The sequence below is a fragment of the Sphaerodactylus townsendi genome, linkage group LG03 (genome assembly GCF_021028975.2).
Source record: "Sphaerodactylus townsendi isolate TG3544 linkage group LG03, MPM_Stown_v2.3, whole genome shotgun sequence".
Taxonomy (NCBI): domain Eukaryota; kingdom Metazoa; phylum Chordata; class Lepidosauria; order Squamata; family Sphaerodactylidae; genus Sphaerodactylus; species Sphaerodactylus townsendi.
This window is the reverse complement of record NC_059427.1, coordinates 138,928,521-139,216,878: the sequence shown is the minus strand read 5'-3', so window position 1 is coordinate 139,216,878 and position 288,358 is coordinate 138,928,521. Positions and strand designations below refer to the sequence as shown.

General features: G+C 46.1%; 1 protein-coding gene across 2 annotated transcripts; it reads left to right on the top strand.

Annotated features, from left to right (window-relative positions):
• The first annotated feature begins 56,864 nt into the window (after positions 1-56,864).
• ASIC1 (acid sensing ion channel subunit 1) lies at positions 56,865-277,506 on the top strand. Of its 2 annotated transcripts, XM_048489898.1 has the most exons (12): positions 56,865-57,044; positions 57,229-57,626; positions 65,843-66,038; positions 257,723-257,873; positions 259,815-259,942; positions 262,009-262,159; positions 264,933-264,989; positions 268,765-268,918; positions 270,447-270,538; positions 271,491-271,570; positions 272,531-272,635; positions 274,067-277,506. In XM_048489898.1, the coding sequence occupies exons 2-12, from the start codon at positions 57,262-57,264 to the stop codon at positions 274,169-274,171; spliced, it is 1,584 nt and encodes a 527-aa protein (XP_048345855.1). In that variant the 5' UTR covers positions 56,865-57,044; positions 57,229-57,261; the 3' UTR covers positions 274,172-277,506. The 2 variants fall into 2 exon arrangements, with proteins under 2 accessions (XP_048345855.1, XP_048345854.1); XM_048489897.1 differs by lacking the exons at positions 56,865-57,044; positions 57,229-57,626; positions 65,843-66,038 and adding an exon at positions 236,638-237,424.
• The last annotated feature ends 10,852 nt before the right edge of the window (positions 277,507-288,358 follow it).

The following is a 288,358-nucleotide window of genomic DNA, read 5'->3' as shown; positions in this document are numbered from 1 at the left end:
AGTTGGATCATTAAAAGAAAGGAGATGACTGCCGGGAGCCCAACCGGCCTTTGTCTGTCAAATACCAGGCCGGGGGTGGGGGGGTGGGTGGGGGAAGGGGGCGGGAGGGGGGCAGCCTTTTGATTCCATTTGGAGTCTGATTTATAGTGCCGTGCACTCCTCCCTTCCAGAAGCAGTGCTGAGTTGGTTCTTTTTGGAGGAGAGAGAGCAGATCACGGCTTTTTTGTGGCATTTCTGTAATATGTGTTTTGTTTACAGCTGCATTGGTGGAAGCAAATAGGCCCCTGCCAGGGCAATTGATATGCTAGAGTTGCCAGGTCCTTTTGGTAAGGAATTGGGGGTTGGGTTGCTCTATCTAGGTTGGGAAACTCCTGGAGATTTGGGAATAGAACCTGGGGTGGACAGGGATCTCAGTGAGGTATAACACCATAAAGTCCACCCTTGACAGCCTCCCTTTTCTCCATGAGAACTGATCTCTGTAGTCTGGAGATGATCTGTAACTCCTGGGGATCTCCAGGTTCCACCTTAGACTGATGTGATGTTATTTTCCAGGTTCTATACCACAAACGCTCCAACTGTCTATTACCATACATTAATCTTCTATTGAAGACATTAATCTTCTATTAAAGGGGCAGGATCTTTTTTTTTTCTCCAGGCTGTTTCAACCCTGCAAATTATAAAGCTAAAAAGGGGCCACCTCTTAACAGTCCATGCCTAGTAAGGAGCATTAGAATATTTTGTTCTCATGCCAGGTGTGTCATTTCAGGCCAAGCCCATTCACAGCAATCCAACATCAAATCTATAGCACTTTATATACCGTTCTGCAGTCGGCTGCATTTGGATGTATTGAAGCTTTTTTTCTCTCTCTTCCTTCTGTTCTTAGAAATCGGCCTATACAGCTGGGAGGTTAAAAGAAGTTAACAGCTACTCTTAAGACTGTATTAATTTACAAAACCAAATTCAATTACATAAAAGCCATTTCAGTGCTAATGGCCTACAGACAACAGCTACTCAGCAACATGGTTAAATTTCATAAGCTTAAAGAGGTGGGTGGGAAAGTTTACAGACACATTGAATGGGTCTGTGAAGTCATAGACTTCTGTGCTCTGAGTAAAGCTGTGCTTAAGGTGAAAGTAGAGGTAATATAAAATGAGAGTTCACGGAGCACCCTCCAGCTTCGTGTCAGAAATTGAGTGCACTGGGTTTTTATTAGCTGGATTTTTAATGGCTTGTTTTTATTATTTTAGCTTGCTTTATTTGGTGAGCTGCATTGAATAGATCTCTGAAATTGCTAACTGTCTGAAGAAAAAAATGTCTTGTCCCTTTAATAGAGGGTTAATGGGATTTATTTACCTCCATGCCCTGAAAAGCTTCAGCAGCCCATTTCTACACATTAAGCCTCTATTAAAGGGCTGGGGCATTTTCCCCAGGCCTGTGGGCAACATTATTGAAGAGATGGCATATATATATATACCAACGAAGTGGGTGCTGCCACAGGCCAGCCTTGCTCCTTCCCACTTTACGCATATGTACATTTCTATCCCACCCTATACCCCTATACTTCGGCCGGGGGGGGGGGGGGAACCAAAAAAGTACTATTTAAATATTGCTGTAATTATTTGTTTACCTATTTCATGTTAAGTAAAAAGCAACTTCATTTAATGTGCAAACAGCTCAGGAGAGTGGAGTGAAGTTTGTGACCTCCCAGGTGTGCCAGCCAATCAGTGTTTTGTGCAGGTGGCTTCAACTTTAGAGGTTCAGAATGTGGTTTATCAGAGCTTGAACACGAGCCCTTTGTGCATGCACTACTTACCCCAGGCTACTTACACTACTTACTTACTCCTTTGCACTGGGTTTTTCCCATGTTTTTTGGAGGGGTGTAGATCCAGGATTTCTCTGGTGTGAAATATCTCCATCAGGCATTTTCCCCACAATGAGTCAGGCATTTTCCCCACAACCAAAACATCCTGGAGGGAAACCGGGATCATATATACCGGGATGTTTTTTTTTATCAATTTCTCCCTCCACACGGCAGCCCGTCAGTGCGTTCAGACGGGGAGGAAGAACTCCAGGTGATTACGCACAGCCCCTAGTTTACTTTCATTTTCCTTGCCACTGTTGCCGTGCATGCGCAAACTGTCCCATTTTTCCACCATTTTGATTGGCTGCAGCCAGCAAGGTGGGAAAAATAAACCAGCCTGTCTCCTGTGGTGTTTGCATGGGAGCAGGAATGGCACAGTTTTTTAAAAAAGAACCCCAAATTTCATGTTTTTTGAAAGGCGCGGGATAAGGGAAATCTTGCAGGGCAGGCCTGTTAGACCAGGAAGACATGCGGAAATCATGGCCGAACCTGGATGATTCACCTCCCAATATATTGACAGTGGAGAAAACGAGTCAATCCACCATTTTGCTCGCCTCTTGCTTCCTCATTCTCTCGATGCAATCTCCGTATGGGGAGCTGCTTTTTTCGGTGTCGTCTTTGGTCTAGTGTTAATTTGCTAATTAATTTTATGTCAATTTCAGGGTCTATCACTCCAACAGTACTCCCTCAACATGAAAATTTTAAAAACAGCCCTTTTGATCCTTGGAAGTGGTGGCCGGAAGAGCAGGAGAAGCTGTTGTTGTGTGGGTGGAGGAGGAGTGAGAAAACCTGAAGAAAAAAACACACATTGTGATTCCTTTCAGTCTCCCTGAACTTGAATCTAACTCTTTTTTGCATCTAGCAACTTACTAATGAGATGTCCTCCTGTTTCCGTTATGGCTCATTATTTGGTATCTGGATCAATTCATGTATTGTGTTCTTGCACTATCTGGATCAATTCATGTATTGTGTTCTTGCACTAACTAATGGGAATTGTAGTCTTTGTAGTTTATGAACATATACCAACATGATAAATGCTGCCTTGGAGCAGCAGTGGTGTAGTGGTTAAGAGCAGGTGTGCTCTAATCTGGAGGAACTGGGTTTGATTCCCTGTTCTGCCGCCTGAGCTGCAGAGGTTTATCTGGTGAACCAGATCAGCTTGTGCACTCCAACACATGCCAGCTGGGTGACCTTGAGCTACTCACAGTTCTTCTGAGCTCTCTCAGCCCCACCTACCTCACAGGGTGTTTGTTGTGAGGGGGGAAGGGAAAGGAGTTTGTAAGCCCCTTTGAGTCTCTCTGCAGGAGAGAAAGGGGGGATATACATCCAACTCTTCTTCTTCTTCTTCTAGTGCATACAATGCAAAAAGAAGCATGTACATTGTACAACATTTTACTGATGCATCTGAATGTACAGAAGTGGCAAACAGCAAGTGGGTCACTTGAATGACCTGACCATAGTCTGCAGGGGGGTACAGAAGCTTCCCCAAGATCCAAGACAGAAGTTGCATATGTAACTAGGATTGTGCATTTGGAAAAGCCAAATTGCTTTTTTAAAAAAAAAGGCTTATGATAGGTTACAGTCTGAAGAGATAGGGAGATAAAATAATCCTTGCCTAACACTTAGACAATTGGTAACCACTCTTTTTCTCCATATTCTGTCCTACCATTAGCCTTTTATTCAGAGTATAGATAACACATCAAAACAATCATATACTGTGACACATCCATTTCCTTTAAAACCAACCATAGGTTTTCATAATCAAAAGCTGTGTTGTAATTTATGAAACACAAACTGATTTTCTTCTGAAATTCTCTCACACGCTCCAGTAACCAACGTAAATTTGCAGTATAATCTCTCGTGCCTCTTCGTTTTCTGAATCCAGATAGAATATCAGACATTTCTTGTTCCATATACGATAAGAGTTTTGGTTGTACGATGCTGAGCATCACTTTGCTCACTTGAGAAATTAATGTGATGGTAATTTCTGCAATCTTTGATGTCTCCTTTTTTGGGAATTGGAATGTAAATTAAGTGTTTCCAGACTATGGGCCATTGTTTTGCTTTCCATATTAGTTGGCATATTCTTGTCAAGATTTTGATGGACTCCATTTCTGTGGCTTGGAAGGGCTCTATCTGTGCGATAAAGATGGTAAAGATTCAAGGAAATTCCTAGAATGTTGTGGATGATTTGATGTTTCATCTGGGTAGGGCTTCCAGGTCTCCTTTTATAGTGGTAGACCTGCTGACAACCCCCAACCCTTGCCAGTATTTGGTAGGGTGGCGGGGGGGGGGGGGATGTGTGGGAAATTGCCATAACTTTGATAGCATGATGTTGCCCCTCCCCACCACCACCTGAGTCCCTTGCCCTCAAGCCTATTTCTAGGTGATCACCTGGAACTGATGTCTCAGCATCTGTGGTGTCACCCCCACCAACACACACACACAATTTTTCCTCCCAGTGCTCAACTGTTTGGCAACTGGGAGACCCTGGTGGTTGGGACAAGGGGAAGTATTGACCCAGGCAGTCTGGTATTTTCACTGATTGTCCAGGAAAAAAACACTGGAAAAAATTCAGAGTTTTTCCTAAATAGTGAATGAAAGTACATGACTGTTTGTGTCATCTGGCAAGCTGACAAAGCTCAAAGAGCAAAACATATTGTTTAGGCTTCGATTGCTGAGGCAGAAGTAATGCCACATCATTGCCAACAGCTGCCCCCCATGTTTAAGGATGCCCCCCCCCCCCATGTTTAAGGATGCCCCATGTTTAAAGATACCGTTTAGGCTTCGATTGCTGAAGCAGAACTGCCAGGGCAAACAGTGCCGTTTGTGCTGTTTGCCCTGGGAGGAGAGGGAACATCGTTGTGGCTGGTATTTTAATGAAATATATCTGGCATCCTTAAACATGGGGGGCAGCTGTTGGCAATGATGTGGCATTACTTCTTGGGGAACCCACACTCCTCTAGGAATTACCAGAAACCCTATATAACAGCTTTCTGTCTTTTTCCCAGTTCCACTGTCGGGAAACAAGTGGTGGGGCAGTGATTCCATGCCTTCATCAGGGGCTGGCAACCCTATCGAGGTTTAAGACAGTGAAATTGTCTGTCCCTTTGAGGGAAAATGGCCTTTCAGCAAAGCATCCCTCTCCTGGAATGCCTAGGCTGAGTGTGCATGCAGCTTTCTGGAGTGTCAGCTGTGAATCTGATCTCATTTGCAGGATTTCAGCAGCCACCAAGCAATCCTGAAGTTGTACAAATCCTGCTTCTTGTTTACAGGCTGTGAAGCCAGGTGTTTAATATGCTAAAGACCCCAGCAGCTACACAGCCTACTCTGCTTTGCAGACATACACATAATAGGGCCCTCGGGCCTATTGTTTGCTTGTGTTCTCTGATGAGGTTTTCCCCTCCCCTCCATGCCCTGAGCTCCCACACAGACGAGGGAAAGGACTGCCACCTACATGTACCCATCGTGTGTACTGGCAACATAAATTCAGAGGGGAAACAAGACACAATTTTTTGCAACAGGAAGCAATTTGCTATTGGTGCAAGCTACCAGTAGGGTGGGGGGTTGGATAGGTTTTCCTTCACGCCTCCAAAACAGGGCCAGGAAAAAACCCACATGCTTCATATACAGACTGTCAAATTCCTAATAAATTGATTGATTGAATTAAACACAAAAACAATTACACATGAAGAGTTTCCCTCACAATCTGGTGTCTGGCGCACAGTTTGAATGACGGAGGCTCTGTGCTTTCATATTTAGGAGCCACGTTTCTAGCCTAAATGACTATGAAGAAAGAAATATTTGCCAGCAGGCAAACAACATCTTCAATAATAGGGATCAGCAACTAGCAATCACTGTGGAATCTAGACCCGCAAAGAGTTCCATTAAAAAAAAAAACCGCCTCTCTGTTGCCAGTTTAGAAGCAAAAGATATGTGGAGAAAGTTACTTTTGTAACAACAAAACTTTCTTAATCAAGGAGTGAGGGTGTAGGTTAACACAATAACAACCCTAATCTATACCCTCATTCCTTGCATGAGAAAGTTCTATTGTTAGGCTTACCAACCTATATGTGGGGCCTAGCCGAAGAAGAGGAGGAGGACGAGGAGGAGGAGTTTGGATTTATACCCCACCTTTCTCTCCTGTAAGGAGACTCAAGGTGGCTTAAGAGCTCCTTTCCCTTCCTCTCCCCACAACAGACACTTTGTGAGGTAGGTGGGGATGAGAGAGTTCCAAAGAACTGTGACTAGCCCAAGGTCACCCAGCAGGAATGTAGGAGTGCGGAAACACATCTGGTTCACCAGATAAGCCTCTGCCACTCAGGTGGAGGAGTGGGGAATCAAACCTGGTTCTCCGGATTAGAACCCACCTGCTCTTAACCACTGCACCATGCTGGTTCTGCCAATTTAGGGCTGCCAACTAAGTGTTGGGAAATACCTGGAGATTTGGGATGGGGGGACCCTGGCGAGGATGTGGATCGAGAAGGGAGGGACCTCAGCAGAATATAGCACATAGAGTCCAACCTCCAAAGCAGCCAATTTCTCCAGGGAAACTGATCTTGGTCATCTGGAGTTCACCTGTCACAGCGGGAGATCTCCAGGTGCACCTGGATGTAACTACATAGAGTTCTCCTGGGATAACATTTCCAAACAATTTGAGATTAGTTCACCTGGAGGAAATGGCCGCTGTGGAAGATGGGCTCTATGTCATGATATCCCAACTGAACTCCTGCCCTTCCCCCAAACCTGCTGTTCCTGGGCACTGCCCCCAAATCTTCAAGAATTTCTCAAACTGGAGTTGGCACCCCTAGATGCCACCAGAGGTGGGATCCAGCAGGTTCTCACAGGTTCCCAAGAGTAGGTTACTAATTATTTGTGTGTGCCGAGAGGGAGTTACTAATTGGTGATTTTGCCATGTGATTTTTACCTTAGTTATGCCCCTCCTCTCAGCAGTAGCGCGCAGAACTTGAAGCAGTCTAGCAGGAGGTGCACCAGCGTGCGTGGCAGCCTGCGCCTGCATGCATTTGTTTCCCGCCCAAGGACCGGCGCAGCGGCTGCGTCCTTGCCATAGCCCCGCCCAGGAATGCCCGGTCCTTGCCACAGCCACGCCCCCGTCGTGCCCCACCCAGGCCACTGGCGCTACGCCACAGTTTGAATCCCACCACCGTGGGAACCTGTTACTAAAATTTTTGGATCCCACCACTGGATGCCAGTTTGTCGTTGCTGTGGCTCTGAGGTCAACAGCGATGATCTCAGCTTCTGATCTTAATTGAGCTCACAGGCAGCAGCGAGCTCAGGCTCATGAGCCTCTCTAATCTGGCCTGTATTTGAGCTCAACACCCCCAAGACCTTCCCACTTCCCTGCCTCTCCTCCCAGCACCTGGCAGGAAGGATCTGCCAGCAGCCTCCTTCCTCCCCTGTAGCAGAAACATTAAGCAGCTAAAGCAAATTGATGGAATTATCATCATCCCCTCGAATGTGCTCTTCATGCTGCAGTCCTGGAGCCCAACTCTCAATCCCCTCCTCTGTGCCACTTCTTAAGCTTCTTCTATTTACAGTAACAAGTATAAAATATTTACACAAGCTATAAAAGGATTTTGAGCCCCAGTTGGAGCTCTGATATTAAATAATGGTGCATAATAAAGCAATAGCAGATGCATTAACCGTATGGATGGGGACCTATTGCTGGCCCAGTTCTCCAGTTCTGGGATTCATCATCAAAGAGAAAGAAATTTTGATATGTGAAGCATTAGATGAGGTGCTGTGTATTCCCAGCTCTCTATCCTGCACGTGGGATCCAGCTGTGGAATTTGGAGACTTTCCAGGTTGGGGTACAATTTTTGTCCCTCTCATCTACTTACGGTATTTATGTATATCTCAGTTCATAGCCACTGGTTTTTCAGAACTTCTCCCAATTTTGCAGGGCCTGTCAGATAAGAATTGTTTTACCAGGCTTACGGTTGAGGGCAAGTTGCTCTTCTCATTGGCTGAACGATCTTTTCCCATTTCTTAGATCATGGTCACCAACTTAGCACTTAGTACCTTATATTTAATTTGTTTCCCCCTAGTTCTATGTTTGGTAACCATGTATTTTTCTTTTCCCCCTCATCATTGTCTTTTCAAATTCTAGGAAACAGAACGGGTTCAATTGAAGACTGTACTTGACTGTGCCATTTGGACTGGCTATAAAACTATTACGATAGTGGCTTGATCAATAATGGATTTAAAATCTGGTTTATTATTATTCTATATTATGTATATTTTAAACTTGTTGATAGCTGATCTGAGCCCTGTCTTGATGTAGGGAGAAAAAGATATAAAATGAATGAATGAATAAATAAATATATACATAATTAATAAGCACACTTGCCCCTCAACATCAGAGTGAATCTCTATTAATGTTGCAAACTTTGGCTTGGGAAATTCCTAGAGATTTGAGGGTGATTTGAGACTTGGATAGAGCACAGTTTAGAGAGCGAGCTCAGCAGGATGTGACATTACATTCTGTGATATGTCTAGGCTGAAGGTCAGCTCCCAACTCCTCCTCTTCATGTGAGGTAACTTCCTCCCATAAAATTGTGAATTCTAAATTTAAATGTCACACTTCGTATCACTTCCCCCTGCTTTTTTCTCTTCTTTTACATCATTTGTAGGCTTCTTTATGTGTGTGCTCTATATGTCACTCTAACCCTTTCATGCTACATTTTTATGCTGGTGTAACTGTCTGCTATCCAATTATGCTTCACTCAGCCTAAAAACAACAACACCAAATTCCACTTCAAAATCCTCTTTGGGTTTTTCACAGTGTTAGGCAGAGGCGGAGCAAGTGGACAGTGCGCCCAGGGTGCAGCAACACTCTGTACCCCTGCTGTGGTGCAGCTCGCCCTCGCTGTGGTGCTGCCCGGCCACTCCCGCTCCGGAACGCCCCCAGAATGCCATGCCACGCCCCCCACGTCTCCGCTGCGGCTCCACCTGGGACATTGCGTTCCCCCCTTGCCCTGTGGGTGCACACCACACCACTGAAGAACAGAAGTCTTAGATCATCCACTCTCTATAGCTACTCTAGGACTGTTGTTTCTCCTAGATATTATGGTATACTGTAGAGACTATGAGAAACTGATTGTATAATATGATATACCATAGATTCCACTCTCTCCTTCCATTTCCTTCATGAAAAATAGTCTCTGTAGATCAGAGATCTGCTGCAATTCTGGGAGAACTCCAGACCACACTTGGAGTTCAGCAATCCCAGTTATTTGACAGAAGTGTTTACCAAGCCTAGTTGCAATGATAGCACATTTCTGCCTGTTTGAAACAACATCATATTTCTGCATTTGGTTTGAAAGATGCATGAGAAACTTAATGTTAAAAGTTCATCGTGTACTTTGAGTGGATTGCTCTCGGAACAGAAACAAGACCAAAGTTGCAGAAATACAATAGGTTTTTCATAGGGTTTGAAAGAACGGCTGCTGCTTATGTTTGATATGCTTCTGGTGAACAGACTTGGGAAGGATTTTGTTTCAAAAGCTTGTTTAGGTTCGCCATGGGAAACGATCCTTCTCTGAAACCACTTTCAACTATCTTAGAAACTATTGTCTGTAGGACTGCTGTATTGCATGAAGTTCTAATTGCGGAAATGTCAAAGGATGACTCCAGAAATCCATACAGATGTTTTCAACAAAAATACTGAAGCACTTGATACAGATCTCAGAAGCTAAGCTGGGATGGGCCTGGTTAGTGTTTGGATGGAAGACCAGCAAGAAAGTCCAGGGTCATGACAAACTACCTCTGAACATGTGTGTGTATGTGTGTGTTTATGCATATGCTTAATTCTCCCACTGAAATCATTGGAAGAATCACCACAGAACCCCAACCATGTTTACTCATAACCCTCATGGCTGTTACCTGTGGGTAGATGTGCATAAAATATTTAATAGCAATAAAGCATCTATAGTAACTAGGACTGTGCAAAAGTTAAAAATGCAAGCCAAACATATCTCTACATAGACTCTCTGTGTCCAACCCCTCAAGATTTTTTTCCTGCCATGACCCTGCCCCACGTCCCTGCCGCCCAATGCAAGATCTCTTTTTCAGTTTTCACAAGAAGAATCAGTCCTGCCACCATTTACCCTCACAGTAAGCTGGCACCACCTTGGGAAGCCAATTGGTAGGCAGTAAATGTTTTTCACTTTCCATCATTTGAGCCAGTAGGGTTTCTCTGGGAGTGTTCTGCCTGACCATTGAGTGGTACATTCAGTTCTTTTCAAAACCTGCAGGCTGCAATGGTGAACAAGCCGATGGGGTATAGCCACTTCATCAAACTACAGAGGAAAGAAAGAGTGCAGCTATGGAGCTTGGCTACATGATTAGATCTACATTTTTGAAGGGGGCAAAAGTACAAATTGATCCCCCCCCCATATTTATATACATATTTTTCCTCATATAATCTGCTGCTGCTGACCCCTTTGTGCACTGCCCAGGGCAAGCGCCCCCTTGATCCCCCTAGATCTGACCCTGTGTCAGAGGCATAGCAAGGGCGAAAAGTGCCCTGTGCAGTGGTATGTCCTCCACCCCACCCCAAAATGCCATGTCCCTGAACACCCTGCCATGTCCCTGCCACACCCCCACAGGGGCGCACCTCTTGTGCACTGTGCACTGTGCCCACTTGGAGCTACGCCTCTGCCCTGTGTAGCTGCAGAGGCTGCAGGTTTACTTTATTAGAAAATAGTGGACATTCATTGGCCCAGTATTATCTCAGTTTATTTTTTGGACAGAAAGGAAACATATTGGACTGTCTAGTTCAGAACTGAACACCTGGCAACCCCATGTGCAGATTCCCAGTTCCACAGCTGACAGCTTTGTGCATCAGTTTATTTGTATGCTTTCGATTAATCCTCACTTTTGTATGCACAAAATATCAAACTCCATATAATATCAGACTCTTAATGGATATTGCAGAGGTTTTGGGGAGATTTTTAACCAGCTTTACATCTTTTCTAAATAATGCTCAATGTTTATAAAATGGAGATATAAAATATGGGTTCCAGATGTACTGGTATAATTTCATTTTGACTCGCAGAAGAAGCACAAGTAAAACTGTAATGTAAGCACATATTCCTTCTCATTCCGTCTATATGAGCACAGTCTTGGAACAGGGGTCATTATACTACTGCAGCACTACGTTATCATTGGTGTGGGGGAATCCCTGGCAATATTTACAGCAGTGACTACTGCAATAGTTAAGGAGATGGAAAACCACAGCTTAAGGAAGAGCTTTGGGGACTGCTTCCAGAAGGGATATTCTAGACCTCTTCCTTGAATGAAAGAAAAGTCTAGCCCAGGGGTAGGGAACCTGCGGCTCTCCAGATATTCAGGAACTACAATTCCCATCAGCCTCTGTCAGCATGGCCAATTGGCCATGCTGACAGAGGCTGATGGGAATTGTAGTTCCTGAACATCTGGAGAGCCGCAGGTTCCCTACCCCTGATCTAGCCCATTTATTTGTGGAGAGGAAAAGAAAACATGATAGTACTTTTTCAGTTGATCGGAATGGAGATCTGCTTCTGTCTTCCAATGTCCTGCCTTATCCTGTCTTATTAGGATAATTACTAGGGACTGCCAGTTAAATGGAGTGGGGGGAGCATGGTTGGGTTGGGGGGTGGGCAACTGCCAAAGAAGCAAGAGGCCAGACAGGCTGTTTTTCATCCCCTATTGATTTAGAACCAAAACAGACATGATGCTAGATGAGCCATGATTGGATCTTTCCAGCAATTCTGAAAGAACGGTAGCTGCAGCACAATTCACATCAAGAACTCCTACGTGGTTTTGACAATAAAACCTCTCCCCTCTCGTGCTATCATTAGCCTTAGAAAGGTTTTAAAAGGGGAGGGAAAGGCCAGTGTTTTGCCCCTTTCTAGGGGATGGATGAGGTTTCACTTCTGACACCACGTGGGAATGGAATCTTATTCTTTCATACTTTATCCCTGACTTAAAATGGAACTCCTAGGGTTGCCAACCTCCAGGTGGGAACTCAAGTTTTCTGGGATAACAACTGACCTCCAGACAACAGAGATCAGGTTCCCCTGTAGAAAATGGCAGAATTGGAGGGTGGATTCTATGGTTTTATTCCCTGCTGGGGTCCCTCATTCCCCCCCCCCCCAGCGCCATCCCCAAATCTCAAGGAATTTCCCAACCCAGAGTTGGTAACTCTTCAGGAAGCTGCCCTAGGAGTCAGATGATTGGTCTGTCAAGGACAGTACTCCAACTGGCAGAGGCTCTCCAGTTTCAGAGGCCTTTTGCTGGATCCTGTCAACAGGAGGTGCCGGAGATTCAATCTAGGACCTTTTGCATGCAAAACAGATGCTCTGCCACCAAGCCATGGCCCCTTCCCATGGAAACTTTTGATATTGCTGGGCTGTTCCAGTCACTGATGTCCTAATGTCTTTTCTGTTTTGGTCCTGAGTGGCACTCCTTAGCAGAATAAACATTGTGTTAGCCTCTGTGTTAGCCTCATTGTGTTAGTCTCATTGTGTTCATCCCTGTCTTACCACTGAGGTCTACCTCATGGCTCTACTCCAAGACCCACTTTGGATTCCAACCAGAGGTCCAGGAGGCTGCATCCCCATGCTCCAGCCAAATATTAGTATTTTTAATTTCAAGAGTTGGTAGTTATAACTTTCTGCTAGGACAAACTTTCCACCCTTGTGTGCCCTTGAGAACCAGCATGGTGTAGTGGTTAAGAGCAGGTGGATTCTAATGTGGAGAACCGGGTTTGATTCCTCACTCCTCCACCTGAGTGGCAGAGGTGAACCAGATGTGTTTCCGCACACCTACATTCCTGCTGGGTGACCTTGGGTTAGTCAGCCAGTTCTTTTTGAACTCCTCTCTCAGCCCCCAATTCCTTACCTCACAAAGTGTCTGTTGTGGGGAGAGGAAGGGAAAGGAGTTTGTAAGCCACCTTGAGTCTCCCTATAGGAGAGAAAGGTGGGTTATAAATCCAAACTCCTCCTCCTTCTTCTGAATCACTGATACCAGTATAGTCCTGCTTAAATTTATAATGAGAGGTCCTAGAATATAAGCTGGCCCAAAATATCATTCCATGTAACTGGAGAGACCTTAACTCTGATCCCAGGTGTGGTGAGTAGTGATTAGAAGTCAGAGGAATAATATTTTGCACATGCTCATAAGCACTGTCTTTATCATTACTTCATATATTCTCAGGCTGAACCCACACACTCAGCATGGGTCCTGCATCAAACCATGTCCTGCTTGGAACAAATACTAGTGGGAAGTATTCTGCAGGCAGGATGCAAGGCAGGGAAGCTGCTCTCTCTCCCTCCTCAATCAGGGAAACAAGTTTGCTGTAGCTGCAGCACAAGCTACTTGAGGTGGTAAGTAATTAAGTTTACAAACACTTTAATATTGCAGTACTTTGATAAGGGACCCTGAAAGAAGGTGACACTTTCTCTTTATGAGATGACTTAATATTAAAAGCAAATCAACAATACCCACTGCTAATTGTTTGGGGAAGCAGCTTGGATTATTTTCATCAGTTTTACACTTAGAATCATGACTGAAGCATGCTGACGGATTGGCATAGTCAGAGGCGTAGCTTTAAGGGGACAGGGAGAGGCATGATGCACTGCGCCACCTGTGCAGGTGTGACAAGGGTTGGCTCACAGGGCGTGCCCGGGCGTATGCCATCTGGGGCATTCCTGGATGGGACAGGGTTGAGGACTCACCTAGTGCACTGGGTGCTTCCCCTTTGCTACGCCTAATGCCTCTGGTATACTCGGTAACAAAACCAGAAGCGCCGCATACAATGGGAAAGCAGCACTTAAGTTGAGGAGATTTCACCAGTGATTTTTGAGAAAATGGAAAGTCAAATGCTATGCTTTTGGCCAGCTAGCTAGTGTTCTTCAGCCTGGTTTCTAAACACAATAATTTGTCAGCCCAAGCAGAGCCTCAGCACAACACCTGTCACAAGGACAGGCCTGAAAGTGTGGAAATCCCAGGGGCTGGGGGCTGAAAAAGACGTCCACTGGCATTTAAGCTGCTTTTGTATCTCCTCTCCATGGTTAGCAGAATCAAATACATGTATAGGTGCCAGGGCACAGAATTCAGCATTTCTCAAAGCAGAACTCTGGTCACTTGAGGGTCTTGTCCTCCTATGAGCAGATTTTGTGATGCTTGGATGTTCACAAAGAACATTTTAAAAAGCACATTCAAAAGAAATAGGTTTAAGCAAGTGAAGAGAAGGTGCTGATCATGAAGGGACCGTTGCCTCTGGATTTCTTGAGACAAGTGCCTGCTATGCAGGCAAAGGAATAAAGGAGACCAGCTTTCGTGTTGCCAGGGAAGATACATATGGGAGGAGAGGAGAATGGTACAGAGGTGCAGGATGAGAGAGTGAATCCCAGCCAGAGCTATAACCCCTTGCAAAGAGAAAACCAGAAGTCTGTGTACAAGGGTGTTAGCATGGCTGTTCGCTGTGCAAAAACAAAACCCACAGAGCTGTAAACCCTTCGAAGCAGAGGCTTGCAATCTTGAACCAGTTTACACTAGAATAGCTTCTCTGGCTGCAACCCTAAAATGACTGCCCCATAGATAAATCAGGATTGCCCTTCTACAATTATGCCAACATTGTAAGAAGCAGAATGGACTTCTCATGCTTGTTCCAGGGAGGCCTTGAGGAGCTGTTTTAATGTATGAGGGTTTTTCATAACACATTTCACTCCAGGGCCTCTCTGACCTGAGTGATTCTCACCCGTCATGTCTTCAGCCTTGTGGAGCTTCTTGGCTCACTCTCACTTAAAGGTTAAATAAATAGCTAGCCTTAAGCTCTAATCACTGGGACTGTTTAGCATTTAGATGCTAAAAGAAGGGCCTGCCCGCTCAGAGCCTCAGCCAGCCAGGCGAAGAGGCAATGTGAGAGTCCGAGGATGCTCAGCTGGAGGCAGGGGGGAGGCAGCCATCCTAACCTATCAACTGGAGATAGCAACCCCTTAAAATACTTTCCCCTGCAAATATGTTGCCTGTGCAGGTTTCACATTACTCATTTGTTTTCTCTTATCACAAGGTGATCTATTTAAAAATTTTCCCATTGTATTTGTGCATGCACATAATAGAATCTTGTCGCCCTTTGGATTATATATAGAAAGGTCTGGACTGGCAAATGAATGAGGTGGGCTTCAGTGACTCAGAGATCTGGCTTGTTGTAGGCCTGTCATGCACTGGGTCTCTTTGGGTCAAGCATACATTAACTTCGGGTCAGATTCTCAATTGCACACATTTCTCCCTCTTCAGAAGTCACCACGTCATATATCAGAGAAGCCTTGCAGTTTCCAGGATTAGACAAAGTGTGATTCCCCCCCCCCCCCATCTGTGTAGGGAAAGTGGAGCAGAGTGGTATGTGTTTTGCTTCCTTTGGCATTTCTGCTCCTCCCTGTATTCCCCTCCTCATGCAGGAGGAGTTCTGCCAGTATTTCTGTGGGATTGGAAGGGCTTCTTTTTGGTTTTAAAAATTTAAACACTTTTGATCTATCCCAGAAGCAATAGTGTGAAGATACAGCCTTGAAAAAACACATAAACAGATGGCAAACAAACCACCCAAACCCAGAAGCATTTTCCTCAGGGGGCTGTCAAAATGGCAGCTAGAATTGGGGAAAGCAGTAGGGCACCTCCTCACATGTAAATGGGGAAACACAGAGAGAGCCATTAGGAAACACACCACCACATCGAAAACTGTAAGTGTACAAAGAACCGTTGTCATATTGACCGTGGAACATATCACGTACACAGGACTTCTTCAGGTGACCTTGAATCCACACAGATAGTGATGTTCTGATGTGCCTGGAATTTCTGCACTGTGAAAAGAATGGGTTTGGCCTGAGCTTTTGCGCAGCTGACATATCTTGGTTTTAGTGAAAGCAATGTGTGCAGAGCTGAGTTTTTAAACACAGACACACCATATCTATGTCAGGATTGTCAACTTTACAGAAAGACAGGTTTTGTAGATGTAACACCTCAGATATGGCATTCCTCCTAAATGAATATATATTGAGCAGGCAATGAGTGTGAACAAGACTCATTCATTTCCCATTGAATTCCACTAGAAGACATGGAGGGTCCAAGTTAACTCATTGCTTGTTGCCTAGAATCTTCTGCATACCCTCAGTCACTACAGTGTGAGCTAAAAGCTCCCTAGAACTACAGTCTATAGTATTCATAGCCGATGATTGTTCGCATTTAATAGGCACAATTCCTATGTTCTTTTTCTTTTTCACTTGGTGTTGGATCTTTCCTGCCATCCATACCTAAATGAAATGTTCCAGTGCCTCACACTGAAACTAAATCAGGCAACTATAATGCATGCTGAATTCTGAACACTTCAGTGTTTTGGGGTAAGATTTTGTGTAACAGTAAAACAATGTGCTAATTTGAAGTCGCTAAATGAGAAAATGTGTTTGTTGGACTACAGGGAAATAGATAATGTTGAAGTTAATATTCTGAAATTACCGAGGTGGGGTATGTTACTAAATCCCTCTGCAAACAGTTGTTTGTGATTTGTTTATTACATATATAAAAATTATATCCTGCCTTGCTATGCTACCATGAAGGCAACCTACAATAAAGCAGCCATATGAAACTAAAAATGTTTTGCTCAATAGGAACCTCTTGTTCACTAAGGTATTTTATTTCCTTTGCCAAATAGTGAATGGGGATATGGAGATATGTGATGCCCAGAAGGGCACCAGAGCTATCCTAATACTCTGTTCCTGCTGTCAATTTTGCCATCTTTACTGATCTATTGCCACAATAATGTATGCAATTCTATCTTCATCACATGAAGCTGGGAGACTGTGTTTGGCCTCCAGGGCTGATCCATCCCAGTAGTTTCAAAAGCTTGCTCTTGTCATAGCAATTGGTGGCGTGATCTGTGACCGCAGAAAGAATGTAGACTGCAGTGACAGAGCAGGAGGAAAGGGGGGGGGGGATGCACTCCATACATATACGAGTTAGATACGTGTTAGAAAGATACAAAGAAATCAGGCTGGAACTGAGACTGAAAGAGATTTGGGGATTGTAGTGGATATCTAGATGATAATGTTGATTCCATGTACAGTAGATGTGGAAAAGATGCTGAAGAGGACAACCAAAATGATGAAGTGATTGAAGCACTTTGCCTGTGAGGAAAGACTGGAGAGTCTGGGCCTCTTCAGTTTAGAAAAGAGATGGCTAAAGGGGAACAAGATAAAAGTTTATAAAATTATGCATGGGATGCTGAAAAGTGTAAAAAAAAATTTGTTCCTTTCCTTTAGCGGCACTCCAAAACACCCAATGAAGTTGATGAGCATAAAATTCAGGGCAGATAAAAAGTACTTTGTTATTCATTGAGTAATTAAGTTGTAGATTTTGTGATGAGCGCTACCCAAGATGGGTTAAAGGGGGTTAGCCAGTTTATTGGAAGATGGCTCATCAGTGGCTACTAGTAGGGGAATTGGGTCTCTTGAAGCAGTGGGAGAAAAGGGTGTGTGTGTTAAAATGCCATTGCAGTAATGCCACAGTTGTTTAACTGGAAGTGACATCATGTGTTTCTGCAGTACCCTAGCAATCCCCAAAATTCTATGGTAAAACCAGATAGTTTGGAGGACTGCTAGAGCATTGTGGCAATGCAAGATGTCACTTCCAGTTATACAACAAGAAGTGACATTGCACAATGCCTGACTGTGCCTCCCCCCCCCCCCAAAGTTCCTGGGTTGCAACCTTAGCTAGTAGCCATGGTGAATAAAGGCAATGTCCACATTCAGAGGTAATAAACGTCCAAATATCAGTGCTAAGAGACAACATCAGGGGAAGGCTTTGACCTCTATGTCTGTTTGCTGGCTCTTCATGACTACTGTGTGCTTTAGGATGCTGGACCAGATGGACTACTAGTCTGATCCAGCAGGGCTCTACTGTTCTTCTTAAAGAGAAGGAGGATGAGCCTGGCTAAAACTCTTCCCACCCTTCCAGTTGCAGCCAACCAATACAAAGTGGGCTGTGTATGTAGAAAGGTTTTTGCCAGCAGCCTGGAAAGGAGCAGCCATAGCACCCTAGGATTATTCTTGGAGGCATAGGAAAAGCAACAAGAAGCCGATTAAATGGGGCCCCTTTATGCATGCACGGCCTCCTTCAGTTTGAGCAAACATTCCCTTTGAGTTTGATTCTTGGTTACGCACACATTTTCTCCTCTTCAATTCTCGCCCCCTGCTGTCAGATCAGAGAATCCCCACTGTTTCCAAAAAATCTTTAAAGTGTGAGCCCCCCCCCCCCGCTTTGCAAGGTAATTGAAAGAAATCACCAGGCGTTGAGCTTTCCTCCTGTTTTCTTGCTCCTCCTCACGTTCTCCTCCTCACACCACAATACTTCCCCCCACTCTCTGGGCCATCATTTCAGGACAATCAGAAGGGCTTCTTTTTGTTTTTAATTGAACGGTGAAGTTCTATTGCTGGAGCAGTGAACCTAGTGAAATTGATAAGGCTGGTCTACTGAAGTAACGCTAGAGACCAAAGATGGCCAAACAAAAAATGTGGCAAGCAACCTCCCCAAATGGAGGTTGCAAGAAAACAACGAGGAGGTGGGCAGGTGGTTTGGCTAGGGACATTTTGCAGGAGGGTAACTTGTGTAAACAAAAAAATCACAGGGAACCTCCCCCCCCCCCCCCCCCCCCGAAGCAAAGTTAGAAAACAGAATGCTTCTCAGCTGCAGGATAAATGTAAGGAGTTCCAAAGAGCAGAAATAAAAAGGCTTTTGGTTATAAGTCCGTTTATTCAGACATCCTGGAAAGCACACACACACGACATGGCAGGAATGAGCAACCCCGCTCAAACAACAGGTTATAATGCTGGACTAACCCTATCCCCCCCTGCCCCGTTCTCATGAGAACGGAATTCTACTATGCAAAAGTGAGATAAGCATTCTCACAAGGTTGGTGCAGGATATCCCAATGGACGCCCGCCAGTAAAAGAATTCATCAAGGCCAGAGTTAGGCTGTAAGAGGAAAATAAGAACTGACTTGAGATCCTTACACTCCTGCCTCTCCCTAAAAGAAATCTCTTTTTTCCTCCCCGGTTTGTCCCGAAAAGCTTGAGTGAGAAATGCAACTTAATTAAAGAGGGTGCATCGATATTCTCCTTATACACCCATTGGATTATGGCCAGAAGAATAGCCAACCCATTGACACCCGACATGTGTAGACGCTTATAAAGAAGCGAGAGTCCAGGATAGCATCTATTTCATAATGCTTATGTCCATCAATTATAACTGGCGGGGTGTCTCCGGAGGGTCGTGCCAGGCATCCTGGAAGCTGGAACCTCCTTGCTAAAAGCTGGAATGGAAAGACGGGATGAATGTTACTTATGCGAATTAGGCAGGACGGGCCGCAGCAGTAAACATCATTGATCACTTTTTTGTAATCTAGAAAGTGGACCCACAAATTTCTTGCCAAGTTTTGAGTATTTGGTAACGCTCTGGAAGGTTTTTAGTGGACAAATAAACCCAAGCCCCAACATCGGCGGGGAATTCTGAGCTTGGTAAGCTTCTATCTGCCTGAAACTTTTGGAGCTTCTTTGAGCCTGTTTTGTTGCAGACTGAACTGATTTCCAGCCTTCAGCCAGTGACAAACTCCATTGGATTGAATTCCTGGTGGTTGCAATACCTCCGCCCGACAGCTGGGGCAACGGGCGGGAAGGATCGGGCCAGAGACTACTTGAGATAGGGCTTTCATGCATACAAGCATGAATTGCATTATTGTAAAGTATACTCTGGGCGAAGGAAGCAATTCACACCAGTTGTCCCTGATGGTAGCGTTTGTATAACAAGCGTAAATATTGTTCTAGTGTTCTGTTCGGCCCGCTCACTTTGTCTGGCCACTTTGGAAAAGGCGTAGTAGAGCGGCGACCGCTGGTGCGGTTCCCAACAACCCAGGAAAAGCCTTCCAAAATCGAAATGAATTGAGGGTCAACGATCCCGATACCAATCTTCTCAGGAGAGAGGAATGCCAAGGCCCGGTAGATGTGTTGGAATGAACAACCCGGAGACTGGATTTTGGGAGCTGAAAGGTATGGTGGTGCAAAGGAATGGGAAATGCTCCTGTTTGGAAAAGAGATCCACCACCACCCACAAAACAGTGTTCCCGTGACTGTCCGCGGAAGTCAGTGATAAAAATCCATTGGAAATAACCTGCCAGGGTCGGAGGCAAGCGAGGGATAAGGTTTCAGGTAATCCATGTAGGCTTTCCCGGTGATTGGACTTGACCTCCGCATATGGAACAGGGCCCTTTAATGTAAGACTCAACGCCCTTATAAGATAGAGCCACCAAAACTGGCGTATGAAGCTAGGTTGAAGGGTTTTCACTGGAAACCAGTGCTCCAGCCGGACGGGCATCATGGCATAAGCTTGGAGGAGAACCACCTGCTTTCGAGGGGGGGGTAAGGAACGCACTAACACCCCCCCCCCTTCCAGACATTCCATCCTCAAAGCGTAGCTGTGCATCTTTTCCTCTGCTGGCAGCTCAAGCGTAATCCCCGCCTCCTTGAGTTCCTCTGAGAAGGGGGAGGCGATGGCTGGGATGGAAGCGTGAGGGGGGGGGGGAGGTGGCAGTAGACGAGGATTGTGAGTGGGTGACAGCCAAATCCTAGCTGGGAGGGAGAGAGAACGTGCTGGAATATCCTCGTTAGGATGTCGCTCTCCCCTCCCGAGGAAGGCGGGACAATGCATCAGCCAGCTTATTGCTTTTTTACCAGGGAAAAAATGGACCGTGAAAGGAAAAGCGAGAGAAAAAATCAGCCCAAGCGTGAAAGTTTATAGATGTATGCATAAATGGAGTGTATGGCATAAATGGGTCTAGGACAGTGATGGTGAACCTTTTCGAGACCGAGGTGCCCCAAATTGCAACCCTATACCCCACTTATTTATCAAGCAAAGTGCCAACCCTCGCAATTTAACAACCTGAATGCTGAGGTTTTAGCTTTAGAAAAAAAAATGGTTGAAGGCTCTCTCTTAAGCCTCACCCACTGGTGCAGGGGCCAGCCTGCATCCCCAGCCTCCCAGCAAAGTCCAGCTGTGCGACAAACGCTTTCTCTGTGCCTCTCTCCAGCATCTCTGCTTCCTCCTGCGCCCCCCCCCCCCTCAGCAGCCACCCAGAGCACACAGGCACCAGGCCCACCAGACGAGTCCTCCCTGCTCACCGCGGTGCGCACATGTCATGCTCAGTGGCTCTGGCCAGCCTAGATGTGTGTGTGTGTGTGTGTGGGGGGGTGATTTTCCACCTCCCACATGATGAACTCTGAGTTCGCGTGCTCACAGAAAGAGCTCCGAGTGCCACCTCTGGCACCCGTGCCATAGGTTCGCCATCACTGGTCTAGGATTTATTAACAGATTCTAGTCTGGTATGACATCTGATAGATTAAGCAGGGTTCGTGCAACAACATGCAGGTGTTTCTTACAATGTCTGAATACAGTCTATGTTTTGGAATTAAGAAAACAAGTATTTACTACATATTTACAGTGAACCCAGAAAGAAATGATGCTTGGCGCTCTGCCGTTGAGTAATTGACAGTGCAGTTTCCTAGTGCAGCAACAGAGTTGAAGCCCTGCAGCTAATTAACCACACCCACACATTCACCAGAAACTTCAGAATGGCTTATTATTCAAGTCACTAAGAAGCATTTGCGTACTAAATTTGAGATTCCCGATACTGTTATCTAAGTCCAATTATGTACGGTAGCTCCCAGCAATTTTTTTAAAATAAACTCCATGTCCAGACAAGGATGTGTAGTAACAAACTATGCCACATTGATTTTAGATCTGAGTTGGAACCCAAGTACAGAAGCCATTCTGTCCTAGCTCTGGATCTTTTCTCCAAGGCAGGAGGCTTGTAACTATATTAATATCTCCATACAGCTAAAGAAAAGCAGTAGAGGCACCAGAGGAGGTAATGAAGTTTCTTTTGAATCATCTCCTAAGGAATGTGGTCACTTGAAATGAGAATTGTTTATGCCAGAGTGCAAGAGAGGCTGTGGAGATGGAGTTTAGAAAAGAAAAGATTGTGGCCATTTATGCATGCACTATTAAGCACGCAACTGATTGCTTCACAGTGGTTTTTTCCCATGTTTTTATCAGGGATTCTCCCCTTGCAAAGTTTTTCTAACTGATCTGAGCTGTCATTTCCCCCATCCATGGCTTCCTTGTTCTTTCTGTGCAACCTCCATTTGCGAAGGTTGCCTGACCCCTTTATTTGTGTGTGCGCGCGCCATTTTTGGTCTAGTGTTACTATGCCAGTTTCATGTTAATTTCAAGGGTCTATCACTCCAGCAGAGACATTTAGCATTAAAATGAAAAAAATAAAGCTCCTCTGATCATTTTGAAATGATGGCCCAAAGCGTGGAAGAAGTGGCTGCTGTAAGGGCGAGGGGAGGAGTAAGAAAACCTGAGGAACCTGTAAGGGCAAGGGGAGGAGTAAGAAAACCTGAGGAAATTTTAATACACATTTATCTCCTTCACTCCCTGCCAAGGGAGAGAAAAAGTTGCACTATAACAGGTCTTGGAAACTGTGGGGATTCTCCGATCTGAGAGCACAGTGAGTTTTGAAGAGGGGAAAACATGTGTAACTGAGAATCACACCTAAAGGGAATGTACACTTAATATGATGGAGACTACAAGTGCAAAAATACCTATAAATACCTCTAACTACCCACTGGTTTACTTGCAGTTGGATAGTGGGTTGAATCCAAGCAGTTTTTCTGCTAGTGAAAACAGAAGGAGGGATCTCCTTTGATCCATCAAAAAGGCTATGCTGTGGATCATGAGAAATGCATGGATCTCACCATATGGGATGTAGGCTGTAGTAGGTGGGGGAACTGTATAAGACTGAATTTAAAAAAGCTGGCTGTATCCAACCCATTAGGAAGACGCATGCAGCCAAAGCTGCATGCTCACTGTGGTCAGAGAGCAGTTTGTTTCCAGTAGTCATAACTCTTGAAAACAAAGGTGGTATTCTGCATGGACAAATTATATTTTACCCCTCAAGTATGTGTACGTGTGCATTCAAACAGAGCAATACTGTGATCACCAATCAGTCTCAGAAGCTGCATTATGTGGAAATGAGACAGAGAAGTACAAAATTCAAATATGCATATCCAGTACCAGCTTCCATTTACAGTGACTCACAGACATGCATGCTGATTTAGCCAGACCCCCACACTCAACTCTATCACTTTGAATTGGAAGGGTCTTGCTGGTTGCTCTGCTATGTGTCCCAAAATTGCCTTGCAGCTTTCATTCACAATGTTTCCTAGTTACTGAGTGGGCATAAGAGACCCAGCCCTTTCATGCAGGCGTTCAGTTCTGAAATAGAAGCACAATGTATTTACTACTAAAACCTGCAGGCTGATTCCATAAAAAGGGGGAGGGGACACAAACATCTAATACTCCACCTTTTCAGCAGGCTTTTTTAAAAAAAGGTTGCCAGACCAGAATTATAGAGATCCAGGTCTTCTGAGCCTCTCTTATCAAGACCATAAAAGGCATCACTAATGCATACCAAATAGGTTGAAGTTGTCTTGCAAGGAGCTGAACCATTGGCCATATATGTAAGCACCCCAAATCTGTTTGCTTTGCAGTGGGGTTTCCTGAAGTTGTTCATTTACACAGGGATTCTTCTCCTGTGAAGTGACCCTATCTGAGCCGATCCACCCAGCTTCCTCATTGTTTCCCTGAAACCCCTATTTCCTGCTGTCTTAGGTATATCATTATTTTGCCAGACCATGTCAATTTCTTGTCAGTTTCACTGGGTCTGTCACTCCAGTGTGATTTTTTCTTAAAAAAGAAACCCTTCTGATCTTTTTTAAATGGTGGCCAAAAGAGTGGGAGAAACTGCTCTGGTGTTGGCAGGGGGAGGTGGAGAGGAGCAAGAAACCCCAAAGAAAGCTAAATGCATGTCGATCTCCTTTGCTTTCCCTGAGAATGGAGAGGAAATGTCACACATTCAAAAGCTTCTAGAAAGCTGAGGATTCTCTCAGCAGAGAGCAGGGATGGAGTGCCTGGTGAGGTGTTAATATAACCAAGAATCAAACCTGAAGGGAACGTATGCTTAAGGCAGAGGAGACCACAAGTGCATAAATAGCCATTCTTAAAGTGACTTCCTGGGAAAAGAGCTAGCATGGTTGTCCTTTACTGGGACAGAATGTACATGTTATTCTGTAGGCACACGTGTGCACATTGCTTTACCAATCTGAATCCTGGTACATTTTCCCCACACAATCATAGCCATACTGTGAACCACAGCTCACTTGTGTGCAAGGGGAGAATTGTTCAAGTGTGCAATAATCAACAAACAAACAATTATTCCTATGAGCTTGAAGCACCCATCCACAAACTGCGGCCTTTATTAGCATGCTTTATATTCCCTCCTTCCAATCAGCTTTTTCTAGGGTAGATGATTCTGTTGCATCTCTGCAGTGGGCAAGACAGAACCATCCCATCATTGCTGATGCAGGATACAGAAGAGCAAGAAAGTGCAGGACAGACAATTTCTCTGTATGAGGCTGGACTAGAGAGGAGGACTCTGAGCAGACCTCCTTCCACTGAGTTGGCAGGTCCAGCTGAGTGACAGAAACAAAGGGATTGGGCTCCTTTAAATGCAGGCAGTTCTTACTGTTAAAGCACACTTATTTTCACCTATAAAGGTCATTGAGGTGGTGGTGGTGACAGGGGTGTAGCTTCAGAAAATGGCACCTGGGCTAAGCTCTCAAACTATGCTGCCCCCAACATCTTGCAATCTGGCTGTTATTCCCCTAGTGATAACCCACAAGATTGCATTAACTTTTTTGTTGCTGCATCACACTGACTTACTGTCCACCTGTATCCCAAAATCTTGTTCTCACGTACTACTACTCAGTAACGTATATTTTCCATCCAGTGAGAAAGGGGGAGGGGAGAAAGAGAAAGGGGAGAGAAAGAGAGAGAAGAGGGGAAGAGAGAGAGAAGAGGGGTGAGAGAGAAAGGGAGAGAAAGTCATGAAGCTAAGTGGTCTCTCTGTCCACCTCACCTACCTCACAATGTTGTTGGGAGGATAGAATAACTCAGAAGACAACAATGCTGTGTGCACACCCTGAAGTTCTTAGATGGGATGAAAATGAGATGGATGAGTAGCCTGCGAATGTAAATGTTACACCTCTGTTTCCTAGAACGCATTTGCAATTGCCTCACTCCCTTTCTCACTTTCGCATTCACAACCATCAGATGGCTGAAGTTGGGTTTCTGATAGGAGACCTGAAGTCAGACAGCTAGGTTACTTAGGGCCACAGAAGATGACTTAGCATCTTGGGAGCAACATTTTGGGGACTGTTTTGGTTTGCAATGGGAAGGGGGTGACGAGGAAGCCCTATGATGCCATTTACCACCAGATCCAAGCCAGCATATGAAAGATTAGAGCTGCCAGCCCAGGTTGCCTGCTGTGGTGGGCAACCTCTCATTCTTGGGGTTCCTGCTCCCACTGCCACTGCTACTTGGTGGAGCAGTGGGAGCAAAAGGAGAAGGGACTGCTGTCACATGGTGCCATGACATCATTTCCAGTTTCAGAACCATAGAGATTAAGTAGGAAATTCCCTAGCCATTAATGTGCTGACACCAAGGATGGCATTTTGTAGGTCTGAGCAGAACGGTGAAGTGACGCCATAGTGCTGGCTTAACAACTCCAGCCTGCAAGAGTCTGCAGCCTCATGTTCAAAGGCATCAATTCTCCCTTTGCCTAGGGGGCAGGGTAGGAATTGCAGGAGAACCTAGGCTCTCCAGATGTTCAGGGTCCATTCCCCATCAGCCTCTGTCAGCATGGCCAATTGGTCATGCTGGTAGGGGCTGATGGGAATTGTAGTTCCTGAACATCTGGAGAGCCGCAGGTTCCCTACCCCTGGCCTAGGGAGAATGGGCAGGCTGCTTCATCCTTTATCTACCCTGGCTTCCAAGGGCCAAAGCTTTCTGTGGGCATGGCTGTGTGTCCCACTGGGGGCCCTACAAAGGCTGCCTGCATCCCCTAGATTTTAAACTGCAGTTTTATCTTCCTGGCTACTGCCAAGTAGTGGCTTAAGTCTCCCTCTCCTCCTTCTCTCCTCCTCCTCCTCTTCTATCCTCCGTCCTCCCCATCTGGCTTCAGGTGATCACCAGGGTCAGGCGATTTACGGGACACTTCAGAAAGCGTCTCAGGCTGTTAACATGGAAAACAGCCCCGTAAAAACGAGAGCTATTCCCATTTCCCAAGGACTCGCAGAGCCGCCTGGTGCAGCGTCGCCCAAGCACCTCGAGCAACAGCAGCAATAGACCAATGCGAATTAAATTGCCTCCCATACAACAGATGGACTGTGGCTCCAGATAAAGAAGCAATTTGCAGGCAGGGAGCTGCGCAGTCGAAAGGAATGATCAAAGGGGAATTTTTGAAAAAGCGTGTGTGACTTATAGGCTGTGTGGGAAAACTCTACCCTCTCTAGGACAGGCAACGGAAGCTTCTTGGCCACCGTATCATCCTAATTGTGGCCAAGCATAGCAGCCTGGTCTCACTAGGCTGGGTTGGCCTCGCAGAGCTGTGGGGCTGAATTCTAGAAAGGCCATTAAAGGAGGAAAAAAGGACTCTAGTGGGAGGGATGGGAAACAAAGAGAACACAGCCCTTGATGCACAAAAGGAGGCCAAAGAGGCCAGGATTTCAAAGACCAGCTCCTTAATGCAAGGAGCTATTAAGTGGGGTATTTTTCTGGACGTGTTAGAAAAGATCTTGTATGAAGAGAGTCATACAACTCCTACAGAAATGCGAAAACAACCATAAATGTCCAGTCTCTCTTTGTCTCTTGCTGCCACTCTTAGTTTCCCTATGTCCTGGCATCAAGCAGAGGAGAATAGAAGTGTTAGGAAGGGGTGACAGAGGCCCTTGTGGTAGCCATGATTACAAACAGCAGTGCAGAGGAGCAGGCCACCTTGAGGGACAAATGCGACATGCTGCAGGATGCTTAACAAGTCCTTCCGATATACAGCTAGGCTAAGCTTTATTTATTCATTTATTGAATTTTTGCATGCTTGCAAACTTAAGAGGTGCTGAGATTAAAATACATTCAGTGTAGGCGTGTAATCTAGGTGCAAATCATAACCATAACCAGGGGAGAGGAAGGAAAAGAACAAGGGAACAAACAGGACTGAAGGAGGGGGGGGCAGGGAGACCTGCTCTGCTGGAAAATGTACCGTTGTTGTCCTCATTGAAAGGTTTGGTGGAACAGCTCTGTCTTACAGGTCTTGCAGAATTGCAACAAGTTCTGCAGGGTCCTGGTCAATTTGACAGAGTGTTCCACCAGGCAGGGGCCAGAGCTGGAAATGCTCTGGCCCTTGTAGAGGATAACTGGTCACATTTCAGCCCAGGGACCATCAATAAGTTCTTATCAGAGGTGAAGCTCCAAGGGGATGAGGGGGTGTGCAACGCACTGGGTGTGCGCCCCTGTGGAGGTGTGGTGAGGGCGTTCCAGGGGCGGGGCATCGGGGGCGGGGCATTCCGGGGGAAGTCAGGGGCAGAGGATGTACTGGTGCACTGGGAGCTTTTCCACTTTGCTACACCTCTGGTTGTTATTCATGGAAGGTAACACTCTTTTGGGGGTGTATTGGGAGAGGTGGTCCTACAGATATGTCGGCCTCTGACTGCTTAGAGCTTTAAAGGCTAAAACCAAAACCTTGAACTTGGCTTGGCACTCCACTAGTAGCCAGTGCAGCTGATGGAGCACTGGATAAATGTGCTGACACCATGGGGTTCCTGTGAGGAACCATGCTGCTGCATTTTGCACCAGCTGGAGTTTCCAGGTCAGTCTCAAGGGCAGCCCAGTGTGAAGCAGGTTACAGTAGTCTAATCTGGAGGTGACCTTTGCATGGATCACTGTAGCTAGGTCAGGGCATAAAAACAACTAGGGGGCTAGCAACCTGGCCTGGCAAATAAGAGAAAATACCAGTTTGGCCACCTGTGTGACTTGAACCTCTGTTGACAAGGGGGCATCAAGTATCACTCCCAACGTCCTGATGGTCAATGAAGATGTTAATTGCACCCCATCAAGAATTAGTAGATGGTCACTCCCCTCCCAAGTCTCCCTGACCTAGCCACAGGATCTCCATCTTTACTGAATTCACCTTCAGTCAGCTCTGTTGCAGCCATTTCACCATGGCTTCAAACAAGTGGCCAGAATATCTGGTGCAGTATCCAGTTGGTCACCCGTCAACAGATATAACTGGGTGTCATCAGCATACTGATGACACCCCAGTCCATGTTATCAGAACAACTGGACAACGGGATGTATATAAATGTGAATGTGTCACTCGCCTATATAGGGGGTGGGGGATGAAAGGAGCCAGAACTAGAGATATTGTGCCAAATATGTCTCTGAAGATGTTCTATCAGGTTGAAACATGTCAGGTCAATCCCCGTAACAAGTGCTGTGTTGTTGGAAATGTAATCTTTTGATCCAAATTTCTACTGAATCATAATTTTAAACATTTAGCATTGTTCTTAACATTATTCCCTTAAGCCCTGTGCAATAAAGACATATTGTATATTTTAAACTCTAATTGTTCCTTCTGCTTTTCCTGGCTTATTATGCAGATTGGGTTTTGATTTCCCTTTTGTTTTTTTGCATGCATCTTGTTAAACTTACTGTTCAGCTGTGACTGTCAGATGGGAGCTGATCTTTGGGTCTATTTGGTTCAGCACCAAACTCGTGCACCTGCTGAACAGGTTTGCATCAGGGGTTTCCAAAACTTGGCATGCAGGAAAACGCTGCTGAGTCAAGCACAGCAGCAGACATTAACACCCCTTAAGAACTCCTGCCCCAGGACTGCAGAATCACATGCTGTTTAGCTCGAAGAGATTTCATTTTCATACTGGCCAAAGCAACTTTTTAGAAATCTTGCTGCATTGATCTCACTCTGCTTGGGGACTAGAGCTGCCGGCGTGCATGCTTGCACGATACCTACTCACGCTCTCTACGTGTAAATAAATAAACATTATAAAATATCATTTATCTCCAGTCATGCCTTCCTTCAGTGGAATCCGTAAAGCCCCACCACTCTGGGAAGTGGAAAGCATGAAACAATAATGTGCCTGCTTTAAGGCATGGCTGTGTGAGATGAAAGGAGCTTTCGTACTTAAACCCTGCATCCATTTGGGGCCGCTACCGAAACCTCAGATGGAATCCTTTTCCTGCTAAGCCAGTGAATGAACTGAGACCTTCTATATGCACAAGAATGTCCTCTTCCACTCAGCTCTGTCACCTTCCTAATGTGCTATGGAGCATCGCGCAAAACACTCTGCGCAAGAACAAGTATCTGCAAAACTGAGATGGAGCTCAGATAATGCACTTCAAGGACATTCAGGGCTCTTCTGCACGTGCAGAATAATGCACTTTCAATCCACTTTCACAATTGTTTACAAGTGGATTTTGCTATTTCTCACAGTAAAATCCAGCTGCAAAGTGCATTGAAAGTGGATTATCCTGCATGTGCAGAAGGGGCCTCACTGTGTAGATTGCACCACTTCTGCCTTCTGTGTAGTTTCCCATCTGTACCGTATCCAGACAAAGGGGACCTGTTTACAGAATGCATACCAGACGTGGCCCTTATGTGGTACAGGGGAATGCATAAAAAATTCCCCTGCACATATCGTTGATTGTAGGTCAGAATGACAGATCAGAACAGAGCAGTGGTGGTGAACCTATGGCACTTTAGATGTTCATGGACTACAATTCCCATCAGCCCTTGCCAGCATGGCCAATTGGAATAGAGCAGAGGTCTGCAACCTGCGGCTTTCCAGATGTTCATGGACTACAAATCCCATCAGCCCCTGCCAGCATGGCCAATTGGAATAGAGCAGAGGTCTGCAACCTGTGGCTTTCCAGATGTTAGTGGACTACAAATCCCATCAGCCCTTGCCAGCATGCCAATTGGCCATTCTGGCAGGGGCTGATGGGAATTGTAGTCCATGGTATTTATCTGGAAAGCCGCAGGTTGCAGACCCCTGGAATAGAAGGATATGGGGAGAGAGGATATGGGGAGAGTGAAGACACAGGGCTTGAAGCACATTGGCAATACTAATGTAAAATTATTTATATTTGGCCGCAAGGCAGATTATACAGAGTGAGTCAATACAATGAATGAATGGGGCATTTGATAAACAATGCAATAGGATTAGAGTTGTAGTGCCGACCAGAAGACTAAAAATAGAGCCGAAGCAAAGTATTAATATTAACATGACACATTAAATGATGCAAAATTCCATAGCAGAATTCTAGTTTGTGTGGTTCTGAAGCAGTTCCTGAACAATTGCAAAGAGGCCACAGAGTTCCAAGGAATGACAGGATCCTAAAGCAGGGAGAACCTTTCTCTCCTTGCCATCTAAAATATACCAGAGGGCTAGCAGAGCAGAAGGCCATTGCTTTCACATCCTGCACGTGAGCTCCCAAAGGCACCTGGTGGGCCGCTGTGAGTAGCAGAGTGCTGGACTAGATGGACTTTGATCTGATCCAGCAGGCTAGTTCTTATGTTCTTATATACTTACGTTCTTATGTTCAACACCGTGAAACAGAGGATCCTCACTGATTCATGTCGGATTTGAGCAGATGACTGCTCCATTACTTACCACATCATACCAATATCATTACTTTTATGACATCTCACCATTTGTGGTCTTCAGAGGCTTGATAGATCTTTGGTCCACTTCCCTAATACCAGTGTTGTATTAAGCACCCATCCACAGGTATTGGCACATAACTGCAGGGCACATGTGTTCACACTTCTGCATGCTCTGGTGTGGCACTGTCTGTGGTAGGGAGGAAAGACAGCAGAATAAGTTTAGAATAGATACTCAACAATTTCATCCAGTGAGATCTTCAGGCCTTATCGCTGCTTTTAAATGTTTATTTAATTATAGTGTATTTTATGCCGTACACCGCCCAGAGCCCTTCGGGGATAGGGCGGTATAAAAGTCTAATAAAATAAATAAATAAATAAATAATCAACTTATTTTACAGCAAAAGTAAAACCACAGAGGCATGTTCCTGATCAATAGTGCCTGGGCAGAATACTACTGAAAGCTCTGAGAAACCTGCTATGAACTCTCTGTAGGCAAATATGGAGTATACACCTAAGATTTGATGTCTTCCTTGATACTGAGCAAAAGTAACCAATCTGCTAATGCTCTTCATGTCATCCCTGGCTTTCTGCTAGTAAAAGGCTTTCTTTATGTTAGAAAGAAGCATAGAAAGTGGTGAGTCAAAGAGGGTAAGGCACAGAAACCCCATCTAGAAGGCAAAAAACATATTTCTTTTATGGTCCTTGAAGGACACACTCCAAAGATTGACCAGGAGGCATCCCAGACTCTTCTTCTGAACCCTCACTGTAGCAGACACAAAAGAAGCCTCCTGTGGATCCGGTGCTGTGTGTATCCCTCTGCTTTCTCCTCCCAGCTGTCCCATTGCCCTCTCCAGAGACTCTTAGAGGTCTCCTCCACCGTAGCCAAGTCACAGATGGTGTCAAGAGTCTAAAGGAGGACCTGCCATTTCTCTTGCCCTAAGCTTGGGCCACCCAGAGAGCTGTGGCAAGTCCAGATGTCCTTTAATAATGGTGATGGCTCAATAGACTCCAAGTCGCCTGGATGCTCAGATAATCTTCACGTATGCGGACGATTCTTATTACCACGACAGGCTGTCAAGTTCAGCTAGGCCTGAAAGCTCTTCTCCCTCTGTATTTTTCTCTCTCCATCTCTCTCACTCCCTGTCAGCGCCCTTCTGGTTTAACTCTCAGTCTCTCTGTCAGTTCCTTTCTCTGTCTCTATCACACAGTCTCAGAGTGGGTCTTGCCATGAAATTAATGTGAATCAGTCTCTTCAGGAAGCAAATTCAGGTGGGTGCCCCAAGGCCAGTGGTAGTGATTTGGCAAAGTTGGGCATCTGGAGTCAGAAATGGCTTCATGGTTTTTTGCCCTTGTATGATAAGAGCCAGTCCTGTCATTATTCTGCTATCACCACTATTGTTATTAATGGGATGAGCTAGTCTATCTAAGAGACCTGGTTCATCAGTGATAGGTAGCCACTTCTCACTTCCTAGAACAGTAGAAAATTCCAAAGGCAGGTTTTCACAGAAGCGAAGAATATAGGCTCATACTTCCTTTTGTAATAAAATGCTCATTTGTATACAAAGTCAGTGTAAGACACATCCATAGAGACAGTTCTAAGCTAGGAAGCTGCAGGTGACCTTGGGCTAGTCCCAGTTCTTTGGAGCTCTCTCAGCCTCACCTACCTCACAAGGTGTCTGTTGTGGGGAGAGGAAAAGAAAGGAGCTTGTAAGCCACCTTGGTCGAATCCCCACCACCTTCTTACCCAGGTTTCAGAACGCAATCTAACCAGGTTTCTTGGACGACCTCCCCATTGCTTCTGCGTCAGATTCTGTTTCTGGCGCTCGTTCTCCCCGTTAACATGCGTCCCGCCAGAACCTGGTTGCAAGTGGAGTAGACAGCATTGGCACGGTTCTGAGCTGATCCGAGGGGAGGGACAAGGGTTGAAACCCCTTGACTTTTTTCCCGCCGTGGAGCATGACGCAGCATTCGGGGAACCAATCATCGCTCCCTGCGCTAATGCAATGCGCGTGCAGGATGTTTCTGGGTTTACCGTTTGGTCGTGTTTTTGCGCAACCGCAAGGGACCGTCCACCCATCTACCGATCAAATGTTTAAACGATAAAACGTGAAAAATCACTGGTAACACACTGAGCGGCATAAGCATTCCTAAAGATAAACGTGTGACGTTTACACGGTTGTTTTTTGTTCACGCCAAAACTGGGAAATTTTCTGCGGGGGGGGGAGGTCCTGCCCCATCAAGGGATGCCAGCCAATCAAGGGAGACCGGAGAAGCGAGATCCCCTGGTGGTGGGGATTGCTAAGAGTTCTGAAACCTGATGTGTCTGCTGTGGGCTCACTGCAGTGGGGAGGGAGAAACTCCGATGAAGAGGACACGGTTTCACAACAAACAGGTTTGGATCTGCGTGCAGTTTTCAAGTGGGGATTTGACCCTTGAGTCTCCATACAGGAGAGAAAGATGGGCATAAATCCAAACTCCTCCCCCTCCTCCTTCTGTTACTTAAAAGCAGCAGCATGCTTTACAGCTCCTGCTAGCCACTTAACAGCTCAACTCAGGCTTAGTTCTCACTTTGTGTCAATATCACATCCTGGTGAAAACCAGGTCATGGCATCAGGAGGACATAAGAAGGATATTGACAAGCTGGACTGTGTTCAGAGGAGGGCAACCAAAATGGTAAAAGGTCTGGAATCCATGCCCTATGAAGAGAGGCTTAGGGAGCTGGGGATGGTTAGTCTAGCAAAGGTTAAGGGGGAGCCATGTTTAAATATTTGAAGGGATGTCATGTCATGTTGAAGAGGGAGCCAACTTGTCTTCTGCTGCCTCAGAGACTAGAACACGGAGAAATAGATTAAGAGATTCCATCTAAACATTAGGAGGAACTTTCTGATTCAGGGCTGTTCGACAGTGGAATTCACTGCCTCGGAGTGTGATAGAGTCTCCTTCTTCGAAGGTTTTTAAACAGAGGCTGGATGAACATATGTCGGGAGTGCTTTGATTGTGTGTTCCTGCATGGCAGGGGGTTGGACTTGATGGCTCTTGTGATCTCTTCCAACTCCATGATTATATGATTCTAGGACATCACTCTAGAAACTCTGTGGTATTGCTGTAGAGTTTCCAGAGAGTTATCTGGTGCCCTGTCATCATGTCTGAGTTTTTGCCTGGCTGTCATACTGACATGCAACACAACAGCATTTCCCCCAACCTGCATCAGTATCCCAAAGGTGCCCACAAGCCTTGAAAAGCTGGAGGGGCAGGGGAAGACTGAACTGTAGCCTATCAGCCTTGGCACTTGCCATCTTGCCAGTCCCAGAGGCACAAGTGGATGGGAAGGTTCAGTAGTTGGAGAATCTCCCCCTGAAGTGGGCAACTGGCAGGCTTACCCAGCTATCTGAAAGCCTGCCTCTTCCTATATAAGTTCAAGTACCAGTTGTAGCCCTCCTAATGGTTTCCCCGCCATTCTGTCCTGTCCTCTGCCATTCTGTCCCCATTACCACACTTTTGGTCATTATTGCTTCCAGTCAGTGAAATTGGTTTACTGACTAAAAAGTTTGTATACCATGTTTCTCCCCCCCCCCCCCCCACCATCCCCAAGCAGGGCTACCAAATGGCGGGTTTTCCAGAAGCATGGTTGCAAGACGAAGGGTTTTTTTTATATAGTGGAGGGAACAAGAGAGGAGCGTAGTGCCCTTTAAGACAAAGGATTTGTGCTTCAGTTTTAAGCCCTTCTCAGCACAGGGCTTGCAGCTAATTTGTACTTTCAACTTCAGCCCCGGCTTTTTGGTACCTTGGAAGTAGCATCTCTAAACACCAAAGTTGTCCTTTGGCTGCCTTTTCTGCTTCTTGTTCCTTCCAGACATCTTGAAGTAAAAGCGGAACACGGTACTGCTGGTACATTTTACCGCTGGTATATTAGTTAAAAGTACCAAGTAATTCTTTTTTTTTAAAGAACTGAAATCAGGTTTTCTGCTGATTTCTACTAAAAAAACTTTCCCAAAACAGGTGTTTTGCCACTTCTGTAATGAATTATTTTGGACAGGCACTTAAATTAAGCATTGCACTGGCCATTTCAATGACAAATATGTAATGTTTATAATGTTCAGATACTAAATAGCACATATTTTTAACCTGGGGAACAAGCGAAATTCCAGATGTAAAGTAGTCATGGATTGGTCTAATTTTGTTCACATTTTTAATGGATTTTTCTTCTCCAGATAATGCATGTACACATTTGACCTTTTTGTCTAAATTATGTATTTGCCAAAAAAAACGCATTAAAGATTGAAAGGGCAATGGGTCAGAAAGTCACAAAATTAATCACAGCTTAGAAGTAAAAATCATTTCATGTATTCAAAAATGTGAAGGTAGAAAGCACTGAAGAGTGTCAGTGTAATTCTTTAAAGAACTCTTTTCTGTTTGTTAACACAGTCAGTATAAGGTCAGATTAGTCTAAGAATTATCTTGTTGTCACAGGTAATATCGTGGTGAGATTAGGTTTTCCAGTCAGCTAATAATAGAAAATAAAGTTTGGCTACCAACCTCAGTCACAACTTGTGAACCCCAAGTCCAGGCTGTCACTGTGCTGTGCCAACACAGCGATTCAGCTGACCTTTAGGGGCAAATAGTTGCTCCAAGTTTATGGGTGGAAAGCAGCCCCCCCTCCCCCCCCAAAATCAATACCAAATGCTAAAGACAACTGCAAAAGTAGCTGTCCATCAGAAGCAACCAATACAGCAAGTATCACAATACAGCAAGAGTCATGGAGAGGAGGTAAGACTGCGGAAGATACGCCTGCAAAGATTTTGATGAACGCTTTGCCATTGATTGAACTATTGTCCTGCAGCGTGGCTCATTTTCTTGAGAGATCTGCTCTGTGTTCTTGGTTATGGCTTCATGGATTATCTCTGAACAATAGTAGGGCTCTTCAGTGTGGCTCCCGCAGATCCATGGTGGCTGGACACCTGTCAAGTGTTTTGGAAAGTAAGCGAAGCCAGGGGGCATTTGCCAATTAAGGCTTTTGATTGGCTACTGGAGGTGCAGTTGGCTGTGCAGATATTTTAAAAGTTGCTTCGGAGGCAGCTGCCAACACAGTTCAGGGATCTTCATGGAGCAGCAGTGGCATAGGAGGTTAAGAACTCGTGTATCTAATCTGGAGGAACCAGGTTTGATTCCCAGCTCTGCCGCCTGAGCTGTGGAGGCTTATCTGGGGAATTCAGATTAGCCTGTACACTCCCACACAGAGAAGCTGGGTGACCTTGGGCTAGTCACAGCTTCTCAGATATCTCTCAGCCCCACCTACCTCACAGGGTGTTTGTTGTGAGGGGGGAAGGGCAAGGAGATTGTAAGCCCCTTTGAGTCTCCTGCAGGAGAGAAAGGGGGGAGATAAGTCCAAAGTCGTCATCGTCGTCGTCGTCTTCTTCTTCTTCATGGCATGATTGAAAGTGCGCTGTGTTGATACATGCCTGGATACAGGCACATGTTTGGCATTCTACTGGCCCACAATTCTGGGGCCCAGGAGGAACTAGAATGGAGAACACAATGGCAGAAAGAGCAGGGGATGAACTCTCACAAGGCAGAGCTCACGATGCGAGAAAGTTTTATTTAAAATATGTTTATTTTAAAATGTGCCCTGTTAAACGGAACTTCTGCCTGAAACATTAAAGGGGGATTGTCTAAGTTATGCATAACCTCACTCCCTTACATTTGTGGTTGGGTCCAGCTCCTGTGGCAGTGACTTTGTGGCTGTGCCCTCCACCCTGCGTCGGAATTCCAATGGTGAAATGCTGGGGGGCTGAAATGTAGCCTATCAGCCTTGGCATTTCCCATCTGTAAAATGGATCAATTATTCTCCAGCAAAGCGTTGTCAGTCTCCAGGTGGGACCAGGAGACCTCCTAGAATTATAACTGATCTCCAGATCACAGAAATCAGTTTCCCTGAAGAAAATGGCTGCTTCGGAGTTGGAATCTATAGTATTATACCTGCTGAGGTCCCTGCCCTCTCCAGCTCTCACCTTCCCCAGGTTCCACCCCCAAATCTCCAGGAATTTCCCAACCCACAGTTGGCAACCGTACTCTCGAATGTGCCCTGACTGCTAAATTCCCTCACTCTGTGCTTACATATGTGTGTGTTTTATCTGTGTGAGTGAATGTGAACTACAGTTCTCTCACTTGTTTGACTTACATAGGGAGGGGCTTTGGGTCAATGACAGAGTGTCTGCTTGGCATGCAGAAGGTCCCAAGTTTGACTCCCCACATCACCAGTTAAAAGGACCAGGCAAGTAAGTGATGTGAAAGACTGAGTCCCTGGAGAGCTGCTGCCACTCTGAGTAACTGGTTTTGATGTCCAATTCAGCATTGTGTGTACAGGCTCTTTTAGCAGGGGCTAAATGGGGTCAAATGTCCCCAGGCTACAGCCATTTAGTCATGTGAGGGGGGCAGAAAATTGCCCTATGCCCCTCCTCCTTCCCCCAGGTCCCTCCTCCTTACCCCCAGGTCCATACACACAGTGTTTGGTCATGGTGGGGGAGAGTGGCCACCCATGGAGGGGGGGGGGGAGCAGAAAACTCAAATTTTGTACCACGCTAAATTTTCCCTAGATACGCCTTTGTCTTTTAGAACATCATTTTTGCTAGTGGCACAATAGTAAGCAGGATTGTGTTATCTGTGCTGGCCTTTTATGATGCATTGGTTATTGCTTGGTGGGGCTTGTAAGTACATGGAATAGGTGTGCATTTTAGATAAATAGAACCTTTTTTGCCTTTGTAACCCTCAGCTCTTCTCCTGAGCATACAGTCTCCATCCCTTGACCGGTTGACCCTACTTAGTCTATTCCCAGATGGTCCTTACCCTTTGCCAGATTTGTTTCTTACAGGTGTTGGCAATATGGGGAAAACCCAGAAAGGATGTGACACCTCTCTAGGAATCTCTGGACATTCTATGGAAAGAATCTTGATTCTTAGAGAAAATGAATGTCATTTCCTGGTTTCCCTTGGAAGTGATGTGACATTGTCAGCCTGACGCCCATTTTTAAAAATGTTTTCTCCTGCTGCCACTCTGAGCACTGGCAGGAAATGGGAGCAAGGCAGCAGGGAATTGCATCCCCCACCCCACCCCACAGATGGGGGTTGGTAACCCTGCCCTGCCCAGAAGAAGGGCCATTATGGTATAATAAGTATTATAAAATATAGTCAGAATTATCATAATATGGAAGCAATATTTTAAAATTCCAATTGCCTGGATTCCAACAAGAAGCCTTCTTCCATACACCATCCATGCCTTCCTCAAGACTCGCCAGGCCAATAAAATCTCAACCTCCAGTGGAAGCCTTTTTCACAAGACTAAGACCATTGTCAAGAAATCCGGCTAACAACTATATAGAAGCTTTTGTAAACACCCTGAGGGAAGAGATCACTCACACAAAAGGATACTGTTGTAAGAATTGTAGCTGTGCTGTGAGTTCCTACTGGGATGTCCTTCAGCTTTGCTTCAGGCTATGAAAGAAGCAACCGCCTTTCACTCATCATGCAAAGCCATATTGTTTCAACATGCCTTTTCTTAGCTGCTTCTCTGAACAGTCTGATAGTTGGCTCTTGGATTGTGTGTGGCCAGTCCAGTCTGCAGATATGCTGCTTTTGTTTGGTTGATTACAATATATGTTCCATTTCACTTTCCCCCTCTTGGGCAACTGTGACCCTGTTTGTAACATGCCTTGGGCTAATATGGAAAAGCAGGAGATAAATTTGCATTTTGGTTTTCATTAAAAATATATTATTACTAATGTTAATTTTGATATTTTAATGTAATATGCTGCCTTGAGAACTACAGCTAATAGCTGGGATAAAAAAAATACTTTGATTAAATAAAAACAGGGAAAGAAGTATGCAAAACCCCCTCTTCCTAGTCTGCTATGATTTCTATGGAGGATTCCCCCATCCTGGGAGTGATAAGTGAATACCCAAGAAAGAGTGACAGAGGAGTCAGGAAAGTAGTAATGCAGGATCAGCTAAGTGGCAAGGGCAGTGTGATGTATCAAGAGTATCAGACTAGGATCTGGGAAACCCAGTTGGAATCCCTGTTCTGCCATGGAAGCTTGCTGGGTGACTTTGGGCCAGTCCCATACTCTCAGCCTAATCCACCTCACAGGGTTGGTGTGAGAATAAAATGGAGGAGAGGAGAATGATATAAGCTGCTTTGCATCCCCATTGAGGAGAAAAGTGGGATATCAATAGACATTTGCACCAGATAATTCTGTTTGCAAGTTTAGAGGGCACTACTGAGAATGCCTTACCTTGATCGCTCCCTCCCTTGTGTCTTCGAGCTGGCTGAAGAAATGTGACTCATGTTTGTATGCATGATTACACGAAGCTGCCTTATTCTCAGCCTGGCAATGGATCCATCAGCTCAGTATTGTCTAAGACTGGCAGTGGATCTTTCCAGAATCTCAGGAAGAGGTGTCCTTGATGATTTTGATGGGAATTGCTGGGGACTGAACCGGAGTCATTTGGCAAGGCAAGCAGATGCTCTAACACATAGATGTCAAACTCGTGTCCCTCCAGATGTTATGGACTACAGTTCTCATCATCATGATGGGAACTATAGTCCATAACATCTGGAGGGGTGCGAGTTAGACACCTGTGCTCTAACAGTACTGAGGCCCCTCCCGCACAGGCCAATACACCCAGGCTGGGGATGGGAAAAAAGCTGTTTCGGGGGGGGGGGGGCTTTGCACTGATCCCGCACCTAAGGCGAGGCTGCCCCATGCTGAGTCCCCTGAAACGTTCCCCCCCCCCAGAATCACGCTATCCGTGATTCTTTTGTTTTAACCCAGGTTGCAGCTGCTCGTGAGCGAATGGCTGGCCAGGAAGCACTGTAATCGACCATGGTTCCTTTTTCTAATCGCAGCTGTGTGGCCACTCAGGGTCACAGGGACATCTGGTGCCATCGTTACATGTCAGCATGGCTGTGGGGGTCCATGCCTGCCTGCCTGCATAGCTATGCAACAGAGGGAGGTAAATAAAGAAAAAGAAAAAAGATGTGCCTCCGTGCAAAAGTGTGACAGCAACCCGCATTGCCTCTGTGGTCTCCATTCAGTGCCTGCACAGAGGCATGCAAATGAGAAAACAGGAGAGCGGGTTATTTTATCCCGACTGCAACCCTCTCTGCCTCTGCTGTGCGGAAGGGGCCAGTGACAACCCCTCCTCAATAGAACTGTGTCTTCTGCGATAAACAGGCCTAAGGGGGGTCCTAGCACAGCTAGATGAGTTTGGAAATAGGGTGTTGGGAAGCTTGTTCTTTCCACTGCCAGCTTTTGAGAGACCGGCTCCAAACTCTCCCAGCTTCGCTTCTGTCATCTTCTTTCACATAAATAGAAAACGTCTTGCTTCATACACTGGGATTGAGTGCATCTTCCTCCCATTACAGAAATGCTGTTGACATCCCCATTTTGTGTCTTATGCAGAGTGAAAGAGATCTAAAAACATGGGGGTGGGAGGGGGAATGTAGCCAGGCAGTTGCTTTGGAGCAGGAGGAAGGATCTTTGGGCCACACACCCATTCACTCAGCAGCCTTTTAATGCTTAAACCTGGGCATGGCCACAGTCCACATCCCAGGGGATTCAATCAATGCAAGTCTAGCTCTTTTTTCGTCTCTAATCAACAACCTGGCAATGACAGGCTTTGGCAAATGAGGTTGATTAAGTGCATCATTTGTGGGAAATGTTTACACATTGTTCCTGTAAACAAACAATGGAAAACCCTTTGATTCAGCACTTTAGTGAATGAACAGTATGGATGGAGGAGCCTTTAAAAGGAAGGACTGGGCAGGAATTTACTGGGGAAAGTAGCAAAGTTTTGACAGTGGCTGGGACAGCTTGCAGACCAACATTAAGTAACAGATGGGGTTCTGTGAGGGTTGTCCTTTGGCCTTGGGGATGCAAGGCTTATCTGAGGAACTAGATTAGCCTGTACACTCCCACACACGCCAGCTGGGTGACCTTGGGCTAGTCACAGCTTTTCGGAGCTCTCTCAGCCCCACCCACCTCACAGGGTGTTTGTGGTCAGGGGGGAAGGGCAAGAAGATTGTAAGCCCCTTTGAGTCTCCTACAGGAGAGAAAGGGGGGATATAAATCCAAACTACTACTACTACTACTACTACTACTACTACTACTACTACTACTACTACTACTACTACTCTTCTGCTTCTGCTGCTTCTTCTGCTGCTTCTTCTGCTGCTTCTGCTTCTGCTTCGAGACTCCTTAAAACAGGGATGTAATTGCCTAAAATGGTGCCAGGGCAAGCACAATGAACCTGTCCCAGGCACCACTTAGGCAAGTCACATGGAGGTCGTGTTGCCGACGGCCCCCTCACAACTGTGCCCAAGCCCAAAATCATGGAGTTTGGGAGCAGGGACACAGCTGAGCACATGGAGTTTGGAGCAGGGTGAGCCTCTTCGATGCTGGGCTCAGCTTGGCCAGGTCTAGCTTTAAACTAGCTTTAAACTGAAGGCTTCAAGCCTGCAGCTTAAAGCTTGACCCAAGCAACACTGAGCCCAGGATCGAACTGAGCAACCAGCTCTGTAATACTGTTGGTTCTGCCCAGTGTTGGGATTCAAATAATTTAACAACTGGTTCCAGTGGTGGGATTCAAATAATTTAACAACCGTTTCCAGTGGTGGGATTCAAATAATTTAACAACTGGTTGTTTACAAGCACCATTTTAACAACCGGTTCTGCTGAAGTGTTGCGAACCTGCTGAATCCCACCACTGGTTCTGCCCCTCAAGTTTCACATAACTGGAGATAAAGTTGGAGGGTGAAGCCAACAGTATAAAGCTGGTACTGATCAGCCCGTGTGCTCAGTTTGATCCTAGGCTCAGTGTGGCTTGGGTTCAGCTTTAAACTGCAGGACTGGGCAATAAAGCTGAGCAGCAAAGACCTAAGTCCTATACATACTTGCCAAAAGTGCCATTTTTGACCTATTAGCCTCAGGTATTTATGGCCAGGGGAACCAATAGATAGGGAGATGGAGGCAGACAGATAGATGCCATAACTGGGAAGGATAATACAATGATTTCAGCCTTCTGTCCCTTTCTGGAGTCTTCAATGGCTTGGCTTGGCATAAGGGGCAACAGAAGGCAAATCAGTAAACCTCTGGCCCTGGTTCCGGATAGCAACATGGTTAGCAGGGCTGTTAAAATTCAATAAGAAAAGGACTGAAAAATGCTTTATACACAAATAAACAGTGATAAACAGACTTCAGAAGGTGATAAACAGGTGATAAACAGACTTCAGAAGGTATACAAATATTTCCTATGGCACAGGGAAAGTTTTCAGATGTATTTGTTTATTTGCTTCATTTACGCCCTGCCTCTTCCCCCAGTAGGACCCAACACAGCTTGCATTGTTCTTCTTCCCTCCATTTTATTCATGCAACAACCATGTGAGGTAGGTTCGGCTGAGAGTATATGACTGGTCAAATATCACCCAGAAAGCTTCCATGGCAGAATGGGGATTCAAACTGGGGCCTGTAAGACCCTAGTCTAACCAACGCACCGCACTGGCTCTTTGAGCCACTGGTCTGGAACTTAGGAGAGCATTTATGAGTGTGATCTTAAGGGATATCAGTGTCAAAATGTGAGCATCTTTAGGGCTAGAGCAGTGAGTATAAGACAGACTGGGCAAGAGGAGCATGGAACGGGCATCAAAGACAATCACTGTCATCTCCCATTCCTTAGGTAAAACAGTTGCAAAATCTACACAAATCCTGTTTAACAGCCAGAACATGCACTGACTGGGAGATAAGTATTCAGGGTGCAGAAGTGGGGAGTGGGGAGAAGAACCGTAGCTATGCTCTTTACAGTAACAGTGGGGCAACACAGCCTGGCCCATAAGTGACAGAATTCATCAGAAAGGAGAAACGCTGCAGATTTCACTGTCAGATCTTAGATCCCTAGGATAATGGTTCTAAATTGGTGCAGTAGGGGGCGCTCCTCCACATTCATTGTTTGGCAAGTCCCAGCCACAGCTTTGAGTGTGTTGAGATAGCAGCTGCCAGAGAGTTCCAGCTTATCAGACATCACGCTTCGTGCAAAGCAGAGAAAAGAACGTTCACAGCAGGATGGAGGCAGAGGCTGATAACTTGATGGCTAAGGAACATTCAGCATCAAAACAGCAATTTCAGCCTGCAGGTGCTCCCTGCCTATTTCCATGATTCTTCACTACATAGGTTAAGGTAGTCCTATGTGCAAGCATCAGGTCATTACTGACCACGGGGTGACATTGCATCTCAACGTTTACTAGGCAGACTATGTTTGCATAGGTTTGCATTGCCTTCCCCAGTAGTCTACACTTTACCCAGTGGTGGGATTCAGCAGGTGCGCACCAGTTCGGCAGAACCGGTTGTTAAAATGGTGCTTGTAATCAACCAGTTGTTAAATTATTTGAATCCCACCACTGACTTTACCCCCAAACAAGCTGGGTACTCATTTTAGCAAACTTGGAAGGATGGAAGGCGGAGTTAACCTTAAGGTGGCTACCTCAAAAAGACTTCCATCAAGATCGAACTCAGGTCATGAGCAGAGATTTGACTGCAGTACTGCAGCTTATCCCTCTTAGCCACGGCTGGCCCATTTACCTGTACATCCCATTAAATATCAGTGTTGGACATAAAGTGTGAGGCACTTCTCATAGAAACCTTTGGTTTCTTCTGCACGAAGCTCTTGATCCACGCTCTCCCCCCTCCCCTTAAAAATACACAACAGGCATTATGCTGACCTTCCAAGCATTCCTTGGCTCTGTTGAAAATTTTCCCAGGCCTACTTTTGTATGATCTTTTCTGAAGGAGTGTATCAAAAGCGGGTTTAGGGGACTGTGGGCAAGAAGGTGTGGGTTTCCACACTTTTCTCTCCATCCTGTTAAAACACTGCAGCACTACATCTAGTCTGAAATACTTTTTTTAAGGCAAAAGAAGAAAAAACAGGAAAGGAGAAGAAAAGAGTGAGGAACACACCTGTGCAGATGTTCAGTGCCTTTGTATTCACAGAAGCAACGAAAGGGAAATGAGAAATCAACTCTACGAGGAAGCAAAGTTTTCAGCTGCAAAAAACAAAACAAAGCAGAGCAAACAAAAAAACTCCCTTTGGTGAGGCTGAGAATAGAAATAAAAGCAGTTACCCATTCAGAGTGTGGGACGATCCCTTGCTTAGAGTTGGCTCTGGGATGTTTCAGATCCAAACCTTATTGCAACATGCATTAGGTAATCCTTAAATGGTACCTAAGCAGCAACGGGGAGGAAATATATTGGTTGCTAATGATTGCAGATGCTAATGAATGTAACTTGTGCCCCCTATCAGCCCCTCTTTTTCCCTGAAAATGGTTGCAGATGAACACGTATCTTCCTAATACATCTTTCTTTCAGACTCCAGTGGCCTGCACATTTGTCAAAGGATGCTAGATAATGAGTTTCCGTTTCAACCAGACGCCCAGGATTCTTTCAATTTTGTTGCAAAAGCGTCAGTCAATCAAAAGGATTTTGGAGGTGTGGAGCATCTGATCTTTGATCAGATTTTTGACTTGCCCAAAACAGAGAGCTATCTTCTATTCAGTTGATCATCTGTAGTCTAGGATGACAGAAATTGACTACTCCTATCACCTTTCCAGCCCAGAGTGCTCTGATTTATCAATGACTGATCAGCATTTTAGCTCTGACAGCTCCAATCAGCTGTTCCTCACTGAGCTGTTCTTGTCATCTGTCCACTATTGAATTTCATCTGACTGGCTAGCCAAAAATGTGAAAGGTTCCTAAATCAACATTTTGGCCAAGCTGCATCAAAGGGCCATACTCCACTTTTCGTACCTGAGGATGGAAGCCACTGGTTTGTCACATGATGCTTTCTGATCTATTTAGGTTCTCAGCCGTTCATCTCTCTGCGCTGTCTCTGTCTGCTACACATTAGACATTAGCCAGTTTTATGATACTGCAGAAGGACTTGAGCATCTGCAGTAATCTAGATCTCCTCCTGCACTCCGCTAAACATTCTAGGGACCCCAGTTTGGGCAAGTGGATAACTACAGAGACCCTGGTTCAAATTCCTGCATAACCATAAAACTGAATTGACCTTGGCCTAGTCTTTCTCTCAGTTTGGCCATCCTCACAGGATTGTTGTAAGTATATATTAAAGAGGAGGAGGAGTTGGGATTTACACCCCACTTTTCTCAACCATGAGAAGTCTCAAAGCAGCTTACAAACTCCTTCTCTTCCACTCCCCACAAAGACACCATGTGAGGTTGGTGGGCTGAGAGAGTTCTGAGAGAACTGTGACTAGCCCAAGATCACCCAGTAGGCTTCATGAGGAGTGGGGAATCAAGCCTGGTTCTCCAGGTTAGAGCCGGCCATTCATATCCACTATACCACACTGGGCAGACATGAGTATAAAATAAAGAAGACATGGCCATTGAGTACAGTGAGGTATAGTAGTTAGCGTGTAGAGCTAGGACTGAGGAAACTTGGGATCTGCCCCCTTCCCCAGCCATGAAACTAATGGGTGACTAATCCCTTTTTCCAAGCTTAATCTACCTTATATGATTGTTGTGAGGATAAAATAGGGTGAAGAACCATCTATGCCACTTGAATTACTTGGGGCAAGGGTGGGATAAAAATTAGGCAGGTAATGAAGAGAGAAAAAATGCCATGGGAAATGTACAAAAGCTTGTTTAAAACTTACAGATAATCCTTTTGAAGAGCAGTAACTCAAAATATATTGTAGAGTTGTGCTTGTATAAATTATTAACAAAAAGGACATTCCAGGAAACAACTGTTTGAGATAGATAGATAGATAGATAGATAGATAGATAGATAGATAGATAGATAGATAGATAGATAGATAGATAGAGAGAGAGAGAGAGAGAGAGAGAGAGAGAGAGAGAGAGAGAGAGAGAGAGAGAGAGAGAGAGAGAGAGAGAGAGAGAGAGTAAGTACCTGGTTCCCAGAAGATCCACACAGAGCAGCTGCCTCTCCCCCCCCCCCCCGTTTTTTTAATGGCTGCCCTCCACTGCATCTCTCCCCCACGCATTTTCTCTGTGTTGTTTTGAATAAATAAAAATAGAAGGGTCGAAGGTTTTGATTTAGCCAGAAACACTGACTTGTATTCTAGACCAGTCATGAGCTTTTAGATTGGAACACACAATCACATAGTTCCAAGTTCCATCAGAAATCAAAGTGAGAAACACTCTATCTCTATTCTCCAAATCAGGTTGCTTTGCTAGAGATCTGGAAAACCAGAACTTTTATAGTTAAGAATCAAACATATTTCTCACCTTTGGGGATTGCAGTTCTAGAAGTATGAAGGCAGTTTAAGGCTAAAGACCTGTTTATATACAAAGCTCAGATTAGTTTGTGCTAAAAATGGTCACGAATGGATGTAGAACACTAGATTTGTGTTTGATTCATCAGACAGTATAACACAATGATGCCACTCTGACTCAGCAGGTACAGGTGCCTCTTTGATGTTCTGCCCATGAATCTTCTGAGGACTGCTCCTCAATCTGGCACCTGGCCCACATTTCAAGAAAGTGGGCAATGCTATTGTTGTTGGCAGGTGGCTTCCACCTTGAAACCATCATCAGAAGATTGAGTCAGCTGTGAGCCTCCCTGAAGTGCAGGCCTCATGCCAGGAATGAAAGTAAATGTGGCTGTTCAGGCTGATTTTGACTGCAGATCTGGCTCTCCATGTGCCACAGACTGAGCAACACTATTATACAACTGTGAGAACGTTCACAAGTAGCCCTGCTGGTGCGACAGAGACTGGAAGCCAGAGCTGGTCTTTCCATGAAACAAAGAGAATTAGTCAGTGGTAAAGGTGAAGAAGAAGAAGAAGAAGAAGAAGATGAAGAAGGTGAAGAAGAAGAAGGTGAAGAAGAAGAAGGTGAAGAAGAAGGTGAAGAAGGAGAAGGAGAGGAGAGGAGGAGGAGGGGTAGTAGTTTGGATTTATATTCCACCTTTTTCACCTGTAAGGAGACTCAAGGTGGCTTACAAGCTCCTTCCTCTCCCCACAACAGGCACCTTGTGATGTAGATAGGACTGAGAGAGTTCCGAAGAACTGTGACTAGTCCAAGTTCACCCAGCAGGAATGTAGGACTGGGGAAACACATCTGGTTCACCAGATAAGCCTCCACCACTCAGGTGAAGGAGTGGGAAATCAAACCCAGTTCTCCAGATTAGAATCCACCTGCTCTTAACCACTACACCACGCTGGCTCTCTCTGCAGGTTGCAGAGTTTCCCTACCAGCTTTTGTACCACTAAAAGGGTGGAGCCAAAGCACAGAGAATCTTGAGTTCAATGACACAGAGTCCAGAAGGAGAGGTAAGAAAATACCTAAGGCTCATGAGGGCCCATGTCAGTGTGCTATGCTGCAGGTTTTTCCTGTCTGTTCTGTGTTGTTTGTGTCACACTCTCCCTCAAAGTAGAGTGCCAGCAACCTAAAACCTGTCTCAACAAAAGGAAGAACCTCAATGTGGAATCAATCACTTCCTGGACCTTCATTGTAGTGGAAAGCTCCACTGTGGTCCTAGTGCCTGCCCAGTTCAACCCTCACCCCCCCCCCCACATCCTGATTCTCTGGTTGCATTTAAAAAGCTATTTTAAGCACCATTCCTGTCAAAACCTCTCTTCTGTGCACTATTAAGCCTGCTACTTTGATAGAAGAGCATTTTAGTGCATCTAAAGTCTATTAACAAAACACACCTTTTGCAATCACTGCGCCCGCCATTTTGTGTCAGCTTCAGCAAGGTTTTGACAGAAGTGGTGCTTAAAATAGTTTTTTAAATGCAACTGGAGAACAGCACTTCTCTGAACTGCGGAAAGACGCAACTGTCATTTCCACTGCACGACGCACAACCATATTACTTCCTTTTGTTGAGACAGATTATGTTTGCATCCCTGCTCTGTGGTGACTCCTCCCCACCATTTGGTGTGCTGTAAGTCCATCACTGGCTACCACTGAGAACAGAAGTGGGAGGGGCAGCGGCCAAGTCTAGTGGCCCGGTTCAGGCAGCTCCAGGCAACAGACAATGAAAATGAACCCCAAGGCAGGCCATTAAGAGAAGGCCTAGGCATCAGAAGACACACACCTACTTTCTGAAAGGGAAAGGTTTGTTGTACCAGGATGGAGAATGGTGTGTCATAGCCTGGTCTTGTCAGATCTCAAAAGCTCAGCTGGGTCAGTACTTGGAAGAGAGACCTCTAAGGAAGACTCTGTTTAATTACTTGCCTTGAAATAAAATAAACGTGGTAAATAAATAAATAAAATCCTACCAAGGTTCACTATAAATCAACTGCGACTTGATGGCCCTTTACACACACGAGGTTTGTTCCTCTTTGTGCATGGTATTTCATTCAGAAGTTAAAATACGGACAGTGTTTTGCAAGAATGCCTTTTATTGAAATCTTGTGGGGGGCGGGAGGGCAAGAAAGAAAGATTGGGTGTGCCATTATTAAATAGCTGTCAATTTTGCAAGGTGTGTATGTATGGAATTAACGGATGGGGTATACAATAACACCGCCCCTCCCAACAAAGTACTGTCCCATGATCCAAAAAGCCCAGCTGTGTTGGCTACCAGCTTCTCTCTTCCATTCCTCCCTTGCCAGCCACCACTTAAATACCCAGCGGCATAAATTTCACATTCTTTTGTACGGAAGTCCACAGTTTGCATCTCAAATGAAGTGTGCGTGTTAAGCATAGGATATACGGCCAGTTTGCATGTCAGTTGCACACTTGTATGGTTCTGATTATAAAAGGTGGTGTTCTAACCACTAAGTGGGTTTCAGATTCTCTCAGCCTTTATAAGCTCACCGTCAGACACACGAGGAGCCAACCTGGTGACCCAAGTAAGGTTTCTTCCACCTGACAAGGATTCTCCATGTTGGTTTCAGTGCTGCAGCAAATACACCTTGTCAGTGGAGCTTTCGCACGTGGGACATCTCTGCACACTTTCTTCCATCTGTCCCCAAGTTTTCCCTTCCCCATGTGCTCTGCAGTGACATTGCACTGGCTCTTTTTTTGGGGGGGGGAGAAGTGTTGTCATCATAGTTGTCACTGTGTCTCACTGTCCCCTTGTTTTGTTTCCTTCACACATGCGATGTAGCTCTATAATAATTCCATTAAAAACTGAAATAGATCAGTGGCAATAGCTCATTACAATGTTATTGCACTTAGGAATAGACTTAGTGGTGAAGTGGTTAAGAGCAGTGGACTCTAATCTAGAGAACCAGGTTGGACTCCTCCACATGAGCAGGAAACTGGATTTGTTTCCTCGCTCCTCCACTTGGATGGCAGACTCTAATCTGGTGAGCCGGATTTGTTTCCCTACTCCTACATTCCTGCTGGGTGACCTTGAGTAGTCACAGTTCTCTCAGAACTCTCTCAGCCTCACCTACTTCACAAGGTGCCTTGCATGGAGGGGAAGGCGATTGTCAGCCACTTTAAGACTCGTTACAGGAGAGAAAAGTGGAGTATAAAAACCAACTCTTCTTCTGATAGCTATACTGAAAGCTTCCTGCATTGCAGGAGGTTGGACTTGATGGCCCCTGGGGTCTCCTCCAACTGTATGATTCTACGATTCACCCCCACAATTGCATACAGGGCCAGTAACGGTGGTCCTTTTTTGGAGCAATCAAGATGGTGCCAATCAAGGCAGCCTCATTTCCATCCTCTGTGTGGCAGCACCAGCTCAACCGAAGAGTGCTGTACACAGTTCTGTGGATGACCACCTGCCTGCCAAGAAATATCTGAATTGGGCTTCGACTCAACTGGCCCTGGGGAGAGAGAAGACAGAGCTGTGTGAAGGGAGGGTATGAACATTGACTAGCTGCATTTGCTGCATGAGCCAAAGGACAGCTAGTTAACACCATAGCAATTAAGAGAATTCGCAATGAGAAAACCAAGTCCATAGGGAAAGCAGATTTTTTTTTGGAAGGTGTTTAGGCCTGCAGCCAAGTTGCACTCCTCCTTCCACTGAGGCCCACCATGTGCTTCATGCATACATCCGCTGGGGAGCAGTTACCCAGTTCTGTGGCTCCCAGTTCATTTTCTAAGCTCAGTTGGTTTCTGCAGAGAACAGAATGAAATTCATAAAATGAAAAGTTTGAACACTGCCTCCCAAAATAGATTCATTTCAGTCCATGGTCCCTGAGCTCATGCAGCAGCCGTTTCCCTCCACACGCTCCCACCTCTCAGTGACTGCATATTCAGCAGTTGCTTGGATATTGATGTATACAAGTCCGTGATATCAGGAGGAGCTTTGCCAGGCAGAGGAAGCAGAACCTAGAGGTTAGAACAAGGTGGGTTGGGCAGGCTGGGAATCTGGAGATGTCATGGGTAGACAATGCAGCTTGGAACCAAGAACTCTGATCTAGTCTCAAGCTATTTATTTGTTTGTTTGTTAGATTTCTATGCCGCCTCTCCAATTCCAGGCTCGAGGCAGTTCACAACAATGTACAAACAAGTGAAGCACGATGCTATAAATCACATATGTCAAACTTGCAGCCCTCCAGATGTTATGGACTGCAATTCCCATCATCCCCTGCCAGCATCATGCTGGCAGGGGATGATGGGAACTGTAGTTCATAACATCTGGAGGGCCGCTAGTTTGACACTTATGCTAGTATAAACCTTTGAAACAATAGCTTAGTTCAAAATCTATACGACAATTAACTCAGCTCGCAGACTCTATCAGTGGGCTCGTTTAATGCATAGAATTTCAGATGGGCGAAAGACTCTTGGGTTCTAGCCAGTGTGGTGTAGGGGTTAAGCGTGGTGGACTCTAATGCGGAGAACCGGATGTGATTCCCAACTACTCCATATGAAGCCTGCTGAGTGACTATGAGCCACAGTTACCTCTCTGAACTCTATCAACCCCACCCACCTCACAAGGAACGGGGAAGGAGGTTGTAAGCCACTTTGAGACTCCTTACAATTGAGAAAAGCAAGGTATAAATCGAAACCCTTCTCCTAGACCAGTGATGGCGAACCTTTTCGAGACCGAGTACCCAAATTGCAACCCAAAATCCACTTATTTATCGCAAAGCGCCAACACAGCAATTTAACCTGAATGCTGAGGTTTTAGTTTAGAAAAAGGTTGGCTCTGAGGTGTTCATTACTTGGGAGTAAGCTTGGTGGTAGTTGGTGGATTCGCTTTGAAGCAACCGTGCAACTCTTCCAATGGGTCAATCACGACCCTAGGAGGGTTTACTCAGAAGCAAGCCCCATTGCCAGCAACTGAGCTTACTCCCAGGTAAAGTATCGCGCTTTAGTTCTTTGCATGAAAATCAGTGGGGTTTAACAGCACTTGGAAGAACTCTATAATTCCCGAAGCCTAAAGAAAGCCCAAAATATTCTGAGAGACCCGTCTCATCCAGCACACTCTCTTTTTGGACTGTTACCATCCGGCAGACGATACAGGTCTATCAAAACTAGGACAAAGAGGTTTAGAGACAGCTTCTACTCTAGAGCTGTGGCTATGCTAAACTCTGCGGCTTCGTGTTGATGTGTTTGGGGCTGTGTAGGGATGGGTGGAGGAGGGGGAAAGTGAGGATGGGGTATGAGTCTGAAATTGTGTGCATCGAGGAATGCTGCTGTAAATTTTGTTGTACGTGCACAATGACAATAAATGCTTATGCTTAACAGGGTTACCTACACTGCTTCCCCAAAACTAGGTCTTAGGTTTAATGCTAATAATCGAGCCCAACGGCCCAGGCCAGCCTAGATGTGTGGGTGGGGGCAACTCTGTTTGCGTGTGCCCACAGAGTTGGCTCTGAGTGTCACCTCTGGCACCCATGCCATAGGTTCGCCACCACTGTTCTAGACCAAGATTTGAGGGTTGGGGCGGGGCCATGGCTGAATGGCAGAGCATCTGCTTTTCATGCAGAACCCCCTTCCCCTCCAGGTCCAGTCCTGGCATCTCCAGTTAAAAACTATCTGTAAGTAGGTGACGTGAAAGACTTCTGCCCAAGTCCCCGGAGAGCCGTTCCCTATCAGAGCAGATGATGCTGACTGCAGCAGATCAGAAGTCTGCCTTGGTCTATGTCATGCATTCATGCTTATAACATTCTGCCTCTGTAGCTGACATAAACTTACTTCTGTTCTCAGATTGCACAACCAGCCACAGCTGGATCAGGACAAGAGCTGATCTATTAAAAGCTGCCTTACACACAAGCCCCTTTTGCTCAGCGCTGTCTGTGAGTGGCAGCAACCTTTCAGGGTTGCGAGCAAAGAAAGGTCTTCCCAGCACCTTTGCACCTTTATTGCAAGATGCTGAGGTATGACCATGGAACCTCCTACCTACAAAGCAGGCACTCCATCATTTAGCCGTGTCTCTTCCTCTTATGGTTTCATTCGCTATGGCTGTATCTGGCTCTGCCAAAATACCAGAGGAAGTTGGGGGGAGAAGATAGAATCCGTGATTTTAGTGTTTGCAGCATGAAGGCCTCACAGCACAGCAGGAACAGCTGTTTCTTTCCTCGTGTATTTGTTGTCTGGTTAATGGGGGCAGCTGCTTTTACCAAGGGAGGGAGCAATTCCCCGGCTTTGTTTTTGCAAAAATTAGTGTGAAAAGGCCCAGGCATTTCCACTCCTCTTAGCAATACTAATCTGAGAGGAGCGCCTGGGGATACACTGCAGCACGCTTGGCATGCACTCATGCTTCATCAGGTGTGGTTTTTGCAATTAAGCAAGCCATGAAACATGTGCTTGGGTAGAATATCACACAACCAGCCTGTGAACGTAAGAACCAGTTTTCATTTTTTTAAAGAAATTAACTGGAATTATCTGTTGATTTACATATACCCTGTCCTGAATTTCTTTTCTGGCATCAGAACCCATGTACTCATTCTGCCCCCGCCCCACCTTCAAGCTATTGATTCAGCTGGCCCAGGAAAAAAGCTTCTTGTGGTATGTTAACATTAATGACAGCTCTGGTTGAGTTTCAGGAATGTGAAGTTAATCAAATGCTCTCCAGGGTCTAAAGCACTGTTTTCTTTCCGCTGAACTGCTGACCAGACCGTTGCACAGTCTGGTCTGTTTTTGCCAGATCTGCAGACACTTGCTGGTGGCCAGGAAGTTTCCCTTCCTCAAGTATCTGAGTCCTAGCCAGTTAGCAGAGGGAGTCCATTTTCTTCTGCTAGACCAGGACTCACCATAGGCATTTGCAGGAGAGGGTGAGGGAGTGGGGAGAGTACCTCTCCACATCTTAAATTTAGCAGAGTAAAGATTTCAAACAGAAAAGTGATTTGCAATTACAATTAATAGTCCTGGCCCCCCAGGTGTAGCAAGAGGGAGCTTAAGCCCCAGTCGCTCCTTGACAAGGGTCATAGGCAGTGCCCCCAACCCCACCCAGAATCCAGTGTCCCAGCGTGGCCCTTTGTCAGCTGTACAATTATCCAAAAGATGGGAGTCAGATGTTTGGGGAAGGGAGTGCAATTGCCCTGGGTGCCATTTTCTGTAGCTGTGCCTTGGCTTTCCCCTCACTCCTCCTTGAATTTTTTCTGCAGACCTCTGAGGGATTGGCTGGTTTCAGCTTTTACTATTGGATAAGATGGACTGGAGAGGTAAATACAGGCCAATCGCGACAGATCTCAGAAGCTGAGCAAGGAAGCAAGACTGCAGAGGAAGCAATGGCAAACCACCTCTACTTGCCTTGAAAGCCCCTTGTTGAGGTTGCCATAAGTCAGCTGTCCAGAGGCGTAGCTGGGCCAAACTGCGCCCGGTGCGCAGTCTATATTTTCCCACTCCCCATTGTATGAAAAGGAAAGGAATTAAGTATGGGAAGGGGGTGGGAGTGGGATGCTGCAAGGGGGTGCCACCGGGGGGGAGGGGAGGGGGAGGGGCCTAGGGGCGATTTTCCGCCTCCCAGGCATGTGCCCAGTGCACGGCACACACTTGTAGCTCCGCCACTGCAGCTGTGACTTGACAGCACTTCATACATAAGATGAGATGGCGAAGGCTAGCCTGATCTTGTCAGATTTGAGAAGCTGAGCAGGGTTGGCCCTGGTTAGTATTTCGATGGAAGACCACCAAGGAATACCAGAGTCACTATGCAGAGCAAAGCCACGTCAACACCTCTGTTAGTCTCTTGCCTTGAAAACCCTACTGTATTGCTAGAAGTCAGCTAAAACTAGATGGCACTTTACACACACAAAATGCATTGAAGCACTCCTCCATAAAGCAACAAACTGGTGGTTGGTGAGACAATGCAAGCATTTGGAGTCGAGGGGAGCCGGTCTTGTCTTGTGAGCCCCTGCCCTTCATGGCTCAGAGGTGTTTTCTATACACAAACTGGCTGAACCACTGGTTGACCAGCCAATGTTCTGAGATCCAAAGAGATCCAATGGCAGTCAATGCTTCCTCCCATGTAGACACAAATTTGCCTTATCCTAAGACAATAGTTTCAGCTAGAACAGGAAGTCTGTTCTAGTGACCTGAAATGGGGAGCACGTGGACACCACGGAGGAAGACGACTGGACACAGTGTGTAACAGACTTCTCTCTGTGATACACCTCTGAAGCTGGTGTAGGCAAAACATTAGGAACAGATGCAGACGATGCAGATGCAGCTGAAACATTAGGAACAAGATCTACCAGACCACGGCCACACAGCCCGGAAAACCCACAACAACCAAAAAGAGAGAAGAGTTTGCATTTGTTCAAAGGGAGGGGAAATGGTGCCCGGGGCAAAACCTGATCTAGGCATCCTCCCCCCCATTACCTGAGGTGGCAGCAGTCCTGGACAGCCTGTCCTGGGCAGTCCGAGGGGCACCCCATGGTGGCCCTGCCAGGCTGCACATGACATGAACGGTGGCTGCCCGGGTCGTTTGTTCCCAGGCGGCACCATAGAAGCTCAGCCTCTGCATTTATACCTCCTTTCTCTCCTGTAACAAGACTCAAGGCAGCTTACGAATGCTTTTCCATTCCTCACCCCACAAGACACCTTGTGAGCTAGGTGAGGTTGAGAGAGTTCTGAGAGGACTGTGAGTACCCCAAGGTCACCCAGCAGGCTTCATGTGGAGGAGTGGAAGGAAACCTAGTTCACCAGATAACAGTCCACCACTCACGTGGAGGAAGAGTAGACTCCACCACTCTTAACCACTACACAATGCTGGCTCTCATGTGTTTACCAGCCCTCACTTGATCCTCGCCCAGAGTATCATCTCATCCCAAATCAAACCCTGGTTTGCCTCAGCTTTAGTGTTGTGGAAGGTGTCTCAGCAGAGGTGTCACTTTTCTGTCTACAGGAAAACCTTTGGGAAGGCACTGCCTCGTTCCCTCATAACCATGATTGACTCAGAATCTCCTAACACATTGTGATGGGCCCCAGTCTCACCTGGTAGCCACTTTGTGGTGATGACCACTACCTGTTCTGAGAATTCCAGTAAAAACCACAGGTTGGACTATCACCCCACAGATTGGAAACCCTTGGTCTGTTCTGACTCAAGACCATTGTCCCAGGCTTGCAACCCTTTAGCTAATGATGCAAGAGGTTGTGGGGCCTTCTTCCTATCAAGCACCTCTGGTGGTGGCAGAGGCATAGCTCCAAGGGGACAGGGGGCATGACACATTGGGGCGCCCCTGTGGGGGTGTGGCAAGGGCGGTCCAGGGATGTGGGGGGGCGTTCCGGGGCGGAGGACCAGGCACTTTCCCCCCTTGCTATGCCTCTGGGTGGCAGTCCATTTCCTTCTAGAACACAAATCACAATACCTCTAATGACCCTAGGCTGGCATGATCTTGTCATCTCAGAAGCTAAGCAGTATCAGCCCTGATTAGTACTTGGATGGGAGACTTTCCAGGAAGACCAGCGTTGTGATGCAGAGGCCAGCAATGGCAAACCATCTGTGAACGTCAGTGTCACCGTAAGTCAGCTGCTACTTGATGGCAAAACACAACAACAACTTCAGGGATGCCTCACATCGGCACTTTTTTTCTTGGGCACAACCAGTGCAATGGATATCTAGTCTCAACTCCAGATGGGCAGGTATGTTCTCCTGTAGCAGCGAAATAAAACTGGAGTCACCATCAATGGTCAACTGACTTTCTTTTTTGCACCTCATTCTCAGACTTCGTTTTTGTATTTTGTACCAGAAAAATCGAGACGACCTTAAGGAGCTACTGACCCCTTACAAAGGGACAGCTCTTTTCTTTTTGGCCCAGACAGGAGTGGGACAGAGAAACCAAAGGGCCTGTCTCTGCCCATTATATTGTCAAGTGTGCTCATGCTACCTGTCGTGTGTATGCCTACACATGTCAAGTGCTGTGGGGACAAGTCGGTGTTTGTACCCAAGACTGACCCGCTGCTGGCTCGCCCGAATGGCCCGCAGTCCTCATTCACGGATGCACTCTGTTCGAAACCCACCTTGGTCCTGCCCAGAGGTGGGATCCAACCAGTTCTCTAGAGAAGTGGTTACTAATTTTTTCTGAGTGCCGAGAAGGGGTTACTAAAGCAACTTCCCTGCCCAATAGGGACTGGAGGTGCTTGTGTGCGGCGGCGCCACTGTTTGAATCCCACCACCATCGGAACCTGTTATTAAAAATTTTGGATCCCACCACTGGTTCTGCCTGAGGGGCAAATGGGGCCAAATCTTGGAGGGTGAAGCGACCTGCTCCCTGGCCGGGCGCCCCAGGCTTTGCAAGAGCCACGGAAGGAACCCAACAGACACACACACAGACACAGACACAGACACACACACACACACACACACACACACACACACACACGATCTGCTGCCACCAGCCTCCGTTCCTCATGAATGATGGCGGGAAATGGCCAGGAACTCCTCGCTCAGCGCGTGAGGGTAGAGGCGGCAGGCGCGGGACTTTGGCAGCAGTTCAGAGCCGATCAGCCGAGCCTCCGTCTAAAAGGCAGCTGCGGGGCGGGGACGCGCGCGCGTGTGCGGGGGAGGTCGGGCGCGCGCGCAGCCCCCCCCCTCACAGATGTTGGCAGCCTCCGCCGCTCGTGCCACCCTGCGAAGCCCAGGCTGGGTCCCGTCCCCCCGCCCGTCCCCGCCAGCCGCCTCCTCTTCCTGCCGCCCCTGCGCGCCGAGCCCCCCGGCCGAGCCCCGGCACCCCCGCGGGCGAGCCCAGCTGGGCCCTGAGGCCGTGCGGGGCGCGATGCGTTCCTGCGGCGCCTCCGCCCGCGCCTGAGCCAGGCAGGCAGGCGCGGATCCCCCCCCCCCCCCCCCCGCCACTGCCGCCGCCGCCGCCGCGCCCGGGCCTGGCTCGCCACCAGGGGAGGCTGCATGTGCTTGGCGGGCAGGCTCGCTCGTTCAGTCGTGCCGCTGCCCGCTCGCCGGCCACGCTCGCCTGGCTCTGAGTCCCGCCGGCGGCGGCGGCGGCGACTGCCGGATCCCCCTCCCGCGGCATTGCCGCCGCACTCCCGGGCACCTTCGGGGCGCCTACCTCGCCCGCAGCCGGCCAGCTCCCCGCCTGCCGCCCACCTGCCGGACGCTGGCCCTGCTCGCAGGTTTGGATCCGCGTCTGCGGAGGGGGCGGGGGGAGGGAGAAGGGCAGCTGGGAGCCCCAGGACAGGAGGGGGCGCCCCGAGGGGGAGGGCTGCCTCTTGGCCCATGCAGGGGCTCTTGGAGGGGGGGATCTGGGGGGGGGGGTCGTCCGGGGAGTCACGCTTCTCCGGGCTCTTCCCCCCGCAGAGCAGCGCCTCCGTCCCAGTCGCAGCCCTGACCATGATGGACCTGAAGGTGGACGACGAGGAGGTGGAGAACGGGCAGCCGGTTAGCCTGGAGGCGTTCGCCAGCAGCTCCACGCTCCACGGCCTGTCGCACATCTTCTCCTACGAGCGCCTCTCGATCAAGCGCATCTTCTGGACCCTCTGCTTCCTGGGCTCCTTCGCCTTGCTGGTCTTCGTGTGCAACGAGAGGATCCAGTACTACTTCCGCTACCCCCACGTCACCAAGCTGGACGAGGTGGCCACCAACCGCATGACCTTCCCCGCCGTCACCTTCTGCAACCTCAATGAGTTTCGCTTCAGCCGGGTGACCAAGAATGACCTGTACCACGCCGGCGAGCTGCTGGCCCTGCTTAATAACAGGTGGGTCGGGGCAGGGGGCTCAGGAGAAGGAGCTCCTTGGGCCAGGGAGTATGGAGCCACACCTCCCAAGCCCCATTGGGGATTGGCATGCAACAGTTGGCACATTCAGTGGGCAGGGGGACCCCAGGTGTGACAAGTTCTTAACCCACATGTGTGGCTGTTACACTGAGAGATTCGCTACTCTGAGTAACACTGAGAGCCAGGATGCCGTAGTGGTTAGGAGGAGTAGTTCAATTCCTCTCTCCTCCACATGAAGTTTGCTGGGTGACCAGCCTTCCAGGAACAGTTCTCTCAGAGCTCTCTCATCCCCACCTACCTCTCAAGGTGTCTGTTGAAGGGAAGGGAAGGTGATTGTAAGCTGCTTGGAGACTCCTTAAAGGCAGAGAAAAGTGGAGTATAAAAACCAACTTCTTATATTCACTGTGCACTGAAACATGCTACCTCTAGAGTTCTTCTAATACGGTATGCTAATGCACGCAGACATATCGGGCCACATGTATGGCTCTGCAAGCCATGCTTGTACCATGCTTGCATACCTGCATGTCACACTAAAGATACTATGGAAAACAATGCATGTAGTTCCCTACTCATGGTGTGTGTTTTTGCAAATGCTGTACACATGGAAACAGCACCCATGTGCTACCTTACTCCTGTCATGTGTCATATGTGGCACTATTCACCCCTTTTCTCATCATGGTCTGCATGTGACATCCTACATGTCCTCCTTTCCCACACAATAGCTAGAGCTCTTCTTGCCTCTCTGACTATTTGCTTTAGATCAGGCGGCTACCCATTCTTCACTGCCTGCCTACAGAACAGTATAATCTCATCCACTTCATTAGTGCTTAACTGAGCCAGTCCCTATGGGAACAGGATGATATCTACAACTGGTCGGTCAGGGACCATCTTTCCGTGCACTGCTGTGCAGGTGGAAGCAAGAAGTTGCAGACCCAGGAACGATTGAAGCTCAGGACCATGGACAGTAACATGTAGGACTCTGGGAAGAGGTGAAAACAGGAGTCAGGCTTTCTACAGTGCTGGCTGTGCAGCAGCACTGATCCATGGGAATTCTTTGCCTTCCTTGTAACAAGCTTCTGGAGGACAAAACTGCTCTTCGCTTGTTTCAGTAAGTGCTGTTAAGTGCTCGGGTGTATGAACCCTCAGAACCCCCCCCCCCCCCCCCAAATCCACTGCATCTACTGCCCTCTGCTGCAGGCAATTGCAACTCCTCAGGAATGTGCCACGGTCCTATTGTATTCTTAAGGAGGGGGTGTGGAATGGTGGAGTCAGACTTTCCAGGGAAGTTTGCATGGGTTTCTAAGACATATTGCTTGTCTTAGAAACTGGAAAGTAGAAGGCTTATTCTGAATGGCATAAGCCAAATCTGTTATATAATTTATCCCCCCATTCCAGAACTAAAAATAGCCAAAAATTTAGGCCATTAAAGGCTGAAGTTACAAGATGTCCCTTTTAAAACAAAGGGGTCCCTTTGTTTTAAAGGGCAGCTGCAAAATGCCCCCATTCCATACAGTGGGGGTCCATGTTTTGGAACAGAAAGGCATAAGAAGAGTTTTGCTGGAGTGTACAAAAGTTCTGCTTTCCGATACCAGCAGTAGCTTTGCGTAGTTTTAGGGAGAATACCTAATGGGAGGGGAAAATAGAGGGTTATAAATGTTTGCAGATAGGAAGTAGATGGAGAAAATATTTCTCCTGGACTTGTCCACTGACACTGACTGGCAGTAGATTCACAGCAGGCAAAGGAAATGATGTCTTCTCACAGCACATAAATAATTTATGGAATCCACTGTAAGCAGGTGGAGTGGTCCTGACCAAAAGTTTAGATGACTTAAAAGAAGTCATGGCACACTCATGGAGGATAGTCCCAGCAACAACCATTAGCTACAATTGTTCAACAGAACCTCCCAGTACCAAGGCAGTATACCTTTGACCACCAGATGTTGGAGGCATGGGAGGAGGCCCCATTTTTTGTCCTTTGTACCCTGCTTCTGGACTTTCTAAGAGCATCTCTTTGGTTCCAGCCATACTAGGAAACAAGATGGTAGACAAAATGGATTCTGTCTGATTGAGCTTTTCTTGTGCTCTGGTGTTAATTTCTGGCTGTTTACTCTGCCTCAGGCTCCTTGAGGTCTTAGCGGTTTTGTAGCCAATCCTGGTTGCTAGTAGCTGGTAAGGTTCAGCTTTCTTGAATCTTTGCAATTTCTTATTTACAAAGTGCCATTGATGTGCATGGCACTGTACAGAGCATAGAAAGAATGGCTTTTGTTCCAAGAAACTTACCATATAAACAATCACAGGGGAAACAATAAATCAAAGATGAAGTGGAAATAAATGTTGGAGGTATTTCTGTGCCTTGTTCTTAGGTTTTATTTTCGTAAGAGATGGGCCAGGGGTGGGGATGGGGCTAATAGCTTGTTCATGCCAAAGCTCTATAAGTATGTTTTGAGGAGGGGAATATGAAAGAGGAGGAAATCACCCTTCCCTTTGTAACCACTGCTTGTAGGAAGGGTCACAGGAGAAGTGAGCATCTAGAACAGCCTGTCTTCACCAGCGGCTGACACTGATCTAATATTGTTCACCATGAGCAAAAAGTGCTGTCTTTTGATAAATCTTGGTTTCTGTGCATGATATCTTCACAATTTCCTGTTTTTGAGTTTCATGATTCTGAAGGTTTTGCATTAAACCCAGAATGAAGAGTTCCTAAACTCCTCATAATTGCCAGCAGTGCTTGCCTACTCCAGTGGCTCTGGTCATGTTCCTCTGTTGACACAATGGTATTGCCGTACCTCACTGCATACATTCATGCAAGCAGTCCAAATTGTGATAAAATATCTGATTCAGAATGCTACATACACTTAATCACATTTATGCAAAATGTGAGCTTGCACCAGCCTTGCCAAAGGACTTAATTTATTCAGAGAATCAAAATTAAGGTTTCTTGATGGAGAATGTGATGCATATTTATTTCTGAGCACCAATGAACAGCCTTAAGCTTCTCTGAAAATAGTATTATTTATTCACGTTGGCTGTTGTAGTTTAAGTACTGGTTTCTCTGCACCTTAAGGGTTGCTGTAAGTTTGAGCTGAGATAGTAGACCCATAGTCCAGAATCTTGGTTCTGGGAGTCAGGTGATCCCAAAGAGCCAATCCACTACTGCTGACTGACATAAACCTCCCATATATGTGGTATTCCCTTACTCTGGGCAAACATTGCTCAGGGAGACCTCCAGGCGATGCTTGTTCAAGGTACTTGTCAGCTCTTGCATTTGAGCACTTGACAACTTATTTATAACATTTATTGACTATTTTTCTTTTTTTAAAAGAAAAGCCCAAAGCAATGCAAGATGCTCACTATAGACATCTTTCAGTGACAAATGCTAGAATGCTCAACTTCACCTTGCTAGAAGGCACAGTACTAAATCCGAAGATTTCCAAGAATTGTATCGTAATAACAAAGGAAGCTCAGCTGTGTGTCATTATTACCAATTCAGGAGCTCCGAGGGCTGATTCAGATATTACCTTGGCAAATGACACCGGCTGCTGGGAAGAGTAAGAACAGTATCACCCGCCCATCTGCATATTCCTGATTTCCACATGTCATGGGAGTGATGTGGTCTTTTCAATGGGGTGAGGCTGTGTTTGGCATGCCAAAGGTCTCAAGTTCAGTCCCCACCATCTCCAGTTAAAAGGGTCAAGCAGCATTGTGATGTTTAACAACCTGTGGGGTATCTGCCAGAGGGACATGGGTGGTCACATGTCCCTGGGCGCCATGTCGGGGGGGGGGGCGCACAATCACCCCGCCCCCTGCTGCCAGCCTCTCCAGGGAAGTGCCCCAGGCCGTGGCCTTCTGGCCGCATTCTCCCAGACTGTGGCAAGGCCCAGGGAGGTGCTCTGGCCAGGCAATGCCTCACAACCTACCAGTCTCTCCGGGGAAGCGCCCTGGGCCATGACTGTCTGGCCACATTCTCCTGGGTCATGACAAGGCTCGGGAGAGGTACCCCAGCCGTTGCTGGCCCCCACAACTGCAACACAGCTGCTGGCTCCGCCTGGCCCTGCCTGCCCCTCGATAATCCTTCTGTGAAGAGGCCAGCAGCAGTGGGGGGGGGGGGCAGTGACAGCCAGGGCACCTCCCCCGGGATCTTGCCATGGCCTGGGAGAATGCTGGTGGGGTGCGTGTGTGTGTGGGAGCAGGTGTTGCCCCAAGCGCCATTTTTACCCAGTACGCCTATGTTAACAACCTCTACCAGAAACCATGGAGAGTGGCAGTCAACTTTAGCAGACCGTAGTGGAGATGATAAACTAAGGTTCTAACACTGTAAGGCAGCTTCATGGGGTTCTTATGTTGCATAGGTAATGTTAGGATTACTCCAGAGGTTCAGTACATCAGAACAGAATTGGGTCAGTGCCATGTAATATCCATGGCAGGAAGTCTAACAATTGTGTATTATTAGAGGTATTCCACTTCTGGGATTAAATCATTACATTTTACAAGATGAGTTCTACAATGTATATAAATTAATGAAATAGGCATATATTTGTTTTGTGTGAGAGTCAACATGGTATAGTGGTTACAATGTCCGACTACAGATGTGGAAGATGAATGTTTAATTCTCCATAAAGCTCACTGAACTTCAGGCCAATCTCTCTCTCTCTCTCTCTCTCTCTCTGTCTGTCTAATCTACATCACAGGGTCGTTGTGGTGGAAGGCCACTAAGCCATTTAGGGTCCCATTGTATTCAGTGTAAAGTTTAAATAAACAAAATAGGCATCAATGTATTGACCGATAATAAGGCTTTCCACGGCGAGGAATCCCTTGGAGCTGCTTGTATGGTTTCAGGCACAACATGGCCGTGTTCTAGCAGCATTCTCTCCTGACGTTTCGCCTGCATCTGTGGCTGGCAGATCCCCTGAAGATGCCAGCCACAGATGCAGGCGAAACGTCAGGAGAGAATGCTGCTAAAACACGGCCATACAGCCCGGAAACCACACAGCACCCAAAATAGGCATCTTTTTCTTCTGGTCAAGAATTAAACAAGGTCCTGAGTCCCAATCTTTGGAAATACTGGTCAGTGCCCTCTCTTGGCTTTCTGATATTTCATCAAGCACTGTCACATAGTATCAGGTCTATGTTTGTACCTTAAACTTAGAAAGCTTTGTGTAAAAACAGAAATAAAATTATCAGGAGGCCATACATAGTGTATTAAAAAAACCCACATCACTACAGTAGCTTCTCTTGTTTCCAGTGCAGCACATCAAAATAAAACAGAAGAGAAAGGATGTCTATATGGGATCAATGGTCATGGCTTTCAGATACTCTGCATCTGAAGTCACTGTCCAAGCTGCTGTTCAAAGAACCCTATCCACTATGTGGACTAGCAGAGAATCAGTATGGACATTAGTATCTGAACCAGTACAGTCTGTCCCTTTCCCACTTACAACAATTAATAACCATGCAGAGTCTTTAGTGAGACAGTATTGTATAGTGGTTGTAGTGCGTTCCAATGCCCACTATCCATGAAGTTCAGTGAAAGACCATGGCTTGGATCTATCATTTTCTAGTGCATGGAGAGGGGATTTTCACCTGTTCTACTCTGAAGCAAAGCAGAAGCTGCACTTGGGAGGAGGCATTTTGAGCTGTCATGGGAGGGAAGAGCCAGGGAAGTCATCCTTTGCATTCAGAAGTCCCTTCTGTTTGTGGAAATCCTCTGATGAATACAAGCAAGGATGTAGGTAAGGGGGGGGTTCATGGGTTCAACCCCCCCATTACATGTCTGAAGCACCCCCCCTGCCACGCCCCCAAACCCACCCCATAAAAAATCTATAGCTACGTCACTGAATACAAGACAATGGACTGCTTGCTATTTCTTCATGTCAGGCTTTTGAGGATAAAAGGGGTGCTGCTCAAACCTCCATGAAGAAAGGGTGTGGTTAAAAAGGATAATAAATTTTCATTGCTATTAAAAAAAGAGGCACAGTTGCGTATTGAAGCATAAAGCTTTGAAGAAGGTGTGTGCATGTGGTATGCTTAAACAGTTTGAAGTCTGCTGAGTGAATGTAAGGTCACTACATGCATATTCTCACTCCGAACATTCCCAAAGGGCCAAATGATATATCATGGGTGGGGGAGAGATCTGTGTATATTCATTCTGCCCTACACAGGTGAGTGAGGGGAGATTTCACACCTCCCCCTTCCTACTGCATTCTTTTTAAAGCATTTTTCTCTGGCCCACTCTGATTCCTAAAATGATGTGGCCTGGAAGAAAAATGCTTAAAGCAGTGTGACACACAGTGAGTGAAGGAGGGGAATTACACACGGATCATTCCCGTCGTGTCAGTTGTGGCATGTGTAATAAAAGCAAGGGAATGGCAGATTTCCTCTTTTGAAAAAAACGTTTCTAGTCTCACGAGCTGAACAATGGTAAAACCTGTAATGGCTTCAGCATGTGCCGAAGCTGCCAGTTTGAGTTAAAGTGTAACCACAGGCTCTGCAAATTCCTGGCTTCATTCATGCAGCAGTACAGCATGCTTGCTTACCATCTAGGGTGTCTAAATACCAGGTTCTCATTGCACAAATTGCTGCCTCCTGCAGATCCCCACACCAGTTGAGATCTTATTGGACTTGGGATGCCTTTGGGTCACACTCCATAAAGCTTCTGAAAATACCTCACTCAGCTAAATCATAGCTTTGGGGCCCAAGCATATGCGGATGACACACAGCTCGTGTTCACGATGGAGGGCCACCCGTCTTCGGCCCCTGAGGCTCTCCAGCGTTGTTTGGATACTGTTGCTGGTTGGTTGAGTGCAAGTTGGCTGAAATTAAATCCTACAAAGACGGAGGTCCTGTGGCTGGGTCAGGGAGAGTGTCTGGTGTCCTTTGGCCTGACTACGCTGCATGGTGAGGCCATCATCAGTCTTTATTTGTTAGCCATAGGCCTTTTAAATTACATGATAGATTGACAAATTAAAACAGAAACCATATTAAAACGCATGGTGAGGCTTTACAGCTAGCCTCATCTGCCAAAAGCCTGGGGGTGATTCTGGACCCAGTACTATCAATGGAGGCCCAGGTCACCCGAACGACTCAGACTGCTTTTTTCCCCATCTATGACAGGCACAGCAATTGGCCCCGTATATCTCCCCCACCCTGATCTAGCCACTGTGATTCATGCAATGGTCACCTCCAGGCTAGACTACTGTAACGTGCTCTACGTGGGCTTGCCTTTAGCCATGATCTGGAAATTGAAACTCATACAGAACACAGCAACCAGGCTTCTTAGGGGAGCATCGAGCAGGGACCAGATTACCCCGGTCCTATACCATCTGCACTGGCTTCCGATCAAGTTCCGGGTCATGTTTAAAGTGTTGGTCTTGACCTTCAAAGCCATTCACGGCCTCGAACCTGCGTACCTGCTAAACCGCCTCTCCCTATATCACCCCGTTAGACTCCTCCATTCATTGAAGGAGGACCTTCTGGTGATCCCTGGCCCTAAAGCTATTAGGCTGGCCTCTACAAGGGCCAGGGCTTTTACAGCCCTGGCCCCCACCTGGTGAAACAGGCTTCCAAGGGAGATCAGGGCCCTGTGGGACCTGCAGAGTTTTTGCAGGGCATGTAAGATGGACCTGTTCCGCCAGACATTTGGCCAGCCTGGTTAAATCCACCCTGTCATTTCATTTGGACTCCCGTGGGCATAAAGGTGGGGATGGGGGAGGGATGAAACACCATCTGACACTATATGTTTCCTGGTTTTATTATTGATAATAAGTTGTTTTATGTTATGTTTTTATTACTGTTTTTATTACTGTTGTTCACCGCCCTGAGCCCCTAGGGGGAGGGCGGACTAGAAATTTAATTTAACAGCAGCAGCAGCACCACCAGCACCACCACCAGCAGCAGCAAACAACAACAACAACAACAACAACAACAACAACAACAACAACAACAACAACAACAACAACAACAACAACAATAATAACAATAACAATAACAATAATAATAATAATAATAATAATAATAATAATAATAATAATAATAATAATAATAATAATAATAATAATAATAATAATAATAATAATAATAATAATAATAATAATAATAGACACCAGAGATTATGGTGCTGGCTCTGTAGGCTGGGGCCAACTCAGCTTGAGGGTACAAGGAGTCTTTTTCCCCCAAGAGACTAAACTGTGAATTTTCTTCAGGTACGAGATCCCAGATACCCAGATGGCTGATGAGAAGCAGGTTGAGATCTTGCAGGAGAAGGCAAATTTCCGCAACTTCAAGCCGAAACCCTTCAGCATGCTGGAGTTTTCTGACCGGGCTGGGCATGACATCCGGGAAATGCTGCTTTCCTGCTTGTTTCGTGGGGAGCCATGTGCCCCAGAAGACTTCAAAGTGGTGAGTGGATGTTTTGTGCCTTTGCCTCCTAGAACTGGGGGATGCCATATGTGCTTGGCTGGTGTCATACTGCCTCACCCTGTTGGGTGTCCAGGAAAAGGAATCTAAGTTATGCTCAAAGGTTATGGTTGGCTTTGCTGAGGAGAAATGAAGTGGCTGACAGGCTATTATGCTGACTGTTTTGTGTCTATTCTGCAATGAATTATATTGAGGTGCACCTTTGGGAACTCGAGTTGGTGAGAAGGCTACCAAAGCCTCCCTCAGATCTTGTTGACAAAATAAGTTTATCCTGAGATAACAAACCCTTGATCTTGCTTCAACCTTTTTTTTTTACACTTTTAGTGAGATGAACCAGAGGCCAAAGTGAGTCATTGATTAAAGGATCATGTAAAAACAGCAAGCTATCTTTGATGAGTGGAGGTCACGGTTGCCTCAAGAGACACAGTGACTTGTGAAGGACTCAAAACAGAGTCTGCAAGAGAATATAGCATTGGAGGTAGAGTTACAGATCATGTCGCAATCTTGGTTATGGATATAAATCCTGAGGCAATCAACTGTATGGATATGGTGAGGCCTTTCCAGTGGGAGAGGATATTTGTGCAGTGGTGATATTTTGAGAATACCTCTGTTGTGATTTTTCCATGTTTGTGGATATGCATCCAGTGTGTGGGCAGCCTTGGTAGATCCAATAGTGTGTAGTTGAGACGGTCCAGCAGGGAAAACTGATCTTTAGCTAGCTAGCTATGGGCACTGTAAATCCTGTCAAGAGTCTGTAGTACTTGCTTCATTGATGTAGAGCTGGATAGCTGTTGGTGTAGACATGGACTGTGTCCTTCTGAATGCCAGGTACCACTAGTAGCTGGTGGTGATTTATGTGTGAATTTAAGTCAGTGGTTGGTAATTCAGGCTTCAGTCAGAGTTTGGAGACTACAGATTCCCACAAAGTATGCTTCTGAGTTCCTTGTAAGAGCAGCTTTGGATATCATGAAAAGAAACCCAGCCAGCCTGTCCTAGTTGTCTTATCTGGAGAAAAGCTGCACGAACTGTAAAGGAGCGTCTTCTGTCAAGTTTATAGTCATTCTGAAGCATCAAATCTCTTTAAGCCCCCTCTGCTCAAGGTGAATAAAGACAATAAGGATAGACAGCTGCAATAGTGGCTCATACTCTCTGGTAGGGTAAGTGACAAATAAATACCAAGGGGAGAATGAGCTCTATGGCTTCTCAAGGAAGAAGAAATAAGCCTGAGTAAAATAATCGGGCATCCTCAGTGTGACTAGTCAGTACATGGCAAAGCATATCATCTGTGTTGCTTGGTTAGCTTGATTCAGACTGACACACACATCTGGGTTTACTTGAAGGGAGAGGATTAAACTTACCATATTTATTTATTATTAAAAATTGATAACCTGCCTTTCCTTGTGGTTCAAGATGACGGAAAAATGAAGCTTAGGATGATGTTTAAGATAAAGTTTAGGGCAGGAATGGGCAGATGCAGCATTAAAAAACTATATGAAGAGAACTTCAGGACTAGTTCTTCACAGACATGGAGGGCACACAGTAGTTGTCAAAAGAAATCATTAATGAAGTGCTGGACCATATAGAGACATTTTATTAATCTCTCTACTATGGTAATGGATTGAGATGAAGAAACCCACCAACCAAAACCCATCTCTGGTTTGTTTTTGACTCTCCTACCTATTTTTTTTAATTCTTGGACTTGCACACTCTTTCATGTCCTTCCCTTGAGTGTGTAGCTGCAACTGGTGGTATCCTGGTTTTCAAATCTTGGATCTGGCTCCAGTTGATCTAATTCTAGTTGGTCAGAGGTACCTTTACAGATCGGAGTTCATTTCTTTCCCAGCAACCAGGATTACAATCCTGGATTCTGGAAACCAAACTAACTTTGCTTTGTTGAGGCATCTGCATGTGGACAATATAGCAGTATGGCAACTTGGAGTTCAATTGAGGACTTCTGAAGCAGGAAGTCTTCAATCATATCACAAGCACAGCAGCAGTGGGAAGTGGAGTGTGGAAGCACATTCAAGGCAGGATCTGAGGCTCGTTCATGTCACAAACAAATGATGATTTGTTTATGATGCTAATCTAAATATTGAAGTTTCCCTGAGCATATAGGATCAGGTGGGTAGCCAAGCTGGTCTCCAGAAGAAGAACTAGATTCACATCCAGTAGCACCATAAAAACCAGCAACAGAATAAGCTTTTGAGAGTCATAGCTCCCTTTTCAGGTATCTAACAAAAAGAGAGCTTTGAAAACTTATACCCTGGAGTTCTTGTTGATCCTTAAGATGCTATTGGACTCAAATCCTGCACCGCTCGTCTAAATCTATTGATGTTGTGGGTTGAGAAGGGTTAACTCTATTTAGGTCATTGCAAGTCATATTGAGTCTAAACTGGTCCTAAAGTACCTGGTAAAAGGCAGAAAGACCATCCTTTTCTTCTAGCTTCCTGCATGCTTAGAACATCAGGGCATAATTTACAGGTTCCAATAAACTATGGTTTGCGGTTATGCAAAAGGTTGGAGGATTTTCATAGCCAGGCACTATTTCCCATTTTCCCTTCCCTTGCATTTGGGCCCATCTCATTAAATCATAGTTTGTCATTTTATCTAAACCCTCTTCCCTACAAATCAGAATAAAACAAGAGTTTGAAATTCTGATCTAGATAGAACAACCAGAATTTGTAGATTGGAGGAAACAACAGATAGCAAAAATAGGTGACTTTTGAAACATAATGGTGGAAGGGAGAGAACATGCCCCAGGATTTATGTAACAACAGATACGTCTGAACCTTTCCACTTGCCATGGGCCTGCTGATGTCTCCAGGCTGTGCTTAACTTCAGTAGGATTACTAGGGAAGTGTGTCACTATCTGTCCATGGGTCAGTCATTTTCAAACTTTGCCAAAATGAGTCTCCTAATTCAAACTTCTAAAGCATTCTGCATGACTATCAGAACTATCTGGTGCACCCACTCACCAAGGGCGATCGAGAGTCTTAGCAGTCATGAAGCCCTTGGGATGGACTGATTAGAGTCTTTAGGTTATGAGGAAGCAGCAGTAAACAGATGCAGGACAGGAGCAAGATGAAGTCTGCAACGCATCACAAAGGAAGACGTAAAGCACGCAACCAACCCAGAAAATCCGAAGACAGGAAATGTCGAGGTATACATGTTTGTAAGGAATAAATTATCAATCCAATAAATTCTAAACTAAATACGTAAATACCCTTTAATAAATATGTCATAAGTAATAACATAAAATACTAATGTTGTCAAATTTGTCAAGGAGAAGTTTGTGAGCCAGCAACTGTGCTTTCTTAGGAGGGTTCGTAGCTGCAGAGACACAGCCTGAAAAACCAAGGCTCGATCCATTGTGCAAGCAGGAAGAAGAAAGTCAGCAACTGCATTAACCCTCTGCTTGGTGGAGACTCCATTAGACCTTTCAGTTCTCCACCCAATTAGCTGATAGAGTCAACAGCTGCTTTTATAAGAAAACTTTGCATGCAGGAAAGAATGAGGAATGAGGAAAGAATGAACAGTACTCATCTGTGCATGAGAGTCTTCTTTCTGGATGGTTAAGCGATTGCCTGCCTGTGGTCTGCAGGGACCCTCCAGGTGGTCTGCTACATTAGCCCAGGTAAATGGCCAAAGAAGCTCAGCTTGGGACTGGCTGATGGCATCTGTCGCCTCCTTCCAGCCTGCCACAAGCTGGGAATGAGCTGAGCCCAACCATGACAGGCCAGAGGCAAAAAGGGAACATGTGTCACCTTCCCATGCTGCTGTTGTCTAGGAGCAAGGAAAGCCCCAGAGGCACTGCCAGCACCAGAGGCTTGGGCTAGGCTAACAGTGGTTCAAATCTGAGAGGTGCTCATGGGTGCTGGCGGAACATGTGGCCTCCTACCACCCCACTCCTCACTGACAGCAAGCCAAGCCCAGTGGTGTTTCTGGTAGTGATGGGTTTTTACCTGGATCAGGTAGTCAGAAGTGCAGGGAAAATAACAGTGGGGTGGGGGTGAGGAAGATGGTAACTGTAATGGTGGGGGTACATGGGGTGGGCACAAGACAGAACAGATCAAAGAGAGAAGCAGGGGTGGGGAGAGAATACAGCAGAGAAGGAATGAAAGAGCCAGAAGCAGAGGCAGAATCTGATAAATTCAACACATTTCTAGGCTTAAAAAACAAGACTGCAGTAAGTAAATGACTTGGACTGAACATTGTTCTAAGTCCAGTGGTTGGTGTTGAGGTCCCAGCGCACCACTTAAGCTGAGCGGTTCATGATACTAACATGTTTCAGAACACTGCCATGCAGTAAACAAGTCTCAGTTGGATCTGGGTGGAAGGCTAACTTCTCAGGAAAATTAATGACACTCTTGTGCCACTCTGGCTGCAGTACCAGTCTCCCTGCACATGCAAATAAGCCCCGCTGGGTTGTGTACATGCATCTTGGTGAAGTTAATGGCAGGAAGTCTTAGCCCAGGAGGATCTCATTGGGAAGGTTTTCTTTGCTACCTAAAAAGTGACTGGCAGCTATTATGGTGATGAATGTACATGTATGTTTCAGAATGCACAAATGTACAGATTTCGAGACTGACTTTGAAGAATTTGGAAGGGCGGGGTACAGAAAGCAAAGGATCCTGGAGGGATTTGGGGTTTGTTTTTGGCTGTCAAGTCAAAGTTGACTAATAGCGACCCTTCTTCCTGCTTCTGTGTAGAAACTCTGGACTTCTTTTGTGATCTCTCATTCAAGGATTAACCGGGGCTGACCTGCTTGGTTTCCAAGGCTGGGCTAGCCTGCACTACAAAGAACTGAATTTTAGATTTTTCTAAAATGAATCAAACTGTGTTTTGGCAAAGATATAAAGTGGGGAGAAATTCCCTGTGATGGATTGGGATGGTTTTTCATTTTTGCATCTAGGCGACACGTACAAAAAATACAAAAGCCTTCTGAAATTTTGCAGAAACAAAGTTCTTATTTTCTGGTTAACTTTTGATCTGAAAAACTTCACAATTACTTGAAAAGAACTTAGGTTTCAGCGCTAGTTTTCTTCACAGTCAAATCTTAGCAAGCTGGGGGCTATTGGGAACTTATGATCCAGCCAGGAAGATGCCTTTCGACACTAGGAAACCCTTCCAGTTGGTGGGAGAAAGGGGCCTTCACATTCTCTAAGGCACTCTTGCCTTAAGTTTCACATATTCTGTGTGCTTATGCATTCATAATAGGTCCTGCAGACATACATATGTATCATCAAGTCACAACTGACTTATGGCAAAGCCAGCAATGGGTTTTCAAGGCAAGTGAGAAGCAGAGGTGGTTTGTCATTGTCTTCCTCTGCAGAGTTGTCCTGGGTGGTCTCTCATCCAAGTACCAACCCTGCTTAGCTTTCAAGATCTGACTATATCATGCCACCTTCCCTCCTCAGAATAAGTCTTGAGGGTTGTCTTTTAAAACAGTCATGGTTCAAATTGAGTATTGTTCTTGGCAGCTCATCTCACTTCCAGTGTACAGAGAAAGTCCTAATCACTCCCATATGAAGAGCAGGAATGTCCCAAGTACCTCCTTGCCCTGAAATGTGAATTGGGTCTTTCCTTACAATGCTTACCCAGTTCATGTCAAGAATTCACCTCTTATGGTCAACACATTCTCCTTCCCTGAACTCTTTCCTCCTTTCCAAGAGATACGGTTTGCTGACAGACAAGGGCTTCCATCTACCCAGTGCCAGAACAGGGCAAACCCATATGACAGAATCTCAGAATTCTGGCTCTCTCTCCAAATTAAACATCACCACTGCCAAAGATTTCAGTGCCCAACAATTTACCCGTGGCATTTGTCGAAGGGAAGTCAGGATCATCCATCTATAGCGGAGCATATAACACAAATATCTTCAGGCAGTGCCAAGAGAGTTTTATCTCCAGACCCAGAAGCCGGGCGCTAAAGCTTAGCTATCGCTTGGCTGCGTCTAGCACAGAGACAGAGAAAACTCTCTGGCGAGTTTGGTCTCTTCCTTGCATCTAATCTTTTTCCATCTCAGTGAGTCTCTCTCTCTCTCTATCTCCCCTGTCCAGCATTCCACTCCCTCTGTACGCAGAGTGTCCAGTCCTGTCTCTCTGCATCTCTCGGTCCCTAATCTCTCATACCACATCTGTTTACGGACGGTGCCTCCTCCTCTTTCCTTCCGCTGTTTCCCCAGTCTCCAGAGATGTGCTTTCATGATAGGCAGGGATCCTTGCAGGAGGCTGGGGAGGGGGAGATAGCACCGGAATCCCTTCTTCTCATCTCTGCTACACACACACACCCCTCCCAGCTTCACTGTAATGAGATGTCAGCTGCAGAAAATCCAGCCTGAGCCAGCGAGACAAACGACAAAACAGAGAAACATAAACAGACACGCAGACGCTCGGTGTATCAGTGGAATATAATTTCCAGTCAGTCACTTGAAGCTTTCTCATCCTCTCCCCCTGCCTGGACTCTGCGCCGTGTGGCGTTTGCTTCATGCTACGCCGATATACAGATCTGACACACACAATAGCGTCTCTATGATAGGTGTTGCTCCCTTTCGTGTTAGGTTCGGCAGGAAATTATATGGTAACAATTCTGCTTTGCTGGAAAGTTGATTGATCGGTGCCACCAGAGGAGATGATGTCATTTGCTGGAAAGCAAGGGGCTCCGGTTGGGGGGTTCAGCAAGCATCCTTTTTAGCTCGGAGGCCTTTGCAGTCAATGCAGTCAATCTTTCCCCCTTCCATGCCTAGCTGTGATCAATGTTCTAAAGAAAAACAGGAAAAGAGGCAGCCTGAAACACTCCCAACCCTGAGCTTGTGGATCAAAGGGATCCCCTTGCTTGTTTCTGTTCTTTGAACATTACGACAGATACTGTTAGGCCAGTTTTTTGGGGGATATGGCTTTGTTTTTTTCCTGATTCCCCCTTTTCAGTTACCAATTTTTAACTAGAGTTGTTGCTTATTTTAAAGACTTAGCATGGACTTGAGTTGATTAACCCATTCATTTCTGAAATCTGCATACAACTGTAAATGAGGGGGAAAGTCCTTTTTTAAGAAAAAGCTGTTTTCTTTGTTTTCAATATGATGTGCATCAGTGAAAATACAACCAATTAATTGAATGAATGTTGCAGTCAAAATTCTAACTTGGTGCATTTCTTTAAAAAGCGATTCCGAGTGTGAATATATTACAACTGGCATTGCTCGTGAGGGTGCCTTCCACATGCTCTCAGGCACAGCTGCCTCTTTTAAGACAGTGCTTTTAACGTAATGCTTAAACTTGAAAAAAACTGAAAATCCGCTGTTGTAATTTGTCATAGGCAGTTCCTTTTTTATATATCAATGAAAATATAACCGGTTAATTGACTGAATGTTGCATACTTGAAGTTGGTTAATTTGTTTAAAAAGAGATGCTCAAGGCCATACAAGATATCCTTATTTTTTACAGAATTGGGGCCCAGCTCAGGCTCCCTGTAGCTACACAGCAGCTGCAGGGAATGGTTATTTAAAAATGTGGTGGTGGAAAGTGGCATCAAGTCACAGCTGACTTATGATGACCCCTTAGGGTTTTCATGGCAAGAGACATTCAGAGGTGGTTTGCCATTGCTTGCCTCCACATCATGAGTCTGGTATTCCTTGGTGGTCTCCCATCTAAATACCAGCCAGGGATGAACCTGCTTAGCTTCTGAGAACTGACATGATTGGACTTGTTTGGTCATGTGCATTCAGGTCATACCTGTTCATTTGTATTCATATTCATAAAAATCAAAGAAATCACACATAAAAGGGGAATTCTTCAACAGGAGCGCGGCTCTGAAAGGAGAACCCCAAGACAGATTTATATCATGATGTGAAATTAGCATGTAATGTAATTCTTAAAGGTTGGGTTTATAATTGTGTTGTGTGCTATACTTTTGGATAAGGCTTCTGTTTTGGTGTAATCCTTCTCTATTCCATAAATTCCTGTCATGATCACAGCAAAAAGCCCTTTACTTAAAAGTGTTGTACGGTCTGAACCATCTAAAGTTAACATGCATTGAATCCTATCTCTATCATGGCTTGGCGGCATGGCCCGGTGCCTTCCATTCTGTAGTACGAGACTTAGGTTTTCTTCTGCCCATTGGAGGGTGCATATCTGAATTTCAAAAGAAAATTATTTTGTGTTTCATAGATCACAACAAAGCTTTTCACTGTGTGGATCATGAAAAGCTGCGGCTGGTTTTAAAGGAAATGGGTGTGCCACAGCATCTGATTGTTTTGATGCATAACCTGTACACTGGACAAGGGGCCGCTGGTAGGACAGAACATGGAGAAACAGAATGGTTTCCAGCTGGCAAAGATGTCAGACAAGGATGTATTTTATCTTCCTACCTCTTCAATTTATATGCAGAACATATCATAAGAAAAGCTGGATTAGAAGGGAAGTGTGAAAATTGTGGGGCCGGGGGGAGGAACAGTAACATTTTGAGATGTGCCAATGATGCCACTTTACTGGCAGAAAACAGCAAAGATTTGAGATGACTACTGGGGAAATTTAAAGCAGAAACTGCCAAAGCAAGACTACAGCTGAACATCAAGAAGACAAAAGTAATGACTACTGGGGAATTACTCAACTTTAATGTTGACAGTGAGGAAATTGAAATTGTTCAAGACTTTCTATTCCTGGGCTGCATCATCAACAACCAGGGAGACTGCATCAAAGAAATCAGAAGGCGATTAGGAAGCACAGCCACGGAGACGCTTCTTGAGTGTCAGGATGTGTCACTAGCAACCAAGATCAGGTCAATTCATGCCATACTACCTGTTACTATATATGGGTGTAAAAGTTGGACAATAAAGAAAGCTGACAGGAAGAAAACAGATTCCTTTGAAATGTGGTTTTGGGGAAAAGTTTTCTGAATACCATGAATTGCCACAAAGATAAATAAGTGGGCACTAGATCAAATCAAGCCTTAACTGTCCCTAGAAGCTGAAATGACTAAACTTAGGCTATTATGCTTTGGTCACATCATGAGAAGGAAGGCACGAGTCGCTAGAAAAGACAGAAATTCTAGGAAAAGCTGAAGGCAGGAGGAAAACAGGAAGATCCAACATGCGATGGATTGACTCTATTAAGGAAGCCACAGCCATCAGTTTGCAGGACTTGAGCAAGACTGTTAACGATAGGACGTTTTGGAGGACATTAATTCATAGAGTTGCCATGAGTCAAAAGTGACTTAATGGCACTTTACCCACACATATATATTTTTTGCCAAGCATGACCCATGTTGAGTCCAAAGTGTGCAACTAGGAGGCTTTATTATATGTTATTGTAAATATGGACATACACATGTGCCTGAGGATTCTTTTCACTGAAAGATCAGGCAAGAGTTCTGGACAGACGTTCCAGAAAGTAGGACTGATTTTCTATTCTAATCCATCAACTCAACCAATCAATTCGCTACTCCGGTTAGGTGCACGAGTCCTGCTCTCGTTCAGAAGCAGAATGCAGCTCCAACACAGAAAGGTGCTGACTGAACAAAGATTCTAGATCGGTGGTCTTCAATTGATGGGGTGGGACATTCAGGTGGGCCAGGAAACACCCCCCCCCTTTTTGGAACCCTTTAGAAATGTCTGCTGATAATACAGATGCACAGACAGCAAAGGCATTATAGCTTCTACCTCTCTTTGCATGCATGGTGAGGAGCAACAGAACAACAAGGCAAGGTTGCTCCATGGTAGACAGGATTCCTTTTTAGCATAGGTAGATCAGACTCCCCCTGCTCAAAACAGCTCTTACTTGCCTTCTCTCTCTTCTTCCTGCTTGCCCCCTCCCCACATCCATATGAATTGATCTGCTGTGCATTCTTGCTTGCAGTGTAGAACACCCTCTCCTTCAGAAAGCTGGTTCTAAGGTGCAAGTATTGCACAGCTGGAAGTGGGTTTTTGCAGAGGTTGGGTGTCTCTGAACCTGCAGATGCTCGCTTTATACTTCTTGTCCTTGCCTCTCTTGGTCTGTTTCCGATGTTTTTCATCTTGCTTCATATCTTTGCTCTGACTTCCTCTTTTGGGGAAGAGGTTCTATAGTAGATTCTCCACTTAGCATGCAAAAGGTCCGAGGCTCAAAATCCTTCTATCTCCAGTTTAAAAAGTCAGATAGTGATGATGTGAACGACCTGTACCTGAGACTTTTGAGAGCTATTTCTGGTCAGAGTCAACAGTGCTGAACTTGATAGACTAATGCGTAACTTCATGTTATCTTCCTGTTATGTGATTCTGATGTCAGTAGGTCCCAAGCTACCACCTGGGAATTGAAGGAGGATCCTATGTGTGGAACGGCTGCTACAAATTGCTTCCTGAGAGGTCTTGAATAAGTGAGTGTGCACTGTACAGTGTCTTCCTCACTCTTCACATGGTCATATAGTTTAGAGTGTAGGGAAAGCAAAGCTCCCAATAACAGTTTTAGCATAAACTCATTCACTGTTAACGGGACTGAACTGGCAGACTTTTTTCCCCACTGGTACTACCACTGCCTCTGGTTGAGTCAACAACAGTTACAACTCACTTCATCCTGGTCTGGATGGCCCAGGGTGGTCTGATCTCATCAGAGCTTGGAAGCCAACCAGGGTCAATCCTGGTTAGTGTTTGGATGAGACAACACTAAGGAAGTCAGGGTTGCTATGCAGGGGCAGGCAATGGCAAACCACCTCTGTTCATCTCTTGCCCTGAAAACTCTATGGGATTGCCATAAGTTGGCACTTTCTACTACCACAGCTCATTTTAGTGGTGGTTACCCTAATGGAGCTTATCTGGATCCATCACAGTACTTGAAGTAGCTGAGTTCCATCAGCATGCTATCTAGTGTTGGCCATAATAAATATAAAACATTTAAAGGGAAGATGCAATTTCCTAAATATATACAGATCTAAGAAGCATCCTTGCTGGACTGTGGAATGTTCTGTATTCATCAGTGGCCCACCAGATGCCTCTTGGAAGCTTAAAGGCGGGTTATAAAGGCTCCAGCCTTCTCTGTGTTTTCCTCAATATCTGGTGTTTAAAGATATAGTATGGTATAGTGATTAGACTGCTGAGATACCCAGGTTCAAACCACTGCTGTGCAAGCTTGCTGGGTAACCTTGGTCCAGTCGCACACTCTCAACCTAGGTCACCTCACACAGTTTTTGAATAAAATGGAGAAGAGGAGAACCTGTCAGTACCGTTGCCAGGAGGCAACACCAGGTAAAGGTCCTGGCTTCTATTCCCTGTTGTTGGTCCTCTAGAGGAACTGATTAGCCCCTGTGTAGGACTAGATTCTGGTCTGATGCAGCAGGGCTTTTCTTATGTCCTTAACAACTTTGTGAGCTGCATTAGATCCTCACTGAAGAAAAAAGCAGGATCTAACTTTCTAAATAAACAAATAACTATTCTGAGGGATTCTGAGGTCTCTGAACAGGAAGGTTCTATTGACTCTGTGTGCATTCGAGGAATGCCAGTGGAAGCTGGGCCTAGCACGTGAAGTGACCCTTAGCAGAGTGGCATGGTTTGTCAGATGTTATCCCCTTTGCTGGGTGGAATGGAATTATTTTGGGAACATTTTTAAAAGGGCCTGTCTATAGTGATGGGGAGTTGTAACAGGAGGTTATTGCTGAAGTTAGGATTATGTCGCATCCCTGCCTTTCTTCTCAGACTGAACCAAATTCATTGAGTGCTGATGGGGCAACCCCCATTGTTTCCTCTAACTCTAAGAGGGTGGTTTAATTAACTTGCCCTTTTTTCTATTGGGAAGTAACTTGAGATGCATTTCAAATTAATTACACTTGTCAATAACAACATCTAAACCCTGTGTGTGTAAAAGGATCAGTAGGAGCTTTTAGCCTCTTACCTGAAAAGCTGAAACATTATACCACAACTTTAGATACTGTGCAGTTTGTAAGCGCGTTAGAAACATTTTCTAATGCCCCAGCCAGAAACCTCAGCACTGTATTGCTTCAACCCATCTTTGCTTATGGAGATGACCAGCAGCTCTTTAGTAGAATGAATTTGGTCAGAGGGGGCATAGAGGTGAAATGCCCTGCATATTTACTACTAGAGCACCATAGGTAACAGATACATACCCGGTCATGGAAGTAGCTGATGATTAACCAATGGTCCCTGTCACTCTGAGTCACCATAGGTGGCAAGAGCTTACAGGGAGACAGACACAACAGCATTGTGGCCTCAAAACTGAACAGTACAACATGTTGGTCACTGCTAGTGGTCAGCATTGTTGAATGTTTGCTGAGGCCCAAGAAAGGGCAAGAAGCCAAGGTCAGTAACTCCATCCCCACAATTTTGGGGATAAATGGGAAGACTAGGAGCCATAGAAGAGAGATTGCTTCCAAAATGTCTCAGATATCTCCCACACAGTCAGTGATTCTAGTATTGGACTTTTTACTTCCTAGCTAGCACCCTGGAAGATCAACAGCCACACAAATTTGTGTTGCAACTAGGGTTGCCAACAGGGCTGGAGAAAATGTCCTGTTCCTTTAAAGGAGGCCTCTATTAAAGAGACAGGACATATTATTTCCTTTCGGCAGCTGGCAAATTTACCTGCCTCCAGCCTTTTCAGGAATTGTGCGCAATCACAGAGGATTCTGGGAAAGCAGGTGGCCACAAGAGCAAGTTGTGCCATGGAAAGGAGAGAGAGACTATGCCTAGCATCATGCAATGCTGTCTCTCGGAGGATTCAGGAGACTTAGCTTGAAGAAGAGGAGTTTGGATTTATATCCCCCCTTTCTCTGCTGCAAGGAGACTCAAGGGGGCTTACAATCTCCTTTCCCTCCCCCCCCCCCCACAACAAACACCCTGTGAGGTGGGTGGGGCTGAGAGAGCTCTGAAGAACTGCGACCAGCCCAAGGTCACCCACCTGGCATGTATTGCACAAGCTAATCTGGTTTACCAGATAAGCCTCCACAGTTCAAGTGGCAGAGTGAGGAATCAAACCCGGTTCTCCAGATAAGAGCGCACCTGCTCTTAACCACCACACCACGCTGGCTCTTGTTACTCTTTCACTGATTAAGAGTCTCTTGTCCTCCTCCTATCATCCTTGGAGCCAGCTGTGTAACATTTGTGTTTCTTGAGAAGGTCTATATTTTCTTACCACTCATGTTTATTTGGAAGTCCTATGGAGTTCAGGGGGCGGGGGTTATTTCCTAGTAATTGAGTTTAGGATTACAGCTGTGCCCCTGAATCCTATGCATATTTACTCAGAGGTAAGTCTAACTGTGTCCAACAGGCCTTAATCCCTAGGAAATACGCATGGCATTATTGCATTTTGGTGAATCATTCTGTTTTGATTGCTGCGTTTTAATTTTAACAGTCTCAAAGATTTTATGAAGAATCGAGGTCTCAGAAGGTAAACAGTGTCAGAAAGTATTGTCGAAGGCTTACGTGGCCGGAATCAAGTGGCTGTTGTGGGTTTTCCAGGCTGTGTGGTTGGGGTCTGGTAATTTTTTGCTCCTGAGTTTTGCCTGCATCTATGACTGACATCTTCAGAGGCATGATGAGGCGAAAGTGTATTTTTGTGGGACAGGGAGAAAACACTTCTCACTGTGACACGCCTCTGAAGATGCCAGCCTTAGATGCAGGCAAAATGTTAGGAGAAAGAACTAGCAGACCATGGCAGCACAGCCCAGAAAACCCACAACAGCTCTGAAGTGTGCTATAAATGTGGTTAAGAATGTAAGTTCTGTAAGTGTGGTTATTGGAAAATATCCATTACAGCCATGAGTTCTGGAAACTCATTTTTGTTGTGTTTCTCAAAGGGATGCTTCTTTGCTATTGAGGTTAAACACCTGTCCTAATCGGCTAATGTTGGTTGCCAAGATCACACATACATTCTAAAGAATTTTTATTATCAATTGGAGGAACAAAGAAGGAACCCCCCCCATCAATGAAACAAACAGGTCTCCACTCAAATAGTTCTGAATAAGGTAGTTAAAAATGTGTGGGTGGGTGGGAGCTATTCTCAAATGCTTACCAATCTATGGGGGAAAATGATGAGGGGATATAATGTGCTTTGGGTAGAGTGCTTGTGTTCACAGGTGGCACAGAAATTGCTGTAAGGCTGAAATGTGGCTGTAAATCCTCCTGCCTGCACAGCCGTAAATCGATTTAAAGATCTGATACAAGCACATTTAAAGCTGCATTCCAGTCTTTTACACATGCCCCTCAAGAGCCACAGAGAAAGGCTGGTTCCAGGACTGAGTGTGAAATCCCTCTCAGGTTGCAGAATGCCAAATATAATACCTGATTGGCAGAGTCTGTCCCTGAGAGTTCTTTTGCAGCTGGACTGTAAACTTGTGTTGCAGAGAGGGCTGGTGAACCAGCAGAAAGTTCCTGGGCTCCTTGTTCTCGCTGTTTGGCTTAATCCTTACAAGCCAGTTGGGATGATTTAATGGATTTGATTAGGAAAAGCTGCCTCTGTGCTATATTTATGCTTCTCTCTGGATTCCCCTTGCAGACTCATGCAGGCGCCTGGCTTGCGTGCACAATGTGCTGCGGAAAAGCTTTCGCCCGGGTTGCATATCAAACACGTTTCCCTTCCCTGGATTTCCCAGCAGGCTGCTGCTTCCCGCTGAAATACTTGGCTGTGTCTCCTTGTGCATGGGCTTCCTGGGGTTTTTGCTGGGTGGGTGTGTAAATGTGGAATCACATTTCCTTTGCGAAAAAGGCTACCGCTCAACAGGCATGCCTCCCCAGGTGGCTGAATCTCTCCCGGTCCTTCTTTTCATTCATTCGGCTCTGTCTCCACGTCACTGCTTTATCGCTCTTATTCATGCTGAAGCCAGCTCTTAGGAAGACTTCTTTGCCCAGAGTGTTTCTGAGACACACAGTAGCTAGAGACCGAAGGACAGTCTGGCCTCCCCTGCCACACTATCCTCCCTCTCCCCTCTTTGGGGCAGAAGCGGAGTGTTACTTAGAGCTGTTCTGCCATGTCATAATTTATCCACCCTATCATCTTCAAATGAGCCCGGGGGCCTACATTTCCAGAAGCATGACATCTAGTTTAGCCTTGAATATTAACGTCATTCGAAATAATAATAATGACAATAAAGGAGACAAGCAGCTTTTGATTGCTCTCTCCCTTCACAATGCAGGAAAGATTTCTTTTGTTGTAATTGAAGTAGAAGATGGCACAAATGGCCAAAGGCTTTAAAATATTTTTTAAAATCCCCTTAAAGGTTAATTTCTGCTGCCTCCTCCTTGCTTGGATGACTTCCACTAATGCTGCACCAAGTGCCACAAGCATCATGCTGCACGGGTAGTTGTAGCTGCCACAGTATGTGTGTTTGTGAGGGAGGAGGTAGGCTGATTCACACTAGTGGCGTTTGCAGAATCTGTTCCCTTCCTGTAAAGTTGCCAACCTCCTGTTGGGACCTGGAGATCTCCTGGAATAGCAACTGAACCTCCAGATTACAGATATTGATTCCCTGGAGGAAGTGACTTCTCTAGTGGGTAAACTCTGTTGAATCATGCCTTGCTGGCCCCTTCCGCACATGCAGAATAATACACTTTCAATCCACTTTCACAATTGTTTGCAAGTGCATTTTGCTATTTCGCACAGTTAAATCCAGCTGCAAAGTACATTGAAAGTGGGTTGAAAATGCATTATTGTACATGTGCGGAAGGGGCCGCTGTGGTTCTTCCTCTTCCCTCCCCATTCCAAATCACACTCTTCCCAGACTCTATTCCCAAATCTCCAGGAATGTCCCAACCCTGAGTTGGCAGTACTACCCCCAGTGAGATCTGGAAAGTATTTACAAATCTCTATGGCCAACATCAACTTTCCCTTGAGCTGCACTCTGAAGCAACATGAAGATTTTCCTGCTATGCTACAGATCCATGTTTGGAAGTGTTTTGCCAGCTAAATGGGTGCATTTCTTGCTGCTGAAATTCACTGTTAGAGGGCAACGAGCTCGGAAGGCTTTAAAACATAGGTGTCAAACTCGCAGCCCTCCAGATGTTATGGACTACAGTTCCCATCAGCCCCCTGCCAGCATCATGCTGGCAGGGGATGATGGGAACTGTAGTCCATAGCATCTGGAGGGCCGTGAGTTTGACACCTGTGCTTTAAAAGGTGTTAGAATCAGGGAGGAGAGGTCGGTCAGTGGCTGTAGCTGAGGTAATTAAAGTGAACCTTCACGGCCAGAGGTGGTACACTTCCCAATAGCAGAGATAGGAGTCAATGCCAAAGGAAGGTTTTGGCCTCAGTGCCTTGTTCATTGTTATTAGGGTTGCCAATTCTGGGTTGAGAAACTTTCAGAGATATGGGGGTGGAGCCTCCCCTGTGGCTGAACTTCACCCTGTCGTGCTTTTAATTTATTCTGCCAGGGGTGTTTCTATAGAAAACAGCACCCAGAGCACTGAAAACCCTTCTTCTCCCTCCATCCCCTGCAGCCTGGCCTGGCTGGGTCCAGCGTTCAACTGTGTATGCCACTTCCCAAGTCCATATGGACTTCAGAGGCAGCACATACAGCTTAATGCTGGATCTGGCCAGACCAAGCCCACAGTTGAAAGCTGAACCTGGACGCAGTTTAAAGCTAGACCAGACCAGGTTGAGCCCAGCATCGAACTGTGATCCACCTTCAAAGTCCACATGCCTCCAAAGTCCACATGGACTTGGGAGGCAAAGCCCACAATTTAAAGCTGGACCTTTCCAGGGCATAGAAGAGTTTTTGGCGAAGGTGGTTGGGCAGGGGATTGGGGCTGAGGGCTCCCCACTTCATGTGGCACCAGGACACACATCCTGGCTGCCCTACTCTACTACACCCCTGAGTTCTGCTCCATCATTCAGCTGGGGAGGACAAGGTTGGGGAAAAGAGGGACTTGCCATAGAATTCACTCTCTGTTTTCTCAATTTGTAATTCTGGGAGATCTCCAGGCCCCCATCTGGAGGATGACAGACCAGTTATTTATATTGTGCAATTTATACCACTGTTATTTATATTCCCCAGTGGGGACCCAAAGTTACCTTCTTACACTATCATTCTCCTCTCCTCCATTTTATCTCCCCCCAAACCCAGTAAGGTAGGTGGTTCAGGGTCACCCAGTGAGCTTCCATGGCACAGCGGGGATCTGAGACTAGGACTAGACCAGGTAGCTCTGGGTTGGGAAATACTTGGAGAGTTGGGGGGCGGGTGGATCCTGGGGATGTGGGGTTCGGGGAGGGGAGGAACCTCCGTGGGGTATAATGCCCTAGTGTTCACTTTCTACAGCAGTTATTTTCTCTAAGGAAACTGACCTCTGTAACTTGGAGACCAGTTGCAATCCTGGGAGATTTATGGCCACCGCCTGATCTTAACATGAGCTTAAATAAGTGAAGCTTTTCCTGGCAGAAAAATTCTACGTGCTAAAATGTTCCATGTGTTGTATAGCTGTTGAAGGTGGACGAACAAGGCCTATGATCAGTTAGCAGCTCCATATTCAGAGACAGGGAGAAATCCCAATAAATGCGTGTGTCTCTTCCACCAACTTGTCCTGGGGCGGGGGGGGGGGTGCGGAGAGAGGGCAGGGTGTAGAGCAACTAGAGGACTCCTTCCAATCAAAGAACCAGGTAGGAATGAGTTAAACCTCCCTCAGTGCCATGGCTCAAACTCTGCCATACTAATACGGGGGCGGGGGGGGGGGGGAGGAGGGGGCAAATAATAAATCTGGAGTTCCATTCACAGAACTGTTGCCTCCTGCATAGGCTGGCTCAAGTAAGATAGCAGGAGCCTGTCTGCCCAAAATGTAAACACTATTTAAAAATGGGCTGATGAGTGGATTTGTTACTGTAATCTGATGCAACCATTCTTCCTTTCCTGGCATTGCTCCACGGTAAAATATCCTTAATTGACTGAATCAAAAGGTGGCCAGCCTCGCAATAGTGCAAATAAATAAGTCATTAATAAAGTGCAGAGGTGAAAGTGGTGTTGGATGATCTGGCCAAGATCTTTTGAGCTATGCTAGGCTCTTCAACTGTAGGACAAAATTAAGCAAAAAGGAATGGTAAACAATCTTACATTCTATTAGCAAAGCTGGCCTGGTTGTTGGATACTTAAATCTGGTTAACAGATCTTTCTTCAAACCTGGAAAGAAAGGGCCCGAGGTTGCATAAAAATGTGAAATCTAAAGAAAATGCACTGGGGGATTTTAAACCAGTGAAAATGATAAAAGGAGCATCTGTAGCTTTAAGCAACTGATTACCTCAGTGGCTGTTGCTAGGCAACCACAGGTTTCAAGGCTTGGTTCTGGCAGTAAAAGGCAAGGGAAGGGGCTGGAGGCGGAGCCTATTTTGGCCTTTGAGAGAGAAAATGGGGCCAGGCCTGGGGCTGAGGATGCTGGTTCCAAGTTGAGGAATTCTGGGATATTTTGGGGCAGAGTCTAGGGAGGACAGTTTTGGGGAGAGGAGAAGTCTCAGCTGAATATAATGCCGTAGAGTCCACCCTCCAAAGCAGCCATTTTCTTCAGGGGGGTCAGCTCTCTATTGTCTAGAATTCTGTGATAATTCCAGGGATCTCCAGGTCCCACCTGGAGGCTGGTAATGGTAGGTCCGGAAGGAACCTCTGGGTGACTTGTTATCATCCCAGTTCCATGACTCAGCTAGGCCTGGCTGCTTGTTACTGTTCAACAGCAGTCATTCTATGAATGCCAGTGAGGTGTACCATTTAGAGCTTCAGAGTAGGCTTAGGTTTGAATCACCATCTTGTGGTGTAAGCTCACTTGGTGATTATGGGCCAGTCACATACTTTCACTGTAACCTACCTCACAGGATTGTTGTGCACATAAAAAACAAGAGAGAATAAAGTGATCTGGTTTAGTCACCACTGTGCAAAAAGGTGGGATATAAGCGAAGAAAATAAATAAATATAGCCGAAGATGGCAGAAAAAAGACAGGTTGGAGAATGGCTAATGAAAGAATGAGGCAGGAGAACGTGACGGGATGTGGGGTTGCCAGAGGGAGGGAAAGAGGAAATAGCGTGGGGAGGGGATTAATGGTGAAAGTGAGGTGGTCACCCATAAGTTCTTGAGGGTTCCTTACTGTGCAAGTGGGCCACAGTTTTCCTAGCTAGAGGCTGCTGGGTGGAAAAGTTGAAGACTGAGGCACAAATAAATGCTATTGGGTTGGTTATTGGGTGGGAAGGAGATCTCCAGGCCCTAAACAGGAGGAACCTGGAAAGGGGGAAGGGCTATGAGTAGATGTGCATCTAGGGAAAATGTAGCCCGGTGCAAAATCTGAGTTATCCATCTCCGCCCTCCCCCTGTATGGGCGGCCACTCTCCCCCACCACAACCAAACAACATTGTTTTGCACTTGTCTTGAAGTCAGTGTATGGACCGGGAGAGGGCCGGGGAGGATCAGTGTGGACTGTGGAGGGTGATTTTCCAAACCGCCCACCCCCCATGACTAAATGGCCACAGTCTGGGGACATTTGACCCCATATGCCCCCCTGGGCTATGAGGGCTTTCAGGAAAAGGGAAAGAGGAAATAGTGGGAAAGGAGAAATGAGATGTCTCCTCCAAGTTCTTCCCACTTGTTAAAAAAAGAAAAGAAAATCCAATTGGAGTACAAAATAATTTCTAATAATAAGACACATGCACCAAATGTAAAAATATACTAATAACAGAAATATGCAGATATTCAGAACTGAAAGAAACAAATTTAGCCAACCTCTAAAATGTAGTTTAAAAATAATCTTTATTTTGACTGCACATTTTCAGATTGGGGGTCTGTTTTCTGTTTATTTTTCTTATATTACTCTGCAAAGCTTCATTTTTAATGATAGCTCAGCGTAAGCACGGCTACTGCTAATAAAACCTATAATAAATTAGTAATAAAATCTAAGACGAAGTTCAGCTGCACATTAGCTCAGTTGTATAAATCTGTCTTTGGCAAAGCAAATGATTGCATTAATCATGATCTCTGTACACAACATGTTCAAAAGGCCATAATAAAAATATTTTTATGAATGTATCATGCATGCCAAAAAAAAATAGTGCTTGAGCCTGTGCAGAGTTATTTTTTTCAGTCATCACAGCAAAGCCACAACGCAAGCCTGGGCCAACATAGCCAGATTGGGAATGGTGGCACCCAACGGATCTTTTTCCATGCGTACGTTCATCAACCATTGCCAAGCACGGGAGGAAGGGATACATAGCTAAACATTTACCCCTCCTGTGACTCATCTTCCAGCAACCTGTCCCATGACATCACTTTTCCTCTCAGTTCAGGCTCCTCTACTAGAAAAGAGTTCAGGTGAAAGATAAACACCTGTGGGAGAGAATAAGGGAAGAAGAGTTCAGTATCACCTGCATACTCTTTGCGCTCTAATATTAGACCTCTTTCTTTATATTGGTCTGTGGCTGTAATAAAGATTCTGATTCTGACCTCTTGCTCTACAGATTGTTAGAGAATAACAGGATTGTTGTCATCGTCTCTAGTTGGCCCTTTAAGGGCTTTTCTCAGTCCCTAGCAAAGCAAAGGCACTGTTGTTTGGACGTTTCCTTCAAAGAAGCTCTTCTGTTTTGAGGAGGATCTCACATTTCCAGCAGTGTGTTTTCATTAGTCCTTTTCCTAGATAGAAAGGTTCTTGCAGGCTGGAGTGCCATCTGATATGGGGTTGTACGCGTTTGACACAGGCACCTAGCGGATAATGCTGGTGACGCTACTGACACAAACCACTAACCTTGACCTACTGTAAACTTGCCCCTGGGTGAAAAAGCAGTATCAAGATGTTACTTTTCTCACACATACAAACACTCAGAACACATTTCCAGGTGGGGCTAAGCCCTCCTTAACTCATTTGCAGGGGCAGGGGATAGAGCAGTGACATCTTCCAGACCCCAGGTTAAAGAAAATATCAATCATAGCCTTCAATTAGCCCTTTAACTGTATTTCAGCACCTTACCAGACTCCTAGTTACACTAGCAGGGGGACTTTTTTAGCCACATCCTGCCCAGTGTAGGAATACACATCATCCAGTGTGTTGTATAACCAAAGGAGAAGCTGCAATGGAGGCATTTGGGGCAGCTCGTCCCAGGCACCTCCACTGCAGTCACATGTTAGGGGTGGGGCCGGGGGGGGGGTGTCGAGAGCAGGGTGGGGCATGTCGGGGGCAGAAGGGGGAGTGTGGGTAGTTCATGTCCAGGGTGCAGTTTCCCCTCCCTTCGTCACTGTGTGTAAAATAGAGGAAGTCATCAACAACAGCCTCCTCCACTTAGCAGCAGCAGCAGCCCATGCCATGCAGGCTGTATGTTGTATTAGTCCCTTTGAATCACGACTGATAAATCACTCTCACTTTGGCCCCTTCCACACATGCAGACTAATCCACTTTCAATCCACTTTCTCAGTTGTTTGAAAGAGGATTTTGCTATTCCACTCAGTAAAATCCAGCTGCAAAGTGCATTGAAAATGAATTGAAAGTGCATTATTCTGCACTAGTGGAAGGGACCTTTGACTGAAATGGGGATAGGGACAATGCTATGAAGCCATGGTTTCCATAAACACTCAGAGCAAAATCTGACGTGACCAGGAATATTCATTACTAGGATCCCCCCCACCATTTGTTAAAAGCCAGAAAGCAGCCCTGTGAAGTCTCTGATGTTGGCTGGGGCTGTGGCGCCACAACAGTCCAATCCTTTCCCCACTCTTCAGTTTTCTTTAAATGTGAACCCCCTGCCTCCCAACCGCTCTTGGAAGAGCAGGGAAGGAGCTCTCCATTTCCCTCCCCGCTTCTTAAAACTGGAGAAGTGTTTCCCAAGTCCTGAACTTCTGGTGCTGCTAAATTTGTTCTCCCTGACTACGCCTGCTCCCTCCCTGTCTTTCACACATACAGACACTTCATTTACTTTTTTCTCTTTTTCCTCCTGTCCAGATGCTTTGATGAGTCTTTCCCCTGAGCTCATTCTGCTGACTCAGCCCATCAGAATTAACAGGCACGCAACCTCAGCAACTGCAGCGGGCCCCACGGTGGGGAGGGGGGAAGGAGAGGGAGGGAGGGAGAATGCAGGGGAATTCTCCTTGGGCTGCAAGCTTTGTGCAGCGAAGGCGGGGTGGCTTGTGGTAGCTTGCAGTGAACATGTGGTTGTGTAAAATACGACACCAACTACAAAATAAACCCAAAGAGTGGATAACGATTTTTTAAAAACACCATAACTGTAAAACCCACATTTAGGCAATAAATGAGATTTGTTAAAAATTATAATTAGCAGGGGGGAAAAATCTGGGAAAGGCCAACTGCATGGCAGCTTTTGAGCCAGCCGCCCTAGGCTGGGAAAACGGGGGGGGGGGGAGGGGGGCTTCTTCCGGAAGATCAGCATTTAAAAAAGGGGGGGGGGGAGGTTTTCTAAAGGCTCCGTGGATAGAGTTCATCTATTTGTACCTCCCACCCCTCCCTCCCAGACTGTGACAATCAGTATCTCCAGATGGGAAAAGAATACCCAAAGGACACCAAGGATTAGAGCAAAAACTGGATTGAGGCTTTTTTAAAAAAGTGATCTGTTTAAAGAGGCCTCCTGGTGCTCTTTGGCCCAGCTCAGATGCTTACCAGGCAGTGATGCAGTTTCCATGGTGAGTGCATGGGTGCATGTTTCCCATCCCCCATTCCTAACGTGATATATGCTGTAGGTGCTCCTGTTCAGGCCTGTAGGCAGACAGACCAGATTCATGCTCTTTCCCCTCCTCCAGGTTGGTTGGGAAGAAGGTTGTGCAAATCATGCATACACGCCTTTGGGTCTCTGCTGGAGTTCCGACATCACATATTGTGTTAAGTGTGCAGGCAAAGAGCCAGCGTGGTATAGTGGTTAAAAGCAGGTGGATTCTAATTTGGAGAACCGGGTTTGATTCCCTACTTCTCCACCTGAGTGGCAGTGGCAGAGGCCACTCCCACACATTCCTGCTGGGTGACCTTGGGCTAGTCACAGTTCTTTGGAACTCTCTCATCCCCACCTACCTCACAAGGTGTCTGTGGTGTGGAGAGAGGAAGGGAAAGGAGCTCGAAAGCCACCTTGAGTCCCCTTACAGAAGAGAAAGGAGGGATATAAATCCAAACTCTTCTTCTTCAGAGGGAAGAGCAGGTGTCCTTAGGAAGTACTTGAAGTGAGACTCCTCACCACCTACAATGGTATGACTGCTAGGTTAAGCCATCTGCGAGAATTCTGTTTGCAATATGTTATAACATAGTCTCTTTCCACACAGTATTGTCCTTTTAAAAAGTACTAGTGGGCTGTTCCTTTTACCACCAGAATACCCGTGGCAAAGTGGTACTCCATCATGCTGTTTGCGGTTATGAACTAATTAGAATCCCATTGCTCTGTATTGTTAACTGCTTTAAAGTTGCCTGCAGTGTTCTTTTGTATTTTGATTCCTTCACTACACTTCCATTTGATCATTTCAAAAAATGTACACTGGAGTACATAAGTTGCTGTGCTCTCGCCACAGACATGTTGGTGTAGCTGGCACGCTGAAATAATAAATGCTTCACTTCCCTGTTCAGTATTTGACTGTGTTTGCTCTATTACCTCCAGAAAGAAAAAATTAATAGTGCTGGTGTTTTAAAATATTGTTCTCAAGAAGGCTGGAGGGGAGGCGTTGGGCTCTCTAACAGTGCCGAGAGCGTGAAGTAATAAGAACGTTACCAAGATCCATGTCAAAATACATAATATTGTGCAGTCTTTTCAGGCATTTTACTGGGATTTGTATGTTGCAGGTAGGCAACAGTTCCAAGGCAACCCGGACAATCTCAATAGACTTGTGTAGAGGGTGAAGAAGATAAGCATCAGATAATTATAGCATTTCCAAAACTCAAGTGTTTGGAGGTGCTTTGAAGGCTACTGGGATTCATCAGGCTTTGTGGCTAGCAAGTTCTTCAGTTTCACAAAGTGCAACATTTGGCAATGGTTTGTTGCCAAGATGAACAATGCGCCCTTGACTAGTGTTTCAATTTCCTCTCCCTTTCACCCCTCAGCAACTTAGCCGATTTACTGTTCTCACCCTATACACGGAACGTGAAGCTATGGAGCTTGCTGCCAGCTCCATTTTGGCAAGTGGAATCCCAGACGTATCTTTGGCGGCCAAGGCAGTTGGGAAGTCTGTGCGTATCTAGCTAGGGATCCAGAGCCCAGTTGCTATGGCAACAGGCCTCTGGCTTTAACATGACAACAGACCCCTCTGCAGTAGTTCTTACTGTGACCCAAGCAGGTGCAGGAGAGGACTCAGGTGGGAGGTAGAGCTGCCATGTAGATGGCTTTAGAAGTGGATCAGATGAATTCATGGAGGACAAAGGACTATAGTAGGTATTAACCATAAGATCTAAAAAGAACCTCCACAGTGCCAGAGGGCAACCTGTTGCTAGAGAGGAAATAAAGAGGAAACTATTTTATTATTTAGGTATTTATATCTCCTTACAACAGTGTTCTCCCTGCAGTTTGAGAGTCAGCGTGGTCTAGTGGTTCAGAGCAGCGAACTCTTAACTTGGAGAACCGGGTTTGATTTCCCACTCCTCTACTTGAGCTGTGGACTCTTATCTGGTGAACTGAATTTGTTTTCCCACCCATATACATGAAACCTTCAGACCTCTCTCAGCCTCACCAAACTCACAAGGTATCTGTTGTGGGAAGATGAAGGGAAGGATTTTGTAAGCCGCTTTGAGAATCCTTACAGCTGGAAAAAGTGGGGTATAAATCCAAAATCTTCCTCCTGCTTCTCCTCCTCGTCTTCCTCCATTTTATCCAAATGCCCAAAGAGGGAAGAAACTCAGAAAGAATGACTGGCCCAGAACACACAGCAAGGCTACCACTGGGGATTCAAACCCAGCCAGTCTCTGAACTCTGGACCATGGTGGTTGTCAAACAATAGGGCAGGGCTGTTGCATTCATATCCCACTTGTGAGTTTTTCAGAGGCATCTGACTGGAAACAAGAATGCTGGATGTGTTCTGATCCAGCAAGCCACTCTGATCTATCTATCTAGCACATTTTAGCCCACTCCTACTCCAAACAGCTGAGGGCTGCCTGCCTGCATAGTCCTTCTCCATTTGATCTTCACAGCCATCCTGTGAGGTAAGCTAGGCTGAGAGTATGACCCAATGAGAGGAAATCTGAACTTGAATCTCCAGATCCCAGTCTAGCCACTACAGCATGTTAGCTTTCTTACGTTCTTGTGCAGATCCATGGCAGGGCAGCATTGCTTCTGTCCCATTGTGTGGAGGTGGGGAGCTTCTCTAGAATATCTGGCAGGTAGAGGATTAATCCAGAAAACAAAAGCAGAGATGCTCTTTGTATGTAACACCCATAACACAGATTTGCCCAGTTTGTCGTAAAACAGCAGCCTGAGCATTGTACTTCTCATGTAGATAACAACACCATCTGTACGGTCCCCAAGAACCTTGATATGGCAGCATTCACTCCACAGGACTCCACTGTCACCATGGCTGCTGTCTATACTATAGTACCAGGATCCAGGCAGCTGCATCTGGACTCTGGTATTCACACCAATACAGCAGCAACACTATCTTAGTTGGCAAAATTATTTCATGTCTCAGTAGAGAGCCCAGTCACATGGGACAGGCCCAGGGCACACACTTATCGTTCCAGCTTTCTGTTCCTTTGGCAAAGACTGTAGCAATGTCTGCTTTCTTGGCTATTTCGAGGAAGTCTGATCAAGGCACCATTCTTTGGAGTTGTATTAGGTTGACCTGGTGTGCCAGTCTTTGCAGCAATAAGCTGGAGGTAACTTATAAAGGGAAAGGGGACCTTATCAAATACCGGAGAAGAAGATGACGAAGGAAAAGCTCAAAAGATGTTGTGCCTTGTTTCAAATTTCTGCTTGTTTTAAATGTCTGCAGTCTTAATCCTATTTCGTTGCTTATTAGACATCTTGTCCTGTTGATTGCATTGACATTGTGTAATCCGCCTTGAGACTCAGAGAGAAAGGCAGACTGTAAATATTATAAATAAAACAATGAATAAATCAGGGATCCACAAATCCACAAATTAGGGACCCACAAATGCCAGGGCACCTGAAAATGTAATTGTGCCATCAAATATTTTCCATGGCGATTTTATTATGAATTTGTTATTAAAAAGCTGGGGTTAACCACATGCTTATTTATATACTATAATGCTTTTGCGTTAGCAGTAATTAGAAAAGATGATGCCTAGTAATTAGAAAAGTCTGGTGCCTAAATTCTGGGCCGACTCCTCCAGTCAAAGGCAATTTAGTTCAGCCTAAAATAAATAGAAATCTGAAATTATTCAATACAAAAATTGACATGGTCCATTTTGCTGCAGAAGCCAGCGCGAGTCAGGTGTACCATGCTTTTTTCCTTTAGAGAACTATGGGAATGGTAGTTTAAAGAGATGCTGACAATACTCTGTAGGAAAACCATTGCCTCTTCATGGAACTACAGTGCCCAGAGGGTTTTTTTGTTTGAAGGGGGTGGCAGCTAAATTACTATAAGTGTAATGTGGATATGTTCTCATTCTTTTAAAATACCTTTGAGCCTTTCTTTGAATCTTGCCCCCTCTGGTTTGAAGTTAGCCATTCTGGTGTGATGGTTCAAGAGTATTCAACTTGGATAGACTTACCTGGCTGATGTTGGGCTAGTTGTTCTCTCTTAGCCTAACTTACCTCACAGAATTGTGGTGAGCAGGGGGAAATCATATTACTCCTTCCTTGTACTCTACCCTGAATCCCTTCAAGAAACAGTGAGATATTTAAACGTGAGAAATAAATGAAATGTGTTTGCAACCTTCCGCTCAATTGAACCTGAAATGTTGCTGCTTAAAGGCAAGTGAAAAAGGGCAACTTCTCTTCCTCAGATCCACAATTCCAGAACTGGATTAAATGTAGAGCTCAGATGGGTAATGGGGAGCTGAATAGTATTTCAAGGGGACAGGTCTTTAGGGGAAACCATCACTCTTTGTCTCTCCACAGATACAGTTAGCAGCAGAATAATATATTATACAAAATCGGCAAGTATATTCAAATTTGTTTGATTTGCATAATTTATACAGGCTGCAGAATTCAGCTTTTCTTGGCATGAAATGTGCTTCACCGTAGTGCATAATTAATATCTACACTCTGTGTAAATCATATCCCCCCTATCTATTTCCAGCTTTGCTTCTCCAGAAAAAAAAACCTTTTTTTTCTCTTTTTCTCTTTGTCCCACCTTCTATGCAAGAACTATTTGGCATGTAACGTAACACGGAAACTTAATAAATATTTAGTAAATATCAGTCACTATAAAAGGGCTCTGATCCAAAGAACTAAATTAGGTCTTTGCTACCTTCATAGCAACGAACTAAATTCATAGCAAGAACTAAATTAGGTCTTTGCTACCTTCATTTGAGATGGCTGTTTGTGTCCTTCACTATATTCTTCTTTGCTGCATGGAGATCCCTGACACAGCTCTGAGGCAATACCAGGCAATGCATTGCTGAGCTAACTTGGACTAAAAGAGAAGCTGCTTTATATCCTACTTCCAGCCTGGTTCTGGAAGTGGGGCAGACTGATAGCTTCTGGAGTTTTAGCCAGCCAGGGGTGTACCGGCCACAGGGCCAGAGGCGGGGTGTCAAATGACCTGGAACACAATGTCAGGGGCATCAAAATTGCCCCCTCCCCGGGGCCTGGGGAGGGCAGGAGGCAGCCTGCAGGGAGTGGGAGCGGCTCGGATGGGTACTGCCCAGGAGCCAGCCTGCTGCTGCGGTGCCCATCAGAGACGCCCCCGCCCCTGAGCCCTGCCCCCAAGCACAGGGGAGTCCCCGGAGCAAGTGTTGTCCCCAACCGCCATTTGCCCCCGATACACCTCTGCTGCCAGCTTGTGGGCACCCCAGCCTTGCTCCATGCACTCGCAAGACAATTTGGTTCAGCCTAAAATAAATAGAAATCTGAAATTATTCAGTACAAAAATTGGCATGGTCAATTTTGCTGCAGAAGCCAGTGCGAGGGTGATGACTTCAATTCAGGGAGTGAAAGCAATGCCTTCTCCCCTCCCCAGGAGGGCCCTTTCTACAAAGCCTGCTATGAAAGCATGTTGGTATTTGGCAAGTGCAGGTCACCCAATCCAGTAATGAAGGAGTTAATTTTGTGCACCCTAATTAGTCAGTGAGGTCAGAAGTCAGTGACCAGATAATTGACCTCTATCGGTCAAGCAGACCTGGCATGAGACACATGCAGGTCTGCATGTAGACAGTGGGTAGATATTCTTTGTTGCTCTCTGCACATGCTCAGTGTGTGTGTAGTAGCTTATTAGCCATGTAATAGTCAAGCTGTGGGCTAGCTAATGAAGCTAGCCAGTTAGAAAGATATTTTCTTGTTTTGCATCCAAGTTCCCCTACCCTATCTTGCAGTTAGTAAACTTCATTTATAGTAAGCAACTGGCTGTCTCGTTATTGCAAACTCTGCATAAGTAAGGAGTGTGATAGCCATATCACAATAAAAAACAACATCAAAGCAATACACTTGGCACCTGCAGATGCGCTTCTCTGTTTGACCTTCTGCCAAGGAGTCCCCCAACTGCTGAGAGATGCAGGTGTGAAATGCCAAGATCCCCATGGTGACCCCTCCCTCCCCCTGCACCCTATTCTTTGCCCCTAGGTTGTTTTGCACTTCAGGAATGGGCTCCTGGCTCCTGTGTTTTCTCTCCAATTCTCAAGCTCTGTGTTCTTTGCTGACGCTATCTGCTTTGCAAGGGCAGTGCCTAGGGACTCCCCTGGCATTGGCCTTTGTGGGAGGGAGTTGCCACATTTTGGTCCAACTCTGAAAGGGGGGGTAGCAAAAACAAAGGTCTGCATACCTCACTTTCTTTATTTTGCATGGATCAAACCTTCAGCATCAGCTGTTAAGAGTATGCCGCTCAGTGCTGGCTGGATTAATTTAGTGCCAAGACATGAAAACTTCCAGTGAAATTATTCTCTGGATAATGTTAAATATGTCTGGCCTTTTTATTAGTACAACCCGGACTTTTTATTTAAAGCTTTGTCCCAATAATAAGAAATAGGCCACTTAAAATTTGCTTATGTTTAAATGAACAATCATATTTTAGTGCACAATAACTCCCTCTCTCCTGCCATCATCCTCTCTGGAAGGTGCTGGCTATTCTTGTCTCCCGGCCCTTCACAAGCATCGTCTTAGATCATTAGCCCTTTCTAGCCATTAAACCCTCCAAGTTGTCACGGGCTGGACCAAAATTCTCTGTCCCCCTCCTGCAAAGAAAATGAATTGTGAATGGGCAGTAGGAGGTGGCACTGGGGACCATGTGAAACTGATGGCTGTTTTGAGTTCTCTGGACTGTATTGCTACAGCCTGGAAGTTTTTGCTCCTAATGTATCACCCACAGCTGTGGGAGGGATTGAATCTGGGACCTTCTGCACGGAAGACAAAGCCTTACTATATGAATGCATTCATACATTAAGGCACTCATACATTAAGGCTTTGGTGGTCTCCCTTCCAAGCAGTGGCGTAGCGCCAATGGGACAGACGTGTGTGATGACCTGGGTGGAGCAGTGGTGGAGGCGTGGCCAGGCCATGGAGGGGGCGTGACAGAGGCGTTCCGAGGTGCCAAAGCCTTAATGTATGAATGCCTGGCATTTAGATAGTATATGAGCAATTCTTATAAGGAAAGGGCAGGAAGGTGGCATGGTATAGCTTAGTCTCAGCAGGATCAGTACTTGGAAGCAGGGGCAGAGCGAGGGAAAACTGCACCCAGGGCACGTGCCCTGCACCCCTGCCACGGTGCCGCCTGCCCCTGTCGCACCCCGGAATGCCCCTGTCATGCCCCCTCCATAGCCTGGCCACGTCTCCACTACTGCTCCACCCAGGGCATCACATACCTCTGTCCCGTTGGCGCTACGCCACTGCTTGGAAGGGAGACCATCAAAAAACTCTCTGCAAAGGAAAGTAACGACAAACCATCTCTGCTTCTCACTTGCCTTGCTGGGGTCTCTGGAAGTCAGCTGCAACTTGAGGCATTTTAAACACACACTCAAGGTAGGCTGTTATTAACCCATACTGTAAAAGTGTGGAAGGGGTGGTGGTCAGAGGCAGGCAAGATGGTGAATGATTTCCCTACTTAGTGAAGTAGGAGCCCTGGGTGCAGTTAAAGCTCTGCTCACGATCTGAGTTCGATCCTTACAGGAGTCAGTTTCAGGTAACCGCCAGCTCAAGGTTGACTCAGCCTTCCATCCTTTCGAGGTTGATGAAACAAGGATCCAGCTTGCTGAGGGTAAAGTGTAGATGACTAGGGATGGCAGTGGTTAACCTGGGCCCTTTATGTACAAGCCCCTGAAAACTTTTTGCAGATTTAAAAAAAACGCCGTTTGTCTGCATTCACCCTCTTTAAAATGCTTCCTGGCCACCATTTTGTGGTCGTTCCATTTTTTTTAAAAAAACTTCTTCTTAGATTTGTAGCTACAAACCTTCAAAGTCTCAAAACAAAACAAAACCCTGCCCAAAATTCCACACAAGACAGCCTGTGCAAGTTCAGAAAATGGCACTGCCAAGGAGGACTGTGGACTGCCAAAAGGAATGGGAAACATTTTAAAGAGATCACACAGTAAGTGAAAATGTTTTCAAAATGTTTTCAAAAAAGAATGGCTAGGAAACAGCAGGCAAATAAAACATTTTCAGGCAGGAAATAAAATGTTTTGGGCTAAAAACCATGTGGAACTCCATGGAGGAAATGTTTTATTTTCTGTCTGAAAATGTTTTATTAGTGTAGTGCGGAAAGGGCCATAGCCTACCTAGTGAACATCATGATGTGATGACACCCCATGTTTGAGTAATGATCTGGTGCTTGCATAGGAGACTACCTTTACCTTTACTTAGTGGAGTTAATGCAGTGGTGGGATTCAAATAATTTAACAACCGATTGTTTACAAGCACCATTTTAACAACCGGTTCTGCCGAACTGGTGCGAACCTGCTGAATCCCACCACTGAGTTAATGGCAGGATTAAAATTTGAACTGGGAATTTCTTTTTCTTACTCTTAGACTGCGTGCAGTACATCTTTCTCTCTTCCACATTTTTATCCCACTATTTCCTCAAGGAGGTCAGGGGACAGAAATGGATCTCCTTCCCTAATTTGATCTTTACAGCAACCCTGTGAGATAAGCGAGGCTGAAAGTGACCCTAAGTCACCCAGAAAGCTCCCATGGGGATTTGAAGCTAGGTCCAGCACTCTAACCATTGTACCACACTAGCTCTTGTATGTTATATTGCCTCAGCCATCAAATCAAACTTAAATTAAACCTGAATGAGCACAAACCTGGTGCTTTGCTATGCTAGCTTGTGCCTGCCTTGTTCTTTCTTTCCCCTTCTCCTCTCCCTTCCGTTTCTGATCAGCCTGCGATGAAGGGATCCTGGTTTAAACGAATTCTGGTGACCCAGAGCACATGAATACAACCACGAAGATTAGCCAGAGCTATTTTCTTCCCTTTGCGAGCTGGGATTCTAAACCTGGCATAGATCAGAGCCTTGAGCTTTTCCCTTGCCAGATGCTTTGCTCCTGAAACTCCCTCATAGAAGGGCTGCAGTCATTCCTACCATTGTTATCTTATGAATACAAAATCGGAACCCTGCAGGAATAAGACAAAATGCGGGGGGGTGGGGGGGTGGATTTTCAGGGGAAAACATTTGAAGGGGAAGAGTTAAACGTTGCTTTTCTCCTTGCTCGTTTTCTGACACAGAGCGCACCCTTCCTACGGTCAATGGAAAACTATTGTACATGGCTGTTGTTAATGCATAGTTTATCCCTAAAGGATGGTGTCAAATGGCAGAGCATGTGCTTTGCTTATAGAGAATTGGACCCAGCCTAAGCAGTGGTGGGATTCAGCAGGTTCGCACCACTTTGGCAGAACCGGTTGTTAAAATGGTGCTTGTAAACAACCAGTTGTTAAATTATTTGAATCCCACCACCGGAAACGGTTGTTAAATTATTTGAATCCCACCACTGAGCCTAAGTCTCTAATTTCCACTGATTTCCCCTTGTTCTGCAGAACCTCCATGTAACTCCTGAGGGCACTCTGTCCTCCCCCCCCCCCCGCCCAACCCCCCAAAGCAATGTTTTGGGGAGATTAGTAATCTGCATTGGGAAGAAGGGGGCAGGAAAGTTCCATTCTTCCACTGGAAAATTTAGTCTGGATCCAACCCAGTAGCTCACAGCTCCACTCCTTACCATCTCCATAGCAAGTGTTAGAAAGTTCCTTTTCCTGCCTGGCCTTAGATACCTTCTACCACTGAGAGCAGGCCAATTTGAGAGCAAAACTATACATTTTACGTCAGCCACAGGTTTGACTTCTGGCTGCCACCACCATTTTAGGAAGAATGTGGCCATTTTAAAATGCTGTGAGGACTGGTTTGGCCCATGGTGCAGCAGGAATCCACCTGTCTACCTGCATGCCTTTCAGCACTGAAAAGTGTGGGGAGATGATGGAGAAGATTGCCTGGTCCTGCTGCAGCATGAACCAGATCAGGATCACAGGCACTCATGGTATTTTTAATGGCCAAATTCTTCTCTGAAATGGCATCGGCAGTTGACCCGTGGCTGCTGCAACATCGTCTGTCCCTGAGCTAGGTAAGACCTGTGGTTTGGTTCTGTGTAACTCTATGAAAGCTACTCCCATAAACTCTATTACTCTATGAAAGCTACTCCCATACACTCCATTACTCTATGAAAGCTACTCCCATAAACCGAGAACCAAGTCAGTACAGCCAGTCCTAACTAGAAACAGTTTTCCTACCAACAGTTATGCATATGTAGAAACATCATTTCAGGATCACTGCATTCAGCTTGCATGGGGTTGATGAAAAAAAAAAACCTATTTCTCCCTCTCCCAAAATGTATTTGTTTACTTCCTTTATACCCTGCCTTTCATCCAAGATGGGGGCATCTAGTTGGCCAGTGTGTGAAACTAGGTAGACTCTTGATGTATACCCACGCATATATTTTTAGATGGGTGGCTCCACTATGTTGCTTTTACCATCCACACAGGGGCCAGCTAGTTTACTATTAGATTCAGCCTGTTTTATTTTGAAACTCTAGATGTAGGCTGGACAGTTACACACACCAAAAATTGAATATGCGATCAACAATTTGTGCTTGCAGATGTGTGCTGCACACACAGAACTGGCTGTGATTCTCTATGGAGCACATACTCAGTGATAAAGCTAGGTTTGCTGTTGTATGATACATGTGAAGGTAGTCCCCTGTCCAAGCACTGGGTCATTACTGATCCATGGGGTGACTTCACATTGTGACATTTACTAGGTGAACTATACTTATGGGTTGGTTTGCCATGGCCTTCCCCAGTTGTCCCCACTTAACCCCCAGCAAGCTGGGTATTTCATCAACCTGGGAAGGATGGAAGTCTGAGTCAACCTTGAGCCAGCTACCTGAAACCAACTTCCACTGGAATCAAACTGAGCAGAGCTTTGACTGCAGTACTGCATTTTACCACTCTGTGCCACAGGGCTCCCAAATGTCCTAAAATCCACCGGCCTTCAGGTGCATCAAAGAAAAAAGAACACTAGTGGCAGCCTTCCATTTTCTTATCTAGATGGGGGCTGAAACCTGGGACCCACTACAATATTGGTTCTCTTACAGACCTACTCCATAGATAGCCCATTTCCATAGTAGGAGCAAGCTTGCTTCACTATTTCCCCCTACCCCCACAACTCTAGCCTAGGACCCGAGTAGTCCCATTTGTATCCCTCCCTTCCTTTCTAAGGCCCCTTCCAGGCCAGAGATCCTGGCAGCTATCCACAGTGGCATAGCACCAACGGGGTGGGGGCATGGCGGTGGCGTTTTGGGGTGGGGGACGCTGCAGCAGGGGCACAGGGCACGCGCGTGCCACAGGCAGTGTTCCCCCTTGCTCCACCCCTGACTATCCAGCTGTGTTTTTCTGGATGTGGGAAGGGGAGAAGGGTGTCAATGGACCCATGGCTGGGCAGAGGTCAGTGGTGCTTCCATTGGCAGGAGATGCCTGTATTGTTCTTTGCTGCCCATAACTAATGTCCATGGGTTTGCTCCTCTTCCTCCCCACCCCCCCACCCCCAACCGCTGGACAGTGCTTACTCTTCGGAGATCTTTGTGTCTTGGCAGCAAGAGATGAAGTTCTTTGCTGATGGTATCTGACATCTCCGCCGTTTGCAGTAGGAGATTAATGGCTCTCCAAACACAAGTGGAAAGGGAAAGAGCCCCAGGAGAATTAGCAGGAGTGAATGTCAGATTGGTGCTTTCACAGCACTTACCACCACTGCCCCTGCATGCCACTTGGTGGGCGTGAGCGGCGGGTGGAAGAAGGATGCAATATCCTGGCTTGGCACATTGGACTCTGCAGCAGCAGCAGCAACAGGCTGAAACGTCACGACAGAGTCACCTTTTCTAGAAGGCTTCCCTACCTTTAACAGCTGCAAAACTGACACAAATTCAACAGCTAAACTTGATGGCACTTAACACACACACAAACTTTTTTTGCCAAAATGGAGGCAAAAGCTTTGTCTGTCTTTTTTGTTGTTGTTGCCTATTATGCTAGTGTTAAAGGCACCTGTAACCCTGCTGAGTTAAAAAGGAAAAAAATTGACAGCCCATGTTGTGATGGCAACTAGCATAAATGGATTCTGACAAGGATTATTAGCTATTATCTGTTCTAGTATTGCTGGCTTTGTACTGGACCTGCCCTTCTGCCTTGAACACCAGCAGTCTGATGCACAGGAATTTAGCAGACAAAGCTTTTCCTGCCAAATAGATAAAGTGATCGGAAAAAACTCCACCAGCTCAGCACAGAAGCAAGATCAGTACAAAAAGTTTGCAACCACCGACATCTATTTGCCTCAATTATGGATATTCTGAACATTTATCTAGTCCTGTTTTCTGCCTTAAATAGAGATTTCAGTGGGTGTCATATTCCTGCCCCCAAACCCTCTTTCACCCTTTACTGAGCCTACATGCTGCTTTGGGGCTTCATTTTTCTTAAGAGTCATTCCAGCTTGTCAGGGATTACTCAGTGATTCTGCTTAGCTGGTCAGATCTGACTATCTGACAGAGGTCGTGAGTGCAAATGAAGCCAATTGAGAGTGGTGCCAGAGCTTCCTGTATCAGTCATGTGGATGATTCCAGCACAGCTGGTCACTCCATGCCCTGAGCATGCATGGGCAACCATGTTTGCACCTTTCTTGATGTAATTCCTGAAAGGAGGCGCATTTTTGTATACTGCTGAAAATGTCTGTGAAAAGCACATGTGACTCCCTTTTCAACTGAACCCTAGCTGTAAATGTCACCTGAGACAAGACACCTTTGCATATCTCACTACTATGATCTGCTCATAAATCTTTGGTAGAGAGATGTTGATAGGCAGAATACTCTGATAGATGGACTTTACCCAATATGGCAAACCTTATGCATGTACAAGATGCATGTACAAGATTTGGATTGTATCCAGCTAGTTGTTTTTTTTAAAAAACTCAACCTCATCCAGCTCCCTTCATTATTAGATACCCTATTCCATGTGGGTTTTGTGCACGCAACACCAGTGATCTCCAACATAGCCTTGGCAGAAAAGGCAGTTGAAACCAATTCAGAAGGGGCCTACTGCCTTGGCTCTATGTATTACACAAAGTTGAGGTGTAGGCATGTAAGGGCCTGTTACTCCAGTCAATAATTGAGAGGAATATATGTCTTGGAACATTTGCTCATCCAGACAATCCCCTCTCCCATTCATTCCCAAAACAGTCCGCATAAGAAAAGGACAGTGAGGAGGACCATTGTTATGGAACTTCAGCGCGACAGGCTCCCCACTCCACCAGGAAACTGGAGATAAGGAGGAAGGCTTGCCCAATTCACTAAGTTGCAAACAAGCTATAGAAAACCAGCCAGCCCCAGGTGCAGTGATAAATAGGGCTAGATGTGGCCTTGACGGAACGCCAGGCCTGACAAGGCACAGGTGGTCATGGTTGAAATAGGCAGCAGGAGATTTCCTAATGTACAGTTCTACACAAAGATGTGCAATTCCAAGTAGTCAAAGATGGTAAGTAAAAAGTAACTACCTCAATTTGACAAACATGCTGCAATTCACATCATTTTGTTTCTTGTTTCTGTGACTCTAGAACAGGGGTAGGGAACCTGCGGCTATCCAGATGTTCAGGAACTACAATTCCCATCAGCCTCTGTCAGCATGGCCAATTGGCCATGCTGGTAGGGGCTGATGGGAATTGTAGTTCCTGAACATCTGGAGAGCCGCAGGTTCCCTACCCCTGCTCTAGAACCAAGAGTCTTGGCCTCTACCATCCTGGGCTTGGGGTTCTGCAGGCCTTATCTTTATGGCTAAAATTCTGGATATTCAATGGGCAGAAGTGAAAAACTTGTATGGTCAGAGGCACTTTTCTACTTGAAAAGTTCCAGGGGAAGGTTAATGTCCCCAGAGATCTAGTAAATGGGAGGTAGGGGTGGCTGTGGTTATTCACAGGGAGCAGGAAGGTGATGTGTGTGTGGGAGCAAGATGTCCAAAAACAAATGCACACACATACAAAAACACAAACATTTACTGTGGTGGCACATGCAGAGTTTTCAAATGTGTAGCACGTGTTTAGCACACACATCTACTACGGCCCCACCAGCTTCAAAATCCACCCATCACCCCATGAGCTTTTATATTGTCCTTAGGTCAGTGATAGCAAACCTTTTTGAGACCGAGTGCCCAAATTGCAACCCAAAACCCACTTATTTATCGCAAAGTGCCAACACGGCAATTTAACCTGAATACTGAGGTTTTAGTTTATAAAAAATGGTTGGCTCCAAGGCACGCATTGCTCGGGAGTAAGCTTGGTGGTAGTTGGTGGCTTTGCTTTGAAGCAACTGTACAACTCTTCCAATGAGTGAATCACGACCCTAGGAGTGTTTACTCAGAAGCAAGCCCCATTGCCAGCAACCGAGCTTATTCCCAGGTAAAGGATCGCACTTTAGTTCTTCACATGAAAATCAGTGGGGTTTAACAGTGCTTAACAGGGTTACCTACACTGCTTCCCCAAAACTAGGTCTTAGGTTTAATGCTAATAATCGATCCCAGTGGCCCAGGCCAACCTAGATGCATGTGGAGGGGGGCAACTCTGTTTGCGCGTGCCCACAGAGAGGGCTCTGAGTGCCACCTCTGGCACCCATGCCATAGGTTCGCCACCACTGCCTTAGGTGAATCTATTGAATATGGGTCGAGTGGAATGAAGACATCCCTGGAGGAGCCAGACAGATGTCTAGATGAGTGTGTGACAAGGTAATCAGATTATTTTTTTAAAGCCCAGTTCCATGGATGTGGGGAGAAGCACCAAGCCAAGATGTTTGGGAGAAGGGCTTTATGAGGAGAGGCTGCAGCGTTTGGGACTCTCCCTATGAGGAGAGGCTGCAGCGTTTGGGACTCTTTAGTTTGGAGAGGAGACGTCTGAGGGGGGATATGATTGAAGTCTATAAAATTATGCATGGGGTAGAAAATGTTGACAGAGAGAAATTTTTCTCTCATTCTCACAATACTAGAACCAGGGGGCATTCATTGAAAATGCTGGGGGGAAGAATTAGGACTAATAAAAGGAAACACTTCTTCACGCAACGTGTGATTGGTGTTTGGAATATGCTGCCACAGGAGGTGGTGATGGCCACTAACCTGGATAGCTTTAAAAGGGGCTTGGACAGATTTATGGAGGAGAAGTCGATTTATGGCTACCAATCTTGATCCTCTTTGATCTGAGATTGCAAATGCCTTAACAGACCAGGTGATCGGGAGCAACAGCCGCAGAAGGCCATTGCGTTCACATCCTACATGTGAGCTCCCAAAGGCACCTGGTGGGCCACTGCGAGTAGCAGAGAGCTGGACTAGATGGACTTTGGTCTGATCCAGCTGGCTTGTTCTTATGTTCTTATGTTCTTATGTTCTTTATTTGTGAGATAAGCTGCAGAGATCATAGTAGTGTTAAGAATTGCCAATAGGCATGAAGAAAAACATCCTTTAATAGAGACATAAGGTGTAGAAATGGCCAGGCAATTTTGTTTCTCATGGCATGGAGATAAACATAGATTTGCCAACCTCCAGGTGTTGGCTGGAGATGTCCTGAGAGTTCAACTAATCTAAGGTGACCAGATAGTCACCTTCCTCACACCTGGAGACAGGAGGAGGTGATGCGATCTTGTAGCGCACCCCGCACCGCATCAACACCTGCGGGCTTTTTTTGGGGACTCGTGGTTTTGCCGCCCCCTGTGACAGGGCGGCACGCCTAAGCCCAGGAAGCAGGCATCGCGGCTGCAGGACCCGCACAGAGCTTCTGGGGCTTCGCGGTTTGCCGCCCTGTCACAGGGCGGCAAACCGCGAGCTCCCTAAGCCGTGCAATGCTGTCTACACAAGCCGCACTCCCCAGGCGGAGACAGAAGGCGCCCCAGAAGGCACTGCGGCAGCCGCAGCGAAAGGTGCCTTCTGGGCTTCCCTATCTCCCTACCGAGGAAGCGCCAGCGCAAAAGAGCAGTGTGCTCCTGCAGCAGCGTCGATGCTTGTGCGACGCCAGGAGCTACATTCTTAACCGGGACATTCCCCAAAGCCCGGCGGGACGCGGGACGGATGGTCACCCTAAACTAATCTCCAGGTGGCAGAGATCAGTTCAATTGGAGAAAATGGCTGCTTTGGAAGGTGGCAATATCCCTCATTGAAATCTGGTTAGTAACATCCCACAGAGCCTCCAGGGATAGGCGTCCTTTCTCTAAGCCAGCTGATAATCCTAAATGCCGCATCCAAAAGGGAAACATCCAGTCAGGCATCTTTGGGAGTGGGAGGCTCAGAAATGTTCCATGGGCTAAATATAGAATTAGGGGCCCCCATGGCCCATTTGGTTCACCAATAGGAGCATTGTGCTCAAGCAGGTGGGTTGGTTAAAGAGCAACCAACGTGGATGGAGGCTGAAGAGACTGAGATCTAGATGCAGATGCCTCAGGTAGCTTACCTTACAGTTCAGTCACTGCAGGCCCCTTTCTCCATCCCTTCCCTTTCCCCGCTTCTTTTCTCCCCACCACATGCTGACACTTTCATTAGCAGGTCCGATCGATGCCTCTGGCTTTCAGGTTCCTTCATTATTCATCAGTTGGATTCCTGGCTCTTTGGCTGGAGTAACCCAAGACGTTGCTCTGTGGTGGTGCAGCCACCCTGGGAATGGAGGGATACAGCACCAAGATAGAGAGCCAAAAAAGAAAAGTTTTGAGAGCTGAGCCCTTAGCGTTAGCTGTGGGGTTGGAATTAGAGGCAAGAGAAATGCCAGTCAGGAGTTTTAAAAAGCCATTACTTCCCAGGCTAAATCCTTTTTTAAATTCCTATTGTCCATTTGGGGGGTAGGGGGTAGTACAGTGCATCCCCCTCCCCGTTGTGTTGCACAGGGTCTGATTCTCCTCACTCTCCTTCTCAGACTACAAAAAAACCTAGAAGCTGTGGTTTCAAGTTTCCTTCTCCAGCCTCCAAGATAGCAGCCTGAGGGTGCCAGGGGGAGAAGAGATCCCTCTGGCCATGCCAGAAGTTTTGATTTGTGTTCAGATAGGCTGGATGACTGCCCTGGTCAAATTCTTTAGAAGTGTCATCACATATTCAGGTGGCAGACAAGAAGGCCGAGAGGGAATGAATATGAGGAGCTAATGAAGCCCAGAATTCTGATGGAGATAAAAAGCTTCAAAATGTAAGTCTATAGTTCCCATGCTCCTTGGGCAGAGGTCATTATTCTGTTGCAAGAAGACACGTCAAGCAGGAGCTTGGTGAGCAACTAAGGGCCTAGGGTGGCCAATGAGTTAAACATCCTGCCCCTTTAATAGAGGCATAGTGGGATGCTGAATGCCTCTGGGGGGATGAAAAGATTCAACTGCCCATTTCTACACATTAAGACTGTTACCGGCCGCCCCGGTAACTTTTATAGTGATTTCAGAGTGATTTCAGCTTTGGCGGCGATGAGCGAATGCAGAGGCAGGCTGCCTTTAGAGCAGAGGTTCTTTATTGTGATTTCAAGCTCTTTCCAGGCCAGACTGTGCCCTGCACAGAGCAAAGCCCAGTCCTTTTATACAGTTTTTCACCCAATCAGAGGGGAAAGGGAGCAGTCCCCATCCCCGTAGTACAAACAAGGAAGGGGGCAGTCCCCTGCCACATAATACAGAAACAATCTAAAACAAAGAGGAGGAAGACAGTCTTTTGCTTTTGGTGATGGGATTAAAATAATTTTCCTTCTTTCCTGAGGCTAGTTCCTTGGGATTCTGTCAAAGGAAAATTCAAATTGTCCAATGGGTCTTGAGATCCTGTTAGTGCATAGGTGTCAAACTCACAGCCCTCAACCTGTTATGAACTACAGTTCCCATCATCCCCTGCCAGCATATAGTGCAACCTTCCTCTTATAGCTCATCTTGGCTGGTATCACCATTGTTAAATTTGCAGGTGATACAACGGTGGTGGGGCTTATCTCTGGAGGGGATGAGTCTGCCTACCGGGGTGAGGTGGACCGGTTGCTCTTGTGGTGCAGGGACAATAATTTGGTCCTAAATACCAATAAGACAAAGGAGCTGATAATAGACTACAGAAAGAACAAGTCAGTAATTCAGCCCTTGGTTATAAATGGGGATCAAGTAGAGTGGGTGGCTAGTTTTAAGTTCCTGGGTGTTATGATTAGAGAGGATTTGACCTGGGGCATTCATACTGCTGCGGTGGTTAAGAAGGCCCAGCAGAGGTTGTATTATTTGAGACTCTTGAGAAAACAACAATTGCATGAAAAACTGCTGGTGATCTTCTACCGCTGTGCTATAGAGAGTGTCCTGACATACTGCATCTGTACATGGTTTGCCAGTTGCACAGTGGCAGATAGGAAGGCGCTCCATAGGGTGATTACTACTGCCCAGAGAATTATTGGATGCCCTCTCCCCTCTTTAGAAGAACTTTATAACTCCCGCTGCTTAAAAAAAGTTTGGTATATCCTGAAGGACCCTGCAATACTCACCCTGCTTTTCTCTTTTTTGAACCTATTACCATCTGGCAGAAGATACCAGGATCACTTGAAGACCAGGACAACTAAGACTCAAGAGACAGCTTTTATCCTAGAGCTGTGGCTATGATTAACTCCATGGCGATGTGTTGACGTGGTGGTGGCTGTGTAGAGATGGTTGTGTAGGGATGGCTGTAAGTTGGGGGTGTTAATGCGGGATTGCAGCCCCAATGCACCTAGTCTTGGATTGCAGAGATGTTCATCAGGGGATGTTTTGTATTTTTGTATTTTCGCTGTTTTGTATTTTCGTTGTGTGGACACAAGGCACAATGTGTGTGCACAATGACATTAAAGTTATTCTATTCTAGTCCATAACATCTGGAGGGCCGCAAGTTTGACACCTATGTGTTAGTGGAAAGTTCAAATAATCCAATAGGTCTTGAGATTCTGTCAGTGGAAAGTTCAAATAGTCCAATGGGAAGTAGGGTGACGTCTTCCAAACGGCCAGGGCACACCTTAATCCCATCACTTGTAAGTCCAAAAAGTCTTTTGTTTATGTTGATGGATTTACCTGCCAGGCAAGTGACACGAGGGTGTTGTCCAGTTACATATCCTGGCTGACTTCTAAAACTCTGTCTCAAGCAAGGTAATATTACAGGAAAAGCAATATCAATGTAATACCAAGGAATCTACAGTGTATCTAAAGGTATACTTATATCAAAAATAAAGAAGAAAAGTGTTAAATGAATAATATTCTTATTTCTATATCTAAACCAGTGTTTCCCAACATTTTTGACTTCACGGTACCCTTGACCTCACTCTTCATATCTCAGGGTACCCCTGTCACCCCCTCCCAGTTCCCTGACTTGCCACACCCCCACCTTCTCCTCCCAGGGTGAAGGGAATCACGGGGTGGCGGGAAGTGGCTGCTGACCTTGCAGCAGGTCCTGCCCCCTGGGCCAGCTCCATGTCCTTGCTGGCACCGGCAGAAGACACTGCAAAAGTGAGGGAAGCTGGTAGCGTTGCCATGGTACCCCTGGGACATGCTCACGGCACCCCAGGGTATCACGGAACCCTGGTTGGGAATCACTGATCTAAACACTTACATTCTCCCTGGCAGAATTGTGGGTTGGCTTCATGGGAAACTTAAACAAATCCTTTATTGATACAAACGCCTATACATTTATATATGTGAGAAGGGTCAGGATCAACTAAAATATATTTTAATAAATTATGGGGGTTCACCGGTTACAAGACTGTTAAAAGAGCAGCTGCTCTGTCCTGGATAGCCTGATCTTGTCAGTTTTTGGAAGCTAAGCAGGGTCAGCCCTGGTTAGTACTTAGGAGGAAGCCCATTTTTTTGCCATTGTTTGCTTCTGCCCACAAAAGAAGTGAAATGTTGCTACGCAGAAGCAAACAATGGCAAACCCCTTCTGTTCATCTTTTGCCTTGAAAACCCGATGGGGTCATCATAAGTTGGCTGACGCTTACAGCACTCTCAAGCACCACTGCCTGAAGCCCTATAAAAGCTTATGAAACTGGTAAGCCTCAGGAGTTTTCATGGTTTTGTTGTGGGCCATTACAATGAGACTTGGCTCACCCCACCCTTGCCAGGCCCTGAGGTCCGCTTGCTGCCCCTGCCACCAGCTGAAGAGCCCCGCCACCCCCAGCAAGCTCTCCTAGCCTCCCCCCACCCGCAGCAAGCCTCCTTGCCTGTGGATCAGAGGATCCATGAGCACAGCAAGCCCTCCTAGCAATATGGGTGCTGGATGCTCGGGGGGGGGGGGGGGATCAGTTCTTGCCCTGGGCTCCATTTTCTGTGTGTGTGTGCGTGTGTGTGTGTATATGTATATATGTATGTATATATGTATATATGTATGTGTATATGTATATGTGTATATATGTATGTATATGTGTATGTATATATGTATGTATTATATGTATGTATATGTATGTGTATGTGTGTGTGTATGTGTGTGTGTATATATATATAAACTGTAATAGCTGGGAAAATGTAAGATGGCGAGTTTCATGTAGAATATTTATTTTTGCTTTTTGATTGTATGGTTTGTACAGTTGATTAACATTTTTGAAAATTAATTAAGAAAAACAAAATAAAAAAGCAACCTGAAGTTCTTTACTTTTTTATTTTAGGTTGACACCATTCCATCTAGTCAGGCCTTTGTGCAAATATTTCCTGAGATTATCCTCCTTTCTTGCCTAGTAACTACCCCGTGGGACACCTCTCTGTTGTTTTCATTTGAGCCCAGTTCCTTCTGATATCAGTGTCTGAATAACAACACTTGGCTGACACTTCACAAGAATACCCGGACCTAGAATTCTTTCTAAATACAAAAAAAAAACAAAAAACATGAAGCTGTTTTTGGGAATGCAGCAGTGGCAGATCAAAAATAAGAGAGAGATCTATTGGTTGAAAAGAAAAATTCTGTAGTATTACAAAACCTTTATAAAGGTCCATCCAAGATTTACACTGTGTTGTGTGAAATTTTTATTTTCATTGAACACGCAAGATGTTAAAGGAAACAAAAATGTTTGTTTTAAAACAAAGAACAGGATATTACAAGGACACAACGTTATTCCCTGTATGTAGATGATAGAGTTACATACCCCCCCCCCCCTTCTGCTAGTGTGTGTGTACCCTATTTCTTCAAAACAGGCCCTAGCGATACCAGTTGTAAACACTGAAGATGAATGACTGGGGCATATAGACATTGTAAATGGATTTGATTTTTTTTTTACTGGAAATAGGAAGACTATTTTTGTAAAGGGGCAGGAAGGGAAGACCTATCAAAGTGTTTTTATTCTTTCTTGCTCTAATATATTGTTGATGTTTTAAACATCAAAACTGTAATAGTGGGGGAGCAAAGATATCAAGTTACACAGAAGCATGTTGGGCCAACGAAGTAATGAAGGATCTCCCTTTGAAAATGTAAGCAGTGTTTATTCTTGTAAATCTATCTATATAGTACCGGGGGGGGGGGGGGGTTCTGCTAAATGTTTTCTAGTATTATATTATATTGTAGTTAAAATATTGTATTTTCCTCCAAGGAGCTCTGGGCAGCTTATGTGGTTCTCTCTTCCCCATTTTATCTCACCACAGCCCTGGGAGGTAGGTGGTGCCTGGTCCAAGGCCTCCTGGTGCCTATTTCAATACTCTAACTGCCATACCATATTGGATCTCTGATGAAATGCATGTTATTTTTCTCTATGCCAGCTGCAATCTCAGTTACCTATAATAGTTGGAACTGGCAGCTAGAGCTGTCAATCTCCAGGTGGTACTTGAGACCTCCTGGGATTACAGGTGATCTCCAGGCAGAGATCATTCACCTCTTCAAAATGGCCATGTTGGAAGGTGAACCCCATGCCATTATCCCCCATTTAAGTCCCTCCCCTCCCCAAACCTCGCCCTCCAAAATCTCCTTGTGTTTCTCAATCTGGAGCTGGCAACCAAACTGATAGCACTGTCTTTCAGCTTCTGGGCTAGGACAGTCTATCTGTCTGTCTAATCTAGTACCTCTCACTGTCTAATCTAGTACCTCTCACCAGTTCCCGAGAGTGGGTTACTAATTATTTGTGTGTGCTGAGAGAGGGTTACTAATTGGGTCTGCTTTTCTGTTAGAAATTCCATTAGGTCCAAAAATCATAAAGTCCTGTTGTTTCCTATGTGGCTGGTTAGCGAAGGTAGAAAACCGGATAATTCTCCCTGTCGGGCTGTTTTAAAAACATGTTTTAGAAATATGGTAAAGTTCCTGGTTTAAGGAAAGTATCCTTCTTTTGATTTCTAGAAACAAAATTTGACAGGCAGTCAATTAAAGGAGAAGTAGTTGTTTCTGTTGGCAGTAGACGATAGAACTTGCTATAATGAATTTAAATTATGGACAGAAAGATACCAGCTGGAAATTAGGAACTTTTTTTTTACAGTAAGAGTTTTTTACTGTAACAGAGAAATTATTAATGGGAGATGCCCGACCACACAGTTGTGCCCGCCCAGCCCACGGTGGCTCATGGCGACTGTTGGAATCCCACCACCATGGGAACCTGTTACTAAAATTTTTGGATCCCACCACTGCTCATGCAGCTGTAGTCTTGAGCAGAACATACAGTGTATTATCTTCTATATCGCCTTAGGAAACCACAGTGTTCAAGCCACAAGCATATCAAGAATAGCTCTAGCCATTATGGTGTCTGACGTGGGAAATTCAAACAGCTCCTCTCTCATGTTGATTAATCCAACGGGGAATTCTCTTGCACAACCCCCACAGAAATCACCAGGAGCTGAATAGGCACACAAGTCTGCTCTTGCACAGTTCCTGTTCATTTGAGGCAGGCCCATTTGGGAGAACTGCCTGCTGAACCCATGACTCTGACCATCCTCTCTCACAGTTTCCCTAAAGGCACATGAAAGCCACTTAGAAGGAGCCATTTCATTTTCAACTTTGGTAGGTACTTTGTCCAGCGCATGAGTGGACAGATTGTTTATGAGTTGTGCCTGGCACTGATTAGAGACCCTGGTGAACTGGCCCTGTTGTGTCCATTGAACAAATTTGCCTGTAATTGGTGGGATTAGCAGTCCAGACTCTAGGTGACGAAAGGCTGGCTCCATGAATATCTTTCCCTGAGGGCTGATTATAACCATAAACGGTTCTGATGTTTGCCTGATGTCACTTCCTTGTTGTGACTGACCATGAAGCATAGCTTCAGTTACTAAACAAGTGTGAACTGAACTCAAGTTCACCTATTAGCAAATATATAGGTTGGGTCAGCCTGCCGTTCCCACCCTATGTAATAGTCAGACATGAGTTGTGTGTTCTTCTCAGTTCCCATGTTCATGGTGCCCGATTCAAATGAAGAGGCCATGGAGCAATAGTCAACATTGTTGATCCCACCCAGAGGCTGCTTCGTACATACCCTCCTAAGGTCATGGCAGCAACAGAAAGCAAGACTGCCGGGGTCTCAGCTAGGTTATAAAGCTGTGCCTGAGTGGGTGATACTGCTTTTCTCCATGTAGTGAAAAGCTTTACTTGCTTATTTCTGCACAGTAATTTACCATTAAAGGGAAAGGACCAGTTCAAATTGATTTTTTTGAACAATTGACACCCTTTCTGCCACATCACCTCCTATAAATGAGATTTGCTGTAATATCCTACATTTTTAATGGAACAGGAGTACATGGAACAATTGCAAAGTCTATCCACCCCTTCCTTATTTAATAAATGGAAGCTTTCTCAAAGTTTTGTTCCTCAGGAATTTCGTATTCAAGTACATTTCAAAGTGATAAAAGCTCACAGACTGGGCAGAGGTTTAGAATAACCCAGGGCAAACCAGGTAATTTTAAACTAAGAAAAAACATTGTTCAGGGAAAAGAGAGCAGAATACGTTTTTAAAAAATAGATACCAACTTAGTATAGTAGCTTAACAGGAGATAATTTTTTTTCAGTGCAGGCTAGAAGTTTTTAAAGTATCAGAGTACTGTGTCTAGAGCTGCCAGGCAATTATTCCTTTAACAACTGTGTGAGAAGTGAAAATATGTTTATTAATATGCAGATACAGTAATGGGGGACGTTTTACCTGCAGAATTTCTGCTTATTGTACAACTACTCAAGGTACAAGAGCCTTGCCACAAATTGGTCAATAACTACAGATGAATCACTGCTAGCAGAGACACACAGAGACAAGGTTCCTAGTGATTTCTGCTAATTCAAGTCTGTATGCATGTGACAACTTTTTAGTCGCTTTAATTAATTAATTAGTCTTCTATGCCGCCCTATCCCCGGGGGGCGCTGGGCAGTGTACAACATAAAATTCTATCACAGTATAACCAAATAAAAGGAACAAAGCTTAACTACATAGATAAATTACAAATTATATGGCTCCATCAATTTTAAAACATAACTACTAAATCCCTTAAAAACAGCGATTGGTACAATAAAAGTTGTCCAGCAAGACCCATATTTAAAAACCCTCCCCAAGAGAGGGAGAACGGCTTAGTCGTAGTCTGCAGTGCATGTTCATTGTAATGTCCCACAATGAAACTACGAAAACTCCTCAGGTTTGCCAATTTTATAGGCTTTTGTAGGATTTCAAGCCACAGTGGTAGAAAGTTCAATCAAGTCTCAGCTGATTTATGGCAATTTTATAAGGTTCCAGGGCAAGAGAGGAGCAGAGATGTACCGGTAATTGCCTGTCTCTGTACAGCAACCCTAGGCTTCCTTGATAGGCTTCCTTCCAAGTCCAAGCAGGACTAACATTACAGCTTAATGTCTGAGACCTAAGAAGAATGGTCTAGCCTAGGTCATCTAGGTCGGAGTCTTCAGACAGCATCTGGGAAGAAATGAAATCAGGCCCTTGCAATTCAACCAACACTTCTATATTTGACACCTGTTGGGTAGTGTCAATGGCAAAGTGCCTCTGTAGTCTCAAAGTCTGCCCAGGTCATAGTCTCAGACATGGAAGGATGCTTGTTTGGTATCTAGTCAGATTACCTGTTTCATGCATTAATGTACAACTATAGCACCTTCAATAGGTAGCCAACCAGCCTCTACTGAAAGACTTTCAGTGAAGGAGAGTCCATCTTGTTTTGAGGCAGTGGGTCCACTGTTAAACAGTTCCTATCATTAGGATGTTTCTCCTATTGTAGTTTCTGGCCATTAGTCCTCCCTTCGGAGCAAGACAAACTAAAACAGCGAAACAATGTGGATACCCTCAGCTCCACCCATTGTCTCTTGCCCAACTGACCTAGTGTGGACTTCTCCGTTGGCAAGATTGTTGAGTTGTTTCCTAAGCAAAGCTACACCCTTCTAAGCCCGTTAGCTTTAATCGGTTCAGAAGGATAAAACTCGGCTTAGGATGGCAGTTAGGACTCTCCTCCATTCGTGGCATCAGATCAAATCTTAAGGCTGTGTCTCAGTATGTTTGGGCAAGGAGACGGAGTGGACATGGCATAAATGCATTCTTTTGATTGCCACCATTGTTATAGTCCTGTGTCAGTGGGTATGCCAAAATTGAATGGGTGATGCTGACAGGAAGCTAAGCAATGGGAACGGCTTGACCTGGTGACTCTCTGCATTTCATGCTACTGTTAACCATAAGCTTACAGGTAGTAAAACAGGTGGCACTGGCACAGTGCTACATACAGGCATAACAAGGAATGTCATTTGTGGGTTTGTCCACAGACATCAGGGCATGTGTGCAGGTGAACGAAGATGGCTTTGGGCAAATGTGTGCATCTGCATGCATGGAAATTTCTCTGTATACATAAACTGCAGCATCCCTTTGTGTCCACTGTCAGAAGACTATTTTTGCATGCATCTGAGGAGTTGTGTGCACCTGTGCCTGTGTAACGACGTTTATGCCTTCATCAATGTCCTGATGTTCTTTCAGCTCTTCATCCATTTAATTACTGGTCCTCTCATCTGAAGCCAGCAAATTCATTACAGTTTATGGCCGCAGAGGGACTTGCATTTTTGCAGAAATCAAATTATTGCAATTAAAGGGCCCAAGTTAAGATGGGTGGGAGGGGGAAGGAAGGGATCACTGATCTTGTTATTGCTCTGCTTCCCAAGCTCTCAGTCACTGAATTACGTGCTAGATGCACAACACTTTCAGTCTGACCACTTGCCATAGAACACTTCGCCAGAACTCCCTTGGATTTCAACATCAAATGTTCTGCTTTGAAGACCTTATAGTATCCCTGACGGTCTGACCTCTGTTTGCAAATTGCAGACCCGTCCCTGACTCACACTGCTAAGCTGTCAGGAAACAGAACTGCTTGGCCTGCTTCTATCTCTTTAACAGAGGGGTGTGATCAGTAGGAATTACCAAATGAAGTTTTTCCTGGCATGGAGCTAAATATTATTGCCGGGTAATTGCCACAATATAAACTGCTGTTAAAGGGACAGCTACACCAGCTCGTTCATGGGTGAGCAACCATATTTGCTTTAGGGTGATAAACTGGTCTGGAGAAAAATCTCCGGTACCTTTAACAGAGGATTGATGGGATATTGTTTACCAGATGATGTTATTTACCTCCATGCCTCGAACAACTGCCCATTTTCATATGCTAAACCACTATCAAGGGGACACGACATTGTTTCTCAGGGCTGTTGGTAACATTAAGTTGTTTCCTTTCAAAGTCTGGTTGTTCACTTTTTAACACCAACAAATGTTGATTCAGGGCTTGGAAGATGCTGTCACCTCCTTGATTTCTGGCCCTGTTTCTGTGCTTTGAACAGCAGTTTCCCACCCAGACACTGCAGCAGGTGAAGTGTTTCCTAGTGAGCAAAGTTAGGGTTAGAAAAGGCATCATCTGTTAAGTATCTTACATGCCAAGCAGTTCTTAAAGGCACAGCAACACCATTAGGAAACAAAGAAGGTGGATGACCACTCTAAATGCTGCATTAGACAAAACAGGTGGACACCCAGAAGGACTTGTGGAAGGCTTCTCATTTTCCCACTCACAGCTTATTACCTCTTTCCCTTTTCTGAAAGCCCCCATAGCCTCTGCCCTTTTTCTGCTTCTTTCTCTCCTTCCCATCCAATAGCCAACTTACATTTATTTGCCACTCTGTCTTCAGCTCTCACCCCACCCTCAACAGCCTCTACCCAGGAAAACTGTGGCCCAGTTCAATGGAGCCAACCACTGGGCCAGGCTCACTGCATTATAGGACTTGTAGGGGAATGCCTCATTTTTCCTTGCACCCTATTTCCTCCTCCCCATCTCCTGGGAACCTCCATAAGTTCTCCCTTTTCAGTCATTCTCCAACCTATCTTTTGTCTGCCTTCCATCTTTAGCTATATTGTTTATTTACTTCATTTATAACCTACCTTTCTTCCCAATAGAAAAGCACCTTACCTTAGTCTCCTTTTCATTGTGATATTCACAACAACCCTGTGAGTAGGTTACGGTAAAAGTATATGACTGGGTCAAAATCACCTAATTATCCTCCATAGCCAGATGGGGATTTGAACCTGGATTTCACAGACATTACTCTGAGGGTCTAACCACTGAAGGTCACGCCAACTTTTGCAATGTGCCTGTTGTTGAACAGTAGCAATCAGCTAAGCCTAGTTGAGTCTTGCAAATTGGCTGGTATTAAGTCATCCAGTGACTACTGCCAGACCTGGGGTTCCCAACCTCCACATTGGACCTGGAGATCTGCTGGAATAACAACTGATCTCTTGATGGCAGAGACTGTTCCCTGGAGAAAATGGCTGCTTTGGGGGGTAGACTCTATGGCATTATATCTGTCTGAGGTCTCTTCCCTCCCCAAACACCATGCTTCCTAGATTCCACCCCAGAATCTCCAGGAATTCCCCAATCTTTATTTATTTTTATTTATTATTCAGATTTATATACCGCCCTATCCCCTAAGGCATAGGTGTCAAACTTGCGCCCCTCCAGAAGTTATGGATTACAGTTCCCCTCACCCCCTGCCAGCATGATGCTGGCAGGGGATGATGGGAGCTGTAGTCCATAACATCTGGAGGGCCACGAATTTGACACCTGTGCCCAAAGTGCTCTGGGCGGTGTACAACACAAGAATTTCCCCACAAGATATAACCAGAACCAACCCAAAAAACAGGTGGAGCAAATAAAAACAAATGAATAAATTACAAATAAATAGCACAGGCTCCACTAACTATAGTTATAAAAACGTAGATCCATTAAAACAGCAATTAATACAATAGAATGGCATCCAGCAAAAACCCGTAATTTAATACCCTCCCAAGGGGGAGGGGTGGTGGGTCCCATTGATGTTAAGGGACCCCTGAACAGGAGGAGAACCTTGAGCTCATATCCCTACCAGGGGTAGGGAACCTGCGGCTCTCCAGATGTTCAGGAACTACAATTCCCATCAGCCCCTACCAGCATGGCCAATTGGCCATGCTGACAGAGGCTGATGGGAATTGTAGTTCCTGAACATCTGGAGAGCCGCAGGTTAGACTAGGCTAGTCTAACCAAAGGCCCCAGTGAATTCTCCCTCAAAGGCAAACAGCCTTGGAGAAGGCTCTGCCCCCTCCCCCTTGCTTTTACTGATAGGTCATAGAATGCTGTAATTGCCTAGTAACAGGGAGGGAATCTGTTGCTTAAAGCAATAGAAACACCTTTTATCATTTTTTAGTTTTTAAAAAAAATCTCCTTCCCTGATGTATTTTTCTTTAGATTTCACATTTTTTACAAACCTGCTCCCCTTTTCTGGTTTATAAAAACATCTGTCTTGCCTTTCACAATTCCAGTCACCAGATTTAAGTATCCAAGGATTTGGCCGATTTCACTGTTAGAATGTAAGATTATCATAGGTGATAGCTCCTACAGCAGCAAACTGCAGCTTTTGTTCTACGGAAGGGACAATCATAGCACATATGTTGGCTCGTAGTTTGTTTGTTTCTTTAAGAGAGAAGAAGAGATGGGGACTGATTTTGCCGGGAAGACTCTAATACGTAGAACAATAGCTTTTAACAATTAGGTGGGAACAAAAGGCCCTGAGATTCAAGCTCTTGGGTCAGGGCAGGACCAGTCATATATTCCCATAGGCCACAAAATCTAAACTGTGGTGTATTTCATGGAGAGAACAGCTGGACCATAGTCAGAGGGGTGAAGAAATTGTACCTGTCTTACAATGGATTTGTTTGGATTCACCACAGGGCATCCTTCGTAAAAGGGTTCCCTTTCGCTTGACTCTTTAGAGGGGGAGGAGTGAAGAAAGGCTCCCCCCGCCCTTGAAGTTTGAATTGAACATACTAATCATTTTAAAATGGTTAAATGTTCCCCTCAACCTCAAGGAGGGAGGGAGCCATTTCTTCACAAGGGGTCTGCAAATAAAAGAGGTCCAGATGACTCAAGGAAGGAAGCCAAACCTACTGTTCTATATATAAAAGCCAACTGGAAGCTCCCTCATACTTCACGATTTCATTTTTATTCAGCTATTTATACCCTGCTTTTCTTCCCCAAGTGGTTTATGACATTTTGTTCCCCTCATCCATTTCACGTCTACAGCAACAACCCTGTGAGGTAGTTTTGGCTGAATGAGGTACCCAGTGAGCTTTGGACCTGAGTCTCCCATATCCTAGTCTGACACTCTAACCACTACACTGATTCCTATACTGGCAGCAGGTTAAAACTGAATCCATCGAAGATGGAGGTCCTGTGGGTAGGTGGTGATGGGGGGTGGGGTGAGAGGGTCTGTCTGCTGGTTCTGGAGGGAGTCCCCTTGTTGGTGGCCTCCCATGACCGCAGCCTGGGGGTTCACCTGGACTCATCATTATCTATGGAGTCCCAGGTGGCCCACACGGCACAGACAGCATTTTTTCATCTGTGCCAGGCATGGCGACTGGCCCCATACCTTTCCCAGACTGACCTAGCCACCTAGCCACAGACACTTCCAGATGAGACTATTGCAACTCGATCTATGCCGGCCTTCCCTTAAGGTTGATCCGGAGGTTGAAATTGGTCCAGAATACAGCGGCGCAGCTCCTCACAGGTAGTTCTATGCGGGATCACATCTCTCCTGTGCTGCGCTAACTGCACTGGCTCCCGATTGAGTACCAGATCATCTTCAAGGTGTTGGTGATGACCTTTAAGGCATTCCGTGGCTTGGGGCCCTCATACCTCAGGGACTATCTTTCCCCCTATGTCCCCACTTGGCCTCTGCATTCTGCAGAGGCAAATTTGCTGGTGGTCCCTGCCCCCTCCATGATTCGGTCAGCCTCCACTCGGGCCAGGGCCTTCAGTGCCTTGGCCCAAGTGTGGTGGAACACTCTTCCACCAACCATCAGGGCCCTGCAGGACCTTGGCCAGTTCCACGGGACTCTAAAGACTTTCACCGAGCATGTGGAGTAACCATTGATTGCCACCTATATTTTTACATCATTGTAAGTTGCCAACTACCTGGAGAAAAAAACGTCCTGTTCATTTAATAGAGTTTTCATGGGGTGGTATTTACCAGGTGGTGTTATTTACCTCCATGCCATGAGAAATGTCAGCTGCCCGTTTCTTTCTCTTAAAGGGACAGGACATGTGGCAATCCTATCAATAGGCTTGGGGAAAAATGCCCTGCCTCTGCCATTTGATCAGGCTGGGGGCCACATTAGAGAAGGCCTAAGGTTGATCTTACCCTTTTGCAGAGTGGCAACTTCACTGAGCAAAACTATCACATCTGAGCACATCCGCAGAGGCAGTTCAGGACTGGGGTACGAAAGAGGAGATCTTTTACCCCAAACTAGTATAGGAAAAACACTCAGACCCTGATCCAGATAGCTGGAAAAACGCACAGAGCTCTGAATCGTGGGTGTTTTTGCAGTCCTGGTTCAACACTGTAATGGCCACTCCACTTGCTGTCCTGGAATTAAACTAATGGCTGGAGAGTAAACCACTATTAAAGGGAGGGGCACAGAGGTTAATTCCAGAGTTAATAACCCTATTTGCTACATGATTCAGATAAAAGTCTGCTAGTTTGTTTTTAACATAAGTGAGTGCCAATTTGGTTAGAAATGCCCTGTCCTTTTAACAGAGACTTACTGGAATGTTATTTGCCAGGTGATGTTATATAGCTCCAAGCCATGAAAAGCTTCACCCACCCATTTCTACACATTCAAGCTCAGTTAAAGAGGCAGGACCATTTTTCTTCCTCCAGGGAGTTGACAGCCTTATCTTTATTGCATTATATCGTTCTGTAATCCACCCTGAGTCTCAATGAGAAAGTCGGACTACAAATGAAGTAAGTAACTTAATCAGCCAGTCAGGCATCCAAGCACTGACTACGTAACCGAAAGAAAGTACTGTCGGCTCTGTACATAGAATTCCCAGAGTTTGCTTTGGCCATCAGATTTGAAGCTCGCCTATTCACTCTGGGCCAATTTCTCTCTCTCACTGTCCGTGCTCATTTTGCGGCCCTCTGGTTCACAGTTTCTTATTTGTAGTTCCTAATTCCTTATTAAATTTTGTACCAGGGAATACTGTAAATATTTGTGGTTAAAGTCACAAATAAGGAATTGGAACCAACTTGAGCTGGTACCTTGTAGAGTTACGGGAAAAAAATAGTGGGTACAGACAGAGCATTGTGCATACTGTACTGAAGAGTTCTTTGGAGGAAGAGCAGGGTAAATGTCAGACAGACAGGTGACCTGTGTCCCTAAGTTGAGACAAGCATATATGATTGCACATTGCAATGCACGTCCAGCAGCCCAAATGAAGGACTGCAATTTACAAACTCCTTCAAATCAAAGATTCTGTGACTGTCAAATGAGTCACCTGTACATGTGTTTTTGAATTGTCCTAAATATGAAGCAGAAAGGAAAAAGTTTCTAACAAAGGAAAATGGGTAGATTCCACATTTTTCAACGCTTTTACCAAGATAGCCCTGCAAAATTAAGGGGTTAATGTATACGTCTTTCAGAGCTGTGTTGTAGAGTGCTGTCCAAAAATTCTGTTTTGCAGTTTGTTGTAAAAATGTTGGAAATGGATGTATGGCCTATGGGCTGTTAAACTCAAACTATGAACTGTGAACAGGTGACCTGTCACACTTGTGCACTGGCATTGGTGGCAGCAATTCTAGTAATAATCAGCTATTGTTTCAACAGAAGGATGTATACTAAGCTGCCAGGTATACCACCAGTAGGATTTTACTTTGATTGTATGCATAGGGTATATTGACTGATCTCATGGGAGAGGTTTCACTTTTGAATAGTCAGGGTTCCTCTTGTTATGAACTCCAGGTATGAACTTAAGTCTCCCATAAAGGATGTGTTTTTGTTTTGTTTTTTCCAAATGAGACAAGTCTGTAGCTTTTTGATATAAGCATAACAGTTCTGGCATGTTGCTGCGCTGAATAAAACTGACCCTGGATGGCTGCAAATCTAAATCTATGCCAGGCTCATGACTCACCTAATAGGTAGTTTGTGATGCATGCTTTGTACGTTTTTGGGGGTCCATCGAGGACATAAGGGCTATATTGTGTTGAACTGTGTTTCCCCCTCCAAATATATAATGACTGTGATCATATCATGACAGGCAAAGAGACATTACGTGGGATTTGGAATGCACTCAGTGCCAGTGTTGGGATATTCTCAAGTGGGGCAGCTGCTGGGGTCCAGGGCTTGTGGCAATGCCCACTGTCACCCATGCCCTTCCCCAAGCATTAGTTTGTGTGCCCTTCCTGGCCTATTTGCTTTCAAGCACTCCCTACTTGGAAGTTCTCCCGCTTCCAAGGGTTGATGGAGAAGTGCATTCAGGTGGGGCACAGTAGCAGCACTACCAGCTGCATGCATTAGCCAGTGCTGTTGGGGAAAGGGCATGAAGATGGTAATTTTAGGTGTGTCTGTGTGTGTGAGTGTGAATGGGAGTAGGAAGAGGAAACACTTAAAGTAAGAGATGGGAATGGGGAAGAATGCTCAGTCAGGTGGAGGACATATAGAGGAGCAGATGGAAAGGAAAGCATGATGGAGGCTTAGTAGTAGGCAGAAGGGCATTGTCTGTCCAGAGGGAGAGGGAGAGGGAGAGGGAGGGGGGAGAGGGGAGAGAGAGAGAGGGGAGAGAAAGAGAGAGAAAGTGCCGTCAACTCTCAACTGACTTATAGTGACCCCTAGTGGGGTTTTCAATGCAAGGGATTAAGCATAGGTGGTTTGCCATCACCTTCCTTTGCAGTCTTCCTTAGAGGTCTTCCTTCCAAGTACCAACCCAGAGCATTGCTATCTACTCTGAAATTTTGACTGAGACTCTGTTTCAATACAGAAAAAGACAGCCTAATCCAACTCGCGATGCCTGATCTGATGATTTCCAATTGGTGGTCCAACATCATTAGGAAGATCAAATCTCTTGGGCTGATTCCACATGGGCCAAAAACAGCGAAAACAGTATAAACCGTTTTGCACCATTTTAAACCCTTTTACACTGTTTTCACACCGTTTTCAAACTGCTGTTTTTGGCCCATGCGGAATCAGCCTTGGTTTCTCACTGGAAACATTCCACATGCTTAACCCAAATGAGATCTTCAGCTTACTAAAACAAGACTACTAGACCAGGAACAACAGCTGCTTCTAGCATCAGCAAACAGATCATGCTCTACCCTATACCACAATATAGTACCCATACATCGGCAGCTGGCGCACTACATTGACCTATTACTGGAGCCAACACAGAGATGGGCCCTAACCCGCACCAGATGCAACATGTTTCCATCGGCAATAGAGGGAGAGGCGTGACCACTTTGTGATCCTCCAACTTAAGTGAAAGGATTTTTGTCCCTATTGTCTGCAACCAAGTAGAAACCTAGATTAAATCCCATGATTCTTCACCAATTTACTAAGTAGCTCAAACGTATCCCAGATGCCCATTACCACAATCCATATACCATAAAGCACTAACTTGTCCAGCTGACTTGCAAATGAACTTCCTTCTCAACAGCAAGAAACAGAAGACACTGGAAAAGACGGCTGAATTTCTACTGCAAGTGATTGCTGTACAGAACCAAGGAAAATAGGAAGGAACATGACCTGCTTATATTACTCACTGCATTATTTAATTTATTTTTTACTCTGTATGCCTAATAAAGGTTATTGAACTTGAACTACCAACCCAGCTTAGCTTCTGAGATCTGATGAGATCAGGCTACACTATACCCATTCCATGTCCCTAAAATATGATAATCATTCACAATTAAGATATTTATGTGCAGAGAAACACAGTGAAGTGTAGTGGTTCAAGTGTAGGACTACGATCAGGAAGGTGCAGGTTTAAATCCCCACTCAGCTGTGATAGTCACTGGGTGACCCTGAGCCGTTCTCAGTCTAGCCTGCCTCCCAGGGCTCTTCCATAAAATGAAAGGTGGAAGAACCAGGTACACTGTCCACAGCTTCTTAGTGGAAAGGTGAGATTAAAATATAATAGATAAACAGCGTCAAAAAAAAAGATTAGCCCTAAAAACTGATAAGTAGTCTTAGACTGTGTATTTAAATACCTTCAGCTATAATTCTGTAGGTTTTGCTCCTGGCCGGAAGACTTGGGTGGGACGATGGGAAGGTCTTCTGTTTCCATGGAGATTGTAGGTCTAAGTCCTCTTTTTCATACCCAAGATTTCATAAATGTTAATAGGGACATAAGCAGTGGTGGGATCCAAAAATTTTAGTAACAGGTTCCCACGGTGGTGGGATTCAAACTGTGGCGTAGCACCAATGGGGCTGGGTGGGGCACGACAGGGGCGTGGCTGGGCATTCCAGGGTGGGGCATTCCTGGGCGGGGCTGTGGGCAAGGGCGCTTAGCTACTGCACCCGGAATCCTTGTAGGCTGAAACAAATGCACCGCATGAGGCGCAGGCTGCCACGCCACTTGCCGGTGCATTACCCTCCTGCTAGACTGCCTTCCAAGTTCTATAAGTCTTCACTGCTGAGAGGAGAGGCATTAACCCCAAGGCACAAAAATCACGTGGCAAAATCACCAATTAGTAACCCCCTCTCGGCACACACAAATAATTAGTAACCTACTCTCGGGAACCTGTGAGAACCTGCTGGATCCCACCTCTAGACATAAGGAATTCCAGTTCTCAGACCCAAGGATCACTGCCTGAGGATCCCTGTTATATATTACTGATCATTGGACTCCACCTTCTGTTTGTGGTATTAAGTTGCTATAGCTGCCTTCCACCAATTTAAAATCCACTGGGGTGTGTGGAATATGATATGTGATGAACAGTTCATTGTATAGTTTAGTAGCTGCAGTGTGGGAAATGGAAGGCTGATACATGGCATCTCAGTTTTCATTCACATGTATGTATCTATATGTGTGCTAGGGACAATAACCTCTTTCCATTTGGGTTTTTATTTTAATTTTAACTTAAACAATTGGTTTTAATTTCATTATGCCTCACTGTTTATTTCCTGTTTTCAATGAAAGATATATTTTCATCTGTAACATTTTCATTTTTCACTGTTTGTTTGAGATGAGTATAATCAGAGAATAGACCCTTCATATAAGACCCCTCTTTCCAAATTTCACACAGATCATTGAAAGGGTCCCAGTATTATATGCAGTTAAAATTCATGCTTGCAGGGTGGACACTGGTTGGATGTCCCCAGAAGCCATGCACCATTACAGTGCATGTTCCAGGAGGTACTTTTTCTTCCAAGAATGGCTGACAGTGTTACACAAGGGACATGGTATCTTGCATTTGGCTGCCCACGGATGCAGGGAGATGTGCCCATTTTTATATCACAAGGAAGGAAGGCAACAATGTGTGATGGGGAGAGATTTGAATTTGGCTGTGCAGGCAGAGAGTCTAGAATTAAACAGACAGTAAGTATAAGCACCGGAATAATAGTGCGTTCTAGAAAGTCTGTGTGTGCTGCAAAGAATGACAGGAAAAAAACGATTAATGTGTGCTCATTTAATCAGCTTGAGTAACAAGCTAGAAAGGAATTTAAAAACTTTAAACATTAGATAAATAGCAATACTCTTTCACACAGTAAAACAAATCAATCAATCATAATGCATCCCTAAGCAGAGTTACACCCTTGTAAGCCAATTAACTTCAATAGACTTAGAAAGATGTAGCTTAGCTGTGGATGGCACTGTCAGACACCCACGCTGTCAATCCAATCAGTTACTAGAGTACTAGCAAGGCTAACAGTGAAACATCAGCAAAATAGAACCATCACAAGCAAAGAGGACACCTTGCACAGGATCATTATAGAATCAAGAAAGCCCCCTCAATTAGCCAGTAAGATGGTAGTGATAACTGGGCACAATATGTAAACAGTTAGGAATGTTCTTTTCTCTGATAGGTTCAGTATAACTCCACTGCTTGGATCCATAATTTACAGGCTTTCTTGAATGTCTCTCCACTCCCTCTAAGTCTGAACTGTGTCTCAGCTCTCTAAACCAGACAACCAGGCACCAATGCTCTAAAATGTTATTTTCCCTGTTTGTATCAATTTAACATCATAAAGTGGGTTTTATTCATGTCATTTGAAAATGGTTTTAATTTACAAATGCCTCTTCGTGGCATTTACCTATTCACTAAGAGATTAAACTTCTGGGGCCTGGAGTAGAAGCTGAACCTTGAAAAATGATGATGGTAGCAACTTGCAATTATGGACAAAGGTGAAAACCAGGTGGGGAATTTACTGGGGACATTAGATAGGGACAGTTAAGGTGTGTGCCTTTCAAGACACATCACTCATGAGGAAATGACATCCAGCAGACAGGAGTGTTTATGGTCATAATCAGCCCTCATGGAATGGGATTCACTGATCCAGTCTTTCATCGCCCATTGTTCGGGCCATTAATCCCAGGCAAATCAGTCCATTCAACACAACAGGGCTAGGTTCACCAGTGTCTCTAATTGGCAACAGACACAACTCATAAACTACTGAGGTCTCTGCTCACACATCTTTTCCCCATGTGTTGAGGTAAAATGAGATGGCCAATTTTGGGTGGATTTTGTGCGCCTTTAGGAAAGTGATAGGAGGCAGGCAGCGCAGAGCCATGTACTCAGTCAAGCAGGTGGTTCTCTCACATGAGACTCCCTCAAATGAATGGGAGCTAGACTTGATGATTCAGTGAAGCAAAGGTGGAGTCCACTCGGGCCCAAAACAGCGCCCCTGGAATGGTAAAAACACAGTTCCAGGGGCGCTGTTTGCATGTCTGCTGCCTCTACATCGAGGCAGCATCATGCTCCCCCACCCCCACTGGGGCGGAAACGCTGTTTCCTGCCCTTGCTCAATGAGTGAGGCTTTTGAGAAACAATGTTTCCCAGCCGGTGCCATGCAAACAGCACCGGGTTTGAGGTGCTACTTTTCAGCACCTCCATTTCCCCCCACACTTACCTTCTCTCCCTGCGGAGGTCCGCAGGGATAGGGAGGCACGACCACACTGCCCTTTGACCCCCAGGCTGTGGGCTGCAGACGCTCTGGGGCTGCTCGCACCTCAGCGTGCGAACAGCCCTGAGGCTCCACTGGCATCATATATGTCAGTGGGAAGCTGCTGTAGGGGCCCGTGCAGAATCTGCCAAAGTCACATAAAAAACAACAACAAAAGCCGTATAGGCTTTTTTCAGGTTTTTCTTTTACTGATTAAAAAAAACAGGTGTATTGAGCTTTTCTAATACACCTGGGGCTGAAAAGTCCAAACAATATTTGGCTTGTTCAGCTTTTTAAATCTCCCTCACCATTTCCAAGGCCCAGGTGGGCTTGGGAACCAGTGGAGGGGGGGGGGTGAGAGAGATCTCCACAGGGCACTGAGCAAGCTCAGTGCCACATGGAGAATCTGTCCCCCTTCGGTGCTTTTCAAGCTTTGCTGGTCTTGAGAGGTATTGGCAGGGGAAGAGCTGGACAAATCCTGCTGGCACTTTTCAAACTCTGTGGGGCTTGCTGGCAAAAGCAGTTCTCTCACCTCCTTCCCCATTTCCCAAGTCCTGAGGGAAATGGGGGGGGGGGGGTGTGCAGAACAATTTTTTTTTAGTTTTTTAACCTGAATATTTTCGGTACTAGCCGAATATAGCCGATGGATATTTTTTATCGGCGCTCAAGAGTAATGAGAATTGTGCAAGAGCAAACAGAACACACATTTATCCTCTTATCTTTAATTCAAGCCTATTATTAGAGCTGATTCAGACAATCATTTGTGCAGTGGTGAACTCATCAGGTTGTGACTTTACCACCTCAGTCTCATTTGAGGAGCCATTTATCTGAAATCACCCCATTTCAAGGAAACAAGTAGCTATTCACAGGAAACTGTACTTATTGACTGAAGAAGCTACCAAACAGGGCCATGACGGTTTTACATTGTTTGACACTGAAACAGAAGTGAGCCTCCACCCCCATCACCCTCATACATCATTATCTCCTTTCCATTCCTCCCTTCCTCCACTTTACTTCAGCCTTTTGTACTTTGATATAACATTTTTGAAAGGTTGCTCTATAGATAGGAAGGTGTACATTTCTGAAAGTCCTTCTCACCTTGGCACCATTTTTGTTACCTACGCCTCTCATAGCCACCTTTCCCTTTATCTCAAAAATACTTTTTTAAAAAGTCAGCTGGAATTCAGAGGAACTTGTAGACTGCGCCAATAAGTTGTTATGAGGTTATTGTGCTTCAGTGAGCTTGCAATTATCAATATTTTACAGAAGCCCCTTCCTCATAACTCTTCTGGTGATACGTTGAGGAATAGGGATGTGAAAGTAAAATGGCTGCTGATGGAGGAATGAACCAACACTTCTGTGTTAGGAGGGGAATACCAGGCCTCAGTTGGGATAGGGGATACCCCATTTCCAGGTCCTGTTGTCAACAGAGGGGCAGGAGAAAAATTAAACAAAAAAATAAGGCATTGTTAAAGGAAGTTTTTACCATAGAGTTTCTGACAATTCCTAGAGCTACCAGAAGTAACATGGAGTTGTACTAGAAATTGCCAGACACTCTATGGTAAGAAATTGCCTTTTGTTTGCAAACAGCAAATTAGATTATACAATTGACTGACTGTGTGACTAATTCATGTGATTACCTATGTAAGGGGCATCATATTGCAACCGATTTATGGAAACCCCAGCAGGAAACTTTCAAGGAAAGTGAAAAGCAAGGGTGGTTTACCATTGCCTTCCTCTGCAGAATATTCTCTGGTGATTTTCCATCCAAATACTGACCCTTCTTTGCTTCCAAGATCTGACAACATTAGGGTATACCATGCTGCCTTCCTTCTGGCCATGTAATTGTGTGTATCTAAGTGCTATCAAGTCACAGCTGATTTTGGTGTCCCCATAGGGTTTTCAAGGCTAGAGACTAAAGGAGGTGGTTTGCCATTGATTTCATCTGCATAGCAACCCAGGAATTCCTTGATGGTATCCTATCCAAGTACCTACCCTGCTCAGCTTCTGAGATCTGACAAGGTCAGGCTATACCATTCTGCTGCCTCTGATCATGATTATGACAAAGTTCAGTTGCAGACCCAATTCATAACTTAACCTATGTTTACCAGACCCTGGCAAATTCATGGGCATGTTTATGCTGAATTTTGAAGTGGGTCTGCTGCAAACCTATGCTGGGCATTTCACTCCACAACCCACAGTCCACTTTGTCTACATGAAGAGGTGCTGAATTGGCCCTTGATATATATGTGGAGTGGGAAGATGAAACAAATAAGAAAGCAACTAAGCTAGTGGCACCAACCAAACCATTCAAGCCAGGGAGGTGTTATTCAACACTGACATCTTGTGTTTTCGTTAGTTCTGCTGCTGAACAAGGAACAAATTTAGTGCCTGCCATTGCATGTCGACTAGACATGCAGCAACTTAGTAGTAATCTCTGATTCAGCCACAAAGTCACGTCTTGACACTAGGGGCCTCTCTACTACAAACAGGCTTCTAGCAAGAGGGCTAGAATAAGGACTCATAGATCAGCTACTCACTGAAACTGCCTTTGGGGGAGGGGACTACATAGCAGGGGTACAGGAGAAACAAGCAGAGTCTGGTTTCTCGTTGAGTGTTTTGCAAAATCGCTTCTCTCCCTCTCCACCACATTATGCTTATAACTTTGTTTATTTCTGTCATTACTGGGTAGGAAGACACTTAAGCATTCTGGTTGTGAGATAATCTGGAACTGGAGTTTGGACTGATGCTTCTCTGGGATCATAAGCATTTCCACTGTGTTATTGTTTTCCTATTCGGGGCTAAATGCAGTGGTGGGATCCAAAAATTTTAGTAACAGGTTCCCATGGCGGTGGGATTCAAACTGTGGCATAGCGCCAATGGGGCTGGGCCCGAGGGCCGCGACCGGGGTGAGGTCAGAGCATTCCAGAGCGGAACGCATTCCCTGGGCAGGGCGCTGTGGCAGGGGACAGCAGCCGCTTCGCTTCAGATCCTTAGAAGCGGAAAAACAAATGCATGCAGGCGAAGGCTGCCACTCATGCCGGTGCACTTCCTGCTAGACTGCTTCAAGTTCTGCGTGCTACTGTTGAGAGGAGGGGCGTAACTAAGGCAAAAATCACGTGGCAAAATCACCAATTAGTAACCCCCTCTCAGCACACACAAATAATTAGTAACCAACTCTCGGGAACCTGTGAGAACCTGCTGGATCCCACCTCTGGCTAAATGGGAGGTTGTGGGAGAATCCAACTACAAGCAAGTATCCCCTTCCTTATCCTTGCAATGGGTTTATTTAATTCCTGGCAGTTCAGAATAAAGTTCCAGCTTCCTCAAGCTGAAGCAGTGTTCATCATTACAGTTACAGGAACATTTAGAAAAACCTGTACCCTGCCACCCTGCTCAACAAAGTCTGAAATCTTCCCTCAGGTGAAGGAGCCTTCTCCTACTTACATGACTCTTCCTCCACTGAAAGAACCACTGAAGGATCAAATTAGATGATTTGGGCATCCCTCCAAGGGGCAACCAGGGGACATCCTCCATTAAGAAGTAGTTTCTTCCCAACCAGAAATTCATTTAAACCATTCCTTGGGGGCTTAATTCTGTTGGGGCCACAGTGGTGTGGGAGGAAGGTTTACTGCCTCCCCCCCCTCCTCACCATTTTTTCTAACCCAAAACAGTACAGGGGGAACATATAGACACATAGCACCCCTCCGGTCAGAAAATGGAGTTGGGGGAGACAGAATCCCCTCCTCCTGCCACATTGTGGTGATCATGGCCAGAACCAAGCCCCACCCCCACCCCCCACATCACTGTTTAAAGGAGTTCCTATTTGGAAGCTCACTTCTTCAAAATGGCAGGCATGCCCTGTGTCCTCTTGTTTGGTACTGAATTGGAGGGAAATCTCCTTAGACTGGAAGAAGACTTTATGCTTTGCTGAGCGGACGGGTAGATGCTGATAGTATCAGTAGCTTGGTAAGCAGCTTTTCCCCCCTCTATGGCTGAATTCAGTCATCAAATTTAGCCACGATTTTGGAAAAATGTGCAAAAAAACAGTGTGTGGTCAGGTTCACCCATATATGTGCCTCGCTCTTTGCCCCCCCCCCCTTCACACAAAGAACCACAGGTTAAAAACTACTTTCCATTACAAAGCGATGCAAGCATGTGAGATAACCAGCCATAGTCCTCCTATACCCAATGAGGATTCTAAACCAAACATTAATCCAGGTTTTAGAATCCAAGTTAGTGCTAGGAGGAAGGTAACTCTGTTAATGTATGGATATGCATTTATTTATCGTGTGTGGCTGGAGTTGGATTTTGATCATGATTTGCACAAGAAAGTAAGGAGGAGAAGCAAGATGCACATGCAAAAGTGGGAACATACCACTTTTTCCTTTTCTTAGCCACAATTAGACATCACATCTGAATGCAGTTAGATGATTTGAGCGAGGAAGATGATTTAGATTCAACTAGTGGAAGATGTTGATCATGCACACGCACACAAAGGTAGTTGCGTGAGCTTGTTCTCTGCATGAAGTTTTATCAATGAATGAACAGCCACAATTTATGTGGCAGAAATGTGTGGGCCTCGGACTGTGACTCTACCTAGAATCCTCCCTGTTGTTAAATCTGTTCTTGTCAAAAGCTTCTAATTTAGTGAATGAGCCCCTGGCCAAATAACAGGTGAAGCAAAAAACAAACAAACAAACCCTGGCCTTCCTTTCCAAACGTTCCTGTGTCAGTTTTGCCATCTCAAGGCTGATTCGCTTACAGAGATACATCACTCCTGGTTTTGTCCTGCATGGACACTCATTGCTTGATGACCTGCAACATCAAGTGATAAACTAAAATCAGGTAGCGCTCCTACATCACTGTGCACTGCTTCCAATACAGTGGTCTTTCCACTGGAAACAAGGTGATAACAGTCAGCTGCCAGTAATCAAGTGTTGGGGTGAGTAGGTAATGAGAAATCAAAGGGATACGTACATGCATGTGTGAACTGGCCCACTCGCGATTTCTGGCTTGAAGTGTTAGCTGCTTGCTTGCATTGAAAGGATTGCCTTTGGTGTGAAGTAATACAAAAACTCTGCCTGTGGTGTTTAATCAAGGATGACTGTTTCGCAGATACAAGTCATCGCTGTTGCCGTCATTGAGTGATGAGCAGCCATAAGATAATTTGTTTTTAGAAAATCTGCTTCAAAAGAATGCATATTTTGTAGCAGGCAAAACATCTGAAGGAGGCTCAGGGGCAGAATGTGCAAGTCCCTTTGGTTCTCATATCCCTTTCACGGAAATAGAGGCAAACATCTCATTACCATATTGCCCGAACCATCCTGTGATGACATGACGTGCCACATGCACAGAGGGTCAATGCAGATCTGACAGTGATCTGTATGGAGCACCTAGTCCTGTAGAAAACTGACATGCATACATTCTGTCTCTCTTCATCCTGTCTCCCTTCTGAAACACCAAGAGAGTCCTGGCTGTTAGCATCCATTTATGCCTTACTGAACCCACAAACGCTCCCTTCCACAGCATTCTGCTCCACTCCCCTCTTCCAGTCCATCCCTTCTGCCCCTTCTCAGGAAAGCTTTGATGCACGCTCACAAATCTTTTCAACTTAGCATTATGCCAACAGGCAAGGAAAGACCTGGATCTTCGCAAAAGTGGCAGCACTGAGGGACCTGGGGCGTCTACCACATTTGGAAGGTAAAGTACCTCTGGCTGTTCCTGGCTCCTGCCAAGCTGCTGGTAGTTGATCCTGGGCTGCCAGATATCCTAGGAACTCAACCCCTGTGGTGAAGCTTAGTAGATAATGATAGAGCAGGAGCAGGGAAACCGTTCTCACACAGCAGGGAGAGGGCAGGCTTGGAATTTACTGAGCTCCAAAGATTGGCTGGAACTGCAGATGGAGGTGCATGGTTTGGGCTGTGGCCATACAGTGTGCATGTGCGTGTGTTGGTATTGCAGTGGCCATTATCTTGGGGTCATAACCAGGCAGAAGTAGTAGTAATAAGTTAAGAGCAGGAACCGGTATCACCTGTACTAACAATATCAACATACTGTACCAAAGTTGCCTTGGGTTGCCAACCTTTAATTTAAAAATAAGAATACCTTGGACTGGAGCTGTAGCCAAATGCGATCTGGCAGATCAGTGCAAATAGCAAACACTCTATTTTCACCTAACAAGATCTAGGAAAAACTGGACAGCCAGGCAAAGAACAGGCACTGCAGGCACTCAGCTGAGTAGTTAAAGAGCAAAGTCGTCTGCTGAGTACCCAGGACCTGACCCATAGCTGACAACTGGCAGAAACTGAGAAGTCCCCAGAGCTCTGACTTAGAGCTTGGCCCTTCAGCATTGCTGGGTGATCTTCTGGCATGCTCTCTCACCTTCTTCTCTGCTGGAAATGTACAAGGAGGCTCTGAGTTCTTGATGAAGTGGTAGGGCTGTGGAGTCTGATTCTTTGCTGGAGGAGAATGAACAGGTGGCCTCAAGGGCAGGTTCCATTCCCCTCCCCCAGGTGTCCTGCTTAGTGATCTTTAGGGTTGCCAGGATCTCTCTGGCCACTGGTGGGGGAGGGGGGGGTAGCCAGCTCCAGGTTGGTAAACTCCTAGAGGTTTGGAGGTGAAGCCTGTGGAGGACAGGGACCTCAGTGAGATACGGTGCCGTGGAGTCCACCCTCCAAAGCATCTATCTTCTCCAGAGGAACTGGAGATGAGCTGTGATTCTGGGGGATCCCCTGGCCCACCTGGAGGTTGGCATCCCTGGTGCTGTCCTTTGGCTAAGCCTTCAGGGTGGCTTAAGGACTTTGGGTTATGTCTGGATTTATCACCTCTCCAATAACCAGTCTCTTGAGTTCAGAAATTGGTTTATTGAAAGGGCACTACGAACAGGATACAAGCAAGTTCTTGCTGGAACTAACTTACACTATACAAGCTTTGGTTAATATCCTTTCCTCTGAACCCTCTTCAGCCCCTCCCTCGGCATCCCCATCAGAATGAGATCTCTAGAAATGTTCTCAGGCTGCACAGCGCCTTCAAGGCCAAATTGGAGATAAAGTTCAGGTGCAGCCTGCCTTGAAGGGTGAGAATTTGCACACCTAAAAGCAAAAGTACGCAAGCACGGGAATAACGGCCCAACAGTCAGGTCCTCCTGGTCCAATCTCCCCACCACCTCCGCCACACACACAGTCTCATGGCAAGAACCTGGAAGGAGTTGCAGGGTCTTGATATCCTGACAGGGACTTGGTATTTGCCCCCCTCCCTAAAACACACCTTCCCCCCTCCAGGCCCTGGTTTGTAACAATATCAATGATGTAACCCCTGAACCTAAAAGGAACAGCAGCATGCTGAACATCCACCCACTCATTTTCTTCAGGAGGGAAATGCTTCCAGCTTGCAAAATAGCCAACTGTCCTCTGTGATGTTGTGAATCCAGGATACCTCGTAGCGAGCATTCTCGTCCATCATGATAGGCCCAGGACTTGCCGGGGGGGGGGGGGGGGGCACCACTTGTCTGGGAGTGACACTTTCGTCGATCAGCTGCAATGAAAAGTGGGGATGTACAAATATGAACGTTTTAGGAAGTTCCACCTCAACAGTCATCTCATTGATCAGCTGTTTTACTTTGAAGGAACTTACAAGTTTATATCCCAGCTTTCTGCTAGGCTGCAGGCAATGCAAATGTTTGGTAGAACTAAACACCATGTCCCCCTCTTTTAAATTCCAGTCTGGGGGCCATTTGCTGTAAGTGTAAGTTTTCTGTAAGTGTCTTTAGCTTTATTTAGAATCTTGGCTAATTCGGGCCTATATCAGTCGATGACCCTTCTGCCTCAGCCATGCAGAAACTCTCCCTCCCCACACCAGAGCACAGTTCCACTGCCATTGGGCTCTGCCCTTTTAATATCATAAAAAGCTGCCTGACAGCCATCAATCCAGCATTTACTGGCAGCAGATCTCCACAATCTCAGGCAGGGAAAGGCTACTTGAGATCTCACGAATGCCGGTGATCAAACCTGGGACCTTCTGCATGCGAATCATGTGCCACAGAACTGAGGCATGGCCCCTCCCTTTCCTGATCCTCCCAGTTCACAATGGAGGGTGGGGCTTTGAAGAATCATCAAATTTACTTTGGCCCTCAAAGGCACAAGCTTGTTATACTTGGAGCTCCGAGGAGCCGAATCTGCTTTGGACTCTCTGCCACTTGCCCCTTCAGCTTCTCCCAAGTCATCGCCATGGGAGTTTCAATTGACCTTAAATCTCCTGAAGAATACAATGTGCTTTTCAGAGTTGGATATAATCTGTGGCAATCTGCCTTCCCAACAATTTAGTCCCTATATAAATTGCATATCTTAAAAATTGTATCAAAATGTGTTCAGTTCACATAATTTATTTTGCTTCTGCTAGTCATGGGAAGGGATCCCAAGGAAAGAGTCTGTAGAACATTGAAAGCTTCTGGCCCCTTCTGCACGTGCCAAATAATGCACTTTCAATCCACTTTCACAATTGTTTGCAAGTGGATTTTGCTATTCAGCACAGAAAAATCCACCTGCAAAGTGTATAGGAAGTACACTTTGTCTCTCTCACTCCCTCACACACAACAAATTCTGTTCAGATCCTCTTGCATTGGAGATTTGTCAAGGGCATCTTCACAACTTTACAGTATTCTTGAAACAAGTGTTTTAAAAATGCATGAGAGATTTCTGAAAGGCCAAATTCTGTGGCCAGTGCCCGTTTTGCCTCTTGCACTGTTTGATCTCAGAGAGGCAAACTGCCTACCTCCCAGGCTCTTGAGAGCTGGAGTTTTGCTCCCCGGTTTCCCTGATCCTTCACAGTCAGCTCTGCACCACCCTCTCATTTCTTAGGCTCACAGCCAAAATGGCCCACCATATCTATTAACCGGAGTGGAAGGAAGATGCTTTGCAGACACTGAGCCAATTCATTGAATAACACCTTTGGGGCTTATTTTTCTATCTCAGGTGACTTTTTATTAGATTGAATATTGAAGTGTTGAAGCAAAGGTCTAGAGGTTCAGATGCTGATTTAGCACTCCATTACAAACACTTCAGCAAATCAGATTCTTTTGGTGCTCTAAAGATAGGATCTCAGCTGGTGGCAGTGTATTTGGACAACTGCTTCACTAGCTCCCGCCTGAACCCTAGCAAAAAGTCGCTGGGAATGCAGACTCACTGAGGGCAGAACAAGACATTATGAAATATTGTTCCCAGCCTTAATGAGCCCTATCATGAATCCCCTCCTCCCCTTTCTGTAATATTATAGCAATGTTTATCCTGACAATACCACATTGCTCATTTCCCAGTAGCAGCCAAAAAAAGTGCGGGGATAGGAAGAGACTCAGTACCAGATATGAGTCAGCCAGTAAGGGCACCAGGAAATGTCCTGGGTCATTGAAGACCTGGGAGGCTGCCCCACTCCTCTGGGATCATCACAGCCTCAAGCAGGGTGGTGGCCCTGGGCCCACGCAAGGCAGGGAAGGAGGAACCCTGAACAAGGAAGGAGGCATCTGGCCACACCATGCACAGCATAGGGCTGACTGAGCAGACTCCTTCCCTTCTTTTACCAGGCTCCTTTCCCCTCCCAGTCTATCCCTTGCTCAATAAGATAATAAAAGGACATGGGGTAAGCATTATTACATACTGCAGAGCATATGTGTCAAACTCGCGGCCCTCCAGATGTTATGGACTACAATTCCCATCATCCCCTGCCAGCATCATGCATAACATCCGGAGGGCCATGAGTTTGACACTTGTGCTGTAGAGAGTGAAAACTCTATGTGGGTTGCCACCAAATATGGCAGACAACATCTTTTGGAACAGCTCAGTCTTCCCCAAGGGGGTGACTCTCTTCCTTCCTGATAGGGATTCCACTTCCCATCTTCGCCCTTTATAAACTATAAACATTCCAAGTGCATTCGATTAACACATGTTTTAGAGGGGAGTGAGATTGTGATGGCAAGATCCATCCCAGCCCTGCTCGTGGTTATTGAAACACCTGCACAGAGTCTACATGATATAGCTCCCCGTGTAACCAGATTCTGGCCTTTTCAAGATTCCCACTCACTCAGAGAGACCTCTTGATGTGCACACTTGTACACATGTAGGATCTGGGAGTATATTCCAGTGAATGTGCTGGACCTTGCCCCTGAGATCCCCTTCCCACATACGATCATTGTATGCATGTGGAACATCTGAAAAGAGCTACTATTACACAGCACCAGATGTCACGATTCTGTCCTCATAATGGTATGGCTAAAATCATTGAAGTCTTGGGGCAAAGCATATTACTGGGATTTTAGCAGCTGTAGCTGTTCCATCTTTCCTCAATTTTCTTTCCCCCAGTCTACTTTTAGTTGTGTGCTGACAGACATTATGTAAACTATACAAAATATAAAAAGTAAAAATTGCACTTACATAATTTAGGCTATTATACGGTACAAAGAACACACTGCACTTAACAAAAATACACTAGTGGACTTAATACTTGCACAGTCCATTTGATTTCATAAACAAAAATAGAATTAAAAAACCTTGCCTCTTGGTTGGCAACTTTGGCAGTCCAGGCTTGCTTTTGGCAGCTTGATTTGAGTTTGGGGTGTGGCAGAGGCCTGTACTGCCTGGAGCTGCTTGAACCCACCTGTTTAGTTTAGGAGCAAGGGCTGGACCCACAGCACTCCAGTCAGGGGCATATCTGCAGTGGGGACATGGAGTCACCCCTTTTGGTCATGTGGGGGGGGGGGCGCTGGGCACACCCTCTACATGACCAAATGCCACCAAGCCCAGACCCTTGCTTCCCTGCCGGCCGGCTGGCTTTTGAAAGCAGGGAGGGGAGCTCATGGCGTGGCCTCACCCCCTGTGCTTTCAAAAGCAAGCTTTGGAAAGCTCCGGCTTTTGAGCCTGCATGGTGGGGGGGCAGAGGTTGGGGGCGTGGCCCTGCTCCTGAGCCCCTGCCCCCTGACCTGCATGGAGGTTGGGGTGTGACTCCACCCCTGAGCTCTGCCCCCCCCCCTCCGTGCAGGCTGAAAAGCTGGCTTTGAAAGCCGGATTTTAAAAGCAGGGAGGGGGCCAGGCCACGCCCCCGACCTCCGTGCAGGCCATGGAGTGGGGCAAGGGGGCGAGGGAGTGCATGAAGAAGGAGTTGTCTCCGGGCGCCATTTCTCTCCCATATGCCTCTGATCCCAGTGGTGGGAAGAGTCATTTCAGGTCAGGGATGTGGGCACACAAGTAGGCTGTGGGTGCTTTAGCCAGAGAGGAGGTTCTGGTAGTGGACTGCAAATGCTTGTGGCAGCAACTCCACTAGAATGGTCTGAGGAGCAACTATTGCACCTCACCTTTGAGGTGTTATGCCTTTGGCTTCCTTTCAGACTAGCTATCTGTCTGCACAGCCTTCCCATCCTCTTCCCTAATGTCTCAACAAAGATAGTCTCATTGCTACTTTTGGAAGAACTGCATAATTTCCTTCTTAAAGATAGCTAGTCTGAAAGGAAGCAAAAAAAATGGATTTTTTTTCCATTATGGTTTGCTACATATGAATATAGCAGCAGGCTGGCCTGCAATGGTTTGCATATCATAGACCACACTGTATTCAAAAGGGGAAAACCACCCACAAAACCTACCCAGAGCAAGGGCATTATGTTTTGAGGGTCCTGGACTACAAAGATACAGCATAGATGACCTCCTGACAATTAACCAAGGGAAGAATCAGGCAAGAAGTAAAACCAAGCCTTGTTTGGTCCCTAGTTATCACTCTAACCATCAGAACATTTCAAATCTACCTGTCACATGTATCAGCTCTCATTTCTATCCATCTTCAAGTAAAAGAGAAGACTGTGAAAACCGGTGGATTTCATAACAGACCCGTCATCCTCCATCTGAGATTTCCATCTGCTGGAATTTTTGCATAGTGTTTTGGCAACTCTGAAGTCCCTACCTGATGGCTGATTATCACAATATGTCTGTGTTTTTAACACATATAAGGAGGGGTGCTTATTTGACTTGCCTCATCTCTGCGAGCTACATAGCACCCATGAGACAAAAACATGTATCTTCCTTTTCCCACGCTTGCTTTGCTCTAATGCACAGAACTGGGTATTCAAGAAAGTTCTCATGAGGCCAGGATTCTCATTCTCGCCATGTAGTTCCTCTGTTGCTGGGCAGAGCAGAAGAATCCTGCTACAAACAGACCTGCCCAGGCAGTTATACGTAGGTTCATACGGCCTGTATCTCAGAGCATTCAGTCTTAATCCATGATTTGTGTGTGTGTGTGTGTGTGTGTGTGTGCGCGCGCGCGCGCAAATCAGGCAAGGAGAGAGTGGGGAAGACACCTGAGAGCTGGAGGTACTAATTAATAACACTCTGGCTCGCAGGGTTTTGATTAATCAGGCTCATTTCCAAGGATGTGCTAGAAGTTGTTTTTGGAGCACTCACCTCTCCTTGTCCTCATACAATCATGCTAATCAGTAAAGTGTCTGCAGTGTCTCGTCACTGTCTGGCAAGTGCCGGACAGCATGTGCAGTGTGCAAACATATCCACATTGCCTGTCTGTTTGTCTGTCTCTCTCACACACATACACATGCATAGAGCCTCCTTTTTTCCTGTTTCTTACCCGATTATGCTTCCTGGGTGTCCCCAATAAAAGGTCATTGTTCAGCTGAGACCTCTTGATGCTCCCATTTTCCCTTGGTGGAATGGGTTTCGTTAACTTGTAAAGGGATGGGACATTTTTGAGCAAATGGTCCTTCCTAATGCTGTTAATGAGAAAGCATCTCTTCACAAAGTGAGTATCAGTCATTCATTCTCCTCAATTCCCAAGTTGTCCAACAGGACACTAAATCTGTTTAAAACTCACCCACAACTTCAGTAGGTAAAGTCTTCACTTCTGTTCTCACTTTGGTGGAGGTTAAACAAGTGCTGCTCTTCTGAGCTTTGCTCCCATGTTGGTATACCTGTGTTTTCTTTTTCATTCTTTTTCTTTCATTTTCTTTTCTTTTCTTTCATTTTTTTCCTTCCTTCCTTCCTTCCTTCCTTCCTTCCTTCCTTCCTTCCTTCCTTCCTTCCTTCCTTCCTTCCTTCCTTCCTTCCTTCCTTCCTTCCTTCCTTCCTTCCTTCCTTCCAGTGGCATATTTGCCTAGGTTCAAGGGGCACCCTCTGCCCCTAGACAACACTGATCTGGTCACATGGGGGTCGCAAAATCGGCCTCCCGCATGACCAGGAAGACGGCAAGCTGCCTTGTCGTCTTCCTACTGCTTTGTCGTCTTCTGGCGCCCTCGGCCCCACCCATGTCGCCATCGGCCCCACCCATGTCGTTTTGAATGTTACAAGAACTAACTATATTCTACCTCAGGGCTGGATACAATCAATCAGCCAGTGAGGTGTGATGATTAGGGGCAGAAAAGGGGGAGGGAGGGAGGGAGGGATGGCATGCAAGGGAGGGGAGGCAGGGGAAGGAGTAAGGGGTGGCATGCAAGGGACGGGGAGGGGGCCCGGCATCTGGACATGGCCCACCCACCCTAGCAGAGGGAGGGGAGGGAGGGTGAGGGGTGGCATGCAAGGGGAGGGGAGGGAGGGAAGGGAGGGAGGGATGGCATGCAAGGGAGGGGAGGCAGGGGAGGGAGTAAGGGGTGGCATGCAAGGGAGGGGGAGAGGCCCCGGCATCTGGACATGGCCCACCCACCCTAGCAGAGGGAGGGGAGGGAGGGTGAGGGGTGGCATGCAAGGGAAGGGGAGGGAAGGGAAGGGAGGGCATGCCAAGGGAGGGGAGGCAGGGGATGGAGTAAGGGGTGGCATGCAAGGGAGGGGGAGGGGGCCCGGCATCTGGACATGGCCCGCCCACCCTAGCGGAGGGAGGGGGAGGGAGAGGGAGGGGTGGCATGCAAGAGAAGGGGAGGGAAGGCCTTGCCCCCTCTCAGCTGACAGCTCCTCCCAAGCCACTCCCCTGAGCTTATAAAAGCAAAGGCCCCAGCACAGAGCCTTCCAGTTGCTTCTGTCCTCCCCAGAGGGGAGGGCAGAAGGGACTGCCAGCTGCTGGCTCGGAGCCAGCAGTTTCCTTCCTTCCTTCCTTCCTTCCTTCCTTCCTTCCTTCCTTCCTTCCTTCCTTCCTTCCTTCCTTCCTTCCTTCCTTCCTTCCTTCCTTCCTTTTTTTGGTGCTGTCAAGTCACAGCTGACTTTTGGCCACCCTATAAAGTTTTCAAGGCAAGAGAGGTTCAGAGGTGGTTTGCCATTGCCTGCCTCCATGTCATGACCCTGGTGTTCCTTGGAGGTCTCCCATCCAAATTTTTGCCAGGATCGCTCTTCTTAGTTTTTGAGATCTGATGAGATCAGGCTAGCCTGGGCTCTCAGGTCAGGTAAACCATAGTGGCTAAGAAATTGGGCTATGACAGGTGAGGTCCCCTTGCCATTGCCTTGAATTTGCTAGGTAACTATCTCTCTCAGTCAGTCCTCCATCTGCAATATAGAGATAGTACTTGCCTACTTTATAGAACTGTTGCAAACCAGTATGTTTTGAACACTGACTCATCATAAGTACTAAGTACTATTATTGCTAATAAAAAATAATGAAAAACAGAGGCAGAGTATAGTGGTTAGAGTGTTGTAGTTGGACCTGGGAAACTCAGGTTCGAGTCCCCGTTTGTACAGAAGTCCATTTGGTGATCTTAGGCCAGCCAGTATTTTTCAGACGAACATATCCCACATAGTGGTTGTGGGGATAAAACTGAACAAGAAAGAACAATGTTGTAAGCCATTTGGGGTCCCTATTGGGGAGAAACGAGAGCTATAAATATCAAAAATAATTAAAATAATATTTTATTTTTATTTGCACTGGTAGAATATCCTAGACTGTTCAGCTGTTTCTGACCATGAATTGTCTCATTTTAACATCTTGAGAGATTTTCCGATAATAATTTAATGCCGTACTATGGCTGACCAGCAGCAGAAGGGGCACATCCCTATTCAGCCCCACTGGATGACTTTGTCCAACCATTATCTTTCAACCTACCCCACAGGGTTGTGGTGAGGTTAAAAAAGTCAGAGCCATGCTCTTTGAAGGGAAGGTAGGATAAAAGATAGTCAATATAATACAATACCATTGAAAACACCCTGTGCTGGCACACCCTCCTGTCCATCCCAGTGCCACCATCACCATAGCAACAGACAGACCTTTCAAGCAGGCTGAGAAACTCACTGCAAGCATCCCATCTGCACCATGACTGACACCAGCAGAAACTGCCTGCCACACCCCAAAGTCACCTTCCGCATCAACCTTGAACTCCTAAATGCTTGTCCCTTCACTGTTGTCATCCTGCAACACTTGGGGGGTGGGGGAGAGCCTCTTCTCTTTGCACAGTCCTAAGATGCGTGCATTTTCTGCTGCTTGAAAGTCTACAGTATTGATTCCCTTTTCTCGAAGTGTGCTGACATCACCCGGCTAATGCCTCCAGGTGGAAAGGAAAGAAGGGGAGGAAAGAAAAACAGAACATCAAGCGATAACAGAGGGAGTGAATGAGCTGATATATTGCCACTAACTCTCAGGAAGGGACAGGCGAGTTGTGGGAGCCAGCAAAACGCTGTACACAAGGCAACCTCTCCAGACAGGGGATGGTTATAATTAAGCTGTTAGAATCCACTGTTTGCTGTGTAGGTTTATTCTACTTATATGTCAGCACACATTGGATGTTTCGAAAACCAAACCTTTAAAAGGTCACCCACATGCTAGTGATATTTCAGAGGTTGTGGGCAGTAGTAAGAATAGGATAACTGCAGAAGAGAGCAAAGTAGGACTGCATCTCTCTCTCTCTCTCTCTCTCTCTCTCTCTCTCTCTCTCTGACACACACACACACGGTTTCTCATGCTTCTGAGGAAAAGATTAGTGACATATTGTAAGTTTTCCTCCACATCTGTGAGGAAAGTGATAGCTTAGCCGTAGAGCATATGGTTGGCCTTCAGAAGGCTCCAGATTCACTTCCAGAAATCTCATGGAGATCAGAGATCTTTTTCTTGAGACTGGAGAGCCATGGCTCAGCCATTGAAGAAGAAACAGCCCTGGCCCAGATGAACCATTGATCTGACAACGCAAGGCACCTTCCTATGATCATTCATATCTGTGATCATGTACCATAAAAGTATGATCTTGGGCGCCAGCCAAATAGGAGCTGTTAAGCTGGCAGTGTTTCATCTATCCTGCATATGACAAAATCAGGATTCTTCCTCTAGCTGCATGGTGTGTTGGGGGGGGGAATGGGGGGGGACACATTTTTTCCAGTTTGTACTGCCTTGTTTCTCATTTGCTTTTCCTTTCCTGCAGCAGGTATGAAGCTTAGGTTTGGCCAGAGGGCTCTTGGCCCTTTGGGTCTTGGCCCATAACTGGCAGTCTTTGGCTTTAGTTGAGCCAATTGTTGGATCCAGGACTCACCCAAGATGTTCTGTTTGTTATTTACATTTGTCATAATGGCTGTTATAAGCTTTGGAGGAAAAGCAGAGCGCAGAAGCATAAATATAAATATTTTACTCAGTATAAAAAGGTTCCCATGTTGGACAAGGTATGATCTTGCAAATCTGGGGAAACTTAAAGTGTGGAACATGTTTTCTCTGCTGCCCCTTGTATCAAGAGACCTGTTTTAAGTTTATTATTCTTTTGCTAAACAGTTATCTTGGCCATGCAGGTTCGGTATGTGTTAAGATGCTTCTTGTAGATACCAACCCAAAGGTCATAGGTGCAGCTGCAAAGTTTGGGCGCTGTTGCTAAAAAAATTCACCAGATGCTATTGGGTTAACCTAAAGTACCGTATTACTGAAATTTTAAAATCGTTTATACTTTTAATGATAACTTGTTCCTGTGTGCTCATGGAATTTTAAGTGGCTATCATTTTAGGGGTTATGGGTTACTAACGGCTCTGGGGATTTGTGAAATTTACTGTATAACAATACATTTATTTTTATTTTATTAAATTTGTGTCCCTCTCCCCCACAACTGGAGTCGGGCTCAGAGTGGCAGCTACTCTGTAGCAGCATCCAGTCTGAAAAGAGGACAGTGTGTGCTGCAGTGGTCAGAGGGTTAGAGGAGGACCTGGAAGATCCAGATTCAAATCCCCACTCAACCTCACAGGATAACATTTGCCCAGTTGCCGTCTTTCTGTCTAATCTTCCCTTCAGGGCTAGGATAAAGCAGATGTGTGGGAGACTATGTACACCAAGCACCCTGAGGTCCCTGGAGGAAGGGTGGTATAAAATGCATAGGTGGAGAATTTCCAGAGCAGCCTGACTGGACACTGAGTAGTGTTCTGCAACCCCAGTCCTAGTGAGCTTGTCCTAAACACAGTGCTGCTATCACAGCAGTCTACTCTGGGATCACCAAGTCCCATGGCTTGAGCACAGAATTGGAGAGAATTTCCAAATCCAGCTGGGTTTCCTTGGCTTCTTGCTGAGCTTTGTTACCTGTAATGAGTCATTAATCAGAGAAGATTCAATAACAACACTTGGATCGTTGGTAGTATCTTCTGTCTGACAGCAGTTCGTTCCCAACTGGAGACTGGCCTCGCCTTCAAAACACGCCACAAGTCGGAGCTTGTGAGGACCATGTCAGGAATAGAGCCATGATTCACCACCCACAGCTGTATCCACAAGACATCACTTTCTTCCCAGTGCAGTCATTTCCAAAGGGAGGTGTTAGGAGAGCACAGGAGTATGCCTATGACAAATTAATAAACTAATTTTAAGGTTCCTTTGAGTTCAAATTACCCACCTACAGAAGAAGCCGCCCACTATGCCTTTCTTCTCTGGCCTTGCCTACTCCTACACAGACTCCAAGGGGGAACCAGTGGACACTGTCTACTTGGATTTCCAAAGGCTTTTGACAAAGATCCTCACCAGAGACTATTGAGAAAACTCAGCAATCAAGGAATAAGAGGGGAAGTGCTCCTATGGATTAAAAACTGGTTGAGAAACAGGAAGCAAAGGGTGGGTATAAATGGGAAGTTCTCACAATGGAGAGATGTAGGGAGTGGTATCCCCCAAGGATCCCTTTTGGGACTGGTACTCTTTAACCTATACATAAATAACCTGGAAGTAGGGGTGGGTAGTGTGGCAGCCAAGTTTGCGGATGATACCAAATTAAGTAGGGTGGTGAGAACCGCAAAGGATTGCGAAGAACTCCAAGCACACCTTTATAAATTGAGTGGGCTAAGAAATGGCAAATGCAGTTCAATGTAGCAAAATGTAAAGTGATACACATAAGAGCAAAAAAATCCAAACTTCACATACACACTACAGGGGTCAGTGCTATCAGTCACAGACCAGGAAAAGGATTTGGGCATCTTAGTTGATAGTTCCATGGGAATGTCAACTCAGTGCATGGCAGCTGTGAAAAAGGCAAACTCTATGCTGGGGATAATTAGGAAAGGAATTAATAATAAAACTGCAAAGATTGTCAAGCCCTTATATAGAGCAGTGGTGCGTCTGCACTTGGAGTACTGTGATAAGTTCTGGTCGCCACATCTCAAAAAGGATATCGAAGAGATAGAAAAAGTGCAGAGAAGGGCAGCAAGGATGATTGAAGGATTGGAGCACCTTCCTTATGAGGAGAGGCTGCAGCGTTTGGGACTCTTTAGTTTGGAGAGGAGACATCTGAGGGGGGATATGACTGAAGTCTATAAAATTATGCATGGGGTGGAAAATGTTAACAGAGATAAATTGTTCTCTCTTTCTTACAGTACTAAAACCAGGGGGCATCCATTGAAAATGCTGGGGGGAAGAATTAGGACTAACAAAAGGAAACATTTATTCACGCACTCCGGACTCAAACATGCTGATATCAGAGGAGATATGCTGTAGTCCGAAGGTCTGCCCCAGTAAATGGAGGGGGAAGTGTAGGGGGATGCAGCAAACTGGGAAGGGGTCAGCTAGCCATGTGTTTCCAAGGACAACCTGGACACTGAGTTAGTTTTCAACTCATTTTTATAGCCAACACCGTCCAAGCTGTTCTTTCCCTTGCAGGGGAACTGCCTCACTCCTGGCTCCATCCACCCAATCTGTCCTGACCCACATCATTGGCACTTGCCTCCACCCAGCTTCTTTCCACAACCACCTTTAATTCCTGTCCCAGTAATTGCCATTGCCCCCGAAAACCTGGAGAACAGTCCTCTTCTCCTCTGGCACTCCCACCCCTCCCCCCAAACTTTCCTCAGTCAGCGTGCCCCTATCATCCAACTACACTCAACAAGGTGACCTTCAGGCCATACTTGCCCACCAACTTAATCCTTGTAGGGCTTGCACTCCTATGCCCTTGACCTGCCTGCTGGCTCCCTGATCCTCTGTGCCTGTCACATAGGTCCAGTACAGTGACTCATGCAGAAACATAGTATGTAAGTGCCTTGGAGGACAGGCTTCTACATATTCTAAACGTGACCCTATTCATATATATGAGTGAAGTCTGCCTTGAACTTCCATTTGCGAAAGAGGGACTTTGCCTCACCTGTTTGGAAAACGGTGTCCAAGAGATGGAACCAATTTTGACACTTCCTGCTGCTTGTCCATGGCCAGGATTCACCTCTTTGTTTTCATTTTTGCTGTGGATGCAAGGGCATGTATGTTGGTAATAAAACCCCTGCTTGTTTTTTCTGCACACATTCCTTAAACTGTTTTTCCGTGTTTCTGTCTTACGTATGCAGTACAGTGACTCTGTGTTATCTCTCAGGAACATGGTCATTATGGTTGCCGTGGCAGCGCACCCCCTTTTTTGTTTTTGTCTTCAAGCATGCACTATAAAGCTACAATGCAATATCAGCCTGTAAACAGCATTGCTCTACCAAAGTGCCGCCTAAAACTTCATTTCCTTTACCTGTAGCATGTGGAAATACTGAACAGTGACATTGGAAGCAATCAGTTTCTTGCAGCTTTCCCTCATTATTCCTTCCTAGTAATCTGAACAAAAACTGACTGTTTCTTTCCCCTTATACCTCTGCAACGAAAAAGAACTATAAACTTCACTTTTTAAAGAAAAACTGGGAATTCAGAAAAAAATCACAACAAAAGCCTGCAGAAAGGCCTCTGGTGGCATGGCAGGAAAAAGAATGCTAGGAAAATGGCTCCTTGTGGGGCGCTGATGGGAGGAAAATGACACCATTTTGCAGAGCAGGAAAATCTGCATGATTCTTTGCAGTCAACACAACATGTTTAGACAATGTTCTTACAGAAATAGAAAGGTTTGGGGAAGATTTGTTGAGGATAGGGAAACCTGGGAAAGGGATGATTACAGTACATTGTGTGAAAACACCACTCAATCCCCAAAAGCTCCAATTTTGAAATCCAGGTGGAGAAAAATTCCTGGGAGGAAGCACCCTAGGACTGCTGCCAAGTTAGCATTTATGAAGAGCACCTGCACGTAGAAGGAGAGGAATAGTGCTCACTACTGTCCTTACATGCATTTGACATAAACAGAAGGCTAAAAGGTGTATGAAGGCTTTATATGTGACAAGTACTGTTTCCTAACCTGGCATATAAAGCCTATATACCGGTATGTGCATAGGCTTGTGTTCATGATTTACATCATATGAGTGGGGGTATGGCCAGTAGTCATGACTCTGTTCCCTTGTATGTGTGAACAGTCCAAACACAAGTGTGAACAGTCCAAACAAATAGCTTCTCAACAGAGGTGTATCTAGGAAAAATGTAGCCCAGTGCAAAATCTGAGTTTTCTGTCCCCCTCCCCCCCATATGGGCGGTTGCCCTCCCCCACCACGGTCAAACTTTTTTGTACCAGGTCTTGAAGTCAGTGTATAGACTTGGGGGGAAGGAGGAGGGGTGTGGTGGCGATTTTTCACACACACACCCCAAGTGACTAAACAGCCACAGCCCGGGGACATTTGACCCCATATGTCCCCCTGGGCGATACGCCCCTGCTTCTCAGCACCCCAAGCTTGAGCTGCTCCTCTGCACCTTGAGCTGCTCTGCTGCTAGCACTGGGAGTGACCACAAGTTTCTCTCTATCAGGGCATCAGATTCGGAATTTGAAGCAGCGAGTGGTTCCTCTCGAACTGCCGTCAGATTTCTCGCCTAAATGATACGTCGCCCACTGTTGAAATGCAAAGCATCACTCCCACCTTCACTATACATAGATGCATGCATATCAGCTGTTGAACAAACCACGTACAAAAGACCTTATGTAATAACATGGTGTGGTAGAATAGGGTGGCAGAAAGGCCTTTATTTGCACCACGGAGGCTACAGTAGGGTTTGAGGCCTTCAGGTCCCCTCCTCTTCAGTCTTTCACATAGGAAAATATGGACATGTTTGTAAATACAGTAATCTCACGCCAAAGGCCACCAGTATGGCCTGCTCCCTCTCTTCACTTCTCATTGTGGAAGGCTCTACTCTATCTCTACTGATATAAAAAGCAAGGCAGCATTTTTCTTTTTTTAGTCAGACACATACTAGAAAGATATAACGCCACAGTCTAACAATGTGTTATCCATGGTTGAAAAATATACTTCAGCTGTTGCAGTGCATAGAATGGCAAACTAGGGTTTCTTAGTATTCATGTGCACACATTTGCATTTGCATGCATGTACACAAGATTCAAAGTTGTATCAACACCATAGCCAGCATTTTAAAAACCCATCAATGTCTTCTGCAAAATATATCTTTCAGTTTTCTGGGGCAGACTCCTGTTCCCCACTTAGCCTCCCCACTCCCACTGGGCAAGCTACAAACCTAATGGCGCAATCCTATGTACAGTTAAATGTAAACCCACTATGCCTCTCTTTGGTGTCTTGGGGACAAAAGCAAGAATTAGAACAAACTAAAAAGTGAAGAAGATTCACAGGAGTTCTTAACAGGCTTTGAGTATTTCCAGGCAGGTTGTATGTTCTGGGTTCAATGCTGTTGGGAAGCAGGTTGGTCTTGCTGCTTCCTCCGGCATCATGACGCATCCGTGCCAGTTCTGGGGTTTTCCCAGCTTTTCTCCAATCTCTCAAATACGATTTTCTGCAAAGTTGTGGGAAAGCTTGCTCTGCAGTCTGGATGGCTGCTGTATGGATGGAAAATTTTGGATTTTTCAGCCCACATGACAACTATTTTATTTATTTATTTTTATTTATTTATACTTTGGGCTTCTAGACCGCCTCATCCCCGAGGGGCTCTGGGCGGTGTACAGCAGATAATAAATACAATTTTAAAACATCATAAATAGGCTAAAACTTATAAAAGCAGCGAAAACTAGCTAAACATTAGCATTTAAATGTAAAATAAATATAGGCATAGGTGTAGGTGGCGCCCGGTGCCTAATATTAAATTCTTCCACCCCCAGGGAGAACGGTAGGTCTAGATAGATGTTATAGGCCCAGATGTAGAGGCCGGCGGAAGGGCCAGCGAAAGGGGCCAGCGGAAGGGGGCCAGCGGAAGGGGGCCAGCGGAAGGGGGCACCATCAGCGGCTGGACTCTCCAAAGGCCCGGCGGAACAGCTCCGTCTTGCAGGCCCTGCGGAACTCACGAAGGTCCCGCAGGGCCTGAACAGCTGGTGGGAGAGCGTTCCACCAGGCCGGGGCCAGGGCTGTAAAGGCCCTGGCCCGTGTGGAGGCCAGCCGCATCATCGAGGGGCCGGGGACCACCAGTAGATTGGCCTCTACCGAACGAAGAGGCCGTGTGGGAACATATGGGGTGATGCGGTCTCGAAGATACGAGGGTCCCAGGCCGCGTAAGGCCTTAAAGGTCAACACCAACACCTTGAAAACGATCCGGAACTCTACTGGGAGCCAATGTAGTCGGCGCAGCACAGGCTGAATATGATCCCAACTGGCGCTGCCTGTGAGCAGGCGCGCCGCCGCATGTTGGACCAGTTTCAATCTCCGGATCGAGCGCAAGGGAAGGCCAGCGTAGAGCGAATTACAATAGTCTAGCCTGGAGGTGACCGTTGCGTGGATCACAGTGGCTAGGTCCGCTTGGGAGAGGAAGGGGGCCAGCCGCCGGGCCTGGCGAAGATGGAAAAAGGCAACCCAGGTTATATGGGCCACCTGGGTCTCCATAGAAAGAGACGAATCCAGGTGGACCCCCAGGTTGCGCACGGAGGGGGTCGGCGCCAATGTGACCCCCTCCCACACCGGCGGCTGAAAAGTCCCGCCCTCCCACTCGTGGCCAAGCCAAAGGATCTCCGTCTTCGATGGATTCAGCTTTAACCTGCTCTGTCGCAACCAACCAGCGACCGCCTCCAGACAATGCTGTAGAGCCGCAGGGGTGGCGGCTGCTCCCTCCATTGACAGAATGTGCTGGGTGTCATCCGCATACTGATGACAGACCAGCCCAAAACTCCGTACCAGCTGAGCAAGGGGTGGTACATAGATGTTAAATAATGGCGGGGATAATAGCGCCCTGGGGTACACCGCAAGAAAGCGGGCACTTCTGGGAGGCTTGATCCCCGCGCCTCACTTGCTGATTCCGGCCCCGGAGAAACGAGACAATCCATTGAAGGACCATGCCCCATACTCCGGAGGCGGCCAGGCGGTGGGTCAAAAGGTCATGATCGACCATATCAAACGCTGCGGTAAGATCTAACAATACCAGCAGCGCCGATCCGCCTCGGTCAAGCTGTATACGGAGTGTATCTGTGACGGCGACAAGAACAGTCTCCGTCCCATGCCCAGCCCGGAAGCCGGACTGGAAGGGGTCAAAAGCCGATGTGTCATCCAGAAAGCCTTGAAGCTGCTCCAGCACCACTCTCTCAATTACCTTCCCCAGAAACGAAAGATTCGAGACGGGGCGGTAATTGGCCAGATCCCTCGGATCTAACGATGGTCTTTTTAAGAGTGGGTGGACCACTGCCTCCTTCAACCCATCCGGAAAGACTCCTTGCTCAAGGGAGGCATTGATGATACTCAACAGATGGGGTCGTAGCTCCTCCCTGCAAGTTTTTACAAGCCAGGAGGGGCACGGATCCAGAGGACAGGTAGTAGGTCTAACAGCAGCTAAGGCCCTGTCAACAGCGGCTTCAGAGAGCAGGGGAAACTGGGCCATGCAAGGGCCTGAAGACGGCAAGGGAGCCTCCAGTTCACTAATTGTATCCAACGTAGGAGGAAGGTCCTGGCGGAGCGACGCGACCTTATCCGCAAAAAAGCTCATAAATGCCTCACAGGTTAAAAAAGCTCACAAATGCCTAATGCTCAATTGGGAATTTGAAGAACCCTCCGATAAGGAGGTTAAAGACCGAATTATACGAAACAATTGTGCCGGGCGAGAGCTAGCGGATGCGAGAGAGGAGGAGAAGAAAGTTCTCTTCAAGGCACCGCCGTCAGCCATCTCGCATAGGCTTTCATAAAGGTCCTATAAAGATGTTCGGCGCGAGCTTCGTCCGCGAGATTTCCTCCATATTACGCTCTAGGCGTCTAAGCGCCCGTTTCATACGGCAGTAACTCCTCTGTGTACCATGGAGCACGCCGAGGCGGGGGCATAGAGGCGCCGGGGGGCAACGAACTTCGATGGCATCAGAGAGCCGGGAATTCCAGTCCTCTACCTGCTCATCGAGTGTGCCGGCGGGTTCAGGGTCCCGCAGAGCATTCAGGAAACCAAGTGGATCCATAAATCTCCGCGGGCGGGCATAAATCAGCCCGTCACCTAGACAGAAGGCGGTGGGGCATCTCCATCCGGACCGACAGAGGCGTAATGGTCCGGACCATGGCACTCTGTTGACAGAGGACACGACCAAATCAATCCCGACCCAAAGACCAAATCCAGCGTGTGCCCGGCCCTCGTGAGTGGGGCCCGAATTTACTAAGGAGAGGCCTAAGCGTCAGCCATGGATGACACTAGGTCCGCCGCCGCTGTACATGAGGCAGCATCGGCATGGGCGTTGAAGTCCCCAAGACAATAAGCCTGGGGAACCGCAGCGCCCAGTCCGATACCACCTCCAGCAGCAGCGGCGAGGCTGCTTCCCGGCGCGCTAAGGCGACCGGTACACCAGGAGAACAGCCAACCTCTCCAGGGCCAGCCACTCTAGGCCGACACACTCCATGCCGGTGATCTCTGGGACGGGGAGCGCCCTGAAGGGAATAGACTCCCGGACAAACAATGCCACCCCGCCCCGGCCCTGTGTTCGCGGTTGGGTGGAGACATCGCTGAAACCTGGTGGCGCGACCTTCGCACAAAGGCGGCGGTCTCACCCTCAAGCACCCAGGTTCTCGGTGACACACGCCAGGTCCACCTGCTGGGCTCGAGAAAATCCTGGAGCACCTTGGTGCTTATTGTTAATGGACCTGGCATTAATCAACACCAAGGACGAAGCAGAGTGTCCCTGATCCCAACCACCATCGTTCTTCGGGATAGGTCGGAGGTCAGAAGGCTTAACGAAGCATAGCCATTTCATCTCGCATTAGCCTTCTATCATATGGTCACCGCCTACCGCAATATCTTCCCGTCCCATCAGCACTGGGATCCCCTAGCCCCAAAGTTGGTGCCCCATGACTCAGCTAAATTCCCTCCACCCAGAGCCTGACGGAAATAACCCCCCCCCACTAAAGGTGGGCCCAGCCCTGCTAGTAAATATCACCAGCTTAAACAAAGCCTAAACTACCACTGAGCTGGGCAAGCTAACTATAACCTACCCAACTAATTCAGCACTAATACAAAACAAGACAGTCTATGACAAGCCTTGGGCTGCTGGGTGGAGCTCCTGTTGTAGCTGCCAGGCCCCACCCCCTGCAGGTGCTTCCAGTGGGGTGGGTGGGGAAGGACTCTCACTCCTTCCCAGTGGCAGCAGGCGGCAGCTCACCCGGTGGACTTCCGCTCGGCTGGCAGGCAGGCAGACCAACAGGAGGATCTGTCCCAGGCAGGGCTGAAAGGCTGGCTGCCTTGGGCTGCTGGTGGAGCTCCTGTTGTAGCTGCCAGGCCCCACCCCCTGCAGGTGTTTCCAATGGGGTGGGTGGGGAAGGACTCTCACTCCTTCCCAGTGGCAGCAGGCGGCAGCTCACCCGGTGGACTTCCGCTCGGCTGGCAGGCAGGCAGACCAACAGGAGGATCTGTCCCAGGCAGGGCTGAAAGGCTGGCTGCCTTGGGCTGCTGGTGGAGCTCCTGTTGTAGCTGCCAGGCCCCACCCCCTGCAGGTGTTTCCAATGGGGTGGGTGGGGAAGGACTCTCACTCCTTCCCAGTGGCAGCAGGCGGCAGCTCACCCGGTGAAATTGTTGCTGCTGAGGCCATTTCCTTCCCCTGCCATGGGAGACTTTTTATTTTAAAAAAATATCTTAGATATTGATACAACTGTTTATCAGTGTATGTAACAGGTTCTCTGAATTTCCTTCTTTCATTTTTTGAAAATGAATCTCTATTGTTTCTGTAGCAGAGATATGAGAAAGGCATATTTCTGCAATGGAAGAGGCTAGAGATTGGCTTTGTTCAAAAAATAAAAGCTGAAATTCTGAGAACCTGTGGCACATATTGATATAATGTTATATCAATGTAAGAGTATTCAATTGCTGATTGAAAAAAAGAACTGGAAAAACTCCAGTAGTCCTGGGAAGGAAGAATGGCCACTGCTGAGGGACTAGGGCAGGGAAATTGCAAGGAAATCTCCCAAGTGGATGCCCTATTGCTGTGTCAACAGCCATACCAGCAATGGGGAAGCAAACTGTCCCCACGTGGAAACCATTTTCACTACCACTGGAGATTTAATTTCTGAAGGCGGGAAGCTGAACCCTCCCTGAAGGAAGACAACTTGAGCAACTGACAGTAAAACAGTGTAAACACAACCTTCTCAAAAAGCAAAAAATAAGTCAAGGAAGGGATTGAAAATTGTCAGTGGCAAAACAAAGTCTTGGGCCTCTTCCGCACACGCAAAATAATGCGTTTTCAAACCACTTTCACAACTGTTTGCAAGTGGATTTTGCTATTCCGCACAGCTTCAAAGAGCACTGAAAGCAGTTTGAAAGTGCATTATTCTGCATGTGCGGAATGACGTGTCCTTCTCCTCTGGTAAGGAAGACTATTATGATTGTGGGGTTTGGGGGAGAGGTATCCAAGAAGAGGTTAAGCAGGCCTGCCGGGTGCCCCAGCCATGGCCTCCAATAGAGATGAGGAACAGCAGCAGCCAGCGCTGGGCTGGCAGTCTGCTACAGGCCTGCCAGGCACCCCTCGAGAAGGGGCACCCAGCAGGCCCATAGCAGGCTCCCAGCCTGGCGCCAGCTGCTGCCAGGGTGACCCCCCACACACACCTCCATCGGCTTGTTGTGTCCATACCTGCCAGAGGGACATGTGCAGGTTCATGGCCCTTGACCATGGCTTGATCACATGGGGGCGCCCGGGGACATGTGATCCCACATGTCCCTCTGGCAGGTACTCCCCTGAGCTGTGGGCAAATGAGCGAGGAGTGTTGCTGGACAGTGACCTGTGACAGCTGTAGAGCTTCTGAACTCCCCACGTGGAGAGGTGGAAAGGAAACCGGACCCTGAGAAAAGGTTTCTCTACAGAGGCACTCACCACCCGTTTTTAAAATTCCTCTAGTATAGTTTTCCAGAAGTGTTTATGTGAACATCATGAACAGGGTTCCTCCCCTATGCTCAGTGATAGCAGTCTATCTTCGTCCGTGGCTTGCTAGAACAGATGACTCTTAGGTGGGCAGAAGAGGGAGATAGTTCTCCCGCGGCAGCACTGTGAGATGAAAAGCTGCGTCTGCTGAAATTCCCTCTTCTATGTGACTTTTTGCTTTATAGGGGAGAGCAACCACTTCTCCCCCACTAAGAAGTGAGCTTTTGCAGTCGCATTAAGGCTCACCAGGATACCAGTCTTGAAATTGGTTCCCGCACATTCAGATGAGCTCAGAACTCAATCCGCCAAACTTTTATTTGTTAAGATCAGACTACACTAAAGACTCCCACTTGCAAACAATATCACTGCAAAAATTAACCTTGTGTTGGAAAATCTGCTGAAAAATCCTCTCTCTCATCTCTCTCTCTCTCTCTCTCTCTCTCACACACACACACACACACGCAGACACACACGCACGCACGTGCGCACACACAGACACACACTTATAGACACACTTCTTCCCATCCCTCCCCTCTTTTCTCAGCCTCTCTGCCCCCTGTTGGTGGGAGCTCCCTCCCAGGAGCTGATAAGGCCCTATATAAAATGACTCAATTGGTTCCTTCTTAATCTCCCTGCATGTGTGTTATCTAACATCCAGGCTGTGGCTACAGACCAAGCAGGGATGCACAGAGGTTTTTCCCCTCCTGCTTTGAATCTATCTAGGAAATGGATTTTGTTATTTATTTATTTCCCCCCTCTCATTCTCTGGGAACAAACAGCCAGATCAAGGGTGGGGATTGCTCAGTTGAGAAGCTGGAAAATTAATAGTCGCAAGGCCTTTTACTTGAAGTTTAATTTACCCAGCTTTTAATAGACTCTCGTCTCCGCTTTATTGCTCTCGGAGTGAGCGGCCAGCATGGGAGCCTTTGAAATGCCAATGTCATCACAATTTCTGGAACAATCACACATCCAGATGCTGCGCTGGGGTGGGATTGGGCAACGGGGGAAAAAAAATCTCTATTTACATCCAGCCCCTACATTCAATTTCCATCCATATTTCCTTCAGTTCTGCTTCCACGCTGCAGGGCTGGCTCAGTCTGGCCTTTGCTTACGTGTTTGGTTTGGCAGTAATGGAAAGCGATTAGCCAAACCATTTCTGCACTCCCTGAATCAAGCAAAGGCCACGCGGTCCGCTCAAAAGGAAGAGTGTTCTAAAACGTACGGGGCAAAGAAGACGTTGCTCCGACAATGGAAGGCAAATGGAACTTCCTGCCATTTGGATCGGATAAGGAAAATAATTTTAGCGAGATGCCAAAAGAGTTCAACTTCGATCATTGCTTGAATGCTGACCAATTGAAAAGTCATCCAGGAAGAATTATGTTAACAATGGAAAGGAATAAAATCAAATTGAGGGAAATGTAGTTTAAGGAAGAACACGGCCTTAAAATATTTGATTTGATTTATTTGACTTTTAGGCCCACGGGCCCAATGGGTTCAGGGCGGCTTACAATAAAACAATAATGCAGTATAGTCTTTGGTGTCACATAATCCCTCTGGAGGATAAAATATTCCTAATAAGATATTCTTCCCACCACTAGGGGCAATTTTGCACATGCAGAATAATGCATTTTCAATCCACTTTCAATGCATTTTGCAGCTGGATTTTAATGGGTGGAATAGCAAAATCCACTTGTAAACAATTGGGAAAGTGGATTGAAAGTGCATTGTTCTGCCCCGCCCTGATCTGCCCCTGCCCCCACCCCTGGGAGGGGCTTGATTTTCAGCCCCCCATGTGACACCAGTGGTGCTACCAAGTAACGGCACCTCCCGTTGCAGCTTTGCCACTGTATCCAGCCTACAGAGATTCAGTTCCCCTGGAGAAAATGGCTTCTTGGGAATACTCTATGGCATTATAGCCTGGTGAGGTTTTTCCCTTCCCCAAACCCTCCCCAAACTTTACCCTCAAATCTTCAGGAATTTCCCAGCCTGGGACTGGCAACCATTGGCAAGAGTGGACTGGACATTTAACTTACAGTAAAGTTTCTGAGTGGGCCACTGCCCTAGAGAGCCTTTGGTAGCCAAGAGCCAACAGAGCAGAGCCTCCGTGACTGCCAGTGACTCAAGGCAGGGCCACTTAGCTCAGACCCTTTTGAGCAGAAATGCCACTCTCCCAGTAGGGCCTGGAAATTCTCCAGAATTATAGCTTATCTCCAGACTACAGAGTTCAGTTCCTCTGGAGAAAATGGATGATTTGGAGGGTGGATTGTCTGGCACTGTACTCCTACTGAAGTCTCTGTCCTCCCTAAGCTCCATACCAAATCTCCAGGAGTTCCCCAACCTGGATCTAGCAACCCTGCCCCCCAACAGGGGACCCGACCCTATTCATGAGCAAAACAATAACAACAACTTGGTGTCAGTTCTCCCTTTGTCTTGTCTCACACTGCTGTCAATCTGGGGGAGAATGCAGTGGGCGAGCTATTGCCAGTTATTGGCCCCACTTGGCTGTGTGGTGCCACCAGCTTATCTACCACATTCTGCTGACAGGGTGAGTCTCCTCCCACTTCTACCTGCCTCCAATAGCCCATTTGGCAGTACGATTAAAGAGCAGCACTGGTCAGCCACACAGTTTATTCTTATAATAAGTTTGGGCCTGTGAGGAATCAGTGATTTTGGAAAGTCTTCCTCTCCCCAAGCCAAATTATTACCAGAAGACACTAGAAGGGCTGAAATAGTTATAACATACCATATATACTCGAATATAAGTTGGAGCTTTTTTTCAGCATTTTTTGTGCTGAAAAATTCCAGTCATCACGTTTTCCAGTTTTGGGGGGGGGCAAAATTCGGTGCCTCGACTTATATTCGGGTCGACTTATACTCGAGTATATAGGGTATAGTCATACAGATCTGTCTTTGGATAACAAGATGAAAAATTGCACTCCCCCCATAAAGGAGTCCAATCTGGATCAGGGTGACAGGGCTGGGGAAGGGAGGGTCAGCCTCTCGTCTTTGGTTTTTCCTTGTCAGATTACCCCAACTACCTGAAGTTGCCAAAAGGGAAAAAAACATACACAATGTTTCTGGATATTTTTTCTCTCCTGGTGACTCTACTAGCATGGGTGTATGTGCATACACAGACATAGTTAGGAAAATGGCAAAAGATGAAAGCTTTTAAAACACGCTCCTCAGTGCTGTGGCCCTGATCCAAATCAGGGGTCCCATGTCAATGCAGCCTCATATCTGGGGATATGAAAATGGATCCCGAGAATCCTGTTGATTTTTACCCTAACTTCTAAAAGAATTGAGTAAGCCGATTTCTCCATCACCTTCTGCTCTCTGTTTATTTTATTTTTTTCCCTTTAACTGCCTTCATCTGCATTCAACATTCCTTGAATCCTAAAGGGTAGGAAGCATGCTGAGTCTTTTTTACCAGGGTTTGTGTGTCTTTGAATTTACTCTTAATATTTTCCTACAGATATAAGCGGGGACTTCATCAGCTGTGTTAAAACCTCTGCGTTGTGTGTGGGTGGCCACATTTTACTGCCTTACTGATAGTTATAGGTCCATCAAGTTCACCAGTTAGAAGGAGTGGTAATGTTCTTACTATGTGAGAGAGTGCAATTTGTTTTCAGCCTCTGGCCCCAGAATGTCTTTGGCTGACTCTAGGAAGACGGTTGTGGTAAATGGAGTGTTAGGACTCTCATAGTTCTGTCACTAATACATGAGGAAAGAATAGAAGCTTTTCTGCTTTAGGGCTAAAGTCAATTTCTAATTCCTAAGGGGGAATGTTGTCATTTATGCAAATTGATAAGAGCCTCACATCTTTTCTTTCCTTCATTCTCTGGCCAAATTCCCACTGAAAATTTAATCTAGATACAACCAAGTTTCAAAAGAATCGGCACCTTTTCATCCAGGTTCCAACATCGTCACTGCAGCATGTTTCTAGTGAAGACATCTAGCCCTGCCCCTTGGGGGGAGGGGGGTGCCTGCTATCAGGGGTTCAATTATTAAACTATCAGCACCAAAATTTCAGAGTATCTTTAGGAGACCCTCCTGATGATACCACCCAGATTTGGTGAAGTTTGGTTCATGGGGTCCAAAGTTATGAAGCCTCAAATGTGTAGCCCCCATCTCCTGTTAGCTCCCATTGGAAACAATGGGGGATGGGGGCACCCCCTTTGGGAGTCCATAGCTTTGGACCCCCTGAACCAAACTTCACAAAACTGAGGTGGCATCAGTAAGAGACTCTCCTAATGATGCCACCCAGGTTTGGTAAAGTTTGGTTCTTGGGGGCCAAAGTTATGGACCCTCAAATGTGTAGCCCCCATCTCCTATTAGTTCCCATTGGAGTGTTTTTTCAAAAAGGTGCATATACAAGCAGGTCCAGGAAAATCCTGTAATGGGGGAGGGGGGGGGGAGCGCCAGAAACGGGACTGATCTGTGCTCTGCGGTTTGGCTGTGAGGAGATCTCGAGGGAACCTGGATATTTCAGGTGACTATCCCAGGATTAATTGCCAGTGAGGAAATCACCTCTTTAGCAAGTTCTCTCTTCCCAACCAACCCACATTCAAGAGCTGTTTATAAGCTATGCTTATTTCATTGCTCTTCTTTCGCTTCATGCTTCTCCCTGCTCTCTGCATTCTTCCAGCACTCTATGACTGTCAAGCTCAGACTTTCCCTCAGCTTTCACATTTCATGGACTGCTCCATGATCTTCTGAGCCTTTAGAAACCTGCCAGGGTTTAGTATAAAGTACTCTCCAGCCAGATGAGTGTATGCTGCCTCCAAGGTGGCAAGATCCCAGCTGAGATCTCATCTTGATGGGCTTGGAAATAGATCCAGGCCTTGGCCTGGGCCCAGACTTCATAACTGCTAACACCAGCTGTGTTGCACTTCGTCATCAGCTCCTCCGTATTCCAAGTCCCTTGGCATTTAGACTTCCCTGTTACTCTGAGTAAGCAGCAAGCAAATAAAAATTTATAATTTCATTCGGGCTCTCGCTCTCATTTGAGATTTCCTGCCTTCCCCCATCCCCTTCTTTTCTCCTTTTGCACACATTTTATATTCTTTACTTGATTGGGAAATTATGCAGGGCCCAAAGATTTCCACAGTTTATTTTGTCAGTGTGTTTGTATTTGGGTTGCCATTATCCGGTAGGCTTAAGGGGTCTGAGGAAAGAACTGTGGTGCTTAGATTGTTCATTTGCCCAATGTTTTCTCCCTCTGAGTGGAAGGCAACATTGGAATCCAATTCAGTACAGCAGTCAGGAGAACAGAAGAGGAGGCTGCTAGAGAAGTTTAAACAAATGACTCTTGCTGCCAATATGCTAGCTAGAGGAACCTATATTTTGGTCCTAGTGACCTGATGCTATCCTTTAACTCTCCAAGTGCTTCTTTATTGCACAGTTTCTAGTGATTGAGAAAACTCTGACAATGACATCAGATTCCTAGAATCCCTGCACCCCAGTCCACCTTTCTTTGGAATCCAGACTTATTCAAAATGAATCAGTGAATGCTAGAGCATCGAGTCAGTTGTGGGATGTCACTTTCAGGTTAGCCTGGGAAATGCTGACAGCAATTCCGCCCTTCCCCCGCAGCACTTCTTAGTAGCAATGGGGATTAGGGGCTGCCAACAGGAGTTCTCCCACTATAGCAAGAAATGACTGTCCCAGGCAGAAACCCATCTTGCCATTGCTTCATTTCTGTGCTATGGGAAATTGGATGTGGGAATGGCATTCTCACAGGAATGTATGCAGCAATGGATTTTGAGATTCTTGGGTTCTGATGGGCAGAGTTAGACTGGCATGTACCTGCCACGTTCCTTACCAAAATGTGAAGTCTGCCTAGGCATGTTGCCTCCAGCTTCAGGATTTCTTCCACCAAAGGAAGAGACGGTTAAGTTGGAGGGAGGTTCTTGACTGAAGAAAAGCTCTTAGGATGGAGGAACTTGCCTCAATCCAAGACAGGTTAGACACAAATGTTGGCTCAATACATCCTAAATGTAGTCTAGGGTTTGGAATAGTTTGGCAGATGCCTGGTGAGCACCTGTCTTCTCTGGTTTGCTCCTAGAGTAGATTCAATTCTGTCTGCCCATCATCAACAATAAAAAATTGGTATTTTAAGGCTTAAAAGTTGTGTACATTAAAATCACACATACAAATGATCAGATACATCACTGACCAACAAAGCATAGCACAGTAAGCTTTCCCATGGGAGAAAAAGAGATTGGAAGCCATTTTGCCTGATTTTTCTTTCTCTTGTAATGTATTTTGTCTGCAAGGGTCCCCTGACCTCAGCAGAGGATTTGGGGACATGCAGAGGCTTCTGGAGGAAGAGAGAGCCATGAAAGGAGCCACCTCTGCAAGCTCTTCCTCCTTGTGCTACCAAAGAATCAATCCCAATGTTTGCAGTAAGAAAGAGAATAAAACCTGGCAGAGGAAACTAAAGAACAGACATGCATACTGAACCTGGAAATTCTAAGCCAAGATACAAAACTTTGTCATTATTATAGAACAGTTGCACCAATTTAATCAAAGTTCAAAAATCCAGGTCAGAGATCCAGGTTCTAATATTCAAGTTCTAATATTCTGATCTAGTTCTAATATTCCTCATTTTAACCACCTATTGACCGATTACGCATAAAGCATGGGGGCAGGTGTCAGTTGCAGCAAGATTTCTTGTTCCTCCTGCCCCACTTTCACTTTCCAGTCTCCGTGGCAAGTGAAACCACTTCTGGAACAAATTTAATTTTGCTTCACCACCATAGTGGGGAGATTTTCCACTGAGCACAGCTCTGCCCCAGACCTTTTGACTCCCCCCACGGCCAGCCTGCCTAGCTCCAACCTTCCTGCTCCTTGCACTTCTGCCCTTGCCGTCCCCCTTGCCCTGTTCCATGTTGCCAGCTCCTTCCTGCTTCTCTAATGGTCATTTTGATATATCAATGTATCATTATTATTATTATTATTATTATTATTATTATTATTATTATTATTATTATTATTATTATTATTATTATTATTATTATTATTATTTAAATTTAATAGACCGCCCTACCCCCGAAGGGCTCAGGGCGGTTTACAAAACAATCAACATTTGAATGCAGCAAATAGTTTAAATTAAAACAGTAAATAAATAAATGAATAAAACATTAAAACACTAACAGCAGTGATCTTCCACAATTAAAATAAGTAGATGATATCCAGCATTAACCCCTCGGGAGGGGACTGGCCGATATTCAGTCAGCAGATGACAAAGCTGCAAGGAGCAACAAAGAAGGGCGGACTCAGCGGCCAGCCTCACCAAAGGCCCGGTGGAACAGCCCGGTTTTACAGGCCCTGCAGAACTCCCGAGGTCCCCGTGAGGTGCCCTAACAGATGGAGGAAGAGCGTTCCACCAGGCAGAGGCCAGGGCCGTAAAAGCCCTGGCCCGGGTAGAGGCCAGCCGCATCATGGAGGGACAAGGGACCACCAGTAAATTCGCCTCTGCCGAACGGAGAGGTCGACTCGGGACATATGGGTAGGCTGACCAGCCATCCCGCTTTTGGCGGGACCAGCCCGCCTTTGGACAATTTGTCCCATGTCCCGCAGGCTCCACAAATTGTCCCGATTGTGGGGAGGCTGCTGCACTGCCTTGAGGGTGCCTGGGGCCTTGAGGGTGCCTGGGGCCCTCATACCTGCGGGACTGCCTTATCCGGGATGGGGAGGCAGCTGCGCGTGCCCGCGGCCGCAGGAGCGCACGGGCTTCTGGGGCTCGCCGTTTGCCGCCCTGTGACAGGGCGGCAATCGGCGAGCCCCAGAAGCCCATGTGGTCCTGCAGCCGCGCGCACGCGCAGCTGCCTCCCCATCCCGGATCACAAAGGTGACCATCTGGTCACCTTACATATGGGGTAAGGCGGTCCCGCAGGTATGAGAGCCCCAGGCCGTAGAGGGTCTTAAAGGTCAATACCAACACCTTGAAGACAATCCGGAACTCCACTGTTGGCTTTTGGAAGGGACAGCAGAAGAAAGTCTGTTTCTGACTCTGGCCTCCTTCTCCCACTCTGCTTCTGCCCTCCCCAATGATCTGGAGGGCTTTTAAAAACTTTTTTTTATAAGCCTCTTTTTTTAAACAAGCCTCTCCCCCACAGCGACAGTGAGAGACAGGCTGGGGGAGAAAGAGAGTGTGTATATAGAGGGGAAGTGTCAGCTCTGTCGTATTGGGAGTACTGTGTTATGGGATTTGTGCCTTTAAGAGGGGCATAGTTAAGAAAACCAGAAAGCAGAGGCTTGTAGAGACTAGCTTGGGGAGGACTGGGCTGCCTCCTCGGATGTAAACAGAGAAATGCGAGGAAGCCACACTTCAGCTCCACCATGCTGCTAAAGGGCGTGGTTCCATGAGTATTCCATGGTAAGTGTTCCATGAGTGAAAATGTACTTTCTTGTTCCTTTCCTGAATCTATTGCCCATCAACAAAAAGCTATTTCTGAACTTGGCCTCCAAAGGGCCAAGCATCAATGGTCCTTGCCAAACAAGCCAAGCAAAAGGCAAATGTTTTATTCCAATATTCCTTTTTAAAAAAACACAGTGTGTAGCTATCCTGGGGGCTTAAAAGCTATATTGGCAGTGCATATATCCTTCCCAGTAAACAGATTAAATAGTTGTGACATCATACCTCCCTGGGTATTTTCAGCCAATCCCCATCATTCTCTGCTCAGTTTCCCAGGGTCAATTAAGCATGCACCTTTATACCTAGGATGCAATCTATCATCATCTTTGGCATAAACCAGAAACTTGCATCCAGGCTGTTGTGAACAGGATTTTGAATTCTGTGGGTCTTTCATTTGGCAAATAGGCAACTCATTAGACTGTTTATATAAGAAAAACCTTTTAAGTCTTGGCAGAGAGAAAGGAAGACGCTGTTACAAATGAAGAGGTTTTATCATAGGCCTTACTCAGGAATCAGTTAATCTAATACCGCTTTGTTTATGGTTGTTAGCTTCCAAACTGAACCTTGGCAATTCAGAGCTTCATGGGTTGATTTGCTTCCTGCTTACAGAGCATATCTAGTACCTATATCACATACAAAGTACATAAGATACCTAGCAAACACAAGCAAGGTTACTTCTGTAGGAGTGGTCCTCAAACATTAGCAATCTGATTTAAAAAAAAAGTTAAAACAGAAGTTAATTTTTGTAACAAGACCGGTCCTCCTCCTGACAACCACATGTCACACGACTCTTTTCAAAGTAAGCGTGACAGGTTCCATATACCCTGCAAGGACTTCTATCTTCCCATGGTCTCAAAATAGTACCATGAGACACTTAACAGCTACACTTTGATAACAGCAAGTTTATGGGAAAATATTTTGTCTATACTGGCCTACAAGATAACTGATTTTACAACTCAAAAGACACTGACTCAATTTCCATCTCATCATTTGATTGAAAGATACTTTGCATGGGAAATAACAAGAAACTTCTGTAACGGTTAATAACATCTAGATAAAGGCCAGCTTAATAGAGCTGAGAAAGGGACCTGGACATTTTTGAAGAGCTACTGTTAGAAAGAGGGGGAAATGACCGTTGTTTGCTTTTTTTCATACAAAGAACTTCTGAACCCCCTGGAGCAGAGGTGGGAGCAGAGGCCGAACCAGTTGATAAAAGCCCCCTCGCTCACCCTACCCTGGGAGAGCGAGCGACAATGGGGCTTTTAGTACCAGCGCAGGGCAGGGAGAAGAGCTCTGGCTCAGCTCTCCTCCCCGCCCTGAGCTCCTCTGGGAAGCGCCGGGAGGGTGGAGGCAGCCGGGAAGCGCAGCAGGCCTGGCCAGCCCGATCTGTGACTGGCCAGCCCCCCCGCAGCCTGCTGGCAGTGGCTTTCCCAATCTAGGGCAGCAGCCAGGAGGCCTGGGCAACCTCTAGTAGGGCCTCCAGCGGCCGCAGCCCTACTGGACTCTTCAAGCTGCTGCCGATGGAGCTCAAGGGAGGAGGCAAAAGCAGCCAGTGGCAAGCCATGGCCCCGCCGGCTGCTGCGGCCTAACTTCCTCCTTTGAGCTCCATTGGCAGTGGCCAGGAGGTTAAGCGGGGGGCGGCAGCCAATTCCGATTGAGTGGGGGGTGCCCTGGAGTGCTGTCAAGGATCGTCAGGGGTCCCCAGCCCCATTTGATAAACTCTGCCTTATGGCTTGATTATTTGTGGGCCTTTCTTCTTGTTCTCTTTTTGCTTTAGTCTGTTTATAGGGTTTGTCCTCTCCATAGGTCTTGAGATCTTAAAATCTTACACAGTTTTATGTTACTCTGATTGTTCTAATAAAAAAGAATTACGTGGGTGTCATTTTCATGATTGTCATGCTCAAAGGATTCTAGGACTTTGCTGCACAACCAAAATAAAACACTTTGAGGCAGGAAATGACATTTGCCTCTGAAGAGTTCCTCATAGTTTTTAGCCAAAATGTTTTATTTCTAGCCTCAAAACATTTTATATATATCATGGATTCTTACAGTTATTTTTCTGAAAATGTTTTCAAAATGTTTTCACTTGCTGTTCGGAGGTCTTTAAAACTTTTCCTACTGCTTTCGGCAGTTCCTGGACTTTCTCCTCAGCGTCATTTTCTGAGCTCACTCCGTCGTCTCACCTGCTTACTTGCATAATTTTTTTTTAATTTTGGGGGTGATATCTTCGATGGAACAAAGACACACCCCACAATTTTCACCGCATGAGGCTTTGAAGCATTGAAGCTATGAATCCAAGGAGACATTGAAATAAAACAGGAAAATCACAAAATGGCATCCAGAAGCACTTTTGAGGGGGTAAGTGCAGTCAAATGGGGAGGACTGAAAATGTTTTGAAGACATTTTCAGTTACTTGTTTGGAAATGGCTCTAAAGAGTGAGGCAAACTTTCCATTCCAGTTCTTCAGCAAGACTGTTCTTCCAAATTTGTAACAGTTCCTATCTGCTTTCCATCTATTTAGTTAGGGAAGTATTAGATTGACAGGCCAATAGTTTCCCCAGATGGTCTTTAAAAATGATGTTATGTTTGCCGGTTTGACCTTCCTGGAGAGGAGAGTGATTTTAATGAAACTGCATATTTTAGTTTAGCCCCTTTACATTTCATCTCTTAAAAGAACTCAAGTCTCAGTCAGCCCAGGGTCATGTCACTGTGCAATAAGTTAGTTACTTCTGAAACACAAACCTTGGCCACCTTTTGACACTGCTTTTCAAGTGGGTTACCAGAAAAACAATTTGAATAGGCTATCTCACACTTTTTCTGCAAAGCTCCGCCATGAATTCTCTCATGTTTTGCACACTGCGAAGTGTTTTCAACTCACAGCATTGCATCCCCTGTTTCTGGCTCTTCTTTCTCTTTCAAAGCGCAGACTAGCCCTTGCTCAGCCCTGCAGGAATGGGGAGTCTGGCATGACACTGTTACCATGGTAGCAAAAGTCCAGAATGCTCCGAAGTCCTCATTCTGTAACATGAGGGTGACAGATTGACATGACTTAAGTACTAACAAGTTCAGGTGAGAGAAAGAGGACAATATCGGTAACTTTGACAGTGGCAGACCAAGGTCCCTCACATATGTGTTGATATGGTTGAGTTGGACAGAAAGGTGACAGAACTGTGTCCGTCGCTAGCTGCAGCTGTGGCAAAGGAAGATTCCTGACAGATGAAGGAAGTGGGGCTACCATGGGAAGATGAAAGAGTTGTGGCTGGTTGTCAGGCAGATTAAATGTTTTCAAAATGGGGCTTTCCCCACTTACCTTCTGCTGCGCACTACTCCGGGAAAGTAGCGCGGGGTCCAGCAGTGCTCCCCACTTGCAAGGGCAGCAACCATGCAGCCGCCCCGACACTGCTGCTCTTGCACCACCTCAGTGCGCGTCATTCCTGGCGCTGAAGAAACATCACTTTTGATGACCCCATGCAGAGCGTGTCAGGAATGACGCACGCAGAGCGCGGGGTCGTGGGGAACCCCGAGAGTGCGCCAGGAATGACGCGTGCTGAGGGGGCGTGAGAGCGGCGCACAGCAGAAGGTGTGTGGGGAAAGCCCCCATGTCTCCTAGTTGCTGTGTGGAGATCAGGAAACGTTTTATTTCTCCCATATGATTTTGAAGCTCTCACTTTTGTTTCTCCTGTGCTTGCTGCCCGCCATTTTCTGCTGCTTCTCTGTACGGTCCACCATTTGCAGAAGTGCCCTATGAATGTTTTCTTATATCTAGCATCGCATCTGCCCACCATTGCCATCTTTGCTGTGCACTAATAAAGTCAGTATTGCCTGCCAATTACATTAACATGCCATCCCCCCCCCTTTTCCCCCCTTTTTTCTATGAGGTATCTTGAAACTACGTGGACATGATATGAGAATTGGCAAGGCTGCACAGATTTCGAGTCTCTGTAGCTTTAAAAATATGGCATCTTTTTTTAAGAGCAGCAGTTCTCTTTTAGGAGCAGCAGTGGCGTAGCGGTTAAGAGCAGGTACATTCTAATCTGGAGGAACCGGGTTTGATTCCCCGCTCTGCCACTTGAGCTGTGGAGGCTTATCTGGGGAATTCAGATTAGCCTGTGCACTCCCACACACGCCAGCTGGGTGACCTTGGGCTAGTCACAGCTTTTCGGAGCTCTCTCAGCCCCACCTACCTCACAGGGTGTTTGTTGTGAGGGGGGAAGGGCAAGGAGATTGTAAGCCCTTTGAGTCTCCTACAGGAGAGAAAGGGGGGATATAAATCCAAACTCTTCTTCTTCTAAGAGCCATTTTTGCCTGGAATGTTTTATTTTCTGGCAATTCTGACCAAAAAAAAAGCCAAAACAGCTCTTTTCAAAATGTTTACACAATGTTTTAAGTGTGCGGAAAAAGCCACAGTCAACTTATTTAAGTGTGCAGAAAAAGCCACAGTCAACCCTGTAGAGTTTCAAGGCAAGAGAGGATTTGCCATTGCCTGCCTTTGGATAGTGACCTTTGACTTCCTTAGTGGTCTCTCATCCAAGTACTAATCAGAGCCAACCCTGTTTAGCGTCCAAGATCTGACCAAATCGGGTTAGCCTGGGTCATCCAGGTCATTGGTAAACTGAAAAAAGAAAGGAGTCATGATCTGTGCCTACCTATCAATTCCTCAATGATTTTGCGTTCCAATGAGATGTTTGTGCGCATTGGTGAAAAATGGCTCAAGAGGGATTTTGATGCATCCAGTCCTACCATCTGATCAAGATTCCCTCAGGAAGTGGTGCCATGCTATGGCTTCCAAAGGAGTTCTTTATGACTTAGGCTCATTCCGCACATGCAGAATAATTCACTTTCAAACTGCTTTCAGTGCTCTTTGAAGCTGTGCGGAATAGCAAAATCCACTTGCAAACAGTTGTGAAAGTGGTTTGAAAACGCATTATTTTGCGTGTGCGGAAGGGGCCTTAGTTGAGAACACTGTGGCAGTGATGGGCCAGGTTTTTTAATACTTGCTTGGAGTTTCTGTTGACTGAGGAAATGCCTTGTAAACAACGAGCTGCAGCTGAGCCATGCAACCTGCCAGCACCATCATGGTGATGGATGGCCCGTAATCTTAGCAATGGTGGCTGATGCTGCTGGAGCATCTCAGCGTGAGAACCCTCATGCAAAAGCCAGGAAATTATGGATGTGGCAGTCATCATCAGCAAACATATTACCCTTTCTAGGACCCTTGTCTCCTGGCCCAGTAGAGGCTGGGCAAGCATTTGGTATGCCTTTGTGGACTTCAAAGGCAGTGGAAATTGCAGCAGGAGAGGTTATTAGAAAAATGACTGTGGCTCACGAAGGATGAATTGGGAGGTAGGTAAGGATTTTGACAAAGTATAAATAGCCCAAACTGGGTGCAGCTGCTTTGGTACCAAAGGAAACTGTAGAAAGCAAGAAACCGAGAAGAGTTTTGCCCTTCCTGGCTTAACCTAGGAAAGTTTGAGGCAGTCGGGAAGCGAGAGTCGTATGCAGAGCTTGCAGGCAGAGCTGCTCAGCATGGGAGATAAAACCTGCCGCCTGGCTCTGTTTGATAATAGAATCAGTGTTGTGAGAGATAGTCAGGTGGGGGGTAGGAGAGGGGAAAGAGCAGTACTGTGTGCTTTGAGCGGCGAATACTAACAGAATGCATTGCACTGGGGGGCAGCAGAAGAAGAGGAGAAGAAGAGTATGGATTTATACCCCACCTTTCTCTCCTGTAAGGAGACTCAAGGTGGGTTACAAGCTCCTTTCCCTTCCTCTCCTCACAACAGACACTTTGTGAGGACTGAGAGAGTTCAGAGGGAACTGTGACTAGCCCAAGGTCACCCAGCAGGAATGTAGGAGTGTGGAAACACATCTGGTTCACCAGATAAGCCTCTGCCACTCAGATGGAGTAATGGGGAATCAAACCCAGTTCTCCAGATTAGAATCCACCTGCTCTTAACCACTACACCACGCTGGCTGTCAAACAGATGGAGTGGAAGGAGGCTGGGTGGAGGGATCCCAAGGTCTTTGACCACACAAGGATTACATGGAATCTTCTCTCTACAGCCTGAAAACTTGAGTCCTCCACTCCAACCTGGATCCTTTCGCCAAACACTGGAACAAACCACCCAAGTACATGAAACTGCCTTATATGGTGTCAAACTGTGAGACTTCTAATATCAGTATTGTCTTCTCTGACTGGCAGCGTCTCTTCAGGGTTATCCTTAGCTTTTGGGAAGTTATTTGGGGTGTGGTCAAGAGTTTTGCAGTGCTGTATCATCACTTCCAGTTGCATACAGTGAAGACAACCAGAGGTGGGAGGTCTCCTATAGAGGTCATCCCTCTTGTTGTAGATTAAGGTCTTTAACACTCCCTCGTCCTTGATCCTTTTAACTGGAAATGCCAGGGAAGGAACCTGGGACTTTCCCTGTGGAAATCAAATGTTCTGATACTGAGCCACAGGGTCTCATCCATTTGCACTGGAAAGGAACATCTCTGGTTGAATCCCCACTACCGTCTTAGCCAGGTTTCAGAACACAAACTAACCAGGTTTGAGGGATGACCTCCCCATTGCTTGTGTGGCAGATTCCGTTTCTGGTGCTCGTTCTCCCCTTTAATCTGCGTTCTGGCGGGACCTGGTTGCAAGTCGCATAGATCCCATTAACACAGTTTAGAGCTGATCCGAGGGGAGGGATGAGCCCTGACTCGTTTCCCGCCCTGGAGTGTGACGCAGAATTTGGGCAACCAATCAGCACTGCGATGCACACACAGCCTTTCCTTGGTTTCATTTCCGCTTTTGCGATCGGCCAGCAGAATGGGATGCAAACATTAAACAGTCAAACACATAACTTTGAATCGTTCATGGTTTACACAGATAACGATTAACTGTTTGCACAGTTAAACAGTTAAACGTTAAACTTTTACACACTGGTTTTTTTTTATCATACCCCTACAATATACATTTCCGCAGTGGGAAAAGGTCCTGCCCCATCAAGGCATGCCAGCCAATCAGGGGAGACCGGTGAAGCGAGCTAGCCTGGTAGTGGGGATTGCTAAGAGTTCTGCAACCGAGTGTGTCTGCTGTGGGCTTGCTGCGGTGGGGAGGAAGAAACTCCGATGAAGAGGACACAGTTTCGCAACGAACAGGTTTGGATCTGCGTGCACATTTCAAGTGGGAATTCGACCTCTGTGTATTTCTGTACACAATTGCAGTAAGTGGGTTAACTTTACCCACAAACATTGCACAGAGGTACTTTTGCTGCTAGGGTGGAGTGAGGGGATCTTTGCATTCCCACCAGTGCTTTGAGGAGGGGGTTTCACTTGTGATGTTCAAGGTCAATTAGATGGTGAAGGCATGTTAGAAGATCTGGTCGTAGAATAGAAAAAGCGATTAAAAACATAGAATCATGAGTTGGAAGGGCCATCAAGTCTAACCCCCTGCCATGCAGGAACACACAATCAAAGCACTCCCAACATATGTTCATCCAGCCTCTGTTGAAAAACCTCCAAAGAAGGAGACGCCAACACTCTCCTAAGCAGTGAATTCCACTGTCTAGCAGCCCTGACAGCCAGAAAGTTCTTCCTAATGTTTAGGTGGAATCTCTTTTCCTGCACCTTGAATCCATTACTGTGTGTCGTGCATAAGCTAGGGCAGGGGTCTGCAACCTGCGGCTCTCCAGATGTTCATGGACTACAATTCCCAATTGGACTACAATTCTCATGCTGGCAGGGGCTGATGGGATTTGTAGTCCATGAACATCTGGAGAGCCACAGGTTGCAGACCCCTGAGCTAGGGTCATCATTTTATCCAATTGTTGTGGGCTGCTGGAGGAAGGGGGGTTGGATTGGTAAGCAGCAACAGCATTCAAGAAAGAGGTAGTGAAGGGAGTGATTGCTAGCTGGCAGTGTTGTGGGTGTAAGAAGGTAAAGGATCCCCCACCAGGGCATGATAACTTATACAGGTCCTGACAAGATGGCTGAGCTGGAGCTGCCAGCCAAGCACTCCAGCTGGTAAATAAACACCACCCTCTGTAGCTATAAGTGCAAATGGGTACTGCTTGGATGAAGCTCAGGAACACATTAGTAGATAAGTTTGAGGGACTGAAGCTTCTAAAAGGGCACAGATAAGGTGCTGCTGAGGTGAAGCTGTTCGCATTGGCATAACTGAATTGTCACAGGCTGTGAGAGAGAGTTTGCTGAGGTGCTGGCAGGGCACCGTTCCAAACATGCCTGTGCTTTGCTTGCAGTGCATGCAGCCTTCCCTTGAAAAGGCTGCTACCTTTTTTCTAAATTTGTTGCTGCCCCTTCCTGGCTTGGGAAGTTAAGAATACTTCAGACCTTGGGGAAAGTTATGTGGGTCATTCATGAGAAACCCAAATACCTTGTGGGACAAGGGACTGGTTTTGAAATGACCAAAAAAAAAAGGTTGCAGGAGAGGGTCAAGTAGGCGAAGCAGTTGGGTAATTCTTGATGCTGCTGAACTCATAAGTCTACTGGGCCAGCAAGTACATTAACACTCAGAAGTGCTATTAGCCAATGCAGACGATTTTGGGGACTTATCAGCTCCTCTCCTGAAGAGGTTGCTGCACCTTAAAATTGATGGGAAATTTGTAGAATCACCCACTGCCATTTTTCAATCGAGGAGCTTTGAGTAGGTAGACGAGATCAGAATCAGGCAGTTACTTTTTCCACACAAACCTTTCAAAACGTTTTGAGGCAGGAAATAAAACGTTTCCTCCACGCATTGTTTTTTCCTCCACGCATTGTTTCGCATTGTTTTTTCCCCTAAATGTTTTATCTGCAGCTTCAAAATGTTTTAAATTAATGTTCTTTTTAAAAATTCTTTGGTTGAAACATTTTGAAAATGTCTTCAGTTGCCTTTGAAACATTTTCCACAGCTCTGTGCCATCCCTGGACTTCCACCTCAGCGCCATTTTCTGAACTCACCCCACTCTCCCTCCCCTGTTTATTTGCACCATTTCTGCTTGGGGGTTTTGGGGGGGGGACTAATGTTTGACGTTTTGAGTTTATGAAGTACATAGAATCGCAGCACAAGGCTATGAAGCATTGAAGCATCAATTCTACATCTACCTCAAACAAACAAAAAAAGGGGGGAAATCACATAAAGGTGGCCAGAAATCATTTGGGTGTGTGTGTGAGTGTGTGTGTGAACATACATCGTGGTAAGGGGGGAAGGATTGACAACATTTTAGAAATGTTTTAGGTGAGTTGTGTAGAAAGGACCAATGCCATTGAACAGAGGTCCTCAACCTTTTTGTGCCTGTGGACTCATAATCAACCGTAAGCCTTGCTAGTCAAAAATCCTACCTACCCTATCCACTTCTTAAAAACACTTGGCAGACACCAGAAAAGATCTCAATGGACACCATGTCACCCACTGGGGACATTTGCTATAGAAGGTCACTGGGTGACCTTGGGCTAGTGACTGTCTCAACATAACATGCCTCTCAGGGTTGTTGTGAGGGTAAAATGAAAGAAGGAGGAACTGTGTGGAAAGCTGCTTTGTGTCTGTATTGGGGAGAAAAGAAATAAACAGAATTACTGGAGAGGCACAAAGTCATTCTGTTAGGGAAATGGCCTATTAGGAACTGTGAGTCTTGGGTGGCAAATATTTAGCAAACTTCCATCTCTCAGAGCTTCAGGCAGGTTTATTCGCAGTAGCACAAAGATGCTCTGTTATGCGTTTGGTGTAACAGACCTTAAACTGATAAGAGTAAACAAGCACTTAGAAAGATAAGCATTTTGTCACAGTGAGCTGTTTCATACATTTCATGGAGGCAAGCTTGGGTCTGCAACTTTTTTTTCACAAAGGAAGCACAAAAACAACGTAGGTACACACCTGAAAAATATTGCCAAGGAAATGTCACACATCTTTTCAGGAAGGATACAGCCCAACATCTGTTCTGGATAATTTAGGCACTATGATGCAAACCACCATAAAATCACACAGAGTCCCCATACAGCCAGTGGTGGGATTCAGCCTATTCACACCTATTTGGTAGAACCAGTAGCTAATTTTTTGTCTAGTTCAGAGAACTGGTTGTAACCCCACCACTGAGTCCTTTCGGAACCGGTTGTTAAATTATTTGAATCCTACCACTGCATACAGCCCATAATGTCAGACATGTAGACAAACTCTTCCATTGCAGAACCAACTACATGCTTGCCTTTGGTACCATGTTTAGCTCTACCACCAGTGTGCAGCAAAGTGAGATTCGGTGCTGTGCAGGCTACTCTAAAGGAGGCCACTGCCGCTGAGTATATGCTAAATGCCGCTATGAGAATGAAATTAGATTGGAAAAGCAGGAGGTATGTAGAACAAGCTCCAGTGAGCCCAGCAAGAAAACAAGCTGAAAATGTTTTTGCCTGTCGAACCACTGACTTGCGTCTTGTTTGCACACAACCATGAGAACAATGGCAGATTATGCTGTTTATGAAAATAACAAACGAACAAATCACAGCCCTTCTGAGTGCAATTCACAAGATTTTTTTTTAAAGAAGAGACTTGTATTTGGATAAGGGTACTGATGCGGAATAATCCTACCGGTTTGGGAATTATCAGTTCCAAACAGTAGGTAATCCTTGATCCTTCCACGGATCCACTCCCTAGACCTGTGTCTTGGGCGGGGCCTCCCTCCGTGCCCAACACAGCCCTAGCCAAAAATTCCTCCCCATCTGCTGCGCGCACGCTTCCCTCCCTGTTTCCCGAAACCTCTCTGCATTACAAACGGTTTCAATTACAGCAGCGTAAATAGGTTCCTAGCAAGAAGGATAATGTAGTTATAGAAACTGTCACATCAAACGCATTGTGCGAGAACAGAGAGGGGCTGCCGACAGTGCCCGGCCCCATCCAAACCCAATCTGCCTCCTTACCAAGGAGATGCTCTAAAGTAGGCAAAAGCAAATCACTGGGGTTGCTGCCGAACCAAATTATGGTTTTTCAGGCTGAGAGAACTGAGAGCCAACGGCTGGAGGGAGCAGTAAAATCAGCAGTCTCTTACGAGAGTATTTGTGCATCAAAGGAAAGCCACACACACTCCCATATAGACACACTTCTGGTGGTACATTGTGAATGAACTGTCACCTTGCATTTTTGAGTATTGTGCTCTGCGGAGCGCAAGCAGCACGCAGGCTGACCTCCTCCCTCCCACCCTGCCAGAGGATCATTTTATTCCCGATACTAATCTAATTTTCTCTCTGACACTCAGAAGCCATTTGTATCTATTTGGCTTAGAGACCAAGATGCCCAGTAAGAAAGGCTCCTTGCTCGGCAAAATGAAGGCATAGCTCAGACGTAGAGTGCACCCTTTGTTTGCAGAAAGTCCCTGGCATCTTCGGCCAAGTGGATCTTGGGGAGCAGGGCTAGGAGAATGTTCTGCCTGAGATCTTGCAGAGAAGTTGCCAGTCTCAGCAGTCAACTAGAGAGATTAATGATCTGATGATGATGATGATGATGATGATGATGATGATAATTCATTCATTCATTCATTTATTAGATTTTATAGACCGCCCAATCCCCCAAAGGGCTCTGGGCGGTGTACAATAGCAACAATACAACAATAAAATACAAAATATGCAAAGTATAATACAGAACATAAAAACATATCTAACGTTAACATTCAAATCCCTTAAATCACAGTAGCAGCATTATCCAAAACCCACATTAATGGACTGATTGATTAATAGCGTGATAATGCTTCACATGTCCCAAGGTGAGGGTATCAATGCAATGAACTGGGAGGCGTTTGTGGGTACTTCTGAAGAACTTGAGACAAACATGTCACATGGGCATACTGCAAGAGCATTGTCAGATGCTGACAGAGATGGGCAGGCATGTGCATGAGCACATGTGAATATCGCACAATTTATTTTGCAGAATATACTCATTTGGAAGCCAGATCAGCTTTAGGCGTGTTCAGTGAACACATGTAAATTCAGCTTGTATATATATACATCTGTTTGTAAAAAGAGTCAATGCCTATATTCTTTACAAATGAAACCAGGGACCAGTATTTGGATAAATGTGTGTATCATGCACTCAACTGTGCATGCATTGAATGTAATATGAGAATTTCTCAGTGCACGTGCAAAGAACAATCAAGCATGGATTGTATTTGCATTTACTGACTTGTGAACAGGGCTTGTGTGTCTGCTGGCGCTGTCCAGCTCTTTCTATAAGCCCCTCCTTCCCAGAGCATAGTTCCTCTTTCCTCGTTCTTTTGTGTTTGCATATCCCTGAGGATGGAGAACATGGAAGGCATTTTCCTCTGACTCTTTGATCAAACAGATCAGGAAAAATAAGAAACGGAGAGATCATCACAAGATCCTGTTGCTCTTTGCCAGTTCCTTTAATTCAAACACAACCAAATTAACTGGGAACATATCATTCAGCAACCAGGCACTGCTTGTGGAGGTGCTAATGAGCTTGTGATGTTATGATCCAGACTTCCTTCTAAGTTGTGCTTCAAAAATAAGACCCATCTATCGAAACCTCTTATTTCAATCAGGTCTCCACTTCCACATGTTCTTTTGTATCACTGACAAGCATCCTCTTTCCATAACCGTCTCTTTTTAAAGGCTATGCCTTGCTAAGCTCCGAGGTTTGGTACGGGCCTTACAGAGCCCCAAGGCTTTGTCTTACTCAGCTGAGCTTTGAAAATATTTAAGGCTTTCCATTTCTAAACTAAATTTTAAACAAAACTGTGCCTTGTGGAACTCCAGGGTTGTATCCTGCTACGTCAAGCTTTGCTGAACTCCAGGGCTATGCCTTGCGAAACCGAGCCTTGCCAAATTCCAGAGCTGGGTTTTGCTAAGCTGAGCCTTGCCAAACCTCAGGGATGTGCCTTGTTATATTGAGCCTTGATAAGTTCCAGAGTTTTGCCTTGCTTAATTTAGCCTTGCCAAATTCTAAGGTTGAGCATTGCTAAGGTTCCAGAGCCACATTCATCCTCTCCAGTGCCCTGCTCCCTACGGAAGCGTGTCCATCCCCTATATCAGTGGTGGTGAACCACAGGCAGGGGCTGATGGGAATTGTAGTCCATGAACATCTGGAGTGCCATAGGTTCGCCACCACTGCCCTATATTGTGTGCCATATCCCATCCCATTCCAGGAACTACATACATACACGGTGCCCATCCTTGCTTACTTATAACTTGTGCTTGTTGAAAAGATCTCAGTGGTGTTGCTGCTATTTCTGCTGCCGCAGAGAGCAAAAGAGGCATTAAAGTCCCTTTGACGTAGTCCTTTGAAAATCAGCTCGCTTTTCAACGTGCACATTTACATACTTTCTCCATACATTCAGTATGCCATTTACTTCCAGCCTCAAGGCCGGCTTTACTATGATCTGGAACTCTTCCTGAAAATTGTTTCCCTTTCAGCACATGGACTTACTCTGATTCTAGGGCAAAACCTGGCCCAAAGCCTTCCGACGAGCTCTCCAGCATGCGCAGGATAAGCTGTGGAGGCACCTCTCGCTAACATTTCTATTGAAGGTGAACGCCTGCCTGGTCTTCGCTGCAAGGCAGAGCTGGTGACAGTCATCGTACCTGACAAGCGGGCAGCTCCTGGAGGGCCAGGGAAGAAGGTGCAAAATGTGCAATCTCTTTTCCTGCCACAGCTGAATTTACTGGCCTTGTTGTGCTGAATCCACACATGAGCCAGAAGCTCCAGAGCTTGTGTGTTATGCGAGGGGGATGTTAGTTGAAAACAAAAGAGTTGCTCCCCATAGCATGCTCACACAGGCACTATTTATTTAGAAATTGCCAGGCCAGTTGATGGGAATAGTCTACTTAGGACTTGCGTGCAAATTATTTCAAAAGATCTTCAACCCATTCCCCCCACCCCCAAAAAAACAATATATCATTTATTATCATTATTGATGATAATATTTATGTCAACTTTCATTCAAGGAGCTTAGGAGTATGTTATGTAGGGTTATCTCATTTCATTTTTACAGCAGCCTTGTAAAGTATAAGTGAAGACAAATGTAATAAGAGACTTCACTGCATGTTGGTCAGCCTGTGAATCTTTTCCCATCCATATGTTTAAAGCAAGTGTTCATTCATGTGTTCATTCAAGGGTTCATCTGTTCATTCATTGTAAAGTAACAGGAAACTTTTTAAAGTGAGAAACCGTTCCAGGAATTATGGAGGGATGGCACCATGAGTGTCTAACCAATCAGAGCAGTCAGGTCCAGCACTAGCAGCCAACAATGTTGGACATTTGCCAGGACCTAAAAACTGATAAAGGGTTCACCAAAAAAACCCAATCTGACTCACTTTCCATGGAGGACCTAAGAAGATCAGAAACAACAGGAAGAGCTGTGACTGTGTTCTGCTCTGGTCATGCAAACCAGAAGTCCTCTAGCTGCGCAGGAACTATTTCATATGAATTGGGCAACACAAGGATTTTCCAGATGGGCACAATTTCCATTCAGGTGAATCTGAATGGTGTTGATACACATGATCAATAGCCTTCCAGTTTCCATGAATGGACTACAATGTCTGCAGAGGGCAGGAATTGCCATTACACATAATCCACTTTTTCCAGCATATGAAAAATCCTGCTGGGTGAGACCATTGGCCTATCTAGTCCAGCATCCTGTTTTCAGGATGGCCCAGCCAGATGGCCAGGGAGGCCCTTAGACAGAACACAATGGCTAAAGACTTCTCTAAGGACCCACAAGATCCTAGAACCAGCAGTGAATATTGACCATATCTAGCTACTGCTGCAAACTTTTTTCCCCAGCACTCAAATCTAGACAGGAAAGGTTATGTTTGAACTTAATGCTGTGCAGATGGATCCAAAGTGAGCTGTCTGATAAAATGTTACATCTGCCTCCATTCTAAATTAAGCTGAGAGATATTGACTAGGTTGCATTTACCGTTTCATTGCCAACCAGGGATTTGAATGTGGCTTTTCCATTCCAAGACTGACATTCTCTGATAACCAAGCTCACTCTTGTACTCCTTGCAAGGCCGTTGTTGCTATGTTTGCATGCTGATGTCCTCGGGGCTCCCACCTGCAGTTCAGCCACCCTCTTTTCCCTGTCCACCATGTACAGGTAAACAGTGTTACAGGTATTATACATGGTGTACATTGTGGCTGATCGGAAAACATTTCTAAGCCCTTTAATGGACTGAAAAGGGGAAGAAGGAAATATCACACTTGGTTTTGTCTTCTTGAAGGTGGAGTTTGGCTTCACCCCTCCCCATATTGGCTAGTGTGGACGGAGTGTCCACACAGATGCCCCACCTGCAACCACCCAGCAGTTTCCCCAGTGAGCTGGATTAAAGAACTTTAAAAAAAATATGGCTCTTGGGAAAAAACAGGGAGGCACAAGTCTTGTAAAGGTAAAGGTGCAAAAGCCCTGTGCAAGCACTTGATCATTACTGACTGATGAGGTGACATCACATCATGACATTTACTAGGTGCACTATGTTTATGGAGTGGCTTGCCTTTGCCTTTCCCAGTCATCTACACTTTACCCTGTGCAAGCTTGGTACTCATCTAAGAATTGTTGGAAGTGAAGGACTTTTGTTACGCTGTTTCCTGCCTCAACCTACAGAGGGGGTTTTTACTAGAGAGCTAGTGGCTAGATAGGGACCTAGGGATTTGACACCTTTACTCTATCATGCTGGTTCTATCCCTTTGATGTTAGACTGATACTCTCAGGGACTTCCTTCCTTCCGGCGTCTTCCTCGACCCCTTCTCACCCACTTCTTCCTGCCATGCCTAGAGAGAGGATGGATGCTCCTCGCATCCATCTCCATCCAGCTAAATTAAGATAGCATAGTGACTCTATCTACCTACCTTTCTATCCAGAATGGAGTTCACTAATAAATACTCTTTTTATTAGATAAGAAACTATAACTGACTCCGACTTTCTTTTGTGTAAGCTTGCCGCACATTGGGATCCATCACGCACGCACACGAGGTAAGGCTTCTGCTGTGTTCTAGCCACCCGTGCCGCTCTGCTAACTACGATTAAGAGATAATCTCCAACTACCAGGAGCACTTATCCCAACAGGTTAATGGGCCCAGCATTCAACAGGTTAATGGGCCTAGGCATTCAACAGATTTGGCCCCAGCATTTAAGAGGTTAATTTTTGCCTCAAAAGGTTTTTGGGTGCCAGTGTTTGTTTAGCCCATATTTTTTCTTTTTTACTTTGGTGATTGAGATCCCAACCTTTGTTTTTTTTTTACCTGTGCGTGAAAGAGCTTGGCACTGACGGAGTTAAGTTTCTGCTAGTTTTTCCCAGAGGCTTAGAGAGTGCAGTCTCTAGGGATTTTTTTTGACAAACTTTTCTTTTGTACTGGCTTAACGACTTGAGCCATTGACTGCAACGATGACTTCTCTTCTCGATGGACGACTTCCTCTGATGATTTTGACGGAAGACTCGAGTTTCTCAGAGTGGCGAGCGAGATTGCGGGCTCTTCTGATCGCTGAAGATCTTATCCACGTGTTGGACGACACAGCCCCCGACGAAAATGCATCCGCAGAAGTGAGAACGGCTTGGAACAAATCAAACTCTCGTGCTTGTGCTTTTATCATCTCAACCGTGAGTTCAGACCCTCTCTCACACATAATTGATATGACTTCTGCTAAAGAGATGCTGGACACTTTAGCCAGACTATATAATAGGGGAGGCTGGTCGAATGTCCATGTTTTAAAGCGCAGACTATATTTACTAAGGTACCAAGAAGGCACGTCTTTCATGAATCACCTGCAAAAAAACTTCAGCAATGTTTCACGGCTCTTAAAAATGAACGCCAGGAAATGAATGATCTAGATAAGCAGTCTGCATTATTTCTAACTCTACCAGAGACTTTTGCACCTCTCGTTGCTTCTTTGGAACAGAGAAAAGGTTTAAAATTCTCTCAAGCTGTACAAGAGATCAAAATGTATATTTCTCGTCAGGATGTAATGGCTGGAAATGCAGGGAAAAGTCAGCCCTCTCAGTCTTTGGAACATAATGCCTTTAAGGCATCATTCCATTCTAAACCAAAAGGGCAGACCTTTAGAAATGCAAATGACCACAGAGATGGCTTTGGAGGAAGGGGAGCTCAACCCTTTAGAGGAAGGGGGGCTCAACCCGATGGAAGAGATCACGTGACCACCAGAGCCAGGGAAAGTTCCTTTGATGCACAATTTGGCCACAGCAATAAAAATACCTACAGGCCACGCGGTCCCAACCAGGGCTTCACCTCTAACAAAGAGATCATTTGTTACAAATGCCAGAAGCCTGGTCATAGAGCTGATCGCTGTTACAGCAATCGACCACTAGAGCAAGGATCTTCAACTAAAAGATTCCTAAGCAAGGACAATCTGAGCAAGCTTTTAAGAATCAAAATTTTACACAGTGCAAATAAAAGGTGACAAAATGACTGTTTAATTGATAGTGGTGCCTCATGCAATGTCCTCAACAGATTAGACTTGTTTGTAGAACTGAGTAAAATCCCAGAACAAAGAATTTACATGGGAAATGATACGTATGTTCTCTCATCATATTCAGGGACTGCAGAGATCCCTTGTATATTGCCTGATCATGAAGTTGCTAATTTTACCATTGAAAATGCATATTATGCACCAGAGATGACCAATTCTTTGCTGTCAATATCTGAAAAAGAAAAGCAGAATTTTGAATTGAATATTAAAATGGGAAATGTTATGTTACAAAGGAAGAGGAATTGTGTCTCATTTGCATCTCAAATGAATGGACTGTACCACGTTAATCAATTGCCTGATGTTCCTATGAATGCAGAACAAGGTGAACTTGAACTTGAAAAATGCAATGATGATTTTCAAACCAATTTAGCAAAAGCCTGCAACCACAAAAAATTGCTTGAGCATATGGCATCAACGCCTAGGCCACTGTGCAAATGATACAATCCTGAAAATGCATAAAGAAGCTTTGACTAAAGATATTGTTTTTGAAAACTGTGAAACTAACTTTTCTTGTGATTCTTGTCTACAAGCTAAAGCTGTGAACACATCTTATCCTAAACAGCGTGAGAGAAAACGAAGCAACCTCTGGATCTAGTGCACTCTGACATTTGTGGGCCACTTCCTGAAACGATTGGTAAATTTAAATATTTTCTGACATTTATTGATGATTATTCTAGATATGTAACCACATTTCTTTTGAAAGAAAGATCTGAGACTCTGGACAGGTTTAAGGGACTATGTCAGAATGGCGCAGAACAAGTTCCAGCGAAATATTCAAGTACTACTAAGTGATGGTGCTGGAGAATACACATCCAGAGCGATGCAGGCCGTCAGGAAATCTGAAGGAATTCAACACCAGACCACGGGTTCCATATTGCCCAGCTCAAAATGGCACTTCAGAAAGAGCTAATCGAAGTCTACTGACCAAGGTAAGGTGCATGCTCATTAATGCACACCTTCCTCAGCACTTCTGGGGAGAAGGAATCATGACAGCTACATACATACACAATAGGCTGTACACTAGAGCCACAGGCCTAACACCTTTTGAACTTTGGCAAGGTTACAAGCCATCAATGGCACACCTAAGAGTCTTTGGGGGCAAAGCGTGTGTATATGTTTGCGAGGAGAAACGAAAGAGTAAGTTTGAACCAAGAGCCAAGAAAGCAATCTTCCTTGGATATTCTGCTCAATCAAAAGCTTATCGCTTGATGAACCCTGATACACATGAGATCATGATCAGCAGATCTGTTCAATTTGAGGAAAATGAAATGGCCATGTCTCCAGAGGGGGCACACAATGACCAGACCAAGCCCCAGCAAGACTGGCTGATGTATCCTGTTGCCAACGATGCACAGAGAGATGACAGCGCAGATTTAGATGACAATCAAGATGTATTTGATGAACCAGAAGAAATTCCAGATGTAGATGTTGAACCAGAGTACCTACCAGTACCAGCAGCAGTTGCAGAGGGGGAAGAAATCCCAAGAGATGAGGTGAGACGATCAGAACGCACAAACAAAGGAGTACCACCTGCAAGACTGGGACTTTCCTACCTCGCAATACCGGCGTTAGATGAACCAAACCAATGGAAAGACTCTGATGAAATTTTTGATTCAACTGTCAACTTTACCACCATAAGAACTTTACTCAGCATTGCAGCTAGCAAGCAGATGCAAGTTCAACAGATAAAGATTGAATCCACATTTTTTGAACAACGATGCTACTTCAAGCAAACTTTCTAACAGAAAGTACAAAGTGCTGACCAAATGCCTTTATGTCAAGAACAGAAATGGAAAAAAGGACTTATATTTTTTGCTTTTTAATAAAAGAATTGCTTTTTTAGTCTATGATGATGACCAAGACATGACTACAAAGGATTTAATACAATATCTGAACAAAAGCGACTCTGAAATTAAGCAACTAGGAAAAAAGTTGCACACTACTTAGGAATTCAAATAGAGAGAGAGAAAGATTGGGAGTTTCCTTTTGAATCAACAACAGAAGATCACAGACCCTAATCAACTTCACTGGATCTACACGATGCACACATCCAGCTCCCATACCTATACAAGTCAATTATATCATAAACAAGATGATCCCACTGAATTACTCTCACTTAACACCAAGTATAGAGAAGCTTTAGGGAAAACTTCACAATATACATAAGGCTTACATTGACCAGACCAGATACTTAGCAATAGTAGTTGGTCTATTGTGCAGGAAGACTGCTTCACCAACAGTCAAGGACTGGAATGCACTGAAGACGCTTTCTAGATATTTGAAATGAACCGCACATCTTAAACTGAAAACCGCCAGCTACCAAAGATGCTACACCTAATAGCTAGCTTAAGTGTTGAGTGCAAGATTGGGCCGGAGACTCAACTGACAGAGCACTCTAACAATGGGCAGATTCATTTTCATTTGGCAATGGTTCCTATTTAGTTGGTCTAGTACCAAGCTAAAGACATTAACAGCAGCATCTACCACGAGAAGCCCAGAATATGTGTCTGTCTGCTCACCGTTTGTTCCACGAATTACGAGGTATGGTTATGCCAACTCCTAAAAGGATCTAGGCAGCATAGACACACACACTTTCCTATACCAGTGTATAGAAGATAACCAAGAGTTGCATTAAACTATCTAAACAAGAAAGATGTGAAGCCAAGCGCTAATTTCAAGCACATACTGATGTGGAAAAGTACCACATAGTGAGAAGACTGCAAAAAGAATGGCCTCATTCAACTGATCTACTGTCACCGCACCATCTGAGATGCTTTGCAGACCTTTTCACTCAAACCCCTACCGAAGCCTGCTTTTGAGAAGTTTAGAAGCAAGATAAGCCTGACTACCTGGAGTCAAGAAACACCGAGAGGGGGTGTTGGAAGTGAAGGACTTTTGTTACGCTTGTTTTCCTGCACTCAAACCTACAGAGGGGGGTTTTACTCAGAGAGAGCTAGTGTATTAGATAGGGACCTAGGGATTTGACACCTTTACTCTATCATGCTGGTTCTATCCCTTTGATGTTAGACTGATACTCTCAGGGACTTCCTTCCTTCCGGCGTCTTCCTCGACCCCTTCTCACCCACTTCTTCCTGCCATGCCTAGAGAGAGGATGGATGCTCCTCGCATCCATCTCCATCCAGCTAGATTAAGATAGCATAGTGACTCTATCTACCTACCTTTCTATCCAGAATGGAGTTCACTAATAAATACTCTTTTTATTAGATAAGAAACTATAACTGACTCCGACTTTCTTTTGTGTAAGCTTGCCGCACATTGGGATCCATCACGCACACGCACGCACACGAGGTAAGGCTTCTGCTGTGTTCTAGCCACCCGTGCCGCTCTGCTAACTACGATTAAGAAATAATCTCCAACTACCAGGAGCACTTATCCCAACAAGAATGATGGCCGGCTAAGTCAACCTTGAACTGGCTACCTGAAACCAACCTTGAACTGGCTACCTGAAACCAACTTCCATCAGGATCAAACTCAGATTGTGAGCAGAGCTTGGATGGCAGATCCTGGTAGGGAAACTCCTGGAGAGTGGATCTTGGGGAGAGCAGGGACCTCGGCAGGGTACAATGCCACAAAGTCCACCTTTCAAAGAATCCATTTTCTCCAGGGAAACTGGTCTCTGTAGCGTGGAGATGAACTGTGATTCTAGGGGGTCCCAGGTCCCACTTGGCATCCCTATTCACTGCCCACATGGAGTGAAATCTCTGTTTTCAGATGGATGGGAATACATTCCAGTGGGCCCAGGTGTCTGTACTGAGACATCAAGGCAAAAGAGAGCTTGGTGGAAGGCTTCCTGAGCCCAGAAACCTTCAGCTCTGTTGCTGCACAAGGGGTTGAGCAAGGAGGATGTAAAAGCGTAACAAGCTGGGATAAGGGCCGGAGCGGGGGGAAACTGCGCCTGGGGCACACGTGCGTCTGCCCTCACCACGCCCCGACCACTTCCCAGAACGCCCCCACACCTGCACGCGCCTAGTGCATTGTGCACCCACCCACCCACCTCCTGCCGCCCCCTTGGCGCTACGCCACTGGCTGGGATTGCACTAGCCATAAACAAGCTTCTGTGTTTGGCATCACTTCTGAATGACTTTGATCAAACCAGTCATGAATCTGCTTCAGGGAGAGAGGTGTGTCCAGACCCTACATCAGAGGTGTCAAGCATGCGGCTCAGGGCTTCAGTCCAGCCCCTTGAGGGGGCTTATTAGGCCACCAGTGAGCCAGCTGAGGCAACACACACACACCCCGCTCCTCATCTGGTGGGCTTGCTTAGCTGGCTCGCAGGCCTGGTGAGCTCTCTCAAGGCAGCCACCCCATCCTACTGTGGGCTCGCCAGGCCAGGCACCTTCCCCAGTCCTGTCTGAGGCTTCCACCACCACCCCAGGGCCTGGCCTGACCAAGTCATATTTCTGTCATATCTGGCCCTCGTAACAAATGAGTTCGACACCACTGCCCTACACTATAGGTCGAGAACTCTATCTTGTTCCAAAGTCTGTATTCTGTCCTCTGCCAGCGTTGCCAGCTATAGGTCTGAAGGGCCCTCAGGCAGTTAACCAAAACCTCAACTGCCTCTCATTTCTCTCGCACAGCTACTTATTATTTCCTGACACCAGCAGGATTACCATCCAGCGTTGCAGGGAATTTGCTCCTGGGAGTTTAACAAAGGCCTGGAGCAGTGAGCAATTTTTAGCTTGGGAAGCTGCAGACAGCAGATAACATGGAATTAGCACTGCAGTGCTGGCAAGATGCAGGTTTGCCACAGTCCTGCTCTCCTCCCCTGGTCTCTGGCTGAACAGGAAATCCCTCATTCACAATAAGATCCCCCGCTCCGGCGCTGGTATTCCGCTGTCGTGTTTGGAATCAGCTGCTTTGAACAGGCTTCTCCTGTTTCCCATCCCTCAGTTCATTGCAGTGATTGGCGCATGATAAAGATTTCAGGGGCTTCTGATGTTGCTTTTTAAAATTTCATCTCTGATGGTTAAAAAGAGGGGGGGGGGCAATCTGAGGAGATTTCTGAGAAAAGCTGAAAAACTGCCCAAGCCCCCCCCCCCCCCTCTGTTCATCTGAGTGCCTGTGGCGGTTAAGGTCAGATTGCCAGCTCCAGGTCAAGAAACTCCTGGAAATTTGGAGGTGAACCTTAGGGAGGGCAGGGCCTGGGGTGACGAGGGGCACCAGTTGAGTATAATGCCATCCTGCCCACACTCTAAAGCAGCCATTTTCTCCAGGAGAACTGATCTCTGTAAACTTGAGAGCAGATGTCATTCTGGGATGTCTCTCCCCCCCCCCCCCCCCGCCTTGAAAGTTAGCATCCCTGGGTTAGGGTCAGAGTCTGACTTCCCCTGGTGTTTCCTGTTCTTCACTGTGGCGTAGTGATTAAAGTAGTGGATTCTAACCTGGAGAACCAGGTTTTATTTCCCACTAGGCACTGTTTTGCATAGATACACCCCTGCCCCTCTGTATCAGGTTTTGCTGCAAGGTGACTTATTTGTGGTTGTTGAGGGTCATTTTTCCTGGGCTGCCTTCCAAGCATAAACTTGGTTTGTGTGCACCTGTTGCCAGTGTGGTGTAGTAGTTAAGAGCAGGTGGACTCTAACCAGATTTGATTCCCCGCTCCTCCACATGAAAGGCAGACCCCTATCTGGTGAAACAGATTTGTTTCCCCACTCCTATATTCCTGCTGGGTGACCTTGGGCTAGTCACAGTTCTTCGGAACTCTCTCAGCCCCACCTTCTTCACACGGTGTCTGTTGTGGGGAGAGGAAGGGAAAAGAGCTTGTAAGCTTCTTTGAGTCTCCTTACAGGTGGGTAATAAATCCAAACTCCTTTCTGAAACGTAACCCAGTGTTTCTCAGGATTTGATTTGGCCTCTTCCTTTCTAGACTTTACTTTCCAGTACTCTCAGTGTAGCACCAACTATTTATTTTCCAGGTGAGCATGTAGATACCCTTGTGTATAGTTGTGCATACAGTCTGTTGCTATTTGCAAGAGGAATAGCATGTCTCCTCCGTGACCCTCTCCTAAAACTATGCACAGAGAAACAACTGAAGGAGAAAATGACATCTCTTTCTCATCTTTCTTTTTCTCAGAAGCACTTTGGGATGATGAGTCACTCCCAAAAATCTATTGTGAATCAATGAGGGTCCTGTGCCATTCAATTCACCCAAATCTTCAGTGATGCGACAATGAGGGCTATACCAACCTCAGAATCTAAAACCATGTCCTTCAGCATCTCCCACTAAGTGAGGTCTGCTTCACAGTCTGAAATCACTGGAGTACAGGAAGAAGCAGGTAGATCACATAAACAACGCTGCCAGAGCTTTAAAGGTCTTCATGGTCTTGAACCCACACTTCTAAAGGATTGTCTCTTCTATTAGGGTTGCCAGGCCAGCCCTGCATAGTGGCAGGAGTTTTGGGGAGCTGGAGACTTGGAAAATGGCATCTTGTGATGCTGCAGTCTCAGTTCCAGCTAAGAACCCAGAGGTGACATCATCACATAATGTTCCAGGATTCCTAGGGTAGGGGTTTGCCTGCTTACAGCTACTTCCCATATGGACCTGTTCACATGGTCCTCAGCTATCCTATCATGCTTACAGCAGCCTGCCTGGTGTCAGCCAGAGCCCAAGCATTTTCTTTCGTAGGTCCCACTCTGTGGAATGGGCTCCCTGAGGAGGTGATGTGGGGGCAGTGTGCCATCTTTTGAATGTTTTCTCTCTGCAAGGTCATTTTATTTCCCATGTCATTTAATGGGGTGTAGACTGCAGATATTTTTTCAAGGGGAGGGGTTGCTTGGGATTTTATTTTATTCTGTATGGTGTACATTAGCCACTTTGCACCATGAGAAAAGGCAGGATACATACCGTATATACTCGCGGATGAGTTTTTCAGCCCTTTTTAAGGCTGAAAAATGCCCCCCTCGACTTATATGCGAGTCAGTGATTTCCCCCCGCGACCCCCCCCCCCCGCTTACTTTAACAAACGGAGCAGACTTCAGAAGAGGCCTGCTGCCTGTGTTCCTTTCCCAGCTGAAACGGCCAGCTGGGAACTACATTTCCCTGGCGACCCTGGGAAATGTAGTTTCCATCAAGTCGTTTGAAGCCTGGAAGGGAACACAGGTAGCAGGCCTCTTCTGAAGCCTGCTCCATTTGTTAAAGTAACTTTGGGGGGGGGGGCGCCACGGGGGAGACGGGGGGCGCCAAGCAGGGAACCCCCTGTGCCCCAGGGAAAAGGTGGCTGCCTTCTCCCTGGGGCAGAGGGGGAATGGCAGCAGTGCCCTGCTCTGTGCTGCTGGCTGCTGCATTTCCCACCCTCAACTTATACACGAGTCAATACGTTTTCCCAGTTTTTTGTGGTAAAACGAGGTGCCTCGACTTATACTCGGGTCGACTTATACACGAGTATATACGGTACATAAATAAATAAACAAAATGCTAAAGGCATGTATTCATAGAATCAGTGTTGGAAGAGACCACAGGGGCCATCAAGTCCAACTCCCTGGCATGAAGGAATACACAATCAAAACACCCTGACAGTTGGGCATTCAGCCTCTGTTTAAAAACCTCCAAAGGAGGAGACTCCACCACACTCCAAGGAAGTGTATTCCACTGTCGAGCAGCCCTTACTGTCAGGAAGTTCTTCCAAATGTTTAGGTGGAATCTCTTTTCCTGAACCTTGAACCCATTACTCCTGGTCCTGGTCTCTGGAGCAGCAGAAAACAAGCTTGCTCCCTCTTCAACATGACATCCTTTCAAATATGTAAACATGGCTATCATGTCATCCCTTAACCTTCCCTTCTCCAGACTAAACATCCCCAGCTCCCTAAGTTTCTCCTCATAGGGCATGGATTCCAGTCTCCAGATCTTTTACTAATTGGTCACCCTCCTCTGGACATGGTCCAGCTTATCAATATTCTTATCAATATTCTTCTTGAATTGTGCTGCCTAGAGCGACACAGTATGTCTGACCAATGCAAAGGCAACCAAGCAAAAGATTGGGGAGCGGATAGTCTCACTGGCTACCTCAGGGGTGGGGCACGCCAAGAGTCCAGCACGGTCAGTGTGGCAAGAATGATTGTGATAATGTCTGTGAAGAGCTTTGAACCTTGAAAACATACAATAGACAGCCTAGATATGTGGATAACAATAATTTAAAATACTGTCAAGGAGAGCCTGTGGATGGTTCTGTTGCACAGAAATAATTTAGCAGTAGCCTATATGTGCAGGGAAGCAACTTTCCTAGCTAGGCAAAGCTGCCAGATTTCCCGGTGAGACTTCAAAGAATTGCATTAAAACCAGCGATTTCCCCATAACCAACAGGAATGCCTAGAAGCCTGTCTCCAAGCCCACATGTCTATGTGTATTTTAGTGCTTATGAACTATTAGTGTCAAAAAATGTACGAGCTGCATAGGAACAGGGTGTTTTAAAAGCCTGGAAGCTTTTATGCTTGTCCTTTGTTCTTTACAGCAGCTTTTTCTGTCTGCTTCGTTCCTCGGCAAGGTCAATAGCAACTTGCTTCCAGGGCTTTTTCAGTGGTTGCCCCATTATTCTGGATCAGGCATCTTGCAGAAAAGAGATCTGTTCCCTCCTCGTTCATGTTTGGGACAGCTTGTGAAGGCCGTTCTTTTCCAGAGGGCTTTCTGGTGATTCATACCACTGTTTAATGGTAGGTGTGAATATAAAGTTAGGCCATTACTTATTGCTATTGCTGTGTGTTACATTGTAAACAACTGGGCCACACCATAGAGAAAGGAGGGCTAATTTTTTTAAAACAAACAAATAAATACAATAATGGGCATTTTTTAAAGTTTCCCCACTCCCTTGGCAACCTTTGGTGGTGGAAAGTGCCGACAAATCATAGCTGACTTCAGTGATGCCATGGGGCTTTCAAGGCAAGAGATGTTGGGAGGTGGTTTGCCTTTGTTTGGTTCCACATGATCTGAGAGAGTTCTGAGAGAACCATGACTGGCCCAAGGTCACCTAGCAGGCTTCATGTGGAGAAATGGGGAATCAAACTCAGTTCTCCAGATTAGAGTCTGTTTCACTGTGCTGGCAACCCTAACCAGTAGGAATCACAGGCGGGGCATATTTTCACTCTCAATTCTTACTGTATGTGTAACCTCAGCTTATGGGTTCTGTGGGGCAGAACTTGGAAGGAGTTTGCAACAACTAAATTTTAAACAAAAAGGTTTACTTTCTTAACATATGACAATTATCAAACATTAGCATTTAACTTAACTCTCCAAGGTCCTGTTCAAATTTCGTTCCAAGTCCTTCTAATTACAGTCTGATAATGCCAAGTCCATTCTTCCGTCTGGTGGCTGGCTCATGGAGACTCCAGAGGCTTGGTGAACTGGATTCAAGATGATGAAGGTCCCCAGAAAAACTCTCACCGTTTACATACACAAAAACCCTGAAACAATAAATTCTAACATTTACAATATAGCAAAAATAAACAACTCCCTTCCCACTAGTTCCCAACAACATTGCAGTTACCTTCAACAAACTGTTAAGGGCTTATAAAAATCAATCAAGGTCCCAGCCTGGTAGCCTTGCTTCCTCCAACCCAGCCATTCTCAACTAGGGTTCCGTGGTACCCTGGGGTGCCGTGAGCATGTCCCAGGGGTACCGCAGAAACACTACCAGCCCCCCTCATTTTTGTGGTGTCCCACCAGCACCAACAAGGTCATGGAGCTGACCCAGGGGGCAGGGCCTGCCACAAGGTCAGCAGCCACTCCCCCCCCCCACCCCAGTGCTTCCCTTCACCCTGGGAGGGGAAGGTGGGGGGGATGGCAAGGGTACCATGAGATATGAAGAGTGACCTCGAAAAGGTTGGGAAACACTGCTCCAACCTCATGAGTTCTGCAGCCTTCTGCTTCTTTTCAGACTCCACCCCTTTCTGGGTCAGCCCATTCTTAACATAGGGGTTACATATGCATAATCTGTGGCTTATAAGCATGGAGATTATTCATGAAGTATGCTCAGTGCAGGCTACCTCCCTGTGATCAGAAATGTTTGAAAAAGCAGATTGCAGATGACCATTCTCGTTTTAGTTTTACCTCAAAAAATGATGATTTCATCACTTTTGCTGTTTTCCTGGCCTCCCCCACAGAGAGCTTAGCTAGTTCGACTGTATTTCTTTTCATTTGAACCTGTCTGTGCTGTTGTTGCTGGATGCTTTTCTTTGTATTGTGCTTTTGCCCTTTTCCCATCACATTTGAATCAAACCACACTTTTCCTCTTTTTCTCTCTCTTTCATAATAAACTATTTTTATGAAGACATTTTTTGCTTCATTATTTGTTTGTTTGTTTGTTTGTTTGTTTGTTTGTTTGTTTCTGGGATTTGTATACCGCCTTACCCCCAGAGGGCTCTGGGCGGTGGACAGCATAAATTTACCACATATACAATTAAAAACCCATTAAATTAAAATACAGCGATCAATATAATAAAACAGCATCAGCAATAAAACCCTTATTAAAAACCCTCCCAGAGAGTGGGGGGAAAGGGGTCCCATAGATGGTAAAGGAACCCCGAACACAGGAGAATAGAGGGGGCACTTATCAGCGGCAGGACACTCCAAAAGCCCGGTGGAACAACTCCGTCTTACAGACCCTGCGGAACTCACCAAATACAAATTATTTCTCTGGGATTTCTATCTTAATCTCTTTCCCATGTGCTAAGCTGCACAGGTACTACTGGGTTGGTTATAAGATATTTTCTAAGGTTTCTACCCTGTCATATTGTTATTGTTCTAGTGCTGCACTGAAATGGTCCTTTTGAAGTGGGCCTATCTAGATGTTCTCAGGAGGTTCTGAGTGGTGACCAGTGTATTTTCCAGGAAAGCCTTGGTCTAAGGGAGCCTCCTATGGGGAAAATGATGCCTTTCCTTACTGGGAAATTCCTTTAGACCAAGAGTTTGTGGAACATACACTGGACACCCACCTCCCCCACACAGGACCTCCTGAGAACATATAGACTGACCCATTGAGAAGGCATTCTGCCGGTGCAGTACTAGAACAATAACCAAGTGTCAGGGTACAAACCCTGGAAAATACCCTATAAACCAATCAGGTGGCATCTGTGCAGTTTAGCATGTGGGGAAGAGATTAAGAGCCAGTGTGCTGTGGTGGTTAAAGTATTGGACTAAGATCTAGGAAACCCAGGTTTGAATCCCCACCATGCCATGGAAGTTTGCTGCATGACTCTGGGCCAGTCACACACTCTCAGCCCAACCTACCTCACAGTTATAAGGATAAAACTGAGGAAAGAGGAATGATGTCAGTTGCTTTGGGTCTCCACTGGGAAGAAAAACAAGATATAAATAAAGCAATTACATAAAAATAGTTTTGTTAAACTACAGTTTCATATCATGTCTGAACTGGGCCTTTTTCTCTATGACAGGAATTTCTTCTCCAGCTTAATATTTGCACCAAAGGCTCTTGTTACATGTTTAAAAGGATGACCATCTGCGTCCAGTCAAATCTGGGAGCCTGACTTTTTTGCATTCCCTTCCGACTCTCTGGTTCTGTGTTTGGTGCTCAACTAAGCACTACATTAGAGTTCTAAAATCTCACTCAGGAAAAGATGAGGAGAGTATATTTTAAGATTTCACCTGAGATGTCAAAATGCCTTGGGCTGCCCTAACTGCTTTGAAAACTGAGAAAATTAAATGAAACCTTGCTGTTTTTCTAACTTGAGTCACATAATGCTGGTTGCCCTTTCTGTCTGGTGTGGTGAAGGAGGCTTGTTTTTGTGTGCGTGCGTGCACCGTAACACAAAAGAGAAACACAAAGGGAGGTGAGGTGGAAGAGGCTGGTGAGCCTGGGTACGTACATTCAAGGGAACACGGAGGAGGGGGACAAATTTAAAAGATGAATGGGGCTTAAATGGAAGCATTCTGAGGAGAGATAAGGTTGCTCTGATAGAAAATAATCTAGAACAATGGGCAGGCGTGCATCCCATAATGAAGTCCACTTAGTGCATTACTCACTTTAATGTGTCTTTTATTAAAGTCTGAAGCAAGGGATGGCAGGCACTGGGCCTGATAAACTCCACCAAGGCTAAGCTACAGCACAGAAAAGTGCTTTGTCTCTCCGACACAGAACAAATAAACATCACGCAGGAAGGCCCGGCAAGATCCGCACCCAGACAAGCAATCCTGCTGCTCCTTTGGCTTCTGTACATGATCCCAGACCATAAAGTCACTTGTTGACTCCATTTGATTTAGAATGGGGTCTGTGTCCAGGATTGCATCAGTTGTATAGATTCTGCACTTTAAAAAAAAACAAACCTTACATTATGGGCCTAGGCACAGAATTCTGCATTCAGAAAAACAGAATTCTGCAACAGAATGGGACAGAAATTATGGCAATTCTGTGCAGAACTGTGCAAGTTTGTCAAAATGACATGATTTGTTTTATGTAATCTCTTAGTTTGGTTTTACTAGTCATGGGAAAAGGTGATCTAAATGTGAGCATGGGATATCTTTTTTTCAAGATTTTCTTCTTGCTGGTGGGATTTCAGCAGGCGTTATTCATACTCTTGCAGTGATTTTCTATGCAGCAATAAGATCTAGAAACTCACAAACCGAGATTGGGACTGGGTGTGTGTAGCTGCCTCAGCTGACGAACGTTCAGCAGCCTTGCCAGTCCATATCAGCACTGGGAAGAGGGGGTGGCTACCTCAGCTGGTGAGTGCACAGTAGGATCACCAGCCCAGACTGGCACTGGAGGAGATGTGGTTGCCACAGCTGGCAAGCCCACAGCAAGCTCCCTAGCCCAGTGATGGCGAACCTTTTTGAGACCGAGTGCCCAAATTGCAACCCAAACCCCTCTTATTTATCGCAAAGTGCCAACCCAGCAATTTAACCTGAATGCTGAGGTTTTAGTTTAGAAAAAAATGGTTGGCTCCCTCTTCCTCCGCCCCACCCACTCGAGGCAGGGGTGTGACCTGTCCCAGCGCCTGGCAAGACTGCGCTCCATCTGTGCCTCTCTAGCATCTCTGCCTCCTCTGTGCCCCCCCGCCCCAGGCAGCAGCCACCTGGAGCACAGGCACCAGGCCCACCAGCCGAGTCCTCCCTGCTCACCGTGGTGCACACGCATTGTGCTCAGTAGCCCAGCCTGGCCAGCCTAGATGTCTGTGTGTGGGGGGTGATTTTCCACCCCCACATGATGAACTCTGTGTGCGCGTGCCCACAGAGAGGGCTCCGAGTGCCACTTCTGGCACCCGTGCCATAGGTTCGCCATCACTGCCCTAGCCCACCTTCCCATCACCACTGAGGAGGGGGTAGCTGCCTCAGCTAGCTCGGGGGGAGGGGTTTGCCAGGTCAGACTGGGAGCAGGGTGGGATGGGAGTCTGAACTGGCCAGGCCATAATGTCTCACAAGACCAGATCAGGAGTGCAGGGGTTGCCTCAGCTGACTCGCAGACCTGATAAGCCCTCCTTTGTGGAATTGTCATTGGTGGTCTTCCTTCCAAGTACTAACCCAGCTTAGCTTCTGAGATCTGATGAGATCAGGCTATCCATGCTGCCTTATCTCCCCATTGCTTTTAAACTGCAGTTGACATCGCTAAAACTATCGTTTTGAAGACACAAGAGGATGGAAGCCTCTATGAGACGTGGGGTGCTATGGAAAGGGGCTATCCGTGACATGATGGGTGCTGGCAAGGGCGGGCCAGAAGGTGATAACACCTTCCAAAAATAAGTCTTAAATCAAATTAAAGAATTTTAGGTTGTTCAAGGTTGGATGTTTGGTTTGATGTTTCAGAACAGCGTTCGCAGTTTGTGCACAGCTTATTTATTGTTTGTTCTGGTAGACAGAGTCTACAGTAGCTGTTTCTCCAGATAGCTTCTTTGGGATTGTAAGTACTGGAAGAAATAAAGACTAAAGGAGTTAAGAAAGGAAGAGAAAGTAGGATCTCCCCAGGCAATGACCTGGGAAGTTCAGGGCAAGGTTGCCTGCAGAGTCATGGTTTGTGTCTATTATGTGTCTAAATGTGTTTGTGAGCATCTTTCCACGGAGACACTAGCTAAAAAACACCCTATTATTTATGAGTGAGGGATATGGCATTGATGGTATGGATCAATACAGAACTCTCCCTCTGGCCACAGGTAGCTCTGCTAGAAATAAAAATGTTTTGCAATCTGGTGAGCAACACATTTTTCCTGATGGGCTCCTTGGAGAAGTGAGTGATGGCTGGTAGACCCAAACCCAATCTGCCAAGTACCTTGCCTGCAAGTCCCGTTGCCAACCAATGTTCTTTTTTCTCCATATTTTTTACTTCTCCTGGCAATTGTGAGTGTGTAGGTGAATGGGTATTATCTATGAGGAGACCCGAGTGGACCTCTGGGGTTACTGACACGTATTGTACAGATTAGCTTGACACCCGCCTAGGTACTCCTCTCTTCCTAAAAAAGCTGGCTGATGTTGAAAGGGTGTGGGGAGAGAATTTAGTGTGGCTGGTTAGAGGAAAAGGAATTGCAATGCAACCCAATGGCATGAAATTTGGGCGGGGGAGGGGCAGGCATCAGAGCATAGTGCATCAACTTGATGGAGTCCCTGGCAGGTGCGAACCCTCTTTTGTGGTGCTGACCTTATTAAAACGTTCCGGTCTCAGGGCAGAGCTGGTATAATCAACCAGGCATGAATAGCAGAGATCAATTTCCAGGAGGTGGGGGTTTGGAGAAAGTAGAGAAACCACCTGATCTGTGCTTTTGCAGGACAGCCAGACATTCCTTGCTGCTCGCTTTCTCACAGAAACCTGTGGCCATCAACATTTCCCTATGGATTGGCCCAGCCTGGTCCAATCTGATCAGATTTTGGGCTGCTAAGCAGGGTTACCCTGGTTACTATTTGGTTGGGAGACCACCAAGGAATACCAGGGTTGCAGTGCAGAGGCAGGCAATGGCAAACCACCTCTGTTAGTCTTTTGCCATGAAAACCCTACGAGGTCACTATAAGTTAGCTGCAACTTGACACCACTTTACCCACATATGCATTGCCTTTGCCAGCTCTCATTACATATCAGAATTATCTGCCTGGGCCATCCTGGACTTTATGCTTTGAAATTGAGACTTTTTTATGGTTGTCCCCATATCTTATATAACATTTTCTACTAATACTAGGATTGCCAGCTCTTGGTTGGGAAATACCTAGAGATTTTGGGGGGTGAATCCAGATAAAGGCAAAGTTTATGGAAGGGGGAGGGACTTCAGTAGGGTATAATGCCATCAAGTCCACCTTCCAAAAAAGCCATTCTCTCCAAGTCAGTGGTTCTCAACCTGGGGGTCAGGACTAGAGGTGGGATCCAACCAGTTCTCACCACTTCTCTAGAAGTGGTTACTAATTTTTTTTCTGAGTGCCGAGAAGGGGTTACTAAAGCAACCTCCCTGCCCAATAGTGACTGGAGGTGCGTGTGTGTGGCGGCACCACTGTTTGAATCCCACCACCATCAGAACTTTTATTAAAATTTTTGAATCCCACCACTGGTCGGGACCCCTTTGGGGGTCGAATGACCCTTTCACAGGGGTTGCCTAAGACCATCGGAAAATGATCTTTTTATATTTTATATATACCAATTTTATGGTTGGGGGTCACCACAACATGAGGAACTGTATGAAAGGGTCACGGCATTAGGAAGGTTGAGAACCACTGCTCCAGGTGAACTGATCTGTCACCCGGAGATCCATTGTAATTCCAATACATTTCCAGCCACCACCTGGAGGTTGGCAACCTAGCTAATGCTTTTTTAAAAAAAATCAAAGAGGGAGAAATAGCCCTGAGAAACAGACAGATGAATTTGGAGCCTCTGCCCCCAACTCTCCTCCTGACAGTCTGGGGCATGGCTGCCTTTTCTGAGTCATCCGAGATATCAAAGACCTTCCTTGCAAGCAACTTGACTTCTCGCTAGGTCTCGTTCAGCCTGTAACGCAGGCAGAGGATACATTAGGACAGATGCTGTCATTTAATGGCTTCAAATACAGAAGGTTAGAAAACCTTCCTCCGTGATCTCTGTGAAAGCTGGGGAAGGGAGCGCCTCCTTCCCCTCCTTCAGCTCCAGTCGCTTGCTGTCTCCCCTCCCCAAACACAATGGAGTGAAGCCTATTATTATCCTGCTTGTCAGAATCTTTCTCATGTTCCTTCTTACACTGATGCTCTGGCGCACCTTCCCAGCTGTTGTCCTCGTCCTGAGATTGACTGGCCTTTTCTCCGCCACCTCCACCTCCTGTTTGTCAGGAGAATCCAGTCTGGGGCTGAAGGGTGCAGATTATTACTCCCTCCTCAAGGAACAGGGTGGGGGTGGGGGAGGAGATATTTTGCTCAAGAAATCCCCCTCTCCAAAAAGAAGGGTAGCCAACACAGTGGCTTCTCTGCTGTTTGAATTATCTGTCCCTTTGCATTAGAATGAAAAGGCGCTAATCCATCAAGAAGCGCCTAATCTGCAGGGATAAAAGGCCGGATAACACCAGGGGCCCTTTCAGCAGGGCTGGCTCCGGGAGGAGTCACAAGGTGGCAACATCTGATAAAGGGGTGGAGGCGGATTAGTGCCTAAACTGTGGGGAGGGGGAAAGCGGAGGAGGGGGAGCAGCAGCATCTGCCCCTAGAAGGATTGAAAGATGGGGGGAGATGGGATATAGAATACTGTAGTATAGTCAGATCTGGTTAGACTTGGGAAGTTCTGCTGGACAGAACTGGATTGGGGACCGCTAAGGAAGACTCTCCAAAGAAAGGCAACGGCCAACAGCCTCTGCTTCTCTGTTGCCTTGGAAGCCCCTTGCTGAGGTCACCATAAGCTGGTTGTGATTTGACAGTACATACCTACTTAAGGGGCCATTGGCTTCTGGCAAGAGTGTTTGTTTCCTAGCCTCCAACAGAGGCTCCCTCGAGTCCTCTTCCCTCTCATGATCCCATCCTTTCTTTGTATAGAGACCCTTCCACCTAAGCAAAGGGAGAAGGGAGCATGGTGGTGGGACATCAGAACTGAACAAATTCCAGTCTGGAATGGTGAATAATTCTTTGCCATTCAAAAGCTTCCCACACTTTTTCAATAACATTGAGGCTAGAAGTGTTGCAGGCTAACATTTCATGAATATTGGACTCCACTGCTTGTGTGTGTACACATACTTAGTCAAACTGAGGATCACACTTCATGTGTCTGAGGAAGTCTGCTTTCATCCAATAAAAAAGAAATATTTATAAGATGCCAGAAGTCTCTATTAATTTTGTCCAGGATATCACTTCTATTTATTCTGTCTGGCTATGGTAGGTTTTCCTGGTTTTGTGGCCGGGGTCTGGTAGTTTTTTTCCCTAATGTTTCCCCAGCAACTATGGCATCTTCAGAGGCATGTCACAATAAGATGTGTTTCTCTTCGTGGCACAGTGTGGAGTGATTGTGTGGTGGGGTACATGTTTTGTCCACCTCACAGGAAGGTGAGGCACATTTGCATGCGTCCACATGGAGTTCATTTGCAGTTGCAGTTGCAATTGTATTAGTATGTGTCTGGGTGGAGTTCATTTGAATGTCTCTGGTTTTGGTGGTTTTTTAGTACTGGTAGCCAGGTTTTTGTTGATATTCAGACTTTCTTCTGTCTCTTTAAAAAATCATGGCCAATGAATGGTTGGTTCAAGGGCTGCACATCTGGCTTGAAAAAATATATTATCTAGTTGGGGATTCTTCTGACAGTGCTAAATATTTGATCTGTGTTGAGGAAGTCTCTCCTGCAGCAAAAACCTTTCTCACCTAATGTCTACCAAATGGCAAGAGTTTACTCATGAACTTGGTCTTGGTCTGGATGAGTTCTTGCACAGTAAATGGCATCTTTTTTTTTTATCTAGTTCCAACCCCTGAAGAATGAGAGCCCCTGGCTTCCCAGGATCCAGTACTATCATGCAACAGTGTTTCCAGACATGAAACATACTCATTGTTGCTACCTCCTGTATAGCTATAATTCATATATGACCCTTTGTTTCCGAGCCTGTTACACATGGCCATCTGTGCCTCTTTTCTTAGCTGAGTTGGTTGCTAGGCAGATGTATAACTTTACCAATATGGACCACATTACAGCAGAATGCAAACAGTATTGACATGAGGTTGAGGGCCTGGTTGCTGAAGTTATCCTAAATGCACAGGAGAGTTAAGGTAGAAGGAGACCTCATTTACATTTAGATGTTGCACTAAACCAGAATTACACTCCAGTTTACTTCAGCAAGCACAAACACAGCTTTTTTTGTCATGCCCGTGTCCTCTCCTCAGTCCACTCCATTCTCATGTATGAAAACAAATTGCCCATGGTGGCTGAATTAAGGAACTAGGCGTAATAGAGCCAGCTTGCCTCCTGCAAACTGAGAGTCCCAACCAGAACTGAATTCAAGATTTAGAATCCTAATTTTTGGGGAGCAGACCTTCTCCCATTCATTCCAGCAGCCCTCTGCCCCCTTCTCTTGTTCCGATCTGCATTCTTCGTTTCTACAGTGCCCATAGATCTCAGGCTTTGGCCAAGGCAACTGCCATTTGTGTTTGAGATCTCCATTTTAATCCTGAGTAGACTGAAGGACACTGGGATGCTGAAGAAGGAAGGCCTCTTTCTGAGCCTCTGAGAAACTGTACAGTTGGCACCTTAGTGGTGGTGCAGCAAATGGATGGTGAGTTGGCCTCAAATTTTGACCCCTTGTGCTTTAATTAGAGCTGCAAGGAAATGGACAGGCCACCCATCTTTCTTTCATTCTGGGCTAATTATAGTCCAGTAGAGTCAGTTTTCGATGAGTGAACGCACATGAGGGGGAAAAGTGACACTCTGAATTGGGCCAGCCCATGTAATCTAGTTGTCTTCTTGGTACATTCAGGCAGTACTGGCTGCCTGAGTTGTGAGGTAAAATTGTATGCTAAAACCCATTGCAACTATTTAATAGCAGTCATGTGCTATGTGCTTTACAGAAGTTGAAGGAGCAGCAGGGTCTTTGACCTTTAATATAAGAACAGGGGAGAATCAGGTGGCAGTGAAAGGAAAATAGTTTGGAAAGGCCTTCCTAGGAGTAAAAGTGAGGCAGCTGCCAGATTTTTGGTGCCATTGCAGTTGGCACAGTGGGACAGAGAAGAAAAAGAGGAGGAGGACTTTGGATTTATACCCCACCTTTCTCTCCTGTAAGGAGTCCTCCAAAGTAGCCTGAAAGCTCAGCTTCCCTTCCCTCTCCCCTATAGCACACACCTTGTGAGGCTTCCCGAGGGGTGGAGGCTGAGAGAGGTTCTCAGAGGGGAACTGTAGCTGAGGCTAAGGCCATGGTCACCCGGCGGGCTCCCATGTAGAGAGGGAGCAGCCAGAAGCCCGGGAGGCACAAACCACCCGGGCTCACCAGATTAGTGCCCGCTGCTCATGTGGTCGAGTGGGGAATCAAACCCAGTTCTCCAGATCAGAGTCCACCACTCTTAACCACTGCACCATGCTGTCTGTCTGAGGCAGTTTTGACCTAAGGAACACAATCGCAGAGGGTTCTCCGGTATACAGTCCATAGAGGAACATAACAGTTTTGTGCAGCCTCTAATCCTTTCAGTAAAGCTTAAGGAATGAATCTTAAGCAAGAGAAAAAAAAATCCCGGTCCATTATGCCCATTTTAATTAGTGCCGAAGGACGGCAGGGTGCCATTTTATTGTACCATCTGCAGCATCAGAATGTCTCAGGGTGGCCCTGTTTACAGTTCCCGCCACCTCCCCCTCTGAATACTGTTTCTGCTAGTTTGACAACATTATCAGAATGCCGCTGCATACCCCCCGTCAAATTAAACCCCGAGTGCTCATGGCCAGGCCTTTATTTTTCCTTGCAAATGTGCCTGCATGTGTCGAATGCAGATGGTTGTGCAAACAAAATCAGAAACATGCTTTTCAAACCAATGCAGTCGGTTCTGAAAAACAGAATTTTCTCCAGACCTTTTGCTTCTCGCAGCAGCCGAAGACAGAGAAACAGCAGCTGCCTGATACCTGGAAGAAAGGACCAGGCTGACGGGAGCAGATGGGTTCAAAGGCTGGTCGCAGATGCTGAACTGAACAGCTTGGTTCTGCTTGCTTCCCTTCGCGTGGTGTTGAGGAGGCAGCTATGCTCTTTCTTACGTATGTAGTGTTGGAGCAAATTGAATATTGGTTCATCAAAATCTTGGCAGCCGTGCTGAACACAATCAAAGACCATGAAATGGAATGATAACTTTTATTGGGACCAGCAAGTGTTCAACATACAGTGAGCAAACTTTTGAGTTACACAGAACTCTTTGAATGGATGCTGGAGGGAAAACACAGACGTTAGTGAACAAGGGCATGATTTTACTCTCAGATCTTTTATTCAATCTTAAAATGGGAAGGAAGAAGTATTTGCACGTCTGGGTATGATCTACTGCGGGGGTGGTAATATTTATGTCCCTTGTACTACTCCCGTTTCACGTCATTGCACTTGTCCGGGAGAATTTGCTGGAGGACTGTCAGTTAAAGCAATGCTATGTACTGACATTTCAAGGTACACAAATACCTCCTGGAACAAAGCAGTAATATAGAATTTGCTCTTTCTGAAATCACAAATACCAGTAGTAGGTTAGGTCTGTCTCTAATACTGGCTCTTGTGGGTTTTCCAGGCTGTGTGGCTGTGGTCTGGTAGTTTTTGCTCCTAACATTTCACCTTCATCTATGGATGGCATCTTCAGAAGCATGGCATGGCATGATGTGTTTCCCTCCATGGTACAAAATACATCTTGCCGTGACAAACCCCTGAAGATGCCAGACATAGATGTGGGTGAAACACTAGGGGCAAAAACTACCAAATCACTGCAGCCCAAAAAACCCACAAAAGCCATTTGATTCAGGTCATGAATGCCTTCAACAATAGATTGTCTCTAATGCTGTTTGAAATAGTAGTTTCTTTTTTTATTTTTATCTTAAGGATGAAAAAATCTGTAGCTCAAGATAAGCCAGGTTTAGGTCTCTAAGGGTGTTCCTCCCCTGTACATATCCAATTAAATGGAAAACTTGAGTGAAATGTGAAAGACCACATACTACATTTTGGAATTCTAGATACTTTAAACCCACTGCTGTTTCAGCCTTCCTTTGAATACTGGTGATATGTTTTCTGCCAAGGGTTATTCATTCAAGAATACAGACTTGGCTCAAGTGCCAGGTTCAGACTTGCATGTTCAGCATGACTTCTGACTGACAGCTGATTGTGTGAACTGGCTCCATTTAAAAACAAACAAACTGTATTTGTATAGGGTGATATAGAAACATTAAATTTCATTCAGACCTGTTGCAGTTGTCCAGTAATAAATATACATGTATGAATTGTCCCCCACCCCATTCTTAGGATCTGCCACACATCTGGTCTTTGCCCAGGTATGCCACAATGTGTCTTGGTTTACTATTTTTCCTTGAACTGATCTCATGGCTGGTCCACTGCAGGACCAGAGCATACTGTGTCATCTCTTTGGTTTCCTTCCCACTAGGTGGGGCTGCGGTTCAGTGGCAGAGTATCCGCTTTGCATGCAGAAGGTCCCATGTTCAAACCTCAGCATCTCTGTTAAACAAATCAGGTGGCGGGTGATGTAAAAGACCTCTACCTTGGACTCTGGAAAGCTGCCACCAGTTTGAATAGGCAGCACTGATAAATAAAGGGAATGACTCAGTATAAGACAGGTTTATGTATTCCTGTACCCTATTAGAGCTAGGATGTCCTGTGGGAAAAGAACCATCATAGAGTCTAAACAGTGAAGGGTGCAGAAGCCGTGGGGGCAAGGATGAACTGTGGAAAGACAGGCATTTCTTACCTGTGCAAAATGTTAGTCTTGGTAGGGCAGAGGAACTAAGAGGGTTTTGGATTCATCTTTTCCCGGTGTCAGGAACATGATGGGCCTTGGGTGACTTCCCCCACCCCCCATCGCCTTCTCATTCACTCACTTAGCTTTAGTTGTCCATCTATAAATGAGAAATAATCATGACCTACCTCATGAGGCAAGCTGCCAGATGTTTTGTGTGCTGTCACTCATTCTTTGGAATCGTTTGCCTCAAGATGTTCTGAAAATGCCTCTTTTCCTTTGGTTTTGCAATCTGCAAAAGACCGTCTTGACACAAAGAGCTCTTTTATTATTGCATTCTTTCAGGCTCTGTTTCTGTGCGTATTAGCGTGCAGTGCTGTTACTGTGGATTGAATTGTTTTCTTTGTGGCCATATTGATTTTATCATTTGTGTTTTAAATATGCTGTTCGCAGCTTCGAAGTTTTAAGATGAATAATGGATATACATTGTTTTAAATGAAATAAGTAAGTGAAATGGGTGTATGAACAAACACAGGGGGGAAATGAATGGCATTTGAAACCAAAAACAAATAAGAAGTGCTTTATAAGTGGCTGGTGGTTGCGGTAATATTTAATTCACTGCTGTTCTTAGTAAGGTTGCCAACACTGGTTTGGGAAAGGCCTGGAGATCTGAGGATGGAGCCTGGAACAGATAGGGTTTGGGGAGACACACAAGCAAAATAGAGTGCCATAGAGTTCACCATCCAAAGCAGCTATTTTTTTTTGCAGGAAAGCCAATCTCTACAACCTAGAGACAAGTTGTAATTCCAGCAGATCTCTAGGCCCCATTTGGAGTTTGGCAAACCCAATTGCTTGATAGCTAGCCAGAAGTTGAACTGAACCCTCTTGCCTTTAGCAGCAACTTCTCAGACTGCATCGAACTGCACAAAACCATTATGAGCTGCATAGAGTTCCTAGCTCTGGGTTGGAAAATACCTAGAGATTTGGAGGGTAGAGCCTGAAGAGGGCAGGGTTTGGGGAGGGAGGGGCTTCAATGGCAGATAGTACCATAGCGTCCACCTTTCAACATGGAAATTTTCTCCAGGTGAACTGATCTCTATTGGAGATCAGTTGTAATCCCATGAGATCGTTTGGAGCTCGGCAACTCCAAAGCTGCATGTTGCAAACAGCCAGTTCCTACACCCCCTGTGAATCTTTACACATGTTATGAGGTCCCACTGAGATGGTTGCGTATGAATCCAACTCCTTTGCTAGCATCACAATGACTGTGGACACTCTTTTCCTTAACTTTCTATCAGAGCTTATTGATATTTTTTGTTATTTACTGCTGATTCCCTCATAACGATTTAAAATGTTGTGTGTCTGCTTCTTTAAAATGAGAGGTAGGTTGAGGGAAGGGGCTGGAAGGGGGGTGAGAGAGTGAGGTGATTGGTTGTCATGGAAGAGTGTCGGTGATGGGTCTGTGTTGAACTGAGAGAGAGCTAAACTTATAGTGAGAAGGGGGCTTGATGATAACAGCCTAGTGTTATACGAAGGAGTAGATATAACATTGAGAGACTAGAAATGGAGTCAAATCCTAGGAGGGCAACCAAAATAGTAAAAGGTCTGGAATCCATGCCCTACAAGGAGAGACTTAGGGAGCTGGGTATGTTTTGTTTGGTGAAGAGAAGGTTAAGAGGTGACATGAAAGCCATGTTGATATATTTGAAGGATGAGGGAGCAAGCTTATTTTCTGCTGCTCCAGACACTAGGACCAGTAGTGATGAGTTCAAGGTGAAGGAAGATGCCACCTAAACATCAGGAAAACCTTCCTGACAGTAAGGGCTGTTCAACAATGGAATGCACTATCTTGGAGTGTGGTGGAGTCTGGAGGTTTTTAAAAAGAGGCTGGATGGCCATCTGATAGGAGTGCTTTGATTGTGTGTTCCTGCATGGCAGGGGGTTGGACTTGATGGCCCTTGGAGTCTCTTCCAACTCTCTGATTCTATGATAGGGTCTCAGAGATGCAAAGGAGTGAGAGAGTGGGTTGATGTGAAGCAAAAGTTACCTCAGCAGCTGTGATTGTTTTATTTATTGTTTTTTCTTTAATTTTAATTTGTTAAATTTAACCTGCAATCCCACAGTAGGAATTTCCTCAGAACCACATAGCCCTTTGAAACTGCTCTAAAGCTTTGACAAGTACTTCAGGAGGAAATACAAAGGGGTTTGGAATTAAATTCCAGCGATATATAGATATGGAAAGAAAGGAATAGATAAACATTGGGCCTTTCCCCACTTACCTGAATCCCCCTTATGCATCCCTGGCGTGCGCCCGGGCGTCCCCACAACCCCGCGCTCTGTGCGGGGTCATCACAAGGCACCGTTTAGAAGAGCGCCAGGGATGCCGCGCGCTGAGGGGGTGCGACAGCGGCAGCGTTGGGGCGGCTGCGCTGTTGCCACCCCTGTTGTGGGGAGTGCCGGGGAACCCCGTGCTACTTTCGGAGAGTAGCGCGGGGCTTAAGGTAAGTGGGGAAAGGCCCATTATTTTATATCCACCATATTTATCTACAAAGAAATAAGAGAGAAGTCATTGCAATTCTTTCTGTCCTATTATAGCCCCTTTCAGTGTTCAAAGTGATCTACAATCCTTATTTTGTTCAGCTTTCACATACTCAGAATGGAAGAGAAACCACACGCATTTCTGTTCAGAGGATCTGCGTAGCAGGGAGATGGCACATCAAATTGATGGCAAATGAGGTGTAATTTATGTCTATGCCAGTGTACTTGCATGTGAGGATGTGTGCCTATTTGTTTGGGTGATGACACAAATGGATGTGTGTGTTTGGATCCATGTGTGCAAAGGGGTGGCTGAGTGTCTATGAAGCTGCTGTAGATCCGAATGACAGAGAATCACTGCCATCTTGTGGATACTGGAATAAAGAAACAGAGAGTTGTGTCTGCTGTCCTGCTAAACATGTAATGTTAGGATTGTCTTCCAGAGTTGGGTGAGCACTGAGATAGCTGCTTGAATGTCTCTGAACTCAGTGTAGCGTCCAAGCTTCCCTGACCGGTCTATGGCATTATGGATGCATCCACTGCTTTTTCATCATATGAACAGCTCGATCAAACTTACAAATTATGCTTCAAATGCCTTTATCCCAAATGAGAAATAGCCTTCCCTGCTACTGAGTGTGTGTGTGTGTTTGTTAAGTGCCATCGAATAGCTTCTGACACACTATAGAGCACACTTAGATCTGAAGTGACCCCCCCCCCCCGAACTCCTTTCTTTTCATTTGGGGCAGGCAAATTAGGACAGGGGATGGACTGTCTGTCTTCTCTGACAGATCTGCTTTCCCTCCAAATTTGCAAATCAGCGTATCAGGAAGTTGGCATGTTTTGCAGAGCAGAATCTTAGTCCCCTGTCCAAATTTCCTGTCAGGCCTGAGCCTTAGAGCATGTGGATAGAAAGCATCAACAAGAACAATAGTTGGATGCCCATGAGCATGTGCAGAATGCCTTTATCCTATTACTGAATAGTCCCAGTCAGATCCCTTACATCAGAACAATGATGAGATAATAGACCTTTCAAGAAAGTGTGAACCCGGTGCTGATTATTTTAAAAATTATCCCTGTTCCCTCATTTTCTACGCATTGAGTCTTCCCAAAGGATTCCTCTTGGAAGCTGCCTCACTCTGCCAGTCTCCCCCTCCCTGCTCTGGGCAACTGAGGCGCCAGACTTGACTCACGACACTGTCCTGTCAGATATCCATCACTAGATCAGACTTCTAATGACTCCAGATAGCTGCTTGCTCACATCCAAATCAATAGAAGCTCCTGAAGGGAGGCAGGAGAGAAACCAGCTGCTCCTTAGTACAAACTAGAGCCCAGCCAGCTTAGAGCATGCTGGTGGCAAGCCAGCAAATGAATACTTTCCCAAAAGTTCCCCCTCCCTGGGGAAACAGCACCACATTTTCCTACCCTTTGTAATCTGCCTGCAGTGTGTGTGGGGAGGGGGATGAATCCCTTTCAATCAATGTCAACAAGAGGGCACACACAATTGAACAACGAACTCTCAGGATGGGTTCACATGTGAACCTTTGTTGACTCCCATTGTGACTTTCATTGTCAAACAAACCCTTCCCCACCCCCCCAAAAAAGGCTCATACAAGCACTGCCCTTATTTTAGTCCGGTTGGGATACTATGGCTGTTCCTACAAGGCACAATTATACTGTTCTAGTAATAACTGCGTTACAATCAGTATCTTACAATCCGGGTCTGTTTTATCCCGGTTTCTCCCTTTGCATGCCTGCCTGTTTCTGTGAAGGAATCAAGTGAAGACCGGGAGGAAATATTCCAGTTTGTTTCACATGAGCCCAGGTCTTTTGTATTTCCACTGCAAGCATATCTGCGCATGCGCAAACATACCCAGTGTCCTGCGTTCTGATTGGCTGTTGTTTTGGGGTGGCAGCTGGAATGAACGTCTCCACCCTGCCTTTTGAATCCGAATAGCTGGTGCCCGCCTTTACACCTGCTGTGTGGTTTTCAGATAGGAGAACGTTTTGTGAGCTGGGAGATTCTCTGTTGAACCTATTGAACATGGATCGGTATCCAGAGGTGGCACAGCTGCTGGGTGTGTTTGTGGCGCTGGTGGCGCACCTCCTCAATCTCACGCATGGTTGCTGCTTGTGCCCATTGCCAGGAAGATACCAGGCATCTATTCAGTCTGTTGTGCTGAGGAGAGGTCGGCAGGAGGCATAGTTTGCTGTGTCATGGCTTGTTGGAATGACGAGGAATGGCTGAGAAACTTCCGCTTGACCAGGAAGACCTTCATGACCTTCACGAGGATTGTGGACAGCCTTATACCCCATCTGCAGTGCCAGGACACAAACATGCAGGCTGCACAATACGCTTGTATTATCGTCGCAGTGTCTTGGTCTTGGTGCGGCATTCGACGGCAGTCCTGCTATGACCCCAACTCCTCACCTCCCAGCCACCTTCTCGGAAACATCAGTGTTCCTACAGCTCTCGGTAAGGGCCCACTGGACCGCTGCTTGCCCCAGATACCAAGGAGGTCCCTGGTTTCCGCCACCTTCCAGGCGACCCCTCTTCCTGGTCCCTTGGCAGAGCTCTCACCATAGACCCCAACAACAGTGTCACCACTTGTGCCAGCCATCGTTGTCCCTGCACGACAATCGCTCAAAACCACACCAGAGTTGCTGCCGACCAGTCCTCAACACTGAATTCAAACTGGCCATTTCCCACCCAAGGTCCATTTTGGGCTGTTGCCACCCCCACAAAAAGGCTGCGCTTCTAATTGGTCAACCCACAGCGAGTGGGGGGAAACGAAGCCCCTCTTTTTTCCAGTTCTGGATAGGGCCTCAACCCGGCAAGTGGCAGCCAAAAAAAAAAAAGAAGCACATTATCACATCACATTCTCACTCATGTTCTCATGTTTTTGTGAAAAACGAGAGCCCCCCCCCCCCCCCCCGTGATATACCTACTAACATTCGGCCCAAAGTACATATCTCCTTAGCTATGTGCCCTGAGCAACCAGTACATGTACAGAAAAGAAAATGGGGACATTTTGGGGCTCCATTCCTGATTACCCCAGGCAAAATGGCACCCGGTCAATACCATGAGCAGAAAACATGCTTTGGGGAACATTTCGGGAAGGGCAGGCTGCAACAGTCAGCCATTGCGTTCACATCCCACATGTGAGCTCCCAAAGGCACCTGGTGGGCCACTGCGAGTAGCAGAGAGCTGGACTACCCTGTTTCCCCTAATATAAGACATCCCCGAAAAATAAGACATGGTAGAGGTTTTGCTGAAGTGCGAAATATAAGGCATCCCCCGAAAGTAAGACGTAGCAAAGTTTTTGTTTGGAAGCATGCCCGACGAACAGAACACAGAAAAATAAGACATCTCCTGAAAATAAGACATAGCGCATCTTTGGGAGCAAAAATTAATATAAGACACTGTCTTATATTCGGGGAAACACGGTAGATGGACTTTGGTCTGATCCAGCTGGCTTGTTCTTATGTTCTTATGTTCTCAGCAGAGTTGAAAACTGACATGACGTCAGGTACAGAGATCAGAAGATCAAGGAGGTGGGTGGCAGGGCAGGGAGATCATGCAGCTGGGTTGGAAAGGTAAACTAGTTCTGCTCCCGTGGTGTTTGCACAGTAGCGGGTTCAACCTGGGATTTTTGCACAGAATCACCAAATTTGGCGATTTTTGAAAATCCTGGGATGAGGGAAATATCGCGGGGCAAACCCGCTTTAGGACTGGGAACCATGCGAACTTCTTGACCAAGCCGGGATATTTCCCTTGCTCAACCCGGGATATTTGGACCATGCAGAAACTACCTATGAGATGAAGTTCAACACATGACTTTTTTATTTTCTTTTTTTTTGTAATTCAATAATTTTATTAGTGTTGCAACACACAAATCATAATCAGTGATGTTGTGGGTTTCCTGGGCTATGCCTCTGAAGATGCCAGCCAAAGATGCAGGCGAAATGCTAGGAGCTAAGACTACAAGATCACATGGTCTGGAAAACTCACAACAGCTAGTTGATTCCAGCCAAGGAAACCTGCAACAGGACAAGAAATAATGAGTTTAATATCTATATATCAAACTGGTTAGTTATATTTCAAATCATTCACTTGTAAACTTTATTACATTCCATTGCCTTTTAAATATATCATAATTTTATTTTTCCTCTACATGTGCTTAGCAGAATATCTTCTTATAATACATTTCTCTTTTAATTCTTTCCCATTTGACTTTGGCAGCTCAATCTAGATTGGGCAGGCAGGTGAGCACAGTGTCATTTTGGTACTGCCCCACCCTCTCCAATGGGATTCTCCACAACACAGAACCCGCCCCCCCAAAAAACCTCAAACCACTGGCAAAAATCTCCCATAGAGGATAACAGAGGTACGCCCAAAAAACGAGGCATACCACCAAGACCAGCTCTGCTGGCATGTGGGGGCTGGGGGGGGGGGTAGTGGAAGCTGACTAAGGTTGGGCCCAACCCCTGACCCACCCCCCAAAATGCCCCCAACCATGCCAGCACAGCTTTCTGTGTCAGCAGGCTTAGGGAAGGACAGCTGCTTCCAGGTCAGGCGTTACGGAATTGTGTGGTATCCTCCTGAGTAAGTTACCCCTCCACTAGAGCATTTGCTCCTTGCGCCAGTAGGGTGGGCTTCCAGACTGGCACAGGATTGCTCTGACTCTAGAAGCGGGACTGTGTCCCCCTCCCCAGGTCTGGATTGGGCTGCCTTTCTCACCTAAACTTCCAGCCATATATGTATAAAGAGTATTTCATTTTTCCTCAAACTCCAATATTGGCCTATTACCTATATAAGGTGTTAGTTTTGCTATGACAGCACACTCAGCTAATTTATTCTTCCATTCAGTTACACTTGAGCCTTTATCTGCTTCCCATTTTACTACATATATTATTCTTGCCACCGTCACCATATATTTCAATAGTTCATTATGTGTTTTTGACAAATTGTTTGGTAGCATATTTAATAACAAACTTAATTTTTAGAATCTTCTGCATTGGTCATGAATCTCTATCTAATATCTTCTTGCCTTCTTGCATGACTAACATATATAATAGAAGCCATTTCCTCGTATCTGTCTCCATGCTGGAAAGCTTTACCTGTTGAATTTATCCCTGTCCCTCAGGTGTTTAAAAGTACAGAATTCCTATTAGAATTTTTTTTTAAGGTGGCAAGCTGCATTAGGAGGTAGAAAATTCATACAGTCTTTTTTCAGGAGTCAGGCTTGATGAACGGCATCTGGGGTGCCCTGGGGCTCCATAAAAGTCTGTGAAGTGCCAAGTCAGGCATTTAGTTGCCAATTCTGGCTAGTTTGGGGAGTGAGCTCGACGGTACTGCACATCTATTTTTAGCAGTCCTCTTCTTTCTTTGTGCCCCAAAATAATAACACTCTTTTACCTGAATAAAAATAGTCCCTACTAAGGAGAGATCTGGAGGCAACTTTGGGACCAGTCTTTTGACATGTTTTCTGTAAATTAAATGGTCCTGTCCCTGAATGTAGGTTAACATGACATAATCTTTCCACTCTAAATCTTCCACCTGGATTCCTTATCTCAGGGCCAGAATCACATGCAATATTCACTTTGATTCACCGTTCTGTACTGAAACAGTCACCTCAGTCAGCATGTCAAAACTGCAGGGGTGAACTGACAGTCTGCTCAGAATTACCAGGCCTTTCTCTTACAGTTATGGAAGGAAAGTGCATCAACCTGTAACTAGAACCAATAACTGGAAGTCATACCGTAGGGCTTCCCTGCAAAGGATTGGCCATATACATTTCTGCTTCACTCAGGAAGTAGACAGCCAAAGTTGTAAACTAGCCACTATTTCCATACAGCTTTCAAGGGCAGTCCAATAAAGAGCCCATTACAGTAGCCACATCTGCAGATTGGCTATATTCAATGCTGGCCGGTCATTATCTCCTCCTCTTATATATATTCCTATCAGATTTACCAGCAGAAAGCATTATAGTTTGTTTAAGGCGTTTTTAACTTTTCTACTAAAAAGGATTCAAGGCAGATGATATTGATAACAAAATATACTATGAGAAACAAAACAGAACATTTAAAATCTGTGCATTCAAAAAGCCATGACAAATTCCAATGACCAGAATTTCAACTTAAGCACTCAAAGCAGCCGTCTAGCTACTGTAAGGCAAAATCTGTCTTATATTGACATCCAGAGCCAGAGCGAAGGAAACTGCACATGTGTGCCCCATGCCTCTGCCACACCCCTGCCCGCCACGCCACGCCTGCCACGCCACACCCAGAATGCCCCGCCACACCCCCGCACCAGTGCGTGCCCAGTGCGTTGCGCATCCCCCTGTCCCCTTGGCGCTACGCCACTGTTGACATCAGAATGCTGATATTATGGGGACTTTGGCTTTCCTGCATTGCTCAGGAAAGCCATTTGGCCACACAGCAGCCATCACTGAAAAAGCTGTGATGTGGGCAGATGGATTTCAGTGCTCACAGTTGAGTGAAGCAGCTCTCCCAGAATATATTGAGAAAGATGGTCCTGAAAATATGTGGGTCCTAGTCAGAGCTCATCATCATAAATTGGACCGCTAAACCAGTATGCAGTCCAGGCAACAATTTCAGCTTTGCTGTAATATGTGAATTGTGATTTACACAGCCATGTAAGCAAAAGGGAGATTCCTGTCTGAAGGATCTTACAAACTATGCCATTTTTTTCATGCACAGCTTATCACAGATTTTCCCTGGAGTCAAACCTTGTAACTTGCAAACTTTCTGTGAAATCATTCCACACACCTCCTTTCTGTCTTGACATTTTTCCTCTTGTCTCTTCACTTGCACTGATTCCACCTGCTACTACTGAGAATGTATTATTTCTAATGATGGTGGAATATCATCAGTGATGCAGAACAACCCTCCCCCTTTTCTCTTTTGTGCAGGCGTTCTAGCTTTACTGCGCAGTTACATTAAAGTGGCAATTCAAAAAATGTTTCAATCTCCATTTCTACCATGGAGAACTACCCACACAAAATGGAAGCCAAAAAGGAGCTACTGGAGCAGGCACCATTACCTGAAGGAACAGAAACGCTTAGCCCCCCTCCCCCCCACCGCCACCACCACCACATTTTTCACCCAAATTAGAGCTTCAGTAACTCGTGATCATTACTTCAGCAGTCACTTGTCAACTTTCTCCTGTAAAATTAACTTTTCCTGTCATTTTCATTCACTCCAATGAATCTTTGCCTTAAAGTTAAATTGCTAATTTGAGGTGAAATGGAACAAAATGATGCAATCGACCTGGCTTGTATCTGTGCCCTAACGTTACATCACTAATGTGATATGACAAAGAGAATTTTTTAAAAATCGTTTTGAAAACAGAGGACGAGGGGGAGGAGACAATGACTGAAGTGGAGGTTGGCCAACTGCATGGTTCCTAGATAAGGGGCAGGTGTCTGGTGGAGCAGAGACATAAAGACTATTTCAACATGATTAGTCAAGGGAACCCAGCTCTGAAATAGTTTGGAAAAAAGTCATGGTAAAAGTGCTTAGGGAAACATTGGAAGAAAATGAATGGGAAAAGTTTCCAGAACCAAATGGAGGAAAAAACATTTGGAATTCAAAGAACGAAGTGCAGCATTTGGCGACAAGATATGTTGTAAATAACTCATGTGGAAAAGGCCGATATTTAGATGAAGGGAGGTTGGAAGGAGAAAATGGCAAAGACCAGCATTTAAGAGATGGCTTCGATATCCCAGACGGACCCTGCTGAGCTCACCCCTAATTAGCTTGGAAAGGGGTCACAAAGGAGACCTGGCAGCCTCTCCGGGCCCTGACCTCACTGATTAACACAGACATCTGCTAATTGCCAAATACTTTGGCAAGGTCTGGGCAGGTTTCAAAGGGCCACCTTAGGGCAGCTCCCGCAGGGATGGAGTCATCACAGCACAGCAGAGTCGCTGCTGCCTGGCAAAACTGGAGCTCCCTGCCCAGCATCAAGGCTGAGCTGTGGTGTCAAAGCAGCGGAGTGTGGGGAAAGAGAGAGGCAAGATGAGCAACAGAGGACAGAAGTTCAGCCCAGAGAGCATGCAGTGGAGACAAGATGTCCAGTGGAAACAAGTACCGGGAAATCCTTACCCCCCACATCCCCCACAGACTTGATCATGTTACCCCAAAGGAGCAGGATTAATGAAAAAAAATCACGCTCCCCAATCTATGGGTTAGCAGCCTGGAATCCGAGGATGCCTCAGAATTACGCATGATCTCCAAACTACAGAAACCAGTCACCCTGGAAAAAATGGCTACTTTGGATGAATTGTGCCCCACTGAGGACCCCATCCTCCCTGGGCTGTATCCCCAGTCTCCGAGAATCTCCCAACCTTGATCTGGCAGCCCTACACACACACCCTCCCTCCACCATGCTGGCTGGAGAGACCTGGCAATCTTACCCCGAGCATTTCCTTAGAGTCAGGTAGGTCTTGAACAAGAGTGGAATTTTGTGCACAGAGCAAGAATCTTGCAAATGGTGAAGTAGTTTTCATATTTAGGATCAGGAGGGTAACAAAAGAGGAATACAGTCTTCAACTACAGAAGTCTGGGTAGCCTACTCCTAAGTTTCCACTTAAAGAGTCACAGATAACAATGCCTGAGGGCCAAATTTCAACCTTTGCCTTGGCTGAGACACTGGAGTACTGTTGCCGTGAACAAACGAACTGATCTTGACATTGCATCCTCGGTCTCCTGCCTCATCTGAGATAATATTGAAGAATTATTATTATTTTATTATTACAATAACTTGTTGGGCCATTGCCAGGGCTAGCAGCTGATATCCGTGAAGTCCTTCGCACGCTTGAAATGTGCTGCAGATAGGGCTGCCAGCCTCCCGATGGATCTTAGAGATCTCCTGGAATTATAATTGCTTTCCAGACTACAGAGATCTGTTCTCCTGGAGAAAATGGCTGCTTTGAAGGGCAGACTCTATTGTGGTCTCCCATTTCCCCAACCTGGCCTTTCTCAGGCTCCACTCCCAAATCTCCAAGGATTTCCACACCTGGAATTGGCAACCCTAGGCTTCCAGATGCAAAGCGTTTGCAAGAAAGTAAGAATTGGTCTAAACATGTACAAGGCAGTTACCCCATGTCAGGTGTGCATAAGCTGGTATCCTTTGAGGGATTTGGAGAGCCAGCGTAGTATAGTGATTAAGAGGGTATCTGGAAGACCCACATTCAAATCCCCACTTGTGCCAAAGAAGCTCACTGGGTGACTTTGGGCCAGTAATACTTTCTTAGCATAATCTATTCACAGGGTTGTTATGATGATGAAATGGAGGAGAAGAGGATGATGTAAGCTTCTTTGGGGTCCGTCTGATTGCGAGGAAAGGCCTGGCCAAGTATAAATGAATACAATAAATACATTCAGTGTCAGAGAGACATTATACGGCACTGCCTTTGGATGTAGGTAGAGACCCCAGTTCAATCGGGCACGAAGCCTGCTCTGAGATTCTGGAGAAAACTAAGGTGAGATAAGAGATAAATTTAAAAGGATATCACACAAAAATACTTAGCATTTGTTTTGCACATTTGAAAAGCCAATTTTGCAGCATTTCCAGGGTCCAATGCACTTCATGTTGTTGTTTCAATAGCACAGTACAACAGGCCTGTAAAGTAGGTCAGTATTATTATTTTGTTTTATTTTCTTATCTCCTGTATTTCCATAAAGCTCAAGGTGATTTTCTATAAGCCTTCAAACAAACTCATTAACGAATTAATTCATCAATTCATCAATCCACTGGTGTGGTTTTTCTGGGCTGTGTGGTAGTTTTTACTCCACAGTCACACAGCCTGGATCATCCACAACAGCCATGAAAGCCTTCAACGATAAATTCATCAATCAAATAACAATACCCTAATCATCAATCTATATCTATAAACGTGAAATACCACTCACTGACTCACTGTCTGACTCATGCACAGAACTCAAAAACCACCGAACCTACAATGTTGAAATTTGGCACACCAGTTAATTATGAGGTTTAGGTGCTCACTAAGAAAGGATTTTTCAAAATATTCAGTTTTACTCGAGTTGTTACACATTTACTGTTTTAACTGCTCATCTCTGGCCATCTGCGCGAACATTCTAAGGGCAAACCTCAGTCCACAGACATGCTGCACGAACATTCTAAGGGTGACAGTTAAACACCACTTGCTTCAACAAACAGGCTACAAAAAAGCATGCTGAATGTCACCTCGAAGTTAACAGACAGGCTGTGAAAAAATACTCCTCCGCCCACCCTCACGTTAACAACACTGCTACAGCCAAATACAATCAAAACAGATTACAAACCACACTATCACCTTGGACTACTAAACATTTGTCGGGTTTTGCATACAGACATCAGATTGATTACTGTGCAGACAAGTTTACTGCTCTCGGCCTCCAATCACCCTGTGCTTGGTGTCGTGCTCTGAAGAGGCGAAATGAGTCCCCAGAATGTGCTGCAGTGGCGGTACAGTCCAGCTCCCTGCCCTTCAACCCTACCCTGAACCTCTTCACTGCCTTCTCACTCATCAGCATCCAATGGCAGAACACTTCCTTTCTGCATCCCGAAAATACAACAGCTGCTTCCACATGACGTCTTTTGGAGCCCACCAGATGAAAGACAGCAATAACACATTGCATTAGAAAAAGACAACTACAGGAAGCTGCTGCAAAATATGCGAAAACAAACCCATCAGTCCACAGACAGGCTGTGAGGAAACATGCTGCATGTCACCCCATAGTTCACAAACAGGCTGTAAAGAAGTATGTTGAATGTCACCCCAAAATTCATAGAGCGCCTGTGATGAAGTATGCATAGTGAAGCACGGGTGCCCTGCTAGTTAATTAATAATGTCCTAGATTGCAGATGGAGTGGAAAGCCTTTTGAGCTCACAGCACATGTAAGACAGAAATCCAGAAAATTTGGCAAGCTACCACGCTATACTACTTTATGCTACATGCCAGGGTGGAGTTGCCAAACTATCTGAATTTAACTAGTTTTGGCTCAGCTGGGGACTCTTGCCCCCACTGCACTGTTGGACAAGGGGAGAAAGCCACTTCTCATTTTATCTTCTCCTTTCTCCGACACACACAGCTCTCCAGCATTTTTAGTAATTTTTAATGTTTATTTTATGCATCTGCACATGAAGTATGTTTACTGAATGAGGACACTTGGAGGCTTTGAAACGCCGGCCCCCACGTGCCAAATTTCAAGTAAGATACTGTGCTGCATCTGGCTACTATCTTCCCGGCCTCTCCATTGGAGCAGAACCATGCCATGCTCATTTGGCCACAGTGGTGCAGAGGCAGAGGCTGACCAGATGGCAACAGATGGATGATAAGGAGGAGCCACAGTGGGCTGGCCGGTTGGTTCAGGCTTTCCACAACTGCCAGATCAGGGGCTCGTGCCCAGATTGAACTCTGCCAGTAGCTGCCTGCTCCAGCATGCACCTGCCTGCCCCTCTGCCCCATGATATGCCTGCTTGGAAGAGGGACTAGCAGTGGGCAGCCATGCAAGAGGAGGCGTGGCAGCTGCTAGTCAGCAGGAGAGACGAGGACCAAGAAGCAGTGACCACAACAGCAGCCAAGTTAGGGAGCAGGCTGTGCCATGTGCAGTTGTATTTGTGCAAGAGAGAGGCCATAAGGAAGTCCCATTGAAATGGGGGGGGGGGTGTTCAATAGGATTGATTTCTATAGTTGCCAACTGCACAGAGAACAAAAATACCCTATTCCTTTAACAAAGTTTTAATAGATAGTTATTTACCAGGTGATGTTGTTTACCTCCATGCTGTGAAAAGTTCCCGCTGCCGATTTGTTCTCTGAATGGGGCAAAGACATTTTTTTCTCCAAGCCTGTTGGTGACCCTACATCACTTTTCAGTGAGCATTGCTTAGGATCATGCTGAACACAAGTACATGTCTCTTCTCTGTGTGTGTATGAGAGGAAGCAAGTGTGTGAGAGAGGCAAAACAGAGTGCTTCTTCCTCAACTTTAATATTCTCCATCTGTAAAATGGGATTATGCTTTCTAGGTGTAGTGGTTAAGAGCAGGTGGATTCTAATCTGGAGAACCGGGTTTGATTCCCCACTCCTCCACCTGAGTGGTGGAGGCTTATCTGGTAAACCCGATGTGTTTCCACACTCCTACATTCCTGCTGAGTGACCTTGGGCTAGTCACAGTTCTTCAGAACTCTCTCAGCCCCACCTACCTCACAGGGTGTCTGTTGTGGGGAAAGGAAGGGAAAGGAGTTCGTAAGCCACCTTGAGTCGCCTTACAGGACAGAAAGGTGGGGTATAAATTCAAACTCTTCTTGTTAATTACTCAGTGATGTGATGTGTTATTATGTCTGCTGCTGGGCTCATTCTCTTCCCCATATTTTTGGTCCTTGCTTTGTGCTGACCTTGACTAGAGCTAGAGCCTTCTCGGCTCTGGCCCCGTCCTGGTAGAACGCTTTGTCCAATGAGAACGGGGCCCTGTGGAACCTCTTGTAGTTCCACAGTCCTGTTGTACGGAGTTGTTCCTCTCTAAGCCCATGGTTGAGGACTGTGGCGGTTGTCCATCTAGCTGGTCCTCCTCTTTTTATGTTTTTATGTTCTTGGACATTCTTTTATGTGTATGTTCTTATTGATTTTTTATTTGTTATTAATCCTACCCTCAGGGTGAAAAAGGGAAGGGTGCCATACTGTAAAAGTTGTAGTTTTAATTTTTTAATATCCGATTGTATAATTTAATTGTACATACTGTTGTATACCATTCTGAGCCCCGCTCGTCAAGGGAGAGCAGTTTATAAATAGAATAATTAAATTAAAATTAAATTAAACTAGTTGCTTCTACTGGGTTAGGCCCACCTGCTGTGACCTGACAGTATCGATGGATGGTCTTGCTTGGGGACAGGAGATTTGTAAGAAGATACAATAATGGCACATTTTAGATGAACCATATTTACAGCCAGCCTCTGTCTTTGACCCCTTTAAAGCTATCAGCATTTTGTCTCAGATAAGTTTGTTTATCTGAAAGGTTTATACCTCAACTTTTAATAAATTGATCTCCAAGGGAATTTAACTTAGATTACACTATAAGAAATACAAGTACAGATGAATGCCTGGTCATGGAGCAGCTAATAGTTAGACTTCTTCACATATGGAAAGTGCGTTCTCTTCAGTTCCTGCACAGGTGGTGCCTAATTTGAACCAGGACCATGAGGCACATGGAGAAGGGGCCCTTTTCAGCCTTCCCCACTCTGTGCTAATTTCCCAATTTGTAACAGCCCATTTCCTCACATACCATTTAGAGCAGGGGTCGGCAACCTTTACCACCCAAAGAGACACTTGGACCCGTTTTCCACGGCCCCGAAGATCTACTGAGCCGGAGAGGCAGCTCCACACAGTTCGGCCCCTCCACTCACCTTTCCTTCCAGCGCTAGAAGGCAGAGGCAGCAGGCAGGGAAACCCCCTTTGCCCTGCGGAGCAGGCAGGTGTCTGCTCCGTGGGGCAGAAGGGGGATGGTGGCTGCAGGGATGGCAGAGGGGGGATGACCACTGCTCTGGAGGGACACGCCCACGCTACCCTCTGACCTCCAGGGGTCGGAGGGCAGCATGGGCGTGTCCCTCCAGCCCCCCAGAGCAGCGCTGGAAGGAGAGGTGAGTGGAGGGGACATGAAAAGCGGTGTCCTGACTCACGGAGATGCCTCCAGTTCAGTCCCTCCACTCACCTTTCCTTCCAGCGCTGCTCTGGAGGGCTGGAGGGACACGCCCACGCTACCCTCTGACCTCAGACCACAGTATAAGACTGAAAGAGCCACATGCGGCTCCGGAGCCGTGGGTTGCAGACCTCTAATTTAGAGCATTTGGAAAATGTTTTTTAAAAAACTGTTTTGGCTTTTTTTTACCTGCATAGTGCAGAAATATTAAGTGTTTCTGGGGAAAACGGTTCTTTTGTCTGCCATTTTCTGCTGCTTCAGTTTGATTCTCCACACTGCCCACCATTTTCGGATTCCTTCCCACAGACACTTCCTCTGCTGGCATTGTGGCTGGTCGCCATTTCAGTGATTGAAGTATTCAAACGAATACAGTCATTTGGGTGCTGTGTGGTTTCCGGGCTGTATGGCCATGTTCTAGCAGCATTCTCTCCTGACGTTCCGCCTGCATCTGTGGCTGGCAGGCGAAACGTCAGGAGAGAAATACTACTAAGTAACATGGCCTTTAACCAGCTCCACAACATAAGCGACAACCATGAAAGCCTTCGACAATACATTGAATGCAGTCATGCTTATTGAATATGGTAATGAGTTGTTTCCTCCTTTTAAAAATTTTTGGTGAGGTATCTTCGAAGCTATGAAGCTTTGAAGTTACAAGGACTCGATATGAAAATCAGCATGAATTCTCACATCGAGTCTTCGTAGCTTCAAAGATACCTCACCAAAAATAAAGGGGGCAGGGACAACACATTGCCATAATTGGCAGGTCTAACTGAGTTCAACCATGTATGCCAGTCTCTGAAAATGTTTTATTTGTGCTATGCAGAATGGGCCACCGTCCTAGGGAAATGCTATTTTGGGAAAGCCCTAGGATTCCTATGGTTAGCAAGCCAAGGGATACTGGAGGGTCACATGAATTGAAAGTTTGTCCCCAAGTCCCTGATGTTTGTGCTGTTGTTGCTGCTGTCCTGTGGTTGTCGGTGGGGGGGGGGGGCACAGTGAGTGCCAAGGAAATCACCCTTCCTATATGTGTCCTGCCAAGGTGTTGACAACCCTGACCTAAAGAGAAAAGAGTTGTCACCTCATCGACTCAGAAGGGACATGCGACAGGATGACAGATTTGGCTGGAGCATCAAGAAAAATGCCCTAACCCAACCTCTGTGTTATTTTCTTCCCCATTGCCCAAGCCTGCCTTCTCTGTCCAGACACTGAGTGCTGGAAGCAAACGGTAATTCTCCATGGCTGCTGCGTGAGCTGAGCCGTGTGTCAGGCTCCTACCCTGGCGGTGATGGAGTGTTCTCATTATAGCAATGCCTTTCCCAGCCTCTGAAGAGTTCCCCCAACTTCAATTACTTAAAGGTATTCCCGTTCCAGACATTGGTTCTCTCCACCTCCTGAAGCACATATTGCTTAATGCAATACTCGCTACCCAATGCACTGTTAAGGTGCCCCAGAGGTCCTCACCTGAATGCGTCAGCAGCGGGGCCCATTGTACTGCAAGCAGTGGCTGGAAATGGAACAAAAGCAGTCTGGGGGACCTGGGGAATCTGAACATGACCTCTCTCTATTGTCCCCCTCAGTCTGCGCAGTGGTGCCCAAAGAAGAAAAGAAAAGAGAATCTCGCCCTAGAGCAGGTAGATTGGTATCTGCAAAAAAAAAAAAAAAGCAGAAACCAGCCGGGAGATTGGCTTGCAGAGAGGGGGGCAAAGTCTAAATAATTAGGGAAAGGGATGCGCATGCTACCAAAGCAGATCCCAAAAGTGTTGTACACAATGAGCTCTTCCACTCAGCAATTCTAGGCAGCTGTCTAGGGCAATTCCTGGAATAGCCATACTGTTTCTTTAAAGGCAAATAGTGGGGTGGGGGGTGGGATCTTTCTCCTTCCCGGGCAATTTTGACAACGTGTTCTTTTGTGGTCCAGGTGACTCCAAGGCATGAAGCATCTCTTCAGAAGTAACACAATGTTTTCAGTGAGATCCTAGCTGGGAGGCCCAGGGGTAGAGTGATTGAGAAAGCCATGGGGCTGGGGAGAAGAATGGATCCCCTTCTAGGACACAGTAAACTAACAGTTGCCTCTGAGTACATGCAGAATGCATTCTCTTCACTAATAACTAACACACACCTCACACACCCTCATACATCCATCTGTAATGAGAGTTCTAGTTGGCACAATTAATTTGTGTAACTCAGTGCCACATGATATATTGAAGGGAAATAGTGTGAAGTGGCTTTAAAAGGAGATTTGGCAAGTTCCTGGAGAGGTCGTCCTTCTGTGGTTATCAGAAGCCATGAAATCTCAATGGGGCCTCCATTTTCAGAGAGAATGCCAATCAGCAATTTTCCACTGGCGATTAATCCTGGGATAGTCACCCGAAATATCCAGGTTTCCTCGCTATCTCCCCACTGCTGAACCGCAGAACACAGATCAGTCCCATTTCTGGCGCGCACCCCCACCCCCATGAGATTTTCCTGGACCTGCTTGTATATGCACCTTTTTGAAAAAACACTCCAATGGGAGCTAATAGGAGATTGGGGCTACACATTTGAGGGCCCATAACTTTGGCCCCCATGAACCAAACTTTACCAAAACTGGGTGGTATCATCAGGAGGAACTCCTAAAGATACTCTGAAATGTTGGTGCTGCTAGCTTAACAATTGCACCCCTAGCAGCAGACACCCCACCCCCCAAGGGGCAGGCCAAGACGTCTTCACTAGAAACATGCTGCAGTGAGGATGTTGGAACCTGGATGAAAAGGCGCCGATTCCTTTGAAACTTGGTTGTATCTAGATTAAATTTTCAGTGGGAATTTGGCCAGTGTCTGAGTTGCTCCAGCTTCTGCATTGTGCTGGTGAACTTTCCAGAGCCTCTGGGTGGTAAAACAAAAAGCCAGCTTAGAGGGCTCTTTGGACTGCTTCATTATGAATCTTCTGTTCGTACCTGTATAAAATATTTGACTGTTGGCTCACATCTCAAAAGCTAAACACATACACACAGACCCTCAAAACCAAGACTGAAATTCCAAACAGGAAGAGTTACAATTGGAAACCAGAAACAGCAGCATAAGATATCTCATCCAACGAACACCTTCTGAAGAGTTTTTTGCTCTTTATGAAATACTGTGCGGAAGAACAGCTGCAAGGCTTGTCAAGTGCAGTGAGTGGCCATAGGTTTGGGGATAAGGTGGCTTATGTTTGCAACCAACTTTTAACAACAGTTTGACCTGGAGACATTTGCGCACTAGGTGAAGCATCCCCTGCTCATTTCTGTACATCCAGTTGCTAGGCAAGCAACATCAGTATCGAGTTGATGCTAAAGGCACATGAGCAGGCCATGCCTTTTTTTTCTTATCAGTTGGCAAGTCTGACTAGCTGCTATTAACCAACATTTCCTCCTAACTCCCTTCTTATGGCTGGTACTTAACAGAGTCCATTTTCAAGTGCCCTACATAACCTGCTGAAGCCCATGATAATAGATTCGCAGATGCATTCATTCGGAGAGCAGCAGGGACTTGCTGGAGAAGCACTGAAGTTTCTGTTGTGTACATTTTCAAACAGTTTCAGAACAATCAGGCAGTGCTTTTGTGCAGGGACAGGGTCTGACCAGCCTGTACTTTGGCAAGGCATGGAAGATCCTTGATCTATTGTGTTTCTTCCAGTGATTGTCTGAAGTCTTGAATCCTCACTTTGAACAAAGACAGACTGATAATCAACAGCCACTCTTGAAAGCCAGCTGAAAATGGAAATATAAAAGAAAGACTGAGGTGTCGAAATGACATTTCCTTATTGCAGGCTTGAACTCAAGAAACCAGATTATAACTGTGCAGAAATCGAGATCCTGGTTGCAGTGAAGATTGTGTGGATACAAAATATTTTAGAGTTTTGAAAAATTAAATAGGTCATTCACACTGCTAAGGGAACGGTCCAAACTTTTCCCACCACTAACCACTACCATGTTTTCTCTGGCCACCCCTGACTGCCTGGGTCTGGAACATAGGCCATTTTTACACAGTCAAAATATCCCGGGGTGAGCACAGAAAATATCCCTCTGCAGCTGGGAATTCCACACGGCTCCCGAAGCTGCACAGGGTCTGCCCTGGTGTTCCCCCACAATATTTACCTTAGCCTGGGATTTTCAAAAATCACCAGTCCGGAGGTTCTTTTTGAACAATTCCATGTGACGCTGCTTGTGCCTGTGCCGTGCAAAAACCAACCAGGAGCAGGAGTGGTTTATTTTTTCCACCCAGCTGGCTGATCTCCCTGCCTGACGTTCATTCAAACTGCCACTCAAAAACACCAGCCAACCAAAAAGTGGGATACTGGGCAAGCTCATAGATGCTTGCAGCTGCCTCTCAAAAGCAACAGCCAATCAGAACAATCACTTGGTCTATTTTCCTCAATACAAGCTTTATTTTAAATCAATTAGCAGACCTATTCACTAGTTTCCTTCCTTTGACAGCATAATCTTTTTTAAACCATTAAAAACACAGATCAATTTCTTCCATTTCCACAGCACATACACAAAAACACCTATCGGGGGCAGATCATGTGTATTGTTCCCGCCCAGCCAGCTGATCTCCCTGCCTGATGTCCATTCAAGCTACCACTCAAAAGCAATAGCCAATCAGAATGTGGGACACTAGGCATGCTCAGAAATGCTTCCGAAGCAAGTACAGAAGCCCGGGTTGTGCAAACTGGTGGAGCAAACTGGAGCATTAGTATTACTAACTCTGCTCCTGGGCAGAGGGGGAGAACTATGTGTACACAGAAACCAGGATAAAATATCCCAGGTATATATGATCCCAGCTCAACTCTGGTGTAATTGTGCCATGCAAAAACAGCCTTGGATGGATCTGGAGAGTCTTTTCTATACATATCATTTATTTATTTAAAACATTTTTGTGCTTCCTTTCCATGCCATGAATGATTCTATCTATTGTAGGAATATCTTAGCATCAAATGTCTTCCTTTCTCCCTCTATTTTTTTTCCTTTTGACTATTTCCCACCATCAGGTTCAGAACTTTTCTCTCTTTCACTTAATAAAAATGAACTAACGCCAAGAAGAGAGAGAATGGGGTGCCACCTTAAGAGAAATCAGGGCATCACCCTGTGGTGAATCATGACCCCCATTGAGAGCCACTTCTCTAAGACATCAAAGAATGTGCACATTCTTTGGGTTCACCTTCACCTTCACTCTCTTCTCTTCCTGCAGGGATGAAGACTTTTGATGTCAGTGGGAAGGTTAACATCAAGCCAGGGCTCAGCCTTCTGAGCAGCAGTGGCGTAGGAGGTTAAGAGCTCGTATATCTAATCTGGAGGAACCGGGTTTGATTCCCAGCTCTGCCGCCTGAGCTGTGGAGGCTTATCTGGGGAATTCAGATTAGCCTGTACACTCCCACACACGCCAGCTGGGTGACCTTGGGCTAGTCACAGCTTCTCGGAGCTCTCTCAGCCCCACCTACCTCACAGGGTGTTTGTTGTGAGGGGGGAAGGGCAAGGAGATTGTAAACTCCTTTGAGTCTCCTGCAGGAGAGAAAGGGGGGATATAAATCCAAACTCTTCTTCTTCATCCTTGCCGGTCTGTCCATTCTTTTCCTAGATATGATATGAAACCAATTCTTTGGTATAGAGACTGTCAGGTGAGGTTGGAAGGGCAACTGGTTATTTCTAGGAATTCACATGGGGCTTGTTATTCAGGTTGCTTTAGTTAAGGGACATATCAAGACTTCATCTGAAATTAATCTGATGTTGGCTGATGGGATTTATTTGATGTTGATGGATCCTGCCTTTCATCATGTTTGTTTTTCTGCAAAGTTGGCTTTTATTAACCACTGTGAATCTTTGAGACATAGAAATATTCAAATAAACAAACCAGTTTGTTTCTGCTTGATATTTGGACCTGGAGAGTCAGTGCGGTGTAGTGGTTAGAGTGTTGGTCTAGAATCTGGGAAACCCAGGTTCAAATCCCCAGTCTGCCACGAAAACTTGCTGGTGACCTTGAGCCGGTCACACATTCTTGACCTGGCAAGCATAGGCGTAGAGAGGGGGCTGCGGGGAGGATTCAAGCTCTTGGCGTAACTTGAGGAGATTACATGGGGAGGCATGTTTTGCCCAGGAGCAAGGAGGTGGAGCATTTGTGCTACCTGTGCCTCCTCTTCCTCCTCCTGCATCCCCCCACCAGCCTCATGGCTGCTGCTGCAGCCCTCTAGTCACCCTTTGGGCCCCTTTGTCTGCCACTGCCAGCCCTCCACTCAGACTTCTGCCAGAGGCCAGGCAGGCACAGCAACTTCAAGTAGTGGCTGGGGAGAAATTGAGGACTTCCTGCCGCCACCACCACCACCACCACCACCACCACCCCCGCCCCAACATCCAGGAACAAGGAGGTGGAACATTTGCACTGCCTGCAACACCTCCTCCTCCTGCTGCACCCTCTGCCAACCCCTGGGATGCCACTGTTTTGGCCACTAGCCTCTTGCCTGCCTCTGCAGCCTCCTTTTTTTTTCAAGATGCCCATGGAACATAGGAGGCATATTTCCCTTGCTCAGCCAGGAAGGAGAGTGGGTATTTCTCCTACACTGCTTCCTTATCCTTGGTGGAAACTGCCAAGGGTTTCTCCCCCATTCCACACAAATAGGGCCAAGTCAGAGGGGAGAGGTGGAGGGGACTACTACCCCCCTCCAGAAGCAGGAAGGGGGCTTTGTGCAGGTGCGTTATGGTTGCTCAGCTCCTTCTGTGGAGCCCCTCTTTTTGTCTTTCTGATTTTTTTTTGCCATTCATTCAGACTTTGTCTTTCTGCCTTTCTTTTTGTGTTTCTTTCTGTATGACTTCTTGCCTTTCTGTCTGTCTGTCTTTTTTATTTTCTAACTTTCTCCCTCCCTCCCTCCCGCCCTCCCTTCCAGTTAACACAAGTAAGGTGGCTTCACACACACACACACACACACACACACACACACACACACACACACACACACACACACAACCCCAGACTCCAGTGCCCCACTGTGGAGGCCAGGCTGGGGCAGCAGAGTGGCAGGGTGCAATTTCAGTGCTTGCTTTGGGTGCCATTTTCTATAGCTGCACCTCAACCAGCAAGTGTTTGTATGGGAGACATCCCAGGAATACCAGGGATATGACACAGAGGCAGGCAATAGCAAAGCACCTCTGAACTTCTTTTGCCTTGAAACCCTGCAGGATGGCCATTAGTCAACTGTGACTTGATGGGAGGGGGGGGAATACACAGTTTTGACTGAGTTCTGATTGATGCATTGTTGGAAAGTGCTATCGAGTCATAGCCAAGTTATGGCAACCCCACAAGGTTTTCAAGGCAACAGATATTCAAAGGTTTGTCATTGCCTACCTCTTCATAGCAACCCTGGGCCAGTTTTTCACACTCAAAATGCCCCGTGGTAGATGTGGGAGGGTGCCTGTCGCAGCGCTTTTTGCCCTGCTGTTGACTCTACGCTGCTGCCCAGTTCTTCATGGGATTTGTGGCAGGCCTGGCACGTTATGCCCCAAATGTTTCTTCACAAGCCCATTGCTTCTCCATTTGCACCACGAGCTCTTCCACAATGTCTTCCACGCATGCGCGGACAACCGCCGTTTCCCGCGTTCTGATTGGCTGAACCTCTCCTCCGTTCCCCCTCTCACTTTCGCTATTGTAGTTTTAAATGACTCTGAACACAAAACTGGCGCTGAGGATCGGTCCCCTCACACACCCCCATCTAAAATCCTTGCATGTGTGATGAAATAACTGTCCCACATACCAGCTCTGTCTAAAATCTAAATCTAAAATCTTTGCGTGTGTGAGAAAACCGCCGCCCTCCCATTCGCAGAGCCTGCACACGCTCCAAGGTTTCTCCCTCCTTTCTAAAAACCAAGGTTTCTCCCTCCATTTTTCCCCCCTGCAAGGGGGGGGGGCACCGATTCTCAGCTCCCTGTCCATTGGTGGGGCGAGCCAGAGCAGTGAGGTGGGAAAAATGGCCCCAGTTCTACTACTGAGGAGTTTTGAATTGCAGCGGAAGCCACCGGAGCAACAAAGGGGCATTTCAAAAGAACCTCGATCTTTGCGGCTCTGGAAATTCGCGGCACAAAGCCAATGCTGTAGGGCAGCCCCAGGGCAAAAATGTGGCAGACACGCTGCAGCACCAGGGGCAATGCAGAACTCCTAATTGCATCAGGGCATTCCCTGTGCCAACAGAGGAGCAATTTCACCATGCAAAATCGGCCCTGGACTTCCTTGGTGGTCTCCCTTCCTAGTACTAACCAGGGCCAACCCTGCTTAGCAACCAAGATCTGGCAGAGCTGGGTTAGCCTACACTGTCCAGGTTCATTATCCTAATTTCATAGTTATAAGGCTTACACAGTGGACTGGTTTTTTTAAAAAAATCATACTCATTTTAAATCATCGGTTGTAGTAGTGCACTGCCGACCCAGCAGTGCCGTAGTAGAACGTTGGGACGCCAACGGACCTGCGGCCTTGCCGGTCGCATCGCACCCCCACTCCTCATCCCCCCATGAGTCACGGGTCGTGAACTGTCTGGCTCAATCACCGGGCGCAGGGACAATGGTCTTGCCCCCAGGTGAGGATTAGGCTCAGACAGCGTCACAGCTCCTCTCCGCACGTAGCCAGATGAGATCATGCATCACCTGATGATCTCCCGACCTCCCGCTCTCCCGGAACTCCCCCCAGTCCTCCCTCCTACACGCCCCCGATAGAGTAACAATAAAAGGTGCCAGGAACCGGCAGGCGGGAGACTCGCTAGGAACACGGACCTCCGGTCTCCGCTGCTGGCGATCTCCACCAGATGTTATCTCCGCGTCTCGTCTAGTTCTTACGCTGACCGCGTGGAGTCGAGCTACAAGCTGGTGCGAAACCGGGAATCCTCGAACCTCCACCCTGCTCACCGTCGCCTGGGGAAGGGCGGCGATACCGAAGTCCGGCTGGATCGGCGCATCCAGGGACCACCCGTTTCGGTATCGCCTGTCCTCTGGATCGGCGCATCCAGAGACACTTGGCGTCCTAGGACACTCTCTCGTCCGACGGAACACGGTGAGTATGGGAGCTTGCAAAAGCAGGGCTTATGACAAGCATGTTGGCCCGAACTGGCGTTAGCGAAATGCAGCAGAGGTCCCCGTGAAGAGAAGGGAGCTGCGCAAATTGGTTGAGGAGATTGAAGCTCGAGTGTCCATGGTACCCAGAGGGGGGGACATTGAATCTTAAGGACTGGGAAAACATCGAGCACTCTTACGCACAGAGCCTCGCGGCGATGCCGATGTGGCTGCTACTGGCGATGGAGACAATGTTTTGTAAGCCATCAGCCTGCAGACCTACGGCTCCCTTGCTGTAGGCAGCCCTCCTTCGATCTTTCACCTTCAATTTCGGCCAGGAATTTTCTCTATCCACTAAATTGGACGCCTGTCCTCCTTCTGTCCCCTCGGCTCCTTCACCCATTTCAAACTCTCCCGCGGCTCAGCCGCCCCCTCCCCTTGCTCCGCCTTCATTTTCCGAAGCCACTGCACCTCCGTCAGCGCCGCGTAATGGCGCGGGTTTCAAAACTCTCGCAGAGCGTATTAGCCACGATCTGCAGAAGAAAGAAACCCTGGCGGAAGGCGATGCCGAATTCTCGCATTGTGCCCCATCCACTTCACAGATACCGAGGAGGATGGCATAGTTCGGCGGGTTAGTCGGGTACGCCCTGAGCTATAATATCCTTACCGAGCTCCGCCAAAGCAATGCGGGACGTAGGAGTCACTAGCCCCTACGTGAGAGGCATGCTGGAAGCCATCGCAAGGAACCACCTAATGGTTCCAGATGACTGGAAAACCACCTTTCGCATGCTCCTGAGCCCTGCACAATTTGTGGTCTGGGAAAGTGAGTTCCGCCAGCAATGCTTCAACAGAGCAGCCACCTCTGGCCGGCGCCTACACCGCCCAGCTCAGCTTTACGGCCGACGCTTTTGCCAATCCCAGCGATCCAGATTGTACTGCCTGAGGCCACCCTTCACGGTCGCCTCTGGAGTGCGCCTATAAGGCATTTGTCAAAGTCCCCAATGCCGACCAGCCAACCCAGAGTTTCTCCTCCATCCGGCAGAAACCCCAAGAGCCCTATGCTGAATTTGTGAACAGGCTCCAGGAAGGCAGCTCAAGAGGCAGGTAGATGGCGAGGAGGCCCAAAGCGAGCTCCTCATGCGCCTGCGCCAAGGGAGAACGCTTCCATGGAGTGCAGGGGCAATCAGACTAGGCAAAAATCCTGAACTGGCCGACATGCTTAAGGCTTGCCAGGACATTGGATCCTCCGCCCACCAAGCTAGCCTCCTACGCCGCAGCACTCTCCACCCGGCGGGAGACAGTCTCCAGGATGACTGCTTTAACTGCGGCAGACCCGGACACTTCGAAGGGAGTGGAGGCAGCCCGGCGGGGGGGCCTACATCCCCGATGGAGGAGGGTCCTCCCCAGGAGGAGAAGGCCACCAAAACCCGGTGCCCACGTTGCCAGAAGGGCTTCCACTGGAGAAGCGACTGCCCGTCGGGAAACTCCCACCCGAGGCGTCTCCCCAGCCCAGGACCAAGGAGGAGAGTACTAGAGCAGACTCAAACGCCAAGGCCCTGCCAAAACCACCCCCCTCTCGTGGCATCTGGCTTCGCATGCACCCAGCCCATCTCCTTTAAGTTCCCCACGAGGTTCTTGTCGCCCCAACCCAGTATGACGAGCCCATCCCTACGGGACAATTGGGCTAGTGCTGCCAAAGGCCTCTGCCGCGGAACAAGGACTGTTCGTCGACCCCGGAGCGATCGACTCCACGCGCCAAGGACCCATCCACCTCCAGGTCTGGACAAACATCCCACAGGAGCTGCCCGCCGGAGCCAGCTGCGCTCAGCTGATTCTCTTGCCCCACGCCCTCCCCCCTGCCCACCCAACAAACCCTACGCGCCCCACCAGCCAACATCGCGCCCCCTACACCACCGTCGCAGCGGTGGAGACGCCTATCGGGAGCTCCGTCCATATCTGGAGCTTCGCCATAGAAGGATGTAAGTTCAAGGGCCTGGTGGACACCGGCGCTGATGTTACCGTCATCAGAGCAGCCGAGTGGCCCGACCAGTGGCCGACCGAGGCTTGCCCGCACATCTGGGGAGGGGGAGACAAACCCTTGGCCGGAGCATCCGCCCGCTCACGATCAACAGCCCAGGACTTCGGCTGACAGCTCACAGTCCGCCCCATCGTTCCTAGATATCCATGTCAATCTCTGGGGAAGAGACCTCATGAGTCAGGTTAAAACGACTCTGGTTTGGGACGGGTAGAGCCGCCACAGGTCATTGATCCCAATCTTGCCCTCCGAAATTATTTTCTAACTCCCACAGGAAAACTGTTTCCCTCCCCCCTCCTCTTCTCCTTCTGTTTTTTCGACCAGTAGAGGCGGGAGGGCCAATTGGCTGACTGGCCCTCCCTGGATTAAAATCTGGGCCCGTCCTGATACCGCAGCACTGTCAGGACAGGCCCTAAACTAGGGGTGCTGCCGCACCAAATTCACCCATAAACCGGCTTGGGCACCCAACAAGGTTGCTCTCCGGTTTTCTGACTTATTCCGGCCCTTGGCGAGGCCGCCTCTATAAGGAGCGGTCTCGGCGGGCGGCAATTCCCCAAGATAATTCGATCACAAAATTTAGCACCATCCAGCTTCCTGCATCAGCCACCAAGGTCACGGTAAGTACAACTCCCTTGCAAAGAAAACCCCCCTTCCTTTCTCCTTTATGTGTGCAAGGAATTTGCCTCTATTGCCTGATTGCTTCATTCCCCGGATGCACCCATCCCCCCAAAAGGTGCTTCCAAAGCCCCCTTTGTGTTGCTGATTAACTATGCATACCCACAATCCCCAGGACTCAGCCTGTTCCCTCCCCCCTCGAGGCTCGGACCCTCGCCTTGACGCACCCTGATGACGCTCTGAAGCCAATTCCCACCAGGGTCGCCTACCTCCTGCCCTCCCTGTCAAACAACTAAAGAAAGAGGAGTGTAGGCGGCCCCAGGAGGGTTGCATTAAAAGCAACCTTCACAGGCTGCAAAACAAGCCTTCTTCCTTCCCATATTAAATCTAAACACTAACTCGATCCCAATCCCCGCCATCCGGCTCTAGAACTGAGCTTGGCGGGACCGGCCCGTAACCTGGGAAAGGGGGGTGTGTTTCAGTCCCTCTTCCTACAGGTTCCCGTGGACTCCGATTAGCCATGACAGGCCAACCCATGGAATGGCGCCAGGAGAAACCAACCCCATCGGAGATGGAACGCATCTCTCTAGAGGATCCGCCCAGCGATCCCAGCAGGAACGCCGTCGCCAACGCCCAAAGACCCGAATGACCTGGGGAGGCGTCAAGGCGACCACCAGCCAGGCCCTAACGCTGCTGCGCCAGCAAGACCACCCCGAGACACCCGAGAACCTCTGTGCACGCCCTGCTTTGCGATCATCACCACCAACTCAGCGACCACCATCCTTTGCACACTGCTCTGCTGCTTCCCTGCCGATGTATGCGATCGGCCACCCTGGAAAAGCTTTCACCAGACCAACATCTGGGGAGCAGTTTGCTGCCGCTGCCAACGTCTTCATCTTTCTGCCTGGAGCCCAGTACCTGGGAGTCGGGGAGCCTGCTGAGCTCCCTGCCTGCTCCCCGCCGTCTGGGTAAAAGCACCCGGAGGAACTTCCTAGCGGAGTCTGGGCTGAGCCCCTTCATGAATGCCTCATCCATCAGATATTCTATGAGCGCCGACTGGGGACCCGCGTCAGTCCAAAGCCCTCGGCTGGCGCTTCTTTCCCTTGTCACCAAGGCGGTGCGCTAACCACGAGAGTCCAACACCTGCGCCCGCATCACCGGCGCAGCGAAGCGAGGGAACCCGACCCCGGGGCTCCGATGATATTCGCCGGCGTTTCGGCCAGTTGGAACTGCACACACATGAGGAGGACATTCCCCGGTGTTCGGAAACATGCTCCTGCTCCCCAGGGGCTGGTTCTGCAGACCTCGCCGCGGGAGAGGGCGTTTAACTACATCCCGCCCGACTCCCTGCCGGAACTCTTTGCTGCCCTTCAGTCGCTACTCACCGCATTGTCCTACCCCAGGCTCCACCCCGGGAGCTCCGGACGCCCGCCACGCCCGCCCGCTCAGCCCTGCCTTTCGACCCCTCCTGTCGGAGCGACGCGGTCGCACTCTCCGAAGCGGAGTTCGTCTCCCTCGCAACCTCCCTAGTGGGAGTCCGGACTCGCTTCCTGCAATGCTTTAAGACTATTGGCCGGCTGGCTCTGTGCCCGCTTCTTGAAGTCCATATCAACTCTACCTAATTTCCACCGCCTTCCTGGATGCCCTGGCCTCCGAGGCAGCAGGAACTTTCGTCAAAGCTGTTTACCCTAGAACAATCGTGCCGCTATTGATTATTTGTTGTTGTTACATCACACCAAGGTTGTGAGAATGTACATAATATGTGTGTTGTTTTAATCTTTCTGATAATTCCCAGTTGATCCTACATGAAAGTCGATCGTGGAAGCTGTGCACAAGAGAAGTTGTATCTAAAATCCTGAAGTATGATGTTTTTTGCCCCACTGGTGGTCAGCCCTTTGGAGCTGGCTGCCGGGAGGAATGGTTGAGAATCGCTATTGTACAGCTCTGCATTGGTTTAATTGTTGTGCCTTGTTATCGGATCTTGTTTACGTTCAATGCGTGTCTAATATTGCCTGTAGCGATGTGTAAGAAACCCCTCGCTATTTCCCTTACCCGCCCAACCAAGTTCCTAATGTTGCGCACAAGCAGCTTGGCCAACCATTGGACCAAGCGGGCGGAGGAGACAAGCGTCGCCTTTAAATGCAGCCCTTAAGCGTTTCGGCCCCCCGTTTTTCTAAAATGTAAAAAAAGGAGGGAGATGTAGTAGTGCACTGCCGACTCCAGCAGCAGTGCCGTGAAGTAGAGCGTTGGGACGCCTTAAGCGGACCTCGGGCGGCCTTGCCCGGTCGCGTCGCACCCCCACTCCCCTCATCCCCATGGAAGTCACGAAGGAATTACGTGTGGAAACTGTCTGGCTCAATCATCGAGCGCGGGACAATGGTCTTGCCCCAGGTGAGGATTGAGGCTTTATCAGACAGCGTCGCTCCTCTCCGCGACGTAGCCAGATGAGATCATGCATCACCTGATGATCTCCCGACCTCCCGCTCTCCCGGAACTCCCCCCAGTCCTCCCTCCTACACGCCCCCGATAGAGTAACAATAAAAGGTGCCAGGAACCGGCAGGCGGGAGACTCGCTAGGAACACGGACCTCCGGTCTCCCGCTGCTGGCGATCTCCACCAGATGTTATCTCCGCGTCTCGTCTCGTTCTTACGCTGACCGCGTGGGTCGACTACAATCGGTATTATATAGAAATATCTTTATTCTTTTAAAAACTGGTTTATATCATTATGGCTTTAAAGATTTTATGCTGCTTGCTGATTAATTTCTAGTGATTACTGTATTTTTTTTTAGTGCTGTGATTTAATGTTTTAATATTGGATATTTATTGCTTTTATTGTTAGGATGTTTTCAGTCGTTAGCTACCTCAAGAAACCACAGACTGCAAGTACAGGGTATAAATTTCATAATAATTGCTACCAAATTATATCATATCACGCCAGAGGTCTACTTAGCGAAATGCCATAACTTGAGACTTCTTCAAAGATGACTTTCCAATGTAGCCATGTTACCTGGGATCTCATAACTGAGAGTTCTTGAGGAAGAGAATGGTGCCGTGTGCACAATTCTGTCCAGCTCAACAACAGCCCTATTCTGTGCCCAAACAAAAATTGGTACGTGGACAACATCAATTGTTTCCAAAGAGACAAATTCTTATTATGAACAGTTCCAGAGGAGCAGCTCATAGGTGTATCATGAATAAACACACACCATGCCCTTATACTACTAAGGCCCTTTCCGCACATGTAGAATGATGCACTTTCAATCCACTTTCACAATTGTTTGCAAGTGGACTTTGCTATTCTGCACAGTAAAAGCTAGCTGCAAAGTGCATTGAAAGTGGATTGAAAGTGCATTATTCTGCATGTGCGGAAAGGGCCTTAGTTTACATTGTGGGCCAGCAATTACATCCACCCTACCAAACTTATCTATCATCTATATCAGGGGTCTGCAACCCGCGGCTCTGGAGCCGCATGCGGCTCTTTCAGCCTTATACTGCGGCTCAGCATGGCCTGGAGGTCGGAGGGTAGCGTGGGCATGTCCCTGCAGCCCTCCAGAGCAGCGCTGGAAGGAGAGGTGAGTGGAGGGGCCGAACCGAAGGCCTCTCTGGCTCAGTAGATCTTTGGGGCCATGGAAAACAGGTCCAAATGGCTCTTTGGGTGGTAAAAGTTGCTGACCCCTGATCTATATCTATCTTCTATCCCTGCCCAGAACACAGTTCTGACAAAGACTGGTAGATTTCAGCTCACTCAGTGTTTTTGTTTTTGAGGCACAATGTACCATTACCAGCAGTGACTCCTGGAATGCCTGTGTTACTTTGCAGCAACAAAAACAAACAGGAGTCTCCTGGTGCCTTAAAGATGAGCAAGTTCTTATTCTAAGTTTTCACTTTCCGTGGTAGACAGGGACTAAGAGGGTTAGTCCGGGAGGCAGCACACAAACAGTTAACCCAACAAGATTCAATGAGCTAAGTTTTGTGCTGAGCTGGCACTGGTCAGAAAGTCGATTTGCTAGCTACTTCCCCAGATCCCAAAGTGCTGCCCCTTTTATATCCTTCCCATCCCCTGAGTTGGGGAGCAGTGACCAAGCTGCTGGAAATTACTTTGTGGCCACTGCTAATGGGCTTCCAAGTACAGAGAAAAGAAACCACAAGGTGCGGTGAAGTGGAGGATGGAAAGTCTGCAGAGCGAAGGGAGGGAGAGCAGGTATTTCATTAGCTTCCTACAGCTTCTGTAGCTTCCTGTTTGTCCGATTCCCCATACCACAATAGCAATTGTCAAGTGTATTTCACAATCCAATGAGGTCACCAGATACTTTGTTTCAACGGAAATTTCTTATTTTTTAAAGATTACCCTTTTCTTGCAATAAATAATGGGCATCCCTAAATATTGTACAGGTACATAGAGTCTCTGTAAAATGAACAGGATACATCTTGGATACTGTTCCTAGTTTCTATATTTACAGCCCAGTTCACCATCAACCCTGCAGTTCTAACAGTCTGCCTTGTACCAGTGATGTAGGTATACATTTTTATGGGGTGGGTTCAGGGTTAGGGTTAGGCCACGCCTCATCAAGCTCCGCCCCAAACCCTCCCTCCCGGGGCTCCACCCCACCCCACCCCGCTGGCTGGGCTCCCAGCTGGCAGCCGACAGTCCCTTTTGCACTCCCCTCCAGGTAGGCCAGAAGAGACTGCTGTCCCCAGCCTCGGAGAGCTGCTTTTATAAGTACTGGGGCTTGGGGAGGCATGGCCATGCCACCAGGGACGAGTGGGGGCATGGCCCCACCCCCTGAGCCCTGCCCCCGGCCTCAGTGCTTATAAAAGCAGCTCTCCGAGGCCAGGGACCGCAGTTTCTTCTATCTTCCCCGGAGGGGAGGGCAAAAGGGACTGCCGGCTGCCAGCTGGGAGCCCAGCAGGGGGAGAACGGGGTGGAGCCCCATCTCCAGGCAGGGGCAGGGGCGTGGATCCTCACCCCCCTGCCTGGGGGGCACTTTGGACATGTAATGAGGGGGTTGAACCTGTGAAAAAAAAACCCCTTACCTGCGTCCCTGCTTGTATCTCCCCAGTGTGGTATACTGGTTAAGTATGATGGACTCTAATCTTTTAAAAGGGGGTTATTTTGCCACTCCTACATGTGAAGCCTGCTCAGTGACCTTGGGTTAATCACAGTTCTCTCAGAACTCTCTCGACCTTACCTATCTCGCAAGGGGCCCATTGGGTGGGAGGGGGGAGGCGATTCTAAGCTGCTTTGAGATTCCTCAAAGGTAGAGAAGAGCGGGGTATGAAAACTGCCTCTTCTTCTTCATCTATCTCTGCTGACCAAACTAGAGTTACTCGCTTTTTAAAAAGTTAATCCTTGCTTCAATGCGTTGCCAGCACTGTGAGCGGTCCATTGTATGCAATAGGTCCCAGGTTCAGTCACAGAATCACCTAGTCCAACCTGCTGGTCAGTACAGGATCAGCCTAGCCTAGAGCATCTCAGACAAGTGTTTGCCAGCTGCTGCTTGAAGATTGCCAGTGCGGGGGAGCTTGCCACCTCCCTAGGCAGCTGATTCCAGAGTTGCACAGCTCTTACTGTGATTTTCCCCCCTAATATCCAGTTGGAACCTTTCTCCCCATTATTATTATTGTGAGTCCTGTCCTCTACGACCAACAGGAATAGCTCCCTGCCCTCCTCTAAGGGACAGCCCTTGAAATATTTAAAGACAGTGATTCTGTCCCCCTCAATTTCTTTTTCTCCAGACTGAACATTCCCAAGTCCCCCAGCCTTTCCTCACAGGTCTCTAGGCCCCTGATCATCCTTGTCACTCTCCTCTACATCTGCTCCATTTTGCCCACATACTTTTTGAAGTGAGGCCTCCAGAACTGTACACAATGCTCCAGGTGGGGCCTCACCAATGCAGTGTACAGTGGGATTATGACATCTTGAAATTGGATGTTATGCTTCTGTTGATACACCCAAAGGTCACATTCGCCTTTTTTTTTCCACTGCATCCTATATTTGGTCATTGACCGCAAATAAAGACTTCACTTCACTTCACTGCATCCACTGACTGCTCATATTCAACTTACTGTCCACCCTTTCCCCAAGATCTTGTTCACTCAGTAGTATATCCTTCATCCAGTTTGTATGTTCCTCATTTTTGTAACCCAGATACACAGCACTTATACTTGTTGAATTGCATCTTGTTCACAGCCGGGTAACAAAAACAATTTTGGACTCCTTTCATAGTTGGCTCAATATCTCGGGACAGAGATGTGGCAGAAGACTTTTCTCTACCTGAGAGCATGGAGAGCCACTGTCAATCTAAGAAGCTCATTCCGGGCTAAATGGACCAAAGGTCTGATTCAGTGCAAGGAAGCATCCCATTGTCATGGCCTACAGCAAAGTGTGTTTTTCTTGAAGAAGAGCTGGTTGTGGTTGAAGCTTTGGAAAACAACCTGGGGCAACCTTGGGCTCTATCACAGAAACTTGCCAGGTGATCTCGGGCCTGTTAAACTCTTTTAGCCAAACTGATCTCACAGGGTCATTGTGAGGACAGGGCGCAGGAGGTGAGAATGATGTGATATGCTGTTTTAGGTTTGCACTGGTGGGGAAAGCTGGGTATAAATTTTGAAAAGAGTATCATTTGAAGCTGTAAGACCCCTTCTATCAAGACAGAAGGATTGAGGAAGGTGTTGAGGGTCCGTTCCATCTCTCCAGTACAAACACTACATGTTGCAATTTTGAAATTCCACAATGTCAGCCCCAGCCCCATATTAGTTAGGTATAAACCCAATAAAATGGGCTGCTGGGTTATAAATCACCCCTCTTTGGCACCCAACTGTGCAGTCCCCAAAGAGTTACTCCAGACTACACTGAATGATTTCTGTGGACTTAGCCTGGAGTAACTCTCTCTAGTATTGAGCTGCAAGAACCAGGGTGTTCAAGATCATATGCTGCCCACTTTCAGCCCAAGGTCTGATTTGTTTAGAGGCTGGGAATCCTGCAACTTTTAGTTCCAGACACAAACACACATAGGAACAGCTGCGAAGGGCTGGAACAGGCAGCAGCATGCTGGGTGCAGGAAATGATCTGGCACCGGCCATTGGCTGGGCATTTGGAGGCATTGGTTGGGAGGGAGGGGGAGGAGAGATGCTTGTCCTTCCCAACCCCAACACAGATACCAAGGAAGCTGATGCATTATTAAGCAGGCCCTGTCCTAAGCGTCTGGGTCTGACTTCTGTGCTGCCGAAGGCTGTTTGCGAACACACACCAGTCATCAGGCTGCACTGGTACGGGAACAGCTGCTCTGTGAAAACTTCCAACTTTGGAGAACTGAAGCTTTTGGAGCCAGGGAGACTTTGGATTCTGGATGCTCGATTTGGTGGAGCTTTGAGGTACCAGGAGCTGGCAGCTCATTCCGTCACTTCCTCATCCCTCAATTCTGTGTCCCCCATTTTCCCCTCTCTTGGATGCCTCTTTCGTTCCTCATCCCTTCCTTGTTTCCTTTGCTAGACCTCTCAATTCCTGTCCCATTTCTTTGATAAGTTCCTTCTCTTGCCTTCCTTCCCTCTGTGCTGCAATCTCTTCCAAGCTGACCTTCTCCCTCCTCCCTGACCCTCTTGGAGTCACCTGAGCCCTCTCTCTTTAGGTCCACCTCCTCCTTCTCTGTTCTTCCCCCTCACTATTTGTCGCTGGTCTCCAATCCCAAAAAGTCCTTGTGGAGTAGCCAGTAGCCAGCTGAGGAACTACCTAAGAGGCCCTGGTGGGGCAAGATGCCCATCCAGATATTCTGCACCATCTCCTTCACTCCGAACCAAGAGAAAAATACAGTCAAAGATGCAGCTGAGAGTAACGGTGACAAGTTCCTCTATAGCCGACATGAACTGGAAGACATGGAGGTGGACTATGAAGATGCAGCAGAACTGGAGAAAGAGGAAGAAGGAGACCCAGGTTTGGTTGCCTTTGTCAACAGCTGCACCTTGCATGGGGCCAACCACATTTTTGTGGAGAGTGGCTTTGGGGTTCGCCAGGCACTTTGGGCTGGTGCATTTCTGTTCTCGCTGTCCATTTTTCTGTACCAGGTGGCTGGGCGAATATTCTACTATCTGGAGTATCATCACATAACGCAGCTGGATGAACAGGAGAGCTCCGAGATGCCTTTCCCTGCTGTCACTTTCTGCAACTTCAACCGCATTCGTGTTTCTCAGCTCACCTATAGCGACGTGCTATATATTTCTCCACTCGTGGGCTATGAGGACATCCCTTTGGACGCAGGATTCCCCCTGGTCCCACCTGCCTTTGAGGCACCAGATGAACCCCTGAATCTGTACAACTTTTTTGACCGAAACAGCCATCAGCTGGAGGACATGATGCTGACCTGCAAATACCGTGGTGAGCCCTGCAGGCCTGATGATTTCTCAGTGGTGAGTGGCCCCTGCGTCTGTCCTAGTGCCAGCTTTAGCCAGGGATGCTCAGAGGTCCCTAAGAAGGACTGTGGCTCACTGGCTGAATTCCTATGCTTTGTAAACAGCAAGTCTCAGGTTCGGTCTCTGGGGTTAAGGAGTCTCAAGTAGGAGGAGATGAGGAAGACATTTCTCATCCTCGTCCTGCTAGAGATCTTAATCTCAGGAGTCTGTACCAAAGTTTATCCTGACTGCCTGTTTAGACTTATGCCGAAAATTCCCTCCTGCCCAAATCTATCCATTTGGGTGTGGATATTTCCTTTAGAAAGGAATTTATTCTCGATGCAGCCATTCCAGCTGGTTGAAAACATCTACCTTTCTACCTATCTTGATCCCTCATTGAAAGCACCTGCCAATTAATCAATTGATCCATTTATTTATTGAGCTTTTTCTTTTCTAAAGTGATTTTCAGTTGCCTGAGAGTGATGTCATTCCCCATACAAGGTGACTGAGCCCTTCAAATGCATCGTGTTGGTGTGTCTGTATAGATCTCATTTCAGGTTTTAGCAATATGTTGCAGAGAATTTTCCTTATAATAAATTATTTGTGTTACTTTGCAAAGGGAAATAGCTACTTTCGATGAACAGCCTCATACCATCAGTTGTGTCAGAGAAAAACGTAATATATATGATAATCAGGTGAATGCAAGAGAGTTAATAGACTAAAAAAATAAATACTTTAATCGGTCAACAGGCAAAGTTATTTCCACTGGGACTTGCTATGGAGAATTTGCTGTTAAAGGAGCAAGGACAGACAATAAAAAGATGGTAACCCTATGCAGCATTGCTGAGAGAAATTTAAACATATTTCTGCATGCCATGCAATTTTTAAATGCACAGGAGCTCTGCCAGAAAAAAAGCTGGCAATTTTACCAGCTGTGCAAACCTGCCTCACTGGGTTTGAGAAACAGATCAGGCCCAATATTCTCATCCTGCCAAATTCTGCACCTTAAGGCTAAAGTAACAAGAACTTCCCAATAACATTCTCTAAAAATATTCCACCTATATTTTTATGCCCCAGATAAGGACCTGTTTCTTCACATTCATGGCCTCTCCGTATAATTCACAAACTTCCAATAATCAATTTCTGTAACAGAATATGAAATACTGTAATAAACATTTAAATTCTCCAAGTATAGAATCACAATTCTCCAGATACAATTTAGCACCTCTAAAATGCTGCTTGGGTCTCCTTACACAAGAGTAACTCCCTGGATATAAGTTATTTGGACAAATTGTGACCATGAAGAAACAGGTCCTTATCTTGGACATAAAAAATATAGGTGGGCTATTTTTAGAGAAAGTTGTTGTTACTTTAGCCATAAGGTGCCAAATCTGGCAGAATTATAGCTACCCCCTTACTAGAATGGTAGATTCAATAGTCCCTTCAGCAAGGCAGTCACTTAGTTGCATATTAAAAGTGCTTCGGACACTGGCTCATTTCTTGGGGGTTAATACAAGCTGTTTAAAAGATCAGGTACAGTTGAATGAAAGGCTGTGCTTCAAGATGCTTCTTTAAAAGAAAAAAGAAGTGCAAAAAATTCAAAAACATCCTGGAAACGAAGACCTATCTGATCTTGCTTTATCAAGTGTTAAATTGACCACACACACTGGCGGCTGTTTCGACACTTGAAAAAGTATGCAGGGGGGAAATGAGTGCCAGGCTGTGGGCCTGATCAAGGGCTGTCAGCGCTCGGTTGGGAAATTCCTGGAGATTTGGGAGGAGAGTCTGGGGAGGGTGGGGTTTGGGAAGGGAGCTCAGCATAGCGCCCTCCCTGCAAAGCAGCCATTTTCACCAGGGGAAGTGATCTGTGTCATCTGGAGTTGAGTTGTAATTCTGGGAGATCTCCAGGCCTCACCTGCAGGATGGCAACCCTAGCCTGGTCGGGCATCTGTGGTATTTTTCAATTACTTTAAAATGGCAGTGGTGTCCTCTTGGCAGCCATAAGGACGCCATCTCATCCAGTTTGGCCTTATGTTTTCAAGACCTGGTCTGTTGCTAAACTCTATTAAGGGCCCATCTTCACCTTACAAAGCCCGTTTGTTGGGGAACAACATGAGCACTTCGCATCACGCGTGCAATGGGAGTTTTATGCCTCCCAGGCGCCCATTGACTCTTCTTTTTGTTTGCAACCGCAGCATGGAGGGAGAAACGGCAGTAGCTTCTGCCCTACTGCTGTTTTCACATTCTCATACTGTCCCATGGAGCTGCTTTTGGTTCTGTTGTATAACTGACATGCAGCTGGATAAGACTCTAGGGTTATCTCGATACTACCCAGGGGTGCAAAGAACTCCTCTACAGCAGAGCTCCTGACTCCCAGACAGCATTTCCTATGGCTTTCTCCATTGGGATACAAAGTCCTGACTCTCAGCACTTATTTTTGTAGCTAAGTGATGGGATGGTCTCATCTCTGCAGTTCAGGGATGCACCTTCTCTGCAGCTTCATTTCTCTGTACTGGCCATACCAGGCTGCTTATTGTAATTAAAACTCTCTGTGTGCAGCAGGAACAGGGAACCGCAGTCATAAAAACATCCATCCAAAAGCAGCTAGCAGTCACAGAGAGCAGGGTAAACCGCCCTTAATAATGGCCGGGGGTGAGTGATGGATGGGAGAGTGCTTGAAAGGAAGCTGAAAATTATTTTAGAAGGGAGTTTTGATTTATACCCTGCTTTTCTCAACTGTAAAGAATCTTGAAGGGGTTTACAAACTTCTTCCCTTCTCCCCACAACAGACACTTTGTGAGTTAGAGTTCTGAAAGAACTGTAACTAGCCCAAGGTCATCCAAAAGGCTTCATGTGGAGGAACAAACCCTGTTCTCCAGAGTAGAGTCCACCACTCTACACCACTACAGCACACTAGCTGTCAGCCAAGGCAAAGAAGGGAAGGAAGGCGTTGCTGGATGGTCCTAGCAAGCATTGAGCTCCCAGGCAAGAATGGCAGCCCAGGGGGACCATAAATATGGTCCCCAAGGAAATGAGGGTCCTAGCTGGAAGCAAAAAGGCTCTGAGTAGTGTAGATGCTGGCAGTGATCATTGGCAGGAGGAGGAATGTAGGGTGAGAGGTGAAGCTGAAAGAGCACAAGAGCTGGACAATAAATCTGCTCCTTGCAGCATCACAGAGGGTACAGCGGTTTGCAGTTGCAGATGCTCCATGAGAGCTGGAGACAATCAACAAGAGGGCCGGAGGTCCCAAGAGAAGGTGGATTTGAAACTACACTCTTCTGGGAACAGGTCAGGCTTGGAACACTGTGAAGGAAATGGGAGAGGCAAATAGGATAGTCAACATCTAAATGCAGGGATGGGAACAGGTAAAAGGTCTAAGTCACTGTGTGCTTGTATGTGTACACCTAGGTGTTTGGGGGAAAGGGACAAAAATAATTGTATTTTTGCAAGAAACAACCTTAGTGTATAGCTACAGTCTGGCCCCTTCCGCACATGCAAAATAATGCATTTTCAAACCACTTTCACAACTGTTTGCAAGTGGATTTTGCCATTCCGCACAGCTTCAAAGAGCATTGAAAGCAGTTTGAAATTGCATTATTCTGCATGTGCGGAAAGAGCCTCTGTTTCCTCATAAGCAGCCTGACAGCGGTTGGAGAAAGTGATAGGGAACTATTGAGATGAGAGCTCCCTCCATATTGCAAATATTTGAAATAATGCTTAGAGTGCTCTCTCCAGCTTCCAAGTTCCTGGCCCTGGCTTGCTTGTCATTTTACTAATCCAGATAGTTATTTCTAGCCCTCCGGCCCCTTTAAGAAAAACCTATCACCAACCTCATCCCATATCTGCTCACCCAGAGGCAAAGCAGACACTTGAGCTCCAGCATCGATTTCACAAGTTTTCTTTTGCTGAGCAAGGATGGGGGTGGGAGGGGTGATTGTGATGCTCTTGCTAATAATCCAGAAAAGGAACAGCGTACATCTTCATCTCAAACTATCTTGACTGTCATGCTTGCATCCTGCACTAGATCACATTTGTATAATTTATTATTATTATTATTATTATTATTATTATTATTATTATTATTATTATTATTATTATATAATTTAAGACTATCTTTTTCCAGATATTTGAGAATCTGAGACAAAGAACAGAGAATAGGTGCTTGAAACATAGCAAAGTCACATGGCTGAAGTCCAGAGACCACTGGAGGACATTTCTTACAAATGTACATAAACAAGGTTGAGATATGTAGAAACATCAATATGATTTTAGAGCAGGGATTCCCAGCACGGTCCTCAGGGGTACCATGGCATGGCATTGCCAGCTGTATTCATGCAGCCCTTAGGACCTCTTTGGGGACGTTGCAGGATAACTTGCAGGATAACACATTTCACAAATTTGTATGGTTTTTACTTTGGGAATTTCACAAATCTCTATGGTAAAAACCAACCTATTAACTGTGGCTGAGCTCATTATGGGATTGTATGCCACTGGTGGGTATCCTGTATGTTGTCCACTAAAAACACAGATTTTATTGTATCTCTGGGCTTGGAAACCTTTCTCTGTGGCTGTTTGGGGAGCAAATGCTCCCTTTCTGTGGAAACTAAAACAAATGATAACCATTTACACATGCACTACTTACTCCATGGTTACGTGCTTCACAGTGGGGTTTTCCCATGATTTTTTGTTTGCAGAAGGATCCTTCCCTGCAAAGTCACCCTAGCTGAACCAATCTGTCATTTTGCCTGGACGCTATTTCCTCACTGTTTCTGTGCTACCTCCATTTGGGGAGGTTGACTGCTGCCTTTTTTGTTTTTCTGTCGTCTTTGGTCTAGAATTAGTTTGCTGGACCATCCTTTTCAGCATGAATTAAAAAGAAGCCCTTCTGATTGCTATGAAATGGTGGCCCCAAGAGAGAAAGGAACTGCTGTGGTGTAGACAGGGGAAGGTGGAGAGGAGTGAGAAACCCCCCCCAAAAAAAAGCTAAACACATGCTGATCTCCTTCATTTCCTCTGCAAAGGGAGAGGACAGGTCATACTTTCAGAGCTTTCAGAAACCGTGGAGATTCTCTGAAGTGAACTGGAGGCAGGATGCCTTCCAATGCGGAGGGGGGTGTGTGTGTGTGTGTAATTGAGAATCAAATCTGGATGGGACATACCCTTAACATGAAGTGTGTAAATGACCAGCATGTCTGCCCAACAAAAAGAGCCAATATTTCTTTTCCTTTACCTCAGTACAGGAAATGTTTCAGAGGGGCCCAGGAAGTATCATCTTTGTATCTGAAGGGAGTGCCCATTCAGAAACAGCTGCCTCTCTCATAGGAGGATGCTTTGTTTATAATGTCACAACTTTCTGTAGATCATCCCAACATGTTGTGATTGGCCTGCACCCATGGCAGACATCTTGGGCTGGTGGTGCCCACTACCCTTTCTCAGATTTCAAAAAGTGCCTGCAGACTCAGCAAGACAAGGTGTCCCTATGCCAGAGAAAGGGATAGCCTTGAATTACCTAACTGTAATAGGAACATAGCATCTGTTTTTCAAGCACAGTTTCTTAATATGCTTCTTGAACGGCTTGTGATCTCCTTTGGCAGGCAAATTGTGTCTGGTTGTACGTTTACATTGGAACTATTGTCCAAGTACAGAGGCTTTTTTATCATTTGAAAACTTTCCCATCAAGCCACAAATGAAGGACTCTACAAATTTCCTCAACAACAAAAAAGGATCTCCATTATGTTAGAGAAGATGGTATGTCACTTACTCCACACACAAAATCTTTATAATCCACCTTTCCTTATTGTACAGCTTGAAAACACCTTAAATCTGAAAGAAGACACTAGTCAACCTTCAGCCCATTTTATTACAACTCTGGCAAAGACAGCTCTACATAAGAACTGTCTTTTTTTGGGATCTTGAATATTTTTGTGGCTCAATAAATCATCTCTGCAGTTTTAATACTCGGCTTTGCATTAGCATTTAGTGCCAGCGCCCTCTGAATACAAAAATCCCTGCATGTTTCGATGAAAAACTTTCTCAAGGGCAAAGTGAAATTAGACCTCTGACTGATTTGACTAAATTTTGATGCTCTTTTTCCTTTTCTTGGCTGCCTTCCCTCCCCTGGATCCTATTCTGTAGTTGTCTTCAGGCAGAATTGATGACGGCATCAGATCAATGTGTTTGAGCCTGGATTATCCTCAGATGTTGGAAAATGAGTGGGAGGGTTCATTTTTAGCAGCAAAAGGAATGAACGTGTGGGGACAAGCTCTCATGTCCTGAGAAGCTTTTCTCCACACAGAGTGCATTTTCCCATATCTATGGTTAATTTCAAGGTGGGTGGAGTTACAGCCAATCACACAGATTGGTTCCCCTGAAGGAAATGACAACTTCAGAGGGTGGACACTATCCCATCACATCCTTGCTGAGCTCCCTCCCCAAACTCCACCCTCCCTACGGTCCATTCAAGGTACTGTGATGAGGAGGAGTAACCTAAGCAGGAGAGCCGTGGAAGATTCTCTCTAGTGCTCAGTGGATTTGCCTTGCAGTGCTTCTGCTCGTTTGTCTCGGCAGGTGTGTGAAGAGGGGCAAGAGATATGGCATTCTTGCCCTCTATGTACACATGCCAAAGATCCTTCCAAAAAGCTGCCCTCCTCCAAATGGTAACTTGTAGAGGAGAGATCTCCAATCTTTTTGAGCCTTTTGGGCACATTTGGAATTCTGACACAGCATGGTGGGTACCACAACAAGATAGCTGCCACAAAATGGCTGCTGCAGGGGGCAGAGCCAGCCACAAAATGTTTGCCACAGTTTAACTTCAGAGGTATAGTGCAGATCCATGCAGTGTGGTGGCAGCTGCTGCCAAAGCAACATTTTTTTAAAAAAAAATCTGCACAGCTAATCAAACTTCCAATAGTCATAATAGGAACAAGCTCTACCTGGTCCTCCTCACCTTCTCAAAACACTTGACAAGCACCAGAAAAGATGTCAGCAGGCACCGTTTTGGGGACTCCTGTTGTAAAGGCTTGCAACCAGTGGTGGGATTCAGCAGGTTCGCACCACTTCAGCAGAACCGGTTGTTAAAATGGTGCTTGTAAACAACCAATTGTTAAATTATTTGAATCCCACCACTGCTTGCAACCCAACATGTGGGGCTCTAAAATGCACCTGAGAGTTCCTACCCATGAGCAGAAAAACACTGCTTTAGGTGAACAAGGGAGTCCTTGCCTCTGACTTACCCAAATCTGTTGGACCCTGTTATCTGGTCCTGCCAACACGCCTACTCTAAGTTGCCAGCCCGAAGCGGTATCAGATTTTTTAAAAATTTCACAGATTGGTAACTTCAGCTGGGCTGCATTCATAGATTGCTTAGGGGTGACAGACATATAAATGGGATGCTTAGGACCATCCCCAGATCCATAACACAGATTTATCTGTAGCACTGTCTTTCCCTTCCCTCAGTCCTCCAGATTTCAGGCCAAAATGTTCTGTCTCCTGCTCCTTATTTCTCTTCCAGTCTCTTGTTTTGGCTCAGAGATTGCAGATAGCAAAATCCTTAAGCAAAAACCGTATAAGACCTTATATTAAGATGCATCTAAAGCACCCAAGATTTCTATAGTGTGTTTCATAAATTCTGGTTGCTTTGCACTCCCTCCAGTGGCCCTAACTTATAACTACATGTCCTTGTTCCTCCTCGATCCCAAAATTATTATTGCATTTGCGACAAAGACTATTGAACCTTGAATATTGTTCCGATGTTTAAGAGTCATCATCATCAAAGCAATCAAGTTAAACTATTTGGCAAAGAGCCATAGCTGCCCTACGCTTCAACAGTAGGCATTGTTAAAGTCTTTGCAAATAAAGACATTACCAGTGAGGGAATCCAGTAATTGACGGCTGTGTGGAAGAGGCCGAGATGGTGGACCCACAACTCCTGCAAGCATCATGCACACATGGTCACGCTCATATGCATGCATGCATATATTATTATTATTATTATTATTATTATTATTATTATTATTATTATTATTATTATTATTATTATTATTATTATTATTATTATTAAAACTTTTATACCACCCATCCCCAAAGGGCTCTGGGCAGTGTACAACATAAACAACATAACATAACTTAACAAATAGAGTGCCCTCATAAATCTAAATCTAAATACAATATAAATAAGGGCTCTAAACATTAAATAATTAAAACCATTTAAAACACAGCGTACAAAATATAGCATCCAGACAATCTAAAAAGCCCCTCTCAAGAGGGAGACAGGGAGGCCCATAGATGTAATAAGGGCCGCAAAAGTTAAAAGAGGGAGGGAGGGGGCGCCATCAGTGGCCAGCTTCTCCAAAGGCCCAGTGGAACAGCTCAGTCTTACAGGCCCTGCAGAACTCACCAAGATCCTGCAGGGCCTGGTCAGTTGGAAGGAGAGCTTTCCACCAGGCAGGGGCCTGGTGCATAATGTGGCGTTTCCTTCATGCCCATCCTTCCCTCACTTTTCCCCCTCACTTTTTCCTCTCGCTTCCCTCACTTTCCTTCTCTTCACGTTCCAGGCAAGTTAGATAAGGTCACGAAGTCAGGGAGGGAGCTGATCCCAGGCCAGATTTGCAAGATGACCTTCTCATACCGAATCTAGTTCAGCCTCCCATAGCTGGTAGCTTGCCTAATGGTGCCTAGATGTCCATTAGGGAAATAAGCTTCATCCCTCCCTGGTTTAACTGCTTATTTAGCGCTATTGCTGGAGGAGGATTCTGTAGATTCTTGGCTATATCCCTTTACTCAGCAAAAGGGAAAATCAGTTCAGCTCCTCTTTGGTGGCTTTTGGAACGTGTAACAGCTCACACAAGTGACGTTAACGTGGAGAAGGGAACTGCTGCAATACTCTGACAGTGGCTTAAAATAAACTCAGATTTTGTTAACCCTCGAATCTGCTTTATTGGAGAGAGCGTCGGCACGACAACTTCCACCAGCAGAGATCAATGTAAAGCAAACATCCAGTGTGAGAGTTACTGGGCAGCCAGTACAGTGCATCACTCTCTGTGTCAGCTTCATCTACAGCATAGGTGTCAAAGTCGCGGCCCTCCAGATGTTATGGGCTACAGTTCCCATCATCCCCTGCCAGCATCATGATGGGAACTGTAGTCCATAACATCTGGAGGGCTGCAACTTTTACAGATTCCTCACTAGGAGGAGATCTATGATAGCCAGCATGGTGTTTGAGTGCAGGACTAGGATCTGATAGATTTGGGTTCAGATTTCCCCACTGCCGTGGAAGCTTGCCCAGTGCCCTTAAGCCAGACAGACCCTCAGCTTAACCTACCTCACTGAACTGTTGTGAGGATAAAACGGAGAAGCAAAGAATGTTGCAAGCCACTTTGAGTTCCAGCTGGGGACAAATGTGAGGTATAAATGGAATAAATAAATGGACTCTAGCAGGTGGGATGGAGTTGGTAATTTGAGCCTACCTTTAACACAGTGGCTTATTTTTATTTATTTATTTATTATTTAGATTTTTATACCGCCCTATCCCCGAGGGGCTCCGGGCGGTGTACAACAAAACTAATACAAAACAAGTTCGGGTTCTCAACTTTCCTAATGCCGCGACCCTTTAATACAGTTCCTCATGTTGTGGTGACCCCCATCCATAAAATTGGTATATATAAAATATAAAAAGACCGTTTTCCGATGGTCTTAGGCAACCCCTGTGAAAGGGTGGTTCGACCCCCAAAGGGGTCCCGACCCCCAGGTTGAGAATCACTGCTTTTAAAACAACCTGAGGGACAGATGGTAACAACCCAGAACATATGCATTGTGACAGTATACACTTTGCAGCAGTGCCACTGCTTCGATCAAATCTGGGGCCCCTCGTGGCTCCTTTAAAAAATACTATGAATGCCTCAATGAATGTATAGGCCATGAATAAGGATTTGGAACTATGATTCCTGTAGATCACACAGGTGTCAAACACCAATTCCTCATCACCTACATCCCCTGATGTCCACTCTTTCTTAGAGCTCTACTGCAAAATGCTGGAGTTCTGTGACTGGAACTCCTGGCCTGCAGGATTTGGCCTGGCAGAGGGTGATGTGAACTGGGGTCATAGTGCTGGTGAAAGAAAGGTGAGTTCTTTCCCTTTGTCCCCTCCAGGCTGATTTAAGGACAGACATGGAGGGCCTTCATTTGTACTGGGCCATACTGTATAAGGCCTTGAGCCATGGATGGGGTTGCTGCGAGCTCCTGGCTGGGAAACTCCTGAAGATTTTAGGGGTGGAGCTTGGGGAGTGGAGGGGAGGGGCCTCAGTGGAATATAAGGCCACAGAATGTACATTTCAAAGCAGCCATGTTCCCCATGGCTACTTTTCTTTATCATCTGGAGATCAGCTGCAATTCCAGGAGATCTCCAGGCCCCGTCTGGTGCTTGACAGCCCTAGCCATTCAAGTTGCCAGGTCCCGCATGCCCACCAGCAAACACTAGGGTGGTGGGATTGCCAGATGCAGTTTAGGAAACTGCTGGATAATTGGGGGCAGAGCCTGGGGGGCTGGGACCTCATGGGGGAATAATACCATAGAGTCTACTGGCACAGGTGTCAAACTCGTGGCCCTCCAGATGTTATGGACTACAGTGCACATCATCCCCTGCCAGCATGATGCTGGCAGGGGATGATGGGAACTGTAGTCCATAACATCTGGAGAGCCATGAGTTTGACACCTATAAAGCCAATGCCATAGCGCCAAAGGGGCACGGGTGCGTGACGCACCAGGTGCGTTCTGGTGCAGGGGCGTGACGGGGGCGTGACAGGGGTGCCCCGGGCTCAGTTCCCCCTTGCTACGGCTCTGTCTAAAGCAGATATTTTCTTCAGGGGGACTGATCTCTGTAGTCTGGGGATGAGCAGTAATTCCAGTTTCCATCTGGAAGCTACCATCCCTATTTAGCCATAAAGCAGTCCGGGGAACCATTTTCAATCAAGGAATGAGCACAGTGAGGCAATGACCCTTCTCTTGACCAGTACGACAAGCACGATCCATACTGCCTCCCCTTCAATCACCACAGAGTTGTTTTTAGGACTGGTCAGGAATTCTGTGCACAAAAACTCCCAGCAATTACTTCTGTGCTTATTGGTAGAATTAATCATATAACATCTGTCGTCACTTGGTGGCAGCATCACTCCATCAAGCTACCATCACAAGGGGATGGAAGAAGAAAGAGGCTTTTTCTGAAGGTATCCTGTGACAAGGTGGGCAGCGAGGCCTCTTTGGGGCCTATGAGAAGAATCAAGGAAAAGGGAAACCCCCTGGGATCAAGCAGTAGGTTTAAGCAGCTCTTGTGGGGCATAACAAAACACCAGGATAAAGCAGGGAAATACGCTGCAAAACTGTTATTCTGTTTCAGTCGGGCTAAGTCATACCTATGGCATGACAAGATGCAGACTCAGTAGACTAGGCTTCCTCCCACAGTTAGTATCTCACTGGTACCCATGTTATATAAGGTTCCCAGCTGATGCTGTATGTAGAAATGCCATTTAGAATTATCCTGTTCGGTAGAAATATTGGCAAACTTGTCTGGTTGGAAAAGACTCCTGTCAAGCATATTATCTCCTGAGTCATCCCCTTTTCTCACTACTTAAAATCTGAAGCAAGACAGTGGGGCATCAGAATGGCCAGTCTCTTGTAAGTTTCAAGTCTCTTGTAAACTTTAGAAGCAGTCCTGTTCACCTGAGGAGCATTTATGATATTAATGACAGCAGGTGGTTCAGGTCAGCTCTTGAAGTGTAAACTTCTGAATGCACCTCAGTACCCATAATAATGGTTTTGTCCATGCTGTAAGAGGTTTTGTCTGCTGATTGCTGCAGATCGAGCTGCTAGAAATGGCTCGGCTGTGAAGGTGGGTTTTTAAAACCAAACTGAGTGTCTCGATCACTCTTGCACCCTGTTCTGGTCAGGACATTGTTTTACTAACCGCTGGGAGGGAGGTTGCTGTGCTTTCGAGCCTTCTGGCCCATTCCAAATCTACCCCTGTTTTGAGATGGTGTCTCTTTGTAGGGAGAGTAGCAGGCCCTTAGGACACTCAGAAACCATCTGGCTGGAAAACAAATAGGTCAAAAGAATTCTGCACAACTAAAAAGTGGGCTTGATCCTTGCTGTGTCTTTCTTCCCCCACTCCCACTACTGAAATCTCAAATGTGTGCACGCATGCTGAAAATGTGCACCAGACTCTCGCTATTTTTCTCTGCAAGATTCATTACAATAATGGAGAGAAACCTTTTTGTTCCTTCCCACCAGGATGGGCTGCTCACACATGGGCTGCTCTACATTTCAATGTGGAGCTTGCCAGCATGTGCCACACCAACTGGGGAGTGGATAAATATGGCTCATGGGTGTGCATAGCTGATACTGAAGCCTGGGGTTAGTTTAAGGGTGTTTGTTGCTATCTTAGAACAAGTTCTTCAAGTTCTTCATCCAGTTAAACTGGGTAGGGAATCAGAACTGTACTCAAGCTTGTCTTGCTGTCTTCAGCCAGACACCATTTCCTCCCAACTTCATAGGTGCTGTCTCTCTTTCAGAGCATTTCTCTCTTTCTCTGCCTTGCTCCAATCTCCTGCAGGCTGTTCTCTGCTTTTTCTCTCCATGTCAACACCTCTCTTTCCAGCAACCAGGTCCTCCTATTCTCTCATTCTCCTTGTTTACATCCACCCCCTCCCCGCCCTCAGTGGCTTTTCTCTTCTTCTCCCTCCTTGGCTGAGCTCTGGCACATTCGAGGTGGCTCGGGATGCCACATCCAGACTGTTCCCTAGACATGCTGCTGCCTCCTCCTCCTCCTCCTCCTCCTTCTCCTTCCCCCACCCCTTGGAACCAGTAAGATGCTGGTGATGCTTTCAGCTACTGCTCAAGAAAGCTGCAGACACCTTTGAAAGTGTCTCTTGCTCTCTGGACAAGCTGCTGGAGAAGCCAGGGATTCAGAAAGAGGCAGGAAGTTTGCTTCTAGGCAAGAGGGTTCCTTCAAAGAACCTTCTTCTGAACCTCTGGGTTTTCCCTCCCTTCTTCCTGCCTCCATGGGAAGCGGCTGGACAGGCCATGTTGCTGACCCCTTTCGTTCCTTCCTGGAACAAACCAAGTTCCACATCTCAGTGCAACTGTCGTGCCTTCACCGGGCCTTCTGGCTGGCGGCTTTCCTAACCTCCCTGTCCTTGCTCTTCACTTGGTCCTTCAACTGCATCCATTATCTGTCCACACCAAGATGCACATCCTCTATTCCCACAACCTCACTTTCCCAGCCATCACTCTTTGCAACAAGAACCCACTCTTGCTACGGCACATGAGCCATGCAGACTTCCACCTAAGTGGCTACTGACTAGGGCTTCTTAACAAGAACTTGTACCCGGTACCTGCCACACGGGCCCTGCTGAACTTCTCCCACTATCTGCCACCTCTGCTGCTGCAGGAGCAGTCTACCCGAGGCTCGCTGGACAGGCTGGGACACCAGGTAGAGAGGGAATGCTGCTCTCCTGCCACTTTCAGGGCAAACACTGAAACCTTCAGCTTTCAAAAAGTCTTTTGTTGTTATCACTGGGCAGAAACATGAAATAAATGAGAATATACAGCCAGCTGGAGGTGAAATCTGGTCATGGGGTCACCACAGGCCTTTTAAAGCTGATTTATTTTCACTTATACTCTGCTTTTCTTCCTGAGACTCAAGGTGGATTTCAAAATACAGAAACAAGGCATTCAGACAGCATGGATTAAAAGTCCAGTTAACCTTTTGTTGAAGGCTTTCAGGCCCAGAATCAACTAGCTATTGTGGGTTTTCCAGACTGTGTGGCTGTGATCTGGTAGTTTTAACTCCTAACATTTCGCCCACGTCTGTGGCTGGAATCTTCAGAGGTCTGTCACGTTAAGATGTGTATGTCCACACAGCACAGTGTGGAGTGTTTTGTATAGTTGGGTAACAGCCCACATTATGTCTCAGAGGAAAACACATTTTATTGTGACATTCCTCTGAAGATGCCAGCCATGGATGTGGGCAAACATCAGGAGCTAAAACTACCAGCTGCAAGCCCAGGAAGCTCATAACAACCACATCCAGTAAACAATACAATAAGACGAAGATTATCAATTAGAAGATAGTGCAGACAAGAAAAATGATTTGTTAATCCATGACATACCATAAACAATGCCGAAAATGAGTTAGAGAAGTAGAAAATAAGGTGCCAAACCCAAGTTAATACTTATAATAAAGAATACCATAGACTACAATAATACTTCCTTTATAAAAACACCCCTTGTTATACTACAGACCTATTTCTTTCATTCAAATGCCCTCTGGAACACTTCCATTTTACATATCAGTTTATCATGCACGGGTGGTCTGCCCCACAGTAAGTGTACATTTCATTCAGGGTTGTTTTCCAGTTGCACAAAGTTTTTAGCTGCTTCAGGGCACAGAGGATGCTAAAAGCACTGCTTTCCCAAAGCGCAGGGAAAGCTCAAATTTCCCCACTTGCTCTGGAGGAAAAGAAGAAGAGTTGGATTTATATCCCCCCCCCTTTCTTTCCTGTAAGGAGACTCAAAGGGGCTTACAAACTCCTTTCCCTTCCCTCCTCACAACAAACACCATGTGAGGTAGGTGGGGCTGAGAGAGCCCAGAATTGTGACTAGGCCAAGGTCACCCAGCTGGAGTGTGTTGGGAGTGTACAGGCTAATCTGAATTCCCCAGATAAGCCTCCACAACTCAAGTGGCAGAGCGGGGCATCAAACCCAGTTCCCCCAGTTTAGAGTACACCTGCTCTTAACCACTACGCCACATTGCGTTGCCTGCTTGTTGGCTCTTCTCTCTCCTCCCCATCGCCCCATCATCCCTGTTGGAGTTGTATCCATTTGAAAGCGATTAAATCGGCTTCTTTGTTGGTTTGTTTAAATGCCAGCATTCTATTGATGCAACAAAATATAATGCAAATGAAGCAACAAAGGGATGAGGCATTGATTGTTAAACATGCGTGCACGCGTACGCACATTTCTAGCAACAACATCCTGCAGCTGGCACTGGTGCCTCCAGCTAAAGCAGCAGCAACTCCTGGCTGCCTGCAGCCCTTCCTTTGTGCTGGCTTCCACTTCCGCTGGCTGAAAGGGGTGATGGCTCCAAAGCTCTGGCCGTGACCAAAAGGAGGTGACTCAGGCATGCTGGAGGGAGCCCTCAAGACCAGCAGTGGGGGCAGAGATCTGCCTCTTGGAAGGCAGTCATACAAACAGCCCATTCCGCACAGGCCAACAAATACAGATGTTGGACTCTATGAAACCCATTTTGAGGGGGGACTTCGCACAGACTTCACAAAACGAGTCTGCCCCATTTTATTTCCCCCCCACCAAGGTTTTTTGAAAATCACTAAACTAGTGATTCTTTTGAAAAATCCCAGGCTGTTTCTGCACGGGCAAGCAAGAAGGGGTGCACCGACATAGTTGCAGTTGGTGCGCGCACACACACACACACACACACACACACACACACACACAGGGCCATTCGCACACCGTTCTGCAAATGGTCCCAGTGCCCCAGCAGCCCGCAGGGCCACCTTCACATGCGGCATACCGCTTCCCCCCCCTTACCTCCTCTCAGCTTCCGTCACTGTAGAGAGGCCAGAGGACGCACCCCCATAGCCATGGAGATGCTTCCAGGGACGGAGGCCAGGAGGTGTGTTCCCCGGACTCTCTACAGCGACAGCAGCAGAGAGGAGGTTGGGGGGGAAGCAGCGCGGGGAAAACACCACCTTCTACCCAACGCCGTTCACTCGGCACCAGGTAGAAGATGCTGCTTTTCAAAAAACTGGCTCATTGAGGGAGAAGCCGCCTGCCATTGCCTGGCTGTTCCAGGGAGACCCCTTTTCCTTTTAAAAAATTTTGTGGTTTGCATCTGCGAAGCTACGCAGATGCAGCTGGTCATATCGTGGGATGATAGGCGTGGCTGTGAGTTGAATTGCTGCTTGTACATCTTGAGCACTGTGATTGAATGGGAATTAGTTTTATTTATTCACAGCCCGCACATTTGGATTCTTGGGAAGTTTTATTCACTTCCACTTCATACTTTGCAATTAGCATAACATACTCTTTTGACTTTGCTACACCCAAACCTGGATATCAAAGAATTCTCTCAGAATGAATCTGCACAGTATGTTGGAGATTGAATCACAGGTCCTCTCTACAAATGTAGCTGGTGAGGGGTTGGTGCTGGTTAATTTGGATTGATCCTGATACCCGGGGGGGGGGGGGGGGGGCGGAGAGACAGCCACCCTCTCTTTTCTTTCTCCTCTTCTGGGGCTAACAGCAGCCTGCTGACTTTTCAGAGGTGATATAACACAGAACTATATTGAAGGGTTTTTCTAGTTGAAGACTGATTTTTTTAAAAAAAAATTATGCCTAGTATGCATTTGGAATAGTCCAGACTAGTTGGGGTTAACCAGATCTTGGTTCAGTACTTGAATGGGAGACCATAAAGGAAGACAGGGGGAGGGAGTTATTCTGTGCAGGCAGTCCATGGTAAACTACCTCTTCTCAACCCCCTGAGGGGTTCCCATAAGTCAGTTGCAACTTGATGACACCTAATTATTATTGGAACTCATTCTGGAGAGGTTTGTGGTTGCCCTTGGTTGTGATGTATATTGCAGTGTTATTTATTTAAAATAGTTTAATTTGCTTTTCTCCCTCTAAGGGTCCCAAAGCAGCTTACAGATAAATTAAAACATGTTTGAACTGTGTCACTGTCAGGTGCTTTGAATCCCTTGCTGGAGGAAGGCAGGTAAAAAGTGATATAAATAAATAGCCTCATTTAAACAGTTCATAAATCATGGATTTGGAATGAACGTAAGTCTACAAAGTGCTAGCTCTATCATTAAGAATGCTTTGCTGCTCACTCATTGGTTTAAAATTCCCAGCTCTTCTGTAGCTGCTCTTCTGTAGCCAAGGAGAGTTTCATGGTTGTGGCCAGGGAAAGGGTGGATCAGAAATATTGGTAGTAAGCAGGAGATAAGGGATGCTGAAATTAAGTGCAGTAGATAGGAGGAACATTCACAGTGGTCCAAGCTAATATTTACTGGAACATCTGTTTTGAGCCTGAATCACTTCTTGAGGAAAGTAACTTGGACACTTCAAAAAAGAAGGTCTTTCATATTGGCAAATACTTATGCAAGTAATAAAAGTGATTAAAATTCACAGAATTTGATTACCTAAAAAACTTCCATATATGTTACTGCCTCTTTCACGGCATTAATGTTGATGGACATGTATATAAACAAAACTTCATTTCTGTGCTTTATTTTAAAAAATCTTGGTGTGCATGTGTGTCTACCCAAGCTATGTTCCCACAAAGTTCACTATGTACATCTGGTGTGAACTGCTTTCTAAAATAATTTCAATTTTATAACATTGGTTGAGGTCTGAATTAGGGTTTGAGTAGCTTGCTCCTGCCTTGGGGGATGGAGTCTAGTGAGGTGTCTAGGATGGCTGGAAAACCAAATGCTGCTATCTTTGCAGTGGGAATGGGGGGAAAAAGCATAATGGTATATAATAGAGCTTCTGATAATTCATTTCATGTAGTACCATTCAGGATCAGCCAACACCAGCGTAACAGCACAAGCGAAACACAAATAAAGCATACAAAATCAATAAAAAAATTCTTAATCTCGTTAAATGCTAATTTCAGTAATACAGGGCAGTTCATAAAAAGATTGAAGCATCTGCTTCAATACCGACTGAGCCAAAGCACAGAATTTGGCCACCTTAAGAGGGGTTCTATTAGGGCATTCTGCAAGCTGTCGTATTTTGGTCATATTATGAGAAGACAAGAGTCACTGGAAAAGACAGTAATGGTAGGAAAAGTCAAAGGCAGCAGAAAAAGAGGAAGCCCCAACATGAGATGGATTGACTCAGTAAAGGAAGCCACCGTCCTCAATCTGCAAGACCCGAGCAAGACTGTTAATGATACAATTTGGAGAACATTAATTCATAGGGTTGCCATAGGTTGGAAGTGACTAGAAGGCTCTTAACACACACATAATCTGCAAGAAGAACGGATACATAAAATTTATCAGATGTGCATGAAAACTTGGATAAAATTGGATTAATATAAGGAACAAATATCCTTATAAAATAAACAGTAAAGTGATACATGTTCAACTGTTTCAACCATGTTCAGCTGGCAAAGACGCAAACTGTGGAAGAAAGGATACCAAAATATTTGCTTTGTAGCAGAGCTGAGGGTGGACCATTGAAATGGAGCACTTCTTAAATTGCAATCTTAAGAATACTTTCCTGGAAGTACACCTAATTGGACAAACCTGAATAAGTCTTGCTTAAATTTTTTCACTCAGGGACTTTTAGTTGCTTGGCTGACGGTCGATCATATAAGCAAACATAGGACCCACCAACTCTCTGACTGATGTGCAGGCAGTTCCAGGCAGAGTTACATCCACCTACGCCCATGTACGGCATGACTTCAATGGACTTAGATGCAGTGGTGGGATTCAAATAATTTTAACAAATGGTTCCAATGGCGGGATTCAAATAATTTAACAACTGGTTGTTTACAAGCACCATTTTAACAACCGGTTCTGCCAAAGTGGTGCAAACTTGCTGAATCCCACCACTGCTTAGACAGCTGTTAACTCTGCTTAGGATGGTGCTGTGACAATACAAATATTCACAAATGACCAATTGGTATCTCTGTTATTTAACAACAGCGAAAAACCCAAGCATCTGCCATGATGGATTAGTCAAGGAAAAGAAATATGAAGTTGTTGCACTGATGTGAAAGGGGTGGGTGAGTGAAAATGGAAGCTACACAAAACCTGGATTGGAAGAGAGGAGAAATCTTCCGTAGCAACTGATCCACCCCCTCCTTAAGAGAACTGTCCTTGCACTGCCTTAAAGGATAATGTGCCTGGATAAGAAGGAAGCTATAAGCTTTTCCTTGGCTATATACCTGACATTACTGCAAACTTACTTTGCACAGCTGGATAAGTCCTTTCCCAACCTGAGCTCAGCTTTATTGACTAAGAATGTAGCTCATGCACACCCACTGCACAGGGATGGGTAGGATGGAAGAGCTCAGCTGGTATCTACAAAACATTCAGCATTCCTTCGACAGCAGCTGCCAGATCTTACTCCCTAACCTATTTGTTACACAAATTGCCTGGCAAGGACCATTATCTGAACATCTGCACATGATTAATTACCTAGTAGAGTGTAAATACCAGCATGGCTGAAACAGTCCCTCTGTAACAGAGAGAAGCAACCAGTGAATCTGCACTTCTGGACCTCCATTTCCCCTCACTGCTTACATTATCTAAATCACAGGATCTGGGGCCATCATTGTGATGTATCCCTTTCACATTCTGTAACCTGGAGCTGTTGCCACCACCACCACCCCGGTTGAAAATAAATTGCTACAGAATGGCAGTGCTCTGGTTGGCTCACACAGTATGCTCCATGTTCAAGATACTCATCCATCATATCCCATGCCCTTACCAGATGAGGCAGTGTGTCTTGGGTGAGGACCCAAAAAGTGGGTCACAGATCTTTTGCGGGTAGGTCACAAGGCCAGGAACAAGGAGCAGGAGCAGGATCAGCCAGAAGAGGAGGCTCTAGGAGGCTCGATGACCAAGCCGTACGTTGTTCAGTGATGTACATGTATGCATATGTTGCTAGTAAGCAGAAATCCTGTGTAGATTGGCCAAAGACTGGCACAAAATAACAATCATATAATCAAATCTGTATCATAGTTCTCTAATTCTTCAAGAATCTTCAAGAAATTCAACTTGCTTCCAGAAATTATCTTCCATGTGAGAGCCCACTCAGTACATTGCAGTCTTCTATACAATGATGCTGAGTATATTCATTCATACACTACTGTACAGGTTAGAGAGGTTGCCAGTTCAAGCCTGTTTCATCATCTTCTTCGGTGTATAATTATTCTCACCAATAGGTCATCAAGTTTTTGAGCGATAAGCATTCTGCTGCAAGCTTAGTTTTCAGTCTCAAAAAGTTTGAAAACCACTGAGATCTCCTTCTAGCATCCCTGTAGCATGAAGATCTCCCTCTTCTACTGGGAATGGTCATGCAGGGAAACTGGGAAGCCATGAAGGTCAAGGAACTATCCCTGGTGCTGAATCAGTGTGGTGGAAGGTCATTTTTGGGGATGGTTATTAGGCCCATTGCTGAGAATGATGTGTCAGGGCCCCTTTGCGGATGAGTAGCAGCTGACAGGACTGGCTGAGTTCCAGTAGAAGGTTCTCTTTACTGGTCTAATCCTTTTTTTTGTTGTTTCTTTCTCAGGTGTTCACTCGTTATGGGAAGTGCTACACATTTAACTCAGGCCAGTCTGGAAAGCCACCATTGGTCACTATGAAGGGGGGAACCGGTAATGGCTTGGAGATCATGCTGGATATTCAGCAAGATGAGTATCTCCCTGTCTGGGGAGAGACAGGTAAGAGACATTCTTGGCCTCACAAATTATATATTAATTCTTCTTTTCCCCCAGATCTTTTTTGGGTGGTGGTGGTAGAAAGTACAATCAAATCACAGCCGACTTACAGTGACCCCAGCAAGGAGTTTTCAAGGCAGGAGATATTCAGAAGTGGCTTGCTATTACCTGTCTCTGTGTCCTGACCTGGCATTCCTTGGAGATCTCCCATCCAAATACTGACCTGGGCCAACCCTACTTAGCTTCCAAGATGTAACAGGATCCCGCTAAACTGGGCCATCCCTCTTTGCGACACTGTGAAAAATCCTCTGTCCCATGTGGTCCCCTTGCCATAGTACACCTTTCCATCATTCATGACCATTCAGAGACCTTTATTATGCCAGATTCTCTTTTCTTGTTGTGGACTCCAATTCCCCACATGGACAGCCCCTCCCCCCTGGCAAGTCCTCCTTTGACTATTCTTCAACCCACCAAGTCTCTCTTTTTTCCGTTATATTTCTAGACCCAAATTGCTTCAGCACCCTCACATTATTCCTTCCCCACCCCTTCCTCTGACTAGAACTCCATTTTCTGTCCTCTGCTACTTGCCATAGCAACCAGCTTGTCACTTGAGAAGCAAGAAGCTGCCACTGATCTACAAATAGCCTTCATCTCTGTGGGGGAAGAGCTATGCTGTTGGGATTATGGTGGGGCTGGAGTCTCAATGCAAAAGTGTCCAAGAGGCCCTTTGGGGGTTTGGGATACAGGCCTGCCTGGGAATCATGATCCCAAACCTTGGAGACTTCTCCCTATTCCAAAAATATGGGGGGTTTGGATGTAGATATTCAAAATTTTGGGATGATTATTTGATATGTTACTGGAATAAGCTGTGTCTTTAGGGGGCAATATGTTTTCTTAAGGAGCATTTACTCAGATCAGGCCAGATGTGACCTTAGCAATGATACCATGGAAGTCACCAATTAACACAAACAGGTGTGCTTTCTGTAAAAAGTATCCCCACCCCCACCCCCGAGCCTTATTTCTCCAGTTCTGCTTGTGTCCCTAAGCCCTGCAATCCCTGGAAGAATGTGAACAAGACAGTAAGGAGTAAAATCAAGGGCGGCATCTGCTGTCCAACATATTTATTTATTTAGATGTAGACCACTTTCCTCCCGCAATTGGAATTCAAAACAACTTACAACGTTATTTGCCCACCTCTATTTTGTCATTAAAACAACCCTGTGAGGTAGGTTGGGATGGCCCAAGAGCTAGAGCAGCAGTCACCAACTTTGTTGATCCTATGGGTACTTTTGAAATATTGAGAGCAGCAGTGGGTACTATGGCTGCCACAGGGTGGGTGGGACCAATCATAAAATGGCTGCTATGGGGGCTGTGTCCCGGCTCAGAATGTTCTGAGGTACCATAAAATGTGTGGATGTTCCAACCCAAGCACCTTCCTGTCATAGAAGTGGCTGTTTCTGAGTGGGTGCTCAGTTAGGGTTACAAAAGTTAGGGTTACAAAGTTACAAAGGTGATCTTTCCCCAGATTTTTTGAAGCACCTTCTGCTCCAGGAAGGTGGAGGAAAAATAAAATGGCCCCTTTGCTTTGATGAAGAAATGTTCAACAGCAAGCAGGCACCAAGAAATATTTTGATGACCATCTTGGGACTTGGGTAGCAAACTCTGGCTTGGGAAATTCTTGGAGATTTGGAGCTGGTTTTCAAGGAGGGGAGAGTTTGGGGAAGAGAGGGTATGTATATAGAGTCCGTCCTCTGGAGCCATTCTTCCAGGTGAACTGATGCCTGTAGTCTAGGGATCTGTTGTAATTCTGGGAGAACTTCAGGCCCCACCTGGAGGTTGGTAACCCTACATGGCACCCATGGGTACCACACTGGGGATCACTGAGCTAGAGCTTTGTTGTGGTCACCTGGGTTCCCTTTCTACTTCTATGTCTCTGTACCATAGATGAGACATCATTTGAAGCTGGGATTAAGGTGCAGATCCACAGCCAGGACGAGCCTCCCTTCATTGACCAGCTGGGATTTGGGGTGGCGCCCGGCTTCCAAACATTTGTGTCCTGCCAGGAGCAGCGGGTAAGATGAGCAGACGCTCCTCATTTTAAAAGCAGTCTTCCTCATTTGTACTAGTGGAACAGAGTGTACATCCCCAGCATCCAAGTAACACTGCTGAGTTGCCTTGGCCGACGTTTGTCTCTCCATGCAAAGTTGGAGCCAGGACATTACTGGAAAGAACTAAAAGCCCAGAAATCTTTCCTTCTGGATGAAGAGGGTGTCACCAAGTCGTTAGTACACAAGGCAGCAACCTCTGAATTCTGCTGTTGTCTCTCACGATATATATCCAAGATTATAGCTGGGCAGTGGTGGGATTCAAATAATTGGTTGTTTACAAGCACCATTTTAACAAGCAGTTCTGCCGAAGTGGTGCGAGTCCCCTTTGTGCTTCTCTCTGGCCACTACAGAGGCTTTCTGCACACGTAAGTTCTCCTTCAAAAGATTTATCTTGCATATGCAGAAGTGTTAACAGCAAAGGAAGCCAGCGCTGCAGCAGAAAGAAGCCTGTGCAGCACCTGGAAAGAAATGCAAGGGAACCGATATCTTAGGGCCCAACCCGGTTGTGTTCTTACTGCACTTCAATTATCTTCTGGTCACTGGATTGGGGTGCACTGAAAGGATGAAATTTTCTTTCTCCCTCTCTTTCAATGCATCTTTACAGGTGAAGCGGTGATTGACCAGTACTAGCATGAATAGAACGGACTGAGTGGATTCATTTTTAAAATTTGGAATAAAGAGTTGTTACCTTAGGGTTCCTTAGAAGCTGGAGGGGTTACATTAAAAGTTAAGAAATGCACGATCCATCAAGGATGTTGTTCTGCACCTAAGAACCAATTCAGAGCAAATGTCTATCTGTGTATTGTTTTTGTATCCTCTACTTTAAGAAGCTCAGGGCACCAAACATCATTCTTCCTGACTTCCATTTTGTCCCCAGAACAAACCTGTGATGTGTTCAACCAGCATCTCCCCAGTGTTAGCCCAGTGCTCTAACCACTACACCATGCTGGCTGAAAAGAAGAAAAACATACACATAGTACAGACCTTCTGGGCCGGCTTCACTTTAGAATACAGATTGGGTATTATATGACTGAGGCCGTTTCTGCATGGCAGCAGAAACTGCTCTCCACTGGCATTAATTATGCCTGTGGAGGCTCGGGATCGCTCTCACGGTATTGTGTGGGCAGCTCTGAGGCTGCAGTGAGCCGCCTCTGGTTCGTTTTGTTTACTTACCTCTCCTCCCTGTGCAGCTCTGGACTGCTGGAGGGACACACCCACACTACCCTCCGACCTCTGGGGGTCGGAGGGCAGTGTGGGCGTGTCCCTCCAGTTGTCCAGAGCTGCGCAGGGAGGAGAGGTGAGTAAACAGGACATGGAGGGGCCAAAAACAGCGCCCTCATGCCGGTGCGGTTCACCCTGCGTTGATGGGAAGACACCACTTTTGAAAAACCTTGCTCCCTGAGCGAGATTCAAAAGTGGCGTCTTCACACTACTGGGGGGGGGGGCGAGCACGGCACTGCTGCGATGCATCAGCCCCAGCTATGCAAACAGCGTCCCAGGGACAGTGTTTTTACCATCCCAAGGGCACTGTTTTCTGCCCGTGCAGAAACGGCCTGAGTGTCTCCCCATCCCAAAAGTCTGTACCAATGTAAAATTGTTGTTTCAGGGAGAAGGCTAGGCTAGAACCCTTTGATATGCTTGCTTTTCAGCGACTGGGAGTTTGTGATTACAAAGGTCCATTCACACACTGGATTTTTCCATATGCATTCTGAAGCAACACAGCAATGCAGGCCCAGGAAGGCTATATCATGTACCCTTTTGAATGTCTGAGCTGACAGTAACGCATAATGTGATATCCTTCTTGTTAGAGCATCTAGGATGCATTGCAATCAACATGGTCCATCCTGCACTGCTTTCTAATGTATCCACATTATAGATATATTGTGTTGTGAAAACTGGATTCTCAGAGAAGCAACGTATGGGGAAGGAGAAGGGGAAGGTCCGCCCTACTTCAGTCACCATTCTGGACCCTTCCTAACTTGGTAGAAGATCGCCTTTCTCACCTTCCTCTTCTCCCCACTGTTACACAGCTTATCTATCTTCCTCCACCCTGGGGAGACTGCAAGGCAGTGGCCATGGAGTCTGAATTCTATGACACCTACAGCATCACAGCTTGCCGCATAGACTGCGAGACCCGCTACTTGGTGGAGAATTGTAACTGCCGCATGGTCCATATGCCTGGTAAGGAGGTTATGATCTAGGGACAACATGGAACAAACACTTATCTCCAGTGCCTTGAAAGAAAGAGACTCCCACACTTTGCAAACAAGGGGCACGTCTCATGGAAGTTTGCAAAGCACATGCTGAAATGAACTTTTCAGTGCTCATCAAAATGTTTTTTTTCCAGGTTGTCCCAACAAATTCTCAGTGCTCCCTCAACCACCCCCATGTTGGATCTGTGCTTAATCTTTCCTGGTAGGCAGAAAATCATGGGTAAACCTCTGCCTGTCGGGGGCAAAAGTTGAGGAGAGGCATGCCTTCCAGCTTGTCCTTTTCCAGAGTGACTGTGTCAATTGCCTCAGTAATGGAGAAGAGGGAGATTTCCCCTCAGCATTTGCACCTTCTCTCCCCAGTCTCTGTCTTCTGCTTCACTTTGAGGACCTGGCTTCCTTCTAGGGTTGCCGACTGCAGGTTGCAAATACCTGGAGATTTTGGGGGTGGAGCCTGAGGAGGATTAGGTTTGGGGAGGGGCGGGACTTCAATGCCATAGAGTTCACCTTCTAAAGTAGCCATTTTCTCCAGGTCCATCGCCTAGAGATCAGTTATAGTAGCAAGGGATCTCCACTGTGGCCTGGAGGTTGGCAACCCTACTGCATTCCTCCTTGACCATCTCCAGATGGGCCTTATCCCCACACTTCTACCAATGTATCCCAAGCCTCTTCAGTGACTGACTTCCTGATCAATAGGTTTTCATCCCTCTGCCCTCTCCAGCCTTCAATTTCCCCTCCAAGTCTTTCAAAGCCTCTCCCAGCCCCTCCACCTCAGGGTTAAGGCCCGTCTCATATTTTCCCAGGCTGTTGTGTTTTTGTTTTTGTTTTTGCCTGCTGGGACTTCCACCTGCTGCCAGGATTCCCTAGAGATTGCCTTTCCTCCTCATGGTTTCCTGTTGCCACTCAGCCGCCCCCTGCTGGCACTGCCTCACCTTTCCTCCCCTGCTCATTTGATGGCATCCAATGACAGTTGCTCAAAAACCCCATTGCTTGGGCAGGCCAGTCAGTGGCAAAGGCCTCAGGATGCTGCCTGGCACCACTGTGGCGGGCTCACCAGACTTCTCAGAAGGAAGGAAGTGCTGGGGGAAGGGGACTCCATTTCCAGATGTCAAGAAATGCTATTAGCATAATATAAATGAAGCAATACATTAATTATTCCAGTCAGTTGTGTCTCCTAGAGAGGAGAGGACATGCAGAGGAATAGAGCAGATGTAGGAAGAAGAGGAAGGAGATAAGAATTTTCCAAGGTCAGCTGAGTTTGCCAATTAATATCCAGGCTGGTGGAGAACCTTCTGGAATCAGGATTCAGAGTGAAAGGCAGTCAAGGGCAGGCAGACAGGCAAGCAGAGACAGTCACATAGCTGTGGATCACATTCAGGACTACTCTGGCATTGCATTCCATGTCTTATGTATGTAGGTTACTCACTGAGACTCAAGGTAGATGAAGAAGAAAAAGAAGAGTTGGATTTCTCTCCTGTAGAAGACTCAAAGGGGCTTACAAACTCCTTTCCCTTCCCCCCTCGCAACAAACACCCTGTGAGGTAGGTGGGGCTGAGAGAGCTCCGGAGAGCTGTGACTAGCCCAAGGTCACCCAGCTGGTGTGTGTTGTACAGGCTAATCTGAATTCCCCAGATAAGACTGCACAGCTCAAGCGGCAGAGCAGGGAATCAAACCCGGTTCCTCCAGATTAGAGTACACCTGCTCTTAACCACTATGCCACTGCTGCTCCTTAGATGCCCTAAGTCCTGAATGGAGCTACAGATAGAAAGAGAATTCCTCGAATCATGATTGTGTTTTCACTCAGCTGTATAGCTTTAATACACAGGAATGTTCATGCAAAGCATAATGGATCACTATGTTCCTCTCACTTTCTGGATAGTACTTAGGAATTCATCAGAATCTAGTGGTAAAGCTTTTCCTGGATTATATCACTCCAGGTATTATATAAGAGGATCCAAAATAGGAATGTTCCTACCAGAGCTGGGGAGAGAACTCTTTTAGCAGAAAAATAACTAGCGTGTCAAGGAAAGGGGTTCAGCCAACTCTTCTTCCTGTCCTCAACTTTTCTGAGTGCAGGAGGTGATACCTGCAGAGTCCGTTGCAGTTATCAATATAAGGTTTTCTCTATTAGCCATAAAAGCTGAATCAGGAATGCAGTATGCTTCAGTAGAGAAGCTTCCTCAAACCTTCTGATGAGTGCAAGACACAATGTCCTTTTTTCGCTGTGTGCAAACCTTTCTGCATGAAAATGCCGTCCAGATCAGCAGAAGGCTTTTCATGTGTCCTGCATCCAAAGGCATAACACGGTCAATTGCTTGGTTATTGGAGGAAATTTGAGCTTTCAAAATGCGTGATCTGCTTCCTCAGCAGTGACGGCTGATAAAACAAGGGAATTGCTGACTAAGGGAGAAGTAGGGGATTTAGCATCTCTTGCAGTTAATCACTTGATGCAAATAGGTCACAATAAAGTGCACTCAAATGGCCCTTTTGGCACAAAATCTGGGTGGTGAAATAGCGGACTCCTTCTTTTTTGCTTGTTATATATGCCATGTTTGGGATGGAGAGTCAGTCCTGTGAGCGTGACTTTGCATACAAAGCCAGGTTTTGGCAGATTCTTGCATACGTCTCTTGGGATAAACTTCCATTGCCTGTGAATGCAGAAACGTCACCATACGTTCTTGCAGCTGTCTCAAAGCTCTATGGTGTGATTCTTTATTGAGTTCGCGTTTCTTTTTCTCTTGCAGGCGATGCTCCCTACTGCACCCCAGAGCAGTACAAAGAATGTGCAGACCCAGCCCTTGGTAAGCATCACTCACCGTACAGTCCTGTGCAGAGTTATTCCAGTAACTTTCACCGCAAGTTGCTTTGCTGGATTAGGCCCACAGAGACCAGTTAAATTTGGAAGTCCCGACATTAACCATAGATGCTCACAAGGAATTCATAGTGGATTTTATTTATTTTAGGAATTTAGCTCCCATCCAGTTCAAAGAATACCTGACAAGTAGTAGGCATGGACATCCCCTGTTGAATCTGATAATCAGAGCAAACATCAAAATTGTCGTGGTCATTTCCTGTTGTTTGCCACTATAATCTTTAGATTTATAAATCTAGAAAATGGAGGTTCCATTTCTCTGTCTGTCTATCTGACTAGGTATTCCTCTTTTTCTCCAATCCAAAGTGCCTGACAACATTGTTCACCCCTCATCCATTTTATCATCACAACACCATGGATAATTACTGCTGATGTACTTTGTCTTTCATGAATTTACCTGTTGCTTAAAGCTGTCTAAAAGACCATCTCCACATCATACGACAGCAAACTCTATGTTCATTCATTAAAGAAATCAATGTCTTTGAATGATTCCAAACTCTGGTAATCAGAAAGCGAGAGATTCTCTAGAGAACCTGGAGGTTCCATTCTTACCTCATATCACTAATAGCTATTGACAGACCTATTCTCCAATTATGTATCTGTGTGATTCTTAATGGAGTTAACACCCTTCTAAGCCGAAGTAATTTTAATAGACTTAAATGGGTATATCCCTGGTTAGGATGACATAGCAACCTTTCTTAATATTGCTAATATCAGTATCCTGTAACTATAACTCTATAACATATCTCTAGTCCTTATTGGTTCCCGAATGCTGGACTGGATCCCTATGACTTTCCCAGTCATAACCATATTTGATCAGAAGTAAATCTCATTTATAATGGTGCTTCCAAGCAAGAATACTTAGGATCACAGCCAAAATGAAAGAGCAAGTCAGATTTCTACTGGAATTTTATCTCTTTGTTTTAGAATCATAGAATCACAGAGTTGTAAGAGCTATCAAGTCCAACCCCCTGCAATGCAAGAACACATAATCAATGCACTCCTGACGGCCATCCAGCCTCTGTTTAAAAACCTCCAAAGGAGACTCCACCACACTTAATATTTGATATTCCAAAATTTTACCTCCTAACTGAATGTAACTAAACGTTGGCATTGAAATAGTTTAGCTTGGCCCAGAGAATGATTGAGAAGCACCTGGAGATGGCAGGTACTTCTCATGTGGGCAAAGGAGTGCATGTTAATTACAAATACGTATCTCCCTTCTACAAAAAAGAGGTCGAACACAGAAAAGAACTGGCTGAATTTCAAATACTACGTCATGTCCCTCACATGACATAGGCCATGATTTTATTAGCAGGAGATCTAAAGACCCACAGAGGACCCAATGATTCAATATTGAGATCTGAGTTTCAGTTGGCATTTGATCATCTTGAGGAGGAGTACCCAAACCATATTCACTGTCCTCGCATCCTTAAAGATCAGCACTCAAATTATGCAGGTTTATGTTTGCTCAAGTTTGTGTATAGGATGAACCTATTTATCTTAAATGGCTTCTTTAGAAGGGACATTCCAGGTGAAAATACTTTTATGACAGGGACCAGTTCCAGCATGACAGACTACATGCTGGTCTATAGAGCTCTACTTCTCTTGGTGAAGAAATTTCAAATCTTACCATACTTAAAAGGAGACCGCTTTCTCCTGTCTCTCCAGACCCCTTTAACCTCCTCACAGCCTTGGTCTTGAAACATGTCATCCAACCCAGGTTCTCTCATTGGAACATATTGACTGCAGAGTTAGATGGATAATGTGACTCAGTCAAGAGTTCAAAGAATTCTTAGGGACAGAAAATGTTCAGAAGCAGGGTTATGCATTTAAGGGATCATCTCATTTACCCCTGGCTCATTTATGATAATTGTATGCACCTATGCACCTTTGATCTGCAAAAGGGAGGCAATTCAAGACAAACAATCCATCTAAACTATGACTCAACCAAAATTGTACCAAGAAAGGCTTTGGTCTTTACATATTGCCATTTCAGGAATGCTGATGAGAAGTCTAGAACAGAGGCCCAGCTGTCTTTGATAGAACAGAGAAAGGGCTACAAGCTTCTTGTTCACCAAGAAGGAATATAGCCAGAGAGTCATGGGAATGCCTCATCAAAGCCACAAAACAGGGGAAAAATCATCTTTTTTACAAGAGCTAAATTTTTCAATTCTCGCAGCAGTTTCTCATCTCTTTTCTCTTTCTGCTCCACATGTGACATTTTTTCAATCACTGCCCCATATTGTGGAAGCAGTTTACCGTTTGAGCAAGGCACTTTCAGAGAAGAGTTTGGCAAGTGGGCACCCCAATTGGGGAGGGGTGGCAAATTGGCTCTTGGGGCTTTCATGGGGCCATGCTGACTTGTTTGCCCATCCTGCCAGTATAAGTGGCAATTACACCAGCAGGAAGAGTAGGCAGGGAGGCAGGTGGGCACCACAGACCCAGAAGTGGGCTCTGGTCGCTTCTGGCCTAAACCCAGCTGCCAGCTGGCCTAAACCCAGCCACCACGTCACCTGGGGCCAGCTAGGGTTGTTTCAGGGAATAGAACCAACCTTAGCTGGCTTCCACTGGGCTTTCGGACTGGGAAGTCTCCCAGCTCAGGAGTTGGATTTATGCCACCCAGAAGGGTGGCATAAGTGCATTTTGGGCTATGGGGGATTTTTCGGTAGCCAGGGACTGTCTTCTTATCATTGCCCCTCTGCACCACTCATTGCCCTCTGGAGGTGGAATGGCTGCTGCAGCCCTCTGGATTAGGCTGAAAACGAAGTTTTGAGAAGTGCTCACTTAGCTATGAAATTGCTCCTTTTGAAATTGGTAAATATTCTGTTATTGTCATTCTGAGTTTTAATTGTATTTCATTTATTTACATCCTTTAAGGCCCATCTTTCCTCCCAGTGGGGACTGAAAGAAGCTTGCATCATTTTATCCTCACAATAACTCTGTGAGGTAGGTTAGGTTGAGAATGTGTGACCAGCCCAAGGCTACCTAGCAGGCTTCTCGGCCGAGAGGGATTCAAAAATGGGTATCCCAAAATCTGGTTCAATGTTTTAATTACTATAGCAAACCAGTACACCAACTATCTTGTCCTTCAGCCTCATGACTGTTTTTTAAAGTCATTTCACACTAAATAAGACAGTTTGAAAATAAATGTCCTAAAGCAGTGATGGTGAACCTTTTCAAGACCAAGTGCCCAAATTGCAACCCAAAACCCACTTATTTATCGCAAAGTGCCAACACAGCAATTTAACCTGAATACTGAGGTTTTACTTTGGAAAAACCGGTTGGCTCCGAGGCGTACGTTACTCGCGAGTAAGCTTAGTGAAGCAACCGTGCAACGCTTCGAATGGGTGAATCACGACCCTAGGAGGGTTTACTCAGAAGCAAGCCCCATTGCCAGCAACTGAGCTTACTCCCAGGTAAAGGATCGTGCCCAGGCTAGCCTAGATGTGTGTGTGCGGGGGTGATTTTCCACCCCACCCCCCACATGATGAACTCTGTGCATGTGTGCCCACAGAAAGGGCTCTGAGTGCCACCTCTGGCACCTGTGCCATAGGTTCGCCACCACTGTCCTAAAGGAATAGCATAAGAACAGTAAGTAAATAACCTTCCACATCTTTTCCTACCATTCCCAAAACATTCGGTTTGTTTGTGGTTGACTTGGTTTTGCATGCACTCCATGTGACTCCTGCCTTCTTCCCCAGACTTCTTGGTGGAGAGAGACAATGAGTTCTGTCTATGTGAGATGCCCTGCAATGTCACTCGCTACAACAAGGAGCTCTCCATGGTCAAGATCCCCAGCAAGGCGTCAGCCAAATACCTGGCCAAGAAATACAACAAGAGCGAGCAGTACATTGGGTGAGTACCTCTGCTGCCCTCGGCCCTCACCCACCCCAGAATACCACTGGGTTTGGTGCAAAGGCTGTGTTCCTGTAGAGCAGTGGTGGTGAACCTGTGGGAATCCAGATGTTCATGGACTACAATTCCCATCAGCCCCTGCCAGCATGGCCAATTACAGCAATTGGCCGTGCTGGCAGGGGCTGATGGGAATTGTAGTCCATGAACATTTGGAGTGCCACAGGTTTGCCACCACTGCTGTAGAGGGACCCTTCCTCCCTTGCAAGGAGCCTTCTATCAGAAGATGTTTCCCCACAATGGAGGGCTCCTTGCTCCAGAGGAAAGTGCCAACTAGAAGAAAGGAACCTTTGTATCCAGCCCTGAGAGCCAGCGTGGTGCAGTGGTTAAGAGTAGGTGTATTCTAATCTGCAGGTTTGATTCCCCACTCCTCCATCTGACTCACCAAGGCTTATCTGGTGAACCAGATGTCTTTCCACCCTCCTGCATTCCTGCTGGGTGGCCTTGGGCTGCCACTAGTCACAGTTCTTCGGAACTCTCTCAGCCCCATCTACCTCACAAGGTGTCTGTTGTGAGGAGAAAAGGGGAAAGGAGCTCGTAAGCTACCTTGAGTTTCCTTATAAGAGAGAAGGGTGGGATATAAATCCAAACTCCTCCTCCTCTTCTTCTTCTTCTGTATCCCTGCACAAGGAAAAAGGCAACTTCCAGAAAAAGTTAAGGGTAAAAGTTGTCTACCTCTTCCCCTCCACTCCCCACAGAAAAAAACAAAAGTACTTAGGAAAATCAGAGGATAAACTGAAGAAGTATAGAGCCAAAACAGACTATAAAATCCCATGTGGAAAAGCCCAGAGAGAGAGAGAGATGTAAATTGAACTAAATGTGTTTTGAACCTCAGCTGGTCCTTTATTGGAGGCACATTGTGTGTAATGAGTAATCAGCATAAAACTAAAGAGAGTCTAGAAGTCATTGCACACCACTGGGACCTAAAACTCATTAACTCGGAGGCAGACAATAGAGGTATTTTTCAAGAGCCAAAGGTAGTTCAGCCGAAATAAACTAGTTTTACAGAGTGTTTTCCCCCATTGTTTCCAAAAATTCTTTGATTGGAGGGGACTGTGGGGCAACGGAATCTGTGTTCGCATCAAGGGAAGAGATGCTTCCCTCAAATGACTTTCAGCACTATTGTCTGTCTCCAGCCTACAGTTATGTCAATTCATTAACACATTTACTATCTGCTCTTTCTGATGGATCACTCTTATATTGTGGTTCTTTCAACCAGTTCTTACATTCTGGCCCTTTCAAACTCTCAGTTGTCCTCTGTCATGTTGGGATGGGTCCTTATGTCTTGGATTCAAGACTTCAGTGCCTTTTTATGGGTATCAACTAGAATCCTCATATTTTGGAGCCGGGCAGACAAGTGAATCATGCTGGTGAATCCATTGGTTCCTTGTGGCCCGGTTCCTTTGCGAATGCCAGGCATGTTCTTGTTGTAGTACCAGGGACTGCCTATCACTTTCCTTCCCTTATACAGGGAGAACATCTTGGTACTGGATATTTTCTTTGAGGCTCTGAACTACGAGACCATTGAGCAGAAGAAAGCATATGAAGTGGCTGGACTTTTGGGTGAGATAAACTTTTTGGTCAGCAACTAGTGGGAATCCTGCATGCCTTCAACTTTCCCCAAGTGTGACCCCCATGAGCTCATTTCAAAGCTACAATTTGCAAAACACACATCTGCAGTTCCACATTTGCTTCTGACATGTACAAAAATCAGTATTAGATACGTCCTGAGAATTTCAATTTTCACTTTTTCAGACAGCAGATTTCTAGTCCTTAAGCTTTCCATGATAGGTATGAATGATGGTTGTTGAAAAATAAAGTTGTGGAAGGGGAAGGTAGTCAACATTCTAGACTACATAGCTACTGGTCTTCATATTAGAAACAAATACATTGTACAAAATAAGCAAATGTATGCAAATTTGTGTGTGACTTACACGAATTGCAGAATCCAGCTACATATGTGTACCAAATTTTGTCCCATTGTTTTAAGGACAGAGCAATAGGAGCCCTGTACATAGTGGCTGGTAGCTCCCAGATCTAGCTTGAAGGAAAGGACTGTATCTGGAGCACTGGCAACAGTAGAGAGGGAATGCTTTATCCAAGATGCCTCTTGCAAATAAAGTGACTGGACTGTGAGTGGAGTGGAGCCAGGAGTGTGGTTTAACTGGTGAGAAGTGGAGCCTGGTAGATCACTAGCAAGTAAGCGGGGTACCAGAACAACCTATTATATCAGAGTATGGGGTCATTAGAAATGTGCTCATGTCCCCAGCAGTTCAAAATACCGTACCTTTTTTTCTTTAATAAAATACGAGGGTTAAGTACTGAATGGAGGATTAGTTAAGAGACAATCTCCAGAAGCATCAAAGACTTTTAAATTCACTATATCCTGCTCCCCCACCAACTCAGGTAGTCCACGGGCATGAACTGCACCTGGGAAACTCAGTGTGGAACCCAAGAAGCACATCAGATCTCAGTGCCTCATTAGTGTCACCCCACCTTTCCTTTTTGTCTGCAGGTGACATTGGGGGACAGATGGGTCTGTTCATCGGAGCCAGTATATTAACTGTCCTTGAGCTCTTTGACTATGCTTATGAGGTGAGTTAAAGCCCCAGAACATGAGGGGGAGGAAGGGTGCAGGTTTGCTTATAGCCTCAAAATTAGCCCGAAGGGTCTTGTTGAAGTTCTAAGTTCTATCTAGGCAACTTCCTGGGAGCCATCTGTGATCTCCCTGACAGAAGTTACCTCTGAAAAGCTCCCTCACAAAAGATGCCTATTTCGTGAAGGTTTGCGGCTTACTGTGCTGACTGTGTTATGGGGGTCTCTCTCACACACACTTCTCCCTAAGACTGGGTTACCTTACTACTCCTTCCTCCATTTTGCTTCATATATTGAATCTCATGTTTGTCCTAGGAAGATGTCCCCACCCCACCCCTTTGCATTCCCAAGCTCATTTCTGTATGTATCCATCCTGGAATATTCTTATTACAGTGGCTTGGCTAGTCACTATAAACATAAGGAAGTTTTCCCCTTTTAAAACAAAAGTGTAGTCAGTTTGTTGCTTGATTCAGACATAGCTAAGACTTATTTTAGCTACAGCTAGTTTGAGAAACCATAATTCTGCTCACAGTGATTCAAATCCCAATAATTGGTTTCAAACTCCCTACTCTACTCCACATTTCCCCACATAGACCTGCTTGATATCCCAGTCTACACTGTACCAAAGGTGGCACCAGAGAAAAAGCCAGGATATTTGTGTTCATAAGTCACACAAAACCAAGGTTAAGATTAACTAATAAACTAAGTTCAAACTAGGGTTTCTGATCCCAGTTTGCTGTATCCCAACTACCCATAGTTAGTGAAGTGGCCCATGTTTAGACAATCAAGCTGAGCATAGATAGTTTAATTGAACCATGGTTTTCAGTGACTTCTTAACAAAATCACACCATGCATAAAAGTTCTGGTGACCATGATTAGTGGAAGTTTTGCTACAATAGGTGTACCATTTTGGAACATCAAATAAGAAGCAACTAAAATGTCCTCTAACTCCATGTTTAGGTTATTAAGTTCCGCCTCTGCCGTCGTGGCAAGTGCCAGAAGAAACACAAAGGGAACAACAGTGACAAGGGTGTGGCCCTGAGCCTGGATGATGTGAAACGCCACGTGAGTGTCTAAACCCCATAATGCTTTGCCTTGAAGTGAAATGACTCCCTTATTCCAAGAACCACTTAAGAGCCTTGTCCATTACCAGTATATTGAATTTGTACACAATCAATCTTTATTAAAGTATTATTGTGATTTTTATTATTTTTTAACCTTTGTAAGCCACCTAGAGACACTACTATGAGGCAGGGTATGAATGAACGAACGAACGAACGAACGAACGAACGAACGAACGAACGAACGAACGAACGAACGAATGAATGAAAGCCATAGCCATAACAAAATAAAGTGAAAATTTCACCGAAATAAAAGTTTTAAAATTATAAAATATGTTTTTACTTTAAATATTTTACAGAAAATATTTAAAAATATTGAAATACAAATTTGTCAGAAAAATTATACAAGCAATAATAAGAAAGACCACACTCCAGAGACAAATGAGAGAATAATGGTACAATGCAAAGAATAGTGTTGAAATAATGTATATAAATTATCAATAACCAAAGGGAATTAAATGGAAATAGTTAAATAATGAATCACACTGTGTAAGATGATACTGATTTGTCTTGCGCAGTTCGGTCTGATTGTGGGTGGCTTCCATCGGTACCCATCACTAAGTTACAGCCATATTCACCCAACAGCTCCTGCTCTTTGCTGTCCCCCTTTCTGAAGATATCAACTGTCATATTTGCTCCCTCCTCATCACGCGATGTTCTTGTTCCCTGGCAAAGCTTGTTTTTATCTTATGCCAAGAAGCTGCAGACAATCAAAATTTGGCAGGCAAAACTTCCCCCAACTCTGAAAGGTTCACGTGCTGAGTTTCTATTGTACATACAATGGTTAGAGGTTCAGTGGCTCTGAGATGAGGAAAAACCCAGCAACTCTGGCTTCAGTGGCGTATTTGCCCAGAGACAGGGGACAAGTGATCTGGTCACATGGGGGCGCAAAATCGCCCCCCCACGTGACCAGGAAGGCAGCAAGGAAGCAGGAAGTCCTGATGCCTTGTCGTCTTCTGGTGCCCTTGTCGTCATCGACATGGGCAGGGCCAAGGAAGCCAGAGGACCCCCCAAGCCTCGCCCCCCTCCCAGCTGCAGGCACCCCCCAAGCTCCCCCCAAGCCCCTCCCCCTCCCAACTGCCTGCTCAGAGCCAGCAGCCGGCAGTCCCTTCTGCCTTCCCCTCTAGGGAGGACAGACGCAACTGGAAGGCTCCATGCTGTGGCCTTTGCTTTTATAAGCTCGGGGGCGTGGCCCAGAGAACGGATGTCTCCGGGTGCCATTTTTCCCCGGTACACCTATGTCTGGCTTTTTATACCCTCGTATGTTATTTGTAGTGAATGGCAAATTTTCACCATATAGATTCAGATCTCTTGACAACAGCACTATATATTCCAAATGTGATAAAATATTCCTTTACCTCTCCTGCTCTCCCAGAATCCATGCGAGAATATCCGAGGGCACCCAGCGGGCATGACGTACGCAGCCAACATCCTACCTCACCACCCAGCCAGGGGCACCTTCGAGGACTTTACCTGCTAACTGACACCTGGATGTACAACCAACGCTACCAAAGGGAAGGGCCCATGCTGAGCAGCCCTGGCCCAGCCCAGCCCACAAACCTGCCAACCTACATGTCAGGGCCTCTATCTCCTGGGGAAGCTGCTGAATCCAGTCCCTCCTCATCCACCTTCCCCAGGCCGAGGCAGCGATACGCACACGGAGCCAGGTGGACAGAGGTCTGTGGGGAGGGTCTGTGCTGCCAGGTCCACTCCAGTAACTGCTCTTGCCCCAACAATGGCCTTGGACTTGAACTCAACAGAAGAGCTGCCAGATGAACCTTCTTCTGTGTCAAGTGGAGGGGAGGGCACAGCCTTCTCCCATCCATACATCCCCCCCCCCCAGACATCTTGACTGTCTGTCCCTCTATCTGTCTTCATCCCGCTTTGTGCCAGGGGCAGCCGTCTGGAGTGGAGCCTTCTTTCGAATTTTGATGCCAAGAAGAACCTACAAGAGTGACAGCTGTTTCCCCCATGGTGTGCCATTTGTAGAGACTGCTTTGCCTAGCCAAAGGAGGTGCGTGCCGCATCGCTCCCTTTCCTTTTCCTACCACCCTTTCTATGTATTGTCGGGGGGGCACAGCCATACCTTTTCCCTTATGGCAAGACTGTGACTAAGCCCGTGAAAGGGCCACGTAATCAAAACATGTCACCATCTCCTTGTCTCATCCAACTAGCAACTTTCCATCTGGCCCAGCTTATATCCCTTTCTAGATCTACATCAAGTTCCCACAATGTGAGGCAGATGAAGGAACCAAGGAGGAGACTCCCAAAGTTGAAAACATTAGCTTTGAGAGCTGCCATTCCCCCCACCCCCATACCCACCCATGCATGTTCTTAGGGATAATGTGAAAATTCTGACAGTTTAGCAAGAATTTCTCAGAATTCTCAGTAGGATACAAAACCAGATGGTTTCAAATGTATTTCTGTACAAGTGTTTCTTGCCTACTGGAAGGAAAAGAAAGTCAGTGGAATTTAAAACTTTGCTTTGCTTCCCACAACCCTTAACCCAGTCCTGCAGCTAGGAAACAGAACAGTGTCATTCTTTCACTACACAGAATTACAAGAGTGACATAGATTAGTTCCTGCCTGTTGGACTCAGCCCCAGGGCTTGAAAGGACACGAGGAATCTTTGCAAAATTTAGATAAGTAACTATGCTGAAATGCATGACAGAAAACTCATTCCCCTGACATACCTATGGAAAACATTGCTCATCCTTCCTTACAGCTAGCAGTTTGCTGGTGATGAACTACCACCACCAGAAAACAGAGAGCGTCTCCAGGGAAATGCATCCAAGTCAGGGCAAACATTTGCACCCTCAGCACTGGTAGGGAAAAAAGCCAGCTCAGGGAAGTGAAGGAGTCATTCCTGAAAGTTTCCGTAAATCAAATCCCCAGGATCCATCTGGTGCAAAGGTCTTGCCGAAACTCCAAATCCTGTTTTCGCAACATCCTTATTCCAGTGTGATTATGGAGTCACCTGCGGTGCTATCAAGCCTTTCATCTGTCATACTAGTAGTCGAGCTAAGAGCAAAGACTCTCTTGAGAAAGAATTCTTCTTATACTGGGATTTGGGAGGTTAAATGATACCGTGGATGGAAAGAGGAGGGTGATTTGAAGCTTCCTTTATGACATTAGTGTTTGGTGTGGACGACCATGTGGCCTGCGCCTAGCTAGTAAGGCAACAAAGACAGACGGATGGTGTTGACTATTATTGTTGAGAATGGCAAAGCTGTTCTTTTCCCCAGTTTATCTACCATCTTTCCCTGACTGTTTTCCCTAATTCAGCATGATTTCAAACCATATTGGGGGAAGTGATGAAGTTTGTCATCCAGAAACCAACCACAAAGCATAACCAATGCAATAAAACCACCACTGGTGACTCAGTCCTATGGGAGGAGGGGACACTTGCCCGGAATTGTGTTTTATGAAATGAACCTGAAGTAACCTTGTTTACCCTGCTCTGTTCTTAGAGAGGGCATGCTGAAAGCAGAATTTCCCAGATCCGATAGGGGAGAGACAGCTCTCTCAGAATGTAGTAGTTGGGAGAAGATCAGGAAGGCTGGAAAGCAGGGTACATCCTCTGGAACCCACCTTCAACATGGATAATTATGTCCTTTCACTACCCCACCCACAGACTTCACATGAGTGGGCGGAGTCATCAACAGACAGAAAGTGAGTTAAGGTTGCCTGGGATAAGCCATAGTGGGTGAGTGCGTGATGGGTCCTCTGATGGGGCATGGAACTGGACTTCTCGTCCCTCCAGGCCTTATTCCCAAAGAGAAAAGGAAGACTAAAGAAATTCTGATTGGTTTAAATGAAGGAGGTTCAGCTAAGGGCCCATTCCCTGTGAAAACCTAGGTGTCTACCCTCAGCTCCCCAGAATCCCCAGGCTTCGATGACACAGGGGTACACCCCGTGAAAACTGCCTCTTGATCTGTTTTGCCTGGTTGGCCCCTTATGGCCTGCTGCCAAATGGGAATAGATTTTTTTTGTTTCACCTTGAAAGGAAATCAACCCCCTCCATCTGGGCCCCACATCATGTAGTGCCTGCCCCAGTCCCCGGCACTGTCCAGTCTTTTCCTCCAACATTAACCCAGTCCTGCTGCATGTGCAGCCCCAGGGGCCAAAGTTCTCCTTATCTTTAAGAGCTTTTGCAATAAAACCTCATTGTTTTTGTACAGCTTTTTAATTCTTTGATCCTTCTTATTCCAGAGCTTGGTTTGGGATTGTTGGCATTGTGGTGAGGGTTGGTTTGTGCTTGGCCTCTTGAATCAACCCAGTGGTCACGAAAACACGGCAACTCGACCACAGCCAGAAAATTTCCCAGGGACCTTTCAGGAGGGCTCTTTCTTTGGAGGGTCTGACATTTGTTTTCCTTCTGATTATTTCTACTTTCTTTTTTTTTTTTGCTTTGAAAGCTTTTGAAGATAGGGCTCGGACTTGACCTTCTTTTCTTTTTCAAGTTGTATGTCCATTTTTACTACATCATGCTCATTTTATACTTCTTATATATAAAATATATGATATATATTATTATATATATGTACATATATATATACATACACCTCTATATGCACCATGCCAGTGTACATATCCATCTAGTAGAATCAAAAGCCTTGATATTGTGCCATTATTATTTCTTTTCTTTTTTTCAACTACCAATCTCTGAATGCCTTCAAGTGTATAAAGTGTTGAATTCTCTCTGGTATCTGTACTATGTACACATTTTCATAGGAAGCACAAGAAGATGACAAAATGCATTGTATATCAAAACTTGCTCCTCTTAACAATGATATAAATGATATCAACCATGGAGTCTCGGCCTGTTCCTCCTTAGCTGGACTGCAGAAATCCATCACTGTTAGAATTACTTTGTTGTTGTTGTTCTATTGTGAGGCAACTATGGAGCTGGTTCCCAGTGCTGGCAGGAGAACCACAGTGGCAACTCCATGATTTGAAAGGAACCCTGAGTAACGCCTTTAGTGTTCAGATTACAGAGGCTTGGGGTGGTGAGACTGTGCATACTTTATATGTTTGACCTTGGTGCTTGTGCTTTATAAAAGGTTACATTCTGAACCCGTAGCTTGAGCCACTTGTGCACAGAACATCTTGCAGCAAACTTACCTTTACTTTGGGGGGGATTTTCACCTACGCAACATATTCAAGACAATCCTAGCTCTGCTACAAGAGTGGGAACCAGGGAGTAGAGATATGGATTTCATTAATTCATCATCCTGCCTTTGTAAATGTAAACACTGAAATCAGCCTCGTAATCCGAACAATGAAATCTCCCTTAATCTGAAAAGAGCCAATGCAGGGCAAACAGAATTCTTCCATGCAGCATCTGATTTTCTAAGATACTCTGTGCAAAGGGAGAATGGTAGCGCTGCTGGAATGGCAGGTCCTTTGACAAACTTGGGACCCCAGCAAAAGACCCATCAATCTGCAGCTGGTCTAGACAGGCCCACATCTTTTTTTCCCAGATCTCCAGTCATGGTGTGACAGTTGGCGTGTTGGACTTCGATCTGGAACACCCAGATTCAAATCCTTGCTCTGCTATGGAAGTTTGTTGTGTGACCTTGGGCCCATCATGTACTCTCTTTCTCTTTCTCTTTCTCTTTCTCTTTCTCTTTCTCTCTCACTCTCTCTCTCACTCTCGCTTCGCCCATCCAACCTACCTAGAGGTTTAGAAGATAAAATGCAGAGGGAAGAATCATTGTGTAAGCCACTTTGAGTTTCCACTGGGGAAAAAGGTTGGGTATAAATATCTAATTATAATGCTATTTCTTCTGGGGGAGGGGGGGGCGCAGTAGATAAGACCTTCCACTTACATGAGCACAGCTTATGGGCACTATTGTGCATTGTGTATGACAGCAGCTCTCCAATATTTCAGGCAGGTCTTTTTAACTGCTGGAGACTGAAACTGCTACTTTCTGCGTGCAAAGCAGATGCTCAACCATTAAACTGTGGCACCTATTTTGCTATACGAATAAACGCAAAATACATCCACAATCAGAAAACCTCTTTAACATGTCTGTGCTTGTGATTGCATCAAATTGTGCAGGCAGCCATGTTGCAGAGGGTTAATCAAAAACAAACTGCCTCCACGAGATTGGCAGGAACGGGATAGGATTGAGATGCACACTGGTGTCATTGTTAACCAGGCTGAACTAGGGGCATATTATCCCATTCAAACACAATCCCAGACTGTAATCTTTTGAACATTCATATTTGATTCAAGCTGGATCCTATACCAATGTACAGTGAACATCTGTGGTCTCAGACCTGAGAGATTATGCGCTTTCCTCAGCCATGATGAGTAGCCAGACTCAAATAATATTATCAGTTTCCATTTGTAAAATAGGAACAGCAACCTAATATATAAATATACAGTGAAGATACGGAATACAGGATTGGGAATAGATATCACATATTAACTTTCTACAGCAAGGGAAATGTCTCCTGATTTCTCAATTTTGACCAGGTTTAGGACATTAGGTGTGAATGAGACTCTGACAGCTCACTCACATGGCAGTCACACTCTGTACTAGAAACATTTGATTTTAACCTCAATGGAAGCTGGTTGTAATAAAAAAGGCACTTTAGATATGCTTAGGCATTTTCTTCTTTCACACAGGCCAAGTTCACAAGTGATGTTTATAGGGTCTTCTGTGTTATGTTGGAATTTGAGTGTAAAACACACAATGTTGTCTGCCTTGGCTATTATGTGCAATTGATTTTTTTAAAAGTTATCCCATGTTTCCATCCCAAATTAATGGCATTCATTAGGGATCCATCTCAGACCAAGGCATTTCTGGTATGACTGAGGAAGATGATGCAGTTTTGTGATGTAACTGCTCACTGTGAAGGGCATAGCACTGTAAAACTTGTAGCCAGTAGAAATGTTTGTGTCTGCATGATTTCCTAAAATGGAAGAAAAAGAGCAAAGTTGCATTAGCTTTTTCAAGAAGAAATGTAAGTTTTTCAAGGAAAGAAATTCTTCTCATCACCGTGACCCCTGTAGTATTCAGCAGCAAATGACTCATGTACTTGATTCGGATGTTTCCTGTGAAGACTTGGGGTGGCCTTTTCTTTCCTGGCCCGAACCACACGCAACACGGACATGGTACAGCCACTACCTCAGATAGAAAATTTTAGAGGCAATGATGCTTGTCTAACATATACCACCTTTAATCAGTCCATGGCAGAAAAGCAGAGGAAAAACTTCTGCAGATGGCTTGCTTGTCTGGGGTATCCTGCCCATCATTATCTTCTCAGAGAAGATAATGAAGAATCCTGCCCATTGTTATCTTCTCAGTTGCACGGCCTCCCCTTTTGGCAGGAAGGCTAAGCACCTTCAAGATGGCGCCATGCTAACTTTCTGTTCATTCTTGGAAAATATGGCACTTCACAGAAAAGGGATCCTTTCTAAAAATATGATTCAAAAAAGATGTTCTAGGGCACACAAGAGTGCCATGAGAGAGAATGCAGTGTGCCTTGAAAAATTAAAGCCATCACATTATGTTTCCTCCTCTCAGCCCATTAGAGTGTAGAGAAGTTTCATGTAGCATTAATTCTGCCATTCTCCACTCTGTCCATTAATACATTAACAGTTACAACATCATGGGGGGGATGGGCAATTTTTGCAGCAACTGACATAACAGAATCTTAGGAACATCATGGTCCCATTCCTTTGACTGACTGCAAAGGGAAGAACGGTACTGTGGGAGGCAATGTTAGCTGGGCCTTAGCATGCCCACTGTTCTGGGAATAGCGTAATGGTGACAAGCTTGCCAGCCTTTCACACAGGCCAAGAAAAGGCTGGGTCACCAACTTCTGTGCTTCACCACAGCAGATCTGCTTATGAACATCTACATAGTTGACCCCAAGGACAGGTAAGATGATGAAAGAATCTTCTGAAGAAAATTTACCATGTACTGTAATGGGGAATAGGATCCCCTAATATTCCTGACTGATCAGACTTCTTGATTTCTAGAAAATGTTGTTTCCCAGCCTTGCTACAGGAAAAAATACAAGAGCTGTCTCCTATAATGCATGCAGATTCTGATGCCAGGAGTGGGGGGTCTGTGAGAGTCAGCATGGTTTAGTGGCTAAGTGTCAAACTAGGATCTAGGAGGCTCATGTTCAAATCTCCACTTTGCAGTGAAAGCTTGCCGGGTGGCCTTGGACCAGTCCCAGACTCTCAATCTAACCTACCTCACAGGGTCGCTGTGATGATAAAATGGAGGAGGAGAGAACAACGTGAGCTGCTTTGTATCCCCATTAGGAAGTGGAGCCTGAGTCAAAAAATACTATCATAGCATGCATTATTTCCTAGCCCTAAAGAGAAGATTGCTTGCACCCTAATTCTCCTAATACCCCAAACTCCTCAGCCAGTCAATCTGAACAGGAGACCACACCACCACTCCATAAATATGTAGCAGAACCAGAGGAACAGAGCATCTTATCTTTACTGAAGTATCCAGTTACTAACAGAAGGCCGTATCAATTGCCTTCCTGGATTCAGACCCAAAACTCATCTAATCCTTGTGCTTTGTTTTCAGCATTGGCCAGATTGGTGCCTCTGGAAAGCACTTAAGTGGTCGTCAATGCAAGCGCTTCACTCTATTTTCTGTCCCAGACATCTGATATGGTATACTGGTTCTGAACATGGAAGTTCCCGTTTAGCTCCCAAGACTCGTAGTGAATTATTCAAATGGTGAGAGGTCAAGATATAAAAGCAAGTCAATGCATAGAGCAGAAAAAACAGCAGTCTAAAATTTTGATGAAACAGTTTCCGGCTATGCAGATGCTATTAAACAGCTGTAAAAGATGGAACCTCTAGTCCAGTGGTATTCATTCTGTGGCTAATGGGCAGCCACATTCTCAATTACTGTCAAAAGAATCACGTGACCACTGCCTGCTCTGTGCACCATCCCACCAAATACGCACCTACAATAATATATAAACTATTATTAAATACACAACTAGAACCTGAGTACCTCTGAGAATGCAGGGTTTTCTTTCTCTACCACTATTGAACCCTGTGCGCGTTTGTAAAGTACATTTGTGTAAAGTGCCATCAAGGCACAGCCAACTTATGGCAACCCCATTGGGTTTTCAAGGCAAGTGATCAAGTAGAGGCCGTTTGCCATTGCCTGCCTCTGCAAAGGCTTCCTTGGTGGTCTCTCTTCCTAGTACCGACCCAGCTTAGCTTGCAAGATCATAAGAGATCGGGCTATATACCATACCATTCCACATCCCTGCTGATGCATCTGGAGTGAACAAAAGGGCTTCCCTCTTTGCTCTGTCCTTCTCCTCGCAGCACAGCAACTCAGGCAAGAGAGTGAGGTTGCCAAGATGCCCGATGGACAGCAAGCTGTCATGGAGAGCAGGAAGTAAAACCACCACTACCGACTTGGGCTAGCCTGCTCTTTTCCTAAGTAGCTGCCCAAGTGGTGGTTGTTTGTGGTCAATTTGCCATCTTCCCAGCAGTTGCCCAGGTTTTGAGATGAGAGTGCAGAAGCTGTGAAGAAGGATGAGAATTGCTGGAGAGGATGAGCCTATATCCATCCCTGGCACGTGACCTCCAGCTCAGGGAGGTTTGCATCTTACCTGTCCTCTAGTCCCTGTTTCAAGGCCAGAACCATCAGTCAACCACAAGTCCTACTAGGCAAGGGCCTTGCCACTTTCCTGGAACATGAGATGGGTGCCACATTGAAGAACAGAGCCCAGGAGAGCCATAGGTGTCAAACAGCCAGGTGTGCCTCCTGAGCTGCTGAATAGCACTGCCTTAGATTAACATCTGGGTGAAGTGAAATATTTTGGCCTGGTGCCTAAAGGAGAGTTAAGTAGACATCATGTAAGCCTTGGGGGACAAGGACATTTCAAAGGTAAAGTGCTCTACTGAAAGTGTATGGCCTTCTAACCCTACACTATTTACACAAAAAAAAAGTTTTACTGTTCTTTTTTTTAAAAAACTTCTTTTTTAGAGGCTAAGTTCTTTCTTGGCAACAGACAGCGATGTTTACAAAGACCCCCTCCCATAAAAACAGCACACTATTTTTTTTGAAACTTTGAGTGCAATCCATGGTGTGGGGAGGAGGGCAGATGGAGGCTTGAAAAGGTATAAGGTTGTGCCGACACGGTTGTCCACTCGACCAGCATGAGGGGTGAATATGCTGGCAGAGAGGCTATTTTGCCAGCAGCAGGGTGCTGCACAACTGCTCAGCACCCAAACTCAGAAGATGCCATGTGCACCAGTGCACCTCCAGTCAAGGACATAGGTAAGGGGGGGGGGTTCCTCGGGTTCAACCCCCACATTGCATGTCCGAAGCTCCGCCCCCCGTTTGTGGATTTTTTGTATTTTAAAATGCTTTTTGTTTTTGGCCTGCAGGGGGTGCTGTTTTTAAGCTAGTGGCACCAAAATTTCAGGCTATCATCAGGTGACACTCCTGATGATACGAGCCAAGTTTGGTGAAGTTTGGTTCAGGGGGTCCAAAGTTATAGACCTGCAAAGGGGGTGCCCCATCCACCATTGTTTCCAATGGGAGCTAATAGTAGATGGGTTGGTTCAGGGGGTCCCAAGTTATGGACTCCCAAAGAGGGGACTCCATACTCCACTGTTTCCAATGGGAGCTAATAGAAGATGGGGGCTACATCATTGAAGGTCCACAACGTTGGACCCCCTGAACCAAACTTCACCAAACTTGGGTGGTATCATCAGGAGAGTCACCTAAAGATACCCTGAAAGTTTGGTGCTGCTAGCTTAACAATTGCACCCCAGACAGCAGGCACCCTCCAAATTTTCCCAGATTCTCCCTTTAAATCCACTCCCTTTTGCATGGATTTAAAGGGAGAATCTACATTGGAAGTGATGCTGTTTCAGGATGGAAGATAATCCACCCAGTGGTGGGATTCAAATAATTTAACAGCCGGTTCTGATGGTGGGAATTCAAATAATTTAACAACGGATTGTTTACAAGTACCATTTTAACAACTGGTTCTGCCGAAGTGGTGCGAACCTGCTGAATTCCACCCCTGAATCCACCCCCAAACAGCATCACTTTCAATGTTGTTTTAACCGGGGACCCCAGATTCTTCCTTTAAGATAGATTTAAAAGGAGAATCTGGGCTCCCTAATTTAAACACCATTGAAAGTGATGCTGTTTGGGGGTGGATTCCAGCATCACAGCAGCTGCCTATGGGGGCGGGGGGCAAACCTCAGATTTTGCACCAGGCTCCATTTTCCCTAGCTACCGCTCTGTCTGGAGGGGAGGGAAACAGGACTGTCGGCTACCAGCTGGAAGCCTGGCCGGGGTGGGGGGCAGGGCAGGGGAGTCTGCCATCCCTGGCCTCGGAGAGCTGCTTTTATCAGCACTGAGGCCATGGGTGGGGCTTGGGGAGGTGTGGCCATGCCCCCAGGGGTGGGTGGGGGTGTGGCCTCACCCCCAACCCCCCCATAAAAATCTATACCTACGTCACTGCCTCCACTGCAGGAGCCCACACTGGAGGCGGGAGGGGTCCAGGACTATAGCTGACCTTCGGTGGCTCCTAGGTGGCTTAAGTCATTTCTGGTGATGGGCTTTCCCAGGAGAGAAGAGGATTTCCTCCTTTTCCCCTGGGCACTTGTGCCACTGATTGCCTCTCTGGAGATGGCACAACGGCACAATTCCTGGTCACTGCTCTATTTCCCCTCCACCCCGAATTGGACGGTTTGCCTGAAAAACAGTATTTTTAATTGCTTCCTGGAGCAATTACCAGCCATTGTCTGGACATTTTTTTCAAGTGTTAATTTTGTACTTCAGAAGTTGCATTCCCCGCTTCGCCAAGGATGCAGATGTAACCCTCTTGATTGGCTTAATTTCACAGTAAGACTACTTACTGCTTCCTTCTATTGATTCTAGAAAATGGTAATACAAGTACCGGAACTTCTTTAATAATCTGAGAACACCCTGGTGAGGACTTCTATGCACCGTTATCTTTAGAAATGGAGGCGAGGGGATATATTCTACCCGCCGAATGATACTACTATGCCAAATATAGAGCCATTTATTACATATGTTTGACACGGATTATGTAATGCACATCCCCAGAACAGCCACAGATTGTGAGGCAGCGACTATCACCTCCTGCATCATCTGTTATGAGTCACTACTTTATTTTGTCCTCTGAATCTCTATGAACTGTGGCATGCAGTGCTGGGAATTAATTGTAGGTCAATGCATCACAAGGATGAATAATTGGAGCACTACTGTGTTATGGTCGGGTAATGTTAGAGGGAGCGGGCTAGGTTAAATAATGATAAGTAGCAGCCCAGCAGAGATCTGAAAACCCTATTCTTTTGCCTCTCTGGAACAAAAAAAATGGTGTGAGTTGTCAAGGAATCAGTTGACCATTGGAGTCGGCTGATGGGTTGCTTTCAGACCGGCTAATCTCAATTTGCACAAACCTAAACTGTACAATGATGAAGAAGAGATGGATTTATATCCCCTTTCTCTCCTGCAAGGAGACTCAAAAAGGCTTACAAACTCCTTTCCCTTCCCCCCTCACAACAAACACCCTGTGAGGTAAGGGGGGCTGAGAGAACTCCGTAGAGCTGTGACTAGCCCAAGGTCACCCAGCTGCCATGTGTGGGAGTGTACAGGCTAATTCCCCAGATAAGCCTCCACAGCTCAAGCGGCAGAGCGGGGAATCAAACCCGGTTCTTTCAGATCAGAGTACACCACTACACCACTGATCTGGAATGGTTGGATTTATCTGTGGAAAGGATTTATCTGTGGAAAGGCAAATGTGAGACTGGTGTTCCTAAAATTTTCTATTCCTAAAATTCTGTAAAAAAAAAAAAGAACAAAGTTAAAACCTGCCACTTGACTCAATGTGGTACAAAAACTCAGCTAAGGACTGCACTGTAAATCTTTGAAAGGGAAATATGGCTTTTGTTTGTAGCAAATGCTGTATGGCTAACCTCCAGAAGGGGAAGGAGGGAGGTTTCCAGACAAACAGCCCTTGGTACTAAATGAGCTTCCTAGCCAGTGCCACAGAAATCAGACTCAGCACTGAATGTGTACATATATAGGTGTAGTGCAGAATATTACTAGTCAAACAGAACATGCAGCATAGTGACCTCCAGTTTTTAAAACATCTGGCTAACTTTTTCAAATCAGCTGTTTGGCAAGATCCATCAACTAGATGGATCTGAGAATGAAGGCAATTTGCGATCCCAGCCATGTCCTGTTTCATCTCTCCTTCCTCAGCCCATATAACAGATCTGGAATAAAGCACAATGCATAGGAAAGCCAGAGGTTACTATTTCTGTGTTCTTCCATCATTTGTCAATCAAGTAATCCAAGGCAGGTCCATCCCTCTTTGGGTCTTGTAGATTATCAGCATTTATTAAGAGACACCAGATCTCATGGAATGCATGAGTAAGATTGCTGAATATTCAACAAAGACGAAACTAACATCTCTGGTGTATGGCAGACCTTCTACAACAGAAGTTCTCAACCTGAGGGTCGAACGACCCTTTCACAGTGGTTGCCTAAGACTCTCGGCATCAGTGTTCTCCATCTGAAAAATGGATAAATGTAAGCGTTGGGGGTCACCACAACATGAGGAACTGTATTAAAGGGTCATGGCATTAGGAAGGTTGAGAACCACTGTTCTACAAAGTACGAGAGAAGATGGAAAGGGGTTTTTTATTATATAAAAAGTGAACAACAAATTGAACAATCTTGTAAACTATGATCTGAGCACCTTAATGCATTAAGGGCAATATAAATAAGAAATTATTAAACTTCACATTATTAGATGCTTACATTTTTGAACTAGAATGTAATGATGTTGGGAAACTGAATGAAGAGCAGATATATGTGAGCTTCACAATGATTATGGTATTATGTTTGGTTTTATTATAACACAATTAAAAATGTTTAAGAGTCACTGGCAGCCTTCAGGAATATAACCAGCCACTGTGTGTACCTGTCCTAGATCTCAGCTGTGAGCAAGTACCACACCAGGATGAAGGGATGACAGTGAAGTCCTGTTGTGAAACTTACTGGATACCATTCTAGATCTCTCAGGATGGAAGATAAAGGTATTCTCACATCAGGGTATATCTCCCAAGGAGAACAGTAGCTCATTTATGGTTAATACCCAGCACATTTCCTTTGGTTGAAGACTCAGAACTCGAAAATCTGGCATGGCTTGACACCATGTTGTTTCTGCACAGGATTGCACTGGAAGTTTCTTGCTGTTTTAGAATTAAACTGCTCACATTCATCCACATGTGTCCTTCAGTCATATCATTTTGATACATTCAGTACCAGAATTTTTGCCATTTGCACAGATAGTCAGCTAGCATATTTTGGGTGCTTCCCTCCAATCTGGATATTATTTATTTATTTATTTATTTATTTTTCAGATTTTTAGACCGCCCCATCCCCTAGGGGCTCTGGGTGGTGTACAACATGATAGCCATTATATACAGATAAAAACAGTTAAAACCTTTAAAAGCAGCAGTAAATAAAGGACTAAAAAGAATAACTAAATTAATTTGTAAGATGGCGTCCGACAATCTAATTTCACCCTCTTTCAGAGAGGGAAGGGCAGCAAATCCCGAGATGGCAAAGGCACAGATGTAAAGGCCACGGGAGGGGGGGGGCACCATCAACGGCTGGTACCTCCAAAGGCCCGGCCGAACAGCTCCGTCTTACAGGCTGTAAGACAGCTCCGTCTTCTGTGAGGTCCCGCAGGGCCCGGACAGCTGGCGGAAGAGCGTTCCACCAGGCTGGGGCCAGGGCTGTAAAGGCCCTGGCCCGCATGGAGGCCAGCCGTATCATCGAGGGGCCAGGGACCACCAGTAAATTGGCCTCTGCTGAACGAAGAGGCCGTATTGGGACATGTGGGGTGATGCGGTCCCAAAGATACGAAGGTCCCAGGCCGCGTAAGACCTTAAAGGTCAACACCAGCACCTTGAAGATGATTCGGAACTCCACTGGGTCTGGGAGAGGAAGGGGGCCAACCGCCGGGCCTGGCGAAGGTGGAAAAAAGCAACCCGGGTTATATGGGCCACCTGGGTCTCCATTGATAGAGACGAATCCAGGTGGACCCCCAGGTTGCGTACGGAGTGGGTTGGTGCCAATGTGACCCCCTCCCACACCGGCGGCTGAAACATCCCCCTCTCCCCCTCGCGGCCCAGCCAGAGGATCTCCGTCTTCGATGGATTCAGTTTTAACCTGCTCTGTCGCAACCAACCAGCAACCGCCTCCAAACAATGCTGTAGAGCTGCAGGGGCGGTGGCTGTTCCCCCCTCCATCAACAGAATGAGCTGAGTGTCATCCGCATACTGATGACAGGACAGCCCAAAACTCCGTACCAGCTGAGCAAGGGGTCGCATGTAGATGTTAAATAACTAGTAATATTAATTTTATAGTGCTTAAGAGTTGCAATCTGAGGGCGTAAAATGTTTCATCACAAGGAACTGATGTAAATGTACTGAAGAATGGTTCTTTGTGTGTGACAAGTACAGTGTAGAAAGAAGCTTTGAAGGACATTGTTCTCCCCACTTTTGACAGAGTTCAGTTGATCCTTGCTGACTCACAGCGCAGACCACAAGGGTGGGGAAGAGAAGGCGAAAGTGTTATGGAAACAATGTGGTGGTGCAAGT

Coding starts and splice junctions, on each gene's coding strand:
- ASIC1 (XM_048489897.1), top strand. CDS start 236,774: ATGCCCATCCAGATATTCTGCACCATCTCCTTCACTCCGAACCAAGAG. Junction 259,943..262,008: donor TGTCCTGCCAGGAGCAGCGG/GTAAGATGAGCA, acceptor ACTGTTACACAG/CTTATCTATCTTCCTCCACC. Junction 268,919..270,446: donor AAGAGCGAGCAGTACATTGG/GTGAGTACCTCT, acceptor TCCCTTATACAG/GGAGAACATCTTGGTACTGG.